The 251804-nt window shown below is 45.5% G+C and overlaps 2 protein-coding genes and 2 long non-coding RNA genes across 11 annotated transcripts; 3 read left to right on the top strand and 1 right to left on the bottom strand.

Annotated features, from left to right (window-relative positions):
* The first annotated feature begins 22640 nt into the window (after positions 1-22640).
* MRO (maestro) lies at positions 22641-61024 on the top strand. 4 transcript variants are annotated; one of them, XM_074355250.1, is made up of 9 exons: positions 22641-22771; positions 34365-34485; positions 39081-39208; positions 47295-47397; positions 48617-48763; positions 49856-50038; positions 52243-52398; positions 53269-53376; positions 56664-61024. In XM_074355250.1, the coding sequence occupies exons 4-9, from the start codon at positions 47320-47322 to the stop codon at positions 56811-56813; spliced, it is 822 nt and encodes a 273-aa protein (XP_074211351.1). In that variant the 5' UTR covers positions 22641-22771; positions 34365-34485; positions 39081-39208; positions 47295-47319; the 3' UTR covers positions 56814-61024. The 4 variants fall into 4 exon arrangements, with proteins under 4 accessions (XP_074211351.1, XP_074211354.1, XP_074211353.1 ...); XM_074355253.1 differs by lacking the exon at positions 56664-61024 and adding an exon at positions 53739-54695; XM_074355252.1 differs by lacking the exons at positions 22641-22771; positions 34365-34485 and adding an exon at positions 38732-38883.
* An 18842-nt stretch (positions 61025-79866) lies between these two features.
* LOC105073949 (uncharacterized) lies at positions 79867-119322 on the top strand. Of its 4 annotated transcripts, none has more exons than XR_012503271.1 (7): positions 79867-80365; positions 84296-84383; positions 105950-106167; positions 107210-107272; positions 107777-107896; positions 115804-115952; positions 117064-119322. It is a non-coding gene; the product is annotated as an uncharacterized LOC105073949 (long non-coding RNA). The 4 variants fall into 4 exon arrangements; XR_012503269.1 differs by having other exon boundaries at positions 79868-80365; positions 115804-117358; positions 117450-119322; XR_012503270.1 differs by having other exon boundaries at positions 84299-84383; positions 115804-119322.
* On the bottom strand, positions 86472-234946 carry MAPK4 (mitogen-activated protein kinase 4). 2 transcript variants are annotated; one of them, XM_074355145.1, is made up of 6 exons: positions 234808-234946; positions 135163-136613; positions 97914-98058; positions 96277-96438; positions 91839-92040; positions 86472-89144 (listed from the first exon to the last, which is right to left on the bottom strand). In XM_074355145.1, exons 2-6 carry the CDS (start codon positions 135706-135708, stop codon positions 88439-88441), a joined length of 1761 nt encoding a protein of 586 aa, XP_074211246.1. In that variant the 5' UTR covers positions 135709-136613; positions 234808-234946; the 3' UTR covers positions 86472-88438. The 2 variants fall into 2 exon arrangements, with proteins under 2 accessions (XP_074211246.1, XP_074211245.1); XM_074355144.1 differs by lacking the exon at positions 234808-234946 and adding an exon at positions 234344-234546.
* LOC141575587 (uncharacterized) lies at positions 92051-100480 on the top strand. The gene is made up of 3 exons (XR_012503272.1): positions 92051-94375; positions 95310-95480; positions 98359-100480. It is a non-coding gene; the product is annotated as an uncharacterized LOC141575587 (long non-coding RNA).
* Positions 234947-251804: the final 16858 nt, after the last annotated feature.

Below are 251804 nucleotides of genomic sequence, written 5' to 3'. Positions count from 1 at the left end.
AGTTCAAAAGAAGTGATTACTTCTTTTTTATTTTATTAATTATATTTATGACATCATATATTGAGATGTTAACTCAAAATAAACACTTTAAGGGAGGTGGTTGGGAAGGGATAGACTAGGAGTTCAAAATTTGTAGATACTGACAGGCATATGTAGAATAGATAAACAAGATTATATGGTATAGCACAGGGAAGTATATACAAAATCTTGTTGTAGCTCACAGTGAAAAAAAAATGTGACAATGAATATATGTATGTTCATGTATAACTGAAAAATTGTGCTCTACACTGGAATTTGACACATTGTAAAACGACTATAACTCAATAAAAAAAATGTTAAAGAAAAAAAGAAAAGAAAAAAAACACTTTAAAATTATTTGCCTGCTTCCCTGGGTTTTCCAAAATATAAAAATCCCAGCAGTCTTTGTTTTTGCAACAGCATTTATAATTTGACTTCCCTTCTGAAGAAGTTTATAATAAATGTAAACAAAATTAAAAACTGCTTCCACTATTTTCTAGATCTAAATACAATGTAGAGCTTTTAAAAAATATTTCCTTCTGGTTGCTGATGAGAAAAATTTTCATGTAGAGGTGTGGGAAAATCATTCTGGCTTCAACATGATTTAACTTAAACCTTATGCTAACTAGAACAGCCTATTTTGTGGTCTATTAAACATGCATTGTACATCTTTAACCATTAAAGAAAAGAATGCCATTAAAACCATTAAAAGAAAAAAAATGGGATAACTGTGATCCAAGCATCCCAAATGGCCATTATGGATGTGGTTTCCGACACGTGCCTGTATGACTAAGAACTCGAATTTCTGAACTATAATCAGACTTAAGGGCACCACCTTGTTCTCAAAACATCTGCTAGCAGCTGCCAGCTGCAACTTTGTGGTCTCAAAGTCTCCCCTGTAACTATGCAACCATCTTTAACTTCAACCAATCCTTGCTTAATAAGCACTCTAACTTCTTGCCAGCGTCCATCCTAATTATTGACAAACAGCCTAGGAATTTTGCCAGTTTTGCTTTTATAAGCCTACCCCACTTTGTAGTCTGGGTAGAACACAATTCCAGTGCTTCTTGAATCTGTGCCTCTGGAATACAGTCCTCCGCTTGGCTCAAACAGAACTCTTTTCTCTTCCTGTTATGGACTGTTTCCAAACACTGATTGCTCCATCAGCATTACTATCACAGCACCTGGATCAGACTAGACTTGAATTTTGTAGTATACCTCTAGAACAGGCATCTTCCAGCAAGAGAGCTCCTCTTGCATCTCTACTCCATCCTGTGTCCCTGAGCCTGGAAATAAGGCACAAGCTCTTCCTAGAAGGATGGATTACAAGGCAAGTTGATTAGGGAAAACCAGGTGCCAGGGCCCAAATCAACAGGAAACTAGGAGGAGGAAATAGGTTTCGGGCTTGGTCACTGCACAAATAGAGAAGGACGTGGGTATCGATCAGCTTGTATGGGTCCTGCGCTGCTGGGAGTTGAGGCTGCTGTCTCTGGGTTGGTCTTTGGTTTGGCTGGTTCACCTGTGAAGTGGGAGGAGCCATAAAGAGGCCAGCTGCTGGGTGCACACCTGGCTATAGGACTTCCCTGTAAAAGTCTTTAGTAGGCAGGGTTTAGTGGTGTGAAGCTAGTTGTCTCAAAATGGGTACCCATTTGCCCACCTTTCTCAAAATGAAAGAAGATGCTTGGAAAAACTTTTGTATCAATTACCATGAAAATAGAGCATCCTGATTTAATCCAAACAGCACAATGTGTTTCCTTTAGGGAAATCCATGTTATGGAGGTTTCAGAGAATTCTGAAGGGTCATTCTGTTTGTCATGAGAGTATCCATGAGCAGGATTGTTGGTTTTAGGTTGACACACCATCTATAGCAAAAGCAGATAGACTGCTAATCATATGTTTAGGTTTACACAACACCATCTGCCTTAGAATAGGAAAGATTAATAATGAATGCTGGCTGTGCCACTGGGAATTGTCCTTCAATAAATTAGGGTCATTAAAAATTCAAACTCTTTAAAAGCAGAAAAGAAAGTAAACAGTATACCTAAAGGCATTTACACTAGACATTCTGCAGAAACAAACCTCCTGTCAGCCTAATCTGGAAGTGAGACATAAAAACATTTGGTGTAGGTAAGTAGTATCATTAAAGAAACAATAATGTTTTTTGTTTTTCCCAAAATACAATGAAGTGCTAATGATGATAATTACCTTCAAAAAAAAGTACTAACAAAGCTTTATATAATTAAAATAAATATAACTTTGCAGGCTGCCTGAAAGGGTAAACTAATACCATAATAAACAGTGTCTTCATTGCCAAAATATTTTAAGGAAAGTTCTAGAAATTTTTACGAAGAACAAAGAGGTTTCTATCACAGACTTATCAATAATAGAAGAACCTTTACCCCACGAGGAAAAATAACTCTTTGATGTTTACGGATAATATTGTATCACACTTGATTTTTCTCTAGGACTTTCAAGTAAGGCAAAAACTTACTACCGTCCTGCCATTGTGGAAATGACCTCTTTCTTTTAGTGACTGAAAGTGATTCGGTCTTGCTAAGGCTGCCCCTAAGATCTTCCTGAGCCATAGGCTGCTTCGTGTTACTTGTTCTAAATCCTGGCTCCATCTTTATCTCTAAGCTCTTAAGAGAGGACTCTAGGAACATTGGTGTCACCTAGGGGCTTGTTAGAAAAGTGAGCTCTAGGTCCCCACTCTAGACCTGCAGCATCAGAATCCAACATGTTCAGGTGGTTCCATGCACATTAGCACTTGAGAAGCATAGAGGACCCTGAAGTTCTGCGAACTCATGCTGCGGTGAATGAATTTTTATCTCTAGATATGGGATAAAAAGAAGCCCTTGATACTTTCTGTACCTTCAAAAAGGTCCTGTGCCAAGGCAAACACAGTAGTTCTTTCCTTCTCACACTGAAAATGTTATGCTTGAACCATAGCTGTGCAATTTTATTGTTAATTCACTAGAAGTGTAATTACGAATGAGGCACCAGGTGGAATGTTTGCTCCGAATAGGATGGAAGCAAAGCCTCTGAATGATGCCTGGGAACAAAATCCCAGGAATGTTTGCCTTGATCATCCAAATAATGTTCCTGGTTTCTTGAGCTTAGCTCTGTATATGGGCCCTTACTAGGCCCAGCAGGCTTTGTGGTTCTCTGACTAAATTGGATGAAAAGCTACCTCTGAGACTCTATCTCTTGGGGACAGTACAGGGACATTTTTCTATAAAGTATTCAAGATTTCTCTGGCCAAGAGAGTAGCTACAGTAGATATAGTAGTTCAAGGGAACGTGAATAGATACATGGATTTGATAATTCAACGTATTTTCCTACTGAGCAATAAATGGTGGGTTCTTGGTATGTGGATTAGCTGAACCCTAAAAACAGCCCTGACATTGTTAAGTTAAATATTTCATATTTTTTACATCAACAAGATGTGGTCTAACCACAAAGGAAACCTGGTGTACCTCCCTGCCCAGTGCTGTTTGACTTTAGACTTGCTAGCATTCTGAAATGCTTCCCAAGGTCAATCATCTCTCACACCAAGCTGCACTCCTGGGTTCCAGGTGTTCTTTTCATGGCCATTGGTTACCTCAGGAATGTCTGGGGCACCCCGGGACCTCCCCGGAAGTTTAATTCAATTCTGGTGGTTCATGTTGGGGTCTGCACCAGCTCTGGCAATTAATTGGGAGTATTCTGTTTTAACAGACATCCAAAGGGAAGTAGAATATCTTTCCTTTCATACAGTTGAACCAAAGTTAAATTGCACAGAACAACATAGAATAAATGATTAGTCCTAAACAATACGACCTTGCAAAAATTATACCTGGCTTCTAACTTATTAAGGGCACCAGACGGTGCAAAGAGAACTTGTTGTTCATAGCTTTGTGCCTGCCATTAGAAAGGATGAACCATAAGTTTGTAAAATACCAGATCAGGGGGTTCTTAATTGTTTTTGTGCAGTGGACACACTTGACAGTCTGGTGTAGGCTATAGACCCCTCAGAATGATTTTTTAAATGCATAAAACAAAATACACAGAATAACCAAGAATCCAATTAAAATGAAACAAAGTTATCAAAATATCTTTAAATTTCAAATTTCCGGTATAAAAATACATAATTCTACTTTATAATACATTAAGAAAATCTAATGATGGGTCTAATAATGAGTAATGATGAGTATAAATGATACTATCTAGGATCTACAAAAATTGGAAGATGATATGAAAAATCCCTGATTTCTGTTAATCCCAGCTTTTTGTTGCCTACAACCATAATTGAAGAAAATGCTAACTTCCAGTTAGAGATTACTGAAAATATATTTCTCTCAGTCCAAGTTCACATACAACCTGTGGTTAAGAACCCCCTGTACTAGGCGACGTTTATCCAAGTTCAGCTAAGAACCTCCTTCTACCTGTTAGCAATTTATGGGTTCAGTTTGTGATACTGGAAAATAGTTTCCTATAGCAACATCTTTCGTCAGAGCTCTAATTTCAAGGTCACGCGGAGCTACTCTCTGTCAACAAGTCTTTTGTGACTTTCAGTAAATTTTACTTCATTTTAGTTTGTTGGGCGTTGTTTGGAACGACGTTACCTGGGCTTTCCCGTAGCCTGGGACTCAGGTGACTCGGCATGACGACACAAGTGCGGGCTTACCTGCTTAGCACTACAGAGGTCGATTTCAAGTTGAAAATTGGCCAAATTTCCCAACCTCCAAGGTCTATAATTTAGGAAATGTCTGTTAGTCATCTTCTGTTCCTTGTTAAGAGGAATGTGTTCATTTCTCTCCTGTGCCAGGGGCACCCATTGTTAGACATATTAAGAAAGTGATTTATTGCTGACAGTCTAATGCTTGGAGTAATTGCTCGGCAATACGTGTCTGAAAGCCACCCATGAAGACTTTTTAAAAAGCTTTTTACAACTTTTTTTTCCTTATTAGAAAGATGTATTTTTTTAGCTCCTTTTGCGAAGAAAAATGCCTTGTTAATGTTTTTAGATTTCATTCACATTTTCTGAATAGGCATAAAAAGCAATGGCAGTCTTTGTGTAAGTTTGGGGAAGGAAAAGAAATTTCTTTCATGCCAGTTGCGAAAATAACATTCAGGACATTATGTCAACACTGAGAAAAGGGAAATACAACTCTTCTGGCATGAATCCAGCCCCTTTTGTCCTTGTTAGGGCAGAAAGGGGAAGTAAGAAGAAAATGTGAGAAGGAATATTCTGAAACTCATTTTACTCTATGCACATAAGGGACCTTGACTCACCTCCCTGCTGCCAAGCCCTTTCAGCCCTGGGAACCTCCCCTTCGCCTCCTACAGCCTGGCTTCCAGCTCCACAGTGGTTTTAACAAGTGTGCAAAACTTCCTCTTTGTCAGTAGAATTAAAACTTTTTTCAATCCTCAACATCCTTGTTTTTTTCAGCAAAATTTGGCCCAACGTTCTTTACTTTCTTTCTTCTTTTATTTTTTTAATATCTTTTTATTGAAATATAGTTTACAACGTTGTGTCAATTTCTGGTGTACAGCACAATGCTTCAGTCACATAGGCACATACATATATTCATTTTCATATTCTTTTTAACTGTAAGTTACTACAAGATATTGAATATAGTGCCCTGTGCTATACAGTATAAACTTGTTGTTTTTACCTCCCTTCTTGAAATTCTTTTTTTGGCATCCCTGGCACAATTCTCCTTGGGATCTCCAGCCTCAGCTTTGCCATCTCCTCTTCCCCAGGGTTCAATCATAAATGGAATCCATTGAAATGACTCACAAATGTGGGTCCTATACTGTGTTTTATTCCGTTCTTTTTCTCTCAAGAGGCTCCATTCATTCAGTAAACACTTTTTGAGCAGCTACTTGGCTTCAAACAGACATTTGAGAGTCCCTGCCCTCAGGGAGGTTTTTGGTGGTGGAAGGGGCAGCAGGTGAAGGACAGAAGAGTGAGGACAGGTGGGAAGCAGACACATCGGCAGGTAATTACATCAGTGCGATAACAGAAATGTGTCGCAATGTATAACAGAGAAGAGAGAGACACCTAAACCATCTGCAGTAGGGCTGAGGAAACTCACTAACTTAATTTTCCTTCCAGTTTTATTGAGATGTAACTGACACACAGCCCTGTATAGGTATAATGATTGGACTTACCTCACGAAATGATAACCTCAGTAAGTTTAGTGAACAGCCATCATCTCATGTAGGGACAAAATTAAAGGAAAAGTCATGCATTTTAATTCAAACATTAATTAACATTTATTCAACCAACGGCAGCAAGGACCTACTACGTGCCAGGTATTAAGCCAGGCACCAAGACTGCACAAGTGAGCAAGACAGGCCTGGTCCTTGCCTTCGTGGATCTAAGTGAAAGAAACAGACATTAAACGAGTCATACGATTTTATAATGGAGATGAGTTCTCTTACAAAGAGAGAAACACAAAGTGCCAGAGAGTGTTTAACAGGGAGCGCTAATCTGGCTTAGGAATCAGCGAAGGCTTTCCTGAGGGAATGACACTTGAGCTGAGGTCTGAAGCTGAGTAGGAAATGGGCAAAGTGAAGGAAGAGAATTCAGGGTGCATGATGACGCAAAGGAAGATTTTGATAAAGGACTGTTTGATCCTAAGATGATGAGGTGTGAGGGACAGAAACAAGATGATTTGCAGGGCCTTGCCGTTAAATAATTTAGCCTTTATCTTAAAGAGCAACCATCCAACAGTTTTCAAACAGGTAGTTGACAAGATCAGATTTCCATTCAGAAAAGGTCGTTTTGGTTACAGGGGGATGAGAGATTGGAGGGAGGCAGGAGCCAGTGAGGAGAGAGCCTATTGAAATCTGCTAGAAAGCTAAGGATGACTTCATCTTGGGGGGCGGTAGACAGGGAGAAGTGAACAGATTTGAGACATGTGTAAGAGGGAGAAACTCTAGGGCCTGATGGTTGGATTTCAATGGTAAGGGGGAGGTGGAGGTAGAAAACCTCATAGGAAAAGCTGCTTTTACAAGAAGGTAAAGGAACACCAGTCTAGAGGCGTTGGGATGTTGGGGGTGGAGTAGCATGTGGACAGGCAGCAGGACTGGGCCACTAGGGAGCCCATGGTGGCTGTGGCTCTGACCGTGGTAATGGAGCATAGTGATGGAGACCGGTGGCTGGATCGTTGGAGATACCTCTCTTCACGCCTTGCCTCTAGCATACCTGGTAACTGGAGTATCTTTTATCTGAGTGTTAGGGAAGATTTGGGGAGGAGGCATCTACTCTGAGTTTTAAAGGATGCATAGGATTAGCTCAGAGTGGGTGTGGAGGAGGAAAGTTTTTCTAGGCAGAGGAAAGAGAATGTAAGAAATAGCAATTTTGAATTGCTGGAGTGGGAACAAAGCGGAGAGGGGCAAGAGATGCCGGAGAGGAGACGGGGCCAGGTGAGGGGAGGACAATGGGGAGCTCCTGAGGGTTTTATTTAAGCAAGGGAGAGACACGAATTTTGAATTTTGATTTTTTTATGTTGAAAAGATCCCTTAGACAGCTGCGTGAGTTTAAGGATTGGGGAGGGGTGCAAGAAGAAAGCCCAAAGAACACTGAGGCGGTCATTGAATGTACAGGGGGATCTGAATGTAGATCTGAACTGGGGCAGTGGTGCAGTGATGGAACGGAGGGGAAAGAGGGACTGGAGAGACAGCTGGGAGGTGAGGGAGCCAGTAAGGTGTGGAGGAACCTGTCCCACACCCAGCTGCTGGGTTAGCTAATTGGCTTAGGTGAGCCACCAGCTGAGACAGAGGACACAGGATTAGAAGCAGCTGAGGAAGGAAGATGACAAATCCAGTTTGCAGCCTGTTTAATTCAAAGGCCACTAGGGTGGAGATGCCTAGCAGGCAACCGGAAAAAAAATGCATCTGAAGTTCAGTAGAGAGGTCCAGATAGGTTGGGCGGACTTCGATGTCACTGCAAGAGTTTACTCCTAAAAACCAGAGACCACTCCTGAAGAATGTGTTTAACGAGAGAAGTGGACCCAGGCTAGAGCCCCAGGCTGCTCATCTGTGCAACGCTGCTCCTTCAGGCTATGCCTGGGGTTTGCACACTGTCTTCCCCAGCCTCCCTTACCAGCTGGATTTCTGCCGGCTTCTGCCAATAAGAGCCACTAAAGGAAGACTGGAAGGCGTGAAGAGGGCAGAATGGACTTTCTTCCCGCTTCTGCCCCTTATCATTGTCACTCAAATCACAGAAGACAGCCACAGTGCCTGTCTTGAGGTTCTTCATTCACTGCTAGTACCAGCCAAGGAACCTCCCTCACAGCCGCCAGCATCCGCCAGCTGAGCACCCAGGGGAGGTTCCAGGTACCAGCTATGCAGGGGCTCTCTGAGAACTTCTGGTCACTTCTGGTCACCCCTGAGTGGTATTGGGGAGGGGAAATTCCCCTCTCCCCTTCTTGAGTTTTTTTTGGCTGGCCCAATAATTAAATTGACACAAGACAATTTAACAAGAAGAAAGAAAAAGAAAGATTTAATTTACACATGGAGGTCTTATAGAAATGGGATCTAAGAAGCGGCCAAAGCACTTCTATACTTTTTAGGCAAAGAAACTGTATATTTCTGAAGAATTGACAGGGCAATGACACTTAGGCTTTTGGTGCTTGATCAGTGAAGAACCTAAACAGAGTTTGGATTTGGGGAAGCAAATTAAAGAAGTAAGAAGCTTTGTTTATACAGGCTTCTCACCTGGATGGCCAGCCCTGGCAATAAGGGTGTCCCTTCTAACTCCAGATGCGGGGAGTTCATCTTTCACACAGGAAATTTATTTCCTGCTTGTGAGGAGACAGAGAGGAGGGTCAGAGTGTCCCTCCTTCATAGGTCGTTTCTTAAGTAACTTTAATTCAAATCAATCAATATGCCATTCCGGCGTATTTTGGGCCGTGGGCCCCAACAGTCAGGAGCTCACCTCTTCCTTTGCTCCCTAGCCCCGGGGGTGGGCGTGGCTTCCTGCAGTTACTGATCTGAGCCACCTTGACATTGCCCTTCATATTCTTTTAACTTTTCACTGTCTGCATAACCAACTCTCAGCATCAGATATCCTCTCTGTGAAAGGCAGCATCTGTTTTTCTGACTGGACTCTGACTGGTGCAGACCCCTAGGGCAGGCAGAGGGAGAGCCAGAAAGGAGATGGAGAAGGAAGAGTACAAAGAGAACTGGGAGTGAGAACGAGGACAGTGTCTCATGGAAACAGTGTAGCAGAGAGTTTCGAGCAGGAGGAAATTATAGACTTTTATAGAAATTATAAACAGAGTAGAAAGAGACTCACAGACATAGAAAGCAAACTTACCGTTACCAAAAGGGAAAAGGGGGGTGGGAATAAATGAGGAGTTTGGGATTAGCAGATACTAACTACTATATATAAAATAGATAAACAATAAAGTCCTACTGTATAGCACAGGGAACTACATTCATTATCTTGTAATAACCTATAATGAAAAAGAATATATATATATATAAAGCTGAGTCACTATGCTATGAAACTAACACAACATTGTAAATCAATTAAGCTTCAGTTTAAAAAAAATTGAGCAGATGATCTGATCCAGCAATCCCACTTCTGGGTATCCAGAAGAATTGAAAGTAGGGTCTCAAAGAGATATCTGTATACGTATATTCGTAGCACACAATAGTCTAAGGTGGAAGCAACTGAAATGTTCATCAACAGATGAATGGATAAGCAAAAAGTGACCTATCCATACAATGGAATATGATTCAGCCCAAAAGGAGGGAAGTTCTGACACACGCTAAGGCGTGGATGAACCTTGAGGACATTATACTAAGTGAAATAAGCCATGCACAAATAAGACAAATACTACATGATTCTGTTTATATGAGGTATCTAGGGTCATCATAGTCAAAGAAGCAGAAAGTAGAATGGCTGAGGGGAGTGGGGAGTTGTTTGCTGGGCACAGAGTTTCCGTTTGGAAGATGGTAGCACAGCAATGTGAATATACTTAACGGCACAGCACTATACACTTACAAATGGTTAGGACAGTGCACTTCAAGTTATGTGTATTTTACCACAATTTAAAAAAATAGAGCAGGAAGGTAAGAATTGTATCTCGCAATTAGGAGAGGCTTTAAAATCTTCGGTACATGGTTTTGCACGCTGGTTGGAAGCGAAAGCCAGGTTGCAGTGGGTTAAGGAGCACGTGTAAGGTGAGGAAGTAGAAGGTGACTCTCGAGCAGTTTGGGAAAGCAGGGGAGATGTTGCGCAAGGGCTAAGGGGACTGTAAGGTCAAGGGAGGTCAAAGGGGAGAGGTCGGAGCAGGTTTAGAAGCTGCAAGAGAGGATTCAGCAGAGGAAGAGAGATGACATGCAGAGTTGTGCAGGAGCAAAGTCCTGACGGAGCAGAGAAGGATGGAGCCTGGCCTTGGGTAGAAGGGATTAGAAGGGACAGCCCATCCCCTCTTGTGGGAGGAAATGTGTAAGGACGGGAGTGGGTGCTGATACACTTACAGATGGGAGGGTGATGGGGTGAGTGTCCACCACGATCTTAAGGTTTTTTCCACAATATAGAAGGCAGTAGAGAGGGAACCCAGGGCGGGAAAGGACTGAGGTGGGTGTTGAGGATCCAGCTGAGGTTGGAGACCATGGATTTGAAACTGTTCTCTGCAAGACTGAGAAATTTTTCTCTGTAATTAAATAAGCAGGAAGACAGATTGTAACACTGAGCCAGGCTCCAGGTGTTGTTTGAGATGTTACAGAGGGATGGGTGCCAGGGAATAAAAGGTGCTGGTAAGTGCAGGACCCGAATGATCAGCCAAGGAGTCTGGGGTCATTTGGGGGGATGGAGAAAGCTGGAAGAATAAAAGAGTGGAATAAAATAAAAATATCAAGGGGCCAATGTTTCCAAAAAGTCAAAGGCATATGTAATGGGAATGAGAGAGTCACAGACCTGGGAGGCTGGGAAGTCGTAGGCAGCAAGTGGGGTACTGGGTGAAGCAGTTGCCTGAGAGGGCAGAATCCAGTGTCAGCCAGGGGTAGGAGGGGGCATGCCGTGGAGGGCCCAGGCTCTATCGAGGGGCTGCATTTATGTGAGTCAGGACAGAAAACGAGACTGTGAACCAGGTCAGTACAGAACATCTCCAGTTAGATGTCCCACCACAGCTCACATTCAAAATCAAACCCAGCCTACTTCCCTTTTGTGGGCCATTCCTCCCAACTGTGCCATTTCTGTAAATGCCACTTCTCTAGGTCTGTGAGGTTATGAAGAGAAGATGGATCTGGGAATTAAGACGCCTTGATTCAAGTTCTGCTCTACCATTTCCTAGCCATGGGCCACAGTAATTCCTTCAACATCTCTTATAAAATTTATCTGTAGGGTTGGTCTGAAGACCAAATTAAATGGGCATATGAAAGCATCCAAGAATATAACCAGAAATACAGTAAATGCTCGGTAGGTAACAATGGAATCTCAATATGATATATTCTTCAGCTCCTGAAATAAATTTATCACAAAGACCAAATCCTTGCTCTTTACTCTGCCTTCCCTGGCCCTCATGAATTGCCACAGCTCCTCCCTGGTCACATTTCTGGCTCCAGTGTTTGTCCGTCTTACAAATGGCTGCCTAACTTACCTTTCCAAAGCAACACTTTCATCACCTGATGCTCCCATGTGAGGGAAGTAGGAAGAAACAGTGAACTTCAAGTCAGAAACCTAGCAAACAGTTTATTTTTCTCACTTTAGGTACTTTATCTTTCTGGAATCTGGGAAGATGCAGTGTGAAGCCAGCACCAGCCGGGAAGCCAGGACAAATGATAGGAGCCTCATGGTCCAGAAGGGGGCCTGAAATCTATCACCTCTCAGGATGTGTAGCAAGGACATTGTTGTTGGGGGTTCTGCAATATTTCATTAAGCTGTAGATGAACCTGTACAAGGTCTCAGTATCTCACAACTCTCAGGGTACTTACTCTGAGGATCAGATGAGATAAGGGAGGTTTTGTCAAAGTCTGAATTCCAACAGCCTCTGCCCACTTGCCCTCTCCTCTGTCAAGATCAGATTTTATAGCCCAATTCCCCAGACTCTCCATGAATTGGTTTCATTTTATTTCTTCCCTATTCTGTTCCCCACTTTGTTTTTTTTTTTTTTCCAGCTGTATTAGTTTTGTCCTCCCTTTTTACTTCCCAGGGACGCAACAAAGTCACTCACTCAAAATGTCTTATTGAGTGAAGAACTTGCTGCAGATCACAGCGTTAGAGCTAGAAAGGGGATCACAGTTCCCTAAATCCACTGTCACCATTCTCTGGAGATGCAGTGAGACTCAGACAGGTGAGTAAATGTGTCCCCTGAAGACCTTCAGTGGGTGAAGACCAGGTAACCCCCAATTCCCCTGACTGCCTGGCCAGAAGTCACCCAGAACATACCGCACTGGTGGGACAGTCATCCCACCCACAAGATACCTTTAGCATCGTGTGTGAGATGCTGGCTGAATCTCATTGTCCACCAGTCAGCACCTTTGTGGATGACTCATCAGCTGTTCAGAGAGCCAGCACACTGTGGACCTCAGCACAGTGCCTTCCCTCAACCTTGCAAAGTTCTAAATCTCATCTCAGCCCTCATTTGCCGAGACCTTGAATATGTTCCTTACCCATCTGGTTTCCTTTCCTCTCCTAACTCACAGGGAAATACGAAAGAGTTGGTAAAATGCCAGTTAGGCACTATAGTTACCTGGAATTGAACTCACCTGGATTTATTATTAAAGTTCATCTCTGTACAGATTAACCTGGGGACTGAGAGTATAATTACATAAGAAATGAGTAACATAATTCCTGGCAAAATCTACCCAAATTCAAAACATCTGTAGGTTGAAGTGGTAGCTATTTACCTATATGAAAAAGTTGTTGACTAAACTAGGATATTGATGGATTTAACAAATAGTTTATTCAGGAATTTTATGTAAGGAAATGTGTTGGGCATTGAAAAGTATATAAAAATCAGCGATACTTTCTTTGACATTATGGAGTTCTGTGGTTTGGAAGAGCAAATAGGATGTGTACATGTTACTGTAATACGAAGTAATAGGTGAGTGCTCCAGGGAAGGTGTGTGGAAGTGCCATGAGCACACGGAGTAGGGAGAAGGCATTTCAGGTAGTGAAAATCAAGGAAGGCCTGGGTAGCAGGTGTCATTTTATTTGAGCCTTGAAGGATAGCTAAGGGTTTTTTTCTTTTGTTTTTTAATAGACTATTTTTTAGAGTAGTTTCAGGTTCACAGCAAAATTGAGAGGAGGGTACAGAGCATTCCTATATACTCTCTGTACCACAGATGCACAGCCTCTCCCAATACCAACATCTCCACCACAGTGGTCCGTTTGTTGCAATTGATGAGCCAACATCAATACATTATTAAACCCCGAAGTCCATAGTTTACATTAGGGTTCCTTCTTGATGTTGTACATTCTGTGGATTTGGACAACTATATAACCTGTATCCACCATTGTGATATTACACAGAGTAGTTTTGTTATCAAACCAAACTTGAGTCCACTCACCCATGGCGCAGCAAAGCCAGTTTACTGACACCAGGTTGTGGTGAAGGAAAGCACAGCGTTTACTGCAGGTGCCAAGCAAGGAGAAGGGGAAGCTCACGCTCAAAAGACCTGAGCTCCCCAATGGCCTTGAAAGGCAACATTTGGGATGAGGGTTGCAGGGTACGTGGCTTTCTTCTGATTGGTTGGTGGGGAGGTAACAGAGTGATATTTCAGGAATTTTAATCATCAACCTTCCAGCCTATCCGGGGTCTCTGTGCTTGTAGTCAGCATGTAGTCACCATCCTCCACCTGTGTATGGGGGGGGGCGGTCTTAGCTCTTGTGGAACAGCTCAAAGATACGTGTCAGATTGCTATGTATATCTCTTGAGAAGGAACTAGAACTTCATTTTATTCTTGAACTACTGTGTCTTGACCACTTTTCCTTTTTTTCCACATTCATTCAGTTCTTTAATTAGTAAATCTGAATCCCCTAATTAGCTTGAATCTGCTCTTTGGAACTCAGGAAAGGCCTAGGTGACTAAAGCCTCTTTCCTACAAATAAGAAACGGGGGACATGGAAGGGCTTTCGTACTTGGGAGGACCTCACAGGGTTTTGCTAGGTTTCAATTCGTCCTTTTCTTTGATGCTTGGTTTCAATCCTGAGGGGAGCAGGGGGTGGAACAAGAAAGAGAATTAAGTTTTGGATAGAGAGATTAATCATAAATTCAGCAGGGAAGTCCGATTTTAGGGGTACTTGGTTTCAATCCCCACTCCTGTTTTAACCTTCTCCAAATCTTTGAGGGAACAGGGTGACAACCACTGACTGCTTTCTGCAGAAATGGGGCATAGTCCTGCCTCGATCTGGGGAATGGACACTGAGTTGGAAATATTCCTGAGTTGCGAGCCTTGGATCTGAGTCTTGTATGATTAAGATCTTAGTCCTTGGTCCACAGTTTTGGTGCAACAGAAGTAGGAGGAGGAGTGACAACCCAGACTTGAATAAATCTTGGGAAAGTAGATTTCATTCCCTGAGGAATTCGGGAGACTAAGTCTCAGAAACAAGTCTGGACCTGGTACTTCTGGGGAGACTTGTAGCTAGGCAGCCAGTTGCCCAATTTTATCTAAGTAGATTTTAACTTCTGATATACACACACACACACACACACACACACGCAGACACACACATATATATATATACACATACATACATACGTATAAAACAGGAGCTACTGGCCACTACACATGTCTCCTTTTTTTGGTAAAATCTACTTTAAAGCAATTTTATTATCTTAAAAAATTTAGTAATTATAAGAGAAGACCTTGAAACCATAAGGTTGCAGTTGACAAAAGACACTGCTTTGAGAATGGCTGGTGGCATCCCCAAGTCAGATACAGCTGAGAAAATTTAAGTTCCCAACAACACAATGTGTCTAAAATCTCATCCTAACTCCACCTTGACGACCTGAACCACAGCCACTCCATCTTGAGGGCAGAGAGAGAGCCAAGACTAGTTAACCAGTTGAGAGGATCTAAACCAGGACAATGGGAATGGAATGGAAAAAAAGGGGTAGAATATAGAGCTTGCAGGTTTGAGGAAGAGGGAGGAAATATTCTAAACCTTTATCACTAATTGGTTTAAAAAAAATGTAAGAAAATTTAAAGTAATCATTCTTTGGTCAGAGTCCCAGGAACAGAGCAGTTGTTCCGTGAGCATTGTATACCTCTGGAGTGAAGGTCGGGCCAGAGGAGGGGGAGTGGTGAACTTTGATAAGCTTTGCCCTGGAAACAGAGCCTGTAAGCCCCACCCCCACCCCTTATGTCCCTTTTGAACACATAAACCATGTATTTTTTTTTAATAGTGAACGAACGTTTCCTGTGCCATGGGAGTGGCTATCAAATCTTTCCTAGGAAAAGTGATTAAGTTTTCTTTGGCTTAACTTTGGCTTCCTTGGCAACCTTTGGCTAGGAAGAGGAACTCTGGCTTCATTCCTGGAGTTTGCGGCAAAGATGGGTGCAGGTCCCGGCTTCTGATTAGGCTCGGCAGAGAAACAGCCTTTGGGGAAGGTCTGTGAGGCTTCTTGACCTGGGAAATAGATGTTTATCAAGGGTTTAGGAATCAGAAAGAAAAGCAGTCTGGATGTGTGGAAGGATTCTGTTTTGGACGACTGGAGTTTGAGGTGCTGGCTCTGCGAAGACAGTCTAGTCATGGGGAGCCAGACCTGAGCTAATGGGGGCTCCGTGGTGGAAACCAAGTTAGCATCAAATAAAGTAAGCTCTGAGTTGGGAAGGATGTTGGACCAGGCAGTATGTGCATGATATGGCCTTTTATCTAACCAGAGACAGAGGGTTCTGCCCAGCGCCCCTGCTGACTCAGGCGAAGTTAATTCATCAGGACAGCTCCCCGGGTGAAGAGCAGCCTGGCCTGGTGAGCCCTGGCAACATCCTGGACGAGCCTAGACTCTTTTGAAGTAAAAATGATTTGGCTGAACAAGATGTTCCAGTGATTTAGTTGTAGGAACAGATCTGCTCGTTTGCAATGGAGAGAAGTTTCTGAGTCAGTCAGCTGACTGCTCTCAGAGCGACAGTGCTCATAGTCTAGGGACGGAATTGACTTGGCTTTCAGAGTTTAAGCCTGCCTGTGCTTATTGCATGTACATGCCTCGCTCTGACTTCTTTCTGGTAGTGAGTAACCACGTTCAGCAAGCAGACTTGAAAAGCAACAGATGAGAGAAAGAAAGGCTATGAAGCAAAGCATCCCCCAGAAAGACGACTTGTTCCCAGGCACATCCCTCTCTCTCCTTTTCCTGCCCTTTGTTTGTTTAGACATTATCCTTTTCATTCTTCAGTTGTCTTTTTAACCCAACTCTCTTTTCGCTTCCGCTTCACTTTCTCTTGAATTCTCCCCTAAAGGACTTCTCCAGGTAGGAAGTCCTCTCCTTTAAGTAACAGACTTCTTTTTTCTTCTGTTGCTTTATTCTTCCCTGAGTTTGCTGAGGCTCCATTTCTTGTAGGACACTCTGCTCAGTGTGCCTGGCTACACATGATGTCGAAAGACATCGTTCCTGTCACCAAGGACTTTACAACTGAGTAGAAGAAATATGATTGTTACATATTTTGCCATAACACAAAGATGGAAAAAACTGGAAAGTGCCATAAAATAGGGTCAAATAAGACTGAGGAAGTTCAAAAGAGGGCACATTGCTTCTGTCTGGAGGGGAGAGGAAGACTTTCTAGAAGGGGAGATAGTTGCATTAAGCCTTGAAAATTGGAGACAATTTTAAAACATAGAAACACAACATTGTAAATCAACTATACTTCAGTTAAAAATTGTTTAAATGTAGAAATCAGATATTTTATCTGTATTATACCAAATGCATACACTTGACTACGTTCATGTTTCTCAGTCTTCTTGCAGAGTGCAGAATGCATTTGGGTTGTTCCATATCTTGGCTATGGACACTGGGGTGTGTGCATCATTTTTGTACTTCTAGTTAAGATAGCTTCCAATGCTGAAAGTTCAGGTTTTATATTTATGGATGATAAAATGGTGGATTTACTCACACCCCTAGGTTGCAGATGGGGAAGCTGGATTTATTATACCCTAGGTCACACAGAGGGAAAAATGAGATGTCTGGATAACAACAGATATCAGTCTGTAGTGAAATGAGAAAATTAAGGAGGCTGCAGTGAATTATTTTTTAATAAATGAAATGTATTAAACACACAGATTATCTTTTATCCAGAGATTAAATTTTTTGTTCTTAAAATATCTTATTAAAATGTTATAATGGTTGGTTGGTTGGTAAGATGGTGGTGCTAAAAAACCAAAAGACAAAAAGAAACTCCTTCCTTACCAAAATAAAAAAGGCTTCTAGTCCTCTGAAGCTTCCACAGAAATACACTGGAGATGAGAGCTTACTGGCCTGTGTGCTCTTAAAACAAAATGCTCAAACTAATAAACTTGCTGATTTAAGGAGCAGAGGGTGGTTTTCCAGCACACACAGAACAAAATAGTGTCAGAACTGAAGGGAACTCAGAGGTCATCAGGTTCGTGCAGTCGCCTTACTTTACAGATAAGGAATCTGAGGCCCAGAAATGTCAAGTGACTTGCCTAAAGTTACATGTCCTTTTATTTTTATATTTTCAGGTGGCCCTATTTATAGTGTATCTGATTTGTGTGTAAGTATATGATCAAAAAAAAAAAAACAACGTGCTTTTGTCAGACAGGGTATTTATCAGAACCTCAAACTATGTACAGTAAATGAAAAGGGTTCCTGGACCCAATTCCAACGTGTGTTCCTGGAGGCTTCCCCCACACCAACAAGCCAGCAGGACATCTTACAATTCAATTCAGTTCTGGCACTATCTCGCTGGAGATAGCATCAGATGCCACAGGCTGAGGGCCCAGCCCCACAAGACCGCCCTCCACTTCAGAGGCCAGGAGCAAGTCCAGGCTGTTACCTGTGCTTCTGACTGACTGACTATAAATCAGTTTCCCATGACCCCTCCTTGGGTTCGATTGATTTGCTAGAAAGGCTTCCAAAACTCAGAGAAACATTTTACTTGCTAGATTATCAATTTATTATAAAAGGATGAGTCAACAGCCAGAAGAGACACCCAGGGTGAGGTCCAGAACAAAGGAGCTCTGTCCTTGAGGAGCTGGGGCTTAGCTCAGGGGCACGTGGAAATGTTCTGACTCCCCAAAACGTGAAAGCCCTCCAAAAACTCAAGAAGCTGTCCTTTGGGGGTTTTTATGGAGGCTTCATTACATAGTCATGATTGACTAAATCATTGGCCAAAGGCAATCCATTCAACCTCAGGCCCCCTCCATCCTCCCCAGAAGTGGAGGTGGGGTGGGGTGGGGTGGGGTGGGGTTGGGGGTGGGACTGAAAGTTCCAACCTTCTAAACACGTGTTCAGGGGCTCCTAGCAATCAGCCCCACCCTTGAGTAGGATCCAAAAGTCACATTCCCTGAAGCATTTTCAAGAACTGAGGACAAAAGGCCAAATATCACATTGCTCTTATCGCTCAGAAAAGTCCAAGGGTTTGTTTTTTTTTTTTAAACTTTATGTATTTATTTTACAATATCATATTTTTAAATTAAAGTATAGTTGATGTACAATATTATATGTTACAGGTATACAATATAGTGATTCATAATTTCTAAAGGTTATGTTCCATTTATAGTTATTATAAAATATTGGCTATATTCCCCATGCTGTACAATACATCCTTGTAGCTTATTTTATACCTGACAGCTTGTACCTCTTAATCCTCCACCTCCATCCTGCCCTTTCCCCTTCCTTTTCCCCACTGGTTACCACTAGTTCCTTCTCTACGTCTGTGAGTCTGGTTCTAGAAAAGTCCAAGGTTTTAGGATCTGTGAGCCAGGAACTGTGGATGAAGACCAAATATATATTTTTCCTATAAATCATAAAACTGCAGTCAACTTTAAGAAATGTTTGACTTCACTTCCTCTGAGTCTATGCTTTTTATAAGTATTCATGAAACAATTATGTTTTATTGTTCTGTACTCAGGAAGCTCTTAAGAGCTTACAAGACCAAGCAAATCACTGACCTCTCAAAATGACCATTCTGCGCTTTCCCACCTGCACAAAAGCAAAGCATCCATGCCACACATTAACATCTCTGTTCCAGTAATTATAATCAAATGAGTGATATGATCTGCTCCGTGGGCTTCAAGGTTTGTTGGTTGTTGGTTTATTTGGCTGGAATTTTCTCCCTGCTGACTTTGTGTTACAATGAGGGACCAGCAAGACCAGCCTTGCCACCCAGGAGTTGAAAGCCAAGTGGAGGCATCTCATTTGTGAAGGACCTCAAAAACCTGGGAGTGGATTATAGACTGATGTTGGAAGTGCCAGGGGGCTGCCATTCTATGTGTTGGTGCTGAGGAATGACTCAGTGCAGATGGCATTTCAGGGAACTCTGGCATGGAGGTAGCCAGCAGATGACGGGATGGAGAGGAGCCTAGAGTAAGAGTTATGATGATCAGGACCTGCCCTGCCTGAGGGCTGAGGACGGGAAGATGTTGAGACTTTTCAAGGAAAGAATGCCTAGAAATTGATGACTAAAGGGATAAGTGAGTCAAAGGTGCTTTGGAACTTTAAGTGATTCAGAAATTGGTGATGGCATTGGGCAAAGGAAAGGGAGTTGGAAAAGAAGCCTCCACCTTAAACTGAGGGGAAGCAACTATGATTCCTGGTACTTCCTGCTTCTCCTTGGTGACCTGAATCTGTCTGTCCCTTTAAGATTCTGTATTTCAATGAGTTCACCTGAAAGCCAATTAATGCTGTTAATGGTACCTTCTTATTTTTTTACTAATAGATACTTACATCACAGAGAAGCAAAAACATCATCTGTGTGTAAATACTGGATTATCCTTTTTGACTGCCTCTGTCAAAAACAGACAAGGTCTGCCTTTGTTTTGGCTGTGGGAGAGGTATACGATTGGGCAGAGTTGCATGCCTTTGTAACGTTCCTGTCTTTTTTCTACGGTGAAGGTGGTGTACATCTATGGTTCTATTCTTGGACCTGAAGAGCTAGAAATATGGGTGTGGACTGGCTTGTCAAGCCAGAAGGGGCGTGAATCGGGGCAGGATTACAACAGCAACTTTGATGGTGCTCTGACTTTTGATTCAGGAAATACTATTGGGCCAGTTCCAGATTTTAGGACGGGAATATCCTCACACTGCAAAGTAAAGTCCAAGCAAGTGGCTACAAGTCTATCTCACTGGTAGGAATTTGACCCTAGCAGGGGACCATATTCAGCCATCAAGCCATAGGCAATTCTGGGTTTATTACTCTATTTTGCAAGCCAGCATCTACCCCACCCCACGGAGTCGTGAACAGTGTTTTCGAACTCTTGTAACTAGTCTCCCACCACGCTTTCTTTTATGGGAAACCCCACCACCCCAGAAAAATTGTACTTACTTGTTTTTATTTGTTTTATAAGACAGAAGTGTGGGTGGGCATCTTCAAACTGCACAGCAAAAATGCTTAAAATTTATGGGGCTAGAAGTTTGAGGTTGGCTGCTGAGGGCTGTGTTTGAAGTCACGTTAGTAAGTAAAAGTGCTAAAAGTCTAAAATAACCAGCATCTTAGAGGCACGCATAATTAGAAAGGAAACCTCCACCTTCTCGTGTTTTGTTTTGTTTTTTTCCAACCAAGAAACCACATATCCCATGACATAATTTATCTTGGCATTTCACGTTGTCCTTTCTGAAGAATGTAAATAAAACCAATTGGTTTGTCTCTTCCAAGTGGGGATATTGTGGAAGCCATTCTGAACAATTAATATCATGGTTTTCTCACTGACATCCACATTCTGAGCTAAACCCTAGGTGTGTGGGTAAAAAGCTATTGCTGTTGACTTGGATAGCTCCTCACTCCCTGAGAAGGGCACTTTGTATATATGTCCAATGGGAAACAAGCAGGATGCTTAAGTAGAAGGCTGTAACATGCTGATGATCGAGAGTAGAAAAAGCAAATATTCAGCAGTGCAATTACACAGTTAGGATAGCCATGGGGTTTATTGACAGATGGAAAAATTCTTGGGGCTATTAATTCTTATTTTGACACTTGAAAAAAAATAACACTACTGAGAGGGGTAGCTGTCTATCTGTATCTCAAATTCTTTCCTAGAGGAAGCCTTGTGGTTCTTCTCAGCTAGATTCTAACCCTGAACTCATCTTCTGGCCTCAGTTTCCTTAATTATGAATAGAGCTTTAGGTTCTTCCTCTGCTGGGGGTGGGGAATGGGGAGTGACTGTTAATGGATATGAGAATTCTTAGGCGGGGTGGGTAGGTTGATTAAAATGTTCTAAGTTTGATTTTGGGTGATGGTTGTGAAGCTAAGCAGAACCCTGTGGGGCCTTCCCAGGTACAAAAAACCCCTCTATATCCCCCATTTCTTGTTTGTAGGAGAAAGACTTTAGTCTCCTAGGCCTTCTCCTGAGTTCCACAGAGTAGGTGCATCAATCACTAATTAAGGAAGTGAGGAAATGCAAAAACAACGGGAAAGCAGTTAAACAAGAAATATGACAGTAGTTCAGCAAAACAGAGTCCTAGCCCCTCCTCAAGGGTGTATAACAGTCTGATGCATATCTTTGAATTGTCTTACAGAAACTAGGACCCTCACCACCACCCCACCTGGAGGAAGGATGCTGACTACCTGCAGATCACAAGCACGTAGACCCTGGACCAGTTGGAAGCAGAAGGTTGATGGTTAAGACTCCCAAGACAGCACTCTGTTACCTCCCCAACAACCAATCAGAAGAGAGCCATGCACCCTGCAGCCCTCACCCCAAATCTTGCCTTTTGGAACCCCTCCCTGAGAGCTACAGGGTTTTGAACACGAATTGTCTGTTCTCCTTGCTTGGCACCTTGCAGATAAATGCTGTATATTCTTTCACTACAACATGGTGTCAGTAGATTGGTTTGACTGCACAGCAAGTGCGTGGACCCAAGTTCAGTCGTCCAGCTCTGTGAATATGTTAAAAAAAACATTGATTTGTACACTTGAAATGAGTGAACCAAATGGTGTTCTGGGCTGAATTATGTCCCCCTCAAAATTCACTTGCTGACCTCTTAACACCCAATACTTCAGGAGGGAGGGTCTTTAAAGAGGACATTAAGTTAAAATGAGGTCATTAGGATGGACTCCAGTCCAATATGACTGGTGTCTTTGTAAGATGAGATTAAGACACAGACACACAGAGGAGAGACCATGTGGAGACACGGGAAGAAGACAGTCATCTACAAGCCAAGGAGAGAGGCCTCAGAAGAAACCAAGCCTGCCGACAACTTGATCTTAGACTTGTACCCCCCAGAATTGGGAGAAAGTAGTCATCCCTATGGTTTAAGCTACCCAGTTTGTGGTGTTTTGTCATGGCAGCCCGCAATGGGTACTTTTAAGCGTCAGCTTGGCTGGACCACCAGCGCCCATATATTTGGTCAAACATTATTTTGGACTTTCTGTGAAAGTATTTTTGAATGAGATTAGTATTTGAATCGGTGGACTCTGAGTAAAGCTGTTTACACTCCCTAATGTGGGTGAGGCTCAGCCAATCAATCAAGACCTTAATAGAGCAAAGACCGAGCTCCCCTGAGCAGAAAGGAACTCTGCCAGAAGACTGCATGTGTTTGGTCTGCAATTTTCCCCGTGTCTCCAGCCTGCTTGCCTACCCTGGACTTGCAGCTCTACAACTGCGTGAGACAATTCCTTAAAAATTAATCAATAGGTCTATCTCTCTTTCTCTCACAATTTATATTTACACACACACACACACACACACACACACACACACACACACACACACATCCTGTTGGTTTCATTTCTCTGGAGAACCCTGACTAACATAGTGCCCTAGCAAACTAATACAACATGTAAATTGTTTCTCAATAAGTCTGTGTAAAAAAAATCTTAGAAGGCTACATCTAAATGTTTTTTTTAATCTTTGTTACATCTAAATGTTAACAATAATTAAGGGTTTGGAGAGTTTTAGGTTTCATTTAGTTTAGCTTATCCAGACTTGTGAGTTTTTGTGTGTGTGGCCATGCATGTATAATGATAATTTAAGAAAGGATGTTCGCTCAGAGGAATGTTGAGAAGCAAGGTTAGATAACACAGAACCCAGAGGACATGGGGGTATGGTGGGATGCATTGTAATACCACTTATTGTGAAGATTCGGATGAAACAGAAATCAAATTACATCTACAATAAGAACGTCTCAGCAGACAACCTGGTTAGTTTACGATACAGGTGCTGAGGTTGTTCCCTGGAATCTGGGTAGTAAAGGAATTTCATTTGTCCTCTCAACTGTATTTTTCTTCCATGTTCAGTGATTCTCTCATTTAACGAGCTAGCAAGCATTCACTGACCACCAGCTATGTTCAACGATTGCACTAAATATCAGACAATGAAAGACAAACAGAAGAAAATCAACCTCAGTGAAGACATTTACATTACAGTGGGAGGGACAATATGGTGCAACGTCATAAGGGCTCCCATAGAGTAAGAACTGCTTGTGCACATGGGAGAGATGAGGGGTGGAGGGAGGAAGCTTTTTAAATTATCAGCACAATCCTGCAAATAATTTTTTTTTTGCAGCTTCAATCAACAAATATTTACCATTTCTCAGTTTCTGTGAGTCAGAAATTTGGGAAGATTAGATGCGCGGTTTTATTTCACGGACTTTTTTTTAAGGCTGCAAACAAGATGTTGGCCCGGGCTGCAATCATCTGATGGCTTAACGGGGGCTGGAAGGTCCTCTTCACGTGGGCAGGAGCTTCAGGTCTTCGCTGGCTGTTGGCAGGAGGTCTCAGCCCCTGGCCACGTAGGCCTCTCCAGAGGGCTGCCTGTGTGCCCTTATTTTATTTGCTTATTTTTGATGCCACTTCTCCTGGCCCAGCTGCTATTTTTGTTAGCAAGTTAATTATTATTATTCCATTTTGTGGATAAGTAAACTGAGGCTCAGAGAAGTTAAGTAATTTGCCCAAATCTCCCAGGAAGTAGGAGACAGGGATATGAGCACAGTCTGACTCTGAGGTCCATATTCTTTCCCCTGTACTATGTGCTGTGTCTCCGATGCTTGGTCATGTGGAAAAGCAAGCAAGTAGGATACACTGAAACAGAATTAATTTAATTTTTACCTTTTAAAATATATTAAAAAAAAAAGTTTTTAATGATTGAACCCAGGACCTCATGCATGCTAGGCATGCACTCTACTGCTCAGCTATTCCACACCCCTTTAATTTTTATTTTGAAGTAAGGACCCTGGTCTATAAACTCTCTCTCCCTTGTTTTAGTCTTAATTGCCTTATCCTACTCTTTCAGCAATTCTTGTAATTGTAACAATAATAATTAACATTTATTGTTTCCTATGCGCCAGATACTACACTCCATAAAGGTAGATTCTCTCCGTCTGTATGACAACCTAATGCAGTAGGCTGTGGTATTATCCCTGTTTTACAGACAGAGAAACGGAGGCTTAAGGGGTTAAGTGATGTTAAGTGACGAGGCTGGGATTTGATCCCAGATCTAGATTTAGCCATTTTGCTGCACTGCCAAAAACCAGACAAGTGACAGCTGAAAAACTCCTTGCTGGTGGCTGGCTTTTTTACTTAGAACATTCTTGCATGTAACTGATTTTCCAGATCACACAGCAAAGATCAAGAATTTCTCTTCTGTTTTCGAGGAGGATCTCCTTCAGTGAGTTACAGCAATTCTACTTCATCTAGAAGATTTTTGTGTTGCTCATTTATGAGGTGTCCTTGCTGAGATACTGGGACTCTTGGTGGCTCTGAGAGACAGACACTGGGTGCTGGAGTGTTTGGACCAAGGGCACCAAAATGGACCCCTTTGCAGATTCTGTCTGAGCAGTGGGTTCTGGCTTTCCATCCTACCAGAGTCACATCTCTGCTCCCACAGAAATCCAGAGGCCCCTTGAAGGCCTGGACTCTGCACAAAACAGACCAGGGAGCATCCACGATGTTGAAAAACTGGGAGGACCTGTAAGGAATGGGAGAAAGGCCTGCTTCCTTGACCATTCAGCCCTGGCTGCCTGTTGACCAGGATGCTCTTTTTCTGACTCAGGATGGGAATGTGCTCAGATGAGAGGCAGGCAATGGAGGCAACGGAGGTCCCTGGGGTCCCAGGGTCCAGGGAGGTCCTGGCAGAGACAAAGGAGAACCAGCCCAAAGCCGAGGGTTTGACTGGGAACAAGGCTGAGATACACCCACAAATCCACCTGCCTTCAGCATAAGGTAGATCTGGTTCAGGGCAGAGGCAAAGAGGACTTTCAGAATGTCGCTGCTTACTGTGAAAGCATCCACCCTTTGCCTGTTTGCCAGGGAGTTCAGGATGCTCAGCAATGCAGCCGAGGTGGCTCAGAACCTAACTGGCCCAGGCTGGACTTTCACAAGGGCTGCCCAAGGTTTTGAGCTTAGATGACGTGAACACACCTGACCTTCGGGGGTGTGGACAGGGCACATGATAAGCCCCTGCTCACACACATGCTGTGGCAGCAGCTGTGAAACCTGAGAGCCCTGGCCCTGGCTAAAGGTGCACTGATTTGGAGCAGGTGGGGTGAGAGAGGACAGGCATCTGAGAGTCTTGCCTAACTCCCTGGTCACTCAGGTTATCTGTGGACCTTTGAGATGCCATGCTTTCCATCAGACTGCAAGCAGGTCGGAGGCTGATCTTTGTTACCAACAGCATCCTTAGCCCCACACCCCTGCCACAACTCCCCCACACCTCCCAGGCAGGCAGAGAACTCAGAAATTCTCAGGAGGATCTACCACATGCAGGCAGGGAGATGGAAGAGCAGATGGTGCAGGTAACTTTAGGCTTGGCCCAGATCTGGGAAGCTGCAGTCTCCTGGGTACAGCATGTGACCCTCGGAGCACCAAGAACCATTCTAGTTCCGAACAGTGGAGGCTCTGCCCACTGAGGGACAGTGAGAATGTGGCTTCCAGGAAGAGCAAAGGCTCTGGTGGCTGAGCCAGGAGGGGTGGGGGGGTCACTATAGCCAGAAAAGATCAGCACTCAGCATCCAAGACCTGAAAAAGGAGAGCTGGGGACGGGCAGCTGTGACGTCACCAATGCCGGGGCAGACCTGGGCAGACCTGCTCTGATTGACTGTGAGGGAGGGGCTCGGATCAGCTTAGGATCTAGAAGGATCTGAAGGCTCTGTTTGCTAATGACCCACTGCACTTCAGGATTTTGTAAGATCTTTTTCAGGACACTATTTAGAAAGCTTAGGGGCTGTTTTATACAACAGGTGGGGTTACACCAGATTAAAGGTTATAAAGCAGACCCGGTGAATGGAATGGTTTATCCCTGAAAAAGAGCGTTTACTGAATCTGATAACCTTTGAAAGCCCACTGTTGCCCTTCATTTTCACAAATTTTAAATGAGGGGCAGCAAGAGTCCATGAGGTGCACACATACAGTATTCGCTGTGTAAACACACAAACGCACATCCAAATGAGCTCAACTCAACAACTATTTGTTACATGGCCAATAAGTGCCTTCGTGAGGATTAGAGTCGAGTTCAGTGGCTTAACTTTCTCCTTGTGACATAGACGGAAGTACATTTATGTTGTGACTACACACACACATACACACACACACACACACAACTGCAACAAAAGTTTCACTAGTTTTAATCTTACTAGGCAAATTGCATTCTGATATTTTCTATTCTATTTTTTCCCCTATTCTATTTCTTTTCCAAAAAGCCGATTAAGACCCACTGAATTGATTTCATGACCGGTTAATGAGACAATCTGTAGTTTGGAAACACTAGTGGATACACGACATCACTGAATTTCTAATTTCATCTTCATTTAGCTAAAAGTGGAGGGAGTGAATTCAGAAGCTGGTGATCACGTGTAGATGCCTGCTTCCTTGCTAGCGTTGTATACAGATGTGTGTCAGGGTAGCTGAGCGGCCAAAAGGCAAAAAAGCGAGTGGTTTCCCACTGGCCCTGAACGAAACTGGGAAATCAAATTTCCCTTTGGTTACCTTCCCACGAACCAGAGATCATGGTGATAGGCAAAGGTGAACAGATCTGTCATCAATGAGAACACAGACTTTCCCCTACTAACAAGTCTTTAATTGAAGAGTTTATGGCACATGCAATTACAAGGGAAAGCAAGTCTGAACCAATCCCTTAAAGATACAATCTAGTCAGAAAATGCTAGATCTGGAGAGGTTCTCTGATGTTAATGACTCAGATTCTTAAGAATTCTGACTCATCTCATCAAGAACTGACCACTCCTGCCCTTCTCTCTCCTTCACCTTTGTAATTCTCTGATAGCACCTATGATACTCAATTTCTTAAACGTTATTGGCTTATAAATCTATCTCTCTCCCAGCTTATAAAGTGCTTGTAGACAAAAAATGGTTTCTTCTGCATCTTGATATTCCCAGAGTGAAGGCACAAAACAAGAGCTTTGTAAAATGTTTGTAGAATGATTGAATGATATTGGTTCAAACTGGTTGGAAAGGCATTCATAGGAAAAGTACAGATAGTTAACTTATCGAGGGAAAATAAACTGCAGAAAAGATCTTGAAATTCTAACAGATAATATACCTTGAATAAGGTCCAGATAAAGGCATAGTACAAAATATACTAATATAAGAAGTAAACACAGCACAGTTACTGTTCTTACATAGAACTTAAAAAAAACCTTTTTAGTTTAACTTTTTTGGGGTGAGGGGGTGAGGGGAGGTAACTAGATTTATTTTTTTATTTATTTAGTGGAGCTACTGGGGATCGAACCCAGGACCTCGTGCATGCTAAGCATGCACTCTACCACTAAGCTCTACCCTCCCCCCTTACATTGAATTTTGAATTGTAGGTCTCAGATCTGTGGGAAATCTCAAGAAATCATCTCAGAAATCCAGCCTTTTGCCTTTAAAGAGTTCTTTTTATAATAGAGCAAACATAACAAAATATTGAGATTTATACATGTTCAATCTGAATTACCGTGAAGTATCTGAGAGTTTCACAACTGATGGAAGATATGGGTGCCAGACGAAGGGTAGAGAGCAGTGCTTCACAGTCCTGCAGGTGACTTTTGCTGAGTAGAAGTTCATGCATCAGATCGTATTACCAATATCTTATCCACCCTTAATCTTCATTCTTGCTAAAAAAAATTCTTAATTTTGTTCCTGTTGGTAATGCATCTTGGTTCGGTTGATGAGTCAGTATTAGTCTTAGAAAACTGTGGGAATCCATCTTTCTTTTACCAGATACTTGATTTTCTTGCCTCTCTTGCAATTGGAAGGAAGCATCCATGTAGCTAGTTCTGGCCAGAAATACATTAGAGAAAAGGTGCTGAGGGACTTCTGGTAAGAATTTTGCTTTTCTGGATTTTGTGTCATGCAAGATAAAATAAAACAAAAACAACTTTTATTTGTTTCAGACACTATTATGGGTTGTAGTTCCCATTACTCACAGCTAAAAGCATTTCTAATTTATATGGCCTATTGCTATGGGATACATCGGTAAACAGCTCTTCTTAGTCTTATGGAAAAAAATTACTAAAACTAATGGAAAACAACTGGATTTATTTGAATAAAATGTCAATAAGAGGATTTTAGTTTTACAAAAGTAATTCATTCATACCCCAAATAACTATGTAGTGCCAAAAAATCAACCTAAAATATACAGTGGCCATCCTTTAGGAATGACTGCACTCAAAAAGAAGGAAGGAAGGAAGGAAGGAAGGAAGGAAGGAAGGAAGGAAGGAAAGAAAGAAAGAAAGAAAGAAAGAAAGAAAGAAAGAAAGAAAGAAAGAAAGAAAGAAAGAAAGAAAGAATCACTGTAAAAAATGGTAAAGAAAAAAACCCAAACATTTTCACATTTAATCCTCACAAATCTCACAAGATTTTTTTCCATTGTACAGATAACACACCTGAGCCTTACAGGTATTAAAATAACTTGCCTAAGGCCACAGTACATCTTAGAGCCAGGAATTAGACATAGAGAATTACTTCAGTAATCTCCGAATAAAGCCTTCAAATGAATAAGGTTTTATTCATTTGCACTGAATTGAAGGAGATCTGAATAATAGGAAAAAAATTATATGTAAACAAATGGATTCTGATTACTGTGAAGTACGTACAGTACTTCAATTGAGTCAATAAAATTCTTAGTAGATTACTTCATGAATCTTGCTTTCATAAATAGAAAAGATTTGTTTTTGTGGGATTTTTTAGGGGGGAGAGGTAATTAAGTTAATTAATTAATTAATTAATTAATTATAAAATGGAGATACTAGGGATTGAACCCAGCACCTCATACATGCTAAGCACACACTCTATCGCTGAGCTAAACCCTCCTTCCCAAGATTTGTTTCTTAATAAATAAATAAATAAATAAAATTTGTTTCTTAGTACACCTTTTTTTTGGTAAAGACTATATCTAAAATACCTGAAGACACATACTTCAGATGTACGCTTTGATGAATTTTGATAGATGTATACACCAATGAAACCACTATCACAATCAAGATAGCTAACATTTCCATCACTCCCCAAGAGGAGCAATTTTCTAATTCCCAAATTATCCCTTGCTACCCCCTTTAACCTCTGGTAACCGTAAGTTTGTTCTCTATGTCTGTAAGTCTGTTTCTGTTTTGTAGATAAATTCTTTTGTGTCTTTTTTTTTTTTAGAGTCCACATATAAGCAGTATCATATGGTATTTTTCTTTCTCTTTCTGGCTTACTTCACTTAGAATGATGATCTCCAGGTTCATCCATGTTGCTGTAAATGGCATTATTTTATTCTTTTTTATGACTGAGTACTATTCCACTCTGTGTGTGTGTGTGTGTGTGTGTGTGTGTGTGTGTGTGTGTGTGTGTGTGTACACGTACACACCACATCTTCTTTATCCAGTCATCTGTTGATGGAGTAAAAGCCAAACTTTAAATTAACCCTGATCTACATAAAATGTTCGTGTTCCTTCCCAAATCCATATGTTGAAACTTAATTCCCAGTGTGATGGTATTTGGAGGTGGGGGCTTTGGGGGTGATTAGGTCATGAGAGTAGAGCGCTCAGGAATGGGATTAGTGCCTTTACAAGAAGAGGTAGGAGAGAGCCTGCTTCCTCTCTCTGCTCTCTGCAACATGAGGACACACCAAGAGACGGCCGTCTGCAAACCAGGAAGCCAGCCCTCATCAGACACGGCATCTGCTGGCTCCTTGATCTCGGACTTGGCTGCCTCCAGAACTGTGAGAAATAAACGTGTGTTGTTAAGCCCCCCAGTCTGTGGTAATTTGACTCTACAGCCTGGGTGGACTAAGACACACACCTGTGGAAAACACTGCTGGGTCCCACAGGTTTGGAGCGAGATCTGCAAAGACTAGAACACAGGCCTTGCTTTCCAGAGGCTCGCAACCCTGTCTCGGGGAGACAGGTTCCCATGTAATAATTTGAATACAAATTGGCTAGTGACAAGGGCCTTCGTAGGAGTGCGTGCAGGTGCACAGGGAGAAACTTATCAGGCTCTTAGGCCTGGGGAGGACTTTCAGGGTGGGGTTTGAGCAAGGCCTGGAAGAAGCAGTTAAATGAGGAGTAGTTACAGGGAGTGTTGCGTACCTCTGGGCATCGAAACGTAGACACCGAGTGTAGACATTTTGGGGGATGTGACTGAGAAAAGAGAGAGTGTGTCTGTGAACTGAGAAGGGCAGCAGAAAGTGGGGAGGCAGGCAGCCAGGTGGCCGGGTGAGGGTGCCAGCAGGACCAGGGTGAAGCTGGGAGCCCCAGAGCTCAAAATCTACTGAGACCTTCACTCTCAGGTGCCTGTCCGCACCTGCACACCCAGGAGCGTGTGTCTCCTAAACTCCATCGTAAGCGACTCCGCTTTACTTGAGTCCTGGCCCTGATGGTACAGAACAAACATCCTAATGGACATGGGACAAAGGAGCCCATAGCCTGCCAGCTTGTGACCTCCCAGATGGCAGGGGTCATGTATTTTTAGCTGTATATTTCTCTTTCTATTCGCTATACTCTAGTGTTGGGCAGAAAGACTGGAACCAAGGAGACCCTCCATAAATGTTTACTGAATGAATAAATATTTGTTTAATGACACAGCCAGGGCAACCAAGGCAAACGCGGTCAGCAATTAAATACAGGGGCTCTAAATAATCAGCCTCCAAACAGAAATTCAACAGGTTAGAAAAAGGATTTTGTTACATTAATGTCTCGAGGGAAGACCTTGCCCTGGAAAGTGTTCAGTATTTAAAACTTATTTTCCAATGTGTAGGACAATGGAGTGTGTATATATAACTTGTAATCAAAATCAAGGTCTGATACTCTGAACACTGTAACAAATGCATGATTCAAAATACAAAACTCCGATGCAGAAAATGTTCTGTGAAATTTATCACATTCAGAGTGCTCTCCTCCTACAACCGCCCCTGAAGGAAATCTTTTTTAAAGAAATACAAATAGTTCTTTTCTAAGAAAAAAAAAAAAAAAGTCACTCTGTTGTTAGATATGGGGTTGCTATGTTACTTAATAATATTAAATGTCATTTCTGCTCATCCAAGAACAATCTCTTTTTTCCTTCTCTCTCTCTTTTTTGGGATACTGTAGATGTAGCTTAAATAAATACTCATTTGGGAAAGTGAATTCTTAGCATCAAATTTGTAATAATGAATTCAGCTTTACTTGTATTTTAATAGAGGTTTAATTTCAGGAACAAATAGAAAGGAACCATTAGAATTCTGTTTTCACGGGATCAAAAAGGAAGAGAGAAAGACAGCGAATCTCATTCTTCTGAGCCCACTTTGTCCTATAAAGTGAAGTAACACATGGTTAGCAGCTTTCTACCAGGTCCCTGGGTTTTAAATGATGGGCAATTCTGGAAACACTGAGTTGACACCAACTCAAATTGAATTAATAAAAGAAGTAGGATTAATGATACTCTTGTTCTATGATTAAATATATTAGTTGTCTAACAGACACATGAATTTAGTATTTGTTTGTTTTCAGAAGCATGAATTGAGAGGCAAAAACATCCTAAGAGATACACACAGAGGCTTTGCCTTCCTGCTTTACCACCAGCCTTCCTTCTCCTTGCCCTCCTCAGCCCTCATCGCTCGAAGAAACAGACAAAACACTCCAGTTTAATTTTTACCGTATTCTGTGGGTGGATGTGCACAGCAATTAAAACATATTTCTTAGATTTTCTTTGATGTTGAAAAGTGTAAGAAATAAAAAGGACCTGTAACTTTCTATTCTGATAATCCCTGTCGATTTTTTTAAATTGAAAGTCATAAATGTATTTGGTGAGAAAAATTCAAACTACACAAAAAGGTTTACATTTGAACTAAAAGCTTCCTTCCTCACCCAATGACTCTCCTCCCAGGAGACTCCTGTTAATGACTTCTTGAGTGTCTTTTCAAAAGAAAAAAAAATGGCTATACAGTATATTTCTTTTTTCAAATTTACATTCACTGAATTATAATATATTCTCTCCTGTATCTTGCTTTTTTTACTTAATAATATATCTTGAACATCTCTGTATCAGCACATACAGATCTACCTTGTTCTTTATATAATGCTCCCTAGCATTCTATTGTGTAAAGCTACCCTAATTTACTTAAACTGTCCCCTGCTGATGGATATTGCAACAATTTTCTTTTCCTATTGCAAAATAATGTTCCAATGAACACCTTTTTACATATATCCTGATGGCCTTCCTACGTATTCTTAAGGGAACCAGGGTTAATGTACACAGTTGCATAGGTTGTACACTGCACAAAGTGCCTCATCTGTGTGGGCACCAGTCATTTTGTAAATATCATAACTTTAAATACTTATTGTGATAATTTTTCTGGAAATAGACGTAAACTGTCTTGAGGAAGGGGTTCTTTTTTTCTAATTTGCACAAGGTCACCATGGCCCGGGGTGAATGACTATCAGCAGAACTGCTGACTCAAAGGGCACAGGCACATGGGCTTTTGATAGAGATTGTCAACTTCTGATCCAAAATGGCTGCACCCGTGGACATCAGTTTTGAGAGATTAGTGGCTGATTCTAAGATCTAAAACATACTGTGTTGTTTTGAGCACAGTCAGCTTTCATTTACCTGAGGTTGTAAGAAAGAGTGAGAACAGAATTACTTAAAAGCTACAAAAAAAAAAAAAAATCCTTGTGGGTAAAATTGGGTGATTTGCTTGTTCCCTGCTTTCCCTTCCTTTCTGGGGATGATCTAATGTAACTTTTGAAGGAACAGAGACCAGCAGGAGAGAGAAACAGCTGTTCTAGGCTCAGACTTGATTCCTGAACAGATTCATGTTGATGAAATTGTCTTCTTTTGTTCTTTTCTGGAGGAATTAAATGAACAGTATCAGGAAAAGTGCAGTAACACTGTGATGGGGCTACAGTGGGAGGCCGGTATTATGGGGTCAATGGAATTGTTGGAAGACAGCCGGCGTGGGCTGTAGACAGGAAGGCTCTACTCCCGCAGTGTTCTCCAGTCCTTCAAGGAAGGGTCAACTGTCCCAACAAGAGCCCGGATTTCTAAACCAGCCCACTCTGTAAAGCACTTTTGGGCACAGGGGTATTGTTCTGTTGGTCAAATTGTGCCCGGTGTTGTTCTCATTGTCAGAAAATGTCAACACTCCCGGCACTCACACCCGGATTCTGTTGGATTCCACTGTGATCGCAAAACTGAAGGGAAAGTTTCATTGAGGAGGAAGGGACCTGTGAAGCAATGCCCCCAGCAAACTGGAAATGGAGACAAGGAAAGTGGGGGAGGAGGGGAGAAAACAAAGTGAGGAAAGGTCAAGGGTGGGAGAAAGGAAGGCCACAGAGAGAGGAGTGGCCCGCAGAGCTGAGTGGCAGAATCCGGCTGCTCAGAGCAGGAGAGGAAGCCCAGCCTCACCATCCAGCTTTGAGACTTTGGGCAAGTCCCCCACCCACTCTGCCTGCCCCTCAGTGTCCCTACTGGTCAAAGAGCCCTGAAAATGACCCCCCTCCAATGACTTCTGGGGACAACATGACAATGAACATTAGAATGCTTGGGGTGTTAAAAGCAGGGAGCAGATGACACGTGGTCATGTCCCTGGGGTTGATTTTCCTCTCACGGTGCGACAGATGGATCTAATTCTCTTCAACAATGAAGCACGTGGAGCTTTCTCCCTGGGCTCTTGCAGAAACAGGAAATGAACATGAGAATCTTCAAAGTTTGCAAAACTGCACGGCCTGTAATGAATCTCTAGCAATTATCAGGGGCAGATAGCCTAAAAAGGTCTTATTATGTATTTCCCTCTGGTGATAAAACTCTAATCTGCTCTATGTTTCATCTTCAAGGACAAAAGGCAGCTTACAGCCAGCCCCAAGCTTGTTTAAAGGACAGCCGTGTTCCTGGGGGTAACCACTTTGCCCTTCATCAGGATGAGTCCTGAGGCAGGAGCCGGGTTGCCTAGCTCAGGTAAGACAGCACAGAACGTTTTCTGGATTCAACTGATTCTGTTAAACTTCGTAGTTCAACGCAGTTCATTGATTGCTATCGATTTAACCAGTTGGGCTGGAAAATGTATACGTTTATGATTAGTTTTTGGAAGTAGGGGTATTGGTGATGCTGTGAGGGTAGTTAATGTTTCAGATAGAAGAGGTGTTAACACTTGAACTTTTCTTTTAAACTTTTCTTTGCATTTATTTTGTGCTGAATTTATTCCTGCACCATAAGTTTTTGTTTCTTCAGTTTCTTCTGGGATATCTTATTTCTTCTGTGCAACAATCTGCCCTTTTTCAGTAGGGCTCACCGGAAGGAGTTCGCATGGAGGTTAATCTGACCACGAGCTCTGTAAACCCGGGGCACATCTTGCGGGTTTTTTTCCCCAGATGAGCTCTTTGACCAGAGAGAATCGACGTCAGAACACTTAGGTTCAGGATTCTTCTCTGCATTTTTTAAAGCATTTGCAGCAAAAACTCAGCACTTTTTTGGGGGCCAGCGACTCCACGCCAGCCCCAGGGTTTGACCTGGACAGTCCACTACTGTGACAATGGAGTGGCATGCCTTGCTTCTGTCTAATGACATCTTTCAGAGACTTGGTGGCTTTTCAGAGATGCCTACTTTGATAGTCTGGGCAGTGGACAGGCAGATTTGAACCTCTCAACTGGCATGATTTTGTGGGTTTTCTGGGTCAAGTGGGTCGTGAACCATTTTCAGAGATCATCTCAGGCTATTTATGGGAATTTGAATGTAATTTTTGCATTCTGCTATGAATGATGACTGTCAAGTAAAAAAGTCAGGAAAACAGAGGACAGCTGGATGGTGGGTGGGACAAGGAAATGGCTGGGAGCAGTTTTCCGGTCTTAGACTTTGTAGGACTGGAGCACCTTCACTCGGCTTCTCCATCTGGGCAGCAGGAGGCGCTGGCTTCCCTGTGCCAGAGGGTGTTTGATAAACCCGGTGCTTCTCCCTGTGGTACCTGCTTTATACAAAGACTTGAGACAAAAAGTCCATTCCTAGTCTATGAGAGCAGACCAGCTATGTTGCAAAGTGGCAGGCAAACGGGATGATATTTGAGACGTGCCTCCCGAGGGATGTCCCCTTGCCCAGGTAGCTCTGGGCTCTGCCATCAGTGCCGGTGGCTTGTGGAAGAGGCTGGGGAGCATGTGGTTACCTGACTCATCCGGGATCCTCCACCTGGGCCCCCACACCTGCACTACACCTGCCCCGTAGAACCCCTTGCTCTGTCTCTCCCTGCTAAACTGCTAAACAGGGCTGTCTGACGAGACCTCTGCCTTGTTGAAAGTGTGATCTCCATAAACATTTGAAGAATGATGAATGAATGAATGAATGAGAAGTTGGTATTCCCAGTTTGTGGCCAAGCAGGCAGCTAAAATTTCTTTTTAGAAGGGAAAAAAATCAAGAGAGGGTTTGGCCTGACCTGGGGGTATTTCCTAAAAGAAGATGAGAGGGAGGAAACTAAAAACCATCCTTTCTAAACACATTTCCAGATGTGACTGCTCACAATCACAGAAGGAGTGTCTTCTGAAAATCCTGATGCTGCTGAGAAACCAAGTTGATCAGTGACTGTCATTTGTCCTCATTTTCCAAGTCTAAATTGAAAGGGAATTGTTGATTGATTTAGTTCTGCCTGTTGCCCTTTTCATTAGTAAGGCAGAGTAAATAATTACCCTCTTTGATTTTTCCAGTGGCATCAGCCCTGTGTGCTCCTGACAATAAGGAAATATTAATTGAGAGTGAGAAATAGAGTCGTTAAACAATAAAACTAAATAATTATGGTAGGTGAAGGACATCATGCCTTTAGTACATCAATATGTTGCAACTGAATTATCAGAGAAACTTCCCCTCAAATTCCCAGCAGAACTGTGCTGTGTCGTAAGGCCATGTAAGGAGAACCTTAGTTCTCTTGGCATCACGTCCTGGTCTGGATGCTTCCCAAGCTTGTGCTGTGTCTGGGTAGCTTTGGGGCCATTAGCCCTTCCATGCCCTTTGTGGGAGATACTTAATTGAACTGAGTTGGATCAGTAAGTTTCCTGGGTACCAATTCCGGTTTTGCCCTGATTTTCTCTGTGGCTTTAAGCCAAACGGGAAAACTTGTCTGCCTTTTCGTTTTCCCATTTGGCAAATGAAGAAGACATTATCTCTCTGCCAAATGTCTCAACACCTGAATACAAAGAAACTTTAGACAGGAGGGGTTATTAATAGTGTATCTGATGTGTTTCTGGGCATGCGGGGGGCGGGGCGGGTACATTTCAGTCCTGGGGCACCAGGGAGACTTGCCAGAGAATCCTGACCCTTGCAGTGCAGAGTTCCCTTCTCCAGCTGCCTCCGTGGCCTGGTTTAAATGTATCTGCCTTTCAGTCATCCTAAGTACTGCATGGATTAGTTCGGTGCGAGGATATGACCTCCCCCATCTTATTGCCACTCTTGGCAGATAATCCGACTCCCATTTTACCAAGAAGACTGAGGCTAATTTGGATGAATTGAACTCGCTCATCCTTCTCATTCTCATGTTGATGTATCTCCGTCTCTGCGGTTGTCTCTCAGCTTCAGACAAAAAAGGGGGTGGATGGCATTTCTCTCTTCCCCTCCTCCAGAGCTAACCCTGTCCCCAACCTGTGCCCGTGACTCCTCCCTTCATCTCTTCCCATTCCACTTTTCACTGCCTGCACTAGACACATCTTAGGTCTCCCTTGCAACTGTTTTCAAACATGCCCAAGCTTTATTCTATTTTAAAATCACACAACAAAGCCGAAATGCCTTTCTTGACCTTGCTCCCTCTTCTAGTCTATTTATTACCTTCCTTTTGCAGCAAGTCTCCATTTCCTCTTTGCACAGAGCCCCTGAGCTCAGCAGTCTAGTTTCCTTTCTTGGTTGAAATTGCAATCTCAGAGGTCACCCGGGGTGCCCTTGTGTGCCCAATCCAAAGAGGGTTTTGTTTTAGCCTCATTCTTTATTTTATTTTGCAGGGGGGTTAGGTAATTAGGTTTATTTACTTATTTATTTTTAAGTGGAGGTACTGGGGATTGAACCCAGGACCTCCTGCAAGCTAAGCACACATTCTACCATGAGCTATATCCTTCCCACATTCTTCTTTTTTAAAAAATTGAATTGAATTTTTTCTAAATTTTTAAATTGAAATATAGTTGCTGTAAAATACTATATACTTTACAGATGTACACTATAGTGATTCACAATTTTTAAAGATTCTACCCCTTTTATAGTTATTATAAAATATTGGCTATATTCCCAGTGTTGTGCAATCTGTCCTTGTAGAGTATTTTAAACCTAATGGTTTGTACCTCTTAACCCTCTACCCTTTTATTGTTCTAGCCTCATTCTTATTTTCTCAGGGCATTGGTTTTCTCTCCTTCTGCTTTTTCCTTCCAACATTCCACTCCAACATACTTCTGTGGTTTACGTTTGTCCACCTGCCTCCCAGTTAGATTTCCCAAACTTGCCCACTGCCTAGCATTGTGGCTAGGAGTCTAAGCTCTGACGTGAGCCTGCCTGTGGTTGAATTTTAACTACCACTAATTAATGGTGTCATCTTTGTCAAGGTCACCTCTGTGCCTCAATGTCCCCATTCTTAAAATGAGGATCATAATAAGAGTGCTAACCCAAGAATCAAACAAGATAGTCTGTGTAGTATGTACCCCAATGTTTGGCACATAGAAATATTCAATCAATGTTGCCTGTTAGCAAAACAATAAGCTCCTAGAGCTTTGAAAATACCACTTTTTCCTTTTAGGGCACATTGCCAAAGTTACCTGACACAGAGCCAGACAATAAGTAATTATTGATAAATAGATTTATGCACTTGGGTGGATTGTCCAGGGAAGGAGGAATGATGGGGGAACGGAGGCTCCCAAATTCTGCAAGTATTGTTATACCCAGGTTTTGGTTTGGTTTGGCTTTCCAAATAAATCATTTAAATGGTATAGAGTTTAAATCGGTCGTTTCAGGACCTGTGACGTTTGTTGGGCAGGAAGGGGCATCAACGGTCAAAGCTCTGGCTGTTGGTGCACCAGTCAGTCACAATGAGGCTGCTTGGCCTGGAACACAGTGTCCCGTCCTGAGATTAAAGGCCTCTGGAATAGGATTACGGGAGGAACGCCTTAGCGGCGGCTTTGTGCGGAGGCTGCCTGGAACCCGTCCACTGAGTGATGCCGCCATCTAGTGGCCGCACGGGGAACGGCGCTGGGCAGAGCCGTTTCATTTGATGCAGGGGAGGGAATCTCAGAATTGCAGTTCTTTCTTTAGAAACTGTGGGTGAGACTCGGAATGAAGGACGAATAAGCGGGAAACACAGCAAAGGGAAGGAGGGAAAACACCTCAGCCCAGTTTGGGGAGGTAAAGGGCACCAGGAATGCTTTGCCCACCGAGAACAACCTTGTGGGTATCAGAGGACAAGTCCCTCCCCCACTTCAATACCAATTAAACTTTGATTTTTTTTCCTCATTATGATTTTCACTTTCCAACACTCTGTGCTCACCCGTTATCCTGAACAGAGCCTGCTTCACCCTCTCATTTCCCCTCTTTTGTGTTAGGAATTCAAGGCTGGAAAAATTGAGCCGAGTCATTCCATCTGGCTTCTACCCCGGGAACAGCGGATCTCTGCGTCGCCCAGGACCTGAGCTCAGCCACACCCGCCGCACTCACCACGTGACGGCCGCAGGTAAGGGCCGGCTGCCGGCCGGGGCGGCCCAGACGCCAGCGGGAAGAGGCCGCGGTGCACTTGGGTTCCCTAGCTTTCTCTGGAATGTCATTCGGGTCACTGTATCAGAGAGAGCTGACGACGTTCTCTTTGTAAAACTGAAGCGGGCGATGTTAATGAAGCCATTTTTTTCCTTCTCACAAACTATGTCCACCTATGACCAATGGATTGATTATAGATCTTTGTATTAACTCATCAAAGAGCTTTAGATGGCGGTGGGGGGACTGAAGGGAAGATACTGATGCTTCAGACTGAAGTGTCTATGCGGTGTGTCCTTACCTGGTCAGCACGCAGGACAGCGTCTAGGAGATGGATAAAGTCTAGAACACAGTGACGGGAAGTACAGATCTCGGAGTCTGGAAGTACAGATCTCGGAGTCTGGCATTCCACTCTGCCACTACCAGCTGTTTTACTTTGGGTAAATTGTTTACCTTACTCTAAAGCCTCAGTTTCTCCTTCTCTAAAATGGGCATAATTAAACATACCTTTCAAGATTATTCTAAAGATCAAATGAAATACAGGAAAGCCTCTTATCTGAGAGATTGAGACTGGATTTTAGAGAGCTTATGGAAGAAGCTGGTTGAAGTGGAGAATCACAAAAGATGATACATAGCTCAAATATTTTACTTTAAAATATAGAACTTCCCACTCTTTAATGTAGGGTCACGGCCTTTTCTTTGAACGTGGATCCTCTAGTTGGAGTTTTTTTGAGTAGTCTTTCTTGCATAAGCCACACACGTAGTACTTTATCTCTGACTTCTAGTTTTGGTTTCTTTCAATGTAGTGAGACATCCCGGAAGACACAAGTAAAATCACTTTCTGCACAATCATTCCAATTCCAGTAAATCTTTTCAGATTATGGAGACTATTTCCAAACCTCTCCTGTCCACATGAATTCTAGCTGGATAGCAGTTTTCTGGCGGCTTCCCCTTGGTGAATCCTTCCAAAATATTCAATTTCACTTTCCCAGAGACAACTTCCTTTCTTTGTATACTCCTATTTCATCAGTTTTTTATGGTATTTAAATTTCACAATTACAGTAACAAGTAGAGCTGTCGGAAGCTGATTCTTGGTGAGCGTGTGAGGACGGTTGGAGCAGCAGTTGGGACTGGGTGCTATCAGCCAGTGCATTGGTTAGTACGGTTCACCGAGGGCCTGCAGAATATGGTTAACCTGGCAGGTTGGTTAAGCAGAGGCCAGCTAAAATAGCTTCTCCTGCAGTGTATACAAAGTGCTAAATTTAGCGCCTAGCATGCAGGGAGTATCCAGTAATGGTAGCTATTAATATTATTATTATCATTAGTAAGTTCAGTGTTGGAAGAATTGTTAGAAATTGAAGTTTCTTTCCCTTATTTTACAGATGAGATTAACGTGTTTTGTAATGTTGGCCTTCATAATACAGCTTTTGGTTTCAATAAGTAAAAGGATTATTGACTATAAACCTAATATTTTGAGTCAGAGGGATTTAAATTTGCAAAGGCATCTGGGAGTCAGCATAAAGCCCAAAACTCATCTAAGTCACCCCACATCCGCGTCTAGGGTAAAAGCACATCAGCGTGATGAAGACAAGCAGCAGGGTTGCGGTGATGGTGAAACCTGGGGACAGGAAGGGCTGTCCCCCAAGGGAAGGACTTCCCAGAGGGAGAGGAATTTGTGGAAGAAACTGCACAGGGATGAATGAAGCTACGAGCAGAGCCTTGCCTGCGGCTCAAGGTGTGCGGGTGGCCTTCGGACTCAGTCATGCTAGACGAGGAACCTGGGATGACCGGAGCACCCCCAGAAAAACCTAGCTCTCATGGTGAAGGATAGCTGTTTGGGGGCCAGTGGGCTTGTAGGTGGAGTTAAGGCACCTAAGAAATCTTAGAATCCATATACTCTGTTTCTCCGTAGTTTGTTTAAACCTTCCTCTTGGAGATCCCTTCTGACAACAGATGGAAATGATCCTTTTGTTTGACTGGGTTGGGCCTAAAGGACTTAATTTGTCAGAAAGGAGGGAAGGGAGACCCGGGCAGCAGGACAGGTGGGTGGAGGGAAGCCTTTAAGCAGCGGCAAGCCCAAGAGACACAAAGCTCCAGGTGAGGGGCTCTGCAACCCTGGATTCACTTTTACTTTTGTTTTTTAAGCAAACTTTTAGTTTAAGAATAGTTCCCGAGAGGAGTGTACAAATCATAGCCTGTACAGCTCGATGCGATTTTAATTTTATTTTGCCAGAGAAATTCAATGTGCTTCACAAACCTATGCCCTCATCCCCCTTTTTCTGCAAAGACACAGATGCTTTGGCCTCTCATGCCGTCTGGCCCCCCTGTTCCTCTCAAATCCAGGGTTTCTCCCGCCTGATGGCCTCAGGTGAGTGGAGGAGGCCAGTCCGGAGTTAATTGATTTCCTCTGGGGTGTCCTGGAGGCCCTCCAGCCGCGTGTGGGTGCAGGCATCAGGCATTCTGTAGCAAGGCGGCCGTGCTTCGGCCCCACGCTCCCTGAGATTCCGCTCCCATCATGATGGGGGAGGCCTGGGGCTTCTAACGAGCTCTCCAGGGGATTCTGATGTAAGAGGCCCAGCCTACCCGGTGAGAAATGCTTCGCTTTTCCTGCTCCAGAGATGGAGATGAGCTCTGACAACCTGAGACTGAGCTAGATCACAGTTTTTATCCTGTGATGGGGAGGCGGGAGGCAGAGCCGTTTTCTAACCACACGCAGAATCCTCCACGCAGGGCACTCAACCCTCATTTACTTTGCTCTGCTTCAGAGCCTTCCATGACCTTCAACTCTAGACGTACCTATTAAGAAGTGACAAGGCTGGATGCTTGGCTTCTGAGGCCTGGGGAAGCGGCCTTGGGTGGCTAAAGCCCTCAGCTGCGGCGCTAAGGCCTGCGTAAAGATGGGGAACCAGGCCCGCTTTCCTCCCTATAAAGAGAAGCTTCAGGCGTGATTTTCTTTGGCCTAGAGAGACCCCAGCTGTTTTTTACTGAGGCCTGTGGCCTCTTTCGTGAGAGACCCTCAGCTCGAGGGATCTTTGCTTCGTGTAAGCTTCCTGTACCCACTGTCAGGTAACCGTGAGCTCTGACCCAGCACATTCACCCTGAGGAGTGGCAGGTCCCCTTGATACAGAAGGTTGTGTCCAGAAATCCCCTGAAAGAAACAATCAAGCATGTTTTTGTTTTTGTTTTGCCTCAGTGTGACTTTTTAAATCCCTTCATTCTGAAGAGGCATGACCTAGTGATGCTGTGGTTTCTTTCTCTTACCGCGCTGCTTCTCAAAGTGTGGTCCCCAGACCAGGCGCATCCCAGCATCACCTGGGAGCTTGTTGTAAATGCAGATTACTGGGTCCTGCTTCAGATGTAAGAATCAGAAACCCTGGGGGTTGGGTCTGGGAATTTGTGTTTTAACAAGTCCTCCAGGTGATTCTGATGCACATTTTGGTGTGAAAACCACTGGCTTCCCGGAAAGCTCATGCGAATGCCTTTAACTCAAACAAAGAAAATCTTGCTCATTGGTGGAAGGTGCAGTTTTCTGGGTTTTTTTGTTTGTTTTTTGTTTTTGTTTTTTTGGTCCCTCATTGCAGTGAGGGGAGGTCTGCTGGCCAGAGACGAAGAAGAAAGAGAGACTGGGGATAAAGGTGCGAAGTGGTGTTTCCATGGATCTCTTGAGTATCTTCTGACCAAGAGAGCATCACCAAAACCAGCTGGGGGGGGGGGGGGCGACATGGTGGAGAAACCAAATCGCCACGTACCTGCGATCAGAGAGGCAAATGTCCCAAAGCACAGCTGTTAAGCAGGCCTGGGTTCTGCCAGCCCCCTGCTTTTAAATAAGTTCAAAACTCTAGTCTAATCAGTAGCGTGGCCACCTTATCCTGGTTTACCCGACTTTCCTGGTCTTAGAACTGAAAGGCCCATGTCCCAGGAAACTCCTCAGGGCCAAGCTCCAATGTGTATTTTTTTGCACACCACCAATCGATTCTCCAGTTCTCAGTGGATGCTAACTGGGCGTCATTCAATTCAGTTCAGTTCAGTTCAGTTCAGACACTGTCCTCTCAGAGACAGAGTCAGATCCCACGGGTTAAGGGCTCAATTGTACAAGACAGTCCCTCCCTCTCCTCATACTTTAGAGGCCAATTCCAAGTCCAATTTGTCGTCTGTGCTTGTGAGCAACCAGCTATAGATTGGAGGTTCCCACACCTCCCCCCTTGGGTTCCATTAATTTGCTAGAGCAGCTCGTAAAACTCAGAGAAAACATTTTACTTACTGAATCACTAATTTGGTATAAAAGGCTGGAACTCAGGAACAGCCAGATGGAAGAGATAAACAGGGCAAGGCCTGGGGAACGGGTGGGGCGCCTCTGCACCCTCTCCGAGTACACAACTCTCCCCAAATCTCCACCTGGTCACCAGTCCGGAAGCTCTCCATCCTTCCGGGTTTTTGTGGTGGCTTTATTGCCTAAGCATGATTGATTAAGTCATTTGCCACTGGTTACTGGACTCGATCTCTAGCCCCTTCTCTTTTCCTGTACAGAAGGGGCTGAAACTGAAAGCTCTAGCCCTCCAACCACAGGATTGGTTCCCCTGGCAACCAGCCCCTCACCCTCAGGTGACCTAAGGTCAGCTCATTAACATGACAGAAGATGCCTTTATGGCTCTAATCTCTTAGAAAATTCCAAGGGATTTAGGAGCTCTGTGCCAGGAATGCGGACCAAGACCAAACATATACGTTTTATTATAAATCACAGTATCACGGGGGCAAACCAAGAGGATTGGTCACCAGTCACTCTGTTTAGTGCCTGCCCATTAGAATTACTTGTTGAGTTTTAAAAATTACTGATGCCCAGGACCACCTTCGGAGTTGATGATAGACTTGGTTTGGCATGTAGACAGGGCATTAAAATGTAAAGGGTCCTTGGGTGAGTCTAATGCACCTAGGGTTGAGAACCACTGCAGCTACTTGTCTGTCATTTCTCCTAATAAAAAAATTTTTTAAACCAAAACAAAGTTCAACGTCTCTGATGAATTCAGACCCCTACCACAAATCATACACAAAAATAGACTCAAAATGGATCAATGACCTAAGTATAAGGGCTAACTATAAAAATCTTAGATGAACACATAGGAGTAAATCTTCATGAATTTGGACTTGGCAGTGGATTTTTAGATATAACCCCAAAAGCATAAGCAACAATGCCAACAACAAAAACAGATAAACTAGACTTTGTTGAAACTAAAAACTATTGTGCATCAGAAGACTTTATCAAGAAAGTGTAAAGAAAACCTACAGAGTGGGAAAAAACTTGTAAAGCATATATCTGATCGGGTCTAGTAGCCAGAATATATAAAGAACAGTACAACTGAAAAACAAAAAGATAAAAAACCCAATTGAAAAATGGGCAAAGGACTTGAATAGATATTTCTCTGAAAAAGGTGTACAAATCATAAACAAGCACACGGAAAGACACCAGTAGTCGTTAGGGATGTGCTAATCAGACCAATAGTGACACTTCACGTCACCCCTACTAGGATGGATGTAACAATAATAATTTTAAAAACTGGAAAATAACAACCGTTGGTGATGTGGAGAAACTGGAACCCTTGCACATTGCTGGTGGAAATGTGAAACGGTGCAGCCACTGTGGAAAACAGTTTGGCTGTTCCTCTAAAAGTTAAACACAGAATTACTATGTAACTCAGCAATTCCACTCCTAGGTATATACCCAAAGAACTGAAAGCAGATACTCAAACCAACACTTGCACACCAGTGTTCGTAGACGCACTATTCACGATAACCAGAAGGTGAAAACAACCCAAGTGTCTATCAACAGACGAATGGGTAAACACGTGTGGCACATCCATATAGTGAAATATTACCCAGACAGAAAAAGGAACGAAGTACCAACACGTACAACGACATGGATGAATCTCAGAAACATTGTGCCAAGAGAAAGGGGCCAGACACAAAAGGTCATAATATTGTATGATTCCATTTATATTAAATATCCAGGGCCTGGGGGGAGGGCAGAACTGGGAGTGACTTCTTAATCAGTATGGCGTTTTCTTTTGGGATGATGAAAAAGGTTTAGGACCAGATAAAGTTGGTGGTTGCAGAATGTTATTAAAATAGTTAATTGTATGTTACATGGATTTCATCTCAAAAAAATAAAAAACCAATGGTTCATTCTTGTCTACAAAATATAATTAAAACTGAACTCTTCAGCAGTCAAAGTCACAGCGGGCCTTTAACTACTTTCTGTAACCTTATCTTTTAGCACTCTCGCATTTGATTCTTACTCTTTATCACTACATGGAGTCCCATTGGTACCAACGTGTGAAGTATGCTTCTGCCTCCCTTTGAAGTTCACCCACGTGCAGTGGGACGTCTCCACCAGCTCCTCCAGCCCACAGTCCTCTCTGTCTCTTATACCTCTTACCTTTACATCCTTGCCCTCAAACTGTGGTACTTGGATTGGCAGCATTGGTGTCACCTAGGAGCTTATAAGACAGGCAGAATCCGGAGCCCCCACCCCTGACCCACTAAGTCCGAATCTGCATTTGAGCAAGTTCCTCTGATGATTCAGGTGCACAGGAAAGTCTGAGCAACACTGGTTCACACGACTGGGCATCAAATCAGATCGAATCACTTTGCAAACTGTGTTTATTTATGATATATATTTTAAGTTATACACATGGTAAAATTACAAACTGTGTATTTTGTAAGCAAAGAAGAAAAAAGAGCATTGCTCACCACCCAGTTCTTCAAGGAGCAAGCCCTAACCTGTTTCAATCTTTGACAGTTCACTCTGAGGGGGAATTAAGACAACAGAATAAAGCATTCTATGCTTTTGACAGACAGGCCCCTTAGATAGATGTGTATCTGGGCAAGAATTGTAATGAAGCCAGATTCTTGCATCTTCCCATAGAAAAACACTAAAATCATTAACTTGAGATATTTGTTCTTTGAGACTAGCAGAAATCTTTTACCAAGATGTGTACTTGACCTCACGTGTTCCATAGCCCCAAATCAACATATTTACTAGATTCTTCCCTACCTCTTTGGAGCAGCTTCCTCAGAGCTACTGCAAGGCTGTCTTCTGGGTGATGGTTCTCGGTAAGACCCTGAACAAAACTTAAACTCACAACTCTTATGTTGGGTGCTTTCCTTCGAGTTGACAATATTTTAATAAAAGTGTGAAGAAAGTTAATCTTCAGCCTCAGTTGCTCAGATTTCTATCCAAGAGGCAATCTTTATTAAAGAGTCTTGAGTATTTTTCCCTGTTTTATGCACATGCGAGCACAGACGTATGTGTAGATTTCCCTTCCTCGTTTTGTTTTTACACAAATGGTGGCATTTATGAACCAACTTGCACTCCACTCAACAGTATATTTTGGAGATCATTTCAGCGCATGCAGATCTGCTCAATATTCTTTTTAATGACTGCATGGTAGTCATCCCGTAGTTTCATTGTTGTGATATATGTGTGTAATTTATTTACATTACAGCTCTTAAAGGACACCATGTTGTCCATGGCCAAGCTTTGGTGCCCACCCTTTGTGTGTATCTCTGAGCATGTGATGCACCAGTGTACCTGTAGGATGAAAGAATTGTTGAAAGATATGTGCATTTTAAAATTGTGAGAGGTCATGTCAAAATCCCCTCTAAATGCAGCACCAATTTACCTTCTTGGGAAGCTTTAAAAAGATACAAAATTTCAGGCAACCTTTTACATCAACTCGTGAGCATCTCTGTGAGTGGGCTCCCGAACCTGTATTTTATGTCTCTGGTGATTCTGGTACAAGAAGTCTGTGGGAGGGAAAGGGAACCAGGGGGCTGACTGATCCCCATGCTGTGGTTCTTCTCCAGTTGCCTTGAATTGCTTTTATCTTTTGATGTAAAAGTTCGATCTCCTCACCAAGGATGGGTTCCTGAGGACGCGCCTCAGGGTTGCTGCTTCTGTAATTCTAACCCTAACACAGTGCTTTGTATGACGTTGCTGGTGAATGATGAGGCTTCAAAGGGCATTTGTGGCTCATATAATGATTTTGTTTTATTTATTTATTTTTTCTTTCTAGTTCCTTGGACCAAACACAGAGAAGAATGCTGGGCCAGCCCCTTTCCATCCCCACTGCCCAGCCCAAGAAGAAAAGAACACCAATGATGTCTTTCTTCTCCAAGGTCTGAGACACATTGTCAGGAACAAATGGCTATATCCTTGCTGGTCTGCCTTAGTTCTGCTGGCTCTACTGATTTCCTTCTTCTGAAAAAAAATTTGATGACAGTTCTTTGAATACAGACACAATGTCTGGAAGATAACAAGAAGATGGGTTGGGAAGAATGTAGCTTGCTGTGAACTTAATAATAAAATATAGAATGAACTGTAGTTAATATTCAAAAACAGTGATGAGACCTGGTCATCACCCAAACACCAGACAGCGCTGTGGGTCTAGTCTGCAGCTCCGCCCACTTCCAGGGATGGTGATGACGTGGTTTTTTTTCTTCACTCTTGTCTGGATCTTGGTTCTGACTCCAGCACCTGTTGCCCTGTTCTGTGATGCGCAGAACACGGGGATTCATATGCTCTGATAACCCATCTCATGCCCTGCAGTTAATTAAAGCTTAGTCCCGGAAGTACATATTTCTGCATCAGCCACACGGGCTTCCCAGTTTGCATTATTTGTGCATTTCTTTTCCTTAATCGCTCAGCTGCTTGCCTTCTGTGGTGGAACAGCCTTCAGCGGCCCTGAAATGGATAGACGGCCTTCTGCTAATCATGTCAAATGCTATTGAGAGGTTGAGTAGGTTGAGCACTGAGAATTGACCCTTGGATTTAGCCACACTGGGGGCAGGGAGTGGGGAAGGGGTGGGGACATCAACCTGACTGCAGGAGGTTCCCAAGAGAATGCAGGAGAGGAGCTGGAGAAAGCAAGGGCAGATACGTCCTTCAAGGTTTAGCTACAAAGTAGAGCAGAAAAGTGGGGGAGAGCTGGGGAAGAGAGAAACTCAGGGAAACCCTTTGAGACGGGAGGAACACAGCTTACCTTGTCCTATGAAAGAATCCCTGTTCTCACGTCACCACGTCTAAAGCCCCCTTTCTCAACTCCGTCACACCCACAGCTGCCCTTGGGCGCCTCTCTCCATAGTCCCCAAACCTCCCTCCACATTAGCTCTGCATTATTTTTCTCCACCCCTTTCCCCTTCCTCCATCCGTTTCTTCCCTGTGCAGATCAAACTAATGTATTTCCAGCAAACATCAGGTGTCATTAAGTAGAGAAAGAAGGAGTAAAAATGAGCAGGCAAGACAGGGTTTTCTTCATAGGGAGGGATTAGGGTGGGCAGTGGGTAAGGGTGTGACTCTGAACACTCCTAAATCAGTACATTTTCACTTGCCACCCAGGTCTCTTGGAAACTGAGGCTCCAGAAGCGGGAACCTCTGAAGAATGCGGTTTTCATCTTGGCAGAGAGAGCCCAGGACGCCAGTGTTAAAAAGCGTCATATGGCAATGAGAGGCCTGGGAACCATGGCCTGTGAGCGCCTGGACAAGGTAGGACAAGAAGGGAAGGGGGCGCTCGGCCAGCCCTCATGGCCTGGAGTCCCCAGGCCTGGGATGTGGTCCTTCATGTGCTAGCTGTATAGATCAGCTATACAGCTATAGCTGTGTAACAGTTCAGCCCAGACCTGGCATTTATTATCTCACAGTTTCCTTGGGTGGGGAGTCCAGGGACCGCATGGCTGGGTCCTCTGCTCAGGATCTAGCTAGGTGCCATCAAGGTGTGGGCCGGACTGCATTCCTTTCTGAAGTTCAGGGTCATCTTCCAAGCTTTTGGGGCTGTTGGAAGAATTCAGTTCCTTCCAGTTGTATGATTAAGTTGTCCCTATTTTCTTGCTGACTGGCCACCCTCAGCTCCTAGGGGCTCCTGGAGGGACCCCTCTCACAACATGATGGCTTAATTCTTTAAGGCGAGCTGGAGAGTGTCTCCCACTCCCATCTGCTAAGGTGGAGTCTTACACAATGTAAAGGAACCACGGGAATGACATCCATCACCACTGTCATATTTGTTAGGCCAGAAGCAAGTCGCTGGCTCCTTCCACACTCAAGGGAAGGAGCTTGTACAAAGGCACACATGACTCATTTGGGGTCATCTTAGGGTCATCACATCTCAGGATGGCCAGCCTTGGGAAGCAGAGCTGTGGTGAAGATTAGCACACAGCTGGACTTCACCTTCTGGTGAATTTAATACTTGTAATCATTTATGCTTGTTTAGTAAAAGATGTTGTCTCCACCTGTTCCTGCAGCCTCTGTCAACTTCAGTGACCATTTCATCTTGTCCCCTGTAAAGGTGCTCAGTAAGCCCCGGGTCCTAGATCATCCAAGTCCACCACCTGCCAGCCTCACCCACCCAGAGGCCGCGGTCCAGACTGCAACGTCTGTTCTCCTCCCAAGACCGAGTTGGGCTCGTGGGTCAAGTTCATGGAAGCATTTGTGTTTTGATGAGAGTTGTTGTGGCAGGTGCTGAAGAAGGCCATGATCTCTTAGTCCAAGTCCTAGGTTATTGGAAGATTAGAGGTGGAGCTGCTTTTCAACTCATGGGGAACAATCCCTGTGCTACTAATGCTTTTCAAACCTTGCTAACAGGTCAGAAAGTATAAGAAAATTGTCCTGGACTTGCTGGTGCATGGACTGTATGACCCGGTGAGTTCTGAAGTCATCCATGAGAGCGTGAAGACCCTGACCATCATCCTGGGCAAGATGCAGGGGAAAGGCTTGGGCTCCTTCTTCATAGACATCACACTTCAGGCCCGGACTTTGCTGGATGACGTGAGTGAGACAGCTCAGGAGGACTGCGGGGCCTTAAAGTCAAAGTGGGATTAGAAATGGGAGGCCTGGGTGGTGTGCTGCTCAGGAAACAAGGCCTCTGTTATTCACACATTTATTAAGAAATCTGGTTGAGAGACTCGTGCTGTGCTGGGGGTTAGGGAAGACATAGAAAGAGGTGCAGAGTTCCACCCCCAGCCCTCAAGGAGTTTTCATCATAATAAAGGAGTATGTGTATATATATATACAATGTGATGCCCACAAGTGTTCAACGCTGCCTTATAAATGGAAGAATAATAGTAGTTCCCGTTTAGGGAGCTCCTACTGTGTCCCAGGCGCAGTGCCAGGCAGTTTACATGGATTATCTCATATCACCTTCACAATAACCCTGTGAGATCAGCACTATTATCTTTACTTTATAGATGAGGAAACCAAGGCACGGAAAGGTTAGGTAACCTGCCCAAGGGTCGCAGAGTTAGTAAGCAGATATGAAACCAGGCCCTCTGACTACGGGGCTTGCACTCTTCACTGCCAGGTGACAGGCGGGCTGGGCAAAAAGTGCCCTGACACAGAAAACGTGAGGACTCTGAGACACCTCCCTTTAGGGAACTGGTTATCCTGCCACAGTCACACACACACACACACACACACACACACACACAGAAAGACAAGACCTGCAGAACAGGGAACAGACTTTGCATTTAGCGGGGGTTCCCCACACCTAATTCCCCGTAGACTCACTCCCCGAGAGCCAGACGTACCTGCACCGCCACACGGGAGGAAGAGAAACCTTGAAATTATGACACTTGGAGCTTCTATAGGAGGTGCCGGTGCATTTGCCTCTCCTCCCTCTCGGAGAGATGGAGGGACCTCTGCTCTGCGATGTAAACTGGTCCTCTCCGGGGAGGGGAGAGGAAGGTCTGTACTCCACCGCCCTGGATTATAAATTGATATCTTCGGGGAAATGTCTCTAAATCTGTCTGGAGGTGCTGTCTTCCTGTCCGGGGCTTGTTTTCATGCAATCATTTTTTAAATGCAGGTGAACTGTAATTTTGGATCAGGAAGCCCTTATCATGTAGAATCCTAGGAATACTCCCAGGGAGCTGTTTCAACAGTTTCTATCATAGCCCTCATCCCTACCTGCCCTGTGCTGTGCCCCCATCAGATGACTGTCGGCCTCCCAGGGGACAGGCACCCCCTTACACATCTCTGTCCATCTCATAGCATTAGTGTAGTGCTTTGCGTAGAGTCAGGTCTCAATAAATGTTAGTTGAATTGAATTACACACACTCCCACACCCTCCCCCCCACACACGGGTAGAACAGTGAAGAAACTATGACGCTAAAGCAGTTTCTGTATGTCACATGTGCTAAAAAATAGTTTTAAATACTTCACAAAATGATCAGTGGTCTGCAGTCTTCCTAAGCATCTGTGACCAAAAGCAGGGAGAACTGACAGGGTGTCAGGGAAGAAACAGAATTGTTACTTCCGCTGCAGGTAGGAGAAACAGTCTAAAATAAAGAGAGATGGCCTGGCAAAAATCCTGGGCGTAATAAACAGGAGATGAGTTGAATGCATTATGATGCAGCCAAAAAAATCCTTTTATGTATTGACCAGGAAAGAGCTCCCAGATAGGCCGTTTGATGAAAAATCAAGGTGCAGGGGGGAGGGTATAGCTTAGTGGTAGAGTGAGTGCTTAGCATGCACGACTCCATTAAAAAATAAGTAAATAAAAATAAATAAATAAATCTAATTACCGCCCCTCCAAACAAACAAAAATTCAAGGTGTCTAACCGTGGGATGGTCCACTTCCATTTTTGTAAAAATGTGGAAAAGAGCTATTTATATATATATATATTTTTTTTTTTCTTCTTAATTTTCTGGAAGGATACACACAAAATTTATGACCTTGTGGGACAGGAAATGTGGCTGCTGGTAGAGAGAGGTGGGAAGGAGACTTACTTTTTTTATAAATCTTTTTGGTTATTTTGAATTTTGAACCATATAGATGTATTCTGTCTCCAAAACATTAAATAATGAAGAAAAAAGCTGAGAGTAGCACTAGTGATCTCTCAGTCTGATTAATCCTCTCCTCTGCTGGTGGAGAGATTCACTGAAGACTCCACTCTGTCCCCCACCCCACCCCGACGCGGTTACCTCTCGGTAATGACCTGGGTTTTGTTGTTCTGTTCACGGGGGACCCATAGGAGAATGACAGCCTGAGATACTCGGCTTTTGTCTTGTTTGGGCAATTGGCTGCCTTTGCTGGACGGAAATGGAAGAGCTTTTTCACCAGTCAGGTGAAGCAGACTCAAGACTCCCTCCTGACCCATTTACAGGATAGGAATCCCCAGGTTGCCAAGGTAAGTCCGTGGCTCCCCAACCCACCACGTGAACCCCCTGTGCCAGGGACTTGGGATGCAGCCCTGCAGAGTTAAGATGCCAGGCCCTCAGTTCCTGCCTGTTCAGTCGTGGACACTTAGCAGTGCATCCATATGAATCCTGGAAAGAGTGCCTCCTGGGTGGGTGATCTCGCCCTCTGAACAGGAGTGTTATTTTCCACTCACTCCTGCCCCACCTGCCCAGTCCCAGCGCCTGTCAATGCTGGATGAACTCAGATTGACAGGGGTGGAGGGGTGAGGCGGGGGAGGTGTGCTGGTTCATTCCCAGGGGCAGCGGCCCCTAGAAGGGGCTATTCACACCCAGTTAGCTTTTGTCACTGTGCCTAGTGCAGATTTCCCACCCTTGGTTTCTTAGTTTCCCATGGAGCTTTTGTTTTATTCTCGGAGAAAATGTGTCCTAACTGGGTTGGATCAACCTCAGGGCTGCTTTGGAGCAGGTGAGAGTTCCAAAACCATCAGGAGCAAAGGATTCCACCAAATCACCTGGGTTTTTTTGTTTGTTTGTTAAATTAGTGCATGAGGGAGGGAGGGAGGGGAGAGAGAGAAATTGGGATTGAGATTGGGAATTCAGAAGCCAGTACTACTTTGGATGAGCCGATAACAAGGGCTGTGGTAAACTATAATGCTTTGTCCTCCCCACCAGCGGCAAGTTATAGACATAGTCATTTTATAAGCGTAAATTCTTTAAGGTTCAAGTTTTCAGACTTCCTGGAAGTTACTTTCACACTCTCTGTGGCTCCCAGACCACAGACAGGGAGCAACGCTTTTCCTTGCTTGGGATTATACAATTCTCTAATATAGTTGACAATGAGATGGTAATCTTTCTCTCAGGCTTGCAAAACGACTTTTCGAGCCTGTTCTCCGTATCTGAGACAGAGGAAGGAATACGGCTTCCAGAGTGAAGAGGATCAAAGGAACCCTAAACTCTGCCGGCAGCTGGTGAGTGAGCGAGGGCAGGAGAGATTCTCCCAGGATCCCTGTCCTCGTGTGTTAATGCAGAAGGTGATCAGGCAAACTCCCAGGGAGTTTTCCCCATAAAAAGACTCAGGCCAATTGTGTTTCAATTGTAATTGACCCATAATACGATGTAAATGACAAAACGCCCCGGAGGACTGTGCACGAAATGTATTGGCAGTTTCAGTTCAGATCTTTAGATAAATGCAGGTAATGGTGCCTCCACCTCTGAGAACCTGAAGATTGTTTATCCTCATGCTCTGCATTTGACCACCGTCTACTCATTCTATAGTCGGGGAGGTTTACTGAATTGCTCCCTCACCTGTACCTTCGGCAATTTCTTTCAGAGCCACTATCATCCAGAGCTCCTGCAGTTTTTCTATGCAAATAAAATTCTGTGAACAGAGAGCAGCAGAGAAATGGATCCTAGAGCACATTCTCCCTCTTTTAACTGGATGTTTCTGCTTGCCTCTTGTGATTGTGATAGAAAAGGGAATGTCTAGCAAAAATAATACAGTGGAATTGTGTAATTATATCCAAAGGAGATTCTAAATAGCATGTGTATGTCTCATTTTTCTCCCCATACAAATTTGATGAGAAGGTGCATATTTTTCTTTAAAACATTTAAAGTATGTATAGATTCATTGCTGATTTCTCTGCTTTTTCCGTCTTAAGTTCATCTCTGTCATCTATTTTTATTTTTAATTTTATTTTTAATTTCAAAGGCTTGGGAGAAAAACTATGATCTGAAGTTTAAAAAATTATTTTGCTATTGATACTTTGTCATTTGCTTATTAATACTTTTTCTTGGCAAGACCTATTTAAAGTTGGCCAAGGTACCAAGAAATCAGTTGAGAGGGGTATCTTTAGCGTCTCATAATCTTCAACAGTCACTGCCTCCAAGATCATTCCAAATAAGAGTTAATATAGAGAAAAAAATTGATGAAGCATGTGTTGAAAAACCTCAAGTTTATGGTAATGTATGGACTAACCATAATGAGTAACATATAGTGAGAATGTTTATAATGTATTGGGTACTCTGCTAAGCACTGTGCAAGTATTACTTAATACTTTCAACAATGCTGTCAGCAAAGTGCTATTAACTATCTTCATTTTATAGATGAGAAAACTAAAGTACAGGGAAATTAAGTAACTTGACCAAGCTGATCCAGTAATTGATGGAGCCAGAAATCAAACCCTGACTTCTGGATCCTACAGTCAATGACCGTGCAGTACTGCCTCATTATGGAATAATTGACTGATGGTTAGAAATGTAAAAAAATAAAACAAATTAAAAAAAAAAACTCACAGCTTCTGCTCTTCTGTTTAACTCAGTTAACCTTCACTTTTGTATGTGTTAAGTATACATTTCTATTTAATTTGTGAGCTATGTATATATTTTTTATTAATCACCTGTTGGCTACTATGTCAGTTTTTTGGTGATCAATCCTAGTTTTATGACGGCTCGCTTTACTCTTATAGAAAGATTCCCCCGCTACCCTCCCTTCAACCAGATTGCTTCCCAAGCTTCTCCTGTAGAAATTCTAATACTGTTATGGAAACAACAGGCCAGCCAAGAAACAAGCACCACTCGGAGGGTTGGAGTACTCAGATGAATTACGCCGGCAGGCTCAGAGGGGCTTTTGCTCCGAAGCTCTGAGCACCTCCAAGACGTGCACATGAGGTTTTATAGGGTTAATTACAAGCTTGGGGTATTCGGCCAATAGGCATGGAACAGCTTTAGCAGCATCACTATCACAAAAGTAGAGGCAGGGAGGTAGCAAACCAACATTTCAAGGCCAGATATGTCTCTTTGAAAATCCAGCTGGCTAGTTAAAAAAAACATGAACAGGGAATCAGCAAACCGACACTGATTAACTTAGATTTACGGATCAGCCCAGCAGAACTCAGATCAGTAATCCGACACTTGTTACACTTAGATTTGTGAGTTAGCTTGTTAGCCCAGCCCGGCTCTTCCTTCACAATACTACCACTGAACTTGGCATTTGGGCCATACCTGGACAGACTGTGTTCAGTATTAGAAATGGAAAATGCAAGAGGGTCATAAATGCTAAGAGGGATCTTAATGTCAGTCTGAGAACCAGGAACTGTTTTCTGCCCTGGCTCTCCAGAGACAGACAGGACCACGTAAGATAGATAAGGGGGTGAGGTGTGTCCCAGGACAGACAAGGATGTGGGAGGTGGCAGAAGGGACACTGGAGCCAGGTGGGAGTGGGGTTTCCTTCTTCCTATTTTGAAGCCTGGGGACTTGACAACAGAGGCTTTTGAGGGGGACTCAAGCTTAGGAGCCCCTGAGAAAGCTCTGAGCTGAGAGCCCTCTTCCTTCTCAGATGTTGGTCTGTTTGAAACTACGTTGCAAGGTTGGTTTAGAATAGGATGCAGTCTATTAAGGGATCAGTGAGTGGCGTGAGAAATGACTGCAGTTAGCTAGCATGCAAACAGGCGGGGCTGGCGTGGGGCAGGCAGGTCTCATGCTCTACAGGTCAAACCTCTGTGCACTTAATGGCCCTTGGTTGATTACAGTTGTGGAGGACGCTGTTGAATTATGTGACTTTAGGATTCGCGGTAGACTGCTACTTTGGTGGCCCCCAATGAATCATGCCTCCTGACAGTCATGCCCTTGTGTAAACCCTCCCCTCGAATCTGGGCTGGCTTTGTGACTCGCTTTCACCATTGGCACGTTCTGGAAGTGCCACTGTGCCAGTTCTTGGCTATGCTTTAAGAGCCTGAAAGCTTCCTCTTTTGTGTGCTGAGTGAAGCCAGATGCCCTGTAAGACACCAGACTACCAGGACAGAAGAATGACTGGTCTCCATTTGGGAAGGAAGCCCAAGCCAACCACATGGAGAGCCTGAGGAACCCAGCTGTATGGTCGGGCCGCTCAAGATGGCTCTTCTCTGGCTCTCTGTGCATCCCTGCTCCACCAGGCGCTGCCTCACTCACGTGACTCTCCAAGCCTCTTGATTATAGGGCTTAGTTAGCCCCTGGTAACTGATGAGCCCACCTGGTGTCAGTTCCCCCTATAAATGGTAGCCTCCTTCTCTGCCCCCGGAGTCACGAGGACTGCTGGCATGTCCTGCCTATAGTCTGCCGCACACGGTGGGGTGTAAGGTCATTCGTCCAATAAACCATCCATGTCTCTGGGCCCCAAGGCTGGGCAACCACAAGACTTGCAGGCCTGCAGGGGGCAGAGTGACACCGACCCAAGGTGAAGTCTGAGGCCCAGACGTAACACGTGGGCCATTCCCGCCAGGTGCCAGTGGTTCAAGCCACCCCAGCAGATACCACGGGGAAGAGACTAGCTGCCTCCACGGGGCCCATCCCAAACTGCAGGATTGTGAGTAATCAGGTGAGTGTTGTTTTCAGTCACCGACTTTTGGTACAGACAGTCACTCAGCAATAAGTAACCAAAAAAAAAAAAAAAAAAAAAAAAATCCTTGTCCCTAGTGTTGTCTTTCGGCCAGTTTTGTTTTGCTCTCAATAAGTCCTCTGAGTTTAAGCTATACTTCCAGAAAGGTACGTTGTCATGGGATTCTGTGGTGACGGCAAACCTTGTTTTCCTGTTTGTATCTCACCGTATCTGTCACAGCACCGAGCACGTAACAGATGACTAGGAAACGTTTGCTGAAGACAGGGTAATTTCAGATGGAAGTGGGAACAGAGTCCAAGCTCCAGTTTGCTGTTCTGGGCTCCCGGCCCTGGGCTCCCACTCTTTCTTTCCAGCTTTTTCTTCTCTTACTCGCTTTGCTCCAGTCAAGTTTGGCTCCTCTCTTCCCTAAACCCTGCTTGGTCTCTTACGCTCCCTGCCTTGGCTCTTGTCTGTTCTTCCTGCTTCAAATCCCCTCCCCTTCCCCCCAGGCATACGCACACAGTGTGTCTCACATGTATCTCCTGGCTGTACTCCAAGACCTGGGTCAAATGCCCCATCCCCTCAGTCAGGACGGACTCCCATCTCTGAACCCCCAGAACACCCTAGCAATCTTCTGTCACTTCACGCGCTTTAGCTTGTTTGAAATTTTTTTTACCTACAGGTCTTTTCTCCCTCTGTTAGATCAAAGCTGCGAAGTATCACACCCCATCTTGTATATTTTTGTATCTCCCACGTGACCTCAAAGGTACTCAGTAAGTGCTTAAAAAATGAATGTTGGTTAGGGGGAAAAAAGTCAGAAAGTCATCTGAAGCTATTACCCCTTGGAGGAGCCCGTTTTGATAAATAAGGGTGATCATTTCTCTCCTTATAACTGATCTTCATGTATTTAAAGTTTCTTAACGTATTGAAAGTTTCTTGTCCCCGCTGAGATGCCTGTTAATTTGAATGCCAACCTAAAGGTAATGTTCTGACATTTCTGACTTTTAAACACTAGCTATAGAACATTTAAATGAATGAAAGAGAAAGAAAAGTTCAGGCGCTCCCATGCTAAGGGGTCGAGGCAGGGCTGTGCATGAAACTTGGTCCCTGCTTTCAGGCCTCGGATGAGATGGGTCTTTCTTAAAGGAACAGGAGGAAGGAGAGAAAAAGGCACAGAAGGACACTGAGGATCTAACAGGTGTGATCAGTAGTAGTAACCAGTGTGAACAGAATCCTGGGGCATAATCGAGGGAATGTTTCAAACGTTGTAAAAACACTAGTGTGTGTTTTGTAAAGAGGGAGCCAGCAGCTGTGTAGGGTGGCTGGCAGGTTGTGTTGTAAATAAGGCAGACACATATTTGTGCTTTTTTTTTTTTTTTTTCCAAGTTTTCTGCAATAAGCATGAATTACTTTTAAAATCATAAAACACATGCAAGAATGCTGTTTTAAAATAAAAATTAAGTGCCTGTCAGTGATTAAAGTGACAGGCTTTGGAAAGCCTAGGGTGGTTATTGTTCACTCTCAGTAGAGCTGAAGGAGAATTAATAAAATGGCCACACTTAGGCTAACATATTTTTGGCTTTATGCTTACTGCTTGCTTTTATTACGATCAGCAAACCTGACGGACAAGACACTGCTCCCAGCCCCGGGCCCGCTGTTAAAGCTGAAGTTGTTGGCATACTACAGTTTGATTTGACCTTACTCATCATTACAATCATGTTTGGCATCTGAGTCGTTCCCCAGGAAGGGTGTCATGGGACAATAACCTCAGGAGAATGACCAGATCCCCCAGAGTTCCTCCTTAGTGCCAGATGAGTCTGACCAGATGAAGGAGGTCAGGGGCTGATGACCTTCCAGACCACCGGGAGGTCCCAGGATACCAGGCACACTCATCTAGGTTTAGAAGGAGATTTCATCAGGGACCCTTGCTGATCTTGACCACCTTTCATGCTCCAACCTGTTCGTCTATATAATCCCCCTGCCCCATCCCCGAGACGGGTTCACAGTTTTGAAGGCACTATCCTGCTGTGTGTCCCTTTTGCCCAGCAAAGTAATAAAGCTGCTTCTTCTAAGCTCCAAACCCAGTCTCTGAGTTATTTGGCTCCTCAGGGACGGGGGCCAATCTTTCGGCAACAGTGTGTGTTTGCCTTTGTCCTTTTGTGGCATTTTTGTTTTCCCTGTTGGTGACATAACTTGTTGACAGACAAAATGGCTTCTGGTTGATGATCAGTGTATTTGTGTTACTGGATTTACATTCTTCCATTCTGATCACAGTAGAGTAAGCCTTTTGCTCCTGTATTTACTTATGTGTTCAATGTTCTTAGAAAAACCTTGGGCTCTAGATAAACCCAATGCATCCCAATTGACTGAGGAGAGAGAGTTTGATATGAAAAGGCCCTGGTTATTTACCAAGTGAAGAACAGACTCCCAAGCCTGATATATAAGATTCTTCATAATAGACACCAACCTATAATTTCCTTTACCTCTTCCTGAATTCCTACTTCCTGAATGCTTCACCCTCCATTTCCTTGTTTCCTTTCACCATTCCCTGGGCAGATTCCAAATGTCCTTCAGAAGAAGAGCAGAGCAGTTGGGAGGATGTGGCCCTGGGTAAGTCAGTGCACCAAGCCTCAGTTTGCTGACCTCTGAATTGGACACAGCAACTCAATTCATAGAGTTGATGTTCTACGAAGATTCAATTAGGTAACACTGAGTGCTTTGCATAGTGCTTGGCGTACAGAAAGTGCTTAAGAAATATTAGTTAATTTTGCTCCTCACCCCCAACCAGCTCTCCAGATACTGTTTCTTCTCTTCCTGAAGCCACTCAAGTCTTCAGTGAGGCCCATTCTGGCCTGCCATATGGGGATTCGAGTGTCATCTTGATTCTCCCCAATGAATGATGGGAGTCCTGGGAGCAGCACCCTGCTCCTCACCAGGCCCCCAGACTGTATGTAGCTTTAAGCCTGGCCCACCACCTGCATTCAGTGAAGAATGGTTGAAGTTTATTGAATTGCAAATGCCGGTGCCTTGCCCAAGCCGGAATCTGTTACCTCTTGGGCTTGGAATAGCTCCATGTTTTAATAAGAATGAGAGTCAGAACTGAATGAGAATAGCACGTTGTTCTTTCCTACCGGCCTCTGGCTGGGGGTTGTGAACACTCAGAGCAGGAGCAGGGCCTTTTCATGCTCCCGAGATGGCTTCAATGGGCTCTGTTCATTCATTCCGCCCTGACAGTCCCAACAGCTCGGTTAATCATTCCATGCTGTATCTTTCGGGTGATCTCCTGTTAATAATTAACGCCCCACCTTCTGTTTCTGAACTTGACAGCTGTAATCAGGTTTCTTTCAAGCTAGTGAGTTCCTGCAACACTTTGGAAATGCTAACCAGGTAATGGCCTACATGTCTCCCTGCAAGAAGAAATGTTTTTCAGAAATGTAGATTAGAGAGTTAAAATGTCATTTCTAGGAGGCCCAGGCCTCTGTCGTGGTAAAAATGTGATCAGAAGTCCAAAGCTTTCCACGTGCTTGCATTGACCGCATTAGCAGACAAAGCCTCGCTGGAGCAAGAGAGAAGCTTGATTCCCAAACGTGAAGGGAGCTGGAAAGACGCAGGACTTGGCCTCAGAAGATCTGCACCTGACTTTATCACTTACTGGCTGGTTATCTTCAGCAAGTCACAGAATCTTTCAGCGCCTCAGTTCATTCATCTGTAAAATGGAGGGAAAACCCACCATACAAGATATTCTGATGATCCACTTTGCTGTACACCTGAAACTAACACAAAATTGTAAATCAACTCTACTTCGATTAAAAAAAAGCTATTCTGATGATCAAATGAGACAGTCTGTGTAAACAGTAAACGTTACCTCAGATGAAGTGTTATTTACATGGTAGCCTCTCATTATTGGAGCCTATTTATACAAGAGAAAGGGGTGGAAAGAATGAAATATAATATTAGCATAGACTTCAATTTAAAAGTAAACACTATGTCAAAATCTTAAAAATATAAAAACAGTAAAATTAGGTGTAACACATTGTTTTACATCAGGATGTTTTGCCAGATAACAAGTACCCTTGTTACTCTGTGAAATAGGATTTAGTGTGTAAGTTTAACAAGCATCTGCTCTGTACCATTTAGTCACACCCAAACTTTTTCTATATGATGGAAAGACAAATGTTCAGAAATTGTAGAAAACCGAGCACTTTTCTTTTGGATCACTTGAATGTTGGGTTCAAATTTAACTCAAAAACATTTATGATTCTGTTAGGGAAAAATAAAAAATTTCATCTGTTTGGATTGAAAACTGCCAGAGTCACAGTTTATTTATTAGAATCTTATAAACCTGAGCAGAACAAGCCCAGGAATCTGGGATTTTCTGACCAGCAAGAAAATCTGCACAATGTGCAGAATGCTGAATTCACTAGTGAGCTCATTTTACAACTTTGGCCAGCAAATTCAATTTCCTAAACACAAAATTTTATGACTTAAGGGGAAAAATACAATTTCCTGTATTAAACACAGTTCACAGTTTGCTGGTGCAGATGGCTAACCTATTTTATTTATATATGTTGCTTCATATTAACTCAGTAAACAAAGAAAGGATATTATCTTGAAGATAATATCTGTAAGTCTGTTTACAGGCATATGTCATTTTATTGTGCTTCGTTTTTCACAGATACTGCATTTTTTGCAGACTGAGGGTTTGTGGCAACCGTGTTCGGGGCCTGTCTATCAGCTTTATTTTTCCAACAGCACTTTTGCTCACTTCATGTCTCTGTGTCACATTTTGGAAATTCTCTCAACATTTCAAACTTTTTCGTGATTATATTTGTTACGGTGATCTGTGATCGGCGATCTTTGATGTTACTATTGTAATTGTTTTGGGGCACCACACCCATGTCCAGATAAGATGCTGAACTTAGTAAATGTGAGGGTTCTGACGGCTCCACCAACTGGCCGTTCTCTGTCCCTCTCCTGAGATATAACAGTACTGAAATTAGGCCAGTGAATAACCCCACAGTGGGCTCTAAGTGTTCAGGTGAAAGGAGGAGTCACACCTGTCTCACTTTAAATCAGAAGCTAGGAGTGATGAAGCTTAGGGAGGAAGGCATGTCGGAAGCTGGGACAGGCTGAAAGCTAGTCCTTTTGCAGTTAGCCAATATGTGAATGCAAAGGGAAAGTTCTTGAAGGAAATTAAAAGTGCTAGTACAGTGAACACACAAATGAGAAGAAAGTGCAGCAGTCTTATTGCTGATATGGAGAAAGTTTTAGTGGTCTGGGTGGAAGATCAAACCAGCCATAACATTCTCTTAATCCAAGGCTTAATCCAGAGCAGCACCTTAACTCTCCAATTCAATGAAGCTGCAGAAGAGAAGTCTGAAGCTAGCAGAGTTTGGCCCATAAGGTTTTAGGAAAGAGTGTGTCTCCAGTAACATCAACGTGTAAGGTGAAACCACAAGTGCTGTTTAGAAGCTGCAGCAAGTTATCTGGAAGGTCATGCAGGAGGCTACACTGAAAAACAGATTTTCCATGTGGATGAAACAGCCTTCTACTGGAAGCAGCTGCCATCTAGGACTTTCATAGCCAGAGGGGAGAGGTCAATGCTTGGCTTCAAAGCTCCAAAGGACAGGCTGACTGTCTTGTTAGGGGCTGGTGACTCTAAGTTGAAGCCAATGTTTATTTGTCATTCTAAAAATCCTAGGGCCCTTAAGGTTTATGCTAAATCTACTCTGTCTGTGCTCTACAAATGGAACAACAAAGCCCAGATGGTAGCACATCTGCTTACAACATGATTCACTGAGTATTTTAAGCCACCGTGAGACCTACTGCTCAGAAAAAAGATTCCATTCAAAGTATTCCTGCTCATGGACAATGCACCTGGTCACCCAAGAGCTGTGATGGAGCTGTGCAATGAAACTGAGGTTGTGTTCATGCCTGCTACAAAACATCCATTCTGCAGTCCATGGATCAAGGAATAATTTCAAGTCTTATTCTTTAAGTAAAACATTTTGTAAGGTTATAGCTGCCATATTGTGACTCCTCAGATGGACCTAGGCAGAGTAAATAAAACACTTCTGGAAAGGATTCACTACTCTAGACTATTCTAGCCACTAAGAACATTAACAAGAGTTTGGAAGAAACTGATTCTAACCCTCATGGATGACTTTGAGGAGTTCAAGACCTCAGTGGAGGGAGCCACTGCAGATGGGGTGGACACAGCAAGAGAACTAGAATTAAAAGTAGAGCCTGAAATTGTGACTGAATTGCTACAATCTCAGGAAAAAACTTTAACGAAGAAAGAGTTGCTTCTTACGGATGAGCAAACAAACTGGTTCCTTGCGATGGAATCTACTTCTGGCGAAGACATTGTGAAGGTCGTTGAAATGGCAACAAAGGATTTAGACTACAACATAAATTCAGCTGGTAAAGCAGCAGCAGGGCTTGAGAGGACTGACTCCAATTTTGAAAGACCTTCTACTGTGGGTAAAATGCTGTCAAACAGCACTGCATGCTACAGAGAAATCGTTCGTGAAAGGAAGAGTCAATCAATGTGGCAAGCTCTATTGCTAGTTTAAGAAATTGCCATAGCCACCCCAGCCTTCAGCAGGCACCACCCTCATCAGTCAGCAGCCATCAACACCAGCGAGGCAAGACCCTCCACCAGCAAAGAGATTACGACCCACTGAAGACTCAGATGATGGTCAGCGTTCTTTAGCAATAAAGTATTTTAAAATTAAGGTATGCACACTGTTTTTTCAACACAATGCTATTGCCCACTTAATACACTCAAGTATAGTGTAAACATAACTTTCACATGCACTGGAAACCAAAAAATTCATGTGGCTCACTTTATTGCAGTATTTGCTTGACGGCGATAGTCTGGACCTACAGTAACTCTGAGGTATGCCTGTAATCTTAAAAGACCTTTAACCTACTTGGATCTGTGTTCATTTCTGGTCCTAACTATTGAGTAAACTCCTCACTCTCACCTTTCTCAAGAAAAGTAATGGCTGGCCTAGCATTTTGGATTTCACAAAGCTTTCCATTAAATATGATTTAAACTTACATGTCAGTAAATGAAGACTGCCTGAGAAATCGAAGCCTGTAACTTCTGGTTTCCCCAACAACGATGCATGGCTGTCCCCAGCTGGCTCCAGGGAGAGCAGTTCTCAGACTGTAGAGCGGGGAGGTGTCTGTTGGGGTGGGGATGATACCCTCTAACGAGGCATCCAAATCTTACCCTTCATGCTTCTAAGGGTTTGCACACCTGGAATGCATGCTGTGGCAAACGGCCCACAGTCCACAGACTGAGTTTCTGGTCTTTTTCCATTTACAACGTCCTTGACTAAGAGCAGAGAATGGTAATCTCTCAACCAATGAAGGCAAAAGGCAATGAGTTTTTTTCATGGGTAGGCATAAAACAACCATTCAAAATAAAAACCAGACTGGCAAGCCCCTTGCCTCTTCCCTCACTCACTCCTCCCCCTCGTCTTTCTGGCCCTCCCCTGGCTCCACTGGGCCAACTCAGTGCAGTTCCTGTGCTCTGTGGCGTCTTGCAGAAAGGGGTGGTGGGCAGGACATCACGGGTGGTTTACCGTAAGGGAGGGTCTGGCTAGGATGGGGTTTGCCTGCGGGCTCCGTGTGGTGAGGAGATGGAAACCACTTCTGGCCTCAAAACTCAGCTCCTCTCTCTCCATTCTGAACAGAGCCACCCCCAGGGGCCCAGCAGGCATATTTCCTGTTCTGAATACAGCCCGTTTGCAGGTCAGCTCTGTTGCGGAACACTTACTATTCAGTTCAGATTTCACACCCTTCTGCTGGGTTATTAACTGTAGCCTTGCCTACTAGAGCAGGTTTCAGGGCTGCCTGAAAAACTCCAAGTCCCTCATGCTGCCTGGCCCTTTCTAGGACTACATAATAGCATGAGTTGCACTAACAGCGCAGAATCTTCGAGGGAGGCACATGTGGACAGTTAGGGGCGCTGTATGCCCCCTTCCTGATTGTCATTTCTTACCAAATTTAAGCATATTTCTTTGAGTGGCACTAATTCCAAAAATCAGAGGGGAATGAGTATGTGGGGTGTGTGTGTGTATGTACAAGGTATGTTTGGGTAACTGCAGAGAGAAAAACTTCCAAATACACGCTACCTACTAAGGGACCTGTATTTCAGAGTGCTGGAAAATTCAGTGGTGCTGCTTTAAACCCTCCTCTGTCCCACGGCAACAATTAGCCCAATCTAGCCAGGTTCCTGTTTTTTCTGCCCCCTCCCTCTCTTTTTCCTTCTGGGGCACTTAGGATTTGACAACTAACTTTTGGGCTCTAGGGATAAATCTCTTCTCCGATCCATCATTACATTCTTAAAAATTCAGGGCCCTTGGAAACCAATCAGGACCTTGGCACGCTGCTAATCTCTTGGAGAAGGCGTTCTATATTAAGAACTGCTGCTCTTTTCCTGGGCCCTCCATTTGGAAGTGCTGCCTGCAGGATTTGGCTCACGTGGCTGGCCTGGCATGAGCTGATGTCTTGGCTTCAGCTGTGTGGAGCGCTCCCTGGAAGAGAGGTGCTCTGTGTGGGTTACAGACAGCGGGGATACCAGGCAGAGGCGGCCTGGCTGGCCAGGGATGCAGGAGGAGGTGAGGCGCACTCCTGTCTCTGTGCGGCCCTGACACATGCCTTCTTGCCTCCCCTTCTGAAAGTCCTGGTGGGCTTTTTGAACCCAGGACCCCGTGCACGCTAAGCAGCCACTCTTACCGCTGAGCTATATCCTCTCCTCCCAGAGTATCTTTTTTTTGAATTCTTTTCGAATTCTTTTCTTTTTTAAATTTGCATTCTTTTTTAATTGAAGTACACTCAGTTTACAATGCCGTGTCAATTTCTGGTGTACAGCATAATATTTCAGGCATATACATACACATACATACATGTACTTGTTTTCATATAGTTGCGTATCTTTCTGGTGGTTCAGGGATACATCAAAGTAAAGTGGTCGGCTAGTAAAGGAAATGCCTTTGGGTGGGAAAGCTACCCGTGATCTCTCCTGTTACCCTGAATGGGCAGTTTCCCATTTACATAAAAGGTCAGGCTGTCTCAGGTTCAGGAGGCAAGGAGGAAGTTCCTGTGATCTGGGCAGCCCCCTATTAGGTCTTCAGAGATGAAATTAGACCACTTCAGACAAAGGGGACACCTGTCACCCCAGTCTGATCTTTGTCGCTGGCCTGGGAAGAAGAGCCTTCTCGGTGAGGAGTCCCTCTGGTCATCACCAAAGGAGATGTAGGAGGGTGTAGGAGTGGGTGTAAGAAGGAAGATGGGGGAGGTTCCCAGTCTGTCACCCCACAAAAGAGGAGTCTGAAGCTGCAAACAGGAAGCATTATATCTTTGTGATAATTTCTTCAGGTTCTTGGGAGGGGTTAGCCGTGAACATGGAGGAGGGCATGAACTTGTCTTTTGAGCAGTGAGCAGAGGGATGTGGGTGTCTGCAGGGTCGGGTGGGAGAGGAGAGTACCTAGGAGCCGGCCTCGTGGGAGGATGGAGGGTGCAGGACACCAGTGCGTATGTGTGTGTGTGTGCGCGCGCGCGCATGTGTGCGTGTGTGTGTGTGTGTGTGTGTGTGTGTGTGAAAGAGTGACTGGACAGCAAAGGGCGTGCTGCCTTCACGACCCTGGCTCCCCAGCTTCCTCAATGTCTCAAGACCCCAGTCTGCACACAGCGAGGGGAAACTACTGGCCACTCCAGCTGACAGGTGGTACTCACCTTAGGGAGAAGTAAAAAACCAGCGCTGCTCAGTGACCAGAGGAGGGCGACAACACCTTGCCTTTCGTCTCCTAAGAGCCATTCTTTGGGTCGGGGAAGAGCACGGTTCAGGATTTCCAGGGCACAGTTGGAATTCTCAGGGCAAGAAAGGCTTTGCTCTTCTGCTGCAGGTGGAGGAGGGTAAGGTACCATTCTTTACGGCAAAGCAGGAAGTTTTTTCATTCCTGTCTCCAGCCTTTCAATAGGAATGTGTTGAAGCCTTTTTTTGTGCTTAGTTGGCGACTGCCTAAGGGTCCCCCTGCCTTGTTCTGTGGGAACTGCAGGTGTACATCCAGACTTTCGAGATGCCCTGAGGCTCCCCCTGGCCTGGGCTGCCCCAAGGGAAGCACCTCTCACTGCTTCCTGGGCTGACCAATTCCCCTTCACTCTAAGCCAACTCCCTTTCCTTGTGTTTTCTGTTTTGTTTCGTCTTTTTTTTTTTTTTTTTGTAGTAATACTTATATGACATAAAACTTACCATTTAAATCACTTTAAGTGACCAATTCAGCGGCACTTAGAGCATTCAAAAAGTTATGCAATCAAATCCTTGTCAGCTGCTCATCTACTTTCTGCCTCTATGGATCCACCTATTCTGGATATTTCCTATAAGTGGAATTGTACAAAATATGGTCTTTTGTATCTGGTTTCTTTGGCTTAGCATAGTGTGTTTAAGGTCCATGCATGTTTAGTGTTGCTATGACTTTGTGACATTAACATTTGTCAAGTGGAGCGCACGGTGCTGACGGTGAGTCCCTCGTTCTACAGACCAGAGGAGCAAATGAAAGAGAGAAGTTCTTTCCTCACAGGTCCTGGAGGAAGTGCACGGCATGCCTCAGGGGGCCGTGTGGAGAGGTCAAGGGAGGGTGCGGCCGGAGAGAGGCAAGACCGGGGGCACATGCCTTTATTAGTTTGCACACAGAATGCAACATTAAAGGAAGAATTAGTTTAGAAAAAAGCTCTTGGAAATAAAACTGTAAAATGATGGGATGATAAAGTTGACAATTGTTCTAGGAAGAACAACAAAAAGAGTAAGAAGGAAGTAAAGATACATGACTATTCTAAGAGGCTGACTAGCCACTAAGAAAAAGGCACTTACCAAATGGTGCACGTATTTGAAGGTAAATAAGTGTCAGATTAAAAGTGCCCACCAAGGGCCCAGCATGATAAATGGGGGAAAATCCATATCAAGGCACATCACTGTAAAATATTATTGCCACAAGGATAAAAAGAAAATCCAAAAGGCTACCAGGGAAAGAAAGAGAAAAAAAATACAGCAACAACAGATCAGCCATAAAACAGCAACAAACATACTGGCAGGCGACTTCTCTAGAGCAATGCTGGAAGCTGAAGGACACGGGGGACCTTCTCCTCAAAATTTTGGGAGAAAATTTTTTCCAATCTTAGTCCCCTTCCCAGACATTGCTCATGGAGTACAAGGTAAAATAAAGACATTTTGGGAGAGAGAGAGGAAAAGGGTGATGTGTGAGGAGGACAGCTGTGCAGTGGGTCTGGGAGTCAAGAATGTGGGAGCAGAAGAATGGGGAGCTCTGCAAGGGGCCTCAAAGGGAAAAGGGGACAGAAGAGGATCTGATAAAATGGCTTGGCAGTATAGAGATTTTAACTGAGGATGTTTTACCGAGCAATTGGAGTTCGTGGGAAGACTAAGCTATAGGTTTAAGACATGACTGAATTAAAAAGAGACAATTATTAACTCCAAGAAAAACAAAATAGAAGAAAGCAAATGTAATCATAGTTACTACTTGGCTCAACAATAAACACTGTCAGAGTAATAAATTCTATGGACTTAAAAGCTAAAAATTAGGATGGAAGGAGCAGAAAGGGGTACAATATATGATCTCAAATTTTAATATAGGTAATAGGAAGTCAATAGATAATGTTTTAAATTGCTAAATTAAGAGCGACATAGTAAGCAGACAATAAGTGTTGGTTATAATCATTATTTTCTGGAGTTCTAGTAGCTGCTTTATTACAGGAGGCTGTGAATGTGTTATCTAGTGGCTTATCACACCGCTGTCGCCACCTGGCTTCCCTAGTGCGCCTCTGCTTCTAGTGGTTTCCAAGTGGTTGGCCAGTGGTTAATGGTGTTGCTGCTACGATTCTCTTCCTGTTCACAGAGCAGGGCTTACAGGAAGGGATCCAGGGGCCCAGACAGTCAGGAAAAGATGGGCAAGCATTCCTCCACCTTTTGGCCACGTCTGAGCATGGCTGGATTGTAACTCACAAGGATATGACTTTTTGTGGCATTTTGCAAGGTGAAGGGGATGAAAACCTATTCTCCCATTTTGAAAACTTGAGATGCCCTTTGCGTAAATGAGAGTCCTTGGGGATCACACTTGTTGAGCAGAACTGAAACCCAGCGGTGAACCGAGTGTCATTTGAGAGCGTCCCCTGTAGCACAAGGGAGCCGCAGGAATGTGCACGTGTTAACCTAAACAGCAGAACCGAAGCCGTGACAGTGAGCCTCCTGTAAAGGAGGCCTGACAGCATGTGACTCCCATGGGTCCTGAAAGTGAACACTGACGCAGTAGCCTTGCGCCCATGGCCTGTGGTCAACAGTAGTGGAGCTGAGAGAGGAGAGATTCTGAGTTGTGCCAGAAGGAGCAGAATTAGGATGTGGCAGGAAGGGACAATGATAGTCCTGTTGGGTCCAGAACCGCCAGCAGAATGGGGAAGGTTGGGAGTCGGAGACTTTGGGTAGCCTGAGCACTGTGTGCCTCCAATGGGAGGTGAGGTGAGTGCTGTTTCACTTGAACAGTCTGTTGCTTGGTTTGGAGGCTGAAATCCAAGTGCTCTGAGAAGCCTCCAGAATCAACCGGATTGGTAGGTTGTCTGTGCCAACTCAAGAGTATGGTTCTCCTTCCCAAGCCTGGAGCCACAGGGACCTCCCCATCCAGACTCCGGCAGGGACGGGCCATGGGCTCCACATAGTGAAGGCGGGATGGGAAAAGGTGAGGCAAACGACAGAACCAGGTGGTGCAGAAACCCTCCAGAGAGGCATCGCTCTGCCCAGCCTCCCTGCACTTCCACCTGTATTGATTTATTTAGGCTCTCAGTGCTGAAGAAATCAGGGTGGATGAGTTATCTTCATGGCCACCTGCCCAGTTCCCACCCTCCCTCCGTCCAGCCACGGGCATCTCTTTGTGGTTTATCTGGCTGTGTCTTGGAAGTTTCCACTCTTTTTTTCCTGCTTGATCTTTTGACTAATTCAGATTCATGTTAGAAACTAAAACATATTTTGCTATTGAAGACTAAAACAGAGGCTGGGGGACTTCTTCATGGGCAGAACTTTGGTCAAAGGGCCAGGTGGGGCAGCCCAGACAATTCATGCCAACTTAGCAATCATTTGCACTGCTCAGCTAGAATTGAACATCCTTCACTATATCCCAAAGACCAGAGAGAGGTCCTTAGGTTCAAAGTGATCTAGAAGCACGGAGCACTCTGATGCTTTTAATATAATTTTTTCTGATATAATTTAATATATGTTTTTCTTTTAACATAAACAAAACTGGAAAACACAATGTTTGCCAAAGATCCACTGATTTTCTTCAAGGATTTTTTTTAAAGCGTGCATTCTTTTTTTAAATTGAAGTATAGTTGATTTACAACGTTGTGTTAGTTTCCGGTGTACAGCAAAGTGATTCAATTATACATGTACATGTATAGATATTCTTTTTCAGACTCTTTCATTATAGGTTATTACAAGATACTGAATATAGTTTTCTGTGCTGTACATTAGGTCCTTGTTGTTTACCTATTTTATATATAGTAATGTGTATCTGTTAAATGCAAGCTCCTAATTTATCCCTCCCCCCAACACTTTCCCCTTTGATGACCATAGTTTGTTTTCTATGTCTGTGAGTCTATTTCTGGTTTATAAATAAGTTCATCTGTGTCATTTTTTTTTTTTTAGATTCCACATGTAAGCGATACCACATATGTGTCTTTCTCCTGACTTACTTCACTTAATATGATAATTCTAGGTCTGTCCATGTTGCCACAAATGACATTGTTTTAATCTTTTCATGGCTGAGTAATATTCCATTGTATATATCTACCACATCTTTATCCTTTCATCTGTTGATGGACATTTAGGTTGCTTCCATGTCTTGGCTATTGTAAATAGTGCTGCTATGAACATTGGGGTGAGTGTATCTTTTTGAATTATAGTTTTGTCTGGATATGTGCCCAGGAGTGGGATTGCTGGACCATATGGTAACTTTATTTTTAGTTTTTTAAGGCAACTGCATACTGTTCTCCATAGTGGCTGCACCAATTTATATTCCCACCAACAGTGTAGGAGGATTCCTTTCTTTAAGGGATTTTAACTCTTCATTGTACAGATTTGACTTCTTGGTTCCTTACTTACTCTTCACCTGAAAATTCCTTATGGCAACAGTGAAGGTGGGTGCCCACCTGATAATATTTTTTGGAGAAGATGACCTGTCATCTTATGACCTTGCCATTTTATGACCTTGGAGGTTATGACTATTAATCCAGATAAAGTCAGAGAGATCTGCAGAATCTAATAAAATGTCATTTTGATGGATTCACATGGATTCATGGATTGTAGGGAGACCTGGAAAAGAATTCATAAGAGAAAAAAGTAAACAGTCAAATCCCATCAAGTGGTTGCCAGCCTGGTTTTGAGTTGCAACAATAATCATCATATTAAAGAATGAGGTGGGGGAGGGTGTAGCTCAGTGGTGGAGTGCATGCCTAGCATACACAAGGTCCTGGGTTCAATCCCCAATACCACCATTAAAAATAAGTGAATAAATAAACCTAATCACTTCCCCCCCAAATAAAAATAAAAAGTAAAATTTAAAAAAAAAAAAAAGAAGAAAGAAAAGAATGAGGTAATGTGTAACTCGAATTCAAGCAACTTAGTCAGTGAGATCACCCTGTCAAATTGTGGTGAAGTTTAATCCATTAGAACCACTTTGCTAATAAGTGCATTTTGCAAGTAGAAATGTCCCTTTAGCTGCATGCCTGATGTCAAGAAAATCGATTCAGTCCTTTTATATGAGTTGAGTTAATTTGAGCCAGACAAGTGTGTCACAGTGAATTAATTTGTCACCAAGATGGTTGGGGAAAATCAACCTCCTGTGACAAGCATAGCTTATAACTCCAAGTGAACAAACACCATTTTCTTTGATAAACATCCTCTCAAATGTAGTTACATAAAACAAACATGTTAGTCTTAAGATTACAAGTCAAAATCCTTGGCACTGTAAGAATAAAACTTTCAATATCACAGCAAAGCTCTTGCACTTTTTAGCAGACTAGACAGGAATTCAACTCTGATGACAAGATACAGAAGAATATGGATAGAATTAGCTGATGTTATTTGTTCCCAGATGTGTAAATATTCACCATTATTTCCTTTTCTACCTAATAAGATTTAATGACTACCCCAGGACATGTTTTTTCAGAGCACCTGTGTCAACAACCCCTCATATGTTCAAGATTCTTCTTTAGCAACGACTGAGTCTTGGGGATCCTGCTTCCTCCCCCATTTTCCAGCCAAAGCCAAATGAAAGAATTTGTAGGTTATGATCTCTCTTTCCACAACCCCATTCGGAAGGCACGGACTTAGCTTCATGCCGGCATGGTGCCTACGGAAGATGGCTCTGTTTCTCCTCGTCCTGGAGACCCACAGTTTCTGTTCTCACATCCTGCCAGAATCTCTGGTCAATTTGTAAAATGACCAGTTGAAAGGAAACCTCAAATTTGGCTTGGAAATTCACTATTTGATTAGAATTACTTACTTGTTCCCTTAGAGGGTATTACAGATCGATTGTGTCCTCCAAGAAAGATAAATTGAAGTCCTAATTTCCAGGACCTCAGAATATGATCTCTTTTGGGAGTAGGGTCTTTGCAGATTTATCCAAGTTAAGATGAGGTCATTATAGGTGCTCGCTTTGGCAGCACATATACTAAAAAAAGATGAGGTCATTAGGGTGGGTCCTAATCCAGTGAGTGGTGTCCTTATAAAAGGGGGAAATTTGGACACAGATGCACACAGAGGGAAGATGATGTGAAGAAACACAGTGAGAACACCATGTGAAAACGGAGGCAGAGATTGGACCGATGCAACTACAGGCCAAAGGATTCCAAGGATGGCCAGCTGCCGCCAGAAGCTGGAATAGGTGAGGAAGGGCTCTACCCAGAGTCTCACAGGCAGGACAGCCCTGCTGACATCTTGACTGCAGACTTCCAGATTCCAGAACTGGGAGAGAATAAATTTCAGTTGTTTGAAACCACCCAATTTGTGGGACTTTGTTATGGCAGGTCTAGTGGGTCTTTTAACATAGGGATGACTTAGAATTGAGAACAGAGATTATAAAGCACGCCAAATCCATGGTATCACTACTGTGTGAAATCTGGGAATAATTTGTGGGTGTTGGTATTTGTCTTAGCCTGCATCCCTCCTGGAAAGCAGAGCTGCGATGATGGTGTTTGGGCAGGTAATTGATTTTGGTGAGGAGCCCCAGGATATAGGAGTAAACCAATAAAACTGGGTGCACAACTGAGTTGGTTATTGCTGTGGGTAAGTGAGGCTTCATCCTTCAAGAACCTCTGAGGAAACTTGTGGAATTGTCTGCCCAAGGAATGGTAGAGGAGAGCACTGAAACAAGGACTGGCTTCTTTCTCCCACCGGATTTCCCCTGCACCACATCAAACCCCTTCACTTCTGGGTCTGTGCATGTATGAATGCAGAGCGATTCGCAGGTTCCCTTGCACTGGGTCTGAGAAGCAAGACAAGGGTGAAAAGCAAGAGGAACTGAGGATGAGAGATGCTGTGAGGCCTCACCTGTGCAAAGATGGTGGCCGCAACAGTGACTAGTGCAAAAGGTGGGCTGAGAGGATGTGCAGTGGGGCACAAGAGTTATCCAGAAGGATTTGGAGAATTTGGCTTATTAGCATACTGAGTAATTAATTTGGATTTTAAGCTAAAAAGTGCAAGAGAATTTTAGTCTATAAACAGCATTGGATCATTTAGAAGCACTTAACCATCATGTTTGTAAACATTATTAGATCTGTAAGAATTATTTAAGCACTTGGAAAATTTGTTTGGTTTGCCATCAACTGACTCATTTCGAAAAGGAAATTGAGTATGTTGGGTTTATCAATGCAGTTGAAATATTTAAAGGGATTTAATTAAATTGTAAAATTATCCTTAAAATTTTCTGTGGGATTTTGAAAGATTTAGAAATAGAACTCATTTCTAAATTGAACTTGAAACCAGGCCTTTGAATGATTTGAATATTAACTTTAAATACCAAAATAGCTCCTGAATGTTCTTTTCTGTACAAAAAAAAAAAAAAAAAAGCCTAGAAGCTGAAAAAAAATTCACTAAATTACATCTAATCCTGTGGAAATCATCATTCTTTCCTATACTGTTCATCTGAAAGGTGGGCTTTCCAAAACTGGGATAAATATAACATAGCCATTTAATTTGGAACTTAAATTTTGTTTTAGTTGGGGTTCTTTGGCTGCAAACAACAGAAAGCAGTTTTGACAAAGCAAAGGGAATTTACTAGAAGGATTCTGGGTAGCTCAGGGAGTGAGTGAAAAGCCTGGGAGCCAGCCTCTGAAAGGATAAGAGTCTCGTTTGCTCTGTGCATGGGGGCGGGGTGCACAGACGCTGCCCCAGGCAGTCAGTCGCAGGTATCAGAAGTCACTCTGGCTCTGGCTCTTGTCTGCAGAAAACGGTATAATACTGGGAGTTGGGTGTTTACAAGATCCACGGAAAGGCCAGAGAAGTGGGCTCTAGAACACCACCAGATGACTCACCTGCCAAGAGAGTGCTAACTTTGCCACAGCTAGGAAGCCGGAGGCTCCTTCCAGCTGTCCTTCCTCCCCCATAGCGTCACCTTTCGTGGTACCAGAGCATCTGAATCTCCCGCAGGTCTCTCCTGGTCTAGGATGACTGCAGCTCAATCCACTTTCTCCTGCCGTGCACTAGACACTCGTCCTCACCACCTGGGGCCAGCCCAGCGTCCTCAGCTTAGGCCTGACTTACTTAGTTGTGATTGATTCACTGCTGCAGGACAACTTCATTGATACCTTGGGATAGAAAACAATGACTGTGCAGGTCATGGATTTTGTGGGCCAGCAATACAGACAGGCACAGAGGAGGAAGGGGCTTTCTGCTCTACAGGGACTGAAAGACTCCAATGGCTAGATTCTGGAGTCACTGGAAGGCTTCTCTGCTCACATATCAGATGTCGCTCTGAAGGATGCCCAGAGTTCACACATGTGGTCTCTCCAGGATGCCGTCTTAGGGCAGTGGAACGTCACACGTGGAAGCTCAGTTCTCCAAGGGCACAAGTTCCAGTGAGCAAGATGGAAGTCCAAGGTCAAAGTGCCAACAGAGCTGATGTCTGGTGAGAAGCCACCTCCTCATTAGATGGCCGTCTTCTTGTTGTAACTTCACACGGCGGAAGGGGCAAGGGGAAATTTCTCAAGCCTCTTTCATAAGAGCACTGAGCCCCTTCACGAGGGCTCCACCCTCATGAACTAATCACTTCCAAAGTCCCCACCTTCTAATGCCATCGCCTTGGGGGTTAAAATTTCAACATGAATTTTGGGAGACCAAAACACCCAGCCTATAGAACCCACCTTCTCCCCAAGACCCCCATCATAGGCTACCCCCAAACCTCTGGGCCATCTGGGCCTCCAACCTTTGAGGCCCAATTCCATAGCCCAGTCCGGCTGGGACCGAGCACTGAAGCCCCCTTCCTCGGAGTTCTCATCTGGAACTTCCCTGCCTCCTTCCTGGGCGGTGTTGAGGTCTTAACGTGGATGTCCTCCCTGCAGGCTCAGGAGGCTTCCCAACAGGGAGGGGTGCTTTTAGTTGAAGGACCACGCTGTTTATCTCTTTTCCCATCTCTCGGCCCTGTTGCTGGGATATAGGAGATCCTCACTCCATATTTGTTCATTGAGGGAATAATTGAAGTGATTTTAAATTGTCCCGGTTTTGCAGGTCAGGAAGTGGAGGCACGGAGGGAGGAAAGGCCTGATCTGGGTTCTGAGTGTCGGACAAACTTTCAGACCGACACTTGCTGAATCGCTGATGGTCTTGGTCCCCAGATGGCCTCATTTCTGATTGCCTGTGTCAGTTGGAACAATGAGGCCCAAGGATCAGATTCAAACTGCGGCTGCAAGAGAGCTCAGCCTTTGTAAACTCAGCATCTCTTTCTCCTGAACACAGTCGGTTCCTGTTCATTTCATTATTTCCCTGACTCTGACGGAAGTTTGGCTCCAGGTGCCAGGTCTGTGAGTCCGGGTCTTGGAGGCAGAGTGGACACCGCTGGTCCAGCTGTGCAGAGACGAGCCGAGACCCACCCGCTGGGGGTCAGAGGTGCTGGGTGCAGAATTCTCCTGCAGGGGCCGCCTGCCAGGGGCACGAAAGGCTCATTCCGCATCTGCCTCACGTCCTCTAGCTTTCCCGCTTGGTGGGTATGCTTTGCATTCGTCCAGATTGATGTCAGCTCTTGGTTTCCAGAAGGGCAGTTTGTGAATTAGGGGAGCTGGCGGGGGTGCGCTGTTAGAGACGCTGGTCAGAACAAACAGCTCTTGGGGGTAAATACGCAAAACCCAAATTGAGTAACATTCTAATTCATATGAAAACAAGCCCCTGGGAAGCTGGTGCCAGATGAGGTAAGTGGAAAACATGATGTCATTATTCAGCAGGAAGCTCTCTCCCTGGCGCCGCTGCCTCCCTCCCTTCTTCTCTGTGTCTCCTCTTTCTATCACCTCTTGTCGCCTCCCTCCCTCTCCCACTCCCTTCATCTCAGAGCTCCCCTCTCCGCTCTCCCACCACCACTCCTGGGGGACAGCTTCTCCCCTTCCCCAGGGCCCTTCTGACAAGGCCCGTGGAGGGTATCCCCCTCCTTGAAGATAAGCTCAGTCTCAGTGAGATGCTAACGACTGACAAGGCATGCAATCTGTTGGTTTCCGAGGGCACTATATTGGCCTTTTGACATGTGACAAGCATCTCCAAGCCCCCTCCCCAAAGGGAAGGGGTCTCTACTAGTGGGACTTCCATTCTCATCCTGTGAGTAGGTGGGTGCTTTTTGTGTCTGGCCCTATTTTGGAGTCTTTGCAATCACATCCCATAGACCTTACCTACGAGGCTGGCAAATTCAGAATTCAGCTGAGTAGAAGCATTTGGGGAAGTGGGAAAGGAAGGGACCAGGATAACTCAGCCCAGAAGCCAGTCTGGTCTGTCTCGTGGGCCTGTGGGGCCGCTCACTGCCCCTTCGGCCTCAGGTGGTCAGCAGACTCGAGAGGATCTTTTGTCTCCCCTCGGTTCAGTCAGATCTCATTGTCCTCTCCTTCAGGCCTTTCAGCATCTGCTGGCTGATTTCTCCTCAATGATCCCCCGTCTGCTGCCCAGGCTTCTCCTCCTCCCAGCACCCCCGATACTCCCTGCACTTCCTAGTAATCCCATTACCAAGCATTTGATCCAATTGTGGGTGCACAGCCTACCAGGGGCAGCAGATGGAAGGCACCAGAGTCCTCAAGTGAAGAGCTGACTTGGGAATTCACCTAAGTCAGACTGGAGATGCTTGAAGCCCAGGAGCAGCCACGGTGGATAAATTTCTAACTCCCCTCACCTGGCTGTGAGGTCCTTTAAGGCAGGAGTGGGTCCATTTTGATCATTCTGCATCCCAGCTCTCGGGTGCTTCGCCAGCCATGTTTAGTGTTAACCCTGTCCTGTGCTGCCTGGGGCTCTAGTTGCCAAGGAGACTTGCTCAGAAGAAACCTCTCGTGGACGCTAGAGCCATCCATCCAGGTGTATGTCCACCTTAACTCCGTCTTGTTAAGTAATCTTTCACAATAGGAGTGTGTGCAGGACTTCATAAGGTGGTGGGTGCACTTCTGGACCCATCATCTCACAGGCTCACCTCAATCATGCAACGGATACAGGGCAGGGTCCACACTCCCCGTGATGCCGGTGGGCAGCGGAAGGACCCAGAACTCCTGTCTCCTGGCCCCAGGTCTTCTTGCTACAACACATACATGTGCCCCAAACCTTTTTCAGCATATTTCTGCTTCCCGCAGTCCACCTCACCGGAGAGTGAATCCACTCTCCTTCCCTCTGTCTGGACCAGCCCGCCAGGCTGGAATCGGGGCTCTTTAGTCTAGCCTGGCATCAAACAACCAGCCCTGCTTTTCTTAGCCAGCTGCTTGGATTTCGCAGTCATTGTCTGGGGACCCTCTCCTTCTCAGCCAGAATCCCCACTGCTGCTCCCACATCCTCCTCAGTACAGCAGAGCCTGTCTTCTGGCCCAACCTGAGAATCGGCCCTCTCCTTAACCCTGCTCCCCCACTCCGCCCTTTTGACACTGGTTCTGTGAGTATTTTCCAGTAAGTTCTTAGCATCTTGAGAAATCTAAAAATAATACACCTCCTCCCACTATTCTGAACTATTAACCCCTCTGTCAGAGTGTGGGGTTTGTATGTCAAAGCCCTAATTAAAATTGCCTAATGTTCCTTCATAGTTGACTCCCCTACCCAGCAGAAGAGAGCTGGGGGTGCGGGGAGGGGGGGCAGATTACAGGGAGAGGCTGTAGGTTTTATTCAACAGTGGTCTTTGTTTCTTCCTCATACCCCACTCTTCCCCCCACATCCAGCAGGAGGGAGCTGGGGGCCATGGGGGAAGGTTACAGGAAGATGAAGGATGCTCTGGGCAAGTGAGTGCACAGCAGGGGCAAAGTGCCCCTGGTGGACACCTAGAGTGACAGCTCCATGGGGCTGCTTCATCCTGGTTGGTCGCTGAAAGCTTGTCCTCTCTCAGTTGTGAAGGAGATCAGAATCCACCCCCCCAAAGTATGCCACTTTGGAATAAAGATTATTTTGAGCTGAAGGCAACGGAGAATCAAAAGATGCAGAAGAAAACCTTGGGGCTGCTTCCCTTATCTGATTAAAAGCAACGAATTCTGGGAAAGAAGGCTGCCATAAATCCCTTCTTCAGGACAGCTCCACCCCTCAGAAGGGAGAATGCCAGTAAAATCTACCCCAAGTCCCTCCTCTAACGGGGGTTTTGAGGCCCTGATGGAGATGGAAAGCTTACGCATATTTGAATAGACAAACATCACAAACTTTCTTGATTGTTCTCTTAAAACCCATTTACTTTTTACTAAACCCATAAAAGCCTTTTCTTTCCCCTCCCTTTCCCCTACTAGAGGTATATAATCCTCTGACTTCAACTACATTTGACCCTTAAGCAATATAGGCATTAATCTGCCTATAATTTATGGTTGGCCTTCCACATTGTGGTTCCCCTGCATCCATGGATTCAACCAATCCTGGACTGAGTGGTACTGTAGTGTTTACTATGGAAAAAAATCCTATAATGAAAAAGAACATGGAAAGTTTTATATATATATATAACTGAATCGCTATGCTGTACACCAGAAACTAACAAAACATTGTGAATCAACTATAGTTCAATTAAAATAAAATAAAATAAAATAAAATAAAATAAAATAAAGACCTCTGTGAATAAGAACTCCACAGTTCAAACCTGCACTGTTCAAGGGTCAAATGTATTCAACAAGCCAGTTACTTCTTTTGTTGGCTCCCATGTGTACACAAATAAACTTTTTCCTCTTGTTAATCTGTCTTTTGTCGATTTAATTCACAGACCCCAGCTTAAGAACATAAGAGGGGAGGGGAAAAGTTTTTTGTCTCCAGCAGTTGCATGTCACAATGTGGAGAGTGACAGCCAGCAGCCTGGACTCTGGTCCCAGGTGTGAAATCTTTGGTCAGCAGCAAGAGTCCTTTCCCAGACCCCCACCTTCCCGTAGGGACACCCCACTCACCATCTGTGGACTACTGCAGATGATTCCAACACAGGAGGGCACAGTTTTTTGCTGCCTGTTATCTCAGCCCCCCAAGTGATATTTAGCTTTCATCTCAGGTAGTTTACAGAGATGGACTTATATGTAATAACAACAACAACAATAATAATAAACTTTTGTCTTCATAATCTTTACACACAGTGATCCATACTCACAATCGTTATTTTTCACAGCATCCCTGAACTGGAAGTACAGCTATTAAAATGATTAAAATCAAGGCCTCTGCCAAGTGAGGGTTTGTCACCATATCCCAGTCCGAATGTTTTAAGCCCATCACTTGTTTGGTTCTCATTAAACCTGTGTAGCCCTGCGAGTCATGTAAACAGTTAAAAAGATGCATTGCTCTTTCCCGGGGAGGTCAAGGGCTGACCCCACCACCGTAGGGTAGTGGTGTCCTCAGGGAGGGGGCATAATGGGGACAGCTGGCTTCTGACTCTTGTCTTTTGCCATCACTCTGGCCTTTGGTTCAAGAAAGGCCCTTTGCACTGCAAATCAGGGGCGGGAGTTAGAACCGCCCTGGGGTTACTCCAGGGCTAGTTACCTAATAAACAAATTCCCTCCAATGGAAAACCCCTCAGGGTGCCTGGACTCTCAGACATTCCTGTGGGAGTCCTCCTTGGTCTCCTGCTCTCGTTACTAAGGCAGCTGGTGGGAGCCCTGGCCTCTGGGGCGGGTCTGGGCACTTAACAAGATTTGCAGGTGGGGCTGAGGTCTGTTTGATGGAAGACAGGACTCAGCTGGCCCTGAGAGTAGGCAGTTCTGAGCTTGCTTCTGATTGGTCAGCCCAGCCCAGGCCCCTCCCCTGGAAGAGTGAACGCCTGGGACTCTTCCGGGAATTCAGGCCGTGAATATTGATGGCCGATCTGTTACTCCCGATGGTTTGAGCAAAAGAAATGTCTCCCTCAGGCTGGACGGAAGCAGGTGAGAGAGTAAGAGATGGGGAGACACTGAGGCGATTGATTTTGGCTGGCGGTCCCCACAGAGGGGTGTGACGAGACAAGGGAAAACAAAAATCACACGAAGCAGCTGGCAGGCTTTCCCGGCAGGCAGCCGGAGGTGTTAACAGTGAGCGCGCCCTGCTCGGACCCGCCCTGGGCATCGAGGCCGGACCCCTGCTTTGCCTTTGCAGGCAGAGTGGGCTGCGGAGGCTGGCGTGGTCGGGACAGCTGGTGGGCTGCGCGATGGTCGCCCCACAGCCAGGCCGGGTGTTCCTAAGTCTAATGTCCACCTCAGAGAGCCTCATCCCATAACCTAGCGGGATTTCCCCCTCCCTCTTTGAGGTCAATAGACTTTCTTTCCAGAAGAGAAGAGCCAAGGAGATGGCCTGTTTCTCACTTGCACAGCAGGGACTCTAGCTTAAGCCCCAGAGAGCAGACAGGCTGGGCCCACTCAGAGGCAGGTGGGGAGGCCCTGCTAGGAGGCCTTTTACCCCACGGAACTGAGCCTTCCCCTTCCAGTACTGCATGATTAAGCCAGAGTAGAGACAAGAAATGCTGCCCCATGGCTCTTGCTACCACGGGGCCAGCTTAGCCCTCTGGCTACTGGGCCTGGGAAATGTGGTGATATTGTTTTTAGAAGGAGAAATTGTCAGCCTGGGCTTCACTACCAAGGAGCGATGCGCTGCAAGGTTTCAGATTAGTAACCAGGCCAACCGAGGAGGCAGCATCTGTAGTACTGAAGGTTCCCAGTACGGAAAGAAGAACGGTCAAGCTCTGGAGCCCCACATTTGCTGGGGTTTCTGATCTGAATGCTCCTCCTCCAACCTCCCCACTCGTTCATATTCTCTCCTGCTCTGACCTCTTCTCCTAGGACGGATTTCAGAATCTCTGTCCTGGAAAAGCACTTTTCCCAGAGGGCCCTTCCCCACCTCTCCCTGTGGAAATCCCCCCTTTGCTCTCAGCCCAGTTCAACCTCCTTCATCAAGTGGCCATGGATCTTCCACCAGGTTTGCATGCATCTCTCTTCCTTTGAAGAGAGGTTCTTTTAGGGGAGGCAAAACTTCACCTCTACACATCTTAGGTTTTCAACTGGGACTCTGATAGAAAGATTAACAAGAGAAAAACAGTTTATTAGTATGAAGTGCACATCACTGGGGAGATCCCAAAATGAAGAGTAACTCAAAATCGTGGCTTAGACTCTGGCTTATGTAGCATCTTCATCAAAGGACAACAGATCTGTAGAGAAATGTCAGGACAAAGGAAAGCCGGTTCAGGCTTCCAAGGGTAGTAAGTGGCAGGAAGGTAAATGAATGGGGGGAAATAGAGTGAGGTTTGTCAGAAGATTCCTATGGTGCCTTCTCTGGGCTGGTAAGAGTCTGCCTCTAGTAAAAGGAAAATTTAGATCCTCCCTTTAGGCAGAAAAGAGGACAGGTAGGGAGAGCTTTCTGGCACTTGTTTCTTCTTAATTGCCTTTAGTTCAGTATAACTTTTATGCCTACGTGGCTTATTTTGAGGTGGCACCTTCAGCTACCTTTCATTCCATTGCAGGCTCATGCTTGTCCTGCCCATCTCACCCAAGCTGGTCTGACCTCTGTCCCTTTCTCTTGGCTCTAACTCTCAATCTAGCTGGTGAAAGATCTCATGCTAGTGCAATGTGCTGTTCCTTCCAGGTAATGTGGTTGCATGCAGGACTGGGAGGACTGGGATTCGAGAGATGTTGCCACTGGCATAGACTGGAAAAGGAGGGTCAATCAGGGGTCTTCTCTATGGAGCCTGGCCCAGCCCACTTGGGGAACGTCTGCTACTCTCATAAGAGGTCTAGCCTTCACCATTTTTGTTTTTTAATCTGACTAGGTCTCACTAGGGTTTTAAGGGGTGAAATGTTGTTTCTGCAATTCTCCATACATGCAGATCTTTGTAATTATGAGTTATCCTAATGAGATCCCTTCCTTTTGACCTAATTTTGCAAGCTCCCTGATGGCGAGGAGGCTTGCCACCTGCCTTCCCCATTAAATCAGTGGCCATTCTTGGCATAGCACCTTCTGCTTTCTGATTCAGATTGAAATTTCCTCTACACGCACGCACGAGGCAGACTCATCTCATTGTCAAGTCTAAAAAATAGATCACAACTCAGAGCGACAGGATCCAAATGTAAAATGCAGTGTCTGGCACCACTGGTGATAAATTACCTGTAACCTGGTAAGCAGGTCATCTGGATCCTCCACTCCGTTCTGGCGACTTCAGTGATTGATTTTGCTAAACTCAGATGAAGCAGAGGGACATTCGGGTTCAGGGCTTCGAGTGAAATGAAAGTGGTTGGGCCAAGAGATGAGATAATAAAACCCTTTGCCAGGGCAGGTGAAGAGAAGATCTCTGATTCTTGGTTTCCCCAGGGCTTCTGTTTTGTCCCTCCTGAGACTCGATTCCCCCTCTGGACCTCAGATTTCCAGAGACACTATTGTATCTGTTTAATAAACATGACTTTTTTGTTAAGGGCAGTTTAAGTGGGTTTGCAAACAATCTTTAAGACAAGAGGCCAACACTTAGATGATTTGATTTGAAAGAGACCTGCCCCACACAGACTGCATGGGACCTGGAGTTCTGCTATGAGGGGCACTGCTTTAGTTTGAGTCACCGAAATGCAATATTATTGTTAAAGGCTTAAGGCCCTAACCAGCTCTTGGCATTGTAGAGCTGTGTTGTCCAACAGAAGTATAATGAGGGGAACCTATATAATTTAAAACTTTTGTATTGGCCAGTGACATTAAAACAAGTAAAAAGAGATAGCTGAAGTTAATTTTAACAGTTTATTTAATATAATTTCAAAAATGTTATAATTTTAATATATAATCAATATAAATAATTATGAATGAGATATTCTACATTCTTTGGGGGGGGTACTAAGTCTTTGAAATCTGGTGTGTATTTGACAGCACATCACGATTGGGACCAGCCACATTTCAAGGGCTGCGTCACCACACGTGGCCAGTGGCTATTGAACTGAGCAGTGGCTGGAAATCAAGGGGTAACAGGACTTGCAGAGGGGAGCTTCTCTAGCCATTGACTGACCTCTGTGCTGCTCAGGTCAGCTCAACCTTGGGCAGAGTCGTGGAGGAGATGAAGGTTTTTATACTTGCCTCATTTGTCTACCCAAACCATAAAAATCTTCTGGGTGGGCCCTTTTTCTCCCTCTTCATCCTCCATGGTGTCTAGCACAGTGCTCCATGATGTGGACAGTCACCTGCCCGCATCTCCTTCAGCTGTGAGTCTGCCCATCACCTGGTGGCTGTAGGTCTGGCTGCTAAGTGGCTCACAGATGCTCCTAGGAGAACAGCTTTTGGTGAATGTGTTCTGCTCCCCCACCCCACCCCTATAGCCCGCAACCAATAATTAGCTGACATGGAGGCACAAAAGGCTCATCTTTTCCTCAACGTGGGACCAATTCCATGGTGCAATCTGTGCTCCAGAGCTTTCTGTAGGGTCAAGCTGAAGCTGGTCTCTGGCCCAGACCATGTACTTGCTGAGCATTCTTCCCCAGCCCTAACCTGCGTGTGTTCCATACTCCCCTTCCTCTTTGGGCATCAGTCACTTGCTCAGGATTCCCCATCTCAGGATTCCTGAGAACCAAGCCAAGGCAGTAATGACCAAAGTCTGATGGCCATTGGAACCCCCACCACCATATTTTGATGCAACTCAGCATGGCTCACAGTGTCCTTGTTTCTGCAAAGGAATTTCTCAGTCACTTAAACCTCTGTCTTGGTACTGAGCCCATGAATTAAAGTGGAGAAGATGTAAGCCTTGTTTTGGTGCACTTGTTAGCAGCTCTGGGAGACAGAGGGCAGAACAATTGTTGAACAGGAGGTTTTGCTTTTCGACACAAACTTGCCATTCATACATTTGCTCTTTCCCACAGCAGAGCCTGTTTGCGACAAGCCTGCCAACTAAACCTGACGGAAGGAGCTGGGTGGAGTAGGTGCTCCGAGGGCCAGTCCGATCCCACGGTAAGGACCCTGAGGCTGGTGTCATTCTAATGCTGAGATGCTCCTCCTGGTTCCTGAGTGGAACGGAGACAGTCACTGCTCACAAAATGAAATGAGCCAGATTGCAGCTGAGCCGCCCAGCCAGACCCCTGGGCCAGGGAGACTGGGGCTGCGGGTTCAGTCCTCTGGTGGGTTAGGCTCTGTTTCCTGACTGTGGGTTGTACTCAGAACCCTGCCACATTGTCATTCCCATGGGAATTAGGCACGGGGTGCTAAAAGGTGTCAAGGCATAAGCGTGCTAACACACCTGTTAGTCAAGAACGTGCAGAGCAAGAGACATCAGGGAAGGCAAAGTAACTTGAACTCTGAGATCTTGAATGTCAAAATCTGGAAGGGTTTTATGTGGTCTTAGTGAAGTTCTTAGTGTAAAAAAGCAAAATCTAAGTCTTAAGGGCCAACATGGTCCTACACACAGGCAAGAACACAGCTCTGTACTCACGCCACAGGCCCGCCAGGAGGTTCTGACACAAAGACCCACACTGGTTTGATACCAAAACTTCTCAACAGGATTGCTTACCCCAGAGTTGGATTAGTGGGACTAGGGACGGGGACACTGATGGTGGGCTTGGGACATTTAGGACACTGAAAGGAATAGCCACGGGCTGCTTAGGTACAACCCAGCTCAGGCAACATTGTTACCGACCCGGGCCCTTGGACTCTCCAATCAATAGAAACTGATAAGAGCCCAGATGAGAATTTCAAGCAAGGCTTCTTTATTGGAGTTCATGCTACAGCACAAGGGAATGAAAGCAAGAAGCAGGTGCCCTTGCTCACTCCTGGAGAGATGCTGCTTGGGTCCTTAAAGGGGGGTAACAATGGGGGTGGATCTGTAGGTTGGACAGAAGGCACAGCTTAGGTGGTCTGCCCACCCCCTTGGTGGTGCTGTGTGCAGGGATCATGCCCAGTACCCTGCTTTTGCTCCTGGCATCTCAGAAATGGCAGTTTGCTCGTGGCCTTTTTGTATCCTACTGCTCATAATTGCAGCTTGTACACGCGTGCCGTTAGTTTTAGTCACTTGTAGTTTCTTTGTTTGCCCAGGTGCAAGCACTCTGGTAGAGGCTTCCAAGTCCCATCCTATCTCGGTACCTCCAGCTTCTCTCAGCTCTGATTACTGGAGCTTTAGTTGCAGCTTCCTGCTCTGGGACCAGTTTTAATTCTTGTAGGAAGGGAGGAGGGGCTAAGAAGGGTTGAGAAAACCCAAGTGTATTGCCAGTAGTAGCAAGTGTTCTCTGCCCGGGTCCTGAACGCTCTTCATGTTAAATCCCGCTGTTGACACCTGTGGGCGTTGTCTGCCGAGATCCCTTGGCCCTCATCCTTCTGCGCGTGCCACTCCAACTTCCCCCTGCAGCACCTGTGGCCCTTTGCCTGTGGCCCTTCTCTGGCCATTGGAGCCTGTTCTGCTGCTGTGCAGGAGGCAGGCCAGAGGTGCTGGGGAAGTAACAGCCCAGGAGCCTGGTCAGCCACCAAGGACAGGCAGGGTAGGAAAGCCCTGAGGCGGATGTTCTGCTCTGCCTAATGGAGCTCCCCACTGGGATAAAGCTGCTTTGCCCACAATGGTGACAAGCATCCTTTATTGGCTTCCTCCTCTTCTTTATCACTTCCCCATCACCATGTCAGTGTCTCCTAAGGTCATTCCTCCCACCCCTAAATTACTTGCACTTGATTCTCTGTCTTAGGGTTTTCTCCTGAAGGAAACTAAGCCAGTGCCCAATCCGACTTTCCTTACTGTACAGATTGGACACTGAGTTAGGCAGAAGCTGTCTGACCAAGGACCAGCCTTGGTCAGAAGATTTGGAGTTGGTTCCAAGAAATGGTTTGAAATCTACAAGTATGAACACCGGGCCTGACCTAGGTGATTCTGGAATGACTTCCCTGATTACCAATCGGGGTAGGTTCTCCCATCTCCTCCCCTCTAACTGCAACCCCTAAAAACACAGGCCATCATGGGTGCAGGCAGAAGCCAGCCAGCCTCGGATGACTCAACTGCAGTCAAAGACAGGACCAGATAATACGTAAATAAATGAGGTAATAAGTACATGAACAAATAAATCTGTTCCAATAAAACTTTATTTGGCCCATCCCGATCAAGTGTAATAACGTTTAATAGATTTTTTTAAAACATGAGTAGTCATAGCAATTCCTCTGTAATAACAATTATATATGAACTTCTGGTCAAGATCAGAAGCTTGTTCCTTTACCAAAAAAGTAAAACCACCCTCTGAGGACAAATGGCACATGAGGAGCGGTGTACATTTCCTTTTCTTTTAAAAAAAAACAAACAAAACCCAAACACTTCATATTTACATATTTGCCATTTAAAAACTGGTGAGTATGATTAATTGTCTTTAAATATAAGTTTCTAACATGTTGCAGGTTTCACTGTACAAATTCTAGTTAGCTGATTAGATTTAAGGTGCTGTTGAGGTGAGGGTGAACACAGCCTAGGATAAACACAGGGGAATCCTCTGTTTACAGACTGGCTGGACCTCCTGTGGGCATCTTCGGGGAGAGCCAGTGGTGGGGATGGCAGAGCATTTCCAAGGGACTGGTCTCTATGCTTCTGCAGGGGGCCTGCTGTGCCCACACCTGATGGCCCCAGGCTGTGTGTGCTAGGGCGGCTCTGGGTTTGCCTGCTCCAAACTCATCCAGGCTGCAGCTATGAGGGACATGGTGGTCTCGAGTCCTTTCTTCTGTCGTGGGGTCCCCATGCTGGTGCCTGACCCCTCAGGGCCCTCGCTGTTGGCACCCCACCTTTCATACCCTCCCACTTTTCTGGATTCCTTGTCCCCAAAACCCCTTGCTCTCCAGTGCATTTCTTCAGGGCCTGCTCTGTGCCAGGGTTAAGTGGATGATCAGAATCAGGGGCAGTATTAATGAAGCCGGATGGGCCGTGGGTGAATCTCCCCTAATGCATCTGCTCTGTGGCAGGCACCTCATTGCTGTCCTCCAAGTGAGCAATTCGTGCTGAGAACATTAGTTCTCACGGTAGGCTTGGAGAGGGGGTGTGTGTATGGGGGGTGGGAGGGCAGGCTGGAGGGGTTCTTGGAATTGCTGTCTTCAAACTCACCCGTGTCTGAAGTTCCCTCGGGAACCAGAGCTGTGTCTTTGTGTCTGCGCGTGTGTCAGGAAAGTGCATAGGAAGTTCTGGAGAAGGTGGGTGCCCAGGCCTGGGAGAACGAGTTATTTTACCCACAGACCCCAAACTGGTCTGGTCTGAAACCCAGATTTCAGACCACACAGGAGTGAGGCAAATCCTACGGGGGAGAGGCAGATGGGAATATTTAAATACTTGAGGCGCCAGAAAAAAAATATGCTTGGTGAAGAAGCGAAAGAAACTGGCTCAGTTTCTAATTTCATAATTCAAGGGACATTGCTCTGAATAAAAAGCACAGGGAGTGGGTCAGATGGTAACAGACAGGGAAGAAACCTCTTGGACCAAGTTTTCTGACCACAAAGCCAGAGTGATCCCAGTAGAGGAAGACATTGTATTGTGGACAGACACCGACCTGGGGGCCAGGAGACTGGGAGTCAAGGCTTGCCCAGATACCGACTAGGCCCTGATCTTATAAGCAAGTCACTTTGCCTCTGCGCCTCACTGTCCTTCCTCATCAGCCAGTTGAGCCTAGCTGGGCCAGACGGTTTCAACACCATGCCTGCAAGATTCCTCTGCCCACAGCCACCCAGGTGGGGCCTGCAGACTGCTGTTTAAGACATGTTTCTTCCCTGTGCACCACTATTTAAAAAAACGCAAGGGCCTCTTCTTTGCTGGGAAAAGGATCAACCCCCAAACTAGGCTCCTGTTCAAACCTGCTCCCAGAGGTTAAAGGCTAGTTATTAAGGCAGTTTAAGAAATGGACATTCCTCTCGCTCCTCGGATCCTTCTTATGTTCTGCTAACCCCAAGGCAGCAGAGAGGGGCAGATGGGGTAGTGGAGGTGCCAAGGAGGCAGCCCCCTCCTGCCAGGCCCGGCTTTCCCGGCATAATCTCCAGGATGGCCTGGAGCGCCCCCTCGGCCCTCACCACCTTTCTTTGGAGAAGGCTTCAGTCTGCACGAGATCGCCAGGGTGCTCAGAGATGCACGCGCCGTTGAGGTCGCCCAGTTTGTTGTCTGGCAGGTCCTCGGGCTTGGTGCAGAGCTTCAGGGCGCGGGAGATGAACACGTCGAGGTCGAACTGGGGGCTGGTGCCCCCGTCGACAGGGGCGGAGCGGCCGGGTGGGGAGGCCGCCCGGCGGCGCTCAGGGCCGTCGCGGGGCGGGCTGGCGCGCTCCGGGCCGCCCTGCGTGCTCTTGACCCACTGCGCGATCTCCAGGAAGAGGCTGGCCGGCTCATCGTCATGCGCCCCGGCGTCTGGCGCCACCGCGGCCACCGCGGCGGTGGGGGGCGCCCCGGCCGCCTGCTTCCAGTGGGACAGGTCCAGGATGAGCTTGGGCTCCGAGTAGTGGTGCGGCTTGTTGTCGCGCCACAGCAGCTTGTCCAGGTAGGACGGCGACCCAACCTTGTAGTCGCAGGAGCGCCCGTAGTCGGCCTCGAAGGCGCGCTCCATGGACGAGTGCGACTGCTCCAGGAAGCGCTCCGAGCTGCTCTGCGAGTCCTTGCGCGGGTCCACCTGCACGTCCTCCGCCAGCGGCGCCGAGCCCGCGCGCGGGTCGCGCTGCACCTCGCTCGCATCTTGGCACCGGTCGGGCCGCCACTCCAGGTCCGAAGACAGGCTCACGGGGTACCTGTAAGGGTAAGGCAGGATGGCGATTGGATCCCCCAGCCGGAATGGCTTTTCAGAGGAAGCCAACTTCCCTAATCCCTGTCTGCCACCCACTGGCTGGATTTCCATTCCTTCCCGGTCTCTCCAGCTCCTCTCCGCCACCTCCCACGGTGGGAGGGTGATGGGTCAAAGCAATGGTGAGCCGCCAGGGCTCAGGTACAGGGGCTCATTGTTTGCCTTAACTCTGGTCGTCTTTTGTATTCATTCGACATCCTACAGATACTTCTTGAGCGCCTCCTGTGTGCCAGGTGCTGTTCTGGGCATTACCAGCCACAGCAGTGAACAAACAAAATCCCTGTCCTCATGGAACTTTCTAGTGGGTCCACCTATGCATTGCTCCTCAAACTCTGAGGTGCACACAAATGACCTGGGGACCTTGTTAAAATGCGAGTTTTGATCTAGTAGATCTGAGGTGGGGTCTGAGATCATGTAGTTCTCATGGGCTGCCAGGTGAGGCAGAAGCTGCTGGTCCTTGGCTCACACTTTGAATAGCAGGGCCCTAAAGAGTGCTCCCCAGTCCTGGCTCAGATTAGAACCATCTGTGGAAGGGAGAATTTCTAATGACATTCCATGCCTGCTCCACACCCCGAATCCTGACTCAATAGGTCTAGGGTGGAGGCCTGCATTGGCATGGTTTTCACACCTCCTCAGGTATTTCTAAGGTGCAGCCAAGAACTCTTGCCCTAGTGGATCTGGCTGGGGTCCCCGAGAGAGGCAGAGCAGGGCCTATGGAAAGATGACGCCCTCAGCAGAGGCAGATCCTTGGACTTCTGCCCTCTGTCGACTGTCCTGCAGCCTTGAAGAGCGAAGTCAGCTAGCCAAGAGCAAATGAAGGGCAGGTGGGCAGGTGGGCAGGCCATTAGCTCGGGCTGAGCCCTCCCTCCCCGTGCCAGGTGTTCTGTGCAGAACCGTGGGGGTCAGGGAGCAGGCAAGAAGAACAGAGGAAGCCTCAGGCAACAGTCAGCTGCTCTGGGAACAGGAGGTTCAGTGTTCACACAGGAAAAGCCAAGGACAGGCAGGTTAGGCTGCGTGAGGGGGCAGGTGGGCAGCTGCAGTCCACACCTTGTGGTTTTCAAGGCATGGGGAAGGCCTGGCACTGCCCGCCCTCCCCGTGATGCCATTAGGGTGGGAGTCACTCCTGGAGGTGAACACTGCCTCCTCCCATGAGGGTCCTCAAAACTGCAATGATTTCTATGAGGAAGACCATCGCCTTTGGCTATTACACGCCAAGGGCCAAATGTAAGTTGTCTGCTGTCTTCAGAGCAACCCTGTGGAGCGAATGTTCTCACCCACCTCACGGGTGAGGACACTAGCATTCAGAGGTGAGCAGTTTGCTCAAAGCAGGGCCAGTAGGAAGGGGTTTGTCTCTGCCGTTGTCATCCGCTTTTCTCATGCAGGTGTGATGGGAGAGGTCGGGGGCAGAGCACCACCAGGTTTAGATGTGGTCAGCGTTGATGGGCAGGGGCCAAGGGAACCCTGCTGTTTTCCTGCTATCAACCCTATGCCACAGCCACAAGAAGCAGAGGACAAACCTCACTGGGGGGAGGGGTGGCTACAGGTACCACAGTCAAGTGCAAGCCTAGAAGAGGGGGCAGCAGGAGAGAGAGTCTTCATTCATCTCTATTTGCTGGCCACTCCTGATAACGACAGTCAACAACAGCAAACCAACAAACCTGTCCCAAAACAGCAACGTTGCTCTGGCCCTCCCCCGGAGCCTCCTCAATCTGAAACCCATCATCTGTCAAATGACTGAAAAGGAGAAACTGCTCATCTGTCACTTATGTAACTAGCTGTCACATTCTCCCAACAGCAGGGCTCCCGCTTAGGCCCCCTTGGAGTCCGAGCTGCTAAACCCTCAACTTCTATTTCTAAACAAGCAGCTCTCAGTGCTCCCTCCAAGTATTAGCAGATGGTGATGCCCAAATGTTTAGCTGCCTGATCTAGGAACGTCAGAACGGGAAGGGACTGGAGAGAGCATTGTATGTGTACGCGGCGATGGCTGAAAATGTATCTTCTACCCAGCTGATTCACTGGGTAGTGCCTTCCAGGCACACTGTAGAGAAGGGTTCTGAGGCCCAGTTGAGCAGGAAAGAGTGATTGCTCAGCAGTCTGACATGGATGCAGACTGGGGAGGGCCCCACGTGGGCCAGGTGTTAGCTATGTGACATGGTGCCAATCTCTAACCTCTCTTGAGCTGTGGCTTCCTCGTGTGTCAATGGGTATAATAATCATGGTGCCTCCTTTCCTGGCAGCTCAGGAGGGGCAGATGATGTGAAGGGCATGAAGGTGCTGCGTGGTGGTAAATTTCTCATTGTTTTCTTGTCTTGCGTGGCTGCATTTTGCTTTCCTGGGGCAAATCCCCGGCTTGCTAGAAGTGAGCTCCTGCATGCTTGCTGAATGTCTGTTGAACGTCGTATTGTGTGGGCAGCATACCCGGGGTCGGGGGGTGGCTGTGTTGCACAAAGGAAGGTCCCTGACCACACATGCAGGACATGGCTGGTCATCTACCAGGCGTGTCTGGGGACAGGAGAGAGGGCAGGAGCTAGGTTGGGGAAAGCTCCCCACAGGTTACAGAACTTGGGGGACAGAAGGAAAGGTCATGGAGGATCAGAGGCAGACAGAAATGGGCATGTGGGCTGGAGCCCTGGAAGCACACCTGTCCCAGTTGGAGAGCTGGCTCTGGTTGGCGGCCATCAGTAGGATGTCGTCAATCTCATCCTCGATGCGGAATGGGTGCTGCGAGGTGGGCTCGTCCTCGGGGCAAGAGTAGGGGCTCATGTAGGGGTGCTGCAGCCCCATCTCGGCAGTCAGGCGGTCCATGGGGTTAAAGGTGAGGATCTTCTCCAGAAAGTCGATGGCTGTGGGGAGCAGAGCAGGACAGGGGGGGTCATTCAGTGCCCCTGTCAAGCTAAGAATGAGACTCCTCAGCGTGGTGACGCCACCTCGTGTCTGTACTTTCCCGTTTGTAAAAAAGGCTTTTAGCCATTTCAACTCATCCAGAGATGAGTTCACAGGAGATGCTGCTTTTTGACTCCGCAAGTGAACTGATAGAGGTCCAGAGGGGTGCAGTGACTTGCTCACGGTCACTGCTGATTACAGGAGGTCCAGGGCTAGAACTCTGCCTTAGGCTGGATTTCTCGAGAGACGGGGAGCAGGGTGGTGGCAGTTTAGGTGGCAGGGACCCCTGGAAGCACTGGCAGAGAATGGGGAAGAAGCCAGTTGAGGATGTGCTGACACGCAGTTCCTTCTGAGGGCACCTGGGGCTCCCCCTGGGTCCTTTGAGACCCAGCGGGGGACACACCTCCGAAGTGGGGAAACTCCCACTTGTCGTGGGCTGAATGCTGCTGAGTGGGCGCTCCTATCAGAACACAGCAGTAAAACACCACTGAGAAGGGTCACATGGGGGTGGGCGGGTGGCACAGGGCCAGACAGTCTGGGGCTCCTAAGTCCAGAGCCCTTTCCACCATATACTGTCCCTGGAGATTTGACAAATAAAGGCCATCTTCAAAACATTTATCCACCCTGATGTTCCAGGCAGTAACCCTTCAGTGGCTAGATCAAGGGGCGGCCCTGGCAGCTGACCCTGGGCATGGGGACGGGCACTTAGAAGCCTTGAGCCGTGACTGTGTGCCGACCAGCATGAAAGCAGATCAAGGTGTCAGCAGTCGGGAGGCATGATGGGTGTGCACTGGCGGGACGCCAGCTCTGCGCAGGAGCTGGTGCCCTTCCTCCTGAGCGGGGTGGGGACGCCCGCCTGCCCTATGAGCTCGGCCCTGGGTTATCTCAGGGCAAAGCTAACCTAGAGGTTTGCATTACCTCTCAGCACTGGAGGCTCCAAGGAAATCATGACTTGGCTAATCATGTTATAGCCCATGTGGAAAGGGAGGAAAGGCACTGAGCTCAAGGTCCGGGTGGCTGTCCCCTCCGAGGGCTTCGGGCTGGGACTCAGCCCACACCATGACCCAGCCACTCACACCCTCTCTGAACCCCTCTGCAGAAAAATTCATCAATGATTCAGGAAATTGATGGAATCTGAAGGTCACTGGCCTCCCAGGAGGACATGATTCTGCGCCATCATTCTACAATGAAAGATCAGTTAAGCTGCAGGAACTCTGATCACTCCCCAGTGCTCTGGTCCTCTAGCAGGTGCCCAGACACTTCTGGGGAACCCGGAATATTAGAAGATCCTTCCTTATAGCACACCTAAATCTGCCCCTTGAACTCCCTCCTGCGAGCCTAGCTCTGCCCTCTGGGGTCCCCCCTACATCAGCGTGCTGTCTCCTCCCCATGACTGTTCCTCTCATGTTTCAAGGCAGCAGTCATGTCCCATGCGAGCCCCCTCTCCTTCTGGCACACAACTGGCTTGCATCTCTCAGCCTCCCCTGTAGTTAGCAGTGGCCGTGTGACTGCAGCCAATGGAAAGGGGGTGGAAGCAATGTGTCTACCCCACTTCTAGTCCAGACCTATAAAAGCCTCCTGCAGGAGTGTCTGCTCTCTCTTCCCCTGGCTTCAGCTGGAAGTTGGTACCTGGGGGGACCTTGAAAGCTGTGATTGAAGATGGCAGGTGGCCTGAGTCTCAGGCATAACCCAGGCTCCCCGACTCTGTCTGGACCTGAGGTGAGTAGTGAACACACTGCTGGCAGGTAAGCCACAGAGATTTCAGGTTTATTTGCGACAGCACTAGCTTCACCTTAACTCATAATTCCTTTTCTAAGTTCAACCTCCCCACATTTTGGCGCTTCTAACATAATAAGGCTTCTGGACCATCTTATCATCTTCCTGTGGCCCCAGTGGGTTCCCAGTGGGGCTTCTCAGAGCTTCAGGGGTTCTGGAAGGATTCCCAGGGGAGTCTTTGGAGACTGAGAAGCAGGTGGGCAGGCCCCTGAGCACCTTGCCCCTGCTGTGGTTAGAGCAGTCCTTTTTTTGTTTTGTGTATTAGGTTTCCTCATCACATCTGTCACTTGTGATATAATGACTTCTTGTTATAAATGGAGCTCTGAACTGAATGTCCCTGGGGTGGCCTTGGCCCTGCTCCCTCGTCCTGCACCTGTGGTGTGATGGCTGCTGAGGGACACAGTCCACCCAGGCTGCGTCCTTTGAGCCTCTGAGGGTGAAAACCAGAGAGGCCCCCCGCAGGCCTGGAACGGCCAGCAAAGGGATAAACCGGGGTCACCAGCTGGCTCTTCTGGGCAGGTGCGCTTGATGCCCTCTCCCCCCAAAATTTCCTTTCAGCGATACCTCCTTACCCTAAGGCCAGAGGCGGCCTGGGGCCACTTTTCAAGCGCAGGGGCAGATGAGAGACTTTGGTTGTAGCTGGCACATTAGAGAGTGAAGCAAGCCCAGCTTTCATGAACATCTTTTTGGCTACAGGACCAAGTCCACATGCGTCAGCAGGGCAGTCAAAGCCTGCGGCCTCTTGGCCCTTCTCACCTCTCTGTGGCTTCACTTCCTACAACCGCTTAGTGACTCGTCCCCCTGACCTGAGCCCTCTCCACTCCTCCAGGCCAGCTCTCTGTCCCTCTCAGTGCTTGATGGCCCTCTTCCCCTCCCCAGATACCCAGAGTTCTCGCTGGCCCCTTAGGACGTGTTCCTTAGGCTGTGTACTCATCTTTGATGGGTCCTCCCTGTCTTCTCAGCGAGACCGTCTCTTATGTCTCTGAATTTCCATCCTTGGCACAGCTCCCCAGTAATTAATAAATGTTGGCTGATGCTGGTGGTGACAGTGCGAACTTTACTGTCTATCAGGCACCAATTCTGATTTCTCCGAGACAAGCCCACCACACTCAGAGCCAAGTCACCGAGGGGCTGCTGTGTGTGTGGTTGTTTGGGGTAAGCGGACATATGTGACATCCCTGATCTGGGATTCCTGAGAATTCTGAGCCTCTTCTCACATGGTGGAATTTCTAGAGGCCTAGGAATCAAAGCAAATGTGGATGGGCTGAGCCTTAATTTGTGGGGAATCAAATTGCCCCCCCCCCTTTAATGATGGAGAAACTGAGACAGTTTGTTGATTGAATAGGGATCGTGGCCAAAGACACTGCTGGTCCAAGTTCTTGGTTTCTTGATGGGAAGGAGTGGGGCAGAGATGGCTAGTTTGTACCGCATGTCTGTTCTCCTCTTTTGACAGTAATGGACATGGTGTAGAATGAGAAACCACTTCACATCCTCACTGCAGTGAGGTGGGGCCTGTGACTAAGGTCTGGCCAACAGGACACAGATGGAGGTGAAGTGTGCAAATTCTGGCTCATGACATTAAAGGCAAGAAGACCCACCCTTCTTCCCCACCTCCCTCTAAGTGGTAAGGACAACACCCTAAGGTGGCAGAAATACGAGAAAGCAGGGGCTTGGGCCCCTGGATGACTCTGTAGAACAGGTCTACCACATTGGTGCTGGACTGTCTGCATTCGGATTGTTACTTGAGAAAGAAATAAACTTCTTAACTCCTTTTTCCTTAAATAAGAACTTAATGTTATTGAAGCTACTGAGAATCTGTATTTCTTTGAAAATTGGCCAAACCTATATCCTACCTGATAGAGGAGTTTCCCAAGGAAGCCTCCAGCACATATGAGCTGGTGATGATGTAACATCTCAGATGATGGAGCAACTATCCTATGTCAGTGGCTTTCCAAATTCTGTTTTACTTGCTTGCCACCATGACCGTATGTGACTTATATTATTTATACCCATTTTACAGTTAAGGAAACTGAGATGCAGAGAAGTTAAGAAACTTGCCCAACACCAAACAGCTAGTCATTGGTGGAACTGGGAACTGAGCCTGGGTCTGGCTTTGAAGCTGATGAAACCATATCACACCTTCCAAGGGAAAAAAGTAAAGGGGGTGAAGGAGGAGAGGGAGGGAGGCAAGTGAGAAGGAAGGACAAGGAAGCAAAGTCTGGGGCAGAGTGTGGAGGACCACCAGTGACTGCCTTGAAGTTGGCCTGGAAATTGTGAGGGCAAATGTCCGCTGCCAGGGGTGTCCCCAGCTTCTGTGTCTAGGACTCTGCTTGGTCCTTTCAGAAGAGACTGGCTGCCCTGGCCCCTAGAATGCAGCACATCAGCCTCCAGATGCCAGCCCAGCTGTCAGGCTCCTGTACCTTCACTGTTCACTTCAGGGAGCAGCTTGCGCAGTGGCCTCTTCACCTCCCAGGTGCTACTGACGAAGGAGGGCATCACTTTGAGCAGCTCGTCCTTGTCTTCCTCCCGGATCACGGGGATGGTCTCCAGGATGAGCTGCATCTGCTCCAGCTCATGAGCCCCTGGGGAGGCAAACACCAGAGGGTGAAGCATGCTGCCCACGTGGCCAGGGTGTGCGGAAGCACCAGCACAGCTCCAGGAGCCTGTGCAGGGCGACCCAGAACGGGTGGAGCTGCGCAGGGCTGGGAGCCAGGGGACCTGGGTTCTTGCTGCCACTAACTTGCTCTGTGACCACGGGCAAGTCGCATGCCATCTCTGGGGCTTGGCTTTGTCAATCGTAGAAAGAAGGGGTGGTTTTTGGGGGCTCGTCCGTTCCCCTGGTGATCTATGCCTCTGCAAGGAACCAGACTCACACAGGCTGGGTCAGCCAGCGCTAACGTGATAGGGACAGCCTGGCCCGAGGCTTTCCAAGTGCCCCTTCCCACGTGCCTCTGTGCGTGTCCTCTGCCAGGCTGGGGAAGGAAGTGATTTTAAGGCTAGGGGTGAGTCTTACCTTTTCAATTCCCAGTAGGAGAAAAAATGAATCAGGAATAACAAGTTTGGGATGTGTTGCGAGCACACTGTCTCTGTGCTCCCTTGGGCAGAGGGAGGAAGACAGGCTGTGCCAGGTCTGTGGGACAGGATGGAGTCAAGCATTCACTCACTCATTCATCCATTCATTCATTCACTGATTCATTCAACAAATAATTATGGGGCAGCGCCGTCTCCCTGCCAGGCATCATGCTGGATGCTGGGCATGGATACCACCCTCATTCAGTCTTTCTGCATCTCAGAAACTGAATTTGTCTTGTACACCCCGGTCACCACTGAGGCTGTATCAGAGCTTTGACACTGCTGGGATGGGTCTAAATCCTTGCTGTCACCTCTGACCTCCTAACTGCTCTTACTCCCATTCCCTCCACTTTCCCTTTTTGCATGAGTAGCCTTGCCCTTTACCTCTACCAGGTTAAATCCAACCAAGCCCCATCTTCCTTAAGAAGTCCCCCTGACTCATTCAGCTGCACAGTGCTCTTACACCAATTCCCATGGGATTCCAGTCTTCCAGGAGCCAGTGGCTAAGGGTGGGACTCTCCCTTGCCCCCCCTCAATGCCCCGTGCAGCACTAAGCATGCGTAAATGCTATGAAAGCTGACCCGGAAAGTGCCTGCAGCATCAGGGTCCGCTCTGAACGAGTCCCTGGGCCTCTCTCTGCAGTTGGCTCATGGAGGGTCCATTCAGGGACTCTGGGAGCCCCGTGGGGCCCTCTCTCCAGATGAGCGCCCCAGACTGACCTCTCACAGAGGTGGGAAGAGCTGAAAATGGAGGGCGGCTGTTTTCAGGGGTCAACCTCAAGGTGTTTGAGTACAAGTGATTACTTAATTTTGAAAGTTTAGTGCTCACAAGGCTATTTTTAGCCTCTCCAGTATTTTGCCTGAAATAATGAAGTGCCTCCAAGTAGTGCTGTAAAAACCACAGAGCTAAGGTCAAAGAGAAAGACGAGCATGTTTTTACTGGGCAACACCAGAGGGGAAGAAAGGTGGCAAGGGAAGCAGCTTACCAGCAAAGAGCATGCGCCCCGTGAGCATCTCGGCCAGGATGCAGCCGGCGGCCCACATGTCGATGGCCTTGGTGTAGTTGTTAGGGGAGAGAAGCAGGCGTGGCGAGCGGTACCACTTCGTTACCAACCCTTCCGACAGGTGACCCTGGAAGACAAAATCCTGGGTTCCAGCGATCAGCCTTTTGCAGACACCCTCCCCCTCTTGCCTCTCCTCATTTCCCTTCACAGAGAGACAGGACCTTTCCCACTCTCCATCCTCTCTCATTGATCATCTGGTCAGAGGGGCTCAGGCTGGTTCGTGGGGCTCACAGGCTTTGGTGGGAGAATCTTATGAGGCCCCAGAGTTCTCCTCTGTAGAAAGGAATCCAGGGTGCCAGCGTTTTAGGAGGAATGCTTTTCCACCCCATCTTGACTTAACGATGCCTAACGCTCTGCCCTCATCTAGGAGGAAGATGGACAAATAGGAGCCAGGCTTGAGTTCTTTATCACATCAACAGAGCAACGATGAGACCCTGGAACTTCATTTATTCAGTGCTGAATCTGAGAAATAGCTGTAAAATTGAAATCAAGCCAGTTTCTTTGGTGCAGATGATTAAATAAATGCTGCTCTAATGCCAGAAATCAAGCCCCGGCTGAGAATGGAGGAAGCCGGCTTCATACCGGGTGCAGGTGAAGGGCTTTCGGAAGCAGCTCTGAATGGCGAGTGGACGCAGCTTTGGTTGTGTCCTGAACGCACACTCAGGCCTCCTTCCTCAGGCCTAGAGGGTCCTGGGAGTTCTACAGAGTGTCTTTTGGGGGACAGATGTTCTAACTGGTTTCAGCCACTGCTCAATGTGTGGCCCGGGGTGAAATCCCTCACTGTGGGATACAGTGATGACGCAGGTGTTTTAGCACAGAGAGGAAAACGGAGCCAGGCAACTTGGAAATTGTTCTCTACGTAATGCAGAAAGCCGGCCCAAGAGCGAAACCTGGGAAATGTCTGTCTGGATTGTCTGGGTCGATCTCTTGAAAGTGAAAAAAAAGACCTATCTGGCGGCCAAGGTCAGACAGTTGGCAGCAGGGGGCAGAATCCAATGCATGGTTCTAGGGGTAGTCTTATTATTTGCTGTTGTAATTTCCAGTTGAGCATCTAATTTTCCCCTTTGCTGATGTAAAAAAGTGCCACGGACACAGGTTAAAACATGAAAAGTTGGGAAGCCCAAGTACCCAGGAGCTTTTGGTCAGTTCATCCAAAATCTCTTTATTCGTTGAGCAAAGATGTCTTGTGTTTACAACCTTCTGAGAGCCCTGAGTTACAGTGGTCCTCTCTCCTCTGTGACACATATTTCCTCAGAGCCGAGCCTCAAACTAGTGGAAGGAAGAAAAAAAAAGACTAAAAGTGCACCCTGTCTCTGGCTTCGATGTTTCAAAATGAGCTCCTTGCAGCTTGTTAAATGTGCACCCTTTCTCCTTTGGGCTCCTGCACGAGCACCTTCCACGGATGGATGTCCTCACACCCACCATGTGGCGAACTCACTCACACTCAGGCCTGCTTCCTCTCAGAAGCTTCCCGACTCCCTGGAACGACGCTGGATGCCCCTCCTGGGAGCTCCAGGGTGCCTGTTTTGTTGCTATTTCCTTGCTTCTCTGCAGTCCCTCACCCCGGGGACAACTGATCGCCCCTCAAGGGCAGTGACTGTACCTTCTTTCACAGCTGTTTCTGCATTGCCTAGCCCCAAGTCTGCCTCCTAGGAAGTGTCCAATAAACACTGTTGATGGATGGATGGATGGATGGATGGATGAGGAACGTCTCACAGGGTCTGAGCCTCCTTCAAAATGGGGTGCCTTCTGCAGGAACCACTGATCCTCTTCTTTGCCAGACCTGCTTTATGGAGAGTTCCAATTCCCACTTTCAGTGGTGGCTGAGGGGTTTACAAAAGTTGGCAGCTTTTGCCTTATGCCTTGTGTTGTTCCAAAAAGGATTGGCAAGTGTAAGTAATTTTTTTTAAAGTCAGATTTATTGAAGCACAATTTATACACAGTAAAACTTGCTCTTTTAGTGTACATTTCCGTGAGTTTGGACAAAAGTGTAGAATCATGTAACCACCACCACAATCAAGGTCTACAGTAATCCCATCATCTCACACGTCCCCTCATGTCCCCTCCTGGTCCCCAGCCCCCATCCCCAGCCCCCTAGAAACCATTGTTTTCCATCCCTCTAGTTTTGCCTTGCACAGAACATCATATAAATGGAATCAGTGTGTGGCCTTTTGAGTCTAAATTCCTCCACTTAGTGTAGTGCATCTAGACTCATCCATGTTGTTGCAAGGACACTAGTTTGTTAGGCATTTAAGTTTGATTCTAAAAATGAAAGACAAGCCAGACTGTAGAAGCTCACATCTGGGTGGGTGGGTTATAAGTAAAGAATGGTCCGATTTTATTTTCTAGTCAGAGGCTGAGACTGTCAGAGGAGGACTAGAGCAGAGCACCCGGAGGAGAGGTGACAGAGTAAACAGGCGAGTTTACTCTGATGTGCAGATGAGAAGTCTCTCATGGAATGGAATTCCCTGTAATTAACACCTGCCTATGTGCAGAGTCTGAGGCTGAAGAGAAGTGGGTGATGGTGGGGTCGGGGGGCTTCCTTCTGAAACACCTGCCTTGAAAGTGAAAGAAAGATGTTGGCATGGGCAAGGCTGCCCCTGGGCCAGAATGATGGGCCAGGCCAGGATAACAGCTAAGAAAATTCACCCCCAGCTCTTCTTAACCTTTGAATGAAAACCAAGAACCTGCTGGATTTTTGTCAACAACTAGCTGCTTCCCTCTGGTTCCCTGTCCCTCCAATCAGGGGATTTCCTGATGGGTTTCAGAAGCCACGGGCAGAGAATTTGGGAAGGTGTTGTGTCTTCGGCCACGCTCTGAAGCAGGAGGAGCCCTGGGGAAGAGGGGATGGGAACAGAGGGGAGGCTCCATTCCTGGGTCTGTGGGGCAGACACGGGGTGGGGTGGGGGTCTTGCCCTGGGTGTCTGAGCAGGAGAGGCATTGGGGCCCACAACACCATACTGGTGATCTGAATTCAAGAGAGGAGTTTCAGTTGAGTGGATAGGGAGAAAGTCAGAATTTTCTAGAATTTAAAAAAAAAATCTTTAAAGAATACCCAGGAGTGGGGACTCAATTTTATCAGAAGGGCCCATAAATCAGGAAGTATGCTGGCTCAGCAGAAACCCTTCACTAGTTTTTCTGCCCAAGCCTGCAGCATGAGGGTAGTTTTAGCTTCACCTAGGTGCAGAGGAAGCCGTCCTCAGGGATCAGACCTGCTCTCCCTGGGGGCTCGGCCATCAGCGGGCTGACCGCTGGGTGGGACAGCGGGCACAGGCAGGGTGCACTGTCCTGTGGGCATCACACATCGCTGTGCTGCAGAGACAGGAAGCAGACACTCCCTCCCCAGTTCTCTGTGGCCACCTCTCCACTTGCAAGAGGCAAGACCAGAATCACCCTTTCCTAGAGTCCCTTTCCTCCTGCTACCCTGTCCCTTGGTGTTCCTGGTGAGAAGCCGATCTGGAGGCACCAGAGGAGCAGTGGACATAGTTTCCTGCCTAGACCCTGCCATGGGAGCCTTTGGGCTGCTTCAGCTATCACTCCAATCAGCCCATTCTGCTGGCCTTTTAGAGTCACATCCAGCCAGTGGGAGGCTTTGACTCTGAAAGCCTCAAAGGTGTTTGGAAATAGTCTGGTAGCAGCTGCCCTGGGAGGAGGGTAATTAGGGGCCCCCACAGATCCAGAGGGAAGTTATCATTAAAGCTCTGAGTATTTTGCAGAAGGTTCTAGCCAGGAAACCACATTCAGTTCCAGCTGACTGCCAGGGAATTCAGAACAGCGTCAGTCAAACTCACCCCCAGAAGGGTGGGTGCCCACCCGTGGCTCTGGGTGGGCCTTAGCTCCGTTCCGCTTGCCCTCTGGGCCTCCGCTAGCCCAAGCCCATCTCTTAGGTCTGGGAGTTGGAAGGCTGGGGGAGAAGGCTTGGTCCCATAAACCTCCGACTTCACCCTTTAATGAGAATGTGCCTATTGGGCCCTTGCAGAGATAGGGCGGATTTAAATGAGGACAAGAGTCTCCAAGAATAAAAGCGGAGTCAGCTGTAGCTCTGTGCATGCGGTGGGGGTGGGAGCGATGACAGGGCGGGAAGGGTTGTTCCTCGGCTCACACTGAATGGCTGTTTAGGGCCACCCCCGCTTCCAAGTCAGGACAGAGGGGGGCCGGGGGGCTCTGAAATGTCACCTTCCCAACCAGAAGTCTCTGACATGTGTCCTGGGAGGCCAGCATGTGTCATCCCTGCATGGCAGAAATGCAGATGATTAAGATCACCCCTGTCTTTAAAGAGTGTCATGTGGTTACAGAGGTGAAATGTTCAATATGAGAAGATGATCAGAAGGACCAGGAAATTATCTCAGCCAGCATTTGTGTAGGATGTGCTCTGTGTTGGGCACTGTTAGCATTTTACCGGAATTCATGCAGCAGTCCCTCCATCGGCCCCTCGATGCAGGCTCTCTGCAGAGCAGGGACACAAGTTGCCCAAGGTCACGTGACTGGGAGGTGGTCCAGGGTGTCTGGCTTCAGAGCCCACCCATACTCTAACCTGGGCACTGCCGGACCTCCACTACTCCGCAGACTAGAGTCAGTGGTAAGCCCCAAGGGAGAGGCATGCTCAGAGCACAGAGAGGGTGGTATTTGTCCTAAGGGCGGTCAGCACAGGTGTCATGGAGATGAGGTTCGAGTTGGTCATCATGGATGGGGACATCTTGGATAGTTGTGCTGGGGGACATTTGAGGTGGTGATGGAGACAGTGGGAGTAAAGGTTGAGACAGGGAGACCTAGAATGTGCTCAGAGGACAGACCATCTGGACATGTGGACAAACGGGATGTGGGGTGGGGGCACTGAGAATGACCTTTGTTCTGAAGGTCAGGGGTCCCCAAGGACCCCCCTGCAGGGGAAGTGATCATGAGATGTGTAGGTTGGCCAAAGCTACAGACCTGCAGTCCTCTGATCACCATCTTGGATGAGCCCCCCAAGGAACCCTCAGCCCCTCCCAGTTTGAGAACTGGCAGGAAGGACGCAGGGAGCTGTGGAGGGTTGCAGAGTGGGGATGAGGGTCTGGTGGGTAGGACAGGCAGACCTGTGCCTGGAGTGGGGCCCCTGCGGATTCTGATTAGTGGGAGAGGTTGGTGGGGCCCTTGGAGCAACTGCAGTCTCTGCACTCCCGTCTCTGGATGCCTGGAAAGGCTTGTAAGCTGGGCTGGCAGCAAAGATGCTGCTCTCTGGGTAGCAGGGGGTTAACAGGCTCCGAAGGCCTGGGGAAGGTCCCCAGGCATCACACTTCCTTGGAAGCAGGTAGGAATGCACACATGTACTCCTTGTACTCCTGTCTGATCTGGAAGAAACTGGGTCAAGGGAAAAAGAAATCAGGCTATGGACAAGTAAAAAGTTTCCACGTTATGAGGTCAGCGGGGGCTGCTGCACGGATGCTGATTTTTGTGGAGGGTGCAGGTTTCCAGCGGATCTCCCAGGGGGCGTGCTGGGGAAATCAAAAGCACGTCACACGAGGAATGGGAAAGACTGGGCACTTTGGGCCTGGAGAGCATTGCGGGGACCACGAGAGCTGCCTTTGGACACGGGCAAGGCTGGCCTATGGAAGAGGGGTTAAGCTTGTTCTCTGAGGCTCTGGGGACAGATGTGAGCCAAAGTGTGAGGCAGAAGTGCAGGCAATATGATAATAACAGCTCACATTTACCGAGATCCTCAAACTGCTCTAATGCTTCGTATGGATTAAGTCATTGCATCCTTGCAACAACCCCATCAGGTAGGGACTCTCATTACAGTCATTTGATGGGATGCATCTGAGGCACAGAGAGGGTAAGCAACCTATCTGTAGTCACACAGGCTTGGTCACACAGGTTGTAAGCAGCACAGCTGGGATTCAACCCCAGGTTGTGCGAATGTAGCACCTTTGATCTGAATATGCAGCTCTACTGCCTTTCACATTTAAGACAGCCCTCTAAAGCCACTGCGCTGTCCAAAGGGGCTGGGCTCCTAGACAGGCCGAGGCAGGCAAGCACAGAACGGACAAGCTCATGGGAAGATGTGCCAACACCACCCTCCAGAGCACAGCTCCACAGAATTTGGTGTGTGCTTGACTTCTTGGGGACCTGGGCTGAATACATGCAGATTCCATTTCATCAGGCAAACAAGGCGATGCCGATGCTGCAGGTCAGGGAACCGCCCTCGGACCAGCAAGGCCCTGGGTGATCGTTAACATCCTGTCCTGCCCGAGGGATTTATGACTTGCCTTGCTCACAGGCCAGACAGATTTCTCTAACTGAACAGCAGACTGACCTGTAATAGGGGTTAATTCTTTGTGTTACAGACACTCATCAAAAGATCATTTAGAAAAACACCACCCTCCCAGAGGCACAGTTTAAGCAGAAGTACAGGGCCTCCCTCTCCCTCGTCTCTTTCCTCTGGAGGTATAATTCTTATTTGTGCCAATATCCATGTCAGGCATGTTAGAAGGCTTTTGGAAAAGAAATAACACCACAGCAGAATAGCCTTTCTCATTGCTGACTTCAAACTCATTCTGTTAAACTCATTTCCATGAAAATATGCAGCAGGGAATCTCTCAGGCTGAGGGAAGGAACACAGTCTTAAAAGCCCAGTGTGCAACACAGGCGTTCGTGAGCTATCTGGGCATTCTGTTTATGCAGCTAAAATACACATAGTGATGAAACAGTATGGTTACATCAGTGGCACTGAGTTTTCATTAATTTCTAAGATGTCTTAAATGCTGATCTGCTGCCCTCCTTTCTCAGGGCTGCCCCTTCCCCACTCCATGCTCTAGGGGGTGGGGAATGGGGGGGGATCCTGTCCAGTGAAATTCATCTCTTCCCTGGTTTCCATGGAAATCAACCAAAAGCTCAGTTAAGCTCCTCTAGGCCTACAGCTCCCATGTGGTCCATTCCCTTTATTTTTTTATTATGATAGAATTGCTTTTAAAAAAACTTATTTTTTAATTTACTTTTTTAATTGAAGTATATCTGATTTACAGTGTTGTGCTAGTTTCTGGTGTACAGCATAGTGACTCAGTGATACATATATATTCTTTTTCCATTACAGGTTATTACACAATACTGAATATAGCTCCCTGTGCTATACAGCAGGACCATGTTGTTTATCTTAAAAAATAACTTATTTTTAATTGCGGGAAAATGCACATAACATAAAACTTACCACCTTAATTGTTTTTAAGTACAGTTTGGTGGTGTTAAGTCCATTCACATTGTTGTGCAACCATCCCCACCGTTCGCAGAACTGAATCCGTACCCGTTAAAACAACAGCTCCTCATACTCCTTCCCCCAAAGCCCCTGCGACCACAGTTCTGCTTTTGGTCCCTCTGAATTGGACTCTTTGCGTAAGTGGAACAGGTAGTACTGTCCTTCTGTGACGGGCTTATTTCACTCAGCACCATGTTCTTCTTTTAAACAGCAGGAAATAGGGGGCAATGGAGTTGGGCTTCTTTCTAAAAAGCACTTCCTTCAAATGTGGCTATCCTCTAATTCAGCGAGAGCTCACCACCACAGATGAAAGCTTTGGACATTATCCTCCTGGGGTTCAAATCATCAACTCTGAATTCTACTATAGTTCAAAGACATGACAAAATGTTTAGTTTGTTCGGAGATGTGCCAGGATCATTGGCTCCACTGCCATCCATCATCCTCACCAGGGCTGGGCTGGTTAGATAGCTGGGTGGGGGGAAGGCTTGGCTCAGCTGCCTTGGCCCCTCCGTTTTCCAGTCGGCTTATGCTGCTGGTCTGGAAGCTTCCCTCTGTGGGGCACTAGCGTCCTGGGATTCTGCATCACAGCCGCTAGCACTCTCTCTAAGTGAGGGGCCCTGCTGGGCCAAGGCGATTAATTTTTAATCGGCCGGTCTGTGAGCAAATGACTCCTTTTAGGAAGATGCATTAACCGCCAGGCCATAATTAGAGATCTGTCTCGCTGATTTTCAAGGGGAAATCTGGCAGCACCCTGGAACAGCAGCTCTCAAACCTGACACATGTTAGAGGCACCTGGGGAACTTAAAATCCCAAGGCTCAGGCCACCCACCAAGCAGATTGCATCAGATTCTTCTCCAGGGGACGACCCAGGCAGGCATCAGTCATTTGAAAACTCCCCAGGTGACCCCAGTGCGGCGTCCTAGGGATGCTCGGCTCATCGCCTTCGGAAAGGTAAGCAGTATTTTCACAGTCCCCCAGTTAGTGCAGGCTTCTATTTCTGGCTCTGCTCAAATGAGAGGAATCCTTGAGTAGCCACAGCGGTCTTCTCCAGACGGCTGACCCACGGGAGGTAAACATTTACTGGACAATAACCAATAATCACAACAGCTGCCATTTATAGAGAACTTAGGATACCCTCGGCACTGGACCAGGTGCTGCCGTATTATCAGTGCATTTAATTATCAAAATGACTCTATGAAAAAAGTATAGAGAGGTGGGTCACCAACCAAGGCCCAGCTGGCAGTGCCGAGATTCCATCCCTGCAGGGAACAAAACCAAGACCCTGTAATCACGGAGCGTACATTTTTGGTAGGAAAAACAGCTGAACAAACAGATGTATAAGATGTCTGGTGGAGAGAGTGCTAGGAATAAAAAATAAAGCAAGATAAGGAGATAGAGTGATGGGCTGCGTGGGTGGTCCAGGCCTTTCCGACAAGGGGACATGCAGGCAGAGATCCGACTGAATCACAGGACTGGCCTTGTGGGGGAAAACGATCAGAGAACCTGATCTCTGAGTTGCAAGGCTTCCCTTTCTGTCCCCTACTCCTGTCCCCAAATCAGGGCACCTCTCTCATCTTCCCCTTCCAGCAAACCCTCCTCTCATTAACTCCCAGGTGTAAATAACTGAGATCCAGTTAGAAGGGGAGGAACTAACATTCGTTAAGCATCCATTATGTGTAAAGGATTTTGCCAGCTTTTGCTCAGCTGACCTCCTGACAATCCTGTAAGATAGGTATTCATTTTATCATTTTATATCTGGGGAAATTCTTGTAGGCCCCTTCTCTCTGTCTGGCTTAGCTGGTAAGCCTTTGTGTTCCTGGACCCCTTCATCTCCAGATTCACAATTCCATAGGAGGGGGTGCCCTGAAGGCAGGGACCAGCTGTTTTATTTCTATCTGCCATGCAGGGTAGGTACCCGCTTTAAATGCGGTAAATGAACTGGATAAAAATTTAAGCCAAAGGAATGACTGGTACGCCTGTGGTGGAATTTCAGACACTGACTACCCGTCAAGAGGAGACTGAAGTTTGCTGGCCCTGTTTGAATCGCAAAACAAAGGTAGCCGCCACGGTCAAGTCCAGCCTTCTGAAACCTGGGGGGGTCCATCAGGTGTCGGGCGTGGCTGCAGATTTCTGTTTGACACCACCTTGATGCTGCGTGTGGTAGCCGGGCCCTTGGGGCTGCTCATTTTGCCCAGGGCCAACCTAGAGGTCAGACTTAGGGCTTCAGTGCATTCCTTCTAATTCAGTTTCACAAAGAGAATATTCATCCCCAAGCACCACCAAGTAATGTGTATAATATTTTCCAGGTGCTGACCATGTGCTAGGTGCCACCTGAGCTCTGAGTTCTTTCAATTATCAGTCTCACAAGGTGGACCCTGTTACTGCCCCTGCCGGGAGTGACTGGGGAAGCTGAAGCAGGCCAATGACAGTACCAAGGTCACCAAGTCCCTCAGCAGACAGTTCAGCCCCAAAGTTTCCCTCCTGCTGCCAGCCACCCCATTTCTGCTCACACACCATCCCCTCACCAGAGGATTAAATTTCTCTCCTGTCCGGCTTGCAGAGAGCCTGCCTAGAAGAATAAAAGGCACTTCGTTGGGCTATTCACTTCTCGGAAGGGACTGAGGTATAAACCGCCACCTTTATTGAAGATAACTAAGATGGAATCCACAGACTAAGAAAAGTAAGAGACCCTTCATTGTCTTGCTTGTTTCCATCCAGGATCAGGTGGAACTTGGAAGGACAGATTTTAGAGCCCTCAGGTGGCTTCATTACACAAATGGCTGTGGGAGGGGACTGGCATTGGGCTGGAGAAAGCTTACCGAGAGGTGTCAGAGTCCCTCTCTCACAGGGTCCCAAGAAGGGCAGGAGTCTAGGAAAGGAGGCAGTGGTCATTCAGGGCTCTGGCTGCAGGAAGGCCCCTGACCAGGGTGCAGCCTCTATGTAGGAAGGAAGTAGCTGCAGGCAGAACTTGGTAGAAGGAGCCTGAAAAGCCCTGATGATGCTGAATTTGACTACCTGCCTGTCCTGGTGAAAGGCTTACCCACAGTCACTGCTTTTAGTTAAGGCGGTGTTTCCTGAAACAGTCCCACATCCCAGAGATGCTAATGGAGAGGTGAGGTGTGTGGACAAACACCCCTGGGACAGGTTGGTAGCAACCAACAGGTTTATTTACAGAGTCTCAGGGATTAAGGATGTAGCACCTGCCACATCTCTTTGTCCACATAACCATTTTTTTTTCGAGGTGCATCTTGGGGACCAATCTTGCTCAGGATACGCTCTGGGAAATGCTAGGTAAAGTCCTTGTTAACACATTTACCTGGGAGAGGAAACATACTAACCTGTTTGCCCATTGTCTTTTTTAATTTTTAAAATTTTTATTGAAGTATTGTTGATTTACAACGTTGTGTTAGTTTCTGGTGTACAGCACAGTGATTCAGTTATAAATATATATATATATATTCTAATTCTTTTTCATTACAGGTTATTACAGGAAATTGAATATAGTTCCCTGTGCTATGCAGTAGGACCTTGTTGTTTATCTATTTTATATATAGTAGTTTGTTATCTGCTAATCCCAAACTCCCAATTTATCCCTCCCCTACCCATTCCCCCTTTGGTGACCATAAGTTTGTTTTCTATGTCTGTCAGTCTGTTTCTGTTTTGTAAACAAGTTCATTTTTGTCATTTTTTTTAGATACCACATATAAGTGATATCATATGGTATTTGTCTTTCTCTGTCTGACTTACTTCACTTAGTATAATAATCTCTCATTTCATCCATGTTCCCGCACATGGTATAATTTCATTCTTTTTTATGGCTGAGTAGTATTCCATTGTGTGTGTGTGTGTGTGTGTGTGTGTGTGTGTGTGTGTGTGTGTATACACATATATACACACACACCACATCTTCTTTATCCAGTCATCTGTCATTGGACATTTAAGTTGCTTCCATGTCTGGTCTATTGTATATAGTGCTGCTATGAACATTGGGGTGCATGTATCTTTTCAAATTAGAGTTCCCTCTGGATATATGCCCAGGAGTGGGATTGCTGGATCATATGGTAAGTATTTTTAGTTTTTTAAGGAATCTCCATACTGTTTTCCATAGTAGCTGCACCAAACTACATTCTCACCCATAGTGTAAGAGGGTTCCCTTTTCTCCACAGCCTCTCCAGCATTTATTGTTTGTGGACTTTTGAATGATGGCCATTCTGACTGGTGTGAGGTGAAACCTCATTGTAGTTTTGATTTGCATTTCTCTGATAATTAGCGATATTGAGCATTTTTTCATGTGCCTATTGGCGATTTGTATGTCTTCATTGGAGAATTGCTTGTTTAGGTCTTCTGCCTATTTTTGGATTGGGTTTTTTGTTGTTGTTGTTGTTATTAGGTTGTACGAGCTGTTTGCATATTCTGGAAATCAAGCGCTTGTCAGTTGCATCATTTGCAAATATTTTTTCCCATTCTGTAGGTTGTCTTTTTGTTTTGCTTATAGTTTCCTTTGCTATGCAAAAGCTTATAAGTTTAATGAGGTCCCATTTGTTTATTTGCTTTTATTTCTATTGCCCGGGTAGACTGCCCTAGATGAACATTGCTAAGATTTATGTCAGAGAATGTTTTGCCTATGTTTTCTTCTAGGAGGTTTATAGTGTCTTTTTTGTCTCATGTTTAAATCTTTAAGCCATTTTGAGTTTATTTTTTGCGTATGGTATAAGGGAGTGTTCTAACTTCATTGATTTACAAGCAGCTTTCCCAGCACCACTTGTCCAGCATTTATCGTCTGTGACTTTTGAATGATGGCCATTCTGACCAGTGTGAGGTGATTCCTCGCTGTAGTTTGGTCCATTGTCCTCTATTCCATCAGCAAAGATTGCTGTCATTATGGCTCCTGCTGAAATGCACTCTGGATGCATGGAAACTCACTCTGCCTCCCCCACTAGTCTCTGGGCCTCTGAGGACAGGGGCCATTGGATTTGCTGTGCCTTCTGGGGTCTGCAGGCAGAAGAGGCTGAAGGCAGGGTGACTGCACATTACAAAAGCCATGTGGGGACTGCAGGCTGCTGGGTGAGTAGCACTGAGGCCACTGCTCCCTAGGGCACGGAAGAAGCACAGGCTGCGTGGATGGAGAGGAGGGCGGCAAACCAGCCCATCTCCGACGTTGCTTCTGTCTGGGTCGGAGCCCAGGCTCAGTAGCCCTGCCCACCCTGACCTCGAGAAGGGCCTTCTCTCCTTGGTGACCAGGTAGCCACCCTGGATCACATCATCAACCAGAACTCATATCCTCTCTTTGCAGAAACATGTCTCTTCCTAGAAAAACTGCAGGTCCCTGGCGTGTCCCACTTTTGAAGTGCCCCACTGTTGAGAGGCTGCTGGGGTCACCTGCTCCAGAGAACGCTGGTCCCATTTCAGACAGATATTTTGACAGGCATTTATGAAGTGTTTCTGGTGGGCCTGGCCCCATGTGTGGCATTCTGAGTCAGGGGACTGTCCTCAGGGAGCTTACAACCCAATTCTGGGCAGTGAGTGTGCTGGTTTTACTGCAAAGATAATCATTAAACCAGCACCAAGTCAACACTGGGCGAGTGAGGGAAGATGGGGCAGTCACCATGTGGAGGCTGAAGCAGAAAGGGGGCCTGAGAGAATCCAGGCTGGGGAGGGGGGTGTTCCTTAAAAATAGGAAATTATGAGCATAAAATTAGGTATGAAAATAAGTATTTTTGAATCAGAAAATGGCAGCACATTAAAAATTATAAAAAGCTGGCAAATGCCACAAACATGACAATACTCATAAAAATAACATTTTTACTAATTAGCTGCTTGGCAAACTGTGGGTAGCCAACACGTGAAGGGACTGCATAATCTCTGATCATCTCTTCTCTGACAATCTTGTAATATAATTTTTTGCAGACAGAATTTAAAGCTGATTCAGTCTTTGAAAGACACTGGAAAAGATAACTCAGTCTTTCCTCTGATACGGTTGCTCCTTTCGTATGGCTGATATTTTCAAAGTTTCTTTCACCTTCTAAATGAGTTATCACTAATGTCATAAAATTTCAGGATTATTGTCAGGTTGGGGAAGAACCTTATTAGGTATTCCTCTGTATATGAGCTCTAAGATTTGGGGGAATTTCCAGTTTTCTTAAGTGGTGACTAAATTTCCATGCTTTGAAATGATGAGATTCATCAACTGTCCATGATGTCTTAGCTGTCACATTCCATGAGTCACAGGGTCGGCCCTGCTACTTGTCATAACACCGTGAGTTGACCTGGTGGGCACAGAGGGATTCCTGAAAGATATTCCTACACCAAGATGCTGGCACTGACTTAACTCTATATGGACGTAACTGCAAACTGTATCAACATATCCCACTAAATGCATTCCCTAGCCCAACCTACCCTTGATCAGAGTCTCTGAACGCCCGGTCACACCAGCACCACCAAGCACAAGGGGAAATGCAGTGGAGGGCAAGTCAGAATGCAAATAGACCACTTCCTGACAAATTGCTGCCAAAACATCTTTCTTTGCAAATATTATAAAACTACGTGACCATGCCGGACCATGTTGTTAGGGTCCCTCTCAGGGCCTTGGGGGGGGGGTTGTGCAAGTGAAAAACCCTGAGTTGAGTCATGAGCTTCACGGTAAATGTGATACCCACCAGGAGTAAAACAGCCCAAAGAAGGGGTCAGTGGCCAAGGAAGACAGAAAGATTTGGGAGAATTTCCAAGATTTTCAAGATAGGAAAGCAGGTACACATTCTAGGAACCCTCCTTGGAGTAAACCATGGCAGGGCCCGTCTTCTCATCGGCTGAGGCAAACTGTCTAGAGAGCTGGTCACCTGGTGAGTTTGTGAAGAGGCCTGAGGAGGAATTTGCATAAGGAATGATTACTGAAAGTTGAAGGATGTCTCCTTTCCTCCTCATACAAACAAGCTGGTATGATTTTTACCCACCAGAAAAGGTCTGTCTGATTTTTGGCCATCTAAAAAGTTCTCCTCGCCACCTCACTCCCTTGAATTGCTTTACTAAGGGGCCAGACCCCTTGGTTTCACTTTTAGAGGAACAACTAGAAAAGCAAATTCCTTGCTTCCTCCGAGCGAATATGCAGGGATTATATTCTGAACTCTCAGGAATGCATTGGAAAGACTTTGGAGCACTAAGGGAGGTAGGAGAACGCAAGAGCCCTGGGCGCTTAGAAGGCGGTGGGGGTCTGTGGAGGGAAAGGGCCCAGGAGGTGGCAGTGGGCACCAAAGAAAAAGTCTGCCTTCTTCATAGTTTTCCACTGCCCCACTCAGTGGGTCCTGCCCGCCCTTGGCAGATGGTTCTGCAGAAGAGTGGTGATCTTTGTTTCACTGTTTATGACAAAGCATTGCCGGTGATTTGGTTTTCAAAACTATAATAGACACAACAGTTGATGTGTGAACCTGTAGTTTATTCATTTTCATAGCTGTATAGTATTCCAGTGTCTTCAGAGAGAGAGAATTTGTGAAGAGGTACTAGGTATTCTTTTGTTAGGTTTGCTTCTAGCTATCTGCTACATAAATAAAGAATTTGGCTGGTCTTTAGTCCCAGTTCCTGGCAGGGAGCCTCTAGACCCTCTGGAATTTCCTAAGTGATAGGAGTGTCTTTGTGACTCATGGTGGACCCCTGGACAGTTGCAGGATGGGTCTTGCCCAAAAGACCATATAATTAGAGGACTAGGGGGTTGGAGATTCATTTCATTCAGGTGGTCAATGATTTAATCAATCATGCCTCAGCAGTGAAACTGCAATAAACATTCTGGACACTGGTTGAGTGATACACAGTAATCTGCTGAGAGGGTGAGCAAGAATTTGTCACGTTCAGGACCCTCCTAGACTGTGCCCTATGGGTCTCTTCTTTTGACTGTTGTGATTTGTATCCTTTATAATAACACTGTCATCTTAAGTAAAGGGCTTTCCTGAGTTCTGTGAGTCTTTCAAGTGAGGAGGTATACGAGCCCCCAGATTTGTAGCCTGAGCACTCCTAAATTTGTAGTGCATGACTGAAGTGAGGGCAGCCCTACGGGGGGACTGCCCTTAACCTGTGAAGTTTGTCCTAACTCTGGGTAAGAACCGAATTACTAGGTTACCAAGTATTCTTTGATTGCTATTATAAGTGGTACATTATTTAAAATTATGTTTTCTGCTTTCAGCCAGTGGACAGAGATGAAGTTGATTTTTGTATACTGATCTTATATTCAGCAATACTACTAAGGTCTTTTTATTAAATCTATTAATTTGCCTGTAGATTGAGGTTTTATTTAGACAACCAGATCATCTGTGAATAATAACAATTTTGCCTTATTTTGCTTGGCAAGGACTAGTGCAATGATGAACAGAAGTGGCAACCTTAGCATGTTCTTAAAAAAAAAAAGCTTTTACCATTTCATTATTAAGTATAACATTGTTGAAGATTTCTGGTTGAAACCATTTTTTAGATGAAAGAAATTCTTTTATTCCTAGTTAGTATGAGTTTTTATCCTTCACAGATACTGTACTTTCTGGAATATTTTCCCACCTTTATTCAGATGATCATGTGGCCTTTTTCCCCTCCTTTTGTTTCTCGTTAAGTCAACATAATAAATTTTCTAATGTCAAACCAACTTTACAATCCTAGGATGAATTCAATTTGGACACGATATTTTTTTTTATATATTGGGGAATTTGGTTTGTTCTGAGTTTTTGTAACTATGTTCGTAAGTGAAAGGGCTCTGTCATTTTCCTTCCCATATCACACTTGTCTGGTTTTGGTAGCAAGGTTATAATGCAGGGGAGCATTTCCTCTTTTTCTATTCTCTATGAGAATTTGATAAAAATCAGTTATTTGTTATTTAAAAGCTTGGTTGAACTTGTCTGTAAAACTCTAGGGCTTGAGGTTTTCTTTGTGAGAAGATTTTTTATTGGTTTTTTTGTTTATTGTTGTTATTGGGGGAGAGGGAATTAGGTTTATTTACTTTTTTTTTAATGCAGGTACCTGGGATTGAACCCAGGACCTCATGCATGCTAAGGAGGCAGTCTATCAATTGAGCTATACCCTCCCCTGTGGGATTTTAAACTACTGATTCAGTTTCTTTAATGGTTACTGCGTTATTGAGCTGTTCTTTCCACTTCTTTTCTGAATGCTGGGACAGGGCAATGAACAAAGCAGATAAACTGCAACCTGTACTGTCCACATGCTACTCTTGTAGGGCAGGTGTTTTTATTCCTATTTTGCAGATGAGTAAAGTAAGGCTTAGAAAATAATGCCGTGACCCAGCCAGTTAAGTGCTGAAGCTGTGAATGAGCCGGCTCTTGTTTTGAACAGCTGTGCTATGCTCCCCATCAGCAATTCTCACACTGAATCACCTGGAGGCCTTGTTAAACTCAGATCCTTGGGCTCCACCCCCAGAGAGTTTCCGACTCGGAGCCTGGAGCGGGGCCAGAGAACGTTCATGGCTAAAAAGTTCCCAGGTGATGCTGACGCTGCTGGTCTGGGGACCCCCACTTTGAGAACCGCTGCTCTGTACGCAGGACCAAGACTCAGAGTTCCTCGCTGCTGCTTTCACACCCCGCTCCCTCCCCTCCTCACCACGTCTCTCCTCTGAGTGTGCACAGGGGGCCCCACACCGGGCCGACTCCCTGCGTGTTGCCGGGACCTCACCCCACCGCTGCCAGCCAGTCACCATCTGTGTCTAAGTGTGTAATTACCCCTAATTAAACACGTTCTCACTTACACTCCACGTAAACAAGTTACGCTGGGAAAAGGGGCTGTTCCTGCACCTGACTTCTCAGGCTGTGTCACGGGCAGCACGCAGCTCACGCCAGCTGATGCTGACTGCGTCGGCGCCCGGCTGGATGACGACGAGGGTCCTTGGGTCCAGAAAAGACCCAGGACTGGAACCACACGGGTTTTCAGGGTGGGTGCTCCTCGGTCTTCCCTTTCTCCATTCCGTGTTGATGGTGACTTTAATGGTTCTTTTTGGCTTGTTGCAGTATCTTCAGACTCGTCAGCCCGATCCCTCTGGTTCTTCCTCATCGGCTCCCCTCTCCCGCCTTCTCCCTCTTCTCCCTGGGGTCCCGCTCTGCCGGGGATGAGACGTCCACCACCCCTGCTCTCATCTGGAACGGCTCCTCCCTCCTTCCCACTGACATCCTAAAAACCCCGCGAGGCTCAGGTCATGCCCCACCTCCTAGGGACGTCCTCTTTGACCCCTCCAGCTCCAAATCACCTCTAACTTAGAGGGAAAATGGGACCAGAAGGGGAGGCAGGAAAAGGAAAGGCTCCATCTGTGCCACTCATTCCACACTGGCTAGGTGCCACCTTGTCTGACTGGCTAAGATTTTAGTCATCGTTCTGTCTTTCCCGTTGGATCATCTGCTCCTGACAGGCAGGGAGCAGCAGTCATAGTCAACGCTGCTATTTATCCAGGGCTTAGCATTCAGACTGATTTCTCAGAGTGACCAGGTGAGGGAGTAGCCTAGTCTTCCTCTTATAGTGCCCAGCACAGACGTTCCACATTCTGCTGCTGGCGACTGCGGTGATAGGTTACTGACTGACATCTGGATGTAACTCTCTTTCCTCCTCTTCCAGGCAGGATGGTGTGGGTGCAGAGTGAAAAAGCGACCAGTGTCAGATCTTCCTGGTGAATCAGTGGCTACCAACATGGTGTCACCGAAGCCCGCTCTATGCAGATAATTCCTGGGGCCTGATCCTCCCACCTTCAGAATAAATTACACGGGGTAATATCCTGGGTATGCAGGAAGCCACCGTTCAAATGCAGAAAGACACCTGTCATTCATTCAACAAGTATTAAATTTTCACAGCTGGGGAGGTACACACAGACATGAGCCCGCATTAAGGAGTTTATAACAGGCTCTGCTGGGTAGAGAGGATACCACAAGGAGCAGCAGGAATGCTTGGTTAGTTGAGTCTCGTTGAGGAGTTTGCCCGTTGTCTCTCAGCAGGACTCTGGGGGAACAGGACACCAGAGGCGAGGAGGAGGGGCACGTTTGGCCCATGAGACAGGGATTATTAAGGGCACTGATAGCCCTGGGTGGGCTGGGACCCTCCGTGCATGGGTCGGGGGTGGAGAGGGGTTGGTGGAGAGTGGTGGAGAGCTCAGTGGCTCAGCCCGCCTGGGGCAGCCCTCAGAGAACCTGAACCCAGCAAGACTGGGACATCCCTGGGGGAAGTCGTTCTGGAAGACGAAGATTTCCAGAGAGCAGAAGGTCTGCCCTGTGTGTACACAGCCCCATGACTTTCTTTTGATTTTAATTGTTTTGGATAGACATATTCCCCAAATATCCAAGGCAACATTTTCAGTAGCTTCACAGTCTTCTCTTTCTCCCATGCTTTTTTTTTTTTTTCCCCAAGCAGCAGGACCTTTTTGATTTTCCCCATCCAAAGTCTTGCAAATACTGAGAACTCCTTTTTAAATCAGAGATGGGAAGTCACAGTCCTGCTCAGGGGCCTCCCCTGCATCCCTGCGCCACCCCTGGGCAGAACCCCGGGGCTCCAAGGAACACATATGAAAGCATATGTGGTGGAAACAGCACTGGACGGCCAGTCAGAAGTCCTGGAGGGAAGCCTGGCCCTCTCGCTCACCAGGCACATAAGCCGAGGCCGGCCTCTAAGCCACACTAAGTCTTAGTCTCCTCATCTATCAAATGGGGGACAATAATATGAGCCCTGCCTTTCCCTTAGGATTGTCGTGGGAACCAAATGATAATCAAATATGTGGACAGTACATGCACACTTGAAAGTGCTCCCCCCTCAAGGTCCTGTTGTCCTTCACGTTATACACATCACTGGCTGCTTAAAATACACTGTGATTTAACATCCTTTCTGCAGGGTCAAGAATTGGAACATCATGATTCTGAGCCATCACACACTGCAGCTCTCAGAAATCAAAGGGAGGCAGAAACCCCTTTCAAGAGCCTGATGCCTGTGACTCTTTGTTCTTCATGATGTCGGCCTTTCTATTTTTTCCCGTCTCCTTCCTCGTCAGACTACCGGCTGTCACTTCTCTCCACTCCAAGGGTGCCTGTCTAGTCCCTGGTTTGCTGCCTCTAATCCACCGTGGACTTGACAACTGGATAATGAAGTTTATGAGAGCTGTGTGTAAAGTGAGGGTACACAGACTCAGGTAAAATGTATAATAAACTCCGTGTCCGGGCTACGCACCATCTGTTCAGCAGCCAAGGATCCTTTTAACTTCCGTTTTGCCTGTGGCTCAGATGAACGAGACTGCAAAACAGAAACTGCTGTTCTCACTCCTGAGTTCAAAACTTGTGCTCGGCTTGGGAGCCGCCAGCCAATCCTCACGCGTGCTGTCCCACTGCAGGACCCCACAGGAGGACCCCAGATCAAAGCTGAGTTGACAAACAGGTGTCCTTGTGCCGAGTTCTCTGACCCCAGGTTCTGGCTGCCTTTGGTTCTTTGGTTTTCATTCTTGCCGCGAGCCCTGCTCTGTTCCACCAAGTAGTAAGAAGAGCTCCCATTTCTTGAGGGCTTCCCACCCCTGCCAGGCACCTTGCATTCTTGATCTCAGTTTATCCTTAACACACCTGGCTAAAATAGATGCTGTTATTTCCTTCTTACAGGTATAAAAACTGAGCTCAGAGAGGATGGATGACTTGCTCAAGGTCACACAAGTTTTAAGAAGTAGAATCAGGGCTGGAACCCTGACTGCTGCTCTTCACAGTTCCTTCTCCTGGGCTCTCAGCAGTGAATCCAAGGCCCTGCTACATCCTGGATGTCCAGAGCCTCTCCTACAAGAGGCGAGTGAGTGGTCTGCACCAGAAATCTCACACGTACCTTTTAGTCTGTGGAGAACAGGAAAGATGTCCTCCGGAGAGCAGGATTGGGGTGCATCACCAAGACTGGGGGAGGCCCTGCTCTGGATGAGAAAACCCAAGACCCAGGCTACAGGGAGAGAACAGTCAGGTGGTGTGATTTCTGGAGCAGCAGGGAGGTTGCCTGAAAAACACGAGGCCACCTGCTGGCTGATGCCTGAAAATTCCTTAACCTGGGATTCAACTTTCTCTTTCACAGTCGAGAGTAAAACTTAAAACAGAAACATCTCCCAATTCTGTGGCCATACATTAAAATTCATGCCAAAGTGTAAATGACTGATACCAGCTCCCTTTTTAAGATCCATGGAGGGTTTTGAGAGAAGGAAGAGGTACCCAGTGGTGCTCCTGTGGGCATAAGGAAGGATGGGAAAGACAATAGGGGACAGCAAACTGAGAATGGAAGCTCTAATGTGGGCAAAAGAATGCAAGAGGGGAGACTGAGAGATTACCGGATCTACCAACTCTGCAGTTTTGTCTAAAACTGGTCCTGGCTTCAGATACTCTCACTCTCTTAAAACATGGGAGACATTCTCTGCACAAAGGTGCACTGGGCCTGCTGAAAATCTTTAAGTAAAATCCAAGAATGATTTAAAAAACCTATTTTGCAAAGGAATTCTTCAGGCTTTTTTTTTTTTTTTTTCAATGCTCTGACTTGAAGATGATTGGTTTTGGAAAATTGCCTCTACTTGAATGCCACATGGGCATTTAAATGACAACGTGTCCGTAGGAGATTCCATATATAGGCAGAGTAGGCTCTTATAAATAATATGCCCTAGGGTCTATTAAGTTCAATGGCACTGCTTTTTGTAACGTTTCTCCATCAGAAAACAAAATGTTAAATTTCAACTGACCAGGAATCCTTTCTTAATAAATATTGTTAAGTCAAATTCTTGCTCCTTCTCTATGTCTTGCCCTTCCTGGACATGCTTTGCCTTCTTGCAAGACAGATTTACACTTTATTTTTTAATTGTGAAAGTGGTAGAGGTTTGTTTAAAAAATTTTCAGTCATTAAAGAAATAATCTTTTAAGTGAAAATTATTCCTTGATTCTCAAGATACCCCCAACCCCATTCTCTAAAGGGAATAGCAACTTAGCGTAATTCCCGTTCTTCCTTCCCTCTCTCCATCCATACACATAGACTTTCTTTCCAACAATGAAATAATTCTATTATGTTTTACTTTAACCTGCTTTCTTCACCTCAATTGCAGATGACTTCTTATTATGGAAAAAAAGAGCTTTTTAAATGGCTACACAGTGAGTGCACAGTCCGTTATTTACAGTCTCTGTTCAAAACTTTAAATTTTTGCTCCAGATGGCTTGTTCCCTCCGTGAGTTTGGGTGCTCTGAAATATGTCAGCCTAGGTTAACTCACTGTGTCAGGCTGTTGTTAGCAGCAGGATGCTCTTCTGGAAGGAAATGAGTGTCATTTACCTATAAACTCACACCTGGATCTGAAACAGTAGGAGTGGGAATGGGTTAGAAATGTGAAAGTCCAACCTGAACGGTATCGCTTTAGAACACGGGTACAGCTATCACTGTCCTGTTCTGCTGTCTGTTAAGAAGGGGCCCTTCGGGGAGGGTATAGCTCAGTGGTAGAGCACATGCTTAGCATGCATGAGGTCCTGGGTTCAATCCCCAGCACCTCCATTAAAAATAAATTAAATATACCTGTATTCCCCCTGCCCCACCCAAAAAAACCTACAAAAAAGGGAAGCCCTGGAGAGAAGCAAAGGCAGAGCTGCTGGCTGCATAGGTCACTGTAATGACCTTGAAACAGCCAAGGCAGGTGAAGCAGGAGAGCCAGCTTGGGAGAGCCTTCTGGGGGCTCTAACTCAGGCCTGGCCACCCTTCCTTACAGGCTGTCCCTGTCCAGGCTTTGTGGAGATGTCTAGGGAGACAGAGTCTAAGGTGGATTTGCCAGGGTTCTCAGATCCATCCTCTCTTGCCTCCTTGGTCTCACAGTTCAGAATCTGACACCTCAGTCCTGACTCTGCTCCCCACTCCTCCAATTAGCCAAAGTGGAGCCGAAAAAAGCGGTACCCCTTTCTTGGCTGGCCCTGGGCACCCGCGCCCCTAAATAACTGAGACAGACTTCAGGAAAGTCTCACTACATGTAGCAGACATGTCCCCGAAAACTTGGGCCCACGCTGGCTGGAGGAAGATCTCCATCTGCTTAAAATGCACAGGCTTAAAGGCAAGTGTGTTTGCAACATGCACTTTAGGTTAGTACTATCAGGAGCCATGTCTGAGAAGAAAATCTACTGTACAAGGAGGAAGCAGAAGGAAGCAGAATGTTACAAAGAATATCACGTAGACAAAGTTTCAGTGCTACTGAGGAGACGGTTTGGTATTCCAGCGAAATGAGGGTTAAGCACAAAAGGCTTTTTGTTTCAATCCCTGTGGCTGGAAATATCTCTGAAATGTCCCCATTCGATTTCCTGCCTTGGTGCATGGCACCCAGGGAACAGAATTCAATTTTTGATGACTGACTGACTTTCTTAGCTCCCGGGTCTTTCTGAATTTTAGTTCATTCTGGTGGCAGGCTACAGAGAGACGCGTAGAAAATGTGGAAGTCATTCGGCATTTGGTGTTCAGCCTCAGAACTGATTTGAAGTGAAAAATCCAAAGAACAATGGAATTCCTGATGAGACTTGTATTTGTTTTGTTGTCATCCATTTGCTCCACACAGCTAAAGCCAGCTTTTACTATCATCTCGGGCAAGACAGTTTTGGTGGCGATGGGGGGGGGCCTCTCCAGGTAGTGACACGAACTGATCTCTAGGCTCTTCTGTTTCATGGCCCTCCAATTCTGTGTCTGAGAACCACGCTGCTCCGGTTGGTTGAGAGTTCCTGCTAATTGCTGTTTTGCTAACTGCCGCGCGTCCCTTGCTCATCAGGAAACTCATCAAGCCTGGACACGCCGGCTCCTGCCGCAGGACTCTGTGAAGGCTGCAGACATACGTCACTGTAACAACAGAAGCCTCCAGGGGAACTGGACACGCCAAGGGCCATTATCTGGCACCGCTCAAGAAGATGATAGTCTTTAAACCTGACCGTTTCTCCCAAACACAGTCTGAGGGTGATGTGAACAGAGCGGCCTTCCTTGGGGAGGCTGAGGTGCAGGGCAGAGACCAGACGTTCAGGGGTGAAGACTGCTTTGGTCTTACACAGTCTTGCATCTAGAATTCTGGGGTCTCTGTCTTGAGATAGGTCTGAGGGGACGATGCTGGGATGGGAGTCCTTGACTGGCATGAGCATCTGTCTCGAGGCTGGTGTCCTGTGGTCACAGTGCCTCCTCATATGTGCACAGCACGTCCGTATCTCTGAGTGTGTGCTCGGTTTTGAACACAGGTCTCCCCTACAGGAGCGTGTAGGATGTAGGTGCACAATCTCTTTCTTGACAGTGAGAAGGCTGAGCCCTGCAGGGTGGGGTGATTTGCTCAAGGTCACACAGTAATGCCTGGGAGGCAGGGGGGGATCCCAGGCCCCTGACGCCAGCCCCTTGGTCTTTCTTCCCGTCTTTGAGGAGATCCCATATTGCTTTAAATTCTAATCCTGCTTCTGCACCCCCAGGAGGGAAGAAAAGCAGGTCCTGGTCACCTGGTGAGTGGGGAGTGGAATGGAGCCTAGAAATCAGATCATCTGAACCTCAGGCCAGGATTTTGTTCCCAAATGAGCAACTTCTTTATGTCTATGCACTCCTAGTGGGCTGTGGGATGCCCATTGTGAATCTCCTGAGCAGGGAGGCTCAGGAGAGGAAACAGGAAGGCGTGAAGGACTGGGGTCGGGGTGGGGAGGGAGGAGAGAGGAGAAGGGCAGGTGAGCAAAGCCAGGGCTGGTACCGCCTCCTGGGAGCCAAGTGTGCAAATGTGACAACACCTGCAGGTCACCCCACACGCTGCTCCTGGCCCTCTGGCCCCAATCCTGTCTTTATCCCTGCAGCAGCCTCTATCCTACTCAACTTCATCATCCTAGGACCTTTTGCTGATGGTCCCTAGAGCCCCCCCATAGGGGTGTTCAGTCCAGCCTGCCTTCCTCTGGACTCCTCAGGACTATATATTCTCTTTCATTATAGGTTATTACAAGCTATTAAATATAGTTCCCTGTGCTATACAGTACGACCTTGCTGTTTATCTACTTTATATACAGTAGTTTGTATCTGCTAATCCCAAACTCCCAATTCATCCCTCTCCTCCATATTTCCCCTTTGGTAATCATAAGTTTGTTTTCTATGTCTGTGAGTCTCTTTCTGCTTTTAAAATAAGTTCATTTGTCTCATTTGTTTTTGATTCCACAGATAGGGGATATGTAATATTTGCCTTTCTCTGACTTACTTCACTTAGTATGACCTCTAGGTCCATCCACATTGCTGTAAATGGCATTTATTTCATTCTTTTTTATGGTGGAGTAATAGTACTCCATTGTGTGTGTGTGTGTGTGTGTGTGTGTGTGTGTGATATATATGTATCTCCAATCATCTGTTGATGGACATTTAGGTTGCTTCCATGTCTTGGCTATTGTAATAGTGCTGCTATGAACACTGGGGTGCATGTATCTTTTTGAATTAGAGTTTTCTTTCTTTTTTTTTTTTTTGTCTATATACCCAGGAGTGAGATTGCTGGGTCATACAATAGTATTTAGGTTTTTTTGAGAAAACTCCATACTCTTTTCCAGTGACTACACCAATTTATATTCCAAACAACAGTGTAAGAGGGGTCCCTTTTCTCCACATCCTCGCCAACATTTGTCATTTGTGTTCTTTTCGATGGTAGATTTTCTCACAGGTGTGAGGTGATATCTCATGGTGGTTTTAATTTGCATTTCTCTGATTATAATGATGTTGAGCATCTTTTCGTGTGCCTGTTGGCCATTTGCATGTCTTCTCTGGATAAATGTCTATTTAGGTCTTCTGCCCATTTAAAAATTGGGTTTGTTTTTTTGATGTTGAGTTGTATGAGCTGTTGATATATTTTGGACATTAACCCTTTATTGAGCATATCATTTGCAAATATTTTCTCCCATGCAGTAGGCTGTCTTTTCATTTTGTTGATGGTTTCCTTTGCTGTGCAAAACTTTTAAGTTTAATTAGGCCTGATTTGTTTATTTTTGCTTTTATTTCTTTAGCTTTAGGAGACAGTTCCAAAAAATATTGCCACGATTTATGTCAAAGATTGTTGTGCCTGTGTTTTCTTCTAGTTTTATGGTTTCCAGACTTACATTTACATCTTTAATCTATTTTGAGTTTATTTTTGCATATGGTATTAAAGAATGTTCTAGTTTCATTCTTTTACATGTAGCTGTCCAGTTTTCCCAGCACTGGTTACGGAAGAGACAATCTTTTCTTCATTGTATATTCTTACCTCCTTTGTCATAGATTAACTGATCATAAGTATGTGGGTTTATTTCTGGGCTCTCTATTCTGTTCCATTGATCTATGTGTCTGTTTTTGTGGCAATACCAAACTGTTTTGATTACTGTAGCTTTGTAGTATAGTCTGAAGTCAGGGAGCATGATACCTCCAGCTCTGTTCTTTCTGAAGATTGTTTTACTGTTTGTGGCCTTTTGTGTTTCTATACCAATTTAAAAATTATTTCTTCTAGTTCTGTGAAAAATGGCATTGGTATTTTGATAGAAATTGCATTGAGTCTGTAGATTGCCTTGGGTAATACGGTCATTTTAACAATATTAATTCTTCCAATCCATGAAAATGGTGTATCTTTCCATTGGTTTGTGTCATCTTCAATTTCTTTCATCAATGTCTTACAGTTTTCCAAGTACAGGTCTTTTACCTCCTTAAGTAGGTTTATTACTAGGTATTTTATTCTTTTTGATGCAGTGGTAAATGGGATTGTTTCCCTAATTTCTCTGTCTGATAGTTCATTGTTAGTGTATAGAAATACAACAGATTTCTGTATATTAATTTTGTATCCTGCAACTTTACTGAATTGATTGATGAGTTTTAGTACTTTTCTGATCGTGTCTTTAGGATTTTCCATGTATAGTATGTCATCTGCAAACAATGACAGTTTTGCTTCTTCTTTTCAAATTTGGATTCCTTTTATTTATTTTTCTTGTCTGTTTGCTGTGGCTAGGACTTCCAATACTATGTGGAATAAAAGAGGTGAGAGTGGGCATCCTTGTCTTGTTTCTGATCTTGGAGGAAAAAGAGTTTTTAGCTATTCACTGTTGAGTATAATGTTAGCTTATATATGACCTTTATTATGCTGAGGTATGTTCCCTCTGTGCCCACTTTCTGGAGAGTTTTTATCATAAATGGATGTTGAATTTTGTCAAAAGCTTTTTCTGCATCTACTGAGATGATCACATGGTTTTTATTCTTCAATTTGTTAATGTGGTGAATCACATTGATTGATTTGCAGATATTGAAAAATCCTTGCATCCCTGGGTTAAATCCCACTTGATCATGGTGTATAATCCTTCCAATGTATTGTTGGATTCAGTTTGCTAGTGTTTTGTTGAGGAAGAATTCACCACCACCAAACCAGCTTTACCTCAAATGTTAAAAGAACTTCTCTAGTCACCAAACCACAAGAAAAGAGAACAAAAAGGAGAGGGGGAAAAAAAGACCTATAAAGGATTGCTTTGGCAACTCAGGATCTTCTACAGTTCCATATAAATTTTGGAATTATTTGTTCTGGTTATGTGAAAAATGTCATGGGTGTTTTGACAGGGGTTACATTGGATCTGTAGATTAATTTGGGTAGTACAGCCATTTTGATAGTGTTGATTCTTCCAATCCAAGAGCATAAGATATCTTTCCATTTCTTTGTATCATTAATTTCTTTCATCAGTGTTTTACAGTTTTCAGAGTAGAGGTAACCTCCTTGGTTAAATTTATTTCTAGGTATTTTGTTGTTTTTGATGCCATGGAAATGTCTATGCCAGTTATAAAATTCTGGTTTTTGAAGTGCAAAAAAAGAAAAAGCGAATGAAGGGCCGCAAGTGGCAAATTAGCCTTTTTTATGGGTGAGTTGTATTCCTTTGCATGTATATGCTATATCTTCTTTATCCATTCATCTGCTGATGTGCACTTGGGATGCTTCCATGTCTTGGCTATGGTAAATAGTGCTGCTGTTGATAGCGGGGTGTATGTATCTTTTTTAATTAATGCATTTGTTTTTCTCAGGTGTATGTCCAGGAGTGGAACTGCTGGGCCATATGGTTGTTCTGTTTTTGGGTTTTTGAGAAACCTCCATATTGTTTTCCATGGTGGCTGCACTGGTTTGCATTCCCATCAGCAGGGTAGGGGGTTCCCTTTTCTCCACATCCTTGCCAACATTTGTTGCTTGTGTTCTTTCTGATGCTGGCACTCAGGTGTGGGATGGTGTCTCATTGATTTTGATGTGCATCTCCCTGATCGTGGTGATGTGGAGCAGCTTATCATGTTCCTGTGGGCATCTGCATTTCCTCCTTTAGAAAAATGCTGTTCTTCTGCCCATATTTTAAATGGGTTGTTTGTTTGCTTTTTAATTGAAGTACAGTTGATTTAAAATGTAAAAAACAACAAAGAAAAAAGAGTCAACCTGATTATTAGTATACAAAGTAACAAATGTAAAAAAAAAAAAAAAAAAAGTAAAACTTTTGTGCTTCAAAGGTAACACCAAGAAAGTAAAAAGGTACTTCAAACAATGGAAGAATTTTTTTTTGCAAATCATGTATCTGATAAGGGACTTGTATCTAAAATCTAAAAAGAACTTTTACAATTCTATATAAAAAAAACCCCAATAACCCAATTATAAATGGACAAAGGATATGAATAGACAGTTTCCCAAAGAAGATATACAAATGGCCAATAAGCACATGAAAAGATGTTCAACATCATTAGCCATCAGAGAAATGGAAATCAAAACCACAATGACATTCCACTTTGCACCCAGTAGGATGGCCAGATGAAAAACAAACACAGAAAATGACAAGTGTGGGTAAAAGTTTGGAGAAATTGAACCCTCGCACATTGTCGGTGAGAATATAAAATAGTGCTGCCATTTTGGAGAACATTCTGGTAATTCCTCCAACAGTACCATATGACCCAGTAATTCCACTCCTGGGTATATATCTAAGACAAATTAAAACCTCTGTAAACACAAAAACCTGTGCATGAATGTTCATAGCAGTGTTATTCCTGATAGCCCCAAACTGTAAGCAACCCACATGTCCATCAGCTGAGGAACAGATAAACGTCCAGACGATGGAATGTTATTCAGCAATAAAAAGAAGTGAAATACTGAAACCTGCCACCACATGGATGAACCCTGAAAATACCAAGTAAAAGAAGCTAGCCACAAAGGACTACATATTGCACAATTCTGTTCATATGAAATGGCCAGAACAGGCAAATCTGTAAAGGAAAAAATGTAGATTTCTTGGTTGCCTAGGGCTGGGGGAGATGGGGACTTCAGAGGGTGATGACTTGGTGGGTGTGGTTTCTTCTTTGGGGTAATGAGGATGTTTAAAAATTGATTCTGGTGATAGATAACATGACTCTGAACATACTAAAAGCCATCGGACTGTACATTTTAAATGGGTGAGTTGTATGTTATGTTGATTATATCTCAATAAAATTTAAAAAAAAGTTTAAAGACAAATATAAGCCAGTGTTCTACTGAAAGAGATACCCTAGCTGGTAGCCTTTTTCCAACCAGCTACATGCAGGGGCAGTGAGCTCTGGGCCCATCAGTGGGAACCCTTGCTCCTGGCAAGCAGTCCCTGGGCCTCCGTAAGTTTCCAGTGGGGAGAAGATGGAAGGAGCGGGCATGTGGGAGTCCTGGGGGACAGCAGGCAGGACAGGAGAGGGTGGGAGACTGCGTGGCAACCCACAAAGAGAAGGAAGGGCCGAGGACACAGGGATCATAATTTCCTGTCCTGGCTCATTCATCTTTGCTCACTGTGGGGCCCAGGGAAGGTCGCAAAACTGCTCTGTTCTCCACGTGTCCTCACAGGGAAAGCAGACGCAAGTGCCCCCTATTTCATGACTCCCTCCCCTCTTCTCATCACAGAAGGTAGCAGGGGAGTTCTAGAGTTCTGAAGCCAAGCCCCATTGCATCAGCTGCTCCTGGTCCCCAGAGGCAGGTCTGGTCCTACTCTGCTTCTTATTAACAGTGAGTCTTAGATGAGCCTCTCAACCCCACGGGCTCCCCAGTCCTCAGCTCTCAAGTGAGAAGAAGAATTAACCTGACCTACCTCCCTCAGAGGGTTGGTATGAGGCTCCAGAGTGATCATGGATGGGAAGGAGCTTCCAGCATGCATGACTGTGAACTTCAGGGAAATGTTCAGGGTAGGTATGATGCTACTGGTCCCCCAGCTAGGGTAGCCACTGGCTGTTCACGCTCTCTCATTAGCTTCTGACCCACACAGCATTTGCAGATTGGCTGGGGTCGGGGTTGAGTGCTGCTGGTGCCCACAGAACAGAGTCCCCACCAAAGGCCAAAGAGAACCAGAGGCACCAACTCAGTCCTCCTGGCTTCAGACTCCTCTGCATGCACCTTGTGATCTACAGACAGCCTCCTTCCTCCCCGGTGATTGCTCAGGCCTGTGACGCCAGGCCAGGCAGGTCATTCTGTGCTCCCGGGCTGGTTCTCCTGCACAAGGAACTGCGACTCCAACTCCAAAGTCAAAGGGGTGAACGTGCCCCTGGGCCAGATGCCACTGTGGTGCTGGACCCTCCTCTCTTAGGGACCAAACAATTTCAGTTGACCACTTTTTGCAACAAATATGTTCTTGGTAAACTTGCTCTTGCAGTAAACTTTCCCAAAGTCCCACCCTAAAAGGTTATTGTGAAAAAACTATGCATGTTAATGTTGCACCTTTTTTTTGAATTATAGAAAAAGAAAAAAAAAACCCATGTGTAGTCCAATTGTTAGCATTTTTGAGTTTTTACCTCTAGTCTATTATTTATATGTCATTTTTCTCCTTGTTTTCAATTCTTAGGATCATACCATCTATCCAATTCTGTATCTTGCTTTTTAACCCTAATCATTATTACATAAACAGGTTCTGTGTTTATTGTAAATTCTTCAAAATCACCATTGAAAATGGTTGTATAACTTCCTGATTAGTGGATGAAAATGAAAAGACAACCTGCAGAATGGGAGACAATATCTGCAAATGATGCAACTAACAAGGGACTAATTTCCAAAATACACACAAAAAATTATTGAAAATGTCCCAAATATGGAACAAAAACCAATTTACAGAACCAAGGAGCTCAATGAATTACCTAAACAGGATAAGTACAAAGAAAAGCACACCTAGGTACATCACAGTCAAGTTGCTAAAAGTTAAATATCAAGAGAAAATCTTGAAAGCAGAGGAAAACAAAGACACATTACACACAGAGGAACAATGATATGACTGAAGACCTGCTTTTCAGAAAGAATAGGAATTGGAAGTAAAGCAATGACATTTTTAAGTACTGAAAGAGAAAAATATTGTAGATTTAACATTTTATATCCTGGGAAAACAAACTTTGAAAACGAGAGTACAATAAAGACACTTTCTAGATAAACCAAGAATTTGTCCCCAGCAAGCCTGTACTACATGAAACACGAGCCCCCCTCCAGCATTCCTAGCTGGAAGGCTGACTTCCTGCTTTTTGAACTCTTCTGGAGCTTTAGAGCTTGCATAGGAGGTGAGGTGGCAGCTCTAACTGTGAGTAGATGAGTGTGCAGGCTGGTGTTGACAGTAAGGAGGGAGCTATTGATCTCTGCACTATTTGACTGCAACCATTCACCCCAGTGGAGAACCAGACCCTCAGTCTGAAGAGGAAGGCAGCAAAGCATGGCTGGTATGCACTGGTACTGCTGGGCCAGTCATCAGAATAATTCAGTGGCTGCAAACTGGTTGGGAAATAGCCATTGCTCCAAGCCTCTTCTTGCTCATCACCTTGGCCTCATTCCCAGATACTCCCAGACCTCCCTATGATCCAGGAATAAAAGGTCGATTCCTGGCAAACACGGCACCTCCAAGACCCTGCGTTAGGACTCTGCCAGTTTCCTTTCTAATTGGTTGCTGCCTGGACCATGCCAGTTATTAAAGATTTATGATATTGCGCCTGGGGGTAGGTGGGGTTGCTTCCCAGGAAGGGAGGCCTGGGTGTAGTGTTCTGGGAGTGGGTGGAAGAGGACCCCAGGAGGCCCAGGGACAGAGCGAAGACCCTGCCTCTGGGGGTGGGGCTGCAGTCAGAAGGTGGGGAAGCATGGAAAGCCAACAAAGTTAGCTTTTCCAAGTCAGCCTGAGCGTTCAGGGACACGACTCTCTAGCACAACCTCTGTTCTAATTCCCTAGGTCATATTTTTCCCTTTTAAAAAGGGATATTTCATCGCCTTTTAAATAAATCTTTTCAGCTCCACTGATTTGGAATAACATGCTTAGAGGCTTAAGAACTTCTAGCTGGGCCCTCAGCAAGTGGTCCTTCAACAAGGCCACTTTCTCATGAAACCCTGGCCCTTGAGAGTGGCTGGGTCCCTCCCAATGCCAGCCCTGTGGACCACCCCAGTCATATTCTGAGATCCCAGCGAAGCCCTTCCTCAGTTCCTGTACCGAGGGACCTGCATCTTTAAGGTGGAGGCAACGCAAAATATAAGCACACAGAACACCAAATGGACGTTCTCATGATCTGCAGCACAGACTCCATTTCAGCCACAGAAATGGGCACTCCTCATCCTCAGTTCTGTTTCAGAGGAATCTGTGCTGCAGGGGAGCTTTCCGTCTGTCTGCCCAGGTGGACACAGGGAGGCTATCTTGGCCTAGACCAGCAAGAAGCCATCAAAGGATGGCAGAGAGGCGAGGTTGATCAGCATGACTGAACTGGCATAAACGCAGCTGATCCAAGCTCTGCGCAAAGCCTTTGGAAGCTGGCTGGAGTGTTCCCCATCAAGTACCTCTTTGCCTCCTTTGGGACCTTGAACTGAGCCACATGCCTTAATGTACAGCAGTAATTTGCTGAGCCCTCAATCAAACACTCAATCTCACTGAGCTGTGAAAGCAAGGTCTTGTTTTTAAATAACATCCAGTGAAGTAGTTTACACCAGATTGTAAAGCGTGTTGTTCTCAAATCATTGTTCGCATCACCTAACTCTCGTTAAAGTCAAACCTAAACAGAACCAAAACTCCTTGTGATGGAGTTCCCTGGTTTGTGCAGCTTTCTGCCAAGCTGGAGTGATGGTGGACCAGGCCATTTCCAGTGGATGCGGCTGAGGCCCTAAAATTCATCTTGCCTAAAACCACCTGCACAATTCCCTGTCATGGTGCCTGATACCCCACTATTAACTACTCCTTTTGCTGAAGGTACCAACTTCAAACACACCTATGTCGCCTGGAAGGAGTTCTTAGCCTTCTTTTTTGGGCACAAGTTTGAGAACTCCACCTGCAGGCTACAGCAAACATATCAGGAGCATATGCTTTCTGTCCACAGACCAGCGATGCCACGTCTTCAGATCACGGTGCTTCTAAGCTCACAGGCATCAGAATCACGCGGAATTTCGTTAAACCACAGCTTGCTGGGCCCTGCCCTGAGTTTCTGATTCCGCTGGTCAGAGACGGGACCTGAGAATTTGCATCTCTCCCGAGTTCCCAGGTAAAGCTGATACCACTGGTCCAGAGCCTCGCTTTGAGGACCACTGTACCAGTTGATTTCTAAGGCATCTTCATGAGACATGGAGGCCGAGTGTGAAAGTATTCTGCTCATGACTCATGAGGTAAGAGCACAGGCAGTTTTGAAGGAGAAAGGGGTAGAGCCCAGAGGCAGGCCAGCCCAGCAGAGAACTTAGACGTGCTCAAATGATCCACCAAAACATACTCTAATGGGCCTCTTATGCTTGCTTTCTTTCCCAGGTATTTTCTGCCCCCAGGAATGGCAAGACTGCTGACAGGCCTAGAAAGGACAAAAGGTGGTCCCCTCTCCCAGGCCCCTTCCTGGGGGGTTGCGTTCCCACAGCTAGTCAGACCATCAATGCACTGCGCAGCCCTCGGCACCCTCTCCTGGGGGGGCTCCTGGCATCTCTCAGAATTTACACAGGACTTAGTGAAGTCTTAAACTACCCTTTTTTTTCTCTTTTGAGATTATCTACTACCTAATAGGATAAATTCAAAGGAAAATATGCTCTGATCCTTCAGCTGCCTCTTCTTGACACAAACACAAGGAACTAACCAGTGGGCCTGCTGATAAGGCGGGCAGGAAGAGGTTCATGACGGGACCACAGGCTGGGCGGCCACCCTCTGGCAGGGCCTCGTACTCCCCCTTTGGCCCTCACATCGGAGTTGGTTCCATATGTCAGTGGAGGGGAAACTGGATCCGGGTGTCTGCCTAGTGTTACCATGGCATCTGCTGGGGCAAGAGGTTCTGTTTGTGAGTTAGCCCTTTGTCCATCTCAGAGCCCTGGGCTCCCCCACTTACATTTGACTCTAACAAGAATCCTATGAAACAAGCAGAATGGGAATGATGACCCCATTTGGCAGATAAGACAATTGAGAAGCGAGGCTCAGAGAAAACAGTGGACATGGAGTTGAAACAGTGTGTTGTACTCCTGGCTCAGGCACTCCTTGTGTGGCCTTAAGCGGGCCTCTTCCCCTTTCTAGGCCTCAGTTTTACCATCTGTGAGATGGAAGGAATGGACAAGGTGATTGGAGGTCTCCGTACAGATCTCTTATTCTGAGGATGAGCGACACAAGGAAAAGGACTTGCCTGAGGCCATGCAATTAATGACACAGAGAAGCCGGAGGCCGCTGTGCCGTCTCTGTTGAGTGAGAACCATCAGCGCACCCCACCGCCACCCACTGCCAGCTCCCTGACCGTGTGGGCCAGCTGGGGCCTCGAGCTCCACTCTGCCTTGCCAAGACCAAGACCCCTGGGAGGGTGTGTTTGGAGGACACGTGCCCAGATGCTCCCTGACCATGACTTGAAGCCCCAGTGCTGCCAGCTGCTCATTAGAGAAGAGAAGCCCATTTCTTTGGCACAGACAAACACAGTGACACCTACCCTCTACCAGGCCCTGTGCTAGGAGAGGGGACATGGGAGTGAAGGAAACTTGCTGTCTACCTGTGACAAAGTGACAATGAGTAGAGTGAGCACCAGCTGCTGCATCCTGGGGTCCAGCCCCCAGCTGGGTCACAGAGCCTGTCCCTGGCATGGGGTGCAACCCACACCGAGGCACCAGCTGCAGCCCAGGTGAGCACGATCAAAGCAAGAGTGGGGTCCATGGAACTTGAGGAGTGGTCAAGTTCAGAGCCATTCACAGTAGGCATCATCTTCCAAGCCCACCACGGGGAACAGATGCACACGCCTGGACCCAACCAGTCCACTGGCTGGAAGAATTCTGTGCTCTCCTTCTGAGAGTCAAACCTTCTAGGCACGTGGAATCAATGAACCCAACTAGCTTCCTATCTGTAATGTGCTGGTAAATGACAATTCCTCCATTTGTTCAAGACAGTCAACAAAATCAGCTGGGTCAGGGCTCAGACTCAGGATTAGACTGCCTGGAGGAAACCAAGATGTCCGTGACATGGTCGTCAAGAATCAAGGAGCTCTCAGCCTCAGAGAGCACAAAAGACATGGGCACAAATGCCATAAGAGAATGGCTGGTGCTAGGAGATCCAGGTTAGGGGTGGGGGAAGGTGACATGGGAATTCAAAGGAAGGAAAGGTACATTCCAGCTGGGGACCCAGAAAGCCTTCGTGAAGGAGATGGCACATGGAAAGACCATCCATCAAGGCAAGGAGGCCAAGTTCTCGTGTCCCTTCTGCCGCAGTCAGCCAAGTCATCTCGAGAAAGCCAGTTCTCTCCATTTTCAAATGGACCATTTGCCCCAAGTGCCTCACAGCATTATGAGAATTAAATGAGAACTGATTTAAATGCACATCAGATAAATAAAGGCACCAAATAGAAAGCTTTCATCATCACTCAGGGAAGAGCAGGGAGGAAGCTAAAAGCAGAAAGTTTATGAAGGAGGAAGCAGTTGGGGGCGGGTGACGCCTGCCAATCGCAGGGCAGATGTGAACACCTACTGGGCTCTTAACTGGCTCCAATGATTTTTTTTTAACCTCCCACGGCTAATTTTATTGAAGAGAGAGCCCATGAAGAGTAAGTCAGATCATCTAACTGCCTCTGCATCAGGAAAATGAAAGTCCCAACCAGAGAGGGGGCTTCCCATCCCTGAGTAACAGGAGCACGGCCGTTTGCGGTGGTCAGGGAACCTGGGGCTCCCTTCCCCCGGCTCCCAGCACAGGGCCAGGGCCTGGTGAACTCAGCACTCATTACACGAATGCATGGGGTCCTTACCACTTCCCAAGGGGCTTTGCTTTCATGTTCCATTTCAATTTGTAAGTACAGGCCAGTGGGGCAGGCAGGATGTGTATTATCACCCCTGTCAAGGATGGGGAAACGGGGGCTCGCAGAGGGTGACTGTCCACGTCCCAGGCAGCGCCACCAGGAGGGACCCCAGGTCTCTGCCTCCTCACACAGCATCACTTCCTCACACCACGCACCTCCCAAGACTTGTTGCCACAGCCAGTCTTTGCCCCAACCGTCACCAGTCACCTTCCCCGGTTGTACTGAAGGCCTGCTATGTGCTGTTCTGAGCACATTCCCAGTAATACTTCACTTAATCAGACCCTTGCATTGAGGAAATTCCTATTATTATCCCCAAATGTACCGGTTTATTCCAATTCAGAAGGTGGTTTTACACATCCCAGAAACAGAATGCCATTGATTCTCTGATCCTTGTACCAAATAAGAACAGATTTGGGTTAAAATCTTTGGTTCAGTTGTTTGGAGACATTGCTTAGAAGAAAGAGAAACAGCACAGGGAGTCTGTAAGACAAGAGGGCTTTTTATTTTTTCTCTCTTTTTTCACCGTGGACATTTCTTCCTACAGAATCAGCTGTCAGTTTTGACAGATGGCCTGGCTGCAGGCCAGGGGACAGAGGGTAAGTTCGTGGTTAAGACGGCACCAGGGAGCTAGAGCCAGCTGGGCAGATTCAGGGTCCGAAATCAAGGCCAGAGCCCAAGTTCCAGCCACCTCCCCTAGACGCCGCACCAGGCAGGCCAGTGCCTGTCTCGGTGTCTGTGACCTTCTGGCTGCAGGCAAGTAGGGTGGCAAGAGAGAGAAGAGGAATGGGGCCTCAGGGAGAAAGCTGGAGTATGTTCAAGGTCAGAGCTCCCCTCCTCTCTCACGAACCACCTCTGCCCCTTGGCTGATAAGTTTACCGTGCAACTACTTCCTGAGGGATGTATTCATTCTAGTAAAAATTCATGACACAAAGGTTTTGGCAGGAGGCTGGAAATCACACTCACCCCACAGCTCTGTTGAGGGGCACCTGGCTGAGGTGCTCAGGGGCACCCTTAAAGTGGCAAGAAATGGGGTAAGAGGAACAGAATTTCAGAGGACTCCCGGCTCCTGAATGAGTGTCAGTTTCTTGACCAGTGTGGCCAGGTCAGCTCTGATCTCTGCAGCTGCTGGGGCATTTAGCCGCCCACCACGTGGGGTCTTGGTACTGTCCAGACACCTGTGGCTTTAGAATCTCACTAGGGGGCCAGGCATCACTGGATCTGGGAGAGCTGAGCCATTAGCTGGATAATGTACACTGATAATTAGTTTATCAAATTAACCGTTCGTGCCTCTGTCCACTGACTGAGAGAACAGAACACAAGAGTCGGTCAGCTCTGATGGGGAGAGGAGGTGAGACAAACCAGAGATAAGACTCAGATGGTGGGAGGCCTGAGCAGAGAGTAGGAAGAGGAGGTGGTCAGGCAGATGGCAGGGATAAGAAGATGCTTGCGGCAAATTCACCAACCACACAATTTTAAAGCCAAACGTAAGACTTCAGAGCTGGATCATCTGGTCCAACTCCCTCTTGTAACGCCTTGAGTTATTGGTCATGGCCACGTGGCAGAGCCAAGACTAAGAACCAGAACTCCTCTACTCCCCCCAAAACAGATTTTCCGGCCAGTGATCTTTCTGGCACCCCAGAGACTGACCTCAGTCTCCTGATCCCACTGGGGTTAGGAATCCCCTCCAGAACAGTGAGCATTCTTGAAGATCCTATGGACCACCCCCATCAGCCATTCCAGCCAGACATACCTTGTGTGAGTAATGCTGGTCAACGATCCTCGCCAACCCGAAGTCCCCGATCTTGAGCACGAGGTCCTCCGTGCTGATGAAGATGTTGGCGGGCTTCAGGTCCCTGTGCAGCACGTTGGCGGAGTGGATGTACTTGAGGCCTCGAAGCAGCTGGTACATGAAGAGCTTCGCATGCTCCTCGGTCAGCGTGCCCTGCTCCAGCAGGCGTGCCAGGTCGGTCTCCATGTACTCCTGGACGATGTAGGCCACACTGAACTTGAATAGTTCACCCTGCAGGTCGGCGCCCTTGGGCCCCAGGACCTCATACACCTTCACGATGTTGTCATGGTCCAGGCGCCGGATGATCTTGATCTCCCGGAGCGCGTGCTTCATGCTGCGGGTATCGCTTAGGGTGATCTTCTTCACGGCCACCTTGCGGCAGGCCCTACTGTCCACGGCTGACAGCACCAGCCCGTTGACGCCAAAGCCCAGGGGTTGGAAGTCAACAAAGCGCCCGCCAAGGTCATACCCATAGACACTGGCAATGCAGTCGCCCTTCTCAGCCATCGTTGGCTCAGTGGTCAGGGGCTGCCCGTGGGACAAAGGGGCAGTCAGGAAAGGACAAGTCCCAGTTAGTGGCTTCCCCAGCAAGCCTCATTCTGTCAAGTCCCGAAGCTGAGAGATGCTTTTTCTCTGGGTGATGTCACTGCCACCAGTTCTCTGGAGACAAGAGTGGCACATGTCCATACTCGCTGAGCTGCAGAAGCTGGAGGCTCAGACTAATTTCTTAACCTGCACTGGGAAGACTGTCCAACAACTCCTACGTAACCTGCGCCTTTCTGGAAACTTAGAGTGGCTCATGATTCTTTCAAATATAGCATCTTGGAAAGAAAATCCAGCCTCGTTATCTACGTGAACGTAACGTTTTCTGTCATGATGGACCACAAGGTAAAGATGCAGAAACTCTCCCCTTTAAATTCTTTGTTAAAAGAAGTTCCTTCTAGCTGAAATGCAGAGCTGTTGCTGAGCTGGGGCTGAGCTGTGTTCCTTTACTTTCGATGGTCCAAAGCTCAGTGGTATCACAGCCTCTGGCCTGATAAAGGCTGTGTCCCGAGTAGTATGTTGGGATTCCAACAATGGTTCTGGAGGCTCATAGGGATTTCTTTCCACCTCTCTGCCAGCTCTCCTTTTCACCAGCTCCCTTAGATTCTGAAACCCAAACCAGTCTGCTGAGCATTAGTAAAGAAAGCTGGAGAAATCCAAGCACCTTTCATGAGCTCTGTACCAAGTTACACTTTTGAAGTCCCAAACCCGAGAGCAGCTGAGCTGCCCAGCCAGGATCCTCCAGAGGCTTCCGACGTGAGCAGCATCCTCTGTCACCCCGTCATCCACGCCACCCTGAATAAGACTGTGTTCTGCTGGACCCAGAGAGGCTGCAGGAATGCGGCATCTTTCAGAGCGAGTCTCCTTCCCTGTTAGAGAAATAATGTTGGGTAAATTTCCACGCTCTGGCTTCCAACACCTTCCCACTTGTGTGTCTTTTGTTAACCAGCCCAAGTGTTATTTGATCTGTCCAGCCAGCTGAAACACTGCTTGCTCAGGGGATTCCAGGCTTTGCACTGCCCAGTCACCCCTCCTGCTATGTGCAGCACTCCCCTGGAAAAGAGAGAAGATGGATTGATTTGATAAGACCATCAAATGGTGTGCCTTTTATGTAAATGCCTGCTCCCTGAAGGTTAACATGCACAATCTGTGGGTGGCAGTGATCAGCTCTGACCTTTGTGAAAATCATTCGTTATGCTCTCCAAACACACACATCAGCACTAGCTGAGAAGGGTGAGTAAAAAGCAACTAGTTGCAGACAGAAAATAAAGGATCAATACTTTCGTTTTTCAGCTTGGACCCCTTTTCTTCCTTCTTTGCACATGTCTTTGAATATGTTGAGAATCTGCCATGCACTGAGATTTAATCTCCACATCTCTTGTTTTCCATGTAGACAGCAATAAACTCACATACCAAGTTACAAGGAAATTTTATTGCCACCCTAGAAAAGGGACTCTCTGCCCAGCAAACCATCACACTGACTACTTAGTGTGACACCAGGACTGGCATAGTGAACTGTATTCTTTTTGATGATGGGGCTATAGCTCTTCAGAGCAATGGGTCCTATCCTGACTGCCCTCTGGCGGCAGCTGACTCAAATTACAGGCATAGGACCTAAGTGGGGAGGGAACCCCCCCCCCAGCGAAACTAGCGATGTAAATTCAGACCTCTGAAGTAAAGGCATTATCATAGCTTCTAAGAGGGTGGCAGGTTTTATAAGTTTATCAAGTTCACAGACACAGAGAACAAATACTATATCCTGTGCAAAGGAGTGAAATCTCACCGGGACTGCTTCTCAATTCTCATCATATTGTAGGGATCCCTGGAGGGCTACTTTCACATCTGAACTCTACAAATGATGAATGAAGCAAAATAAAAATAAATGCAATGCTCTAAAATAAAGGGAGCAAGTTAGGGGAACAGATGATCTGAAACATCCGATGATGCCTCTAAAGACTGCTAATGAAAGGAAACATGCCAAGAGTCTGGAACAAAGCTCAACAGATGTCACCTGTGAGCTGCTACTGTTCAGAATTCCCTTACACTTGAGTAAGATGTACCTACTATTTCGATGTTTCATCAAATCTCCAGCAATTCTACTCCACGTGGTTTTACTGGGCCCAGCAAGAAAATAATCAGAATTTCAGCTTGGGAAGCGATCGTAGCAAACAAGTCCAGTGATCCTTAACTGCGGATGGTCCTGCCTTCTTGGCTGCTTTGATGAGGAGTCACTAATGGCCTTTAATGGGCCATCCCATTTGCTAACCATCCTGCCGAGCATCTCCATCAGTGAATAACTGACACTCCGCCCTAAATGCCGGCATCTCCATTGAGAGACCGATTCTAGCCTGAGATCTCACTTTGCAGATGAGGCCACTGAGGCTCAGAGAACACCAGCTCAGTGCTTTTAGCAGAGACAAAGTAGATAAACATTTGGCGAATTGATAAATGAGCACCATTCACTCTGAGGACTACTAGCCAGTTAGAGACAGCGCTGGGGCCACCTACTGAGCCACAGCCTATGGCCTGTGCTGCTGAAGTCCACCTGGACACCTAATTCAGAGGAACAAAAGAGCCACCTGGGACCCCATTCCATCCGTCCTCCGACTCTGGCCGCCCAAGTCAGGTCACAGAAACTAAACTAGAGCTCCTTTCACTTTCTGCCCATCTGCCTGGCCTGTTCCCCAAGGCACAGCAAACAGAGGCAATTATATATTTTGTTTTACGAGGGGAGACACTGAAGTCGTCTCCCCTTTCCAGCCCCCACCGGGCTGTAAACAGAGACAGGAACGAGGACCTAAGCAGGGAGATGACATCACCAGCAAGCTGAAGGCAGGATTTGTTCCAGATCAGCTGCAATGCAGATAATCTGTGGATAATTAAGAGAGGCTTTATTTATTTTTAAAACTCTTTTTTCTCTCACAATGGGAAGGAGCTGTCTCTCGTGTATGTGTGTGTGTGAGTGGTCTGCACAACACGCTGTAGGCAGGTACCTCGGTCACCTTGGTAAGGCTTGATTCCAGCCACTCCACTGTCCTCATGGACTCTAAATATACCCTTTTAAATCCTGCCTTGCTTTTTTGCTTGTACCTTCCCAGTTCCCAAAATGTCTCCTGCTCCCTCCCCACTTGTTGAAATGCTGCCCATCATCCAGAATCCAGATGAAGTCTCACTTCCTCCCTGAAGGGTCGTCAGTGACATCTCTCCCTATTCTGAACTCCTGTACGTTTTTGTGTATATATTGTATTTGACGTTTATTTACCAGATACTAATCTGGATTGTTATTTAAGTTTTCATGCATGTCTCAGCCCGACTTGAAGCTTCTCAAACCCATGACAGAAAGTAGCACTTAGAACATAACTGCGGATTAAAGGTGCCTGGGACACATTTGTTATGTCTACAAAACCGCAATGCCCACATCCCCTAGAAGGTCAGCCTCCTCTCCCTCCCATCGCTACCCTAGCGCAACAGGGCTCATCACACAACAAGCCCCAACTACGCAGACAAACCAGTATTTCCGAACTTCAACCCTCTCGGTTTCATCTTCCACTTAGACGTCACCTCTCTTTGCATTTCAACACAAACCAGACAGCCCTTGTCTATTTCTCTGTTCCCATTTGAATTTACTGTTATTCATCTCTTCACAGACCTCTTTATTTTCTAAGCTTTTCCCTATAATTCCTCCATAATTTCTACTGTAAACCATTAGCCTTTGTCCACAGGAGGACTGATTGTGAAACACCTATTACCTAGGAAGTCTCGAGTGAGTGGTTCATTTCTTGCACGGTGTACCAAGAAGAGGGGCTGACCTGGCACCTGGATGTGCCCACCTGGGCAGAGGAGTGAGGATGGGATGGCAGGTCTTGGTGTGATGCAGCTTCTCAGGGCAAAGCACAGACATTCTCCATTTGGAGATGGTGGCACAGAGCTGCTCTGAATCACAGGTGTGATTCTGAACCAGGAAGCTGGCATTCCCCTTGAGGGATGGAGAGAGGGCATGGGTTCAGCTGTGCCTGAATGATACTCAGCGAAAAGAATGCAAGAACTCTTCCAAGGGTAGCAAGGCTCCCATGATTCCATGGTGAACATCGTACTAAAACACAGGGGTAGAAATCTCTACCCCAGGGATCCTAGCACTGGAGCTCCTTCTCTTCATTGATTTCTCACCAACTCTCCACCAAGATCTTATATGAGGCCAATTAATTAGCCTCTTATGCATCCAGCCTTTTAACATGTGGAGGCAAACCAGAGATGAGATGGTGTGTGCCAACTGTCCCTTTCTGGGATTCCTGGGGTTCTGGTTTACAAAGCGGCTTTGGAAAGTCTAAATTTAGACTCACCTCCTCTGCCTGCTCTGATCCTCCTAAACCTCATGCTGGTGGCTTTCAGCAGGAACCACGGCCCCTAGTGAGATGCTGACATTTCCCAGACACTGCTTTCCTCCCTCTCCTGAGCACCCAAAAACTTGCAGGAAAACCTTCCCTGGCAGGGTGGATGTTTATAGTTAACCAGGCTGCACACTGCACAATTTCAGGGGACACTGCACATCATGGTCAAGTCTGTCTGACTCTTAAGTTTCGTGATCCTTATCACTAGAGTCTATGTGAATGAAATCCCCTAGACTGGAGATTGGCAAATTTTTTTCTGTTAAGGACCGGAGAATAAACAGCTTAGGCTTCGTAGGACGTACAGTCTCTGTTGCAATATTCAACCCTGCCATTGGCGATACGCAAATAAAGGGCCTGACTGCATCTCAATAAAACTATTTACCCAAATAGGTGGGGAGCTGGATTTGGCTATGGGGGTAAGTTACCGACCCCTGCTCTAGACTCTGTAGGAAGACCCTCTAGCTTGTTCCCAAGGAGGCACTGAAGTGTATGCCTCTTTCCAGCCCTTTCTGCACCATCTCCACCCTCCTGGACTCAGTCCCTCTGTTGCCCCTCACGGTGGCGTTATCCCAGGCCTGCCCTCCCAGGGAGGTACCCCAGGTTGAGCTCATCTGCAGGTGTCATGCCCTCAGGACCCGGCTCTCTGCTTCCCACAAGCTGCCTTCCAGTTCTGGGATTCCATGGTGCTGTCCATGTGCCTTGCTCCTAAACCACACGTTTAACAGAGGCTTTCTGGAGACACGGCGAAGACCGCACAACTAAGATGGACGGAACTATACATATGGAGGGTTCACTCTGGGCCAAGGGACTGATTTTATTAGTTGGGTCTCATGAGAACCCGATGGTGTTGATATCACTCTCCCACGAAGCCCCCAGAAGGAAATGACTTGCCCAGAGTCTCACCCTAGCTGGTGATGAATCTGGAGTGTAAACTCAGGTCTGTCTGACAACAAAGCCCACACTTCTCATCACCGTAACACGTTAGCTGAGCCCAAGTAAGTGATTCCCATCAAGAACCATCTAGACCCAGGAAGGACACATTTGGAGGAGGCATGCCTTGTGGTTCTTCTCAAATTAAAGCACAAGGCGACCCCCTTTTCAGCCTGTGTTTTTAGCTCCAGTGTGGAGGCCATGGTTAACTAGCCCACTTTATAAAAAGAGAAATTGGGAAATAAAACATTAAAATGAGATCGAGTTAAGAAAAACAAAACAAGACCAAAAAAATACCCTGCCAAGTTCAAACAACTGTAACCCTGCCTTCCAACCAGCTCCTGATCTCCTCTCTAACTGTAAGCCATGGATGTGAGAGGCCCCGGCTGCAGGGACTGGCCACCACAGAGGGGAGCTGAGTTGAGCATTCTCCCAGCTGGTCCTGTAGTGGACACTGGACACCTACCCAGGAACCATTCTCACTTCCTCCAAATGAACAGAAACCAGATCTGGGTCAGCCACTGAGCAGCTGAGCCCAACTCAGGGATGACCCACAGTTAGATGATTGGTCTAAACCAGGGTTTTTCAATCATTTCATTCCTTTCAGCATGATTGAGACTTTGAGCCAGATCATACTTAGCCACAGGGATGTCCTGGGCACTGCTGGATGTTTAGTACATCACTGGCCTCCACCCACTGGATGCTAGCAGCATCCCCCTAAACCGTGACAACCAAAATGTCCCTAAACACTGAAAACTATCACCAGTAGAGGAGGCACAAAATCACCCCCAGTTGAGAACCACTGGTCCAAAGCAGCAGTTCCCAGCACAGACAGTACTGGCATTTGCACAGAAGAGTCATTTATTTTGTGGAGCTGTACGGTACAGTATTGCAACCCTGGCCCCAACTCACTAAATGCTAACAGCACCCCCTGGTTCCTGTGACAGCCTCACATGCTGCCAAAATCCTACAGTGCAATGACATCTCCCACACCGATCTCTGCCATGAGCCGTGAGTCTAAGTCCTGCATGGCAATCCAGCTCCCCTCCGGTAGTGGGTGGTTTAGAGGTGGTCATATGATCCAGTTCTGGACAATAAGCCTTAAAGGAAAGTCCATTGGAGGAGACTTGTGGAAAAAGTTTCCTTCCCCTTACTGTCTTTAGATGCGGTTGTGGGAGGAAGTGGAGTTGGTGCTGCAGCAGCCATCTTGAGACCATGTGGGGATGAGCCTGGGGACATAAGCCAGATTATGGTTATGGCAACTGGAGTTGGCAGCTGAGCGTGGGGTCCTGTAGATATTGCTGAGTCACTGAGCCAAGCCTGGAAATGCCTGCCTTCAGCTTTCTTGCCAAGTGAGATGGTCAAGCTCTATTTCTGTTTAAGACATTTTTACTGTCCTTTTTTTTAAAAAAAAAAAAAAACCTGAAGCTGTAATTGTCCAACTGACCGTAACTTGTTAAGTACATGGTTGGTCTAAGTGGGAAATAAAGAGATGTGAACATATGGCTCCTGATCTCAAGGAGCTTGTATTCCTATGGGGAGAGACAGACCACATACCAATTACAGAAATGGTGCAAGAATATTCGGGAGCTACCTTCGTGATTCCACTGCAAGTGGAGTAGGAGTTATTAGGACCAGGCAGATCAGCCAGAAAAGGCTCTTGGAGGAGATGGAAGGCACTTCTAAGACAGCCGCCAGTGGTCCCCACCTCCTGGCTTCAAGCCTTGTGTAATCCCCTCCCCCTAAGACTGTGTGGAATTACTGACTTACTTTTAATGAACGGAATATGGCAGGAGTAACGGGATGTCACTTCTGAGATCAGGTTACAAGAAAACTGACTTCCACCCCAGGTGACAGCTCTCAGGGAAGCCAGTGGCCATGTCGTAAGGTGGCCCTGAGGAGAGACCTATGTGAATGCTTGCAGGGGGATGTTCTGAGGCCCGCCGGCCACATGAGCAAGCTGAGAAGCAGGTCTCCCCCAAGGTCAGCCTTGAGAGGACTACAGGCCTGGCCACAGCCCAGGCACCGGCTAAAAGCCATGCCTGGAGTCTGGACCCACAGAAACTGTGTCACAGCAGTTGCTGTTTAAGCCACTAAATTTGGGGGTGTTTGTTATACAGCAATAGGTAACTAACAGAGAGGGGGACCTGGAGACCTCAGCCCGAGATGGAAAAGAGGCCAACATGGCAAGTCTTTGGGCAGTAGGTCCTGAGTCTTATCTGGCTTGGATCCCATCAGATTCCAGAGCCAGACAGAACCTTGGGGAGTTGGGGGGAGGGACCTTACTCTCTTTTTTCACTGATGTAACCCTGGGGTGAGTCCCATGTCTGGCACACAGTAAGGATTCCAGGAATAAATACCAGTTGACAAGGAATGGCTACATGTTTGCAGTAAGATTACGGTTGTGACAAAGTCTAACCCAAATGGGAGGACAAATGAAAAATGTGCCCCTGAACCCCAGATAAGAAAGCTTTTTGAATCCCTCCAAGGTGAGTGGGGGGTAAAGGGAGGGGTTCAAGCGAGGATGCCACAGGCCTCAGAAGAGAGGGGCCGGGAAGGTGTTTCCTCCCCAAGGAAGGGACTGCTGCTCCCAAGGCAGTGATCACTGTGTTACCTCCGATTTTTAGCACTGAGACTCCACTGGGTCCTGCCCTTAGCAGCAGCAGAGCGGCTCCCAGGAATCAGGAGAAAGCTGTTCCAGCTCTTGACGTGAAAACCACTCCCGCCACCCAGGAGGTGAGTGGGCTGGTGAAGTTCACGGGCAGTAAGGTGCCCAACCCCAGAAGCCCTTTCTCTTTGTGGGAACCCAGGCGCACGGGCGGATGTCTGCTCCCAGTGTGGTCACCCGTAACACCGACTCAGGCTGCATGTCCTGTGTCTCTCATCCCCGGGAATACTCCAGCTGAGGTCCTAGGATACCCCTTCACACACTGGCTGGCAGGACAGCAACCAACTCAGGCCCAAAGCACTTCTTGGTCTAAAATATATATGTCTCAAGCAGGGAGCCACTGACAGGTACTGGTCCCAGGCCAGGCCCCAGCGAGCATCTCCCCTGGGATGTGCAAACGCCTTAACATCCATGTAAGGCAGTGATACCACTGGGCCTGGTCTGTTTCCTGAGAACATGCCCGTGGGGATGCCACCAGGTAAGAAACAGGAGGGAAACCTGTTTTGTCTTCATCCCCCTGAGAGTTGGTGGGAGGAGAGCTACAGAAGGCTGGAAGGGAAAAATGAGCGGAGGGAACATCAGGCTTGGGGGTTACTGCTTCCCCCAAAAGCAAACTCTGGAAGCATTCAATTTAGTCTTTGCTCTGCCTTTTCTCTTGAGAATTACGTAACCAGGCAGGGAGAACAAAGGCTTCCCAAGCCTCGCAACAATACTGAAATAGCACGGAGAGAAATTCCGGCGGACTCATCCGAGCTCCGTGCCCACACTGGCGCGGAGCTGGGGGCGGGCGGGCAGTCTGGGTCCCTGGGTGTGGGGCGTGGATGCTGGTCGCCATGGGAACAGCACCAGCCGCAGGGGCTGCACCTGCCCAGGCTCGAGGCTGGGAGTCCGACTTTCTGGTCACAAGCAGGTGGGGTGTGTGCGTGCGCCAAGGTCTAAAGCCTTCTGATTTTAGACAACTCCTACATTTGACCTTTGTAGGCTCAAGGGGAAATGTCTCATTCTCTTTCTCTCTCTCTTTTTTTTTCTTTTTAAGAAAGTAAACCTAGGATCGCAGAAGATGTTGGCCTCTTTCAAAATCTAAATCAGGACAGTTAGGACTTCAGTGGCTAAATAAGACGAGGCTGTATTTGGGACTTGCTGTGTGTTCTAAAGGGCAGAGATCCTGGTCAGGGGAGAAGCATCTCAAAAGCAGAGCCCGCGTCTTTAATTTCTCCCACACTTGCTTCAGCACCCACTGCATGGTACTCACAGGCCACTGTGCTTCCCTGAATTTGGAGCTGGCTCTGAGTCCAGATCTCAGGAGCCATCATGTTCCTTGGAGGAGTTCAGTGTTCAGACCTGATCTTTCCTGCCAAACTTTGGGGCCCATCCAGGGGACCACTCACTCCCTGTCTGCAGGGTCAGCCCATGGCAGGGATGCTGAAAGATCTCTGGTTTGTAGCTAAAGGGTACAGCATTAAGTTACCTTGCCTTTAGATCAGAAATGGCAGATGTGTGTCGTACGTACTACCATCAACCCGTTTTGAACCCACGGCAAACACCGATAATCAATAATCACTGTCTGTTTCCTGATGAGCCAGGAAAACCAGAACCCTTCTCAATCAGCATCACAAGAGCCCCGGCTGACTGCCCGCGGCTGGCTCTCAGGGTGGAGCCTGTCTGGTGGACGGCACGGCTCCCTCTGACCTCTCCTATTGCTGTAACTGGGCTCTTGCCTTGTTCCTGGGACAAAGCCCCCACTGTGCTCCCCAGGCACACAGTCTGACTCAGCCAGCATTTACTGAGGGCCTACTATGTGCTGGATACAGTCACACATGCTCGACAATGTTTGACTTAAGTTTCACAGCACATGGCGAGGAAGACGTAACTATTCCCAGAAGTGAATAAACACAGTACAGTGACTTGTGCACAGTAAGCACCTGTTTCCTGCTCGTCCTCCACTTTGTGAGAGTTGAAGTGACTTTCCCAAGATCACACACTAAAAAGGGAAGGAGCCTGCTTCTTCATCCAGGCTTGGATGCAACCCCAGTGTGTTCTGTCATGGCGTTTCCCACCTCCATCCGTCTCGCACTTGAGTGCTTGCTTTTGTTTTTCTAGTATTCCCAGTTCCTTGAAGAAGCAGCATTTACCTTGCTCCTTGAAGCCATCATGGAAACTGGCATTCCTTCTAAACGTCTCCAGCCTCTGATCTCATAGTTTCCTTGACTCAACTCACCAGCCATACAAAATGTCTTTTAGTCCATTGAAAATGTCACCCTCTCGCTTGCCTCTGGGCCTCCACACGTGCTGTTTCCTCTTCTCTTCCTCTGGCCAATTCTTGCTCATAGTCTTACTTTGGGTCTAAGTGTAAATGCCCCTTTGTCCAGGAAGCTTTCTCTGATGCTTCTTTCCCTCCCCAGACTAGCTTATCTGTCAGGCTCTGTCCCCCCGCCGTCCCCCTCTCATGTTACCTTCTCCCTTTTTGTTTCAGCTTTAATTGCTTGTCTTCAGTGTTTGATTGGAAGCTTGGTGAGGGAAAGGACTCCTCAGCCCTGGTGCCTAATTTCTAACCTACTCAATAATAAATAATAATCATATCTGGGCAGAACAAATGCACTGACAAGCCCCGCACTCCAGAGCATCATTTACAAATTCAGATTTGTGATACTCCCTTCTTCTCTCCCTGTAAGAGATGCCAACCAGTTGTGAGAACTTCACAAGTCTTTCCTGATTGAATCCTACATGTGGTGCAGCCTGTTTAATAAATTTCCTAGGGTCCTGGACCTCCTTTCACTGGCCTGCTTCTCACTCAGCCCCCTGGCCCGTTACCCAGCATGTGGCACACGCCACCCCGATCATTCCCGTGGAGATTAATCATTTCCAGTGCTGGTGCTCAGAGGTCAAAAGAAATCATTTGTAGAGCAGAAAAAAAAGTCCCCTCTCCTGGAGATGGCATCTCCGTGTTCACAAGGGACAGAAGAAGTGGCATTTTGACTTCTCATGACTTCCTCATGGAGGGGAGTCCTGACAAAAGGGGCGCCAGAGAGCTCTCTTGAGCTCCTTCACCACGTGAGGAGACAAAGAGAAGTCAGCCATCTGTAACCCAGAAGAGGGCTCTCCCCAGAAGCCGACCATCTGGCACCCTGATCTTGGACTTTTCAACCTCCAGACCACAAGGAATACATTTATGGTATTTACAAGCCACTCGGTCTCTGGTCACTTGTGACAGCAGCTCGAACAGACTAAGACAGTCACCGAGTAGGGTAAGCAAGTCCATCGTGGTGAGGCCGTCTGCTCTCACTTACTGACCTTTCCTCTGTCCTTGTGAGCGCCTCCTTCACTGAAAGGTTGTAAGACCTTGAGAGTCAGAACCAGGTGCGTGGAGATCACATTGCAGGAAGCTGGCGCACGGGGGAGGAAACGTGCTGATGGGTGCTGGCTTTTTCATTTTCCTCTTTGCTTTAACAGGACAGATACCAGGGAGCATCACTGGTCTCTTAGAAACAGTGAATCCCCCACAAGCCTGTGAGGGATTCCACAAACATCTAAGCCTCTTACGTTTTGATGGTTAGGACCTCGGGGAAGTCACTGAACCCTCCTGGACAGGGAAGGAGGGAGGAAGGCAGTGGTCAGCCTTGAGATTCCGAGCTGCCTGGAGAAGACAGATGGCTCCACTGCCAGGGAGGGGAGGAAGGCTGGGCAAGAAAGCAATGGAGGCAACAGAGCAAGAGCAACCAGGGGGTGGGCGGTGGACCATGAGTCTTCCCCGCCCCCACCCTGGGCTTCTGAGATACATGAGCCCAGATGGTGACACTGGGTTGGCCGCCAGCTGACATCTGTGCCTTCGCTGGTTTTGATTTCATTTGGAGAAAGGTGACTGTCCTGGCCTCGAAGTGTCAGATCAGGGCCAGTTCATACACACTGCTCCCTCCCCTGCCAGATGAGAAGGGTGAAACCCAGAAAAAGGAAATGACTCTTCCAAGGTCACTCAGAGAGGCCAGAACCAGGCTGCCGTTTCGGGGAGGAGGCACTTCTGGGTGTTTCTTGGGCCCAGTGATGAACTTGTCGATGGCCAGGCCCTCTCCAGCAGTGAGGAGGGGGGTTCTGACCCAGCTGGCCAACAGCCGTGCACGGCAAGGACCAGCTGGCCAGGAAGGAGCAGCTCCTCCTCCCCAAATTATTAAGTAATCATTCTATATCAGGAAAAAAAAAAAGTCACATATGGACCATGTGGCAATAGCTGTCAACCTTCCAAACTGGAATCCTCTCCCCTCACTGAGAGCAGAGCTAAGGGCCAGGCGCTTGGGGGAGTGGGGGAAGGAAGGACAGTACGGTGACTTGGTCCCAGTTCCTACCAAGGATGCATAGGGCTGGGACCTAGCACGGTGCCCGGCCTCTGCAGGGATGGAGCTGGTGTTTGAAAGCTCCAATTCCATTTTAGTCTCGGGGGAGCTGGACCCCCATAAGGCCAGGAGTAACAGATGCCTCTGTCTATTCAAGCACAACCAAGACGGTGAATGGATCACAGGGATGTAGACAGCCCTATGCTCTAGTGCATCGGTGAGAAACCGAGTACTCAGAATCCCAGTGATACAAGGCGAGGTGGCGGCCTGGGTTGGAAGAGCATGGTTAAGGAGAAGAAGCCAGGGAGAGAAAGAGAAGGAGACCAGGGAGGAGGAGGAGAAGGGAGAACAGGAGAGGAGTGGGAAGAAAGAGGCACCCCACCTCCACTGCCAGAGGAGACATTTGACTCCTTTTCAATTCGTTCGGCTGTTGTTAGCACTTGGCACACACAGACCATCCTCACCGCCCGGGAACCTTAGACACTCACGTCGATAAAGTCCTCATTGCACAAAATGCTAGAACCCTGACAAGAGCAGCAGCATGACCAACACAATACAGGATGTTAGCTTGACAAATGTAATTGTGCCGGGAGCCTCGTGGTTCTCCAAGGTTCTCCCAGGGACAGGGAGTCCTGGGGTGGGAACTGGGTTTTACCTGCACAGTGTCGTTAGCTGGAAACCTGGATCGGGCTGGCACCCGGGCCCACACATTGTGAGTGTTTGGGCAGGACGGTGACACCGTGAAGCATTCCTCCGCCTCTCCCTTTCTCTACGGACTCCAGATAAATGAACCTCAGGATTTAAGGTCTCAAAAAACCAGCACAAACCAGGCTCTGTCCCTGTTGTAACCTGAAGTTCTCACGTGCTGGGATCAAGAGGGAAGACAATGGGTGTGGGCAGGGGGCTGCCTGGGGAAGGTCTCAGCCACTCCCAGGCTTAAAGGTAGATCCAGCCTCCAAGCCGCCCTTTGGGAGGAAGGTTACTGGGTAGATAATGCCTTTACTATCTATCAATGCCAAGGGGCCAGGCCCAATTGGGGCTCACAGGAGTAGGTAAGGCAGTTGGCTGGATACGCATCGTGGATGGAGCTGCCCTCCAGAACGTGAGGCAAGACATAAAGGCCAGAGAGTAAGGAGGAGTGGCCATAAGGAGCTGCCTCCTTCAGCACTGGTCACCTCGTACTTGGAGTAAGTGGAGAGAGACAGCAGTCATCCCCCAGTATCCATGGGGATTGGTTCCAGGAACCCCTGTGGGTACCCAAATCTGAGGATGCTCAAGTACCTTATTTAAAATGGTGTAGTATTTGCATATAACCTACAAACATCCTCCCACATCCTTGAAATCATCTCTAGATTACACACATCGAATACAATATAAATGCTATGTAATAGTTGCTGGACAGTGGCAAATTCAAATTTTGCTTTTTGGAACTTTCTGGAATTTTTTTCAAATATTTTTGACCTGGAGATGGTTGAATCCACAGATGGGGGACCCGTGGCATCATCCTGTACACCAAGAGTGGTGGGAGGAACTCCTACCCTTCCAGTGAGAACCTTCTGGATGGGAAAAAGGTTGCTTTTAGAGCAAAGCTTTATATTACCAATGACAAGCAACAATGTAAATTGTTTTTAGTTCAGAATCTACTTCAACCACCCACATTGCATACTAGGATCCCAAGTGTGGGCAGACAGAGTCTTGGGTCACAAAGCCTGTGCTCATCAGCTAAGCCTCGGGGAGCCTGAAGAGAAGGGCAGTGTGGGTCTCATCAGGGTGGAACCAAGAGGTTCTGCAAGAGTTCTGATCATCAGGAACTGACGTGGAGGGTCTGGGACCCAAGGTCCACCTGCATCCCTTTGTTCAGTTTTACAAGGCGAGTTTTTCTTTGAAATAAAGCAAAAAGCAAACCAGATACTGGCTTTGATAGTCATCTCTTTGACCTGTGGATCGATTCGTTCCATCTTTCTTCGACACAACTGCAGAAAGGGATGAAGTGTCAGCTTCCATGCTATGCTCACCAGGCTCCGAGGAGCAAAGATTGGCTTTGATTTCTTTTGAATTGTCAGAAAAGGCGACTGGGACTAAAGCCTGAGATTTTCCAGAGACCTCTCACCCACTGTGCCTGTGCTCAGGGTGTTCTCTGAGCCTGGACTTACTCTTGCTCCTTCCACTCCTTTCCAAGGTCTTGCTATGGGATCACCTCCCAGGGGAAGCTGGCGAGGGCTGTGATTGGACTGATATAGGAGGAGATAAGATCTTGTCTTGGAAGTGCTGCAACCTGTCCCCTTTTCTTCAGCCGCATTGTCTTCATTTAGTTCCTGGATATCCTGACATGTCCGGATTCTGCATCCTACCACCTCTAGCTTCCTCCTTGCGTAGCAGCAGGGTACAAGAACCATACACACTTGCTTCCCTGTAGCTGAGAGCCCTGTAGCATGTGTGGCATCCTGCAGTGGATGTGTTTAGAATGAGTGAATGAATGAATGAAATCCCAAAAGCCCCCAAATGCTCTACCACCTTCCTGTATTCTCTAGAATCCATCCTCCGTTCTGCTTCCAATTATCTCTAAAACACATCTGATCATTTTATTCTTCTGTTTTACAAAAGATTTTTAATAGCACCCCACTGCCCAGAGATTAAAGCCCAAGCTCCCCACACAGTCCCTGCATCAGACCTGATCTATCTTTCCACCTTAGGTCCAAACTCTCCCTAAACTGCACCCCACACCGCAGCCACACAGCCTGGGGCAGTCACCCCTGACTCACCACGTTTCCAGCACGTGGTGTCTGTGGATGTATTGCCCTCTTTGAGTCCCTGGAGCAATGCTACTAGCCATGTTGTACCCAAATGTCACCCTGCCATCCTCAGAGTGAACTCCTCCTTTCCAGGATCACGGAGCACAGTGCATACACCTACGGCATTGATCTCATGGGGTCGTGCCTCTCTGTGGGTCCTTCTGCCTGATACTGGGAATCCCGAGAGCAAAAGCATCATAGCTGCTTCACCCTTGTATCTCCAGCTTTGTACATTTCCTGCCGCATAGTAGGCGCTCAATAAAAAGCTGATGAACAAATGAAGAGATGGGTGGGAATGAGGCTAGGGACTTGAGAGTGGAAAATGTCTGCAAGAGATGCTTGGGAAAGTGACTCACAGAGGTGCACCCCCTTGGAGGGGCGACCTGCTCGTGGAAGCACGGTCAGCTCTCTGGGACAAAAGCAGGATGTTTAGGGGGAACAAGGGAGCAGCTGAATGGTGAGCAATGAAAGCAGGCTGGGCTTACAGACCGCACTGGGACAGTACCTGCAACTGTGGCCAAGGTGTGGATGACAGTGAGGTCAGGTGGGAGCTGAGCGGAGGTGTAGAAACAGCAGATTTAGTAGGAGTGTTGCAGAGGGTCCAGAGGAACTGAAAGTAACTGGGAGCAGGGAAGGGATTTTGCTGGGAGATTCCTGGTAACCACTTGCTCTCTCGGGCATCACACTGAATGTGAAGCATCATGAACGTGGTAGGAACAGAGCAGCTTAAGCAAAAATAAACCTAGAACGCAACTGCATGCCATTCCCATGGGTGTTTATTCCTTTTTTTTTTTTTTCCTTCTCCCAGCTTTTAGATCATCACACTGACAAATTCAGGATGCTAAATTCAGGTTGTTTAACAAGACTACCTCCTCGGGCTCACTTGCCTACATCCCTTTCTCAGGAATAGCCACGCTGAAAGATCGCGTAGCTGAGACGTCTTATGAGCAGTCTTGCCTGTTTCTTCTGGAAGCCTCAGCAGCCATGGGCAGTTCTTTTATTGTCTGGTAGCCCCATGGATAGCAAAAAAGTTCAGCTGAAAACACATTTGCAAAGCAACTTTCCACTGGCCAAAGCATTTGCATGTATTTTTAATACTTTCATGTAATACTGATTGAGCATCGCTTGCTATGTGCCAGGCAGTGGGGCAGACCCAGGGTAAATCAAGCCGACACGGTCCCTGGCCCCAAGGAACTTACAGCCCAGGGGTGGAAAGGCAGATGTGACACAACTATTGGCACAAATAGTGCGTGCGTATGATTACAATTGTGATGAACGTGATGGGGAAGTAAAGGATGCTATGAGCCGGGGTGATAAAGAGAATTATTTTGGGGAAAAATGGCAGATTCCCTGAAGAATTTAAAGTCATTCCCTGACTTTTAAATTGAGACTTGAGGAGGAAGCAGAGGCTCCCCAGGAGGTGGAGTGGGGAGACAGAGCACTCTGGGCTGGATGTCCTGGGGAGATCAGACGTGCCAGGTCCTCCAACAGTCCTGCCACCAATTCATGGCTGGGGGTCCACCTTATCCAGGCTCGGGTGGCCTGAGTGGGGCCGCAGGCTTGCTGAGGTGCCCCCCTGCCTCCATCCTATGCTCCTAGCGGGCCCCTCACTCTGACCAGCCAGCTCCAGGTGCGCCCCTGGGTGCAGAGGTGGCTGGTAGAGAGCAGAAAAATGTCATCTGACTACCAGAAACCAGCCAAGGGCAAACCACACTTGCAACATCCCATTTATTTTGGATGCAGAGCTTCATACAATTTGTTGGAAACTACCAGGAGGAGGCAGCGTCTCCCATGGAGGGAGGCCTCAGGGGCTGCCTTGGCTTTGGCTGGGGGAAGGTGTAGGGGAGTGGAGAGCTTATGAAAGAACTCTGGGTTCAAGTCTGACCTCTGCTGCTCGTGGCTTACATGACCTTGAGCCTCAGTTTCTACATCTGTTCACTAGACTATTAATGCCTTCCATATTTACCTCACAGGGCTTTTATGAGAGTTAAACGCAATAGACAGGAAGGCAATATGAAAAGTAAACATCACGAAACAGACTGCTGAAATAATAATCCCACAGCTCATAGTCACCTTCCCACACAAAATAAATAGTAACAACAGGTAACAAGGTGCTCCGTCTCATGTAACCTCACAATGATAGTCCCAGGAACCTATCAGTATTACTTCCATCTTACAAATGGGGAAACTGAGGCACCGACTGGCAAAGGAAATTGCCCAAGGATACCCAGCCGGGAAGAGGCAGAGCAGCGCTTCAGAGCCCAGCAGTCTGCCTCCAGATCCCATGTCCTCACCATTAGGCTACGCAGCCTCAGTGAACTAAATGCCCCGGGACACGGAGCACCGAGTTGTTCCAGTAATCAGACGACGGAACCAGTGTGCTAAGTGACACCACTAAATTGCCATTAGCTGGCTATGTGCCCCTGGACAAGGGACTGTCTTTCTCTTGCTTCCCTTTCCTTTTGTGACCAGGGACAGCAATCAGACTAATGGGCTTATTGTAGGAAATCCCAGGAAAGATAACAGGTGCTAGTACCAAATGGTTAGACAGTGTGCTTACTAATCACACAGCAGCAAGATCCTGCCCAGGGTTCTCATAAGCCCATCCTTCCTCCATCCCCAACACAGCAAACCAGTTAGCCTCTGCCAACTTTGAAAGCTTGTGGTGCTCTGCCCAATACTAGGGCCACTTTGGATGGTACGTCAGCATTCATTCCTCATCTTTAATCGTATAGCTTTAAATGTTCAGCAGAAAGTGAAAGCTCCCTCATCTTCCATCATCCCTCTTTCCCAGCCACCACATTTCCTCGGTGAGCAACTTTCTCTCCCATTGCCCCCATCTTCCCTCTCTAGATGGTTGTCCCCTGCTAATCCTCACCCCATCCCATATTCTCCACTGCAACTCTGAATGATATTCCCTCAGGACAGCCACCTGGGAGTTTAGAGAAGAGGATGGGAGGGTGTGAGTGGGTGGGAGGATGGAGTAACAGCCAATCATAGGCAAATGATGAGAAAACATCTATCTGGACAGCTCCAAGGTCGCTTTCTGTTCCTTTTCTTTCTCTGTAGTGTCCTGTCTATTGCCCTTTCAAACACTCATATCCCTTCCCGTCAGCGCCTACAGAAGGATCTAAGTCCAGCCATCTATACTTCTGTATGACTAAGATACTCGGCTCTCCCTCCAAGGGGATCTAAATTTTAAGCTTTATCTCTAACCATGGAATGAAAACCTGTGTCCTGGTTAGGAAAGGTTAGGCATGACCTTGGCTATTAAGGGGAATGGTAAATTGACACCATGGAGGTCACTTCCTGGGCTGCTGAAAAAAAGGACAAGAGAGGGTGAGGAAGCCCCTCTAAGCAGAGGGGGAAAGAGAAGGTAGTAGTGCCCCCTCCCCTCAAAGCACTGCTGTCTGTTCTCCCAGCTCAAACAACGCCTGAGTCTTTTGCATGCACAACTGAACCGGCTTGGGACCCTCCAGCTACCAAGAATAGGTGTGACTTTGTTCCCAGTCATCTACCTGATCCTAGCCACTGAGTGGTTCTCATCTGGTGCCCACCTTCCCTTTTCCCACCCCCATCAAGACCCCTGCCAGACCAGCGACATCAGCGCTTCTCCCTCAACCTCCCAGGTGTTATTTACAGAGGGAGGCTGTTACCAAGGCAACTGAACATGGACAATATTTTACACTATGATATTCTCTTCTTCCTTTCCCACATCCCCCTACCCCAAATGAAAAGTTATCGAAGAAAGGTCTCCTTTCCAGAGCAGAAATCCCACACCTTCCTGTATTCAAGTCCTGCTGGGAGGCAGCTGCAGAGAAAGGGGGTGGCAACTCAGACGCTGTACTAAGGTGTGGATCAAGCAGGCATTCCTCTCCTTTTCCACTGAGATGGCATTAACATGATAGGAAGGGGGTCTTTAAATCAATATAAACGCGTAAGAGTGATGAGAACAGGAGGGGAAACACTGGAAGACAGGGATTTCAACACATTCCTGAAAGACGGAGAATTTGGAAGTCTCAGCTCAGAAGGCACGCTGAGGGCGGAGCAGGAGAGGGGGCAGCTGAGGAACATCCTCATCAGATCAGCTCCACTGACACCCGGAGAGGCCCCAGATTACACTTAACAAGCAGGTGGGATTGTTAAATGTAACTGGAATTACGTGAAGGTCTGCCTGTGAATGGCATGCCCTCCCCCCACCCCAACTTCTATGTGTAGAAAAGCAGGCAATTGCTGCCTCCCCAGTTCTCATCCTCCTCTCAAAGCCCAGGTTCTGAGGGGACACTGCCTACCGCTGCAATGGAGAACGGGGCCAGGATGACAGTTAGAGGGGGATTTTTTTTCCCACAAATTTATAATGCAGATGATTTTTCCATTTACTGGCTTTCAACTTTTAGGCTCAATCTATAGGTGACTATGTCACCAACAAAATGTAAATGTCACCAACTTGGACATGTAAAAGAAAAGAGTCAGTAGAAAAAAAAAGTTGGGGAGGTAGAAGGGAAGGAGGAGGGAAGGAAAAGAAATATATTCTCATACTGAGTGGAGAGATCCTGCTGAGAATTGATAGACTATAAGCACTTGAAATTAAAGGATAAATATAAGCTCTTTAAACAGTGATAACTACTATCAAAGGCAAGTAGACGCTGACCACAATGCTTACGTTCTAGCGAGGGAGGAATTAAGGATTCACCAAAAAATAAGTACGTAACATATATTGTATTATTTCATGGCCAGGCAAGCAGATTTTCACTCCCTATTTAAATTACTCCTCTCCCTGTCTTGTCCTCTTTTCTTAAATAACAATAAAAATGAGCAAAAAAAAAAAAAACCCAAAAAAGCAGGTAAAGTATATTATTTAAAGATATGAAACTAAACAACAACATAACCAGACAAAGAAGTGCTTGAAAGTGTGGGGTCAGGGATGGGAAAGATGATGCCAGCTTTTCATCATGAGTCCCTTTTGAATTTTTTTTTTTTTAAAAACATGGCTTGCATCGTTCAGAATGAGAAAGACCTGGGAGCCATCCACTTACTGTCAATCTCATGATCACCAGGGCAAAATGGGAAAGATGATCCAAAAATGGGAGGCTGTCTTGGTCCCACGGGACGAGATGTTGGGAAGGACCCAGTTCAAGTCTTGCTGTTGGGAAGAAGAGTGGGCGCCCTGTGACAGGTGCCTGGGGAACCAGCTTTTGACAGCTGGTGCCTCTTTTCAGTGACTGGGCATTTCCCTCCCTGCCCAACCTACCCTCACCTTCACCTTCACCTTCACCTTCACCTTCATCAGGTGCCTTGACATGTTAACCCACTGATTCTCAAACTCAGCAGCATATTAGAACCACTTGGGAAGCTTTTAAAATCCCGATGCCATGAGAGGATGAGAAGATAAGCCACAGACTGGGAAAGAAATATTTGCAGAAGACATATCTGATAAAGGACCATTATCTAAACTCTTCAAAGATCTCTTAAAACTCAACAATAAGAAAACAACCCAATTAAAAAATGGGGTGAAGACCTTAATGGCCACCTCACCAGAGAAGATATAAAGATGGCAAATAAGGATATGAAAAGATGCTTCACATCATATGTCATCAGGAAATGCAAATTAAAACAGCTACTACACACCAATCAGAATGGCCAAAATCTGGAATACTGACAACGCCAAATGCTGGGAGGATGTGGAGCAACAGAAATCTCTCACTCATTGCTGGTGGGAATGCAAACTGGTACAGCCACCTTAGAAGACAGCTTGATAGTTTCTTACAAAACTAAACATAATCTTACCATACAATCCAGCAGTTGTACTCCTTGGTGTTCACCCAAAGGAGATGAAAAGTTATATCCACACAAAAATCTGCACACACGGATGTTTACAGCAGCTTATTCATGACTGCCCAAACTTGGAAGCAACCAAGATGCCCTTTGGTAGGTGAATGGATTAACAAACTGTGGTACACCCAGACGATGGACTATTATTCAGCACTATAAAGCCTTCAAATCATGAAAAGACATGGCGGCACAGATGGCCAGGAGGCATATGAAAAGATGCTCAATATCATTAACTAGAAGAGAAATGCAAACCAAAACTACAATGAGGTATCACCTCATGCTGATAAGAATGACCATCATTAAAAAGTCCAAAAAAGATAAATGCTGGAAAGGGTATGGAGAAAAGGGAACCCTCCTACACTGTTGGTGGGAAGGTAATTTGGTACAGCCACTATGGAAAACAGTATGGAGATTCCTTAAAAAACTAAAAATAGACTTACCATATGGTCCAGAAATTCCACTCCTAGGCACATATCCAGAGGGAACTCTAATTTGAAAAGATACATGCACCCCAGTGTTCATAGCAGCACTATTTACAATAGCCAAGACATGGAAGCAACTTAAATGTCCATCAACAGATGACTGGATTAAGAAAATGTGGTCATATATATAATGGAATACTACTTAACCATAAAAAAGAATGAAATAATGCCATTTGCAGCAACATGGATGGACCTAGAGATTATCATACTAAGTGAAGTCAGACAGAGAAAAGACAAATATCATAGGACATTACTTATATGTGGAATCTAAAAAAATGACACAAATGAACTTATTTACAAAACAGCAAGACTCATAGACATATAAAACAAACTTACGGTTACCAAAGGGGAAAGGGGATAGGGAAGGATAAATTAGGAGTTTGGGATTATCAGATACAAACTACTATATACAAAGTAGATAAACAACAAGGTGCTACTGTATAGCACAGGGAACTATATCCAACAGCTTAGAACAACCTACAATGAAACAGTATATATATATATATATATATATATAAAAAAAACTGAATTACTATGCTGTACACCAGAAACTAACACAACACTGTAAATCAACCACACTTCAATTAAAAAAAAGGACAAGACATGGATGAACCTTAAATGCATATTACCATGTGAAAGAAGCCAATTTGAAAAGGCTACATACTGTATGATTCCAACTACATAACATTCTGTAAATAGCACAATTATGCCGACAGTAAAAAGACTAGTGGCTGCCTGGTGTTGGGGAAGTCGGGGAGGAATGAATAGACAGAGCACAGATAATTTTTAGGGCAGTGAAAATACTCTGTATGGTACCATAATGATGGGTAAATGTCATTATACACTCATCCAAACCCACAGAATGCACAAGGTCAAGAGTGAATTATAATAAAATGACAGTACTTGGAGGTGGGAGGGAGGTAATTAGGTCATGAGGCTGAAGCCCTTATAATAAGATCAGTGTCCTTAGAGGAGAGGCATGAGTTTACTCTTCTCTGCTCTACACCGTGTGAGATACACGGAGAAGACAGCATCTACAAGCAAGGAAGCAGTCCCCCACCAGACCCCGCTGGCACCTTGATCTTGGACTTCCCAGCCTCCAGAACTGTGTGAAAGAAACGTTTGTTGTTGTTTAAGGAAATAAAAGGGAACTGTAACGTAAACTATGGACTTTGGATAATTATGATGTGTCAATATAGGTGTATCAATTACAACATATGTACCACTCTGGTGGAGGATACTGGTAATGAGGGGGGCTCTTCTCGCATGTGTAGGGGCACAGGTATATGGGAACCCTCTGTACCTCTCTCTCAGTTTTGCTATGAACCTAAAATTGCCCTAAGAAAACAAAGTTTTAATGGAAAAAAAAAACCCAATACCCTGACCATTAAATCAGAATTTCTGGGTGCAGGCATCCCCAGGTGATTCCAGTGTGGAGCCATGTTCGAAGTTCACAGCAGAAGATGAAGACTGATTTGCAAAATGGGTACCTTCCCAAATAAATAGCACACAGCCAAGGGGAACTGGTCTTTCACCGTTATAGACAATCGTAGAGTGTCGTGGGAGATGCGTGTGTGTGCCTGTGTAAGTTAAAGCCAATGGAAGGGTTGAAAGCAGCCATCATTCCTGCCCCTTCAGCAAAAACATCCGTACCATTTTTTTTGTAAGCAAGAGGAGGACCGTCTGGAACCAGAGCCAACAAAGTCAGGGTGTCAGCCCAAGCTTCCTCACAGGTCGGTTGGTGTGACATCAACAGAGTCCCCAGACCTGACTTCTGAATGGCCACCCTGCCCGTGTGAGCCATGACCCAGAGAAGTGGTGCTTGAACTTGAGTGAGCATCAGAATCTCCTGGAAGGACAGTTCAAACACAGATGACTGGCCCCACTCCCAGTGTGTCTCATTCAGGAAACCTGTCCTGAGACTGGAGATGCCACTTCTCTAACAAGTTCCCAGGAGATGCTGATGCTACTGGTCCCAGGACCAGACTCTGAAAACCACTGATTTAGGGGGACTTGGAGGAGGGACGGTAGGTGCAGAAACCCCTTCCCAAGGCAAATGGGAGCCATCAAGAAGATGATGGCACAAAAGAGTCTCACTTTGAAGGCTCAAGACTGAGGCTGATTGATTACCAGCAACCCCCTGCAGGGTGTTAATCACAAAGGGACCATTTGGGCTTTGAACACTGTATGATGAACATGGTTACAACGGTCTCTGTTCAGATATGCCACATTAGATCACACGCCCAGCATCACTTAATCCTTTAATAAAAGTAATCAAATGAGGGGCATTTGTTCTGTCCAGGGACATCAGCCTTAAAAAGGAGTTCTACTTACTGCTTCACTGAATTTATATTACGGGGCAAAGCTGCTCCTGAAAACAACTTTCTGACAGTCCTGACTGCTTGACTTAAGGCAATTTCTTGGAGTTTTTCTTCACTTTTATAAAATAAGAGAAGGCAGGCAAAATGCATATACCAGCAAAGTTTCTCTAAACCAAATTTGGAGTCAGTACTGAGTAAATTAATTTAGAATGATCAATTGAGCAATTGCCCAAAACCTATTCCCTAAAATCCCCTGGAGTGAACTTTAGCTCTGGTGGGTAGGCTAGCCTTTGCAATCTTCAAGTAAATTTCCTCTTTCCAAATAGACAATAATGTGTTTCAGCTGATAACCAAACAGCAGCCAACAGGGCAAATTAGCAAGTTCATTAATTAGGATACTGTTTACACTTCTTTCATAATGGTTATCATTTACTTATTTTAATTAGTTATTCTAATCCCCTGTCTTTTTCCAAAACGATTAATGGCTGTTAGTATATACTACTGTTTGGAGGGCCACAGATACATGTTGTTTTACATGCAAAAATGTAATTTATATAGAATGTTGGGTCTCAGGGGTTCTCAGAGGTAATGTTGCAGAACACTTTTTTTTTTTTAAATCATCTTACAGGAAACCAAATACATACAACAGAGAAATGCCAACAGTTCTAACTGCTAACAACACCTACTATGAGACATACTCTGGACTGCTATTTAATTTACACCATTTTTAGTATAAATCCTAATCATTTAATTATAAAGACAATCAATAAGAACACTGAGCCTGAGTGGGAATGCAGTTTGGTGCAGCCATTGTGGAAAACAGCATGGGGATTCCTCAAAAGACTGAAAACAGACTTACTATATGACCCAGCAATCCCACTCCTGGACATATATACAGAGGGAACCCTACTTCAAAAGGACACCTGCACCTCAATGTTCATAGCAGCACTATTTACAATAGCCAAGACATGGAAACAGCCTAAATATCCATCAACAGATGTGGTATATTTATACAATGGAATACTAATCAGCCATAAAAAATGATAAAATAATGCCATTTGCAGCAACATGGATGGCCCTGGAGAATGTCATTCTAAATGAAGTAAGCCAGAAAAAGAAAGAAAAATACCATATGATATCACTCATAGATGGAGTCTAAAAAAAAAAAAAGACAAATGAACTTACATATAAAACAGAAACAGACTCACAGTCGTTGAATATAGACTTGTGGTTGCCAGTGGGGAGGAGGGTGGGAAGGGATAAACTGGGAGTTTGAGATTTGCAGATACTGACTGGTATATATAAAATAGATAAACAAGTTTATACCATATAGCACAGGGAAATATATTCAATATCTTGTAGTAGCTTATGGTGAAAAAGAATATGAAAATGAATATATGTATATTCATGTATGACTGAAGCATTGTGCTGTACACCAGAAATTGACACATTGTAAACCAACTATACCTCAATAAAAAATAAAATAAAATTTAAAAAAAGAACACTGACCCTGAATCTTATGTAATTACTTATCCAGTTTATTTCTAAATGTTGTTAAATTTATATTATTGAAAAAATCCTGATTCACAGAGATAAGTTATAGTACATGTGTAATAGATTTAAAATAAAAAAAAAGTTCACACTGACAATCTCAAATTACTTTTTAGGTTAAAAAGAGATGGCAGAATAAACTTTCAGGTGAGCTGAAAGTCGAATTAACACATCAAGTGTGTTATAAACAGCACATTTGAGTGTGGTTTGGGGGGGGTTGTAATTCTTAAAAGAAATTAAAAATATATTTTAAAAGAAGTTCAAACCATACGACTATATAACACCAAAACACCTTCAAACACAACTTAAAACTACAAATCTTTATGAACTACTTTTTTTCCTTTTTTTTCTTTTTTACAATGAGGAAATCAGGGCCAAGAAAGACCAGATTTGTCCAAATCCCACAGAGGGATTTAGTGACAGGGTGAGATTAGGACCAATTTCTGACAACACATCCAGGCCACTTTTCATGTTTCACATTTCAGAGAGAGAACACTTGGAAGAGATTTTTTTTATGGAAAGTGGCTCCTCCAGGGTCCTCAGTGAACTAGTGAGAAGGAAAAAAATGGAGCCTGATTTTGTGTGTCACAAACTGGACTTCTCATCGACCAACATTCTTTGTCAGCTCATATGAGTCTCCTGAAATTGACAAATAATGGTCTTGGGCAATAGCAAAGTGAAGACACAACACTGATTGGTGAATTTGCAAATAATTTTTCTTTGCTGTAAGACATTCACCTTTTCCTTGTTTTTTAGATACATTCATGGAGCCTGCTCCATCTGTAGGTCTGTAAATTGTCCCCTCTTCCCCTCCCCTGGCTGCATAGCCCCTTATACATAGGGGTGTGTGTGTGTGTGTGTGCGCGCGTGCGTGCAATGGAAGGGCTGAAAGCAGTCATAATTCCTGTCCCTATGGCAAGGTCATTCGTGTGACTTTTTTGTAAGCAGAAAGAGTAATGTTTTGGGAATCTGGGATTGGGGTATAAATCCAAGTTTCCTTGGTGTGACACTCTAGGTGGCAGAGCATGGCTTCTGAATGGCCACACAGCTGATGTGGACCCCAAGAGTGTAAAAAGCCCATTTTGTAGTATGTCTCTGATTGTCAGTCTCCTTCAAAGCATCTCATTGTTATAGGAACTTTTCTATTGCCGACGTGGTGGTGTTTTTTGTCCTTTGCTTTTATATATGTGCTTTATATATATAAAGATTACATATGTGCATGGATGTATATAAATAACATTGGGTTGTGCCCACACTTCCCAAGATGAATTATCTTTCTCCACCATTCACTTCCAGAATAAAAGGTTTATGACACATTCGAACTGTTTCTATTAGGAGGACAAAGGAATGTGAGGTGGCTATAAATACCAGATACTGACACTAGTTCAGACCTCTGTTAGTTGATGTTAGAGATGATTATTAACAGAGTGTACTGTATTATAAATAGCATAGACTTCCCAAAATAGACACCTTGTTCTGCTATTGGGAGGTCCCTAATGGTCACCTACCAGGTGAGCTAATCAAGGGAAGAAACTCTCAACCAATGAGGAAGGACTAAATTAGATTATGGTACATCACCCAGTGGGAAACAGTTCTGTTCAAAAAGAACATTAAAAGAGACTGGTTAAATTTATTTCTAGGTGTTTTGTTGTTTTTGATGTAATGGAAATGCCTCTACCAGTTATAAAATTCTGGTTTTTGAAGTGAAAAAAAAAGTGAATGAAGGGACACAAATGGCAAAATATACTTCTTTTTATGGGTGAGTTGTATTCCATTATATATATATATATATATATATGCTGCATCTCCATTATCTATTCAACTATTGATGTGCACTTAGGATGCTTCCATATCTTGGCAATTATAAATAATGTTGCGGTTAATAGCAGGGTGTATGTATCTTTTTGAGTTAATTCTTATTTTGTGCTTGGCTTTATTCCTTTGAAAACTATGTAAGTTTAAAAAGCTGAAGCTGTAAGCATTCTTAGAAACAATGAACAGTACATATATGTAAATTTTAAAATATATGTGCAGTAAAAAAAAAAAAAGACCTACCAAGCCATAAAAGACATAGAAGAAATTTAAAAGACATATTACTAAATGAAGGACCCAGTCTGAAAAGGCTGCAAACTGTGATTCCAACCAAATAACATTCTGGAAAAGGCACAGCTACACAAACAATAAAAAGATCGTGGTTTCCAGGGGTTTGGAGAGAGGGAGGGAGGGGGGAATGAATAAATGGAGCACAAGGGATTTTTAGGGCAATGAAATTATTCTGTATGATACTATAGCGGCTACATATCATTACGCATTTGTCAAAACCCACAGAATGTACAACATCAAGAGTGAACCCTAATGTAAACTATGGTCTTTGTTTGATAATAATGTGCCCATATTGGTTCATCAGTTTACAAAATGTGCCACACTGATGAGGGATGTTGAGAGTAGGGGAGTATATATGTGTGAGGGGGGAGGGCTCTGTGTGAACTCTCTGTATTTTCTGCTCAATCCTGTTGTGAACCTGAAACTGCTCTAAAAGAATAAGGTCTATTAAAAAAAAAAAGAACATTAAAAGACATTGGAAAGTGTGCGTGATATAGCACTAAGTGATAAAGGTTACTAAATAATGCAAAGTATGATCTCTTTTCATTGTTGTTTTAAAATTGTTTAGAAAAGTGATTGGAAAGGTAGGCTTTAAAATTCTTGATGTTTCTCTGTGAGTGGTAGATTACAGAAATTTTTTTCCTCTATAATTTTCTGTATTTTTCTCCCTAATTTCCTGCAGTAACCATAATTTTACAACCAGAAAAAGATTAATAAAAGAAAAGTGGTTTGACATTAAGATTACAGCTCTATCTCATTTTCTCTCAACCTCTCTTAATAGAACACCAAGCTCTCAGAGCCCACTCAAATCAGCAACCAGGGAATAGGGCCCTTTCAGGGTGCAAATTGCACTCGCCCTTCCGTGTCCACAAGTTCTGCACCTGCAGATACCAAAGGCTGACTATGGGACTTGAGCATCCTCAGATTTTGGTATCCACTGGGATCCTGGAACCAACCCTCCTGGGGATACCAAGGGATGACTGTACACACAGAAAAGGCAGATGACAAACTGCCATCTTAGAATTTAGCTAATTTGGCTTAAGTGTAAGAATTTTTGTTTTCCAGGTTCACTTCCACTTCCAGTCATCAAGCTTGGAGCCAGCCCTGAAGGAATTACTTTAGTTTCTTCAAGGCTGTTCGCTTACTCTCCCCACAGGCTGAGGTTGAGCTGTGTTTTTCTCCCTCCCCAGGATATGTGAAGGGCCAAGGTCATTTGAGCTTTGGGTACCAGGCACTCCCTTCTGATTTAGAAGGCAGCTGTTCTGCCCCATCCATCTGGTCACCTACATGAGACGTTCCCAGGTTGTGCCCCCGGGAGCCCCTGAGCAGGTGTCCTCCTCTGCCCGGCTCTGCAGATAAGCAGGCCTGGCTGTGGATCCTGACTCTGCTGGTTATTAGCGGTGGCAGCTCAGGTGAGCTGTTCAGCCTCCCCAAGCCTCAGTTCCTCGTTTGAAGAAAGGGGATCCTTAAACCTACTCTGAGGGCAGAGGAAGTGCACCTCAGGAGCTTTGCTCAGTGCAGGTAACAGGCACTCAGTCCATCCACAGCAGCTGCTGTTTTTCACAATGCTGCTGCCGCTGCTTCTCGGTTCTTCCTTCCGGAACTCGATCTTTCTCTAAAGGCTCCTCCATCTCTTCACATCCACCACACCATGTGAGAGCATCTTCATGAACTCAGCACTGCAAAATCCCATGTTTACTCTCCTGGCTCCTCTTGGGCAGCTCACCTCTAACTTTTGGTGACTTTAGAAATAAGGGCTCCCAGGACAGAAAGAGGCCAGAAGCAAATAAAGGAACCCTCAGGGTACAGCAGCCGGCAGGTCTGAGATGCCCCTTGTTGTTTGTATGAAAAGTGCTAATGCCTCAGCTATTCAGCGGCAAGGGGAAGGAGGTGCTGCCTTACGGGGTGGGGGTGGGGGGGGGGGCAGAAGGAGACGTTCACATTTGAAAGGCAAGCTACCATCCTCAGATAAAGTACGTCATGCAAGTCTGAAGGCTTGTGATTTATCATAATATTTTTCTAAGACTTCAAGGCCTCTGATGTTAATTCTAGGACTGTAAACCATGCCATAAGCGATCTAAAATGAGGGAGAGATTTTTTTTTTCCACTCTAGAAATAGCTGTCAAACAGACAGATTCCACCCATCGCTCACTCGCATGCTGCCAACGGAGCACCATGTCTCATCATTACCCAGGAATAATAAAGGGATCATTACCCGAGAATAATAAAGGGATGCAGAGAGAGAAGGAAGGACCCGCATTAACCAAGTACCTATGCTGTGTCAGGTACTTAACCCAACAAAATGTCCCTGCAGGTGCACAAAACTCTCTCGTTATGGGCTGGGTTATGTATCCCCTGAAATTCATCTGTTGAAGCCCTAACTCCCAGGATTGCAGAATGTGACTATACCTGGAGAAAGGGCCTTTAAAGAGGTAATTAAGATGAAACGAAGTCTTATGGGTGGGTCCTAAGCCAACGTGACTGGTGTCCTTGTAAGAAGAGATTAGGACGCAGCCATGCAGGAGCACAGAGGAAAGAGCATGTGAGGACACAGAGCGAAGTGGCCATCTGCAAGCCAGGGAGTCCTCAGGAGAACCCAGAGCTGCTGAGATCTTGACCTTGGACTTCTAGGCTCCAGAACTCTGAGAAAATAAAACTGCTGTATTTTGTTATAGCAACCCAAGCGACCCGATACACCCGATGCAGGTGTTATTCTCATTTTACACGTGGGAAAGCAGGTGTACAGAAGTACCCTGGCCGGGATCACGCGGCTGATAAGTGGCAGAGTCTGTCCTCAAACCAGATCTGTTTGACTCCAAAGCCTGGTCTCTGCCTTTGCTCCAGCCTGTGTTCCTGGGTTTGAATCCTAGCTCTGTGGCTTTGAGCAAGTTGCTTCACTTCACTGTGTCTGAGTTTCAACATCTGTAAAACTGAGCCACAGAAATCTCCACTTGTATGCTTGCAGAGGGGATGAAAGAATTCAAAATTGAGTTATATATGTATGTGAAATAATCAGCAAGGTATATATTGGTCTCTGCACCTGGTTCCTGCTAATATTTGCTCTTTGATCCAATGATTTGGTTCCTGACACAAGGCTGCCAAAACCCTTGTAAGTTCTTGAGTATTTAGAGTGTCTGACACAGAGCTTCCACATCCCTTGGAATTTCCTGAGTGACAGGAGCGTCTTTTGTTCTAAAGAGGCAACTCTTGGTGGGCTCCTGGATGGGGGCTGGTCACCGGCAAAACTAAGCCACGATTAGAAGCTTGGAACTTTCAGCTCTACCTCCCATCCTCTGGAGAGGAGAGAGGGGCCAGAGGAGAAGTGAATAATAGTCAATTATGCCTACGTGACAAAGCTTCCATAAATCCCCAAAGTCTGGGGTTTGGAAAACTTCCAGGCTGGTGAACAAAACACATCCAGGTGTTGGAAGATGGCACGCCCCTAACTCCACAGGGGCAGAAGCTCCTGTGTTCGAGACCCTTCTGGACCTCACCCTATGGATCTTTTAATTTGGCTGTTCCTTCGTATCCTTTAATAGCCTTTGTAATAGACCAGAAATCTAGTACATAAATTGTTTTCCTGAGTTCTGTGAGCTGTTCTAGCAAATTAATTGAATCTAAATAGTGTCAGAGGATTGATTGATTCTGACTGACAGCCAGTTGGTCAGAAGCACAGGTGACAACCTGGACTTGCACCTGGTGTCTGGAGTTGGTGCAGTCTTGGGGGACTGAGCCCTTAACCTGTAGAATCCGACACTAACTCCAGATAGATAGTGTCAGAACTGAATTGAATTGTAGGACATACAGCTGGTGTCACAGAACTAGTCAGTGTCAGAGAAAACCCTACACATACCTAGTGTCAGAAGTACTGTGAGATAGAATAAAGAAAAAACAGCATTTTTCCTAGACAATGAAAAACACTTAGTACTAAACACATGGTAAGTACCCAAGAAATAATAGCTAATATTATTGTTATTTTTATTATTTTCAGCATTATTATTACTAAGGATCCTTAATAATCTGGTCCAAATTTCTCATTTTACCAAATCAGTAAAGTGAGGTCCAAAGAAGAGAAATGTCTTAGAAGGTCACAAACCAGGTAACTGGGATTGAGTCTAATGTTCTATCCTTGTTTTGGTGAGGTTCAAAGAAGCAAATGTTCAGATGCAGGGTTTAGTTTCCAGTGGATTTTAAAATGCGGGGAGGGTAACAGCTCAGTGGTAGAGTGGTGCTTAGCATGCATGAGGTTCTGGGTTCAATCCCCAGTACCTCCATTAAAAAAAAAGAAGTAAAATAAAGTAAGAGGGTGGAGTGCAGGGGATTAAAGGCAATCAGGAGGCTGTGATGGGAATTGGGAGACTGTGATCCTGGACCTCGTGTTCTCATCTATAAACAGAAATTCCTCCCCCCCACCCCACCCAGGCCCCTGGGCACCACTGTGAGGCCACAAACACTAATATGTGTAAGACACTGTGGCATGGGATTCAGCACAAAAAAGAGCAACTCCTGACAACCCTTGTGAGCCAAAAGGCAGAACAGAAGATACACTTTAAAGTCTAAAAATTAAGATTTGGGAAAGTTCTAAAGAGATTAAGATCAAAAAGTTCCCATGGAAAAGCAATTGATGGGCATGGATATTAATAGATCTTTAGGAGGTTGCTGAAAATAGGGCAGAGCCAACGAGTCATGTGGAATCTTTCATATAACTGTGCAGTTAGGAACCACCACAGGGTCGCAGGCAGGAGAGGCAGCCCCTGCCTAAGAGCAAAAGGGACAAGAGAAGCCAGTGGTCACGGGGCTCCCGGACCAAAGAGGCCTGGAGCTTTCTGCACAAGCGTCCAGACATTCGGTCAACAAGTATTTATTTACCCCAAACATTCTAGGTGTTCTACTTTTTGCTTGGCACTGGGGATAAAATGAGCTAAATCAGACAAAGCCCCTGCCCTCGTGGGCTGCAGTCAGGCAGGGCAGGGAGACGCAGGTCAGAAAACCACCCAGATGGAGGGCGAGCTACAAACTGAGGTACCTCTTATGGAGAAGCGAGCCTGAGGCTCCAAGACCACGGGACAAAGCAGTTTTTGGCTGGGGCCTGAGAAGCCTTCACTGAGATAAGGGCTCTTGAGCTGAGAACTGAAGGATCAGCAGCAACTCATGAGGCAAAGAGGGAGAGGGAGATGGGGAGAGTGTTCCAGACCGCGGGAGATGCGTGTGCAAAGCCCCCAGGGCGGGAGGGCAGGCGGGATTCAAGGAACTGAAAGAAAGCAAGAGTGGCTGGAGTGCAGAGAACGTGGCAGAGTGGAGTGAACTGAGACTGAGAAAGTAGGCCAGACCCCGGGGACCTGAGAACCAGACCCCGGGGACCTGAGAACCAGACGGTGGGGCTTTGTCAACGGGGTTAAGGAGTTTAGTCCCCAGCAGCATGGGAAAGTCACTGAAGGGCTGGAATCAATAGACCACAAGGTCACACTCATGTTTGTAAAGATGATTCTGACTGTTGTGTGGAGAATGGACTGGTGGGGCTGGGCTGCCCACAGGCTGCTGGCTAGGGGGCTTCTGAGGTAGTTCAGGGGCCTGATGACGGTACCTTGGATGAGGACGTGCTGGTGAGTATGGACACAAATGCACAGAATGAGCGATTTCGTGTGTAAAACCCCCAAACACAGTGAAGGGCTGGGATGTGGGGGAGGCAGGGAGAGGTGCATCAAAGGTGAATCCCACGTTTCTGGCTTGTACCACTACACAGAGATGCGAACACTGAGATGGGAGCCCTGGAAGAGGTCTGAGAATCACATCGTCTGCTGTTACATGACATCCACGAGGAGATGCCGGCAGGAGGCACTGACGTTTGCTGAATACTCACTCTGTGTCAACTACTCCAGGAAGCCCTGGAGATTAAATAATTAGGTAAACAGACTCCCTGCCCTCAAATAGCCCCCTTTTCAGGCTTGTCTGCACACTGGAGTCACCTGGGGGTCTGATAGCTACCAGTGCTTGGATCCCACCCAGGGAGTCTCAGTTTATTGGGCACCAGGGTGTTTAGGAGTGGTCCCCCCTGGCAATTCCATCGTGCAGTCAGGGTTGTGAACCACTGCTCTGGAGCCCGGAAGACCCAGCACGGCCTGCGTCTTATCACATAGGAAGGGGGAGTAGCAAAATGACTCAGGATCTTAAACCTTAAGGATTCAGAACAGAAACACTAAAGCACGTGGTGTAATAGGGATAAAGTTATTTGGATATTGAACCAATATATCTTCATCCTTCATAATTCCTGGTTCCTAGCTGTTCCCTGGCTCCCTTATGAAGAACTGAGCCTGGCTGTCTCAGATCATAGAGCTTCTTCCACGACACACAGGAACACCTCTCATGCCTACGGGGGGATGAAAGATGGATGACAGAGGATCCTTTCTCTAAGAGAGCTGATGCTCTAATGGAAGATGTAAGTTGAATATAACATAAGGCAGGGTGCGGTCCATGCCAATGATCAAGGAACAAAATAAATGCTAAGGAATATCGAAAAGCAAGAGACTTCTTGTGTTGGACTCCACTTTCCAAGTCACTACAATGGACCACTGAGACTTTCACTCCTGGAACTGAGCTCACTGTGCCCTTGAACTCACTCTGAAAGCACACATTCCTCAATTTTCCTGGAAAGAAAAAAAAAACCTGACAGCTGGGCTGAAAAGAAGTTGCACATGCCAGACAAACACCATGTCAAGGTTGATGCCAGCTGCCCGTATCACGCCCGCTCCAGGAGCAGCGCCCAGCACTTCTCAGAACATTCCTGCTCATCTTGGCTGGAAGCTGATGGGAAGGGAGGTGCCGGTTTTCATTAGGCCTGTTTGCAAAGGAGAGAAATGATGCCTCTGGGAGATATGAAAAGGTGGTGTTAGTAGTTAGAGAAGTGGGGGCAGCGGGCAGATAGGTGGAGGAGAGGCAGGATGGTCTGGGAGATGGCAGTGTGCCCGCCTCCAACTTTACTTCCTTTAAATGAGTGCCAGCAAGAAACCAGTTAGAACCCGACAGACCCAATGTTCATTATATCATAATGAACATTGCAGTTTAGGCTCCCCCACGGATTTTTCTGTGCACACCGTGGGTAAGGACATGCGCAAAAGGGGCCAAACGGGACTGAACGTGCCAAGGACAAGAGCTGTCAATCACTCAAAAGAGCTGTCAGTCAATCAGAAGACCATCTCTAAGGGAGGGTATCAGAAAAAGGGGAGACAAAACCCGCCGCTTTCCTCCCTTGGACCAGCCCGCCTCCCATTCTTGAAGTGTATTTTTCCTTTTCTCAATAAATCTTTTCAAATCTTTCGCTAGACAACACACAGTCTCCCGACTGTGAACTTCTCTTTCGAGTATGACAAAACCCGGGGTCTTTTTGGGGTAACAGTGGGAGCAGCAGGGACCCAGGAAAAATAAGCCTGAACTTCAACCTCCAACAGAACTGCTGTTCCCCACCCTCTGCTCTAAATCCACACTGTAAGCTTAGTGCCTCGTGTTCCCTGAGTTCTTCCTAATGCCCCCACCTGATTATAAGCAGAGCAACACCCTCAGTTGAACCCTCATCTTGCTGGACTGTACTTTCTACCTTAGGATGGAGAGCCAGCTGACGGACAGAAAACTCTATAGCCCCACCATGCTCCAGAAGTGACCATAGATAAAATCAAACCAACACTCAGCTCGCATCACCAGCCACGGCTACTGTCCTGAGGACACTAGTAAGGAGGATCAGAGAGAGTCCCTGACCTCAAGGGCTTCAGTGTAAGATTAAAGGAGTTAAGATTTTTATCCCTTCGTCAGCGTGAAGTCACTTGGGGTTTCTGAGTGATAGGATGCAGGTACTTTAGTGCGATTACCCTGGCAGCATCGGACCCGAGTGGCTTGGCCTGGCTTGCTGCTAAACAAAGGGAGGCTCCTGACAAGAATCAAACCCTCAGAAGCCCACATGTTATTAAGTATCCCAGAGATGCACTAGAACATTCTCTGAGTCAGTGCATGTTATGATATTTAAGTCAACAAGGACACCTGCTCATTGCTACAGGAAGCAGACCTCCTGGACCCTCCTGCCACAGCAGCCCAGGCCACTGCGCCCAGCCATGGCCGCATGGGAACAGCTGTCCCTTCCCAGGCAGGCCCCTGTTTCCAGGCAACCATTCCAGACAGATGGATGTCACTTTTTCCTAAAGCTTTCCAGCGAAAGGGATTCCCCAGTGCCCTCGAAGATCTTTTAGGCACGACAAGGACTTCCTTGTGTCCCTCCCCCCCTCTCATGCCACAATCAGCCTCCTCCCTCACCACAGAGCAGAGCTGACACTTTCCTGCTGCATAGACACCTGGGATGGATAAGGAGCTTGGGTTAGTTCATTTCTTTATTGCCCCAGCAACCAGGTGTAGACCCTTAAACGTCATTAAGGTTTTTATTAAATTACTCCAACAGTTCAACAAACAGTAATAATAAATCTATGACTTTCCAGGTATTGTACCACACGTGGTGGTACACATAAAAAACCAAACCAGACCCAGTCTCTGTCCTCAAGGAATGATCATAGACCAGAAGGTGCTTGATATTACTCACAAATAGCCATAATGAGGGACAGAATATGGCTGAATGGGAAAGAATCCAAGAGAACCAGCTGAGGGAAGCAGCACAGGCAGAGGGGACGCCAAAGGGGCTTCTTCCATAGGGAAAGGTTGGGGACAGCAGATTCTGACAAAACACAGGAAAAAAAAACCCTTGCAAATCTAATTATGTAAAAATTAAGCAAGAGGAAGAAAAATCAACCTCTCCCAAATGAACAGAAGAAGAAACACAGGTGTTGGTGCAGCCCACCACGGCAGGCTCCGGGCTCCCGGGGACTCCTGCAGGGAGTGACAGCCGAGCCCCCCTGCCGCCCCCACCACCCAAGGCCGCATGCAGGTGGGCCAGAAATACACGGCCTCTGCCAGCGAGGAGGCAGTTCCAGCAGGCAGCAGCCTGAGGACATCGAACTCAGGGCCACCTGAAATCTCACTTGCTCCCCCTCGCAGTACTTGGCGGGTTCGACACGGTGGGGTCCTGGCTGGAACAGGGCCGAGTCAGCCTCTCCAAGCCTCACAAGCTCCCCACTGGCCTGGAGATCGCGGGGAGTACCCCCTGTGATCCCTTCCTCACGTCCACCCACAGATGTCAACACCAAAGAACACTGACCACTTCCATGGCACTTTCAAAGTGCCCTTTGTGCTTTTACAAACATCTCTGGTTCTCACACATCCCTGAGGGGGCAGGCATGCTGAGGTTTTTCTTGCTGATAAAGGTTCTGTTGTACTGTTTCCCGCTGAGCCTAGTATCTCTCTGCAAGCACATTCCTTTCTAACCATTTCTCCACCTTTGGCTTCAGCACATCTCCATTGTCCACCTCCCCGCGGTGAGGAGGCCAGTGGTTATTTTGCCCTAAAGGGACTTTCTATCCATGGCGGGGGGGTGGGGGGTGGGGTGGGGGGGCACACCTGGAGAGTTAAAATAACAATGATGGGACATCAGGAGTCAGGGTTTGTGTGATTATCAAATAAATGCACAGACATAGTGCAAAGTCAGCTCACAGGACAGAAATCACTGGTCTGGACCAAGCATGAAGCTACAAAGTACCAGAGGGGCTTGAAAGATGTCTGATACTTAATAGAAATCTTTTTTTTTTTAAATTTGATACAGTTGATTCCCATCATTCGTGATAGTTATCCTCTATAATGTCTCCACAAACACAGAACGCTGAATTAGTGACTACCAAACCATTGCTCCCAGGGGAAGTAAAAGGTCAGGTCCCTTGGAGCCTCTGGTCAAAACAATGGAGCAGCCTCACATATGTTTTGCTGAATTTCCTCTTCCTTTTTTGGATGTACCATATTGTTGATTCATTAACTCACTGAACTCAGAATCAGCAGCACCATGACGCCCGGCTGAAGGACACTCATCTAGCTGATGTATTTTCCCCATAGGGCACATCACAGTCTTCTTGCTCTTAGGAACACTAGACAGCCCTCCAGCGCTATGCTTAGGGGCATTTTAAACAGTGAAATCAGCAACAAAAAGCACCAAAATGCACAAAAGTGGCATTAAGTAGACACAGAAAGGATGCTTGCTGACAGTACGAGAGATGAAATAAGGAGGCAGAACATTATTACCCTGTTGGATCTCAGCTGGGAACGTACAAGTCGGGCGACTAAAATTCTCTGCCCTTCTGCTTCTGCACATGACGGTGAATGGCAGTGAAAGTACCAGGAGTATAGTATTGACTAGACTTACAAGTAAACATCTGTGGGGAGGCGAACTGGCAAATACAGAATCCGTGAGTAATGAGGATCCCCTAGAAGGGATGTAAGCACTCAGCCCTTTTGTGGGACTGAATTTAACTGCAAACAGAGGCAAGGCTCTCCAGTGGAGAAAATGATTGAGGCTGATGAACTGAGGGTGAGAAGGTGGTTCTGCGTCCTGGAGTGATGGGAGGGGAAACGGCCAGCAAGGCAGGTGTGGTCAGAGCGGGGAGGGCTGTGAATATTAGGATAAGGAATAACAACTTTACCCAGCAGAGCACAGAGAACCTGGCAAGTGTAGGACTGGAAAAGAACAGAAATTCAGAGCCTTGAAGGATGGGTCAGAGAAGAAGTTATGGGTAGAGAGGTCGGGTCAAGTCAGCACCGGGACACCCCTGGGTCCCCAGGATGGTGATGAGAGGCTGGTTGAAAGGGAGTGAAAGGAGGAAATAGCTATGTGGTGTAAGTTACACCCCAAGTCTCAGTGTCCATCCAAAAAGAACAAGCTAGGATGCAGGCAGGCCAAATGCCCCAAGGGCAGGTGTCCCCAGTCCCATCCTCCAGCTCCCTCCCATCCCTCCCCATCACACATCATGGCTGTTTACCGGCCTGTCTTGTTTACTGACATTCAGTAAAGCCCTTGATGTGTCCAGACATTTGCACATGATAACTGGTAATGTGCTTAGTCCTCACAACAGAGGTGGGCGTTACTCATTCAGCTCATTTACAGATAGGAAACGGAAAAGGTCAGCGCAGCTCTTGAAACTCTGAGCTGATGGTCTAATGCCGCACACCTGGCAGCTCTCGCTTGCTCAAAGCTAAATCCCAGTGGCTTAGAACCGAGCTGGGGCATCCAAGTGACTCCAGAAATGTAAGTGGAATGACTTTCCTCTCTGACCTTCCAGGCAGCTCCACAGCGCCCCACCTACGCTCAGAAGGACTTCACATTTGGTTAATGCTCTGCTGTGGCCCCCTTGAAATTCTTAATTTTCAAACAAGGGAACCAAGTCTTCCTTTTGCTCTGGGCCCCTCAAATTCCATAGCCAGTCTGGCTCCTGACTCCCCAGTCTCCTCTCCCACAAGTCTGCAAGCAGCCACAGCTTTGTTGAAAACTTTCCATCCTAAATTAACGCGTACACTTCTATTCTGGTCATGGAGCCAACTAACGCGTGTAACTTAATCACACTGTTGTTTGCTCCATCTGGCTGTAAACCACGTAAACCCCATCCTCGCGGGAGCTTTCGCTGCCGGCTGGGGAATTAACAACACACGTCAAGCTCGTTACCTGACTCTCTCAGGGTTCGGCTCGATTTCTGCTCTCAGAATTTCTAACCCTGGGCAGGCTGCATTTCAGCCTCGAGAGATGCCCTCCCTTGAACTCCTGAATGTGAGCACCTACACTTAAAGTCCCCACAGATCAGAAAGAAAGGCCAAAGAAACTCTAAGCGTATATTTTTGCTATCTCTCCTCACAAGGTGTATGACAAGGCTTATAACCTGAAATTTCTTTCCAGAAAGTGTTTCCAAAAGCATAAGAAGAATGCATCCTTTTCTCCTCCCCAGTTTAATTTGGATATTAAAATGAAATTAAAAGCAACAAACAGCTAACAGTGCCTGAGCTTTAGTTTATTCATCAAACAAATGGGCTGAGCAACTCATCTAAATTTAATACCACGGCCAACAGAACAGGAGTTGGCTGTTAGCCATGAGAATTGTGAGACACAAAGGTCTAGCACTGTTCAGAGACATTGCAGGATCCAAAGGAAGAAAGTGGGTGGGAGAGGTTGGAGGGGTGGGGTGGTCAGGACACCCTGGTTCTGCTACTAGTTACCTCTTGGAGTTGGGTTTGTATCTCTTCACTCGCTGGGTCTTGGTTTCCTCCTCTGAAAAACACTGACGTAAAAATATTTGGTGACAGTACAATTACTTAATAAGACCATGGATCCAAAAAACACTTTGTGAAACCTTAAAGTTTTATTCTAAAATACAAGCTGCTACTGGGACCAGATCTTGCTCATGGGCCTTCAGAAAGTCCATATTTGATTCGAGCAGGTCCCAGGGCAGCTGCCAGGACCCTGAAAGGGTTTCCAGAAACCCAGGCTCCAGGGAGGCAAGATCAGAACGCAATGGAAAGAATTTCTCCTCCCCTGGCCTGCCAGCCCTCGGCCTCCTAAAGCGATCAGATGCTGGATTTGGAAACAGCCAACCCGCTAGAATTCTTCACACTTCTAATTACTTCATAATTTGTACACATTTTGGCAGTCGCTTCAAGGCTGTTTTATTAATTCACAGATTTTCACTATTTTTGCTTCTCCTTCTCTTGCCAATTAGCTGAGCTAGCTGCAGCTTGGCATCTGGGGAGAGCTACAATGGGAACCAGCCCTCCCCCTCCCCAGGCCCCACCCCCAGGAACCGATACCTCAAAGTGAGAGTCACAAGTCACCATGGGGGACAGACGGGTGGGGGTGGCCTGGTGGGAGCTCATTCCCCGGTGACTACACCTGCGCTTTGAGAGAATAACCCGTAGCACGTCCCCCACCGTCTGATGCTGACACCTCGCATGCTCCGAGGCCCTGCGGCTCACACTCAGAACCCAGCACCTCAGGAGGATGCTGCGGTCCCCGGACTCGTTTCACTGACCTCACAGAGATGCTTCCATCAGGCCCCCCAAAATTGGGAGAGAGCACCCTCTGCGGCCAGGTCTCTGGAGCGGCCTGGCAACACTATCCAGACTCACAGCCAAGTGAGACCCTGCCCTCGGCATCGTTCCTGGGCAGGCGGGACTGGGCGAGGGATCTCGCCCAAGTCCTGGCACTCGCGGGCCTCACGTCACCTTTAGAGAACAGGGATGATGACACTCCCTGTCCTCCTTGTCCGGCTGCTGCGAGGAAGAGGGCTGGATGCTGTCGGCGCAGAACACAGGCAAAGGGCCATTACAACCGGACAGCACTGGTTCAGGGACCATTGCAACCAGGCATTGGTTCAAGGAGCTATCATAGTCAGATAGCTTTGCTTTGAATGCATCCTAGTGGTGGGGTGTTTGAGCTCCGTTTTCAAATCAGAAGGATCTCAAGGCTGGGTCTTGGAAGAAGGAAATGTGGCTGAAACCTCTCCTTCCTCCAGACCCCAGGCCAATTCTGAAGCTGGTGGCAAGGAGCAGGAAGGAATGTTCTCGAAGGAAGTGCCCGTGGCCTCATCGGGCCATTGCTGTCCGTTGTACCCTCCTCGGATGACTTCTGTCAGTTTTTTGCTTCTAGAACCTCCACCCAGAGTCCAGGCAGGATCCAGCTGAGGAAACACACCAGGAGCTAAAATGCAAGCCACTTGGCCAAGACTAGAGCGGGGAGGACTTCACCCTCCAGTCCCTCCCGTAGGTGAAGGACATAATGAAAACACCCACTTGCTTTGCAGATTGTTGCGGGGCTGGGGAGAGCACAGAGGGGCTTCCTTAAATTATACCTAAGTGATGAATGACATCACACACCGATTGACGTCAGCAAAGCGCCACTTGGGCCCGGGGTCGGGGATACCAATGAAGCCTTTTTCTGAGCATCACGAAGACCTGGGGGCACGAGTGACACCAGGGCCCGAGGCTGTGACTTACTCTGAGGATGTGCAATGAAGCTCATTTGTTAGAGCCTCCTGTGATCTCCAGGAAGTCAGACAGGTCTTGTCTGGCCTCAGGTTTAACCCCAGGGAGGAGGGCAAAGACAGGGGGGAAAAGGAGATAAAGACAAAGGGGAGGGGAAGGAGGAAAAGAAAGAGGAAAGACAGTTTCCCGTGGTAGGACAGTATGGGGGCGAATAGGCCACCATGAATGGCCTTGATGACCACACGTGCTAAAGGCCACCCACCCCTTTAGACATCCTAGAATCCTCCCAGCCTCTGGTGAGGTGCTTGGTAGAGGGCCATGGGACACAGACCCCCTAGTCCTTCCTGTGGCTTAATATGCAAGGACAGCGGGCACCATGAAGCCAATCCATCCACCAAGGCTGGTTCAAGTCCGCCTCTCCCAAGAGGCCTTCCCTGACCGTTTGGTCCACAGCGTTCCTTCCCTCTGCTGACCTCACATTCGGATGCGGACTTACCAGGCGTGATGGTTAACTTCATATGTTAACTTGGCTGGGCCAAGGTGCCCAGATATTAGGTCAATCACTATTCTGGAAGTTTCTGGGAGGGTGTATTTGGATGAGATTTATATTTAAATCAGTGGACTCGGAGTAAGGCAGATTGCCCTCTACGCTATGAGCGGGTCTCATCCAATGGAACAAAATGCTGACCTCTCACGAGCAAGAGGGAATTCTGCCGGCAGACGGCAACCACACGCTTCCTGGGTCTCCAGCCTGCCGGCCCACCCTGCAGATTTTGGACTTGCCAACCCCCACAATCAAGTTAGCCAGTTCCTTAAAATAAATTTCTTCATATATATTTTTCTCTCTCTCTAAATATATACACATATATATGAAATCTCTTTATGTATATAGACACATACATCCTGTTGGTTCTGTCTCTCTGGAGAATCCTGACTGTCACACCAGAAAACTAACAAAGCTTAAGCCAAGGGCTCCTCACTTGCAAGGGCCCCTTTCTGAGTCCGGGGAGGGTGCCTGGCAGTTCATCTCTCTCCTTTTTAAGAAGGCCTCCAATGTGGCAGAAGCTGCAGGCCTTACGGGCCCTGGATCCAGCCTGGCCTTTGATGTGGGCGTTAGCTGCCTCATGTCCACCCTGGTGTCCGTGCCTGACACTGTCTCAGCGACACGAGCAGGCCTGCCCTCTCCATTTCAAGTGGAAGTTTTGCGATCACGATGAAGGGACATTTCTGCTCCTTGGCCTCCTCTGCTGCCTGTGTCACAGCCCTGGCACCTGCCAAGCACCAGATGCACATCTGTTCACAGGATGTTGGATCTTGACTCTTGTGGGTCCATGGAGGGAGGAGCTCCACAGGGGCTCTCAAAGGACGACGGTGGGGGCCCAGGAAAGGAGAAGGATCAGAGGTGAGGGCAAAGGGAGGAAGGAGACAAATCTCACCACATTTCACACCCAGCACATTTGTTCTCCCAGGACTCCCATCACCCAAGGCTTGGTCTCCCGAGGTCAGGGAGGCCAGCCCTCCGCGACGCAGACCATGCATTTCCAGGGCCAGGCTTGGTTCCTCCTGACCTGCACTCCCTCCGTGCCTCCCCTGTGCCCCGAGTCCGCTCACGGAAGCACAAAGCTGACTGAGCCTCCGCTTTTCACGCCGCTGTGCTGGAGTGAGGGCAAGTCAGCCAGATGGGAGTTTCGTTTCCAGATATTTTCCATCTTCCAGGTACCCCAGAGAGGGAATTAGAATGGGATTCAGAGCCACAGGCTGAGGGAGAGGACACAGCTCTGGCTCAGCTGTGTGCTTTGACAAAACTTAGAGCTGACTCAGCACTCTTTCAGCAGGCCACTGGGTGATCTCAAGTGTCATTTTCTGAACACATCAGGTTCTCCGGAGATCCTGAGGCAGCCACAAGTTCCTGGGAGGCTGCACCAGGAGAGAGTACCAGACAGGACCCTCAGGGAAGGATCCACACGTCTTAGAAGGGATTTTTCTTAACATTATCACCAATGACACCACCATCATCACCTCCACAGAACTCCTAATTCAGAGCTTATTTATAAAACTCAAGTAAACCAAGGCATAAAAAGTTGGATTTAGGGAAAGGACAAAGATGATGCTCATTCTTAACTCCACAAAAAGATTCACCATTGGTATGTTTAAGAAGAAAAACAACAAAAACAACAGTGCTTTTTTAAAAAATTACAAATTTCACCATATAAAAGTTAGATAAGAAAGATAAGAAAAACAAAACAAAGAGTAACTCTAACACTCCGGATAATCCTGGCTAACACTTTGGTAACATCCTTCCAGCCTTTGCTGTATAGATACAGCAACACCTTTTTTTTCTTTAAAGGAAAATAGGCTCATACAGCATATACTGTTTCAAAAGCAACACACTATAAAAAAATTATAGGGGGGTAGATACAGCTCAGTGGTAGAACGCGTGCTTAGCATGCACGAGGTCCTGCTATGGACCTTCAGTCCCCAGTACCTCTATTAAAAGAAACTATAAACGAGGAGGCTGCTGCATCATTTACTAGCTCCACGGCATCATCATATGGACGTATTACAATTTATTCATGCGTTGGTTTCCTTTAGACAGTGTATTCTTCTGGAATCTTAAATAAAGATATTTGCAAATTATAATTTTATGTACAAATCTCTAGGAATGTAATTGGGAAATCATAATTTGCCTGGTGCTCTTGTATTCTGCTTCCATTTATACAACAGGCCCTAAAAAACTCACATATTTATCTAGTCATTCATTCTTCCACCATATGCTGATGACGTTCCCATTACGATGTTAGCAATGAGATACAACAATAAACCAGTACACAGGCAAGTCCCTGCTCTGGTGGAACTTCCCCTGCAGTGAGCGAAGACAGACAACACATAAGGAAACAGTGATTTAAAAAAAAGAAATCTAAAATAAATAAATAAATTAATTAATTAATTAATTAAAAAAGAAATCAGATTGTGATAAGGGTCATGAAGGAAACAGAGACAGGTGATATATCAACCATCTCCGGGGAGAGGGTTATTTTAGCTAGAAAGCCTTTCTGAAAAGATCATTTGGGCTGAGCCCTGAAAGATAAGAAGGAGTCATCCACATAAAGAGCTGAAAGAAGAGGAAGCAAAGCAGTGAAAATAAAATAGCAAGTGCAAAGGCCCTGGGGCAGGAAAGAGGTTGGTATGTTCAGGAAAGAGGCTAGTGGGGCTGAAGCAAGAAGAGCAGTCTGGGATGAGGAGGATCACACACGGCCTTACATGTCATAAGTAGGAGTTTTAACTTTATTCTGGTGTATCTGGAAGCCATGAAGTGTTCAAGTTGGGGAGTGATGTTACCTTCTTTGCATGTTTGTAAGTTCCCTCTGGCTGATTCCTGAAATGTGAAGAATGTATTGGGGGGAGGCAAGAGTAGAAAGAGGGAGACAAGTAAAGGAGGCCATGGAGATGGTCCAGGTGGGTGATGATGGGGCTTGAAGTTGGAGGTCAGGGTCGAGGTGGAGGGGTGGGGAGAGGTGCAAGGTGCAGACCGAAGTGGAACTAATAAGATGTGCCAACAGGTTAGCTACCAGGAATGCAGGCACAAGAACTAAAGGAAGATTGCTAACGATTTTGCTTGACTGAGTGGGTTGTTATGGTACCACTGACACAGATGGGAAAGTCTGGGGACAAGCAGATTTGGGAGGAGTCTAAGTGAGTTTACAGAAAACACTACACTGCTGCACAATGTTAATAAATTCTTTTGAGATCCATTCTCCCCTCTGCCTCTAAGGAAATTGGTGCTTCAAGCACTGAGATCCGGCTGGTCCAGGCTCTGCCTCAGAATTAGTCACCGTCTGACCTGAGACTTCAGGGAATTTATCCCATGTCATGGAGGTTTCCTCATCTCCAACAAATCAAGTAAGTGCACCCTTCTCAACTCCTACAGGTCTCTTAAAGGCTGAGAAATGATACCCTAAGCTATTTCCACTCTTGGAAAGGAGGCTTTCTGTAAATCATTTTCTTTCCTTAGCTGTCTCCTGAATTAACTAACAGTTGTGTACACAGGAGATGTTTATCTTACTCCAAGGGCTCTGTCTCTGGAAAAAAAAATCTTTGGGGGACAGTATTTGAAATGATACCATTTATCGTGTTATCATTCAATGGCCTGACCATGTACCGGTCATAAATTCCTTCCCAACCAGCAGTAATTGGCTTGGGAACACTGCCTTCCCTCTCATTATGAATGATGCTTCTTTTTGAAGCCTGAAACCCACATACTTGCCCATTTGTGGTGACTGCTACTCACCCCTTTGCAACATGGTCTTTCTTGGCCTGGAAAATTTTATTTTTTAAACAAATGCTGCAGTTCCAACCTTACTCTGTGATGTAGTCCCAAGTCAGGGACCCAGTGCCATTCGAGAGAGCAGTTCTCAGTCAATGCGGCCAGGGTTCTTGGAGAGCCTACATGGTGACCTGCCCGTGCTGCCAAGGCCCCCTTCAGGAATGGAGGACTTACTGCTCCGGCTGCCGGGGGCACCACACAGAACTGCCTGGGCTGAGGAGAGCTGAGGTCATGCTCCCTCTGGGGGCAGCCCACATCCGAGGACAAGCTGACATGAGGGTGTAAAGGCCTCCGAGTTGGGGCAATTCTAAAGGCCACCTCAGCTGCAGAAGTCCCTGGAGAGTCAGATGAGGCCGTCCCTGGGACTGCTTCACAGCCCGACTTACCCTCAACCCGGATCCCCTCTCTCTGCTGTCCCAAGAGCCCTCCCTCACAAATGTCCTTTACATGATCTTTGTCACAGAGCCTGCTTCCCAGTGAACTCCAGTGGCCACCGGCTCCAATGTGTCACACATGGGGCAGGCTGGCAGGGGGATGTGGTTGGACCCTGCATCCCTTCCAGAGGCCACGGCCCAGGCAGGAAGACAGACCTCATTACAGCTTCTGGCATAACTCCAGTCCTTCCCACAAAGCCTCCTTCTGAGGCCTGCCTTCCCCAGAAGACAAGTCCCTCACACCCCAGGCCTCGCCCAGGCCTCGCCCAGGCCTCATGGCTTCTCCCTCCTCTGACTCTTTGGCTCACTTTTTAACTTTGTTTTTTGGTTTTTGGGTTTTGTTTGTTTTGAGAGGGAGGTGATTAGGTTCATCTATTATTTATTTTAACAGAGGTACTGGGGATTGAGCCTGGGACCTCATGCATGCTAAGCATGCACCCTACCACTCAGCTTTATCCCCCACCCACTGCTTTGGCTCACTTTTGATCTGTCCTCTTAATTTATGGCCTGTATCTTCCTCCTCTTACAATGAAGTCCATTGAGATCACAGTGAACTATGAGGGCTGTTAACTGGTATTGTGGATGTGTCCTCTCCTCCCAGACAGGCCACACACATCAATGGCATGGACTTAAGTATCGTCCATTCCTAGCACAGTGCAGCGCACAGGACAGTGACTGTCACACGTGAAAAGATGCTCGACATCACTAACTATCAGGGAAATGCAAGTCAAAACCACGATGAGGTATCACCTCACACCTGTCACGATGGCTACTATCCAAAAGACAACAAATAATAAGTGTTGGCGAGGATGTAGAGAAAAGGGCACCCACATGCACTGTTGGTGAGAACATAAATTGGCATAGCTACTGTGGAAAACAGGATGGAGGTCCTTCAAAGTATTAAAAAAAAAACCATAATCCAGCAATTCCACTTCTGGGCACTTATCTGAAGAAAACAAAAATGCTAATTTGAAAAGATACACGTGCCCCTGTGTTAACTGCAGCATGATTTACAACAGTCAAGACACAAAACCCACTAAACATCCATCGATAGATGAATGAACAAAGAAGATGTGGTACAAATATACAACGGACTATTATTTATCCATACAAAAGGATGACATCTTGTCATTTGTGACAACATGGATGGATCTAGAGGGGATCAGGCTTAGTAAAAATAAGTCAAAGATAAATACTGTATGATTCCACTTATACATGGGATCGAAAAAACAAAACAAACATAACCAAACAGAAATAGACACATAGATACAGAGGTTGCCAGAGGGGCAAGGAGGGAAACAGGTGAAGGGAATTAAAAGGTACAAACTTCCAGTTACAAGATAAATGAGTCATGGGGGCGAAATCTACAGCATAGGGAACAGAGTTAGTAGTATTGTAACGGTGGAGACAGATGTTAACTAGACTATCGTGGTGATCATTTTGTAGCAGAATCACTATGTTGTACACCTGAAAGGAATATAATATTGTAAGTGAATTACACTTCAAATTTTAAAAAAGGAAGTAAATGTCAGTTGATGTCATTGGCAGTAATGAGCAGCACACAAAACAATGCATGTCTAATGCTAAAGCCAAATGAAAGCATCGTGGACGCTTGGAGAAGAGAGAGATTAAAGAAACTCCAGGGAAATCAGAAGAAAAACTTTTATACTAGCTAACTCATCGGGGACGATGGAGATTTCATTTTTGGGAAAAATTTTGCTCCTGGTAGCAGCTCTACCCTGAAATATCAAGAGCTTAATCCTCCAGCTTGTCATCCCTCTTTCCTCCTGTTTGGGGTCTTGCCTGTGCTGATTAACAGCTCTAGAGAGAGAAAAAGAGTCAAGTCTCACATCTTTAGTGGCTCTGGCAAAGGGTCTGTTTGGGGAGTTGGCCAAAACAGATGGCTTGGTGGCAAATTGGTGCTCTCTGTGACTTTTCACTTCACGGAGTCACTCCCTTGCCCCTACACCTGTCATAGCAGCCCCTGCCATTATGATAGAGGGCCATTTCCCTCCCTTCCATTCAAAGTGTCCAGCTCAGTAGGTAATTCCCTGCTTTCACTCCCTACAGCACCAGTACCTTTAGCACATACTTTACAAATTAAGTACACTTGTTATTTTGTCCTCTGGTTGTTTGCTGTTTAGGAATGTCTCCTTTCTTCATAGAGATGTGGGCCTGAAGATGTGGGCATCTCTGTCTTGCCTGCATGTCTGGAAAGCAGTGTGGTGAGGAAGAGCACAGGGTTTGCAGTCAGAGGGTTTGAATCTCAGCTTTACTGTGTACCAACCAGAAAACCTGGTACAAGCAACTGAGCCTTCCCAAGCATCAATTGCCTTATCTGGAAAATGGGGTAGCAGGGGTTTCTTTATAAGGTCAATGTAATTAAATTCACATAAAACACTGAACACAGTGTCCAGCAATATAGAAAATGCTCAATAAAATTAGTATTCTTTTCCCACCTGAATAGCTTTTGAGGACCTATTTCCCAGCAAGTCAAATAACAAAGAGGCTACTTAGTTCAAAAGAAATAAAAATAAGATAATATAATTATTAGGGTGGTAGATAACCTCTCAAAAGGTTAAAAAAGGGAAAGGAGATAGATGTACAGTCGGCGAGTTGGGCTATAGGTGGATTTTTTTTCTCTTTCTGTAAGTTATTTTAATGTTTTTACCCTGTTCTTTGTGCTATAATTCTTTTAAATGAGTAAGGGTATACAACCATCTTCATATTTAACCATGTAACCTCACAGCTGAACACAAGTGGAAGGTAAATGTTGACAAGCCGGCGTGATCTAGTGCACACGAGGTACCTCAGAGCATGAAGATGACCGCTCAACAGGCAGACCTCATGTCAGAATTTCTTAAGAGGGGACCTAAGGATCTGCATTGTATTAGATGAGTTCCTCAGGTGCTTATATGCTCCCCAAAGTTTGAGAGATTCTAGAAAGAACTCTGGATCTGGGATCCAAAGATCCAGCTTCTAGCCTTAGCTTTGCTGCTTACGGTCTCTTAGCAAGTCATGTGTCCCCCTGGGCCCCTGTCTGCTCTTCTACCGAGATGCTTCCAACTTGATGAGTGTTCAGGCCCCTTCCGAAGGAAGAAGGGGTCAGTCACATTCCCCACTGGGAACCCATGCCAAGGGAGAAAAGTTGGCCAGAGAGCCTGGATTCCTGAGGATAACTAAATAATCTTTGGGACAAATAAATATTCAGCAAGTGATCGGGCCTCAGCAAAAGTGAAGCACATGACTCCTGCTGCCAACGCAAACAGAGAAGTTGCAGGGCCTGCATCTCCTCGGGAGGCCCGTCCCCCCGTTCGGTTTCGTGGCTGGCAACTCAGCAGCTCAGTCCAGAATCCCTGCTCAGGCCAAGCTCACCAACACCGCAGAGAGAAAGGCCTGTGTAGGGCAACGAAGAGGAACATCAACACTGCCTGTGGTTCTCAGCTTTGGTGAAAGGATGGAGTGGTTAAAAATAAGGCCTAAAAGGAGATTTTCATGAATGTAAGTGTGCTCCTGCTTGGCAAAGGAAGGATTACTCAAAAGACACAGCAGGGGAGGGGCAGTCATCAATGATAATTAAGATTTGCTTGTCTCGCTGGGTGAGTCAAGGATTCTAGGTCCAGTTTAATATAAACTCCTGAATGTTGATGAGGCTGTTCATGTGCTGGGTAAACAGAATGGCTCACAGAAAAACACATCACGGCTGATCATTTTTTTCTGATGAATATTTTTAGTCTTTTTTTTTTCAGATAATCATAATTTCAGACTGATGGGGATATAACATAGGATCTCATACGCCCTAGGCTAGGAATCTCTGGCTGGGTCCTGTTAATCCAGATTTAGAGAAATCTGAGCCTTCAGAAAAGACCCTTCAAATAGTTCTTCCTTTTTGCAGGGGGATGTCCTAATCAAAATGATATGTTTGGCACTTCTCAGTTTCCATTCACCTTCTCTTTTTTTTTTTTTCTTTAAATGACATGCAATGACTTTAACCCACTTAGATCACAGAAAGACACTCTAAAGAAAGGCAGTTACCCAAGCCTGAATCTTGGATGGGGTCAAACGTCCAATGCACTGACTTTCAGACAGTATTCTGTACAGCACAGTCTTTGTATTTTCTCTCAAGGCTTGGGATGGTCTTATTCACCCTGATCCAGCCCTCTAAGCACCTGTGCCACGCGGGGCTCACTCCATTACGGAGCTGTTGTCAACAAACGCTTTCTCATCAGGCTGGTAGATGGTGCCTAATTGCTTGTGGTCGCTAACACTTCTAAAGATAGAAATAGATTTTAAAAGTACCTTGATACATCTTAGAGGTAATTAAAAAACACAAGCACAAGCATCCTCAAAGCCAAGGGAAATGTAGCACGGATAAATAGAAGATGCATCATTTGCCCCCAGTTTTATTACGAAGAGCTGAAACACAGGAACAGCCACTGCAAAAGGCCCGAGAGACTTGGAGGACCCCAGATTTATATCCGAATTATGGCAAACCTATTTTTTAGAAGCCATCTTGATACAGAAATGTATGCAGAGAAATAAAACTTAAGAACCTGTATATATTCCTCCTCTTATTTTCCCCAACATTAATCAAGCCATTATTGGGGGTATTGCATGCAAGTTTTCAAGTGAAATGAGGAGAAATGGAAAAAGAACAATGAAAGTAGGTCCAGAGTATGATCACTGGTTTGGTTAACTCACTTCAACAAGCATACTTTCATCAAAACCAAGGAAGCCCAGAGGGCAATGACCAGATGGGTAAGGAGCATCGTGACATATGAGGGATGCTGAGAGAAGAGAGCATGTTAAGGCTGGTGATGGAGATGGGTTGGCTTCAAGTATTTGAAAGACCACTTGAGAAGAGGGATCAAATTCATATGGGGCTGATCTGGAATGTAAAAAAGGCTGTCAGATATATACATACACACACAATACATATGTATCAGGAAAGCAAGTTTCGGGGCAAAAGCAGAAAGTTTTCGAATAAGTTAGCTCTCTTCTCCAAAGGAATGGCTGCCTTCTTATGAAGCTGTGAGCTCCCCATCATGGGACGTGGTCGGGAAAGAGCAGTTAACAATCTGTCAGGGATGATATGAAGATGACTCTGGCACTGGATAAACTGTGAGCATCACTTCAGTGCTAAGACTTTCAGGATCTATAAACAAGAATAGTTACAAAGCCAGAAAACAAGACGGACGCGGTGTAGTCTAAGGTCTTACGGTTACAAGTTGGAGTAAAGATGCAACAGGGATGTGCTAGAGAGGATTATAAATCATAAGAGGAGTGAGTGGATATGAAGGCCTGGTATGTTTCTTCCATTTGATTCTAGGTTTAACATCAACTGGCCCAGAAGGATGGTTGCAATCAATGATCTCCAAGCCTCTCGGCTCCAGGATCACACGGTGCTGAGTTGCTGCTTCGCGGGGTTTGTGATGGGGACTGTCACGTGACCCACGCATGTGGAACCACTGAGTGGAACAGACTGGAGTCTGTCAAGGGTTTAACAAACTGGAGTAAGCAGGGGTCTAAACTCAAAAGCGGCTTTAATCCCTGGAAAGTCAAGCCTGACAAAAAGTCCTATCACGGGATTTTCTTGCTTATCCTTCTAACTATTTAAAGTGCTATGAACACTGCATTTTATTTCCTGCCTTGTGCAGCATTAAAAAATTGAATCACTTTCTCTGTGAATTACAAGACTGAAATTGTTTTCTCTGTCAAAAAAAAAAGTTACTTTAATATTGCCTCTGAAATTACAGAAGCCTACGTCTTTCTTCGGTTTAAATCACTTCACCCAGGCTGGGCTGACTCCAGTGTGCCTCATTCTGAGAAAACCTCGTGTAAAGAGGAAGACCCACGGATAGGCATTCACTTCATAAATGGGCCCTTCATTTTGCACAGCGATTCACAGAAACACAAAGCCTTACAGCCCAAGGCTGCAGCCTCAGAGGTGAGGTTGGTGATGATGCCAATGATGATAATTGTTCCCATTTATTAAACATGTCTGTTACACCAGGCGCTCAAAAATAAGCCCTCTCAAATACAGTATCTCATTGAAGCCTTGAGACAATCCCAAGAATAGTAACAGTATTTTACAGATGGGGAAACAATATTTTAGAGATGAGGCTCAGGAAAGTTGAATGCCTCAGGCTGAAGTATCACAGAGGGTAAGCGGTAGAGCTGGGGTTTAAATGCAGGCCCTCTGACCCCACACCATGCTGTCTCCACCAGGCACCACAGTGTCCGTCCAACCAGTAAAAATGGAGTTGCTATGACTAATACACAGGGAAAGAAATTTCAGCATCAACCCCTAGCACCTGAAGTGACACCGAGGAACCCTAGGGTTCCTTGGAACCCAGTTTGTAAACCAGCAGTCTAAGCCAAAGCTCTCATTTTACTGAAGAGCAAACTGAGTCCAAGAGGAGTCATGTAACTGGATCAAGGTCACCTTACTAGTTCTGCTGGCTGTGGATCTGACTCCCGTTCAGTCCCTGCCCCCTGCGCATCCCCCGTCCCCCACCCCTCAAAGATGTTCTGAAAGAGTTAGGAACCTCTGCTTAACATTTCAGGTAGCACCCAGCCTGCGACGTGCTTAAATCCACTCAAAGCTCTTTCTTCTGTCTGTCATTTTGATGAAATCTACTGAACCTGGGCAACCTTGTATCCGTGACTCTGAATTATCATCCTTCCTTCCAAACTGGTATAAAAATGTATACACCTGTGGCAGAGATTCCCAGCTGTCACCCAACTTGTGTTTTCCCCTCCTCTCATAGAAACATAATTTTAGTTGGGCACAAGGACATCCAGTGGAAGACTGCATTTCTCAGCTGTGTGTGGACAGTGGGATGTGTGCAGAACTGGTGTGTGCAACTTTGGGGTCAGACCCTTAAAAAGAGGGGCATGCCCTGCTTCTCACCCTTTTCTCTTCCTTCTGGCTGAATTGTAGATATGGTGAGAACCACACTGAACCATTCAGATGAGGGCATCATCTTAGGGAAAGGGGAACAACCAGAGAGAGTGCCTGGGTCCTCTAGACTGGTGCTGCCATCCCACCATGGACTGTTGTGCTGGCAAAAAGGAAACCGACTGCTATATTGTTTAAAACATTAATATTTGGGGCAGGAACCACCCCCTTGGACTTAGACAAGAAGGGTATGTGCATGGGGCCCCACACTTCAGAAAGCCCTGGAACTCCCACGCGAGCGCGCGCGCACACACAAACACACACACACACACACACACACACTTGTTAAAGAACACATGGGTGCTCCAATTACTTAGGACCCAGTGCTGAGCACAGACACAGCATGACCAGCACCTTAAACATCCGCTTGCATGACTAACACCATTCAAGCCCTAGGGAAACATTTCTCCGCATCTCTTGCTTTAGTCCACAAAACAAAAGGCCACTGTGTCCAAATGTTGTGAAAGATTGGGGACTTTGCCATTGCCAGGATGAGGGACAGATGCAGCTTCAGAGTACGTGGAGAATTTCAGCCGTGCTAGCACTGGGGTATTAACTCATCAAATCCTCCTTCTCTGATAGCATCAGAGCAACAGATTTCTGCAAAATGAAGAAGTATTGTTTCCCAGAAGGGCAAATTATCTTTTTTTTAGCTTCTCTTCATCTTCTAGTTCTTGGTTCCAGCAGTATCATTGGTTTTAGTGGTATTTACAAGAGTTGCATATGGAAGCAGGTGCAACAGTTTGCAGTATTAAATAACTCACATAACTCTTAAATTCACACATATCTACGCAGGTCTAGAGATAATATACGTGAAATGTGACCCTGATTATACTGGCACCTAGATGGACTTTAGAGCTACAATTACAAATAGTTTTATTTTTATAAGAATGTTTAATAAAATCTTGAGTAAATGTTCAAGAAACTAAATAATAATTCAGCTTCATTTAAGTAACTTTAATTTAAAATCTAAGGCTTTTTTTATTATTTATAACTTGTATTTTTGCTTTTTAGGTATAACAGGTTTTTGAATATTTTGGAAAACATTTTTTGAAAACTTTCACTTACATTTAAAATTTTTTGACTACTTTGTATTTTAATGAAAATACATTCAAATTTGGCACATATTTTATTTTTTAATCCTTTAGATTCTGTCAATTGAACACCCACCGTGTTAAACAAAATTAGTGATTTTTTTTCTTGAAATGAAAGCAAGAAAATATATTTTATGGAATATATAATAATATATGAACTATGTTTATTTATTTACTCTATTTAGCATTTTCCATCAGCAAAACACCCAAGCATGCAAAATAATAATTACATTCCATTATCTTTAATTCTTTGCCATTTTTCAGTGATATAAAGACATTTACACATATTTTGTTGTTATAAAAGTGTATGTGTCAACATAGCAGAATATATTATATGTAATAGTGGTTTATAACATATCATTTTTTAAGACTTATGGTGTATCGTCCATTTGTATTCTTGCCCTGAGCCCTATAAATGTTAGAAAAGGGGCTGATTTAGGGTCTCTCTCAGAGTACCTAAATTGTGTCCTAAATAATGCAATGCCCTTGTTTATTTCTTAGATAAGTCAGAGCCCATGATAATGTGAAAGTAAAATGCTAAATGGCAGTCTTTAAAGGAATTCATTGGCTACTTCTACATCCTCTATATGGTACAGGACTCAGAGTGTCTGCAGAGCCATGTGTCACTGACAGGTTATTTTGATACATCAATGTTTGCAGATAAGTACATATGCTAGTTATCTATTGCTGTGTAACATATTATCACAAAGTTAGCAGCTTAAAGTAACATACATTTATCATCTCACAGTTTCTGTGGGTCAGGAGTCTAGACACAGCTTAACTGGGTCCTCTGCTCATGATGTCAAAGCTACAATCAAGGTATTGAAATGGGATGCATTCTCATCTGGAGGCTTGACTGGGAAGAATTCAGGCTCATTCAGGCTGCTAGTAGACTTCATTTCCTTGCAGCTGTAGGACTTGGGGCTCTCTCACAATATGACTGTATGTTTTCTCAAGGCCAACAGGAGACTCCTTCTCTCCAGTCTGCTAAGGCAGAGCCTTATATAACATAACATAATTATGAGAGTGAAAATTCTGTCATGTTTGTCATAGAATGTAGCCTAATCAAGGAAATGATCCCCGATCATGCTGGCCCTATTCTGTTGGTTAGAAGCAAGTCATAGTTTCTGCTATGATCAAGAGGAGAAGTTTACACAGGGGTACTTTAAAGGGGTTATACTCACTGGGCGCCACCTTAGGATATGTATGCCACAGTGTGTCTGTCTTACGTTCTGACAGGAGGGAGAAATCTTGATCAAGTTCCTACCTACCTAGAGAAGCAAGCTGATGTACATAATTTTCAGAAATTCATACAAGGCCTTATGTTTACCCTAGCTAGAAAATTCCACATCAGGAACTCTCCTGAAACTGTCATTGTTGTTTGCCATAGATGTGTCTAGTTACCTAATCAAATCAAGATGGTAACCTGTCACTTTCTGTTCCCTGCCTAGTTAGAAAGTTCTAGGTGTACTAATCATGCTCTTAGAGAAGATGTCTTGTAATGTTTGGAGGTTTGGGGTCATAAATTCCCACCAGTTCCATGAATTGAAGGTCCTATAGGATATACACAGCACATGACTCCCTACTTATCTGTCTTCTTAAATTTTGCAGCTCTGTTGATAAGGAAAGACAAGAAAAACGAAATCCTGTTCTAATGTCATTTCCTTCTCCCTGAGCTCTCCAGTCATAGCCACCTCTGCCTCTGCCTCTTCCTCCTCCAGGCATCCACATAAACACACAGCTTCTTGTGGAGTTCCACCCCCTCTGCAGCTCAGTTATCCTCTGAAAATATTTCCCTCCCGTTACACTGGGAGATCTTTGAGGGCAGGCTGATTTACCATGTCTACACGTCCAGCATATGGGAGCCATCCTTGACCTAGACCCATCTCTCAACACGGGTTTGGATGGATGGTAGAGCTGTGCAATGGTAAACAGGACAGGACTGCAGGTGTTAAACCTTGTTCAAGCCACGTCACTTCTCTGAACTTGTTTTTAGTTTTCCCATTTGTTAAAAAAAAAAAAAAAGAATGGTACAATATTCAACAAAAGAAACAGACATAATTTACTACTCTTTTTCTATGATTCCCTTTTATATGAAGTTTAAAGCCAGACAAAGCTAATCCTTAGTCAGAATGGGATGATGGAGAGAACTGCCTGGGAAGGGGCTTGAAGAAGCCTTTAAGGGAACTAGAAATAGTCTCTAGTCTTATCTGCTCACATAGTGTATACACGTGTAAAAAATTCATCAAGCTACACGTTTAAGATTCATAAGCTTTACTTCGGGCAACATACTTCAATCTTTAAAAATCTAAATTAAAACGAGAGAGAAGGGGAATCCTAAGGGCTCTGCGTAAAGAGCACAGCCCCAGCCCTGCATAAGGAGTCGGGAAAGTGGTGTCAACAGTGTGATCATCTCAAAGGGATCCAGCATCAGAGTCCTCCTCAGTTGTTTAATCCGGTGTTGGTTCCCACGTCTTGCTGACGTGGACGGTGCTGCTGAGGGAATGCTGCCATTTCCTCTGGGCCACTTCATCATTCTCTGTGGACCTTGAAGATCAAGAGCTGCTTCGTTAAATGATTCCCTGAAGCCTCCTTCCCTGGAGCCAAGGAACAATGTCCCAGCTGTAGAGAGGTGCACAGCTCTCCCTGGGGTGACCTCCACAAGGTTAGACTCTGACCCAGACCTGCATAAGGAGCTCAGGGACATCTTCCAGTAAAAGGTCTGCTCTGCTCACTCATTCGGTGGAGGTATTCATGTGAGGATGCATTCCGGGCCTCCCCCGAGGGACTTCTCTGTTGCAAATTTTCTGCAGCCATGAACAAGTCACTATGCTGGGTGTTCTCTGGATATCTCCACATTCATTGTCTTTTTAACATAGGAAGTTGCACACTACAGAGCTCACTATGCAGAGATGATGCAGAGGAAAGCAGAACAGCAGTGGTGCCAGATGACAGAGATGGCATGAGCAGTTGCTTCTCCCAAGCACACCTGTTTTTGGAGAAATTATGTCTCCAAGCTTGTACATGGGAGGTTGGTAAGGAACCACATCCTCTTGAAAACCTCCTACTCCAAGCAACATGGATCTTTTTCCCTTCCCTGAACTCAAACTCCACCTGAACCTATGAAAACTGGAGACGTTTCATCTGGTAGGTTAAAAAAAACAAATCTGCTCTCTGCTTATTGGGTTTATCTTAGTTTATAACAAGACTGTAAGCTCCTTCATAGCCAGGCCATGCCTCATACATGTCCTACTTCCGCATAGTTCCTGGCCCCAGCCTGGGTACACAGTCTGTGGTCATTGAATATTTGGTGACTTACATACATGTAAAAATCCAATAATTAAATAATTCAAACATATAATGACTGTCCAAGCGCTGTCCTTGGCCCTAGACAAGTATTGGGGGGAAAGAGGACATATGAGACCTCAAAATGCTCACCGCTAAGAGTAGAGAGAGGAGAAGAGGGTGAACTTGATTAGCTACATCTTTCACTGTGATTGAAGCCTAGGAGAGGGGTCAATGGAATGCCGTTCTGCACACCATGGGTTCGGTCTCATCACTTTATAAATAAAGAAGTGGAGGCAGAGGGGGTGTACCTGTTGTGAAGCGCTTCTCTCAACTCTGAACCACCTGTCAATGCTCTGCTCAGGGGTGCTGGGCTGGGAATTGGCAACATGAAAGCCACAAGACTCCTCTGACAGCAGGTGCTCTGTCACTTTCCGCCAACAGGGGGCACTAGAGGGAGACTGCAAGGTGGCAGGAGGGCTGTTCCTGGCAACACGGCCCCAGCAAAGGCTCTTCAACCAAACACTGGAAGTTGGTTCTAGTCTCCCTTTGTCCCATAGTCCCAGAACCAGCGTAGATAATCTACTCTGATTCTGAGTCCAAATGGGTATTATGTCCAAGTGTCAAATAAATCCTGTTTCCCAACAGCCAAGGTAAAAAGGGAATGCATAATCACTTGCGTAATTCTCATTTTTGATTAGGGAAAAGGATCATTTTAATGAAAGAAAAAGTTCCATAACACTAAATAGAGAAATTAAATTAAGTGGGACTTTTAATAAGAAACAGTGACCAACACAACGGACAGCATCTTCAGTGGTAACTCCTCAGAGTTACAAGAACTCATTACGTGGCTTCTTATTACTTGATCAAACAGAGCTAGGCCTTTGCAACACGAGATGGATAAATTATCTGCAAAACCATCAAAGATGACATTCATAGCTTGATAGCTTGTTCAGTGCTTTGTTAGGCCAGGAAGGAGAGTAACACAACTTCTCAAGACAGTTCCAGAATTTAAATTACACTTTCCCTTTGAAGAAAGGCAAGGATATGGCTGAGAATGGACAGAGGACAGCGTGCCTTGGAGAGGACTGATGGAAATACAGGAACACATGACTCAGATTTGCCAGTCTCTAAAGTGGTCGTCTTCCCATGTGTATCTGAGCTGCCAACCCAATCCACCCCTCTGGCTGTTTCCAGCTCCCTCGTCCACTGCTCAGACCAGCACTCTTCTGGGAAGAGGGAAAGCAAGTCCCTTCCCTCTCACCTGCCACCAGAGCCACTGTGGGGCATGTCGAAATAGCACGCACTACCAAGAGCAGTGATCAAAGAGGTGAGGGGATAAAAGAAAGAAATAATAATCCAAAAACCTGAACCCGAGGCGGGATACACAGAGGTTAAGAATTTAGGATTTAGAATTAGGAAACCTGGGCTCAAGTCCCAGTTCTCACACTTAACCATTTGTGAGACCGTGGGCAAGTTCGTTCACCTCTCTACACTTCCCTTTCCTGTTTCTGTAAAAATGGGCATAATAACCGTACCTTGGTCGCGTGACTGTGGGAAGGAATTATTGAGAGTCGATAAAGGCCTCCAGGTGGTGCCTGGCACAGAGTAAGCATTCAGGAAACATCAGCTGTGATGGGGAGGACTAAGAGAACAGGGATGGTGACGGATGCTGGTGATCCTTTGCATGCAAAGATGATAATACGGTTACCATGTGGCAGAGATAGGTTATGCTGCAGTAAGAACCAACATCAAAATCTCCGTGGCTTAACTGCCTAGTTTAGGTCTCATTCACACCATGTGCTCACCTAGGGTCCCAGGAGGCTTCACTTCCACGTGTGCCTCCACGGTCACCACACGCCACAATCAGAGCCTCCATCCAAAAGTGTCACTCCTGCTCACAATGCATTGGTCCAGGCGTCAGCAAACTCTGGCCCACAGGCCAGCCGCCTACTTTTCTACATGAAATTTCACTGAACATGGCTGCACCTGCTCCTCTGTATATCTTCTGAGGCTGTGTCTGCGTTACAACAGCAGAGCTGAGGACGCGCAACAGACAATGTGGGGCCCGTAAGCTGAAGATACGCATTTACTCTCTGGTCCTTTAAGAAAAAGCTTACTAAAGCCAGCATTGGTCTAAGCGAGTCACTCATTCACATCTAACTGTTAAGTAGGAAAATGTAATCCTCCTATGTTCCCAGAAAGCAGAAACCTAGAAACACTTGGTGGGCAGCACTAAGGACTATCAGAGACTCATACCAAGCCACCATCAGGGCAGCATTTTTGAAACGGCTGCATTTTTTCTCCAGGAGTGGGCAGGATCTGAACAGAATGTTAACAGTGCCAGGCTAATCTCACCTGAGCACTATTTCAGCAGGTGACATCTCTGCTCGGGAACCTTGAATGGATCCCTGGTGTATAGAAGATAAAATTCCAACCTCTCTTCTTGACACTCAAGGCCCTCAAAAATCTGGCCCCGTTCACCCATCCTATAATATTCCCCACTATTCCTAACCAGGCTTCCTCATCGCTCTCAAAAACTAAGAAAATGTCCTGGCCACATGGTCAGGGGCAGGTGGCACTCTCCCCATGTCTGTCTGACTCCAGGGGGAGGCCCATCCTCCACAGCGCTCTTGCGTCACCATGATTCCTGTTCCTGCCCCTCCTTCTTTCTTGGGCCCTTGAGAAACACAAGCCCTCATTTCCCGCCGCAGCCCAGAATTCCCAGTGTTTCAGGATGCCTCACAGAGTGTGGGGACTAAGCGATGGTCTGCCCACACCTCTCTTTCCCTTTGAGGTCATGGCCCTCATCCACCCCTGACCTTTCCCTCTGACTGTCACTTCCCTAAGGGACAGGAAGACCCGGAGGAACTGGGACCAGGCTGAGGCAACAGACAGAAGCTGCCACGTCCCCCAGGGAAGCAGGGCAGCAGGCGAGTCAGCCGGAAAGAAGAGGAACAGAAGGCCCGGGACTCCCAGGAGAGCAGGCATCCTGCCCCGACGGCCCAGCCTCCGGAAGGAAGCTTGGGAGGATGGTCCTCTTCCTCTCCACCTCCTGGGAGAGATGGAGGCTCCATCACCCCTGAGAGATACCCCACAAGAAAACAACAGGAAGCCTGAACTGAAAATCTACGGCGATCAGTAATGAAACTGCCCAGTCAGCATGACCCCCAAAAGCCCCGACTGAAGACGCACTGGCCACGGGAGCAGGGAACCAGAGAGCTTCCCTCGTGCGGTGGGAGGGGACACTGTGCTGCCACAGTGCTGCATTCTGGCTCCTGGAACACAGGGCCCGCTCCGGGAGAAGTGTCACCACCAGGCAGTGTCCCAACAAGGGCCCAGCCAAATGGATCTATACCTTCATCCCTGGCGCTTCCCCCTCAGAGTGGGGCCTGCTCACTCCTGGGTGCCCTCTCTTGGTTCCTTACTCTAAGCAAAGACAGAGGCAGGGCTGGTCCCCAGGAAAGGGGATGACCCCAGGCACTTACCATGTGATTAAAAGCATGGTCCTTGGAGGCAGGCAGATCTGGGTTTCAACTTCAGCTCTTTCTGTAGTTAACTGTGTGACTTTGGATAAGTCACTTAAACTCCCTGAGCCTCAACCTTCTCGTTCTGCAAAGTACCTACCTTGTAGGGTTGAGAGGATGCGAGCTGAAACATTGATGTGTGCACAGTGCCAGGTATACAGCAAGGGCTTAATAAATGGTAATGGCTATGGCACGAATGTCAGGCAGTAATTACCATTCTTCTCCTCAGTGGGGGAAGCATGTTCAGTAATTTGAGGCTCTGTCTCTTGCATGTGTCACAGATCTTCAAATCCCTTACCTATTTACCGAGCCGTGTGTCTCTGGAAGACGCGAGTCAGAATCCAGACTGGGTCAAGTCTGAGTCACCGGTGGGGTAAAAGCTCTGCTCCAGGCACTCCACCTGTGCTCCCAAAAGACCACGGCAAACTGGAGCACCATGACCAGGAAACAGTCTTCGCAGCCCAAAGCAAAATATCCCACAGACCTTCCCCTGTTACCTCTAAAGTGTATCTGCTCCCAACTTAGTAAAATGTAACAGTAGATAAGGCCTTCTGGGGCAAGACAAAAGCAGAAGTTAAAAATAGAAGTTAGGAGAGAGCTGCCTTTTTTTTTTTTCCACAGGCATCAGTCTCTTCCCCAGATCCATTATCCTCCATGCTATGTGTGTTCTCACGTGTGTCTGGAAAATTCCTTCAGATCCAGCAGGAGTCAGATTTGAAGTTGTTTCCCTGAGAGAGTAACCAAGCTGTGTCTCCTGAATTAGGGGATATTTTATAATCATTAACTGCTGTAACTCTGTAAAGTGATGCCTCATTTATCCAGTATGATCTGGGCACTGGCTATGTTATACAAATTGCCTTAACAAATAAGGATGATTTATCACTTTCTGCATTAAAACGAACACTTACCACCTTGTTGGGAGTTCTAAAGCTTGTCACTTACTTTCTGGCCTCATTAAACAAAAATGCTAAAAATCATTTAATCATCTCAGTAACTCAGGGCCACCATTATAAACATCAACCATTACAGTGAGCTTTGAAACAATGGCACTACTCAGGAACCACTCAGGTACAGGATTATATTGTCTTTTTTCTACCTCAGCAGGTCCTAGAATTGAGAAGTTCTTTTGTCTGATTTGTATATTCATACGTCTCTTCCTTCACTATCAGCACTCACTTCTTGCTGCTTTGAGTATGCCTGCCACAAATTCCTTCTAATTTGCTGCTTCTAACCTTCTGTGAAGTAGGAAAGCAAATCAAGCCTATTAGAACTCCACGTAAACAAGAGCAAATAAGCTCTCAGGAAAGGCGGAAGGGACTATTCTCTGAGTAAAGAACTGAACGTTAGTACAAGGTCTTCGTGACATCTATTCTGCTTAATAGAAGGCTGTTACAAACTTCCATGGAGGAACAAAGTTCATCCACTCTATAAACCTTTGATAAATAAGAAGAAAGAAGGAAAGGGGAGGGAGGGGGTAGGGAGGGAGGGAAGAGAGAGAGAGTTAAAGTAGGGAAGAAAGGAAGGAAGGGAAGGAGGAAGGAAGGGAAAGGAATAATGAACAGGTACTAGTGTACAAAGTGCTGGGCAGTGTTCTAGTAGTTTGCATATACCAGCTACTTTCCTCCACAAAAGGCCCATGAAGGTGGTACTATTATTATACCCATTTTGCAGGCATAGATTCTGAGGTACAGAGAAGATAAAACTCACCATAAGGGGCCGGAGTGGAAAACTGGGTTCTGGAGGAGCAACACTGTGCTACTTGTGGGTACAAACATGGCTCCTGAAAGAACCCCAAGAATGTGGGGACAGGGGCAGTAGGAAGATGAGGAGGGCAGGACATGGCAGGGAGCTGATGTGTGACTGCCGAGCACAAAGGTCCCCTCTTTGTGGCAGTCGCAGGGGAGAGGAGATGTGGGGGTCCCTTAACCGAGTGTCCGAGTTGCTCAGAGGTCTCTAATGAAGCCACTTTGACTCCGTGGGACAAAGGAGGGATGGGAAATGAGAGCCCACTGAACCGGCAGAGCTCTGGGCTGGCTGATGACCCCCTGTCCTGCTCAGCATCACCGCGAGCACTGGAGAGGGTTGGGACGAGGACTGAGCCTCCCGTCACCGCCTGCGGGGCTGACCCCTCTGCTGACCGGCTGAATTGTCTGCGAGGCTCTCCTGGTAACTATCAGCAGCCTCCAGTCTAGCTGAGGGCTAAAAAGCCCCTCTCCATACCTCCCTACCAGGTAGTAGGATACGATTTAAGCAAGTCTTAGATGAAATCGAGCCAACCGTTTAATGTTTCTTAGCGCGCCTGCAAACACAGACACAATGAACAGTTTCTGAAGCTCAGGAAAGTCCCCATCTTGGCCCTTTGACACCTCAGCCAGCACCTTGCTTCTCAGGATCTCGGGGACACAGGCAGCAGGGGACCTCCACCAAGCGGGGCTGCAGGACCCCCAGGCACCCAATGCCTAAGCCTCTTTCACGCAGGAGGCGTGGCCAAGCAAATCTTTCTAACCAATCACTGATCTCGAGCGCCACTTCTTACACCAATGAAAAATCACTGCTCACATACCTTATGCTAATTAACTCTCAGGTATAGATATCAGCGATGCCTGGAATGCTGAGTAAATCTCTGGAATGTTGATTCCTGATTAGGATAACCTGAATACCAAGCGCTTACCCCTAGGATGTGGACTGGAATTAAACTGTGTCCACATTCCTGCTGCAACTTCTATATGGAAATATTTTAAAAGAAATCATTACACAGACACTCACCCGCCCTGTGCTCAAGGGCAGGGATGGCCATCCTGATAGACAGTGAGCAAGGATGTTCTGGGTAAGGAACCCCCAAAACAGAGGCTTAGAGATGGCAAAGCTCAAACGGGTTCAGGGAATTCTGAGTTCTACTGGGTGAGATCCACACAGAAGGGGAGAGGCAGAGGGAAGAAGAGGTTGAAGGGAGTTTTGGTCACGTAGTTAAGCAGTCATCTTTTGTCTTTATACAGGATTCTCGAAACCTATAATGTGTTAACATGTATGGGGACCCTGGGGAGGTCTGCCGCGTTTCTCACAGATTAAGACCATTTTTCTACAGAGCACTTTAAGGGACTACATTCTGAGGAAGATAATTTGAGAAACATGAAATATCCCTAGATTTGGATCAAACCAGCTGGGGAATATGGGACTGCTGGCTGGAGAGAGAGATTTACTTACTGGGCTAAGGTTTAAGATAGCAAATGAATGGGTATTTTCCTTAGGATGGAGAGAAAACAAACTGAAGTGTCCCTGGAGATGGAGAGAACTTCCCTCGTAAGTGCCTGACAATGAGTTGCTGCAGAGGCAGCAGGCATGGCAAAGGAAGATAAGCTGAGTGGAGAATGTGATCAGGCAAATACAGGAAAGGGGGACAAACAATATTCCTGCGCCTGAATTCCTACAGGTCTCAGCTTGCAGAGCCTCGATAAATAAAAGTCATAAGTTAATGCCAGGAAGCAACAAACAGAATCTCCAAGAAATCATAAGGGAAGCTCAAGGGTGGACTCTAGTGAAGGGTGCATTCTACTCCCACGACAGTGGGGCAGAGGCTAACCCTGCGTCCCAGAAGACAGCTCCATGGACCCAAGTGAGGATGGCCAGAAGAAGAGGAAAGAGAAGGGATGCCCCATGGAAGGGTGGAAGGGTTTGAGACCAAACAATTTTTGGAGGAGAGAGTTGCATGTGTTTCAGAAGAGGTGACAGTCAAGACTGGTTCATGATCCCAGAATCCATGCTACTGGTGCACTAGAACCAACAGACCAGTCCACTCCACCCCTGCTATTTTATTTTATAGCTTCAAACCATGAAAAACACCGAGTTTAAAGTATCATTTAATGACAGATACAAACTACTATAGATAAAATTGATAAACAGGGTCCTACTTTATAGCACAGGGAACTATATTCAATATCCTGTAATAAACTTTAATGAAGAAGAATATGAAAAAGAATATATGTATAACCAAATCACTATGCTGTACACCAGAAATTAATACAACATTATAATTAAAAAATAATTTTTGAGGGGGGAGCGGGAGGTAATTAGGTTTATTTATTTATTTATGTGTTTACTTAGTGGAGGTACTGGGGATTGAACCCAGGACCTCATGCATGCTAGGCGTGCACTCTACCACTGAGCTATACCCTTCCCCTGGAAAAAAAAAATGTTTTTAAATATCATGAAATAAATAAGTTTATGAAACAGGAATGAATAGGAACAAAAACTACATATTCTTTAAAATATTCTAACTGGTATGAAATTACTTCCCCAAAGTGAACTAGTACTTCTTATTCGATATTAATCTCTTCTTCCAAAGAGGACCTGTGGCACTCAAATCAATCAAGTAAAAATATTTATTGATAATTCTCTCTCACTGAAGACGCCTTTGGCTGCAAGTAACAAGAAACTGACCTCAATGTGGCTTAAATAGTAAATACATTTACTGTTTCACAAAACTGGAAGCTACAGCATCGCCAGGGGCCCCAGCCCTCCCCTGAGATTCTCCTGGCTTCAGGCTCCCACTGGAGGTGGTGGCCCCTGCAGCTCTGACCTTCATAGTTACACACGACAGTGTGCATAGGCAGAGGGACCACCTCACATCTCCATGTAGCTTTTCCTTAAATTGGAGGAAACTTTTGTCCGAAGCCCCCAGCAAGCCCTCTCTTGGCCTGCTTGGGGTCATGTGCATATCCTAAGCTGATCAGAAGCCAGGACAATGAAGGCCCTCAAACCAACCAGGTCCACCCTTGCAACCAAGGGTGGATCAGTTTCCCCTAAGATGCCTGGCTGAGGAGGGGGAGATGGAACCTGAATAAACTGGGATTGTGCTGTACGGAACGAGAGGCACAAACGGATGGTGGGCAGACAACCAACAGCATCTCCTACAAAGGCCACAAGCCAGTCACTACAGGAGACAAAGCCCTAAGCCACAGACTATTCTCTTAAAACATTTAGAGTGTGGCTGGGGGAAAGCACAGATGCATATAAACGGGAAATAATTATAATAAACAGGGCAATGTGGGTTAAGGACCAAACACAATGCATTCCACTGGACAGAATCCACAGCAGGTTCATCCTAAACCAAACTCTGTCCTATTGGAAACCAAGTCATAAGCAGACTGGGTTGTTTTTTTTTCTTTTTTGAGAGGGCAGAAATTACCTAATTATATATCATAATCCGCTTTGCATTCCTTAGAGAAAGGTGTTCCATTTAGAGGTTGTAATATAATAAACAGATTAAAATCCAAGGCTATTTCCACAAACATATTCTTTCAAATGACTTAGGATAATGCTCCACAGGAAAGTAGAAAATAACAAGAGAAATATCTGCAGAAAGTTACTCATGCTGAGACTCTGTGGATAAGCTCCTTAAGATACAGACTTCATTGATACCACCACTTTTAGCTACATAAATCTCAGCTTATAAGTGAAGTAAAGACTGATGGGTTTTTAGAAACACTTCTATTTACAGATCAGTGAAGTGGGAATTAGTGAGATCCTGCTATAATGTCTAATTAGGATTAATTAGCTAATGTTCTCAAAGCACAGAGCAAGGATGAAATGCAGCACGCGTTTGAACTGTCCCGTCATAGAGAGGCTGAGTATTCACTCTGTTAAAGAAACAGTCACCCAAATAACATACGGAGCTACTCTCTGCTCGAGGAGGTGAAGCTTAGGGTGTGCTGGACTTGGTGGCCCACTTCCACAGAAGAGAGTATGGAAAGGGAAAAAGAGTCGCCTTGTGGTGGAAAAAACAAGGGAAACACCTCCTTAAGCAAGGGATCAAGGTGAAAATCACCAGTGATGTCTGTGGAAGCTGTGCATCCCAAGACCATGTGAAGAGAAGGGCACTTCACCTCTCTGGTGTCCTTTCCAAAAACCCATAACCCTAGTCTGATCATGAGAAGAACATCAGACCAACCCAGACTGGGGGCCCTGATACTGAGCCAGCACTCCTTAAGACCTCCGAGGTCACAAACAAACACAGGAAAACTGAGAAATGATCACAGTCCAGGGGAGGCTGGGGAGACATGACAACGAAGTGTGATGCCTGACTCCGGATCGGCTCCTGGAACAGAAAGAGGACATTAATGGAAAAGCTAGTAAAATCCACATAAAGTGTGGCATTTAGTTTAAAAAAAAAAAATAGAGTCAGCTCAGAGCATGAACTATGAAGATAAAGGTGCATAGAAATTTTTTTCAGCAAAATTCATCCATAAATTAAGAACACACCAATATCAAGTTTACTTAAGCTCTTTCAAAAGATATGGTAATTATTGAATTTTTTTTTTTTTTTGGTCTTTTCTTAGAAGTTCAGGAAAGGATTTTTTTCTTGGCTAGACCATTGCTCACTGTAGACAGGAAACTCAGGAATTATTTAATGTGTGAAAAAGCAGAGACTCGGACAAATCAAGATGAACTAGTAACTTTTCACAGTAGTGCTGGTTAGTGAATGAAATATGAGGCATGATTTGTTTGGGATCCATCTCTTGATGTAAAGTGATGTGACCAAGTTGTAAATTCCCGGAGGGCAGGGAGCTATTTCTTACTCCTTTTTACAACCTTCAGAGTGCTTGGCATGTAGTAGATATTTAATATTAAAATGAGTTGACTCAATTTAGAAGATCAAGTTTCAGAGTCTAACTTTTCTCAAGAGGATTTAGCTGGGAGGGGAGGGGGCCTTGAAGGATGAATGACTAAGGGTGAATTTTCAAACACTGAGGGACTGAAAAGGCTGTTTTATGGCCCCAAATATCGCTATTGGTTTTTGTTTCATTTTGTCTTCCCACTAGCTCAGCTTCTTCAAGGAGCCATTGTGATGGTTTTGACAGGCAATGCTTACCAATGTCACACCACTTTTAAAAATTTCACAACTCCAACTACTTTATTTGACCTTTACCGATAATCTTTAGACAGAGAAACCCCTTTAATCCTAATTTTCAGTTGAGGACTTTGCAGCCCAAAGAAAGTAAGTGTGCATGCAGAGCTAAACTATGATGGAGCCCAGGGAAAACCTAGGTATGCCTTCTCAATCAAGTATATACATTAGGCATCTCTCTCACACATAACACCACCCCGTGTCCTGTGGGTGCCTCCTGGTCCAACCCGTCCTCATGTCTTCTTTCTGTGTGACCCTAAGGCCTACTTGACATAGACTATTAAGAAAGTAGATCATTCAAAGGTGTAAGTAAGGCTTATAACCCACCACCTGGAACTTTCTAAAGTAAATGCTCCATGACAGCTTCCTTTGGCATGCAAAATCAGAAACGTATGCTTTGATCTAGCAAGACTCCCTGGGGCCACTGGTCTAGAAACAAAATGAGCAGGGTGAAGCCATGATTTTAGCGCAGGCTGGCACCATCCAGGACTGGCCGTGAGGTGTGGACGTCAGTATTTCCAGTCAGTAAGATCAGATCTGCCTCTGCAACATGCTCTTTCCAGACTCTGCCACCCACTGCCAAGGGACTCGTCCCCTGGGTGAAAATCCCAATCTGGTCCAGAAGACCTCTTGTCTCTGGATCAAAATATGCTTTGGGTAAGGGTGGGCGGAACTGATTAGAAGGGGGCATGAGGGAATGTTCTGGGGTAACAGAAACATCCCATATCTTGACTGGAGTGATGGTTATATGGTGGACAAAGTCATTAAACACTTAAGAGCTACATAGGAATTGACCTAAATGTTAAAAATAACAATAATGACATCTGAAATTGAACATGTTAAGATCTACTCTAAACTGTGATGGGTGCTTTGGGGCTGTTAGTCCCATAATCTGGACATTCTACTTCCATTAATGTGGCTTGAGTTTAAGTTCATTTTTTTTTTAAGCAGGCTTGTCACATTCTTGCCATCTATGGAATCTGTGGCTAATGATAACAGCCAAGTCCCTCTTCCTTTTAGGCATGAGTTGCTACCAGGCAGCACGTCCCTGATCTGACTTTAAGTAGCTGACATCTATTTGGCTAGGTGTATAGACCGGCAGCACGCACCTCAAGGCTAACTGATAGAACTGAAGGAATTCTTTGAATTATGGTGTGTGGAGAGAGACTACGAAGGCTGAGCTTGGAATAAGATCTGGAGATCATGAGAGACATTTCCCATTACTGGTCCCAGCTGCTCTTTCATAACTGGTTCTCCTGCAAGAGTCTCGTATGGAAGCCATGAAGTGCTCTAGGTACAATTTCCTCAGGGGAGCGACCTAGGTTGAACTATCGTAAAAGGATTAACCAGAGACAGATCAAGTCAAAGAGAGTCAAACCATCAAGCAGAAGCAAACCAGAGATCAGGCATAGTGTAGCGCAGCGGCTAAGGGCACAGTTTGGGGCATCAGACCAAAGAGGATTTGAATTCCAGCTCCATCCCTTACTGACCGTACGACTTTGAACAAGAAGTCATTTATTCTCACTGTGCCTGAGATCAGCTCAGCCATGAAATAGGGATGATAGTAGCACCTGTCCCATGAAGTTGTTCTGAGAATTAAATTGGCGAATATGCGTAAAGCCCAGAAGAGTACCCGGCAGTAAGGACTAGTTAATTTTAAGCTATTGTTATTATTTACAGCATTACCCTCTTCTGAAATAACTCCTTTGTTTATCTAAGTTCTATTCATTCCTTCAAGGGCTACATATAGACCCACTTAGACAAACAAAGGAGGTATTTCAGAAGGGAGCGCTGCTTGGTAGCAATTCACGCTTAAAAGGAAGAGAAACCTGGCAGTTTTCATTATCTACAAATTCCATAAATGGCAAGAGTGTAATGAAGTTGCTGCTTTAAAAAAAAAAAGGGGGGGGGGGAAATGCAATCTCAAGCCACGTTAATAGAAGTAGAAAGTTTAAATCATGGGAATAACAGCCCCAGTGCACTTGTCACTGTTTAGAGTAAATTGTAACGTATTCAATTTCAGATATCATTATTGATTTTTAACATTTAGGTAGAATTTACACAGATCTTGAGTATTTAACATAATGAGTTTTGATGACTATGCCCACCCCTATAACCATCCCAATCAAGAAACAGAATGTTCTCTTACCCCAGAAAATTTCCTCACAGCCCCTTCCAGGCAATTTCCACCCACTCCTGACAAAGGCAACCACTGGTCTGATTTCTATCACCATATATATTACTTTTGTCTGTTCATGAACTTCACGTAAATAAATCATTTAGGAAGTACTCTTTATTCTGGCTTTTTTCCCGATTCACTACGTTTTGAGGTTCCGCTGTGTTTATCAGTATTTCTTTTCTTTTTCTTTTTCTTTTTTTTTTTTTATTGCTGAGTATGATTCCCTTTTCTGTGATCACATCACAATTTCTGTATCCATTTCCTATTGAGGAGCTCCTGGGCTGATTCCAGTTTGGGACTATCTTGAATAGGGCTGTCTTATACGAGTCATTTTATGGACTTATATTTTCATTTCTCTTATTTAAGGATCTAAGAGTGAAACAGCCAAGCTATAGCATAACTTTAACTTTAAAAGAACTGCCAAACAGTTCTCCAAGATGACTGCATCACTTACACACCCACCAGTGTTGTACAAGCATCGCAGTTGCTCCACATTCTTACCAACATTTGATATTGCCAGTCTTTCTGATTTTAACTACCCTAGCAGTTGTGAATAACATCTCATTTAATTTGCATTTCCCTTATGACAAATGATGTAAACTCTTCACTGGCCTTTGTATATCTTCTTTTGTCAAATATCTGTTCAAGTCTTTTGCCCATGTTTTTCACTGGGCTGTCTTTTTATTATTGATTTGTAGAAATTCTCCATTACATTTTAAGTATGCCTTCCTTATTCATATGTGCTACAAATATTTCCTCCCAGTCTATAAATTGCCTAATCATTTTCTTAATAACATCTTTTCATGAACAGAAATATCTGATTTTGAGAAACTCCAGTATATCCTTTTTTTTCTTTTATGGTTTTCTTTTATGATACTTTTATAGTGCTTTGCTGTGTCCCAACGTCAGACTATCAAAAACCTTAAAGATAATCTTCTATGTTTTATTCTTTAAGTTTTATGCTTAGTTTCCACATTAGGTCTATGATCTAACATTAGTTTTGATGTATACAGTGGAGTCAAGGTCAAGGTTCATTTTATTTACAGACAGATACCCATGTTTTCCAGCACCACCTGTTAAAAAGCCATTCTTGACTCTGCACTTTGTCAAAAATCAATTAATTGTAGATGTGTGGGTCTATTTCTATTGTTTCACTGATCTATTTGTTTTATCTTATGTCGGTATCATACTATAGCTTCACTACTATAGCTTTAGAATAAATCCCTTTTTTTCTTTTTTCTTTTATTTTTATTGAGTTATAGCCACTTTACAATGTTGTGTCAATTTCTGGTGTACAGCACAATTTTTCAGTCATACATGAATATACACAAATTCGTTTTCATATTCTTCTTCACCGTGAGAGAATAAATCTTGAATCAGGTGGAGTCTTCCAGTTTCATTCTTCTTTTTCAATATTGTTTTGCTATTTTAGATCCTTTCCATTTTCATATACATTTTAGACTGGCTTGTCAACTTCTTCAAATTAGCCTCCTAAGGTTTTGATTGAGATTCTATGACTCCATAGCTCAGTTTGGAGGGAATGAATATAGATGTTATCATAGTTATATAGTTCATAGCAACAGTACTGGACACCCCGTATGGAGCACACATCATGAGTCCTTCCCTCTGTTCATCTTTACAATGGCCCAGGAAGCTTAGAATTAGTCAAATTTCACACATGGAGGACTTCTGATCAGAAAGATTGAGAAAGTATCTGCTCAAGTATATACAGCTAGCAAGTAAGGAGGCTGATCTCAAATTTCAGGTGAATCTGAGTCTGATCTTAAATCTCAGGTGCTTTCCACCAGGCTACCTGAAATTGCATGTAACCAGAGGAAACACAAGGAATATGCAAATCACATGAAAGATCCCGGAATAGAAATTGCAAGGGGCCAATTTGATGCAAAATAAGAAAAAAAAAACTGTAATTACTCAAGATGCCTTATCAGAAAGGCAGCAAAGTTGGTGGTTAAGTGCACAGACTGTGGAGTCAGGCTGCCTGGGTTCCAATTCCAACTTTGTCACTTACTAGCTGTGTGACCTTTGGTAAGTTACTTAGCCTCTCTGTGTCTCAACTTCTTCATCTATAAAATAGGCATAAAAATTGTGTTGGTTCCATGACTTAGTAAATGTAAAGAACTCACACCAGTAAGTGTCTGGTACAGAGTAGGTGCTATATAAGGGTTAAGAGGCTTAAAAATTTAGAAATAGAATGGGCACTTTCCCAAGACAGGCATACATTGGAGATATTGTGGGTTCCACTCCAGACCATGGCAATAAAGTGACTATCGCAATAAACTATCGATTTTTTTGGTTTCCCAGGGCATATAAAAGTTGTTTACACTATACTGTAGTCTATTAAGTATGCAATATGGTTATGACTAAAAAACATACATACCTTAATTAAAAATACTTTATTGCTAAAAACACTAACCCTCATCTGACAACGCAGGGTTGCCACAAACCTTCAATTTGTTAAAAAAAAAAAAAAAAAAAGCAGTATCTGTAAAGCACAATAAAATGAGATGTGCCTGTAAATTCTGACTCTCTGAAAAATGTTCCAAAAATGTCTGAATTGCCATCTATTCATGTAGCTGCAGAAAAGATTCCTGCCTTAGATGAAAAATTGAGCTACACATTCTGCAGGGCTCCTTGTTTGAGTTCCAACATCCAGTGAGTCTAAGTCGACTCCTTCAAAAGTCAGGACGTCAACATCAGGCATGACCACCTCTTTCCTCAACCAGTCAGTCCATCCTCCCTTCCCTCCATCAATAAATTCCCAACCTGCTTGGAAACGAAAGCCTCTAACTGGTGAGAGGAAATCTACATCAGCCTGTGCCCTTAGTCACACAAGGCAGACAGAAAATAAAGTAGAAAGAAAGAAAAGACGGCCACCAAGAGGAGGAGTTATAATTAATTTCCTCACAACATGAGTTAGTTGCTTCCTCTGATGTGTCCTGGGTTCTCTTATGGAGATCTTTCAAAGTCCGCAGCGAGGGGAAGAGTATTACTGCAACTCAGAGCCAGTGAATATTTTGGTCCTCGGTTCCACACTGGGGACTGTTTCTTCTCCGGCTCTGGTCTTCATCAATTTGTATTTGTCTAAAATTCCTTTCCCCTCAAGTCCCTGATCCAAACGAGGAACCAAACCCAGCTTCCCTGCAGAAGGAGCCACTGGCCTGTCCTTGAACTCTTTTCTGGGCCTTTACTTATAATCTTCTTCAGCCTTTGTGGGCCTCTGGTGTTTTCCTAACTCCATTTCTCACTCATGACAGGCAGGAATGAGAGTGCTTTGAAGGCATGCAGACCCTAAGTCCTTTGCCCTTCTCTGACTGCCTTCTGTCCACTTGACTCCATTTGAAAATGAGGAGCTTAATTAACTTCCCAGGCCCTTTTGGTTGATTAAATTCACCCATCCCTGTAAGAGGCTGCTGCATTTCTCACCTCTGTGGCATCAGAGACCATACCTGTCCCTATTCTTTGAGGAGAATCAACCTCGGCCTTTCACAAGGTGCTCATTCTGAGCCCTGTGGCCCTAGAGTCAAACCATCTCTCCTGAGTTTAATAACATGCTGGAGACGCTTCTTGAAATCAAGAATGAGGGCCCAGCAGAGGGTCAACTGTCAGAAATACTTGACCTCTGGGCCAAGCACTGCTATTTACCTCACCTTAAGAGCCACCCACTTCATCTTTCAGAGCCTCTTTCCTCCTCTGTTAGGGAAAAATGGTGATCGCAAGACCTCTCGTGTTCACCTGTGCCTTCTGCTTCTGATGCATCAGCAGATGCTGCAAACGGACATGGCAGAGAAAATGCTCTGCAGACCAGAAAAGCACTAAACAAACAGAAGGCTTGTTTAATGAGGGTGCCCCTTGGCCACACTAGATAAATAAACCAGCAACAATGCAGGTTCTAGAGTAACCAAACTCCACGCCATCACCTAGGTCAGCATGCTACATCTTCGCCAATTTCGCCGGGTCCTAAATTTTACTGGGGGTTAAAAGAAACGCCTTAAGCCAACATGGCTATGGCCACATACAGCTGCTGGGAATATCTGCAAGAGACAGGATTAAGGGAAAGATGTAGAATCAAAAGGTGGGAGACACCTGGGTTCCAGTTCTGATTAACTAGTTGTGGGATCTCTGTATCTCTAGTTTCACTGAATAGGGCTGCTGTGAGATAAAGCCACATATGAGAAATAATTTACTAAGCTATAATAAGTACAGCAGACAATACTGTCATGAGGATGTTACTGATTCGACTATGAAGAATCGGGGACTCCTTTCCCTATGTGCTCAACCAAATCCAAAGCCAGCAAAGTCAGGCCAATTATTGTGCCAACATGAATTTGAAGAAGTATTATCACTTTTAAAAAGAAGAGCTTAATCAAGGGAAAAGCCCTGATTTCGACCTCTAGTGTCAAGAAGAATAGGTTTATTAAAAGCCCAAAATATACCATTTGTGTGGTTACTTCTCTGTAGATGTTACTGGCTTGTCAAGGAAAAGGACTAACCTTCTCTGAGCATCTACTTACGGCTGAGCTCCATGCTTTGGGGGCCCATGTAACTTATCACCCAAACCTGAACACTTCTGAGAGTAAAAGGAAACACACTACATAATTACACAAGGACAAGAAACTGTACTGAGACTGTCCCCTGTAAACCAGAATGCACTGTGCCCCCCATCCCTGCACAGCTCATAACAAAGTTCTGAAGACCTCCAAGGACAACAGAATCACTAATCCATGCTAGATTCTTCCCACGTGGCATAACATTATTATTCCACTCCAATGATATATCTGTTTATCTTTCAGCTCTAATTTTCACACAGGAGGAAAACCCACCCATCGTGTCCAGAAAGTTTCCTCATTAATTTGTGTGCGGCACTCTGAGCTGGCTGATGGCTCCACAGACTGCCAATGGGGCCCTGAAGTGTCCACCTCCTGATCAGCTCTGACCTGAGGGGGCCTCGTGCAAGTCCTTCAGCAGCTGACGTGAGTGCTGCCCTTGCTCCTCTCCTGGGTGATGCTCAGGTCCACGAGGGAGTGAGCTCAAACCCCCCTCCAAAGAGAAACCTAACATCAAAGCTAAGTAAAAAAACATGTTTCCTGGTGGCCCCTCCACTGGCTGCAAAAAACAAGTTTTTACACCACTAACTGAAATCCAAGTTAAAGATGCATGTCTTTGCATCTTAACTTCATGACCGAGGCTGCTATTAAAGCTACCAACAGATACTTTAGTCCTAAGAATGGCTCCTTCCTCATCACGACTGGTCATCCTACCCTGGGCATTAGGAAAGGCACATTATAAGTGTGCAACAGAGGAGAAAACACTGAAAAAGAGGACATATGTCTGGATTTGATCAAATTCTTAACATCCCTGGGCTTCTGTTTCCTTCCTTCTACAATGGAACAATACTACACAGGCGCAATCAGTGCTGTCTTATGGAGTTGCCCTGAAAATTAAATGCAATAAGGCATCTGAAATCTCTTTGAAAAAACAAAGAGCTCTACAAATATATTGACAATGCAAATGTGCAGGTGAGAGGACAACCACACAGAACAACAGAAGCTCCAGCTGTGAATCCTCTGTTAAATGCGTGAACTCCTGTACCCAATTCTCTCAATGCAATTAAGAGCTAACAAAAGCCTCCTTAGGGAGTAAGAATGCGGTTGGATGGATGGACGGACTGAAACTAAAAGGACCGTTTTCTAGACATAAACAATTGGAGAAGTGCATATCTGACCATATTATTTGGATTTGAACTATAATCCAAATCCAAATAAAAGGCTCTAGACATACCATTATCGTGACATTTGGAGTTCATATTTTTCTACTATCTAACGGGCTAACTTTTTGGCCATTTCTCCAAGTTTTTTCTTCTAGCCATAAGTGTCTGAATTGAGTTTGAGTTAGATGTAATCTTTAGGATCAAGGTCATGATTCCTGGAGCTATGGGCAGTCCCAGAGAGCAGCCCAAATGGGATCCTGGACTGCCATTAGTAAGAGAGAGGACACATGTCCCAGGGCTGTTCCTCCACCTTACCTTCACATTGGGCTGAATGTGCTGTTCCTGAATTTTCACAAATGCCTTGCTCACACTTGGCAGATTTAACAGATAGTCTTCCTTGTATCTATGGATGGTATATAGTAGTAAAAATGTCTGAGTTTCTCTTAGCAAGAGGATGCAAGAATGTTACTACGATAAAGAGATCTCTGATTTGGCCACCAACATCCTGTCCCATCATTTTATGTGCATGCCACCCTGCACATCAAGAAATGGAGCCTACTTCTCCTCCTTGTGAGTCTGGGCTGGCCTTGTGACCTGCTCTGACCAACAGAAGGTGGTGGAAATGATGCTTGTTCTGAAACTCTGGAGACTGGGTCTTAAGAGAACTGGCAACTTCTGCTTACTCCCCCAGAAGCCAGCCTCTACATAAGAAGTCAAGCTATCCTAAGACCACCATGCTGTGAGGAAGCCCAGACACAGAGAGAGATCACAGAGGAAGATGGGGTATGAGACATGTGAGGGAAGCCTTCTTGGATCTTCTGGCCCAGCCCAACCCAGCCAGCAGCTGAGAGCAGCCAAATGAGGAATCTTATCTGATACCACATGGAGCGGAAGACCCCCCCCCGCCCAAGTACTGCCCAAATCACACAATTACATGAAATAAAACGTCACTGTTGTACTAAGACAAAATGTTTTTGGGTGGCTTGTGATGCAGCAGTAAGTAACAGAAACAGCAATGTCTCTTCATTCTACCACAGAAAAGAGCTCTCAGAAATATTCACACAACATCCAGTGCGGGCTCTGGTCACACCACCAATCACACCCCCTATCAAGGGGATAATGGCCAACACACACTTAAGAAAGATGTGGCAGGCATCCATACTAAAAACAGCCCTCGCACCAAAAACATTGGACTCACGCAAGCTACACAGGGACACTCCCACATAAAAACAGCCCTTCGAGACCACAGTAGATAACTGTTTCTCCTAAAGTGATAGAGTCTGAGAAATAAGTAAAATGAAGAAGTAGAGGAACCACTCCCAACTAAAAGATCAAGAGAATTCCCCTGAAAGAACAAACAATGAAACAGACCTCTCCAGTCTACCAGACCCCAAGTTCAAAAAGAAGGTAATAAAAATACTGAAAGAATTAAGAAAAGCTATTGATAGAAATGCAGATTACTATAAAAAGGAACTAGAAACTAGAAAGAGGAGTCAATTAAAATTAGAAAACTCATTTGCCAAGACAAAAGCTGAGCTAAGGCAATATATACCAAACTGGAGAGAGCAGAAGAATGAGTAAGTGATCTGGAAGACAGAATAATGGAAATCACCCAATCAGAAAAGCAAACACTATGGAAAATAGATACTAATTACTATATATAAAATAGATAAACAACAAGTTTATACTGTATAGCACAGGGAACTATATATTCAATATCTTTTAGTAACCTATAAAGAAAAGAATATGAAAACAAATATATGTATGTATACGTATGACTGAATTATTCTGCTGTACGCCAGAAATTGACACAACACTGTAAACTGACTGTACTTCAATTAAAATAAATAAATAAAATTTTAAAAAGAAAACAGTATGGAAGTTCCTTGAAAACTAAAAATAGAGTTGCCATATGATCCAGCAATCCCACTCCTGGGCATATATCCAGAGAAAACTCTAATTCGAAAAGATACATGCACCCCAATGTTTATAGCAGCACTATTTACAATAGCCAAGACATGAAAGCAACCTAAATGTCCATTGACAGATGAATGGATTAAGAAGATCTGATATACACACACAATGGAACACTACTCAGCCAGAAAAAAGAATGAAATAATGCCATTTGCAGCAACATGGATGGACCTGGAGAATGTCGTTCTGAGTGAACGAAGCCAGAAAGAGAAAGAGAAATACTATATGATATCACTTCTATGTGGAATCTAAAAAAAAAAAAGACAAACTTATTTACAAAACTGAAACAGACTCACAGACATAGAAAACAAACTTATGGTTACCAAAGGGAAAGGTGATGAGGGAGGGATAAATTAGGAGTTTGGGATTAGCAGATACAAACTACTATACATAACATAGATAAACAACAAGGTGCTACTGTATAGCACAGGGAACTATATTCAATATCCTATAATAAACCATAGTGGAAAAGACTATGAAAAAGAACATATAAAAGTGTGTATATATACATATAACTGAATCACTTTGCTGTACACCAGAAACTAACACAACATTGTAAATCAACTATATTTCAATTAAAAAATATATATATATATATAGGCATGCCTCAAAAAAAAAAAAAAACACCTGCAATTTAAGGGTGTCACCAACAGATGGCAATGGTATATAAACAGAACCCCCATACCAAAAGTACAAATTAAATTAAAAATACAGAACGACTTTCATATTCCCAAGAATATATAGAAGTATTTGCCTGCAGTGGCTGTACTGAGAATATTTTGAGGCATATGTGTGTGTGTGTGTGTGTGTGTGTGTGTGTAGATGTCAGAGTAACTTTAAATTCTGTAACTGGGTACCCCAATTGTTTTCCACCCTCAGCAGCTCATACGGAGTTCCCCAGAGCTGGCTTCAAGCCACACACATGAAGTGAGTTCTTAGCAAAAGATGGACTCTGCCAATCTCTGCTCATCATTTGGTCAGACTCAGGAGCCATACTTTACACAATGACTTAAAATGTGTTTAAAAATTATCTCACACTCCCTTCAAAAGGTGGGCATGATTCCGCTCTCCTTTGAGTGTAGGCTGGACTTAGTGACTTACTCCTAATGAACAGAAAGAAAATGAGAATGACAGTATGCAGTTTCAGAGCCCAGGTCAGAAAAGGCACTGCAGTATCCTGGTTGGTCTCTCTTGGAAAACCTGCTATGGGGGAGACAGCCGTCATGTCTCCAGAGGGCCACACAGGGGAACCGAGGCCTCTAGCCAACAGCCAGAAGTGATCTTGGAAGTAGACCTGTCCTGTCCAAGGCAAGCCTTCAGATGTCTGTGGCCCCAGCCAACATCTACAATTTCATGAGAGACCCTCATCTAGAACCACCTAGCCAAGCTGCTTCCAAATTCCTGATCTAGTTTGTTACACAACAATAGATATTCAATACATCTTGTTTCCTCACTTTTTAAGTAAAAGCACTAGTGCATTTTGGTATGTTGAGAGGACCCAGAATGAATATGCAAACGATGCCCTATTGCTCCAGAGTGAAGGATGAATAAATTCATCAAGCAGTCCTGCTGGGTCAGTATAAGGCAAAAGGCCCCATGAGAAGCATTCAATGGATACTGGAAAGGCATACATGCCAAGGGGAATTCAGGCACCTCGATCAAGCATCCAGGTACTGCGTGATGGTAGGCAAAACAGAATGCAAGAGGGTGATGTAAAAGAAGCTCTGTCATTGGTTTGCGTTCTTGCCTTTAAGGTTTGCTAAGGTTTGACTAGCACAATCAATGTCATTAGAGAAGAAGGCAATTTTTATTCTAGTGCTGGTCCACTGAGCAGGGCCAACAGTGAACACCATGAAAGAGAGTAGGCAGAGCCCCTTCACGTGACTTAAGAACAGACTTCCAAGATGGTACCCACTGTATGATGAGCTTCGTGCACAAACAGCAGATGGAGTCAGAATAAAAGCAGCTCTGCCTTAGCCAGCCAAAGGTTGAGGAAAATTCCCCTGGACGTTGTGCCAAGTATTTCTAGCAACACTCCAGCAAGAGAATCCCGGTTGGGCATGTCGCTAGCAAAATGCCTGGGACAGCCCTCAGAGGGGCATTCAGGTTGTGTCTCTTGGGACAGGGTCCGGCAAACACGGAAAAAACCCACAGCAGCTCACACCCGTGACTTTCTGCTCTTAGTCTTGCAAGCTGAGGCGGGCTGCCAGCTCCCCACCCTGCCATCTTCTCTCTCACATCTACTGCGTTGGTTTGAAGCAGCGAAGCCACCTTGGCTTCAGTGACCTATAAATCTTGATGCCATTACTTTAGAGCACAGACTGCTCACTGATGCTGGTCATCAATCTATTCAGTGTGACCACTGTCTCCCCCTACAGCCGCCCACTCAAGGCTTTGACTCCACCCCTGACTCAGCCAACGGTAAAACCCCACATCCTGCAGGAGGAAAGGGCAAGACATGGAGATGGAGCGTCCAAATTCCCTGGACGTTCTCTGGATCCTGATGATACCTCTAAGAATTGATTTCCTCAAGAGCCACTTGTTGGGGGGGTGTATCAATTACACTGTGGTGAAGAGCCCTATGAGAGGAAACCACAAGTCAAGTTTTCATTACCAGATGAAGCACGAAGCACCACGGGTGGAATCCATCAATGTTGATTTTTTTTTTCTTTCAAGATGGGTCAGGGAAAGATGAGAACTCGCTCTCCCTGATGCCTCTCACACTTGTTTCTACCCAACGATCAGCTCACTGCAGCTCTCTTCGAGGTTTTCTTCACGTACAACCAGTTCACAGCCGCGGCGGACATGGAGGGGGTCTTATCTGTTTTGGACATCCCGGTCTCTCCATAATGTCCAGCACTCGAGCCATCTTGGGGGTTTTAGGAATTCAGGAGACTGCCCTGGTTAAGCCGCCAAACAGAAGGGCTGGGAGGTGGAGGATGTGGCTCTGAAGACTACTACCTGGATTTGTAATCTGTCCTCAAGGTAGGAGCAGGAGAGGGAAGAGTGACCTCTAGTTAGAACCAAAAAGGAAAAACTCAGAGCTCCCCAACAGACGCACAACACGCAGAGAACGTCCATCCCTGACCTCACCCAGGTGGGACTGTCCACTCCCTTCCACACAGGCCCCTTACGCAGTTGCATTTTTGAGGCTCACCTGCTCCAAGGTTGCCCTTGATATTCATTAGAACTTAACTTACCTTGAAACACAGTATCTCTACGGGGGGAACACAAGATTGATTGCCTGGTTCCACCCTGAAAGCACACAGCAGACGCTCAAAGAGCCAGTTAATGTACCCACTGGAAATGGCTTTGAAAAGTTTGAAATACTCAGCAGAGGCAGAGGGTGATGTAAGGATGAGATGATGTAAAAGTCGCGTTCCCTGCGGCCTCATCACTTCCCAGGGGGGCTCCTGTGACAGCCTCCCGGGTCTCTTATAGGCGCATGCTCCCTCCAGCCCGTTTTCCAACTCGCAGGCAAATCTTATGTTACTTGCCTACTTAAAATCCAGCAGTGACTTCCTTTTCTTTCGGATCAGCTCAGGCTCCCCTACCTGGAGGACAGGCTCCCGGGATCCGGCCTCTGCCCGCCTGTCCAGATGAAGCTCCCTCTCCCCATCAATCACCCGAAACCACATGTGGCTCCCCACACCAGGCTTACTTGTGTCTGTTCTCTCTTATCTCTGCTCATGCTGTCCCTGGAACACGGGCCCCCCTTTTTCACCTGGCAAAGCCCTAGTCATCCTCCAGAACTCCATCCCCAAATCACCTACTCCTGGAAGCTGCCTCTGAGCCACACTCCTCCTGCCCATGTGTGTCCCCTGAAAGCCCCAGGCACTCCCCCTACAGAGCACTATGGGGAGGTACTGTGGCTGTCCCTTTACTGATGCATCACCCACTCCCCTGGGCTAGCTGCTTAGTGAGTAACTGCATCTTCCTCTTGCACAACACCTAGCACATAGTAGGTGTGCCATAATTTTAAAAAAATCAATTATAGTTGGCTGGGAGGTCACTTCAATTCCTGATATTGTGACCATTAGGTAAATTTGCAGCAATCAAGTAATGTCCTTTCTCAAAACAACACAGCTGCCATCTGTGTCCTTCCTCCTAGAGCAGTGGTTCTCCAAGGGGCAGCGCCCAGACCAGCCAGGTCAGTATTGCCCGGAAGGTATCAGACATGCAAATTCCTGGGCCCCGCCCCAGTCCAGCTGAATCAGAAAATCTGAGGGCTGCCCCAGCAATCCGTAGTTTCACACAACTCCAGGGGACTCTGACACACTCTCAAGTCTCAGAACCAGTGCCCTAGAGCCTTCAAAGCCAACAAACAGGAGCAGTTCAGATCTGGCAGTGTACGCAGCTGCGGTAAGCTCTTCTGCCTGGCAAGTTCCCCCTTTCCGGGGTGGTGGAGCCTCTCCACGGCTGAAAGCAGCTGCGTTCACTGGGGCCAGATGCGGAAATACTTCCCCTCCCTGTATGCCACAGACTAATCAAGAATCACCTAGGGAACAAAGGAAACCAGGCAACTCTGTGCTCTGTGCTCCTGGGAGCTCTCACTAACCCCGGGCGGGGGCAGGCTCCCGCAGAAGCTTGCTGCACTGGACAGAGTTCACTTCGGGCTAAATCCAGGGCTGGAGCACCTTGATCTCACAGAAGCCAATTTCTGGCGACTTTTCTTCAAGAAACAACACCAGGAGTCTCACAGGCAGATCTGCCACTCGTGTACCAAGCAGATATAATGCAACGGAACAATTAGGAAGATCTTGGCTGTTAGTTTCTGCTGAAAGTTCCAAGGCACAACAAAGGCTATGGTCGTGAGCTGAATTTATTAGGTTTTGACACCCAATCCACCCCCAGATCACGGCATAATATATTCAGACCTACAGAAATGACCAAAGAAGCAGGGATGTACAATTTTTTAGCACTGACTTTTCTTATAAACCCTTCTGTCTAGTTTTAACTTCATACTTAATCATTTTTATTGAGCACCTACTATGCACAAGGTAGCCAGATCTCACTCACTAACCCAGTGGATCGCAACCCTGGCTGCACATTAAAATCACACGAGGGGCTTTGAAAAAAATTCTGATGCCTAGACCAGACCCCAGACCAATTAAACCAGAATGTCTAGAATGGGACTCAGGCACTGGCATTTCTAAAACTTCAATTTGGGGAACTACGGTTTTAAATAATATTGATGTCTGGACCCCACCCCAAACCATGTAAACCAGACTCTCTACGGCTGGAGCCTGAGCATGGCTGTACACGCACACGTATATTATGCACGCAGGTATATACACCTGTATTTGAATACACCTTGAGTGCCTATGCTTATGTAACATGCATACTTACGCGTCTATACATATGCATACATATACAAACGTACATGCATAGCACATGTATAGCCCAGGTGATTCTAATACAGCCAAGGTTGAGAACCACTCCACAGACACTGGTTCTCAAATCTGTCTGCACTTTAGAATTACCTTCTAAAAAATTCCAAACCTCAGGCCACATCCCAAACCAACTGGATCACAAGCTCGAGGGTAGTGGGCTGGGTATGAATATCAGTGTTTTTTCAGGGTCCCGAGGTGATTGCAACATGCAGACAAGCTCCGGATGCACAGCACAGACTCCAAGCTCAGGGAGAGCAGGAACTGCCTTCGCTGTTTTTACTGTAACCCTCCTACAGCATCCACCTTAAATATCTGTCGAGCTGAATTGAGTTTTTAAAGACATCTAGTACCATCTAGTACCATCTAGTACCATGATGTCCTTTACAACTACGCCTCTTGGAGCTAGAGCCTTCTAGGACTGTATGAATCCAACAGGGAGGTGGCACAAAAAGTATGTATGTCATAAAAACGACACTCTGCCTCCTCGTGAGTGAGCCCCAGGGAACCTCAGGGCTCCCACAGTAGTCACACTTTTGGTACTGTCTCGCTCTTCGGAATTTCTCCTTCTGTGTCTCCTTTGGGTAGCTTCAGACAAAAAAGTCTTCCCAGCTCCCTTCTCAGCATGTTTGAAAACTGGGAATGACTTCCGAGCACTCGAGTGCCGAGGGGTGACTCTAGGAACAGGAGTGCTCTTCACTCCTTGCTAAAGAGGGGGACAGGTGGCTTATTCACCAGTCCAGACGTGGCCTGCATTTTCAAAAACCAGCAGGTACGATAAAAAACACTTATTAATTCCTCATTTCACAGCTTTGATGCCATGCACCTAAGATACGCCCAACAAGGGAGGGTGACTTGACTCTATTGCAAACGCACGTGGTTGGGATACTTACCATTGATAGGATTCCTACTGTGAATCCTTTTGTGGAAATGCTGATGGTTACAGAGCAAGTTTGCTTTAAAAAGAGGTAAACCTGCAAAATCACTTATTAAAACTTGGAAAAATCAGCCCCATACCTCCTCTTCTTTTTGAGGTGACCTCTTTACAGGTGCTTTTTTAACTGACCTATGTTTTGCCAGCACTGATCATTCATCTCCATGCCTGATGACCAAGACAATTATTGTGTGTAGGTCCACAGTGACTGTTGCAGCCGGAGGAGGGCCGGGCTGGACGAGAGCAGGGCTCTGAGTACCAAGTCACCTCTAATTCCCTGCGTGATCCTGAGCAAGTCATCTGGTCCCCCGGTTCCTCATTTCTAAAACAAGAGAATAAACACTCGCAAGGATGGTCTTCTTCCAGCTCAAATATTATATGGTTTGAATTCTCTTGTGGACAATGATATTAGTCTTGTGGAAATGGCTTAAGTTTATCACTCTGTTTTCCTAAAAATGGATTATTATTTGGGAGAAAGTACCTTGAGTATCCAATTCCATGACCTGAGGATTAAGTAACTAAGACACGCACCATGGCGTACTAGACACAGCAAGGCTACAGAAGGAAGACAGACGGCCTAGGGTGGTAAAATTAATGAGAAAAGCAATTATACATCTAACCGTGATTTAAAACAGAATGAAACAGATGCTGTGGCATGAAACTGGAGAGAAGGCAGCTTCGAGTGTTTAACAAAGAACATCCAGAATAAGTAGTGGAAGTCTATCAGGGTTAAAGGAACGCTAGCCTTGGCTTCTAGTTCTGAACTTCCCAGGTGATGAACATGTCATCTCAGATAAGCCACCCATCTTCCCCACACTTACGTTTAAGTAAAATGTGAATTATATGATACCAATCCAACGTACAGGACAGTGCCGCTGAGAGGCTCGGGAAGACACTGGCATGAGAGGGCTTTACAAAATTCTGCAATGTAAGTTACACAAAACCATGGGGATATACTGTGTTCTTATAGATTTTGATCTGATGATTTATAAAAACCAGAATTTCCACTGAGAGAGGAATCCAGAGGTTAAATTCAGAGAGTCTCATGCAACAGGGCTTCTTTTTCTCCCACCTTCTTAATTTTTCCCTTATTTACTCAGTAAATTAAAATATGTGCTTATTTTAAAAATTAAATAGTATGGAAAGATATAAAATAAAAAATCCTTTCCCTCAACCCAGTAACCAATTTCTCTACCATTACTCACAATGTCTTATGAGTCCTTCCAGAAAAAAGCTGATGATTATCTCAAAACCACAACTCTATGTGTCTATGTTCCTGTATCTGCTCCCCATCTACAGCTATACACCTCCTTTTCTACGTATCCATTACTGGAGAGGAAAGATCTTATTTCAAATAATCTCAGTTTAAGGCAATATAGTTTTAGATTACTGAAATCTGACATTGCTGCTAGTGCTGATAATTAAATAATAATGCTCTTATTTTTTCTTACCAATAGGACAGGTGGAACAGAAGACAAGAAGGTTATTTAATATATTATGGACACCAAATCCTCAATTTAGGAGTATAGAGCACTGTGTTGTTTGTTGGTTAAAGAAAAGTCAAATCATTAAAGGACCTATAGATAGATCTTTGGCTCTGGATCTGCTTCTAAAAAAACTGAAGAGAGAAGTCATAGGATTTTTCACCTCTTTTTGTTCCATAAATGCATTTCAGGTTCACTTTCAAAGACAGCTCATAAAAAAGGGAGTTTTCAGGATTAACAAATTCACTGAATAACTCTTGGAGAGTGAAAGCATGCGCAACAATTTAGAAACAAGACATCAAGCTTTGAACTAAAACTGAACTGTAATAAACAGAACTTCTTCATGTTGGACTTACTCTATCATCCTTCATTCAGAGACCCAACAAAATTAATAAGGACCTAAGTCTATTTCTTTTTAATCGACATTCAGCTCAAGAAAATGATAAAGTATAGGAAAATGAACAGTTATTTAGGCCACAACATGCCCAGAACGATTTACCAGACATACTCTCACTCACAATGTAGAAAAACTGTCTCTGCTCTTACTCTGTACACCCTAAAGTTCTCTGTCATTTTGATGGCACATACTTTCCTGGCTTTATTATGTAACTAGTCAAGGCATTTTTCGTATTCTCTCCTCCGATCTGGAAGGCTCAAAGCAGTCACTGCAGTCACTCCACTGTTCAAAAGTTCTCACCTCCTCTTTCAAAGTGGGTTTGCCACAACCACCTCTCCTAATCTCCTCGTACAAATAAAAATAATAAAATAATGCCATTTGCAGCAACAGGGATGGCCCTGGAGAATGTCATTCTAAGTAAAGTAAGCCAAAAAGAGAAAGAAAAATACCATATGATGTCACTCATATGTGGAGTCTTAAAAAAAAAAAAAAGACTATTTATAAAACAGAAACAGACTCACAAGCATAGAAAACAAACTTATGGTTACCGGGGGGAAGGGGGTGGGAAGGGATATATTGGGAGTTCGAGATTTGCAGATACTGACTGGTATATTTAAAACAGATAAACAAGTTTATACTGTATAGCACAGGGAACCATATTTGATATCTTGAAGTAGCTTATGATGAAAAAGAATATGAAAACAAATATATATATATATTCTTGTACGACTGAAGCATTGCACTGTACACCAGAAATTGACACAACATTGTAAACTGACTAGACTTCAATTAAAAAATAAGTAAAAACAAAATCATTTCAGATTTCTGAATTTCTCTGTCCCTTTATTTCTGTGGAAAGAGCTATCATACTTTAATGCTCTGAGTCTCCCAAAAGGTCCTGACTATTTGGTTAAAAGGACCACTGCCACCACGTCCTGAAGGCAAAGTCCTGGTCTCTACGACAAATACAAAAATTACTCAGCTAACTTCAAACTCCCTGTGGTTCTCACACACGTTACTGAAATCACAGCACAGTATCTCTTATTAGCAGACAAAATGGTCTCAGGATGGCTGGGGGAAAAAACTCTCAAATTCAAATAAATGGAAAATTTGACAACAGAAATATAGAAAATGGCCTAGATGTCAAAATAATTTTATCTCTTCAGAAAAAAATCAGCTTAAGCGCCTTAGTTACTGATAAATAAAGAAACCTGGCTTGTACCTAAAGTGAACCATGCTGCTGGAATTAATTTACTTCCTTTCAGGCTGAAGAGTTTTCAGATGTCACGGTTCATAAATTCTTTTGGCTGGTGGGGCTTTCTAGTAATTTGCCTCCAAAAGTAATCAAGGAAGGGAACACTTTCTGGGAGAATAGGAAATTTGTGTCTTCAAAATTAATTAAGTCATTTATCATTTCTTCCAAAGGGATCAGTCACAACCTAGAACTACCTGGGAGTGGACTGACAGATTTGTTCCTTTAGAAATAGTTATTAAAACCTAATTGGAGGATTTCTATTTCTAGTAATAGGTGGGCTCAGTTATATGTAGTCTTTCCTATGTGTGAAACATTGTAAAACTAAATAAAAATAAAAATAAGCTGAATAAAGCATCATGGGATACACAGAAGGTATGAAGTGGTCTCCAAAAAGTTGGCGGGGGTACTCCCCTAAACAAGCCCTTTCTTGAGAGACAGATCCCTGCCACCAAACCTGCCTTCACTTTACCCGATGGCTACCCTCCCCAAGGGCGGGAGTGGACCCACAGTTCCCTGGGCAGATTGCAATTTTCTGAGGACAGCTCTGGGGTTTCCAGGGAGAAAATTAAAATAAAATAAGAGTCCTTCTCAAAAAAGCCAATGGAGGCTCTGATAAGGTGGTAGAGGAGGGCTTCCCACCATTCTGGGCTCCTTTGCCCAACCTTTTCAAACTCAACACATATATTTTTCTCGTTGTAAACTTCTGGCTTCATGAAAGCTGGCGGGGGTGGGCAGGCGGGGGGAGGCGGGACAAGGCATCCATGAGAGTTGGAATAAGGTAGGAAGAAAATACATCTGGCTGCTGATTTTGAGAACACACAGGTAAGCACGTGCCTTCTAAAACCCAGAAAGGAACACAGAGCTTCTTTAGAAAAACAGGATTCAACAAGAGTCACCTGGAAAGGCCACCCTGACCCCTGAACCTGGACACAATAGTTCAGTCTCCACAAGGTTATAACCTTGGCCATGGGTGAGAAATTCTGCTTTCCAAATGGAAATGTTGGGGACCCACAATGAATGGAAGAAATCTTACCTAGCTAAAACACAGTTGCTGGAATAGAATAGAATAGACCATTCCTTGGTCCTAAATCCCCATCTTTCTGCAGGATGGTACGGATGAGAAGTAAGAGACCGCATGGAGATGGATGATTGACGGGGGTCCAGACACCACTCCTGCAACTGCTTTCTCTGCCAGGTCACCCTCCTTACTAGGAAAAACCTGACGAATTAGTCTTTTTTAGTAGGGAAATATATCTACATTTAGCTGTGCCCAGTTTGTGGAAATTTGTTCATCCCAACCTCCACTTTCCAGCTGCGACCTGGATGACACATCAGGAGTGGACGGGGAAAATTCTCTAGTCATGAGCTGGCAAAGAGCAGCTAAGCAGCTCATGCCTGTGTCAGTCTCTTAAGATGGATCAGATTCACTACTGCCTCCTTCCGGCAGTGACACACTGCCCAATTAGAGCCAACCTTCCTAGAGAACACAACAAAGAAACCCAGATGAAGTATTTTTTAAAATTCTCCCTATAAGCACCAAAGAGCTTACAAGAGAGTGGGGATTTAGGCTTAAGACCTAAGAGATACCAAGGGGATACCAAGATGTGGCCCTGAGTCTTAGGGGCCACCATTATCCATTTGGGGGGATCTGTCAATCCAGAAGAGAAGGCTGGGGAGGTGAGCAGCACTTCTGGCAGCCTCACAGGGGGGCCAGGGCATCCCTAAGATTAAGGCTCGTAAGTCACGTCACACTTTTGGTAGAGACCTCAAAGAGCGAGGCCCTACAAGTAAGAGAAAACAAAAAATGAACTAGTCCTGGCTTCCTGACATGTGGATGGCCTAGAAAAATCTCAGGTCCCCAAATTGATCTGGGATTGCTGGTACCCCCAAAAGTTTGCAGAGGCCATTTAAAGACCTCTCTAGAATTCTTGTCATGTTTATCACCAGCATTCAAAGCCTCCAATTATTTCATTTCATCAATCTTCAGTATCACTAATTATATAATGCACTGTTATTTTAGGTACGTACAAATGAAAAGGGAAAAATGCTACCAACTATAAATGTACATCTCCATGAATTGTAAACCACATCAGAATTTCAGAGATCAAAATGTGAAAAACATTTACTTCTTAAATTGATAAGACATGGTATTTATACAAATTTTTTTTTCAAAACACAAACATACATTCAAAGATAACAAGGCACATGAGGAGGTATAATGACATGAATATGAGCCAAGATGAGAATCAGAACAAAACACAAACGGAAGAAACAGACACATCCCACATGGAAAAATTACCCGACACAGAATGTAAGACAACCATACTTACTATGCTCAAGGAGATAGAAGTTGGGCTTAAAATTTTCAAAACAAGGAACCAGGACTATATAAAGTAACATTAAAGATTTGAAAATGAGCTAAAAATTCTAGAACTGAAATTCAGTAACTGAAATTAAGAATGCAACAGATGGATTTAGCTGCAGATTAGATATAGCTGAAGAGACATGGTGTGACTTAGAAGACAGGTCAGAAAAGCTACCAGATGTAGCTAGGAGATATAAAAAAGATGGAAAAACGGAAGAGAGGGTAAGAGATATAAAAGTTATAGTGAGGAAGTTTAAGATAATAAAATTCCCTTGCATCACAGAGTTCTCCCAATAAAAGGCAATAAAGTTCAGGGGAAATTGCTAATTTTCCTAAGCCCAGCTCCCTCAAAGGCCAACTATACAACCGAGGCAGGTCACTTTAGCAAAGATCCAGAGGTAGTGTAACAGGGGTTAAAAATTGCAATATTGTGATTTATAAGAAATATGTATTTGGCCATTCAGATGAACAAAATATATTTCTCATATATACGGTCTTCATCCACAAACATGGTTCCTGGCTCACAGCTCCCCAAACCCTTGGAATTTCCTGAGCGATAAGTGCAATGAGAATCTCTCTTGTTATAATACTTGGTCTTTTGTCCTCAGTTCCTGAAACTGCTTCAGAGCCAAAAAGGTGAAATAGATGTCTTGTTATTCATAACAAGCCTCACTCTACCACACCTGGGTTTATATTAACGAAGTAACCTTTGGAAAGTACCTAGGGATGGGGGCGGGTTGCCAGGGGAACCAACCATGGAAAGACGGATGGAACTTTTCAATTCCACCACCTGATTTCCAGGCTGGGGCAAGGGGCTGGAGGTTGAATCAATCGCCAATGGCCAATGACTTGATCAATCATGCCTTTGTAATGAAGCCTCCACAAAAAACCAAAAGGAGGAGTTTTTGGAGAGCTTCCAGTTTGGGGAACAAGAACATTTCCACGTACCACTGTGCTGAGCCCCAAACCCCATGAGGACAGAATCTCCTTTGTTTGGGATCTCACCCTGGGTATCTCTTCATCTGGCCATTGATTTGTATCTTTAATATCCTTTGCAATAGACCAGTAATCTAAGTGGGTTTTCCTGAGTCTGTGACCACTCTACCAAATTAACTGAAATCAAGGAGGGAGTCGTGGGAGCCTCTGATTTATAGCCAGTTGGTCAGAAGCACAGGTGACAACCCAGCCTTGCCACTGGCATCTGAACTAGAGGGCAGTCTTGTGGGTGAACCTGATGTTACTACAGGTAGATAGTGTCAGAACTGAGTTGAATTGCAGGACACCCAGCTGGTGTTGCAGAGAATCGCTTGGATGTGTGTGGGGGGGAACCCCACGTACTCTGGAATTGGTAACCAGAACTCTTTTTAAGTACACATGACTGGTTATTTTATTTTTCTGTGCATCAATTTTATATGTAAATGGATATAGTAAAAGCATACCCACTTTATAAACCAGAAAGAAAAATAGCATATGATATCACTTATATGTGGAATCTTAAAAAAATGACACAGATGAACTTATTTACAAAACAGAAACAGACTCACAGTCATAGAAAACAAATTTATGGTTACTGGAGGAGAAGGAGGGTAGGGATAAACTGGGAGTTCGGGATTTGCAGATATTACCTACTATATATAAAATAGATAAACAACAAGGTCCTACTGTATAGCACAGGGAACCATATTAAATATCTTGTAATAGACTATAATGAAAAAGAATATGAAAAGGAATATATGTATATATGTATATGTATAACTGAATCACTATGCTGTACACCAGAAATTAACACAACGTTGTAAACTGACTATACTTCAATAAAAAAGAGTTTTGGGGGAGTGATGGAAATGCTATCTTGACTGTGGTTTGATTTCACAAGTAAACCCAAATGTAAAACCACTGAATTATACATTTTAAATGGATATAGTTTATTATGCATAAGTTATGCACCAATAAAGCTGATTATACTTAAAAAAAAAGAGTACCCACTTCACAAGCTGTTATAAAGACTGAGAATCAACGCTTGTGAAGCACTGAATAAGGGCTCACTATACGCTGGCTGAAACCAAGGAGACAGAACTCCCTATCCACTCAAGGTTGCTTCAGGAATTGAACAGGCACCCCACCGCTGTGACAAAAGTTCAGCCTAAAACACAGCCCTTGAAGTGTTGGAATTGTGGAACATTAGGGTTGGATGGAACTTCATAAAATAGCCATCCAATCAGAGGTTTATTGTTTTTCCTCTTAAAAAAACGGGTTTTCTACATGTAGATCAATTTTTTTTAACCCAAATAGAAATATAGATAATTAACAAAAGATATAAACAGGTGACAATTCTACAGAGAAATGCTCAGCCTAGTTGGTAACCAAAATGCAAATGGAAGCAACAATGTGATATTTTTCACCTTATCAATTAAATAATTTTTTAAAAAAGACCCTGTCATCAATGATGTGGTGAAATCATTTCCAGTTCTGGAAAGCAATTTGCTCCCAGGGTGCTTCCATTCTTGGATAAGTAATTTCACTACCTGAGAATGTATACAAAGAAAACAATCCAAATTGTAGAAAAGTATGGACACAAAGTCACTCACTGAAATGACACAGTGGTGGGAAATTGGGAGCAAATAAGGTCCACTAACAACGAAATATTGTGATCAGTCAACAGGCGTCCAAAGTACTGAATCATGTAGTCATTAAAAATTATATTTAAAAAGAGTTTGTAATAACATGGAAATTGCTATCATATTAACTGGAAAAAAAGGCAAGATGAAAATTAAAATTATACGTACAGTATGATCTCAATTGTGTTTAATAATGAGCTGAGGAAAAAAACACTAAAAATAAACATAGTGCAATATGATCAGATCAATCACAGGTAAGATGATTTTTTTTCATTCTTCTTGCTACTTTCCATAACAAATATGTATTACTTTCCCAAACAGGGAAGTAAACGTTTCATTCCAATTATTTACTGTACATATAATATAAAAGATCATTAGAGGAAGCATTAAAACATTGTTTTCAAAATTTCTGAGATATAACTGACACATAACATTATATTAGTTTCAGGTGGACAACATGATTCGCTATTTGTATATAACATGAAATGATCACCACAACAAGTGTCGTCATCACCACAGGGTCACAATTTTTTTTCTTTTCTTTTTTTTTTAATTGAAGTATAGTCAGTTTACAGTGCAAATTTTTTTCCTATGTTGGGAACTTTTAAGGTCTACTCTCTTCACAACTCTCTAAAATATAATACAGTATGGTTAACTACAGTCATCATGCTCTACAGAGGAAGCTTTATAAAATAATCTCATTCCACTAATCTGTATCCTCAGTGCTACCTGTACACACACACACACCCCTTGGGCACAGATGTAATCCGTCTGAATTAATGGTTAGTTCTTTCAGGACAAGATGACCTGGAAATGAGACAGCTATCAAACTCTTTTCCTTCCTGGCCTTCCTCCACCAAACTGCTGTGGCATTGGGGAAGAAGGAAAGGTACCCCAGTGGCACCTGAGTGTCAAAGGAGATGGGACACACTCCTGACTCCTAGCCCCAGCCTCAGCCCTGACCTCTGCAAACCACCAAACTTCTCTCAGCTTCAGTTTCCCCATTTACACAATGGAGCAAGGAGAGCTGGTCACGGATTCCCAGGTCTCCTTGCAGGTCTAACCTCTGTGAGTACGTGTAGATTTCACCCAAAATCTCCAAATCGATCTTGCATCTTGAAAAGTTTTATAAAAATCAAATCACTTTCAACACAAATGGAAAACTACATTTTTTAAAAATCCCTCCTACAGCAAATCTTCTAACAGAGAGTCTTTATTTTTGTTAAATCTAGACAATGACATATTGGCAGATCAGTTTCATGCACAGCCAGGTACACTTAGATACTAATCATAGCCCTTTCTTTTCCTCATTAAAAATAGGTCAATTTAGATTAAGGGAAAAGATTATGAAGGACTGAAAAGTCTGAAATATAGAGGGTTTTTACTTGCTTGTTTTATTATTTTAAGTTTTCAAGAACTTGAATTACATGCCTACCTGACCCCAAAGATATTTTCTATCTATGGCCTGTTTCAGTGCAAGGCTTGGGAATTCCAAAACAGAAGTCTGAATCAATGAAATCGTCCTGTAAACTTTTCAAACACCATTACAGTGACCTGAAAAAGAGTCTCATTCACTTTCTGAAGCAATAACTTGGGCACTAGGCCAACCTCACTTACAAGATCCATTAAGTTACTTCTATCAACTAGCAGAATTCACGGATCCTGCTGCTAAACTTGTACTAACCTTGCCCCTTGTTCCATCCTACAAAGATGCTGCTGATGCTGACGCCATGAAAGTTCTGCTTTTGAGGGCAGACATTAACAGAAGCACAGGCTGCGCTGTATTTAACAATTCTGTTTTGATCCCTGCTCTCTGCTGAATTCAAGTCTTTGAGACACTTCTAGCGCTCACCAGTCACGGAGAGAAGAAAGCCTCTGCTTTCCTGTTCCTGCAGCCACGGCTGTCCTCCCACTTCTCAAAACGTTTTCCAGAGGCAGCTTCACCTGAAGCTAAGGAAACTGAAACCTTAGCGCCCCTTCCAAGGCCCTAGCAAGATGTTCACCTGGTTCTTTTGTCTTTTTCTTAAAGAGGACTCCTCACATTACAGAAGCATCCGGTCCCACCAGAACCAGATCCTCCCCTGCTGCTTCCCTCCCCGACTGCTGCCCACCAGCCACTGTCCAGGCAAGGACTGGGATGGCCCTGCGGGCAACGGTGGCTGCCAATGGCAGTGCCACTACCTGCATTTCTGGTACATAAATCAGCCACACGCTAGGGGAAGAATATGGCAGGGTTGGTTTGTTTGCTTGTTGCTGCTTTTTCACCTTAAAAGACTGACTTAATGTGATGACCAGATTAGTATACGTGACCTGACAAGGGATGTTTATTCTGATCTATTTATTTTTTTTTAACAACTTGTATTTTTCTTGCTTTTTATTTTTTAAGAAATCTAACTTTTTGGGGGGGGAGTAATTAGTATTTTTTTTTAAATGAAGGTACTGGGGATTGAACCTCAGACCTCAGGCATGCTAGGTATACACTCTACCCCTGAGCTACACCCTCCCTCCTGCTTTATGAAGTTATTCATAGAGAAAGTTCCACAGTGTACATCACACACTTACCAAGTCACCTGTCTTGAAAAGAACCAAGTTACATTAAATAAAGCCTCTCCCAGAAAAGTGGGAATGGTTGTGTAGCACGTTACAGAGTAACTAATACCCCTTAGAACAGTGATTCACAATCAGGAGTGATTCTGCTCCCGAGGGGACTTCTGGCAATAACTGGGAACACTTTCGGTTGTCACAATGGGGGAGGGAGTGCGGGGTGCTACTGGCATCCTGTGGGCAGAGGCCAGGGCTGCTGCTAAACATTCTACAATGCACAGGGCAGCCCCCACGACGATGAATTATCCCAGCCACAGCACTGAGAGAGCCCAGGTTGAGAAACTCGGCCTTAAAATAATGGCACATGTAGGCAGGGAAGCAAGGATTTTATCTGGAAAATGATTAACCTTTAAAGAATAGAGTGAGTGAAGGCCAGAGCTGCTGTCTGACTTCAACCACCATGCCATGGTCAAAGCAGCAAAGGCTCCAGACTTTTAAGGATCACGGGGCTCCAGGGACCCTCGCCAAGAGTGGCTACATGAGGAGGTGGTGGCATAATTTCAGGAGCACTAGAAAAGGCACTTCGAGTCCCCAGGTACCTCCTACACCCGCTGCTCTATGCTTGAAACCTTCTCGTGATGGACAGAGCCTTTCATTCCATAATGACGTTTAAAGTGCAAAGACCCCTGGAAGAAAGAACAGTGACCTACATTCATATTCAAGAGAAAGTGACTGACGACAGATTGTTTTTCCCCCCCAAGTTTTCATACAATGAAAGGCTCTGAGCAGCTGAAAGCAGTGGAGAGGGAGAGAGGCCAGGTCCCCAGGAGGTAGGGGAAGGGTGAAGGAGTGGGCAGCATGGGGTTCTGAAATAAATGTCACCTACTCTATAGACTTATGCCTGAGCCTGCAGGGAGAAAAGGATGCAGAGAAAAAAAGAAGTCACATTCCTGGCCTTGAAGAAGATTACAATCAAGTTCAGCTCAGGTCAAAAAAACTCCAGGAATGTTTGAAAGAATGGTCGGGATGCTATCCCTGCAGCTGGAACAGGGGACAAGGGTCCCCACCAGCTGTGGGATCACGGTGGACCCCAAACCCTGCTGGGCGGAAACCCCCACCTAACACCTAGCAAAGCCATGGACACAGTAAAAGGCTCGGCAGCCCTTCTTTGCTGAATGAACGGAAAGTTTTCCCCAGGAAGAGTTATTGAATTCCTAAAGCGCTGTAAAGATGGTTTGTTTTCCTTCACACTGTCTCCTGCAAACTTTCCCTCAATTAGGGAGGGAGGTCGTTGTTCATTTTCTTTACCTATCTGAAATCCTATTCCATTTTGCAGGGCCAGTTTATGTTTTCTCTGCATGTTCCTGATTTTGGCCTTTTTCCCCTCCCTCTTCTAAGTACAGGCCCTCCTAGAGAGTCACTCATCTAGTGCTTACTACATGTCCTATGTACCTTTCATAATGATCTTCTGCCAGACAACATCGGGGGGGGGCTTTCAAGTTCATAACAAAAAAATAATAGATTGTAATTTAAAAAAAATTTTTAAGGGAGATCAGAAATAATCTGGGAAGAAAAAGATCACTGTACTGAGAAGCTGGGATAAAGCAGTTACCAGGAATTGCTGGAGGCCAAGTTAAAAAGATAAACATACTAGACACAGAGCAAATTCTTGCCATCTGATAAAAGGAAAGCCACAATTCCATGAGGACAGAATTCTGTTTTTGACATTAAATTCTAGGAGGAATTTGCTCCTGGCTTTTCACATATGCTGCCCAGTCATTTTATGTGTTTAGCTCAACAACTCTGGTAGGTCCTTTAGGACACAGCCTACCTACAAGACTACATTTCTCTGATAACAGCCTATGTATAACAACTCCGCCAATAGCCTGAAGACCCACGATTTTCTTGCCAATCTGGATATTCCAGTGTGTCTCAGGATCCCAAGAGTATCAGAGTAATAGAGTCATCTAATCTCTTAGCAGGAAGGACCCTCGGACCATTTGATCCTGCCTCTAGGTCCCCAGCCATCACAATGATGGGATTTTAAAGACATCCTCACCCCAGCCGCTGTCACCAGTTTGGAGCTAGGGGCTGGCAGGTCCACGCTGACCCTACCTTCATACCTCCCCGACCCAACAGTGGTTTAGTTGATTGTCTTTTGTCTGTCTTTCTGTCCCCACCACAACCTCTCCACCTTTGAGTTTCAAGGCTTTGCTCATTCACCTTTGATTCCCTGCAATAACCAGCACCATGCTTTGCACAGAGGAACTGACTTTCTTTTTAGTTTTATTTCCAGTGAGAGGAAACTGAATTGGAAAGAGGTCCCAGAGCAGGCCTTTTCATTATTCTGCCCTGCTCCCCTCTGACAAACCCTCAAGCTGTAGTAGAAGACCGGCTCTTCCTACACCCCACAGCAAGCAGTCCAGAAAGGTTAAAGTGCAGGTTACTAAAGGAACTGAAGAGTCCAAAGACAAATTTTCTCTTCCTTGTCTCCATATGCACCCCAAAGGTACACTGGGCAACCCTTCAGAAAAAGAAAAACAACAATCTTGTATTCGGTAGGTGCTCAGTAAATGTCTATTAAAACAAAGAGCACAGGAACCTTGAACAGAGTAAGTACTCAATAAAAATCTGTTCAATTGAAAAGTTTGTAACACATCTGTTTTGCACACAGTAGGTGCTCCATAAATATCTTTTAAATTAAGACAATCCTAAGACTGCTGCCTTGCACACAGTAGGCCTCCTATAAATGGGCATCAAATCAAATAGAAGCAGATAACTCGCTCCTTAGAGAACCGGGCAGAGGTGACATGAATCAAATCCTAGGCACAGATCCATGAATGGAAACGCGCGTCTGGAGGTAGCGCTTTCCAGAGTGAGTGTGGGAGAGGCGCGTGAGAACGCGCGGCCGAGGAGGACACCGCTCTTTCTCCAGCCGCGGGCCCACTGCCTGCTCCCGAGGACTGATCAGCGATGGGGATCCATTCCGCACCCAGGGGCGGGAAACCGCCGCCGCCTCCAATTGTTACTTCAGGGCTGCACCTGGAGCTCCTGCCTCGGCCCCCTACCGGGGCATCCGCCCACCCTGGCTTCTCCCCGGATTCCGGAGATTTATGGGCAGAACAAAAGCAAAAGGGCCAGCCGGGCTTCTGATTGCTTTTCTGAGGGAGAGCAGGGGGAAGAGGCTTGGGGAGCCCGCCCGGGACCGCGCAGTGATGTCAAACCCGACTCGCCGCCCGCAGCGGCCCGCCCTCCCCAGCAGATACGAGCTCGGGAGTGCTGAGCCGGGAAAGCGGCGGAGCTCCCTCCCTCCCCGCTCTCCCGGGCGCCCGGAGCCCCCGCCCTGGGGCCGCGAAGGGGCAGAGTGGGCGCCTCGGCGGGGTGGAGCGTAGGGAGCGCTGTATTAACCCTTAAACTAGCCAGGAAGGAGCCCGTCTGGAGGGGATGATGCTAGGCGACTGGGGCAGACCCCACAACCAAGATCCGAATCTGAACTGGCATTGCGAACTGCCCCTCGGTGCCCCCAGATCCGACGAACTGTCCCTGGCGATGGGGTCCCCTCGCGGTGTCCGGCCCCTATAGCCTGCGCCCCTACACCTCCACCTCCGCGACCCGGGGGAGCCCAGCGGCAACCTTCCCGTCCAAATCGCGGGTCCAGGGTCTACACCGGTGCGCGCGGTCCGCCGACTCTGGGGTCACAGTGGGCGGCCGCGTCGACCCCCAGGAGACCGCTCGGAAACTCGCTAGTGTGGAATTTGCTGGGGGATTTGTTTTGGATTTTTTTTTTTTCCTCAAAGGTGAGGTGGGGGCTCCAGAGAGAGCGGGGAAGTATCATTTCTACCTTTCTCCTTGGCTTCTCCGGAGCCCACAGAACTCCGAGAGGAGCAGGCAGACCGGAGAAGAAAGAAAGCGAAGAGGGAGTCACTTACCCAAGGCAGAGCCGGAGAGCGCGGCGGCCCGGGAGCGAGCGGCGCCTTTGTCTGCGGTCGCGGCGCCGGCGCGCTCGGCCCGGCGGGTCCCAGCCCCTGCGCGCGGCGAGCTCCCGCGGGCGCCGGGACAGCCCGGCTCACGGCTCCCCCTCCGGCTTCAGCTGCGGCTCGGGCACTAGCCCCCGCCCGCGCCGCCCCGCGCTCGCCGCCGCCGCCGCCGCGGCTCCGCCCCGAGCCGAGCCCCGCCCCCGGCACTCCGCGCCCCCACCTGCTGCGGCGACGGGCGTGGGGGGTCCCGGGCGTGGGGGAGCCCGGCCCTGCGCCTCCGGGGGCCGCTGCCTGCCCTGCGCACCCCGTGCCCCACCTCCCGCAGCCCCCGGGCCTCTCTGCCGCGCTGTTCCGGGGCGGAGCGCGCGCAGTGTAGACGGGCCTTCTCCGACCCAGCCCCTCGGAGGCAACCTCACCTGCGGGGGCGGGCGCCCACGTTTTCTGAGTCGAGCGCCAGTCCCGGGGTCTCCTGGCCTCCTTGCCTGGACGCACGACCCCCAGACTCCTCCATCACCTTTGAAGCTCGTCCTCACTCCAGCCCTGTGGGAGGAGACCCCTCGGGCTCTGACCGGGAGGGATGGGCGGCGGGAAGCCGAGCGCTCCTGAGCCCCGGCCGAAATCCGGCCTCTCCGCGGGGTCTGCCACGCGACGCTGCAGCAGCCGGGGGTGGGGGCGCGGGGGAGGAGAAGGAACTGGCGGGGACCGGGTGGCCGGCGGCACCTGCCAGGGGGAGAGCTGAGTGGGCGGGAGAGGGACCCCGCCCAGGGTCGAGGGGGCGCAGAGCGCGCGTGCACCAGTCCAGAGCCGGCCGCTCGGGCTGTGAATCTGTGCTCGTTTACACGGCCGGGATAGAACTAACAGAAGGGAACCAACACTTAGGAAGCCAGAGAAAAGGCAAGCAGAAGCCACCAGACCCATAGTACTGGTAATAGCGTTTAGATGGTGCCTAATCCAAAGATAATCCAAAGTGGTCCACACCGATTGGGGCGTCACAATGCGTGCACTACAAAGGAATGGTTGAAGAGCCTCTTTTCTAGGCAGAGAAAAATATGATAACCTAAATATTGTATAATGAGATCACTAGTGGCTTTAGCTGCCCATGAGCCCTCCCTTCTCCCAACTCCCAAAGCATTCAGTGTAAAAACCTCACTTTGACACTTCAGAGGGTCTACTCTGTACTATGGTTATTTCTGCTTCACACCTACCTCTACCTCCAGGGCCTCATACAATTCCAAGTGTGTAATATGCGCTCAATAACTGTTGAAAGAATTAAGGTATGAATCATGTAACAGTGCTAATCGTAACATGGGCAAAACATAAAAATTTTAAATTGTGGGTCATATTAGAAAATGCTTTAAGTGGTTAGAGCAGTGATGTCCATATGAAGGGTAATAAATGGTAGCTGCAATTATTGTGTGGATACAATTGCTGTTAACTGCATATATGTAGGTAACAGGTTTAGGATTAGATGCTAAACTAGAGACCACGGTTATCAGGACCTTCGTTAACCTAAAAGAATACATAAGGATAAGGAGAGCATGTGTAACAAGTAGATGTGTGTACATCACTGGCAGGACATTCTAATGCATATTCCTCAAAGAGAGCATTTTAGCATTTCACATCTTTAATTTTCATTACAAATAAGTATTATCAATTCAGTGGTATGCATAAATATGAACTGTTCTGTGTTGATTTATTCATTTTTATAACATGTTTTCTAGGAAGGAAGACTAAGAGGCCTTAAGGATGCTCATTTTATCCAAAAAAGCTGGAAGGGCAAATGTCCCACCACAGTAAGCACACCGGGGTGAGGGTCTGGTGGGCCTGAAGAAGAGACTAAGCAAAATGACCCCAGGAGTGTTCAGTCTCCCTCCTGGGTGTTTTAGATCAGTGTCTTGGGTCTGTGAAACTGCCTTGGGAGCAATGTGCTTGTCCACATGAGATAATTTGTCTTTTCCATTTGGCAACTGGGAAAATGTAATTTTCTCTGTGTGATGAGCATGAGTGAATGGCTCATGCATAGTGAATGGCCATCCTCCAGATCGTGGGACAAGGGTGTGAAATATGCATTTTAATATCAGAGTCCATTACTGCACAATGCCAGGGAATGAATAGGAACCAGGCACCCGCCATCACATTTACATCACATGGTGTCCTTCTTCTGTTGATGCTGCTATCAGGAAACAGGTTGTTCCTTATTTTTTACCCCAAGGGGAGACTCCTAAAGAAACAGCTGGCCTAGGTAGGGGTAAATCAGCAGAAAATAACCACACAGAGCTTAGGGGTTGGGAAGGTCACCAGGCATTTTAGGATTTTTTTTCCTGGGGGAAAAATATAGCAGCATTTCCTCACTGCCTATGACTAGATACCACAAGTTGTACCTCGGTGGAGGCCAGGGTGCTGGTGTCTGTGGTGGTCCTGGGGGACACAGGGGCAGGGAGTTGCTGCATCACGTAGGAAGATGCCATGTCTGCCTTGCTGAGGGTGTATAGCTATAATTTTTTTTAATATTATTGCTATAGACTGAATGTATCTCCCCAAAATTCACATGTTGAAACCTAATCCCCAGTGTGATGGTGTTTGGGACCTTTGGGAGGTGATTAGGTCATGAGGATGGAGCCCTCAGGCATGGGATTAGTGCCTTTAGAAAGACAGTGGTCTAAGAACCAGGCAGCTGGTTCTCCCCAGATGCCAAATCTGCCAGCAACTTGATCCTGGACTTCCCAGCCTCCAGAATTGTGAAAAATAAATGTCTGCTTAAATCACCCAGTCAATGGGTTTTTTGTTATAGCAACCCAAACAGGCCAAGACAATTGTGCTGGCCAAACTAACCTCTCATGACACCCATTTTTTACTTAGGCCTAGGTGGAAGACGGGAGGCAATTTAGATTTATTAAAGTTTTCCCCACCCCTCTCCTTCCACTCCAGGTAGGACTTGGCATCAGGGCCAGTGACTTTGCATGTGTCCTCTCTCCTGGTGCTAAGGACTGGTCATATTTAAGGAAGCAACTGGACCATTACTCCTAGAAGATGGAGTCTCAGTAGCAGGAGCATAGAAATAAGCCTGTGCTGGGCCAGGTGTCCTTTTGCCTCTTAGGTGGCTCCCTTTTGGGAGAGGTCTGACCTATATTCTCTCCCCCACCCCCCGCCCCTTCCCATATGTACAGCTTGTCCAGCTAGGAAGGTGAGACAGGCCTGGGGCTATTCTCACAGCCTGGGACCTAAGGTCTACAAAGTAGAGGCAACTCCCCCTTCACCATCACCCCCAAGCTGCTCTGGAAATGTCTTTTCTCACCAGCAGAAAAATGAGATGCAGGCCTAGATTTGGGGAGGAAAGCAACAGGCCCTTTGGGCTGCTTTAACTATAGGCCAGTGATTCCAAACCTACATGTTCACTAGAATCACCTAGAAAATCTTTAAATTCACTGAGAAAAAAAGCAATAGGTGACTACAATGACCCACTTACCAAAGTCTGTCCCCATTTGTCATATCCTGCCTTCCCTCTCTTATTGTAAATGAACTGTCCCTGCTGTATCTGAAGTCACCTCCCACTTATGTGCAGGACCCATCCTCTCACTTGTTCAAGGACATCACTATATAAATGCTCCCCTCTCTCTTTGATCATTAGTTTTTCCTCATTGTAGGGTCATAAGAAGCAGCTCTTAATATGGTTTAATGTCTCCCATCTTAAAAAAAAAACAATAAAAAACAAAACAAAAACTCTTTTGACTCCATTCCTCTTTAGCAGCTCTCCCAACTCTCTTCTCTCCTTTATAACAAATCTTAGCAAAACAAAACCTACCTCCACTCAGTGTCCCTAATTCTTCTCCTTCATTCTTTCTTCAACCAGTTCTAGTCACTACTATATGGAAACTGCTCTTGTCAAGGTCATCAGTGACCTCCACGATTTTAAATTTAATGATCAAATCTCAGGCTTTATCTTACCTGATCTATTTAGCATTTGACGTAGTTGATCACTCTTGTCTTCTTGAAATATTTTTTGTTTTTACTTGGCTCCCAGGACACTTCTGGTTTTCATTCAACCTTACTGGCCCCTCAGGGAACAATAAATGCTAGCTACTCAAAACAGCACAGCAAACAGCATAAAAAGTAGAAAAGTTCTAAAGCTATTTCCACCAAATTCACCAACAAGATAGAGATGTTTGCTATCACTATTATTAACATTAAGTGGCTAAAAGAAAGCAATAAGACATGAAAATGAAATAAAAGCTACAACACTTCAAAAGAAAGATTCAAAAATGTATTTGTAGATGCTATAACTGTACAACTAAAAACCTTAGGACACGAGTTTATATGTATATATAAAGCTACTAGAATTACTAAGAGAATGTGGTGTGGTGACTAGAAATAGTAGAAAGAATGCATAAAACCAAAAACCGTTTATTTGAATAGAGCAATGAAGTATGAAAACTCAAATAAACTTACCATGTGATCCAGCAATCCCACTCCTGGGCATATATCCAGAGGGAAACCCTAATTTGAAAAGATACATGCACCCTAATGTTCATAGCAGCACTATTTACAATAGCCAAGACATGGAAGCAACATAAATGTCCATCGACAGATGACTTGATAAAGAAGGTGTGCTATATTTATACAATGGGATACTACTCAGCCATAAAAAGAATGAAATAACGCCATTTGCAGCAACATGGATGGATCTAGAGATCGTCATTCTAAGTGAAGTAAGCCAGGAAGAGAAGGAAAAATACTATATGATATCGCTCATATGTGGAATCTAAAAAAAGAAAAAAGAGAACACTAATGAACTCATCTACAAAACAGGAACAGACTTGCAGACATAGTCAGTTTTATGGTAACCAGGGGAAAGCGGGTGGAAAGGGATAAATTTAGGAGTCTGAGATTTGTAAATGTTGGCCACTATCTATAAAAATAGATTAAAAAACAAAATTTCTTCTGTATAGCACAGGGAGCATCCCAATATCTTGTAATAACCTTTAATGAAAAAGAATATGAAAACAAATATATGTATGTATATGCATGACTGGGACATTGTGCTGTACACCAGAAACTGATACATTGTAACTGACTATACTTCAATTAAAAAAAAAAAATTATGTAAACTCCTCAAAAGGCTTAAGGGAACAAAATAGAAAGAAAAAATAAACAACATTACAATAAAAAAGGTATTATAAACCTAGATTTAAGAGATATTTTTTAAATGATCAAAAAAATTGAGTGTAACTCCCTTGTGAGACGTTTAATTTAAATTCATTGTTTTAACTTTTAAAAGATCAGGCACTGTTCTTGCTTTCATGGAGCTCACAGTCTAGTGGGGAGAAATATATTAAATACATGCTTACACACATAATTGAATTTCCTTGTATGAAAGTTCTAACTGGAAAACCTAATCTTATTGCAGGGGAGGAAGCAAGAAAGGCTTCACAGGGAATCAAAAATTAGGTTGTATGTTAAACAGAAGAAAAGTGGCTCAAGCAGAGGGAACAGTGTGAGGGAAGGCTAAGGAAAAGGTAAGAGCATTTGAAAGTGTCACAGTCTGCAGAGCAGGGTGGGTGGAAGGAAGAGTGGCCAGAGAGAGGGTCAGAGCACAAATCATAAAGACAGTGTGGCCAATAGCAAAAATTCTGGCCTTAATCCTAAGTGTCATGGGAAGTGCTTCTGGCATTTTAAGCAGGTAAGAGTTGAATCCTGGCTGTGTAAATTACCTCATCAGTAAGGTCTGCAAAGATTGTAACCATGGAGTCAGGCAATATTTTCCACAATCCCTGGTCCCTAGCATCACTCAGTGATACTGGCCACCAATATCCCCTACGTGCTCCCTACCTTAGAGGTTTCTTGGAAATCCTGCAGTGCCTTCCAGGCAAGTCAGCCCAGGTATTAGGTATCAAAGAATTTGGGCAGATATTGATGCTGGCCTGATTCCCACAGGCAGGGCCAACCTCTCAGCCTGCTAACTTCCCAGAAGTTTCTTGACTAGCTTGGACCATCCCAGCATTCTCTTCTTTCAACCTGTGATAAGACCTCACTGAAATTCTAACTGCGTGTTCCCTGCTCTGTCCTCACCTCACCCAGTCGTGTGTTTTTCAAACTGTAGACCATAACCCAATAATTATGAGCTGTGAAATCAGTTGAGCAGATCTTGCCAGCATTTCTAAAATGGTGAAATTGAAAACATCACAGTTCACAATATGTGAGAAGAGTTATCACTTGATGACATTTTAATTTCAGATATACATGCTTGTATGTGGATGAGGATATGAATGTGAGCACACACCACAGGTCACATCATTAAATGGTTTTCTTAAATCTGCGTCATGTTCAAAAAAGTTTTGCAATTCACTACTTCCTCCCCTCTTCTGCTCTGTGTAGAAATCTGAATTCACTGAGATTTGACTCCTTCGCCTCACCTCAGTTCATTTCTCCAAGTCATTTTTATTCATCTCATGACCTGTTAAAATATCCTATTCCTCTCACACAAACAATCCACTGTTGATAGAATATACTGGAATTTCCCCCCTAATCATGGTGCTTAACTTGATTTTTTCTCCTCCTCACCAACAGCAGCTTACAATTACAAAAGTCATCCAGGCTTTGATGAGTAGCTCACACCCATAAGGAAGAAAACTCATCACCTGGACCTTGTGGGTACCTGACTGACCCCAAAATGGTCCATGAACTTCATCCTTCAACCCCAAAAGCCCTCATTAGGAGGATGTTACTATGCTAGATTCCTGAACAGACATTATGCAAGCTGGTAAGGTCCTTGACACCCAGGAGCCTGGAAGACAACTGACCTCATATTTGCCTCCGACAATTACTGAGTGCTCACTACACGCTTAGAAGAGTGTTCTGTACTTAAACTCTGATAGTTATAACCCACTGGACAAAGATTGTGAGTTGTCCAACTTTTTTTTAATTGAAGTATAGTCAGTATACAATGTTGTGTCAGTTTCTCGTGTACAGCATAATAGCTCAGTCAGACATATACATACATATATTCGTTTTCATATTCTTTTTCACCATGTTACTACAAGATATTGAATATAGTTCCCTGTGCTATACAGTATAAACTTGTTGTTTATCTCCTTTATATATAGTAGTTAGTATCTGCAGATCTCAAACTCCCAATTTATCCCTTCCCACCCTTTTCCCCCCACCAGTAACCATAAGTTTGTTTTCTGTGTCTGAGTCTGTTTCTGTTTTGTAAAAAAGTTCATTTTTTTAAAGATGCTACATGTAAGTGATATCATAAGATATTTTTCTTTCTCTTTCTAGCTTACTTTATTTAGAATGACAATCTCTAGGTCCATCCATGTTGCAGCAAATGGCATTATTTTATTATTTTTTATGGTTGAGTAGTGTTCCGTTGTATAAATATACCACATCTTCTTTATCCCGTCATCTTTCGATGGACATTTAAGTTGTTTCCATGTCTTAGCTATTGTAAATAGTGCTGCTATGAATATTGGGGTACATGTATCTTTTCGAATTAGAGTTCCCTCTGGATATATGTCCAGGAGTGGGATTGCTGGATCATATGGTAAGTCTATTTTTAGTTTTTTGAGGAATTTCCATACTGTTTTCCATAACAGCCACACCAAACTGCATTCCCACAGTGCAGGAGGGTTCCCTTTCCTCCACAGCCTCTCCAGCATTTATCGTTTGTGTACTTTTTCATGATGGCCACTCTGACTGGTGTGAGGTGATACCTCACTGTAGTTTTGATTTGCATTTCTCTGATAACTAGTGATATTGAGCATTTTTTCATGTGCCTATTGGCCATTTGTATGTCTTCACTGGAGAATTGCTTGTTTAGAGTTGTCCAACTTTTAAAGCTTGGTCTCTTCGGTCCCTTCCTGCCTCTTTTCCTCTCCCCACCTCTAGGTTGAGATTATCATGGCCCCAGCTTTTCTGAACATGAAGGTGGACTTGAGAGATATGAGGGAAAAGCATCTCGTCATCTCTGTAAGCACTCAGTAAATGTGGAATTGGATCTCTATGCCCCCAAATCCCTGCTGTCCCAGTGTCGGGATGAGAAAGGCAGAGCTGTGATTGCAAAGCCCCGAGTGGCTTTGTAGCTGTTGTTGTTCACATGAATGAAAAAAAAAATCTTAAGGGACATTTGGGAAGTTTTTTTTCTAAAAGTGCTGAAATAATTTTTTCGTCATCAGAAATTGGCTCTATGGAGACCATCACAAAAAGTATGGACAACAAGAGACTAGGCGGGGGGGTATGGCTCAGTGGCAGAGTTAAATAAACAAATAAATAAATAAACCTAATTACCTCCCCCCTCCAAAAAAAAAAGACAAACAAACAAACAAACAAAAAAGCCTGTATTTATGAGGGTAGGCGAGAAAGACAAAAAAAGAAAAAAAAGACTGTAGTTTCTATGACCCCAAAATGCATCCCAGCCAGCCTCTGTCCTAGGCATCAGGAATTTTTTACTAGTAATAAGAGATACTATGAACAGTCCAGCTTGTGTGAGTAATTTTCATGGAAAAAGAAAATTGTGGCTGAGTAGCTTAAACACAAATGTGCTTTTAATACCTTTAATATAAATAACACACACGGGCACACAGGTCTCCACTGAAAGCATAATGAATTCCAGTTATTTCTCTAGGGCAATCAGTCTATCAAAAACCAGAACACACGTTTTATTCAACTAAGTCAAGAATATAACAACCTAATCTTTTAGGAAGTGCCATTACTTTGTGAATAGAATTTGCAGCGCAAACCTGAGTCCCCATAAAGGATATGTCATAGCCACGAAATAGGTTTACCAGGAAGGAGAGCAAAGATTAGTGGATTTATTAGGAACGTGCACTTGCACATTGGTAACTACCGCCCTTTGTTTTCACAGAAGTGCTGTGTCAGTTACTTGTTGCCTGTCGATTAGTGGGATTGTGCTTGAATTCTCCAAGTACGGGTGAATTACTGAAGCGTCATTTCCTAGGAGGCACTCAGTCTCAGGAAATCATTTGACAGGTGCTACAGACTGAATGTTTCTGTCCCCCAGACCCCCACATTCATATGTTGAATCCCAGTCTCCCTAAGTGGTGGTATTAGGAGGTGAGTCATTTGGCAGGAGTTCGGGCATGAAGGTGGAGCCCTCAGGAGCGGCATTCATGCCCTTATAAAAGAAGCCCAGAGAGCTCCCTCATCCATTCCACCATGTGTGGACGCTGAGAAGATGACCATCTATAAATCTGGAAGCACCTCTCACCAGGCACTGAATCTGCCAGCGCCTTGACCTTGGACTTCCCAGGCTCCAGAACATGAGATATACATTTCTGTTGTTTATAAGCCACCCAGTCTCTGATATCCTGTTATAGCAGCCTGGACAGACTTAGACAACAGAATAACAGTTCTCAGGAAGGTTCAGGGTCTCAGATGAGGTCGTAAATGACCTCTGTAGAACTAAAAATAGAACTTATTAATTGTGGTGTAATAAGAAATATTTGGTCTTTGTCCCTACTTCCTGGCCCAGAGTTCCTCAAACACTCAATTTCGTGAGTGATAAGAGTGTCTTTTGTTTTTCATAAGGAACCCCTTTCATCACACCTGATTTATGCAAATGAGGGAACTTAAGGTGAGACCACAACATATCTCAGGATGGGGTTTGTCAACAGAAAGACCAAGTGATTAGAGGACTGGAACTTTCAGCCCCAGCCACGATGTCTGGGAGTGGGCAGGGGGACTGGCTACAGATTAAGCTCTAAAAAACATCATGAATGATGAGATTTGATGAGCTGCTGGTAGGTGACCACATCCACGTGCCAGGAGGGTGGCACATCCCAGTTCTATGGGACAGAAGTTCCTGTTCTCAGGACCCTTCTAGACCTTGCCCTATGTCCCCCTTCTTCTGGCTGTTCATCCATATCCTTTCTAATAAACTGATAAACATTAGTAACTGTTTCTCTCAGTTCTGTGAGCTGCTCTAGCAAATTAATCAAACCTGAAGAGGGGGTCGTGGGAACTCTGAGCTATAGCTGTTCTGTCAGAAGCACAGATGACAACCTGGACTTGTGCCTGGCATCTGAAGGGGCCGGTAGAGGGTGCAGTTCTGTGGTACTGAGCCCGCTCTCTCCAGGTAGACAGTGTCAGAATTAAGTTGTAGGACACCCAGTCAGTGTCCACTGAGAACTGGAGAATTGCTTGATGGTATTGGGAAAAAAGCAAGCAGTAGATTTATGAATTATTAACACCTGCTCCTCAGTTTGGTTTCATCTTCTGGAAGGAAAATCTATTTATGATTATTATAGTTCTGCCTGATTTATAACCTGTTGATTACAGAAAGGGATATAAGGCACTTGGCAATATTAAAAACCATATGAAGCTATAAAGCACTCTTCTAGGTTTTGGTACATCGGTCTCAGTTTATAATTATTCTCAGTATTTTATTAAATAAGGGCAGCTGCTATTCAATTCTGGCAAAGATGAGGAAAACCCTTGCCTAATATTGGCAGATGTGGCTGAAAATAATAGACTTCCACTTAGCTTTTACAGGGTTGCTTTCTCCTAACTATAAAGGGAACTGGCTGACAAAAAAATAATGCCCATTAAGATGTGCACAAAGTCTGTGATGAGTGGAGCTAGTGCCAGAGTCACTTGGGAAAGTCAATTGAGAAGGGTCAGGGCTTTGATGACTCTCTCCTGAGTTGTCAAGAAGAGGACCCAAAAGAAAGACCAAGCGGTGACACAGAGTATGATAAAGGAGCACTGGATTGGGAGTCTGGTGTGCCGTATCTACTACTAACTAGCTGTGTAACACTGGGCAAGGCTCCTTCCCTCTCTGGGTTGTAGTTTTCTCATCTGTAAAATGGGTGAGCTCACCTGCTGTATCACACACTCCCATCCTCTGTTTCATATGTCTTTCCACGTGAGGTTCATTTAAAACAAAAAAAGTTCTGACATTAAAACACATTTGAAAGCTCTTGGGCTATATAAGGTTGGGGCAAGTTTGGGAGAAGTCGCTGCAGAGGGGACATGGGCTTCTGAGGGAGGGCTCTACATGCACCTGCAGGGAACACTGCTGCCTGAGGAATCGAAGGAGAAAAACCAGGAGGGTAGCTGGACTCTAGATTGGAGAGACAGGCACCACCTCAGATCCATGTGGCCTCATCTTACTTCGGCTGGCCACCTCAGGGTCTGTCCTTGCTCAGGGAGTTCTGACAGCACCTCCCCACCCCTTCATGCTGTGCGCCTTTCACCTCCTGCCCTAGGGCTCACTTCCTGCCCTGGGGCTTACCTGCTGCCTCTGAGGTGTGAGATCCAAGGAGACCCACTGGGAACACTTGCATGCAATGAATGGGCAGATTTGTTAAGGCATTTGGGTGATGTTTTCACCAATGAGTTCCGGGAGCTAGTAGATAGTTCTTTTTACTTCCTCCCCCAGACAGATCATTCTGAGATGCAACAGCTCATGTGGCCACTAAGAAGAGGGTCCAGCAAATCAAGCAATCCATGGCCCTTGATCATGAGCAGCAGCTGACTCCTGAAAATGCTTGCTTGTTTTCTCTCCTTCCCTGTCTGCCCTGCTCCCCTCCCCTCACTCCAGCTCCCCAAGCAGGACTACACTTCCTAATAAAGTAATGACATATAAGATTTTGTTTTGGAATCTCCTTTGGGGAATTCCAAGCTAAGACTCTAAGATAAACTATTCCTCTGTGTCTTCCCGAAGGAGCTTAGCCCCCACTCCCACCTGCCCTATGAAGGCAGAGGAGAGCTAGGAGGCAAGTCCTCTATTTTGTATGTCTTTCCATGTGAGGTTCATTTAAAACAAAAAAAGTCCTGACATTAAAACACATTTGAAAGCTCTTGGGCTATATAAGGTTGGGGCAAGTTTGGGAGAAGTCGCTACAGAGGGGACATGGGCTTCCGATGGAGGGCTCTGCATGCACCTACAGGGAACACTGCTGCCTATGGAATCTCAGGAGAAAAACTACGAAGGTAGTTGGACTCGGGTTTGGAGAGACAGGATTTGAGCTTGTCGTCACAAATGTGGGGAGGAGAGAATCTGTATTTGTGTTTCACATTCCCAGGAAGCAAGTCAAGTGGACAGAGGGTCAAGGAGAGAATCTAAAATTATCAACTGCAGGAACTCTATTGCCCTTGCAAAACCATTCTCCACATCTTTCCATCCCTCTTTTTCCTACTAAAACAACACTTATTTGTTCAGACAGGGGGTTGAGATCTTTTGATCTCAGGAGGTTAATACCTTCCCAGGCCTCCAGAGGATGAATCATGATTGATTTAAAGACCAATGTGTGACCCAGTTCTGGCTAATGAAACATAGCAGGAAATCTGCTAAAGAGAACACCCTTCCTGAATTAAGAGATTGCAAAGAGGCAGAGTTTGCCTCGTTCTTCCTGTCTTGCTTATAGATGTGATGCCTGGAGCTACAGCAGCTACAATGTGATCTTGAGGCAACAAGCATGAGAAAAAGACCAAGAGAACCTCAGGGATGCTGGTCCTAGCATCACTGAGCTACTAAACCAATTTCAGCAGCTGTGTGCAAGAAAAATAGGCCCTTATTTATTTCAGCCACTATTAGTAGGGTTTTCTGTTACAGCAAAAATCATTCCTGAGCCTAGGAAGATGTGATGGAGAAACATAAAGACAAAGATTCAGGAGTCAAGGGCATAGTTTTGAGGAGGAGGGAGCGGCTGACAGTACAAATGCTACAGAGGACTCAAAAGGAAGATGAGACTGGAAAAATGCATGTCAAGTAAGAGGTCGCTGGTGAACTCAATGAGAACCATTTCAGAGAGGCTGATGGGGCAAAAGCCAGGTTTCAGTGGGCCGAGGAGAAAAGAGTGCAAGGATGGCGACATCAAATATAGACAGTTCTTTTAAGATGTTTTGACTATGTATGTGTCCAGAGCCTTCAAATGTTGCTGAGCTTTGACCTAGATTTTTCACTTCTGGAGATCTATTCAAAGGACATAATTAGCGATACGGCAAAGATATGGGTTAGGCACAAAGATAATTGTAGTTTTATCTACACTAGAGAAATGTTGGCAACAAAGTAAATATCACACAATTGGAAAATTGCTAAATAAATTATGCTATGTCTTCATTTTGGAATATTGTTCCAGCCAATAAACATGATAGTTTGAAAGAATTTTTTAACAATGTGGAATAATATTCGTAATGAATCAAGTAAAAGAGCAGGCTATAAAAATATGATTATAAATTTGTTATGTGTGATATATTATTTACATGCAAAGAGAAAGGCAGGAAAGAAATACATTAAAATAAGAAAAGTTACAGGAGAACCCCTTAAATGTTTACTTTCATCTGTGTTTCAAAATTAGCATTTATTTATCATGCAGACCATGTAATTCCCAGCCCAATTTTCCACCCCCTCACCCCCAACAAGCCCAGGCTCTTATGCCTTAGGTTAGGTTATTTGGGCCCTCAAGACTCATGGCCAGTGATAAAAGTTATTTTCCCTCTGGATAGATTTCATTCTAGAACATTCTCTGGCTTTCCTTCAGAACAAATGAGGAACATGGTTATTAGGCTGTCAGCCATCCTGTATTGAAACCTAATTCTTCTACAGGTGCACATGGGCTGTGTCGTGATAGTCCATGCAGCAGGGGAAGGAACCCAGCCCCGAAGATGGAGGTCTTCCCAATTCCTCCCAAGACAAACATTTCTGGGTGTACATCACAGGGTGGTTTGGGGGGTCAAATGAAATTACTGATGTGCAAACACTTAGGGAAACATGAGAAGCTGTATGGCTGTAAGTCATTGCTGTTCTTACTGCTCTATGGGGAAGCCAAAGTCTAATGAGGATACTCTGTCCCATTTCACGTTTCTTGACTCCAAGCCATCGCGAAACTCCTCAAGAGAAGACTTGACCCTAGAACCTAGGTATCCGAGAGGAGGAGCCGGGGAGAGTCAGCCAGGACCTCAGACCGTGGCGGCTGAGCGCAGGAACAGCAGCGCTGTCCTACAGCAGCCAGGGCCGAAGGGGAGATGGTTAGTGAAAAAGAGTAAATGGGCCCCAAATGCTGCTTGGACATGAATGAATCAGGGATATTCAGGAGCCGCGTGGTGAGGAAACAATGCATAAAAGACTTGCTTGGAGTCAAAATTGTGTGACAGTGACTTAGGTTCACTAAAGTGGCCACAGCATCTTGAGAAGAGCGAGAATTAGTTGCTCTTTCATTCAGCAGGTGTTTCTTGGACACTTGCTATGTATACAGTACATTCGAGACACAAGGCTGAGAATAATAAAGTGACTTTCCATTCATGGTTTCACCCTGAAGGCACTTATAAGTCAGTAGAAGAGAAAAGCTAAATGGTTTGACCCATGAGGCCACGAGGCAGTGGGAGACAAGCGACAGGTGAGGTCTCCACAAAAGTGCTAGAAGTGGGAAGAGGGCAGGATGAGTTGGGGCTGGAGGTCAGGGGAAGCTTTTGTTCAGGAGATGCAAGCTAACCTCAGACTCGAAAATGCACAGAAATTAACAGTCGGAAGAGAAGGATAGCCCAGATGTTGGGGGCAGGGAGCCATGTGAGCAAAGGCAAGACGGTGGGAATGAATGAATATGGGATGCAGAGGCAGCCAAAGGGGGAACCTGACTCTAGTAAAGGCTTTGAATAGGGGAGCAATGAACATCAAGGTCTTGACTGCCTCCTGGAAAGGGTTTCAAAACACGGTGGAGGCTAATCCTGCACATTCACACATGTAGAGCAGGGACCTCGTGCTTGTCTCCGGGCCACCGCATCCACTCTACAGACCACACATCTCCTAAACAGTGCCTAGCCACATGATATTTAACAATTTTTACTTATAAAGAGTAAGCCACATGATATTTAACAATTTTTACTTATTAAGGTAGATGATGTTGGGGAGAAGTGAGGGAAAGCTTTTGATCAAAGTTGGGTCTTCCCATCTTCACTTCTTCACCCCACCCCTTATGTCTCTACTCAGTGAATCTGCTTCTTCCCAGGGCCCTGGTCACACCCATAGACATTGCCAGTCCTGAAGCAAGCTAATGACAATATTTAACTTCTCTGCTTCTGAGTTTTTCATCAACCCTCACAAACGATGCCAACACTCAAAGCCTGCCATTCTTTTAGGCAAAGACACAGTTAAGATGCCTGTGAAATGGTGGAGTAGGAAACTCCAAGAGACCATCCCTCTACAAAAATAGTGAATAAACAGGGGGAAACTGTCAAAATCAATGTTATTGGAACTCTGGAGATGAATCAAAGATTTACAGCCACTGGATGAATGCTTAAGCAAGAAAAAGAAGGTTGAATCTTGGTAGGAAACCTTTGTGGCATTTTAGCTTCTCCTGGCTCCATTCCCACCTGCCTGGATCAGCAAGAGTCTTGAAGATGGAGCCCGCACTGCCAGTGTGGGCTCCTGGGGCTGGAGGATATGGAGCAGAACCTGTTCTCAAATAACTGTGCTTGTTTGGTTTGACCTGTCTGGTGGCTCCTTGCACTGGCACAAAAGGCTAGCTTTTATTTTGCCTAGATTGGAACTCTCCCAGAGTGGGGAGGCAGCTATCTGAAGGGGCATCTGTCAAATACACTTCAAAGCAAATGTATTAGCCACTGCTGCCAGAGGAAGGGACTACAGTAGAGGCCCATGATACACACACCAAAAAGCTTGGGAGAAAAGGATGGGGGTTAGATGCTTTAGGAATAAAGGCTTTGATAATTCCCCACATATTCCTGGGAATCTAGAAGACCATACACATCCCCAGAGCAGGGAATCTGCTCAGAAAAGACCTGAGAAGGCTTTAAGCTTTCGCTGCTGGTTGACCTTCAGGCTCCACAGAGGCAGGAAGTGAAGGCTACGGCAGAGTTGTAAACTGCCCAATGTACAATGGATGGCACTTCCCACCCAACACACACACACACACACACACACACACACACACACACACACGCACCTGCAAAGATGTGGGTATTTTTCTGTGTTTAGTTCCGGGCATTTCAGGAAATCTCTGTCAAATCACTAGCTGACAATTAAATGAATCAAACAGACTTCAGTGGCCACATATGACAAAGAACAGAGACTTTAAAAAAAATTGTTTGGAAGAGTCACAAAACAAACAAACAGTCACCACAAGCATCAACAAGAAACCTTGAAAAGGGAAGAGAATCTGATTTCCAGAGTTGGCACAATAGAACATTTAAGATGTCAAGTTTTTAACAAAAAAAGTATGAAGCATGCACATAAACATGGGGAAGAGGAAATAGAAAATGACTATTTAAAGGGTAAAGCGTTTCTTTTAGGGGGTGATGAAATGTTCTGGAATTAGATAGTGATAATAACTGCACAACGTTATAAATAAACTGAAAAACACTGTATTGTACACATCAAAATGGTTAAAATGGTGAATGTTATCTTATGTGAACTTTAACTCAAAACAAATACAGCAAAAATTTTAAGCAGTATGCTGGGGCTTTACTCTGATACAGTTTAATAAAGTCATTTTGCAGCTCTCCTCAGCAAGTCCTCTTTTGTCTTCAGACACACACCTCAGTAATCCAGGTCAGCCAGGATCACTGTATAAGCTGGTCTGCAGTCGGAGGCCTATTTCTGGGTGGCATTTGCAGGTTCAGACTGTCACATGGAATGCATGGTTTTTTCCAACATCTCTCTGAGGCAACATTTCCAAAACCCAGCCCTGATTTCTTCCCATACTCATCTCCCTCCACCACCCTCCATCAGCGAAGGGCATTGCCCCATGCCATTTTGGACAGCTCACTTACACCTCATCCAATTAATCCCCACGCTGGGATATTTAACCTCATAAATGGCTTTCAAATCACTTTATTTCTCTTCATCGCCACTGCCACCAGCTTTTTCAATATACCCCTGTTCCTTATCTGTACTGTTTAATAACAGGCGCCCAGCTGGCCTCACCACATGCTATTTTGACCCTTTTCAGTCTATTTCCCCTACTCTATCCATCTGCATTTTTAAAATGGAAATCTAATTATTTCAGTCCCCCATTTAAAGCCTTTAATTGGCTTCCCATTGCTCTTAGAATAAAATTCTCAGGCGTTGAATTATCTGCAAAGCCCTGTGTGACCTGGCACCTGCCCACCTCTCCAGCCTTCCCCCTGAGTCACTCCACTCCGTTCATGGAAATGTCTCTCTATCTCCCTCTATCTCAGGGCAATCATATACATGCTCGTCTCTTTCTAGAACATTCTATATCCTCTCGTCTCTGTACTAACTCAGTCCTACTCATTTTCAGAGTTCAGATGAAATGTCACGTCCTGAAGGCAGTCCTCCTGGCCCTCCCAGGCATAAGGAAGTCCCCCTGTGGGGGCTAAGTGCCCAGGGCTCCTCTTCTATAGTAAGTCTTTCTCTTGTCACTCTTGTGACCCACATCTGGCCCTCTACTAAAGTGTGAGACCCATGAAGGCAGGT

The sequence above is a fragment of the Camelus bactrianus genome, chromosome 30 (genome assembly GCF_048773025.1).
Source record: "Camelus bactrianus isolate YW-2024 breed Bactrian camel chromosome 30, ASM4877302v1, whole genome shotgun sequence".
Taxonomy (NCBI): Eukaryota; Metazoa; Chordata; class Mammalia; order Artiodactyla; family Camelidae; genus Camelus; species Camelus bactrianus.
This window is presented reverse-complemented; position numbering and strand designations above follow the sequence as displayed.

Excerpts from the sequence above, each read along its gene's own strand:
- MRO (XM_074355250.1), top strand. The coding sequence starts at position 47,320 with ATGCTGGGCCAGCCCCTTTCCATCCCCACTGCCCAGCCCAAGAAGAAA. Across the intron at positions 48,764-49,855 it reads CCTGTGAGCGCCTGGACAAG|GTCAGAAAGTATAAGAAAAT; the intron begins GTAGGACAAGAA and ends CCTTGCTAACAG. Across the intron at positions 52,399-53,268 it reads GGAATCCCCAGGTTGCCAAG|GCTTGCAAAACGACTTTTCG; the intron begins GTAAGTCCGTGG and ends TCTTTCTCTCAG.
- MAPK4 (XM_074355145.1), bottom strand. The coding sequence starts at position 135,708 with ATGGCTGAGAAGGGCGACTGCATTGCCAGTGTCTATGGGTATGACCTT. Across the intron at positions 96,439-97,913 it reads GGGGCGCATGCTCTTTGCTG|GGGCTCATGAGCTGGAGCAG; the intron begins GTAAGCTGCTTC and ends TTGCCTCCCCAG. Across the intron at positions 89,145-91,838 it reads CAGCTCTCCAACTGGGACAG|GTACCCCGTGAGCCTGTCTT; the intron begins GTGTGCTTCCAG and ends TTACCCTTACAG.